Source organism: Panthera onca, chromosome X (genome assembly GCF_046562875.1).
Source record: "Panthera onca isolate mPanOnc1 chromosome X, mPanOnc1 haplotype 2, whole genome shotgun sequence".
Taxonomy (NCBI): Eukaryota; Metazoa; Chordata; class Mammalia; order Carnivora; family Felidae; genus Panthera; species Panthera onca.
The window spans coordinates 39,090,878-39,379,235 of record NC_138357.1 but is presented as its reverse complement, the minus strand read 5'-3'; the positions used below and the strand labels follow the sequence as shown (position 1 = coordinate 39,379,235).

General features: G+C 45.1%; 1 protein-coding gene across 10 annotated transcripts; it reads left to right on the top strand.

Annotated features, from left to right (window-relative positions):
- Positions 1–114,774: 114,774 nt before the first annotated feature.
- TMEM164 (transmembrane protein 164) lies at positions 114,775–278,996 on the top strand. 10 transcript variants are annotated; one of them, XM_081793802.1, is made up of 7 exons: positions 115,427–115,617; positions 116,726–117,007; positions 178,422–178,471; positions 207,442–207,508; positions 240,126–240,204; positions 272,738–272,838; positions 274,557–278,996. In XM_081793802.1, the coding sequence occupies exons 2-7, from the start codon at positions 116,999–117,001 to the stop codon at positions 274,761–274,763; spliced, it is 513 nt and encodes a 170-aa protein (XP_081649928.1). In that variant the 5' UTR covers positions 115,427–115,617; positions 116,726–116,998; the 3' UTR covers positions 274,764–278,996. The 10 variants fall into 10 exon arrangements, with proteins under 10 accessions (XP_081649926.1, XP_081649929.1, XP_081649928.1 ...); XM_081793796.1 differs by having other exon boundaries at positions 115,503–115,617; positions 116,337–117,007; XM_081793795.1 differs by lacking the exon at positions 115,427–115,617 and adding an exon at positions 115,881–115,993 and having other exon boundaries at positions 116,337–117,007.
- The last annotated feature ends 9,362 nt before the right edge of the window (positions 278,997–288,358 follow it).

Genomic DNA, 288,358 nt, shown 5'->3' with positions numbered 1-288,358 from the left:
GGCTCGATCCCACTAAAAAAGTGGCACAAAGTGAATGGGGGCATAAAAGCCATAATATAGGTAGGGGCCCTGTACATAACTCAGGAGACCCAGGACATAGGGAAAGGCTTGGAAGTAATGTTGGAAAAGTGAACACGGGACAAATAATGAAGGGGTTTGTATGCCATGCTAAGGGTTTGGATTTTATCCAACAGGCCATAACAAGTCATTGAAAACTCCTAGGTAGGAGATTAAAACTCAGTTTTACATTTAGAAAAATCACCATGGCAGTAGAATTAACTCAGTTAATTCCTTGGAGAGGAAGACAACATATAGGAGGGGTACTTGTCGGAACACCATTGCAATATTCTAGATGAAAGAGAGGCCTGAGCCAATGCAGCGGCAAGAGAGCTGGTGGAGACGGACCACTGGGCACATGAGTGCAGTATTTAGGAGGTGGGAGACGAGACTTAGTAACTGGTTAAACTAAAGAGATGAGGGAGGTTTCTGACTCAGCTGATTGGTTGGATGGCAGTGCTTTTTATTAGAATGGGAGACACAGGAGAAATCAGGCTTGAGGGAAAAGTAATGAGACACATCTGGGACATGTTGGGTACAAAAGGGACTCTTTCAAGTTCCGTTGGAAACACAGCACCTGAAAGAGAGGTGAACACCTTCCAAGCAGCTTAGTGAGAAAGTGCATGATTCTGTACGGCTAATAAAAGTGACGATTAAGTTAATACCGTTGACTCAATTTCTTAGTGAGAAGTCTATTGTACTTAGAAATCTTCATTAATTTAAAAAGCAATTTTAGAAACCAAAGCTTTTCTAAAAGTGGAATGCATTCAAGAAAAAAAAAATACATTATCATGACCGTATTAAGTTTCTCCTGGAGAGCTTTTTAGCTGAGTTGCATGAAATAAGTCAAGTAATTGAAAACCACAGACAATCCAATGCTCCATGGGCAACACCTAGGAAAAATGTGGCCTTCTGCAGTTTCTTGGAACCCAGAGTTGATCTCACTGACAGATACAAATGGTCAGGCAGTGACCTTCCTGGAAAGTTTATGTTCTAGAAACTCTAAGTCTATAAGTAGGAGGTGAGAGAAAACAGGGGGAGGAAGTAATAACATAATAACAATGAAGCGTAAAATTAAGATGAAAAGACCGTTCATTGTTATTATCACACAGCTATTGATGGGAGTCGGATGATTTGAGAGAGCGAGGGATGAAAACTGAAATGTAATAGTGAGCCGGTAACTAAGGAAACATGGACAGATCTCCGCATTGCTTTTTTTGAGTTACAGCCAGATAGAGTCCTAGGATTTCAGAGTCCAAAAGACCTGTGGAGATAGAAGACACAAGGGCGATTATTTATTTGTCATTCTGACCCCAAATCTAGAAGTTTTACCTGATTTCTCACACCCTATACTCGCGACATCAGTTGCCACCTTAGCCCAGGCCACCATCACCTCTGGGCTTGGACTACTGGGGTCGCCTTTTAACTATTGTATTCTTCCTGCCTCTATTCTTCTCCTGCTCCATAAACTATTCTCCACCTGGGGGCGCCTGGGTGGCTCAGTGGGTTGAGCATCCGACTTCGGCTCAGGTCATGATCTCACGGTCTGTGGGTTCGAGCCCTACGTCAGATTCTGTGCTGACAGCTCTGAGCCTGGAGCCTGCTTTGGATCCTGTGTCTCCCTCTCTCTCTGCCTTTCCCCCACTCTCACTTTGTCTCACGCTGTATCTCAAAAATAAATAAATGTAAAAAACAAAAACAAAAAACTACTCTTCACCTGGCAGCCAGAAAAATCTTTGCAAAATTCCAACCAGATCATGTCATTCCCCAGCTTCAAATCCTCCAATGCCTTCTCACTGTGTTTAGAAAAAGAAATCATATTTGTTTAAAAAAAATATATATATATATATATACAGTCTGGCCTCTATCTACTTCCCCACCTTATCTCTCATCACCCTCTTGCTCATTTGCTAAACAGCAGCCATATTGGTCTTCTTTCTGTTCCTCAAACAACCCGTGCTCTCCCCACCCACAGGGTCTCTGCGCTTGCCTTCTCTTCTGCCTGAAACCCTTTTTCCTCACAAGCCATATGCCTGGTCTTGATCTTCTTTTCTTTTCACGTGTTTTTCTGTTATTCTGAAGTGAGTCGTGAACTACTGTTTCTCAGGCATTAGTGGTATCATTTTTATCTTTTTTAAATCATTTTATTTTTTTAAGGTTTATTTATTTACTTGGGGGGGGGAGCATGAGCTGGGGAGGGACAGAGAACGAGCTCGGGGGACAGAGGATCCAAAGCGGGCTCTGAGGTGACAGCACAGAGCCCGATGCGGGACTCCAACTAACGAACTGGGAGATCATGACCTGAGCTGAAGTCAGACGCTTAACCGACTGAGCAACCCAGGTGCCCCCAATTCTTATCCTTCTAAATTGAGGTTTAATTTGCATACAATAAAATTCACCCATTTTAAAGTGTACAATTACACCATTTGCAGTATGGTCACAGAGTTGTGCAACCATCACCCCTACCCAGTTTTATACCGTTTTCATCACCCTCTTTTGTTCTAATTCTCCCTCCCCCACCATCTTGTCCCTGGAGCTAGGCAACCTTCCCTATTCTGGACACTTCATATATAAAAAAAAAAAAATCATACAAGATGTGGCCTTTTGTGACTGGATTCTTTCAATTATCATAATGGTTTTGAAGTTGATTCACGTTACAGGAGTGCTTCAGTCTTTCGTATGTTGAAATATTATTCCGTTTTAGGGATATAACACCCTTTGCTTATCCATTCATCAGTTGGTGGACATTGAGAATGGTTCTCCCTATTGGCTGTTAAGAATCATGGTGCTGTAAACATCTTTGTATGAGCTTTTGTGTGGACACGAGTTTTCATTCCTCTTGGGTACATATGGGAAAGTCACATTGCTTCGTCATGTGGTGACTCCATGTTTTTATTGACTGGCTCACTCTTATCCAGGACTCTGCTCAAATGTGACCTCCTTTGAGAAGCCTTCCCTGACCTCTCCATCTAAAATAACCACCACCCAGCTCTCTATCACCTTGTCCCATTTTGTTTTCTGCATGGCCCTTACAACTGTCTACAGTAATGTCATATATTTTATTAGCTTCCTTATTTGCCATCTGTGCCTCTCCACTAGAACATCAATTCTTGCTCATTGCTGTTCCCTCGGCACCTAGGACAATGCAGCACACAGTGGGAACTCGGTATTTATCGACTGCATGAATGAATCCATGGCAGAAATGTTCGTTCTTTTTTCCCCTCCCACAGGGCCTGTTCTCAAACCTACTGGTGACCGATTCGGTGCTTTTCTATTCTCCTCATTGTTATTTAGGAAAAGTAAAAACTCACCCATTGAAATTATAGGAAGGCGTAAGTGACTGTAGCAAAGAGCATGTGGGTAATTTAACTTAGATTTGCACCTCCCTCCCCCACTCCAGGAATTGCAGAATCAAAGCTGTGTGCCTTTAGTGGCAAGCCCTTAAGATTGCAGCAAATGGGAGGGTTGAAGGAAAGAAAACTTCAGTACGTAAAAATGAGAAGTGATGCGCCCAGTGTTGCACAGACGTAAACTAGGGGTTTCTTCTTTGAAAAATGAGGTGCTCTGCAAAATGCCTGGACTTCTAATCTTTACATAAAAATTAAAACACATTTTGTAATATTCCCTGTGTTTCTAAACTGGACATCTTTATAAGAAGAGCAGTATTGGTCCATTATATCTTTATTACAGGAGTGACGGAAGTTGTGTGACAACCTGATTTGACCTTGATCATCAGTCATTTGCATAAAATAAATGGTACATGTGTTGAAGAGGAGAGAGGAGATATTATCTGAGGGTTTTTTTTCTCTCTTGGATCTTAATAGGAAAATGAGATCCAGATTTGTATGCAGGGCACCTGGGTGGCCCAGTCATTAAGCATCCGACTCTTGATCTCGGCTCAGGTCATGATCTCATGGTTCATAGGATTGAGCCCCACGTTGGGCTCCATGGAACCTGCTTGGGATTCTCTCTCTCCCTCTCTCTCTCTGCCCTTCCCCTGCTCGCTCTCTGTCTATCTCTCTCTCAAAATAGACATTAAAAAAAGATTTATATGCAAAATATTTTCCCACCTTGCTTCAATTTGCCTTCATATGCCCCTGTTTGAAGGTGGAGGCTCAAAATAAAATCAAGAGGCAGAACTGCATAGGTGCGAAATTTGAGATGATAACTCATTAACATTTCAGAAGGAATCAGAGTTGCCTGTGTAACATTTTCATATCTGCACAACTTCACATTTCAGAGATGTTAAGGATGCCTTTTAGGAAGTGTTTGTTGTTTGAAACTGCTGGTTGAATATTTTTAAGCCTTGGACAAGCACATTTGAGGGAAAGCCTTGGATGGAGAGTAGGGGCCAGGCAGGAGGAATCAGGGCTGTTTTTTTCTTTTGTTTTGTTTTGTTTTGTTGAGATTCCTTCCTTCAAGTTGAGTGATTTCCCTCAAATCTAGTCACATCTTCAAAAGTTTCATGTAGGTAGCCCCACACAGCAGAAGAAAAATCATCACAGGTATCAAACAGAGGTAAATATTTCACAAGTATTTCTTTTCTGACTTAGTCCTAGTGTCTATAACAATACACAAAGTAGCATGGAGCAAAACAAACAAATTGAAGAAGGATATACCCAGGTCATCATTTACAGGAAGTTTAAAAATATACAGGGGCGCCTGGGTGGCTCAGTCAGTTAAGCGTCCGACTTCGGCTCAGGTCATGATCTCACAGTTCGTGAGTTTGAGCCCCAGGTCCGGCTCTGTGCTGACAACTCAAAGTCTGGAGCCTGCTTCGGCTTCTGTGTGTGTGTCTCCCTCTGTCTCTGCTCCTCCCCACCCACGCTCTGTCTCTGTCTCTGTCTCTCAAAAATAAACGTTAAAAAAATTGTAATATACAAAAGAATACTACATATTGTTCATGGCTGCACCCATGCAGACTAAAAATACAAAATTTCCATCAGAAATCTCCTAAATCTCCACATTTAGGACCTCTGCAGATGATAAGAAGCCATCTGTGATCAGGAAAATACACATAAGCTACACTTATATCTGTCTGGTTTTTGGTAAATGTTATGGAAACGTAACATGTATTCCAAAAAAAAAAAAGCACAAAATATGGTGTGCTCAGTAAATGTTCACAAAGTGAGCACACCTGTGTAACCAGTCCTGTATCTGAAGTTCTGATTCTTTAAATTTTTTTTCATTTTATTTATTTTAGAGAGAGAGAGTGAGCAGAAGAGAGGGGCAGAGGGAGAAAGAGAGAGAATCAAAACCAGGCTCCACTTTCAGCGTGGAGCCTGATGCGGGGCTCCATCCCACGACCCTGGGATCATGACCTGAGCCAAAATCAAGAGTCAGATGCTCAACCAACCGAGACACCCAGGTGTCCCTGTGGTTCTGATTCTCAAGCTGGGTGGTAGGTATGTGAGTGTTGGTTCTATTATCTGTCCTTTTTATATGCCTGAAATATTTCATGTAAAACTTTTCTTTTAAAACTCCACAAGATCATACATATGTCAACTACGCTTCAGTTAAAACACGCACACACACACACACACACACACACACATGCACAACTCCACAGGCACCTCAAGTGGTTAGACCACTAATCCTTTAAATTCCCTTCCAGTTGTAAAAGCCAATAAAAACCCAATCAACAACAGGATCATAGGGCAAAATGAGTTAAAAACTATCATTGCTACAAGTTATGTCATTTTTCAAACTATAATGTACTCTAATATCAAACAAAATATAATGAATTGAAATGATTTGGATCCAATGGAAGGAAGTTTAATGTAGATGGAGGCAGTCTTGCCTTTTTCCTTCCACAGCCACTTCCCAGCTCAACCCTGAATTTCCATATGGCTGATAGGGGGTTCTGGTACGTTTTGCCAGAGAATCTCCTGTCTCCTCCACTGACTGGAAGGATGGCCACACTGGGAGAAGGCACTTGGGTTCATGGTTGTTTCAGCTTGGATGCTACTGATGCTGCCCTCTGCAGGCAGAAGACTCAACTTGTAGCTAACCGGTTGGATTCTTTTCCTATTACTAAACCATCCCCAATTTAGAAACATGGGTGCATGTTGAAATCCATTGTTTATAGCTTGCCTGGATTTTCCCATAAACAGAAGTACTGTTTCACGTAGTAGTCTAGCCCCCAGGATCATCCCTCCCCACCCCCCAAAATCCATAAAGGAATCAGGTTTCTATGGAATATGCTTTTGGTTAGGATCAAGTGTTCACTGAGAGTCTTCTATGTGCAAGGCACTGCATGGCTCCCAGTATGATCCAGACGGAGTGCCTGCCTCTACGAAAGTTATGTGTCTTGTGAGGGGAGATAAGACACTAACATAAGCGACTATAAGAGGAAGACTTTTTTTAATGTTTATTTATTTTTGAGAGAGAGAGAGCACAAGTGGGCCGGGGGCAGAGAGAGAGGGAGACACAGAAGCTGAAGCAGGCTCCAGGCTCCGAGCTGTCAGCACAGAGCCGGACACGGGGCTCGAGCTCACCAACCACGAGATCATGACTTGAGCTGGACGCTCATCCGACTGAGCCACCAGGTGCCCCGACTCCTCCAGTTTAGGCGAGGCAGCGGGAGGCGTGAAGATGGAAACCCAGCAGTTTGCAGGCCATGAGTTGCTGGGGAAAGGACTCTGGGATGTAGAACAGGCTTATGGATTTGGAGGAGAAGCCTTAGGTGTGACAAATGAGCAGGGCTTGGAGTTGCCCCACTTTGGCCGATTCCACCTTCCTTCCCCTTTCCCCTCTCCCTCACCTGTGGCCAGCCCAAGAGACTGATACTGAAACAGCCAGAGGGTGAAGTGGGGAAATGTGAGTGGGAGCACGACCGGCAGACTATGATAGTCTCTTTCTCCACCATGACACTGCTACCTATTGCTGGGAGGGGTTGGGGTAGTGCGGGGGTGGGGGGAGGAGCAGGCAGTTGACAACAGCTGTGGAAGGCACTGGTGGAAAGGGATTTTCCTTTCATGCTCCTTCACCTTCTGGAATTTGGTCCTTGTCACTGCTGGGCCTGCCATGAGGGACAGATGAAGGAGGTGAGCATCGGATCTCCCAGCCGCGCACGTAGGTGGCCATTCCTCGGTGGCAGGCATACGTGGTTAGCCGCACATATGTCCAAAGAGGCTCCTGGCCTCATTTTTCTACTTAAGCATAGGGGAAAATCCATTGCTAAGTTTGGAACATTCCCCATGTAGGAGGAGAGAGCCATGTACCGTCACCAGAGAGGCCAAGGAAGCATGAGTTTCAAACTCAATCTGATAAGAGAAATGATAACAATGAAACAGCCAGCATTTGTGAAGGGAATGCTATACAGCAGGCAATGAACCTCCTTATCTTATTTAATCCTCACTGTCCACACAGTACAGATGCAAGCCCCGAGGTCAAGTCAACCTGAGTTTGAAAGTTTAGCCCTGTCACTTAGGAAGTGGAGCATCGTGCTTGCAGAGAATAAGAACTCGATGCATTCGAAATACACGATAGTTAATTAACCAAGCCATTGGGTTTAATAATTAACATGAATTCATATCACAATGTGTGTAGTATACACACACACAATCCTATAAAGCAGCTGCTATTATTACTCTCACTTTATAAATGACAAAATCAAGATCCCCAGAGGCATTTCCTTTTTCACTTTTGTATTAAAAAAAGGTTTGTTTGTTTTTTAACAATTATTTACTTTCTAAAGACAGAGTGTGAGCGAGGGAGGAGCAGAGGGAGAGGGAGACACAGAATCCGAAGCAGGCTCCAGGCTCTGAGCCTGTGCAGAGTCTCACACAGGGCTCGAACCCATGGAACTGTGAGATCATGACCTGAGCCGACTTAAGCTGAGTCACTTAACCGACTGAGCCCCCCAGGCACCCCACATTTCTTTCTTAAAAAATTTATTTATTTATTTATTTATTCGGGGGGGGCAGAGAGAGAGAGAGAGAGAGAGAGAGAGAGAGAATCTCAAGCAGGCTCTATGCCGGCAGTGCAGAGCCTGACTCAGGGCTTGAACTCACAAACCACGAGATCATGACCTGAGCCAAAATCAAGAGTCAGGAAGCTTAACCCAGGCGCCCCTAGACTCCTTAAGGCATTTCTAAAGTTGACACAGCCACTGAGTGGCAGAATCTGAATTCAAAGCCAGTACCAGTTTCTGTTTAGTGTGGTGAAACAGCTCTGGAAATGGATAGCAGTGACAGTTGCACGTCATTGAATTGTACACTTACAAATGGTTAACACAGTAAATTTTATGTTGTGTATATTTTACCACACATACACACACACACACACACACACATACACACACACCAGTTGTCAGAAGCTGGGCTCTTAACCACTGTATTATATATACTGTCTCTCAATGAACATTAATTGCCCGTTGTTCCTAAGGTCCTCCAATGTCATAGAACAAAGCCTAGATCTGCAGTCAAAAGACCTCTGTTCAAATACCACATCTGCTTCTAACTCATTGTGTCATCAGTGAGTGACTAAGTCTTGTCTGGCTTTTCTTGGACGGAAAGGGGAACCAAGTTATGCAAGCTTCGCTCCAAGGGTTCCCGTGAGTTATGGACACACAGGTCCCGCTTACATTGTCAACCAGGCTTGGCGAGGGGGACCCCGGACATCAGTGAACCCCCAACAAGGAGGGCACTTAAAGTCTCAGCCGGTTTACCCACTCTTGGGTAAAAGTGAAATGTGGCAACCGCTGAATTGGAACGTCTGAAAGGAAGTGAGACAGCTAGCTACTGATAGGGACATTTGAGAAAGGTTTCCTTGGAAAGGAGAAGGAAGATGAGCTCATACTGAGATAAACCATCTTCTGAGGGGGTGGGAGGAGGTCACGACTAGATAAACCCAGTGTTTTCTCATACCACAGAGAAGAACGGACACCACCAGCAATCCCAATAGCTATTCTTCCTGCACAAGTGATCACTCTTTGTTTTTAAATTTATTTATTTTGAGAGAGGGTGCACCTGTGTGCATGAGTGGGGGACAGGCAGAGAGAGGCGAGAAACCCAAGTAGTCTCCACGCCATCAGCGCAGAGCCCAACGTGAGACTCGAACCCATGAACCGTGAGACCATGACCTATGCCGAAATCAAGAGTCAGATGCTTAACCAACTGAGTCACCCAGGCACCCCACGAGCGGTCACTCTTTCACACAACGCTCTTTGGCAAGAAAGGCAAAGTCCCCTTCAGCTTCTTTGATCTCTGTATGGTGTTTCGCCATACTCAATGGAGAAAAGAAATACTCATTAATAACTGAGCCCCCGGCTACCCCATGACACTGTAAGAGAAGATGGCATATGGGGAAATCTGCCCTCCTCCCCATTTTCCAGACCATGAGCCCGACCCCCTCAATTTCCCTAAGGTTGTCACTAGACTCATTTGGGAATACAGAAATAGAACCAGCAGGTGCTGCCCTCTGTTGGAAAGTCGGGCCACATCATAAGGCTGCACAGAGACAGACGTGGCCGCTAAAAGCCCAGCTGTGTGTTAGTGGTTTGAAGATCATAAGCCATGTTCCTAATAAACACAGCTCAGGGTGCCAGGCTGCCCACTGAAGTGCATGTATCCTGAGAGGAGGGCGTGCAGAACACCTTGCCAGGACCCAAGTGGAGCAAGTCCACTACCCGCTCTATAGTACAGAGAGTGCCTAGAGAAGTACAGAATGCTTCACTGTTACTCTCCCCGCACCACACCCGTCAGCTAGGTTCAGTGTGTCTAAGAGAAGTACGTAACCACATAGCCGGTGGCCTTGGATGCCTGTGTTCTCGATTTGTCTCCTCCAGTACCTCTTCAGCCATCTCCTTTCCATGCACCTTGGCTCGCTGAGCCCCAAGTGACAAGCACATAGGCTCTCAATGCTCCCCTCTGTCTCTTGCTTCCATGCCCCATTTTAGCCATGTTCCTCCATCTGGAACTCAGCAAGCTCTTCCTGGTTCTGTTAGTTCCCCCATCTCCCCGCCAGCTTTACACACTCATCCCCTCGGACTGATCTGGCAGGCTCCCCAAGGCTGGGGATACCAGGGATCATCTATTTCCCACTCAGAAACAATGTTTATATGCCACCTCGTGCTTTAGGCAAGGACACTGGGGAACTATTCTCACAATCATCTTGACCTGTCCCCTCATTTGGTGCGATCACCTACGAGATTAACAAGGGAGCTTACTAGATCCCTCAGATAAGATTATGGCTGGAAACACTGGGTTTTCAGGGTCCCAAGGGAACACTGCGTAAATCATCTTCCTTGTCTCCTGGCTGGCAGAGGCAATACAGTGGGATCCACTCTGCAAGCAAGAATCTATTGGAATTAGGCTGGAATAACGTGGGTTATGTTAGAATTTTTCAGATTTCCAAACTGCTGTAAGAAACTTTCCATCGCTCCCCCTGCTAAGATATCATCAAGTCTGCAGGAAACTGCATGAGTTTTTGCTGTCTTAAGCAATAGGTGCCGCAGGTGGTACGAAACAAACTGGCGGCCCAGCCCAAGTCTCAAAGGGATCAATATGCAATGAATTTCTCAGATCCGCTGAGCCCCGGAGCCTCTGGGAGCTAACAGAATTTACCTGAAGGTGAACGCTGCCCCCTTCTCCCAGCCACCGCTTCGGATCCTCCCTTGGAGGTCCAGGGGAAGAGAGAATTTAGGGAAGACAGAATTTACATAGTTGGCTGCCCCCTGGTGTCTGCAGGTGGTAACAACAGTAGGCAGGACAGTTAAGCTTCTAGGGCAGGAACGTTTGTGCCCTGCATAATGGTGCCAGGCTAAGCTGATGTGGGACCGAAATTTTGCCTGTCCTCTCCTCACCAAGCCTTGTGTCCCACACGGCACTGCATCCACCAGGAGGCTGACCCTTTTTTCTAATTGGTCGGCCCAAAGGAGCCATCTTTATCGAATCCTAATTTAGAAATCTCCATGTTGCTTGAGATTTGTAATTTCCTTTTTAATTTTATTTATTTATTTAGACAGAAAGAAAATGAGTGGTGGAGGGGCAGAGAGACAGGGAGGGAGACAGAATCCCAAGCAGGACTCACGGAGCCCAGGGCTAGGCTCAAACCCACGAACTATGAGATGATGACCTGAGCCAGAGTCAAGAGCCAGACGCTTAACTGACTGAGCCACCCAGGTGCCCCAAGATTTCTAATTTCTAAAGATACTATATAGGCTACTGCTAGCCCAATGGGCCATGCAGTCAGAATGCACTCAGTCTGTGGGGACACCATCTTTATTTCTGCAAATTCAGGTGCCTTATGAATAGCTCAGTATGGGGCACCTGGATGGCTTAGTAGGTTAAGCTTCTGACTTCAGCTTAGGTCATGATCTCAAGGATCGTGAGCTCCAGCCCCGCAACGGGCTCTGTGCTGACAGCTCACAGCTCGGAGCCCAGAGACTGCTTCGGATTCTGTGTCTCCCTTTCTCTCTGCCTCTCCCCTGCTCGCTCTCTGTCTCTCTCTCAAAAATAAACATTAAAAATTTTATACAAAAATAAAATAAAATAATAAAAATGAAAATAATAGTTCAGAGTGTGTGTGGAATGTGCTAAGAGGAACAGAAAATTTCTAGGTCTTGTCCTACACCCTGGGTACACTCAGAAGCCTAGGGATATCTCATGATTTCTTTCTTTAGCTCAGCACCTCTCCTATACATCTGACTTAAGCCTATCTTTGCATGAGTGGATACCAGTCGATGCCTTTATTAGGGTGCCAGTGTCCCTGGCCCTGGCTCTGCCAGAGCCCAAAATCCCAATTGGCAACAATTGGCTAGAGCCACGCAGGGCAACTTCTTTGATATGGGTCACATGCTGTCTAGTCAATTAAGGCTGTTTCACCATTTTACCTGCCTGGCTCCTTTAGACACATGAATTAGTGACTCCTGTGACATAGATCAGGAAAAGCAAAGAATGTAACAGTGACACCTTGGCAAGATTATATACACATAATCGTATATGGCGGACGGTGTCCATCTAAATCCATTCTCTTCCTCTGTAATAATAGAATTGTAGAATATAACCCATTCCTGGCCCTAAACCCCTTCGCAACAACAACAATGATTCACCGATAGCATATGAGTGGAAGTGATATGTATAGCTGGCAGGCCTGGCCTGTAAAATCTTGCCAAGGGCTTCTCTGTGATCTTTCCCTCCCATGACCTGGCTTCAGGTATTCTATTAAGGTCAAAGCTCATGGAGTGACGGAGAAATTAAATGGATTGAACCTGGGCTCCTGCGTGACCACTTGGAGCATTGTCCCTGCAAATCTGAATGAGCCACTCTCATTGCTGTTTGAGAGAGAAATACATGTCTTTAAGCCACTGAACTATTGTTGGATCTTTTTGTTATAGCAGCCAAGTCTTGTTAACATAGCCATCGGTGAAAGGATCTTTGCATGAAACACTGAATGGAATGGTAGTCATCCACCCAGATGACATTTTGGTATACATCAGCCAATCTGACCTCAAATCAACCTGGACTAAGTCTCACAGAACTACTTCTGGGCCATCTGGGGGGAAAATGCCTAAGTGTGCAAGTAAAATCTCTTAAAAGACAAGTGTGGTGCCAAACAAGGTCCTAGGCTTGGAAGCTTCCAGGATGATTAAAGTTGTCTGGCAGTTCTCAGGTTTTCCAGAAACTATCCCAGTGATTCATGCTGTCCTTCTCACCCTGATAACACTAATCACTCATCTCGAAAGAGGAAACCTATTTGCCTAGTGGTCAGCTATGGCGTTCCAGCCTCCAAAAAGCATACTTACCTATACCCCAGTCTTGGTGCATCTCAACCCAGCTAGAACCCACACCCTCAAAACCAAAGGCTAATATATGCTATCCTGCCCAAGGAGGATATAGACATCATGACTGCCACCTTTATACCTATCCCCAAGAAGTTGGTGCTAGTCAAAGCCAATTGCCAGTGTGGAATGAGAGCCATTAGTGACCAACTTCCCCTTTGAGGTCTTGGAAGACAGCTAACAGGAGCCCAACACCCCTTGTCTTTAGATCACTCTACCCTAGGGAGGCTAAGGCCGACTCTAAAACTCAACCTAAGCTGGGAGAGTTGGATTGCCTTCTTCAAGTAGTTTTATTGTTCTATCTCATACATAGCAGAAAGACTGAGCTACTGAGAAGACATCGTAATCTGAAAAGCTAAAATAGCAGACAGTAGAATCTGGGCCCGTTTTGGAAAATCCTCTGGATTGAAAACTTCATAGCCGTCCATTCAGCTCTGAGCTGCTGTCAACTCTTACCTCCAACATATAACCTGCATTCATCCACTTCTCTCCATTGTCACTCATTTCCAATCCATGCTACCAGAATTTCTTGCCACAATGGTAGAAAGGAAGACAGAAACGCTAGTCTACCACAATGATCTCTTACCTTTCTCCCTGTTGCCACTCTCCCCTCCACACAGAAACCACGATGATTTGTTAAAATGTAAATCATTTCACAGGATGACTCTCCAATGGCTTCCACTAAGATTTTATCCACTAAGCTCCAGAAATAGTGGCCTTTTTTTAAATTGAACTTTTTATCAAGGCAATTGCAGAAGCCACTGTAAAAATAATAGAGATCCCTATACACTTTGCCCAGTTTCCCCCGGTGGTAACACTTTGCAAAACTAGAATATCATGATGAGGATATTGACACTGATATCATCCACTGATATTATTCAGATTCCCTCAGTTTCACTTGTATTCACTCGTGTGTTTAGTTACCTGTGTAAGTCCATGCGTGTATCTGTCACCACAGTCAATCAAGATACTGAAGAGTGCCATTGTCACAAGGATCCCTTGTGTTGCGCTTATATAAATACTCACTTCCCTCTCCTCCCCACCTACTTAACCCTGGGCAACCACTAATTTCTATTCTAATAATTTTCTCATTTCAAAAACATATACATGGAATCATACAGTGTGTCACTTTTCTTTCAGCATAATTTCCTGGAGCTTCCTCCAGGCTGTCGCATGTATCCATAATGTGTTCCTTTAATTGCTGTGTTGTATTCTGTGCTTTGGATGTGCCTCAGTTTATCCATTCAACCACAGAAAGGCATTTGTATTATTTCTAAACATTCAGGTACAGGTCCTGTGTAAATATAAGCTTTCATTTCTCTGGGATAAATGCTTACGAGGTGCAATTTCTAGGTCTTATTGTAAGAACATGTTTAATTTTTAAAGAAATTGCCAAATTGTTTTCCAGAGTATTCCCACCAGCAGTGTAATAAAATCCAAACTCTTTCAATGGATTACTAGACCTTGGATAATGTTGCCCCTGCTTAACTCATGCCTGGAAGCAGTACACAACACTTCCATTCATATGCCATTGGTGAAAACGTAGTGACACCACGACTCCAACTGCAAAAGGGTTTAGGGCTAGGAAAGGGAGTTCTTAGCTGGGCAGCCATGTTGCAGGCACAAGTGTATTCTTATGAAGGAAGGGGTGAGTAGATTTTGATGAGCAGTCTCTACCACAACATGACTAGGCTCCTTCACCTTCCTTTCTTTTAATTATCATTCGCCTCAGTATCAGATGGTATTATAATTTTTGCTTCAACCACTAAATATGCTGTATACAACCCATAAGGAAAATGATAATCGGTTGTACGTATCCTTATTTTGGCTCTAGCTGCTGTTTCTCCTTCCTGATCCTCCAAGAGTCCTTCTTTTACATTTTTTTATGTTTTTTTTTAAGTACTTAATTTATTTTGAGAAAACGAAAGCATGAGCAAGGCAGAGAGAGAGGCAGAGAGAGAATCCCAAGCAGGTCCCGCATTGTCAGTGCAGAGCCTGACGTGGGGCTCAATCCCACAAACTGTGAGCTCATGACCTGAGCTGAAATCAAGAGTTGGATGCTTAACCAACTGAGCCACCAGGTGCCCCATATAATTTTTTTTCTGTTTAAAGACCTTTTTTTTTTTTTTAGCTGTTATGTAAGTGTAGGTCTGCCAGTGGACAGTTACTTTGCCTATCTTTCATCTGAAATTGCTTTCATGTCTCCTTTACTCTTGAAGAGTGTTCTTGCCCAGATAGAATTTGCAATTGACATTTCTTTCTCTCAGCACTTGAAAAATGTGCCCCTTTATTCCTGTCCTCACAGTTTCAAATGAGAAATCTGGTGTAATTTGAGCTAGTGTTCTCCCATGGGCAGTGCATTGTTTTTCTCTGGCTGCTTTCAAGATTTCTTCTTTGCCTTTAGTCTCAAAAGTTTAATTATGATGTGTCTTGGCATGGATTTCTTTGGGTTTGTTTTATTTAGGGTTTGCTCAGCTTCGTGGGTCTATAGGTCTGTGTCTTTCACCAAATTTGGGAACTTTTCAGTCATTATATTTCCTCCCAGCCCCACTCTCTTCTTGTTTTTTTTTTTTTTTTTCAGTCTGTGTTCTCTTCGTTATTCAGAATGGCTAAATTCTATTGATCTGTCCTCACGTTCACAGATTCCATCCTCTACTATTGATTCCATCCAGTGAGTTTCTCATTTCTGCTCTGCATTTGCAGTTTTATAATTTCAATTTGACTCTTTTTGTAACTTCTATTTCTTTCCTGTGATTTTTCTACTTTTTCATTGGTCTCAGGAGAATGTACATCGCTGAAGTATTTTTATGCTCGTTATTCTAAACCCCTCGTCAGATAATTTCAACATCTGACTAATTCAGGGTTGTTGTCAGTGAAGTGTCCTTTCTAATTCAAGTTATGGTTTTCTTGGTTCTTGGTATGATAGGTGATCTTTCAGTTACATCCTGAACATTTTGTCTACTATATTGGGAGATTCTGGGTCTTATGTAAATCTTTTAATTTGTCAAGTGGTTGCCCTGTTGAGGTTTAGCACAGAGGTCCCAGCCTCCTTTCATGGGCTGTGATTCCAATGGTAGTTTAATTTTTTTTAATTTTTTTTTTTTGAGAGAGTATGAACACAGGAGGTGGGGGGGACAGAGGATCTGAAGTGGGCTCTGTGCTCACAGCAGCAAGCCTGATGTGGGGCCCAAACTCTCAAACCGTGAAATCATGACCTGAGCTGGTCGGATGCTCAAATGACTGAGCCACCCAGGCGCCCCAATGGTAGTTTGATTTTAAAACTTAGTTCAATTTCCAGTATCTATGAAGTCAGCATCAGAGAGGTACAGTTGAGGTAACAAAGTATCCATGCCATAGGTAGAATACCATCAAGGAGTCTAGAAATGTCCAAGCAGGTGAGCAAGAACATCCAAGAAAGTAGGGAAATTGGAGAGTCAGGGAAGGATTGGCAAGAGAAAGAAAGGCTTCTAGCCTTAGGAATTAAGGCACAGGCCAGGTCTGATATCAGAGTGTACTTGTCTTAAGAACAAAGTCCAGGTACTGGAGTCAAGATGAAAAGTTGACTTCCAAGCATCTACTAAAGCTCCTTATCTAATGCCCTTCATCTGACAGCAACATTGGTCTGGGGCAAAAGCTACCAGTGGGTAGAAAGTGTGGGAAGAAGAAGACTATGTGCCAGAAAAGCCATCGTTTCTTGGTTAAGAGGATCGGCCAGAAAGCAAATTGCTGAGACTCTCGGAGCCTCCATTTCTGCAAAGAAAATAACAATCATATCAATCTATAGGCCTAGGGTAAGGGTTGAATGAGACCCTCCGTGCAAAGAATTGAGCCTCGTACCCAGCACACGGCAAGTGTCCAGCAAATGAGAGCTGATGTTCTTATCCCTCACCTAACGCTGACTTTGAATCCTGCAAGCCCCTTCTCAGCACCTCCCTAATTAGTGACAATGAAAACAGGAGCTTTCATCGTTGTTTAGAAGCTACAAAATCTCATTCTGGGGAAGTGCTCATTAATATTCTTACCACCGTTTCTTGCAGACAGCACCAAAGGCGGAGATTTATCGAATGTGAACAATTTAAAATAATAATTTCTGTAAGCATACACATAGCCAGCTTTCAATTACTCACTCTAATGGAGAAGATCAGAGTCATGGGTAATCCAACACTGGGCTGGATCCAAAGTCATCTCTGTTTGGCTTGGAAATGGACTGGATGCCCTTCTTTTGCAGCACATTTGCCTTTTGGATTCTTTTCTGCTTTGGCTAATAATCAAATGAATTTATATTCTCTAAGCACACTAGCTGGCAGCAAGTGAAAGTGCACATAAATATTCCCAGGGAAAGGGGGAAGCTACGATCACGATATCAAATTTGTTGTAGTAAAGAGAGGATTTATTATACCTTTTTGTCAGTGGTTCTCAAAATTTAGAGGAGCTAAAAATCGCATGGAGGAACTTGTTAAAAATGCACATTCACAGCCCCGATCCTTGAAATTTTGAATCAATATCTCTGGGATGGAGCTTAGAACTGCTCCTTCCTGGGACACCTGGTTGGCTCAATTGGTTAAGCGTCCTACTCTTGGTTTTGGGTCAGGTCGTGCATGATCTCACAGTTGGTGAGCTCAAGCCCTGCATCGGGCTTTGCAGTGGCAGCATGACGCCTGCCTGGGATTCTCTCTCTCCCTCTCTCTCTCTGTCCCTCCTCTGCTCTCTCTTTCTCTCAAAATAAATACACTTTTAAAAAAAAGAACTGCTCTTTTCTTTTTTATTTATTGTGCAAAAACTACCTAGCATTCAATTTACCGTGTCAACCATTTTCATATGTATAGTTCAGTAGTGTTAAGTACATTCACACTGTTGTGTAACAGATCTCGAGAACTTTTTCACCTTGCAAAACTGAAACTCTACACCCATTAAACATGATTCCCTGTCCTGTCTTTCCCCAGCCCTTGGCGATCAACTTTTTACTTTCTATTTCTATGATTTTGAATACTGCATATGAATGGAATCATGCATTTGTTCTTTTGTGGCTGGCTTATTTGACTTCACATAATGCCCTTGAGTTTCACCCATGTTGTAGATGTGACAAGATTCCCTTCCTTTTTTAAGGCAGAATAATATCGCATTGTATGTATAGACCTATGGACCGCATTGTCTTTATCCATTCATCCGTCAGTGGATGAATTTTTTTGAAATATTTTATTCTTAAGTAACCTTTACATCCAATGTGGGGCCCAAACTCACAACCCTGAGATCAAGAGTTGCAGGTTCTACCGACTAAGCCAGCCAGGTGTCCCTGGATGTGCTTTTCTCTAATAAACACTTTGGGTAATTGTTACAGCTGGATCTCATACCTCACTGCAAGAATAATGATGTAAACCATAGACTTTAAGCCTGGAAAGCCCTTTACATGAGGATGAGATATGTTCCATTTTACAGGTGAGAAAGTTGAGGTCCAGGGAAGAGAATGGATTTGTTCATTGTCATAAAATCAATGCTAGAATGGAGGTTGGACCTAAGGTCTGGTTCCTCGTATAACATAATAGGCAGAAGTGATAATGGAAACCTCTGAGTAAGACATTCGAGAGAGAGAAGATCAAACAAAGGACCTAATAATGGAACTTAGGCTGTATTCACATTAGGTGGGGTCACAGAACACATGAATCGAGAACATGGATAAAGTGAATTTCTTAGATCTTGGCTGATCTCTTCAGAACTTTCTAGCCCAGCAGTTCTCAAACTAGCATGCACCTGGGTCAATCCGGGCACTTGTTTAAGGCATAGATCCTTATGAAAAGTACAGAAAAAGAAATATAGTCAATAATATTGTCATAATTTTGTATGGTGGCTGATGGTAACTCTACTTATCCCAGTAAGCATTTTGTAATGTATAGAATTATCGAATCATTCTGTTGTACACCCAAAACTTGTGTAAAAATTTATGTCAACTATACTTCAATTAAAAAAAGTGTAGATTGCCAGACATTCTGATTGCATAGGTTTCAGTTAGGGCTCCAGTTTCTGCATTAGTTTTTTAAGTAGGCACCTCAGGTGACATAGAAGCAAATAGATGGAAAATCACACTTTGAAAAAAACCACTTGTCTAAGTTTCTAAGATCTTTAAAGTTTGTGTCCAAAATGTTTTCAAGAAATATCAAGATCTTTGACAATTCCACATTTCCCTTATTGAATGACTTGGGAGCAAGGGCGGGTTCCGACAGCCCCTAAGCCGCTCTGACCGAGTGATCTGTTTAAATAAGGGAAGTATGGCATGCTGCTTAAGGATGCAAGATTTAGTGCTGCACTGGCCTGGGTTCAAATCCTGCCTGTGCAACTTGCTAGTTTAATCATCCCATGCAAGTTTTAAGTTCTTTGCCTCTGTGCCTCAGTCTCCCCATCTGTAAAGTGGTGATAATAATAGTATTTGCCTCAGAAGATTGTTTTGGGGGTGGTACGTAAGGAAATAACGTTTAGCAACCACTCGAACGCAGCTTAAATTACCACTCTTTTTCAAGGTTGCTTGGTGAGCGGATCCTTGGCTCAGGATCAATCTTCTGAAGATTCTAAAGGAGCTAGAGTGACCACTTGGACTTGTTCGCCCAGGACGGAGACATTTCCCCAGAATACATGGGTTTTAGCGCTACAACCAAGACAGACCTGAGAACACTGGGGTGGTTGGTCACTCTAAAGGCAGACCTTTCTGAAGCTCTTCAAGTACTCATTTAAATACGTTATTTTTATTGGTAAAGCATGGTTAGCTGTAAGGCTCAGAGGCTTTGTTAAGTCAACAAGCAATCATTGCTGAAGGTTATTTGAGAATCTATGTATCTATTAGCTGCCATAGCTAAAATTTTTAACTTGGGTGACCTGGAGAGAAGCACATGGGAGGGAGTGCATTTCTAGGTTCCCTGGAATTTCCTATATCTGGAATGTGCCCAATTATAATGTATGTTTCTTGATTAGGTGATATATTTCTTCTTGTAAAAATGCAGGCGTGTATTAACAGGCTGGAATAGTTTTAAGATGCTATTTGGTGGCTCAATAAATGTTAGTTGGGTGAATAAATGACTACCAATGAAAATGGCTTGACTTGGGTGTTTCGGAGACTTTATTTACAACATTGGGAGATACGATTTGAAAGTCATTTCCTTCTCAGATAGCAATTTCCTCCCTAGCACATCATTAATTCTCTCATAATGTGGCTTCCCAGAATAAAAGTATGATACGAGGCAGCCACTTACATTGCCCTGGTGAAAAGGCCCTTGGGATGTCTGTAAAGAGCATCTGTGGAGTTTCTGAATTCAGCCATCAGGTCATCTGGGATGCATATACATAAACACGAACATATGCATATATATACATATTATATCCTTTAACATTGCCAAGCTAAAATCATACATTACCTCCAACTGTATTCCAGGTGGGACTTGACCTTAGGTGTACAGGCATTTTTTAATGTTTATTTATTTTTGAGAGAGAGAGAGAGAGACAGAGACAAAGACAGGGAACCAGTGAGGGAGGGGCAGAGAGAGAGGGAGACACAGAATCCAAAGCAGGCTCCAGTCTCTGAGCTGTCAGCACAAAGCCCAAAGCGGGGCTCAAACTCACAAACCACGAGATCATGACCTGAGCCAAAGTTGGAGGCTTACCGACTGGAGCCACCTAGGCGCCCCTGTACAAGTATTTTTGTAGGATTGTGCTTTGGACCTGTTAGGGTGGTTGAGGGTCAAGCCCGTTTCTCTTTTTAAAGATCCACCTTATTTTCTCAGACCAGAAGGATTTGTCATCCTCCATTCGCCACTAGATGGCCCATCATTCAAAAAAAAAAAAAAATCCCTCATTCAAAAAAGGTTTATTGAACAAGTTTTCCACAATCATTTGAGTACATGAATTTTAGCCATATCATAGCATATTGCTATATACTCTTTTGAATATTTTTCTTTAAATTGGCTTAATTTTTAACCCAAGTATGCCTATTTTAGAAATAAACTGGGAGATGGGGGGGGGGGGGGGAGAAAAGGAGAGAAGTATCCATAGATGAAAAACAAAATGGCACCAGAGAGAAAGGGCTCCATCAAGGATTGATGGGAAGAAATAACGGGTCTGGAACTGATGATCCAGGAGTCAAGGGACCAAGACCAATCGACAGCAGAAAGAAGGAGGGGGCAGGTAAGAGACAACGGATCTCAAAACCAAGAGGGAAACCCTGGTCAAGAGATAAAGAGAGGAAGCCATAGAAGCCACGGGATGAGGAGGATGTGAGACAAATTCAGGAATGTTGGCATAAGAATTTTGTATGAGATGAGGCTGCCACTGAGTTAGGTAAACCAGAGACTGAAAGAAAGATGGAGCTTAAGGGAAAAGCGTGGGGCTGGGAACTGAGGGGCTAAGGAGGATAACAAGGTGTACCAGACCTTGGTTACCTACCCAGTTCCCATGACCTCTCCCTTCCTTCCTTCCTTTGGACAACATTGGGAAATACCACTCAGTAACCAAACCCCAAGTCATGGCCCAATAGACCACAGACGTAAAATGTCTCACCTATAAACCTTGCCACCATGCGTGTTTGCGAATTCAAAATTGTTTGGATGTTAGAAAGGTAATACGAGTATATGCTAGACATTATGTAACATACCCAGCATGGTCCGGGGCAACAGCCCATTAATCAAACATATTAGTATTTCTGCAGCAAAATGTATAATCTGTCACACTTAGTGGGATAGATGAAGACTATGAAGTAGACTCAGGTCAGGTCAGACTAGGTTTTGTCACGGAAGGAATTTTGATGCCAAACTTAAAAAAAAAGAAAAAAAGCTTCTTGACTCTGAATCCCTTGGAATTGCACACTGTTTAGTCCTTAATTTTGAAGCTGGGTCATGGGTACGTAGAGTGTGTCATGTTACTGTTTATACCTTTTTGTACGTGTAAAATGTTAATTTTTAAAAAAAAATATTTATGTCTGGGAGAGTGCAAGTGGGGGAGGGGCAGAAAGAGGGGGACAGAGTGAGCCACCCGAGCGGGGCCCGAACTCAGGCGAGATCGTGACCTGAGCTGAAGTTGGACCCTCAACCGACTGAGTCACCCGGGTGCCCCATAAAATGTTCATTTTGAAAACCTTTGAATGACATAGGTTCATATGTGTTCTGAGAGGACACATGACACAGTACTAGGTTCACAGCAGGCTTACTAAATACTTGTTGAGTTGAATGACCTTGATAGAGCCCTCCCACACTCATTGTTATTCCTGCCTTAGAAAAAAAAAACACAGATGCTCTACTGGTTAGGGAGGTTAGTCTGGTTATGAATATAAATAAGAGTTAAGCTGGCACAAGGACTGGCCCTAGGAAAATTCATTTGTTCTTTCATTCATTCATTCAACAAATCTTTATCAAGGCCTACTAAGAACCCAGCCCCACGCCAGAAGCAGAGAAGTCATAGGGGTAAAGAAATGTAAAGAAAATGTCATCTCTACCATTGAGAAAGTCATGGTCTGGTGGAGGGCAGGAGGTGCTCATATCTTCCTGTGTCCTAATGGGCTGAGTGCCACAGGACAGGCACCGAGGGCAATGAAAGCTCCAAGCAGATGTGCCCTCTGCCTGACATATGGACCCCCGTGCGTGCTTGGAGATCTTAATAGAAGAACTGAGATTATCACAGTCTCCAAGCTGCTACAATTTAAAATGGCAATCTGCTCTCCATGCTTCCTAACCTATGGAGGTTTGGGTCTTTGTGAAATTAGGTTTCTGGGGTACCCAAAGCTTCATCTATACCCAGGAAGAGGAGCAATGGAAGACCGTGGTCAGGGGTCTTCCAGTGCTTAATGAGCGTCACCTTAGATGACACGATGAGATAAGTTAGCATGATCTCCTAGAGATGATAATCTAAAACACTCCCTGAATCTTACAGCCCCTTGCTCTAGACAGTCCCGCCCCAACAACTCACACAAGAAAATGCCCTCATAAGTCTATATTCCTCAGAGAAGAGTTTTCCTGGAGCCCGGAGGCAACAGAAGTTTTCCAATAACAGGATCTTGGTTTACCTCTTCCTTGATCCTGGCCTGACTCGGCTCAGCCTGGGTCTATACTGTGATATGAGCCACAAAGATTCTTATCTGGGGATGATAAAGAAGTTGACATATGTCAAGTATTTAACACAGTACTTGGCACATAGCAAGTGCCGTAGCACTGTACCCACTTCATAGCGTTGGTGTCAGAATTAAATCAGATTACCCATGGAAAGGGCTCAGCACTCAATCTATGTTACCACCTATTGTTTATTATTATCATCATGGTCAAGGAATACCCCAATTCGGTGAGTTCCACTCCTGAATCTACAGCTCTAAGAAGCTGATCCCTGTGGGGTCAAAGCTTCTGTTTGGGAAGAGGAGGAGGTACTCAGCACCAAGGTCTGTGAATCCCATGATGGTGCACTCGTAGCCTAGAGGAAGAGGCTGGGACCCCCACCCACCCATTCCAGTGACATGACTGTCACAAAGATCACTAATGACCTCTATCTTGGTAAATTCAGAGAGTTTTCAGCCCTTATCTTTTGTGACCTTTTTCTTTCCATAGGCAACAGCAACATTAGCCTGGCCAAGTCTTCCTTTTCTCCTTCAGGAGACATTGTGTCGACTTAGATGACACCATACCCTGAGGTTTTCCTCTTTCAGGCTATTCCTCCTGACTCTCCTTTGCAGGCACATTCCTCTATCCATCTTTTAACTCCTGGTAACCATCAGGATTCTTTCCTAGGTGGCCTTCGCTTCCCATTGGACATATTCTCCCCTGAGCAATATATTCCATATGGCCTCAGTGACCCACATGCTGATGATTCCTAAATCTCTAGCCCAGATCTCTCTTATGAGCTCCACACCCATGGATCCAACTGCCAAGTGGACATTTCTTCACGGTTGTCTTACAAGCACCTCAAATCTACAGGTTCCTAATTGAAGTTAGCACCTCCACCCTACCTCTATAAACAAAAGACCTTGCTTCCTTTCTATGTTCCCTATCTCTCTCTCCTTCATCCCTTACCGCTAATCTATGTGTAGATAGTTCTACTTCTAGAATATACTCTTAATGCATCTACTTCTTTCTGGTCTCATTGTCATCACATGAACCCAGGCCACTGTCATCTCTCCCCTGTAACAGTTTTCTAATGGGTCCCCTTCCTTCTTGTTTTCCTCCTCCCTAGTCCACTCCCTACATGAGAGCTGGAAGGAGTTTTCTGAAACAGCAAAATGATCAGGTTACACATCTGCTTAAAACCTTTTACAATGCCTCATAGTTTTTAGGTAATGATTACAGCTTGTATTTATACAGAATTTAATATATGTCAGGCATTCCTCTGAGATATATACTGCCAACATCCAATGAAGAACGGAAGCCTAGCAACAACTATGTGAGTGAGCTTGAAACTGGTTTATCCAGCCCCAGTCAAACCTTTAGATGACTTCCCCAGCCAACAGCTTGATTGCAGCCTGAGCCTCAATTACCTAGATAAACCACTCCTAGATTCCTGACCCTTAACAACTATGTGAGATAATGAATGTTTGTTGTTTTAAGCTACCAAGTTTGGTGGAAATTTGTTACACAGCAGTAGATAATTAACACATTACTGTAGTATATTACTTCAAACTTCATTCATTCATTCATTCATTCACCCAATAAATATTTAATGAGGACCAAATATGAAAAATGAGTACCAATTATGAAAACAACTTCTCTGCCCACCTTCCCTTCTCTTTGCCTACCTCCTTAACAGCAATAAAGAACTATCGCTCAATCCCAAAAGGTGATGTGAGTTTTCCTCTTTCTGTGTTTTTTGTGCTGCCTGAGCTATCCTTTGCTTGTTTCTTAGCCTGGCTATGTTCCAGTCTTCCTCAAAGTTGGGAGTATTCCCTTTAGTCAGAGTTACATACTGCTTTCCTATGCTCCATTAACACTCTGTACCCACCTCTCTTAGCATTTACCTCTCCACAGTATAATACACCCTTTCCTTGTCCCTTGTCCCACCAAACTGAACCTTAAGGAAGGAACTATGTCTTACTCATCTACACATCTCCCTGACTGAAAGTTTTTAGAATGAATGAACCAATGGGTGAATGACTATAAGCTTGGGAGTGGGGGTAGCTGGCAGTGGTCTCTGTCTTCTTTGTTCGCTGATGTATCCCAAAAGTCTAGCATAGTGTCTGCCACATAATAAGTGTTCAATGTTTCTGTTGAATGTTGGAGAAAGTTTAATGAAGAAACAAATAAATGAGGGGCTCCTGGGTGGCTCAGTCAGTTGAGCATCCAACTTGTGGTTTCTGCTCAGGTCATGATCTCACGGTTTGTGAGATCGAGCCCCACATCAGGCTCTGGGATAGCAGCATGTAGCCTGCCTGAGTCTCTCTCTCTCTCTCTCTCTCTCTCTCTCTCTCTCATAAAGAAGCATTTTTAAAAATAAAAAAAAAAGAAACAAATGAATACAAAGCAAACAGCCCTTAAACATATGAGAAGCTATTCCATCACACTTCTAATAAGTGTAAATTAAAACCAAACTTACATACTATTTTCTTCTTGTTTAATTTATCAAAATTTGAACATTTTATAGCACTCTGCTGTAAAGCAGTGGGAAAATGAGCATGCCCATGCTTTGCTGTTGGGAATGCAAAATGGGGCAATGTCCATAAAAGACAATTGGGTAACACCTATCAACATTTAAAAAGTATTTTCCTTTCTGGGTATCAATCTTACAGACAGCCTTTCACACTTATGAAACAACTCATGTACAGGTTATTTGTTGTCATGTTGTTTATAATAGTGAATGGTTGGAAATAACCCACATGTCCATCTACAGAGAACTAGATAAATAAACTATGGTATATCCGTATAATGCAGTATCATGCAGTTGTTAAAAAAAGATGATCGAGGGGCGCCTGGGTGGCTCAGTCAGTTAAAAGTCCGACTTCGGCTCAAGTCATGATCTCATGGTTTGTGAGTTCGAGCCCTGCATTGGGCTCTGTGCTGACAGCTCAGAGCCTGGAGCCTGCTTTGGATTTGGTGCCTCCCTCTTTCTCTGCTCCTCCCCCACTTGTGCTCTCTCTCTGTCTCTCAAACATGAATAAATGTAAAAAAAAAAAAAAAGAGGCTCAGTCGTTTAAGCATCTGACTCTTGATTTCAGCTCAGGTCATGATCTCACAGTTTGTGAGTTCAGGCCTTACATTGGGGTCCAGGCTGACAGTGTGGAGGCTGATTGAGATTCTTCCTCTCTGACTCTGCCCCATTCCTGCTCACAGTATCTCTGTCTCTCTCTCAAAAATAAATAAATAGGGGTGCCTGGGTGGCTCAGTCGATTAAGCGTCCAACTTTGGCTCAGGTCATGATCTTGCAGTTCATGAGTTCAGACCCTGTGTCGGGCTGTGTGCTGACAGCTCAGAACCTGGAGCCTGCTTCGGATTCTGTGTCTCCCTCTCTCTGCCTCTCCCCCACTTACCCTCTGTCTGTCTGTCTCTCTCTCTCAAAAATAAATAAACTTAAATCAATCAATAAATAAACAAGCTTAAAAAAAGATAATTGAAGGAGATGTCTGTGCTGATAATGACATATCTTTGTGATATACACTACAATGAAGAAAGCAAAGTACAAAAAAGGATATAGAGAAGGATACAGAGTATGCTACCTTCATGGAAGAGAGTGGGAAAATATAAAAAAGACTCACAAATATATTTGCACAAATATTAAAGAGTTATACAAGCAGTCAATGAAAGTGGTTACCTGTTAGAGGTAAGATGATTGGACAAAGAATGGCATACATTAAGGCAGGGTGAGAGGAAGACACCTTAATGCATTTCTTTTTAATAGCGCTGCAGTTTGAATCATGTGAATGCACTTCTTCCTCCAAAACATTAAATTACAAGAAAAACAGCCGGCGTTCAGCTGGCCAAGCATTTGAAAAGACAGACTCATTCCCTGAAACATATGAATGTGCCCCTCCCAGGGACATGTGCGTTACGACGGAGACACAAACCTGAAGCCAAAGAAATCAAACACGCATGGTGAAATTTGAAGCAGCACCAGCAGTGCAGTGAGGGCGAGGGGATGGAGGCTCGTAAGACCCCCTGCAATCGTATCCTCATAACCTGTTTGCCACCCTGCCCGCACAATCAGCAAACAGAACCTAGAAGGTAGGCTCTTATAACCCCGGGGCTAATACCAAGCCCCACCCCCATTGTCCCAATATCTGCAGACGCTAGCCCTGGGTAGTAAAATGAATGTCTTTTGCTAATGGGGAATCAAGGCTTTTTGAAAAAATATATTTGGAATAGAAATGCAGAAAGATGTCCTTGGTCCTCCAGAAACAGAAAAAAAAATGGATAGGAAAAGAAAAAGCTATAGCCAGCCATCGATATCAAAGCCTAAGCAGTTTATTTGGTGCAAATCCTATGATCATGAATGTCTCAGGGCTGTAATTCTGTCTGATTACCCTGTGCTGTCAGGAGGGTGGAAAAACCCAGAAGATGAATGTTTTGTGTGGCAATAAGGTGGCAGGCCTGCAACTCTGAGCTTATCTTCCATGAATCAGGAGTGGGGCTGAGAGGCTTCAAGAGACAGCGACATTTTATAATGTGTGTGTGTGTGTGTGTGTGTGTGTGTGTGTGTGTGTGTGTGTGTGATGAGGCCAGGCAAGCCCAGATTCATTAGTTTCTGAAGCCATTGGCTTCCTCGGTATGTACTCAGGCCAAATGTCCCCGTGCACAACTCCCTCTTCCAGTTCATTTTGTGGCATGAGGGCACCTAGGAGAGACTGGTATGTGGATGTGAGGGGCAGGGAACAAGGCTGATTTGGGAATAAGCTCTGGTTTCCAATCCCTGTCAAAAGGCAGATGCCTCAGGAACCATTGTAAAGCTGTTTCAATGGGAAGCCCACTTCAATAGTTGCTCAGAGGTCTTTCCCAGTACACACAAGGAAAGGGTGACCCATTTAAAACAGGAGTGAGTGGGGGGCCTGGGTGGCTTAGTCGGTTAAGCATCCAACTCTTGGTTTCAGCTCGGTCATGATCTCACAGTTCGTGAGTTTGAGCTCCACGTTGGGCTCTGCACTGACAGCATGGAGCCTGCTTGGGATTTTCTCTCTCCCTCTCTCCCTGCCCCTCCCCTGCCTTCCCTCTCTCTCTCTCTCTCTCAAAATAAATAAATAAAACAGTTTAAAAAATAAAATAAGAGTGACTGGTCAGTTGGCCGGTTGACCCAAAGCATTTAGACTATAGCAACTATAGTCTAATTTATATTTTTTAAGTTTATTTATTCATTTTGAGAGAGAGAGAGAGAGAGAGGAGAGACAGAGAGAATCCCAAGCAGGCTCCATGCTGTCAGTACAAGCCCAATGCAGGGCTCAAACGCATGAACCAGGAGATCATGACTTGGGCCAAAATCAAGAGTCAAATGCTTAACCAAAGGAGCTACCCAGGTGTCCCAGCATCTACAATTTATGTACAAACTTTGTGAATCTGCCCATTTTAAATAGCAGAACTAGGGGTGCCTGGATGGCTCAGTCAGTTAAGCATCCGACTTTGGTTCAGATCATGATCTCATGAGTTTGAGCTCAGCATCGGACTCTGTGCTGACAGCTCAAAGCCTGGAGTCTGCTTCGGATTCTGTATCTCCCTTTCCCTCTGCCCCTCCCCTGCTTGTGCTCTGTTTCTCTCTGTCTCTCAAAATAAATAAGTAAATTTTTTAAAAATTAAAAAAAATCTGACACTTAACTGACTGTGCCATCCAGATGCCCCTCAAAGTTGCTCTTAAGGGACACCTGGGTGGCTCAGTCAGTTGAGCATCTGACTTCAGCTCAGGTCATGATCTCATGGTCCATGAGTTCAAGCCTCACATCAGGCTCTGTGCTGACAGCTCAGAGCCTAGAGCCTGCTTCCGATTCTGTGTCTCCCTCTCTCTCTCTCTCTGCCCTTCCCCACACTTGCACTCTGTCTCTCTCTCAAAAATAAATATTAAAAAAATAATAATAAAATAAGGGTGCCTAGGTGGCTCAGTTGGTTAAGCGTCCAACTTCGGCTCAGGTCATGATCTCACGGTCCATGAGTTCAAGTCCCATGTAAGACTCTATGCTGACAGCTCAGAGCCTGGAGCCTGCTTCAGTATTGTATCTCCCTCTCTCTCTCTGCCCCTTTGCTGCTCATGCTGTCTCTCTCTGTCTCAAAAATAAGTAAACGTTAAAAAATAAAATAAAATAAATCAAAATCAAAATAAACAGCAGAACTACCCAAAATTTAAATGTAGAGCTATACTACATAGAAGCTGTGTGACTTTGGAAAAGTTACCTAGCCTCTCTGAGATTCCATTGATTCATAAGATAAGGATAGTAACATTCTCTAACAGGGTTGTTTTGTAGATGAAACGAGCTAAAGATATTCACAGTTAGAGCCTGGCATTCATTAAATAACCATCATTAATGCAGATACCCAGGGTTCAGAAATTAACTCCACCACTTACTAACCATGTGACCTTTGGGCAAGTTACCTGATTTCTCTAAACTTCAGTTTTTTATTTTGGGGGTTTATGTTTTTTGTTTTGTTTTGTTATTTAAGTAGGCTTCATGCTCAGCATGCAGCTCAATGTGGGGTTTGAACTCACGACCCTGAGATCAAGACCTGAGCTGAGATCAAGAGTTGGACGCTCAACCGACTCAGCCACCAGGTGCCCCTAAACTTCAGTTTTTACATCTATGAAACGGCGATAAAAATCTTCGCAACCCTATGACGTAAGTACCGTTAAGCACAAGTTAAGAACTTACCACAGTGCCTAACATAGCAGTCATTCAAGAAATGGCAGCTAGTAGGAGTAGCAATCAGTGGGAAAGGAAGAGGAGGGGGCAGAGAAGGAGGAGGGGGAGGAAGAACAGGAGGAGGAGGAAGGGGAGAAAAAGAGGAGGAGGAGGAAGAGGAAGAAGGGTAGGAGGAGGAGGGAGCAGAGGAGGAGGAAGAGGAGAGAGAGGACGAGGAGGAAGATGAGAAGAAGGAGGAGAGAAATGTACGTAAAAACTACAAGAAGAGAGATTTGGCTCAAACAGAAGAATTTAGTGACTTTAAATTTGTTTCCGAAATGAAAAAAATCATCTCGCCTCTCCTCCCACCCCTACCACACACACTTAAAAAATCTGACTCCTGGGGCGCCTGGGTGGCGCAGTCGGTTAAGCGTCCGACTTCAGCCAGGTCACGATCTCGCGGTCCGTGAGTTCGAGCCCCGCGTCAGGCTCTGGGCTGATGGCTCGGAGCCTGGAGCCTGTTTCCGATTCTGTGTCTCCCTCTCTCTCTCTGCCCCTCCCCCGTTCATGCTCTGTCTCTCTCTGTCCCAAAAATAAATAAAAAACGTTGAAAAAAAAAAATTTAAAAAAAAAAAAAAATCTGACTCCAGGGGTGCTTGGGTGGTTCAGTCAGTTGAGTGGCTGACTCTTGATTTCGGCTCAGGTCATGATCCCAGGGTCATATTGGGCTCTGTGCTTAGCACGGAGACTGCTTAAGATTCTTTCAATCTGTCTCTCTCAAATTAAAAAAAAAAAAAAATCTTGGGAATGCAAGCTGGTGCAGCCACTGTGGAAAACAGTATGGAGGTTCCTCAGAAAACTAAAAATAGAACTACCCTACGACCCAGCAATTGCACTACTAGGCATTTATCCAAGGGATACAGGTGTGCTGTTTCGAAGGGACACATGGACCCCATGTTTATAGCAGCACTATCAACAATAGCCAAAGTATGGAAAGAGCCCAAATGTCCATCGATGGATGAATGGATAAAGAAGAGGTGGCATATATATACAATGGAGTATTACTCGGCAATCAAAAAGAATGAAATTTTGCCATTTGCAACTACGTGGATGGAACTGGAGGGTATTATGCTAAGTGAAATTAGTCAGAGAAAGACAAAAATCATATGACTTCACTCATATGAGGACTTTAAGAGACAAAACAGATGAACATAAGGGAAGGGAAACAAAAATCATATAAAAACAGGGAGGGGGACAAAACAGAAGAGACTCCTAAATATGGAGAACAAACTGAGGGTTACTGGAGGGGGTGTGGGAGGGGGGATGGGCTAAATGGGTAAGGGGCACTAAGGAATCTACTCCTGAAATCATTGTTGCACTAGATGCTAACTAATTTGGATGTACATTTTAAAAAATAAAAAATAAAATTAAAAAAAAAATCTGACTCCAAACTCCCTAGCATTGTATTCAAAGACTTTTAGGATCTCTGTCCCCTTGATATTTTTTGCAGCATCATTGTCTTCTGGTGTCCTTCCTCTGAGCTGTAGCTCACACAGGAAGTCCTATCGTTCTCATGCCCTGAGCACGCAGAGCTCCTTATACTATTATTAGTAGTATTAAATGGCTGTTTATATGATCACTCATACTATTTATTGAATACTTGCCATATGTAAGCATCTTCCCTGTGTTATCCCCACCAGACTGTAGGCTCCATGAGGAGTGAGACCACCATCTCTATCTGTTTAGCTACCCCAGTGTCAAGCATGGCACCTGGCACATGGAGGGCCCCCGATAAATAGTTCTTGATGCTTGAATAAACTTAATCCTCACAACAATTCTAGGACGTAGGTGTAAAATGATTCCCATTTTACAGAAAGGAAACTCAAGGCTTAGCGACATTAACTAAAAGTCACACACTGTGGAGGTTAAGATCAGATCCCTGTTTATCCTACTCCACAGGCTGACTCGAGCCACTCTCTTGCCCAGCTTATTTCCTCCCATGCACATCATCAGTTTGCATGCCTTCCTTGCTCTCAGGCTGCCTGCAATGTCCTCTCTTCTCTGTCCATCTGATAAACTCCTCCTTCATCTCTTATCGTTAATTGTAGCTTATAACTAACCTACTTTTTATATTATACTTTATCCCAGAAAGTTTTTGAGATGGTTTTCAAAATGCATAAAATGAGAAAAAGAAACCAAATAAATGATAAAATCATAGCAAAAAGAAATGTAGAATTTGGAAAAAACCCCAAAATCCAGGAAGGCAAGATTCACCTGCAAAAAAAAAAAAAAAAAAAAAAAAAAAAAAGCCTGCCAAAAGCTTCTTCTGCTCCCAGAAAGGTAGGCCACACATTTATTTCTAAGCCTGCTGGCAGCCAAGGCAAGGATAAGAAACCCAATGATTTGTAGGATTCGTAGTGTCCATACGTTAAAAAAAAATTCTTCCCCCTTTTCATTTTTAAAAGAAGCTCAGTGTTTTTCTGGAACTTGAGACAAATATCTTCTGAAGCTTCTCTAAAGAGAAGATACCCTAAGATGTAGTGGATGCCATTCTGCACAACAGTCAGTCCTACAATAAATTTTCTTTTCTAACATCTTATTTTGGGGGTGCCTGTGTGGCTCCACTGGCTAAGCATCCAACTCTTGATCTCTGCTCAGGTCATGACCTCATGGTTTGTGAGTTCGAGCCCCACATTGGGCTATGCACTGTGAGTGAGGAATCTGCTTGGGATTTTCTCTCTTCCTCTCTCTCTGTCCCTCCCCTGCTCTCGCATTCTCTCTCTCTCTCTCTCTCTCTCTCTCTCTCTCTCTCAGAATAAATAAACTTAAAAACATTTTTTAAGGATGTTATTTTTAAGTAATCTCTGTATCCAGCGTGGGGCTCAGACTCACAACCATGAGGCCAAGAGTTGCATCCTCCACAGAGGAGCCAGCTAGGGGCCCCCTCTGATAAATCTGATAGCAAATTGCTTTTTTAAAATAGTACTCATTGCAAAACAATGGCTTCTCCTGAGAAATCTCTCCTAGTTACCACCCCCAAACCCTCAAGGCTTCTCAAGGGCCCCTTCTGTGTTCCCATAACAACTTGTCCTTCCTTCTCCCAGGTTACATTATAATTATTTCTATATCTGCATTCCTCATCAGACTGAGAACATTTTGAGAACAGGTAGCATGTTTCAGTCATCCATGACGTGTGCCTCAATGTCGCCATTGGTAAAATGAACATAATGATGGTACTTCCCTCCTGGAGTTGGTACAATGAGAAGATGAGTTAATGTATACGAAATGCTTGGGACAGTGCCTGGCACATGGTAGGCACACAGGATTAGCTATTATTTTATTCTCCGCATGTACAATGTCTGACACCAGGCATTCAATCAGCAGGTGTTGGATGAATGCATAAATGGAACAGTGAGTGAGCCTAGGGTGGACGCTTATGCATTCTCTTTGCCTAGAGAGAGTAGACTAGGGAATAGAATAGACTAGGGAAGAAAAACGGTAGTCTTAATTTTTTTTTTTTTTTTTACCTCCCTTAGGTCTTTATTCAAAAGACACTTTTCAGTGAAGCTTTACCCTGACCTTATTATTTAAAATTACAGCTCACTTCAAAACATGTCTTAATCGGGGTGCCTGGATGGCTCAGTCGGTTACGCGTCTGACTTCAGCTCAGGTCATGATCTCACGGTTCAAGAGTTCAAGCCCCGTGTCGGGCTCTGTGCTGACAGCTCAGAGCCTGGAGCCTGCTTCCGATTCTGTGTCTCCCTCTCTCTATGTACCCCTCACCTGCTCACACTCTGTCTCTCTCTTTCTCAAAAATAAATAAACATTAAAAAAATTTTTTTTAAACATCTTCGATCCCCTTTCCTGCTTTATTTTTTGCCTTAGTGCTTCACACTATCTAACATATTATATGTTTGATTATATATCATATTTTCCCTGCCCCTCACCATTAGAATGTAAGCTCCAGAAAGCCAAGGGTGTTTGTTTCTAGACAAGAACCTGGAAAATAGTAGATGATCAACAAATATTTTTTAAGGCTTTTTATTTATTTTTGAGAGAGAGAGAGAGAGAGAATGAGCAGAGGAGGAGCAGAGAGAGAGAGGAAAACAGAATCCAAAGCAGGCTCCAGGCTCTGAGCTGTCAGCACAGAGCCAGACGTAGGACTCGAACCCACATACCGTGAGATCATGACCTGTGCTGAAGTTGGACACTTACCTAACTGAGCCACCCAGGCGCCCCAATAATCAATAAATATTGATTGAAAGCATAATTGTATGGGAGCCAGGCTGGGTCGGCACTAGAAGGAGGCAAATGTGGAGCCTAGGGCACAATATTTAAGACGGCGCTCACACTCAGCAGTACGCTGGGTGAGCCTGCCTATATGACCTTTAGAGTGACTGCCGCCTTACCTTTTGCAGCCCAGACACTTTGCTTGGCCACCCTAGTCCTAGCCCTAAAGCAGGGAATGGATCAGATGACATAATGAGGTTCCCTCTGGTCCTAAGCCCATGGGGTGGTAGTAAATGTTTCCCAACCAGCTTGTGTTTGTACGTGTGTGCATGTGTGTGCATGCATGTGCATGTGAGTGTGTAAGGGGAAACCCTGATTTGCAATGTTTGCCAATTTCTGTGGTGTAAATATTTCCAGCATGGCCAGTTTCAAGCCATCATTAAGATGCCTCTGACAACAAGAGTTACAAAACGTGTCTAAAGGGCTCTGTGAGCTGATGCAAGTTGACTCTGGCACACCAGTGGCCCGAATTCTGGGACTCGCACTCAAGACAGCCAGGGTCAGCATGAAGGATGGCGAAGAGAAATTAACAACAGGGGTGCCTGGGTGACTCAATCAGTTAAGCGTCAGACTCTTGATTTCGGCTCGCATCATTATCTTGAGGTTCATGAGTTTGAGCCCGGTGTCGGAGTCTGAGCTGACAGCGTGAAGCCTGCTTGGGATTCTCTCCCTCTCTCTCTCTCTCTGCCTCTCCCCTGTGGTCTTTCTCTTTCTCAAAGAAATAAACTTTTAAAAAAAGTAAAAGAAATTAAGGACAATGGGTGGATCAGCATAAACCATTGATCCCCACCACTAAAAAATAGTCCAGAAGTGCATATCCCGAATGGAGGACCAGTGGTATCACTTTCAAATTCTGAGGGATGAGAGGAGGAATTCTAGTGTTTTCTGAGGACTATGAGCCAGTCCCTCTGCAAAGCACACAATTACATAAAGTGGGTATTACTATTGTGCCCATTTTACAGATTAGGCAACTGAAGCCTACAGATAAGTGGTTTGCCCAAGGCAATACATGGAGCAAGTAGGCGAGCCGAGATTACGAGGGAAGGCTGGTAGATTCCAAGACCCATGTGTTTGCTCTTACATAGCATAATATGGTCCTATGGCCTCAGAATATGGTGAAATCTCCAAATGTTATGTATTGAGGTGCTTCTGTAGGTCCAAGCATGTCTCATGGGTTGTATTCCCATGAATTCCCTTCTCTCCATCTGCCCAGGGTTCCACTAGCTCCAAAGGGCCGATGTTGAAGCTGTCCGGGTTCCTATATTCAGTGACTAGCACAGTGTCTGGCACAGACAAGACATTTAAAGAAGAATTGTCTGGGGCACCTGGGTGGCTCATTCAATTGAATGTCTGACTTTGGCTCAGGTCATGATCTTGCGGTTAGTGAGTTTGAGCCCCACGTCAGGGTCTGTGCTAACAGCCCAGAGCCTGGAGTTGCTTCAGATTCTGTGTCTCCCTCTCTCTCTCTCTCTGTCCCTCCCCTGCTCTCTCACTCTCTCAAAAATAAATAAACATAAACATAAAATTAAATTAAATTAAATTAATAAAAAAGAATTGTCTAAGATGAAAAGGAGAAAAAGAAGAAAAGCAACGAGGGAAAGGGGGTGCATTTTTGTCCCATGGATACTGTTTGTGTTTATGGATTACTTGAGAAGATTCTAGACAAGAAGTTTCCATAAGTAGCCCCAAGCCAATTCCTCTTTCTGACATTTACTAATTAGGTGAAATTAAAGCCAGCAGTAGATTCCTTCTTATCTGTTCCACCAGAGATTCACAACAGCATGGGATTTGGGGATGGATTCTGGGATTATCTTCACTACAGATTTGTTTTCCTAACTGTCGTGTGCATGGGTCAGTGGTCTCTGTGCCCACTCCAGTGTGGGTGACTGGCAGGCAGCATCCAGGGATATCTTGAGTGTCAGAGAAAATGGGCACAGGCTCCAAAATTCCCATGACTAATCCCTAGAGCAAGCAATCCTTCCATGGATAATTGAATAGTGATTAAATTTAGTTACGGGCTAAATTTCAGGACTTTTCAACTGGGAGCCTTACCCAAACACCTTTCACGGGATTAAAAAAAAACAGAGAGAAGTTATCTCAGGTTGGAGATTTTCTCTCCCTCTCTCCCTCTCTCTCTCTCTCTCTCTCTCTCTCTCCTAATCATGAACACGTAATCAGTGCCAGGCCAAAAGTTGTCCAAACTTAAACATTCTGGACTGATTCAGTGTCTGGGGTTGTATACTCTGATGGCCTCCAGCAGAGGTGGCTTCTTCACTCAGCCTGCTCGACGTTTGAGAATTCTTTTTTTGACAATTTGAAGATATCAAAAAGCAAGGAGGTTTGGCCTTTAAAAACATCAGCTCTCCAGATGGTAACCAGACTTACTGTGGTGATCATTTTGCAATGTATACAAATGTTGAATCATTATGTGGTACACCTGAAACCAATATAATGTATGTCAGTTATGCCTCCAAAGGAAAAAAAAAAAACAACACATCAGCTCTTTTGGTTTCCTCTTGAAAATTTGGAAGTTCTGCCAGCGTTAGGCACGCAGTCTGACATGAGGTCACACTGTGCTGGAGCTGAGTATTGGCTGTGCTGCTTGAACAAATCAGGCACTCCCTAATTCACCTCCCCCTTCTTATCTGCCCAGCACTGAGGCAGCCTGTCAGTTACACTGTGTTATCTCCCTTTGCACTGCTGTTTCGTAATTCCGATGGGCATGCGCTCTCCAGTTTGCCACAGAGACTAGCGCACCACACCCACTAGATCTATTTATTCCAGTTGCCTACCTGGGTCCTGTAGTCACTAAGTCTGTGTCTGAGTCTCTGACTCCTATTTAAGGGCAGAAAGGCTGGTCTGAGTAACAGGCAGGGTCTATAGTTTCCAGCACTGATCATGGATCTGCGGGACAAGTGGCCAACAGACAGCCCCTGTGCTTCAAAAATACCTTCCTGGTGGGGGCGCCTGGGTGGCGCAGTCAGTTAAGCATCTGACTCTCGATCTTGGCTCAGGTCATGATCTCACGTTTGGTTTGTAAGTTCAAGCCCCTCATCGGGCTCTCAGGCTCTGCGCTCATGGCACAGGGCCTGCTTGAGATTCTGTCTCTCCTTCTCTCTGCCCCTCCCCCGGTTGTGCTCACTAGCTCTCTCTCAAAATAAATGAACTTAAAAAAAAAAAACTTCCTGGTGGACTGCTGGTCTGAAATTCACACTATCAGTCACTTCACAGGTTCAACCGCTTCGTCTTCCCCTTTCAAAATGAACACGTGTTGCCTGGGAAGGGCAACTCCTTTCGCTGTTACACTAGTTTCCAGTAACACAAAGGGGAGAGGGTCTGCATCAGAAGCATCATGGGAGGGATTTAGGATTGCTAAATGGGCTCAGGTTACTCAGTCTCCAGCAACAGAGAGCCAGGGACAGGGAGGGAATGAGACACAGCACAAGTAAGCTTTGCTGAGATGAGTGCTCTGAGAGGTACTCAGAGCCTGAGGACACACCCCAGTAGTAGGTGGTGGACAGCACAGGGTCCTAGGGCAGAGGAGGGATGGAAGGTATTGCTCCAAAGGAGGAGAGGGAAGTGGAAAAAAAAAAAAAACAAAAGCCATCGCCACAATCCTTTTGTGGCCAGGGGGCCCTTCCGGAGAAAGAAGGAATTCATTCTTTATAAAAGATAGCTTGCTGGAGTGTAATCACAGGTGGTGTGAAGGCCGGAAGTCTATATACAGACCCTCTTGCAGTTACCAGGGGCTATTTTTGATCTTGACAACATCATATGCTGGGCAGGCAGTGCCCCTGTTGGAAATCAGAGACAGTGAAGAGAGAGAGAAATTGGTAGCTCCCTAGGGAGAGGGCTTTTTGGGACACTCTGCACTGCCTCTTTTACCATTCCCAGCCTGCAAGCCCGGCCTTTATTAGCTGCAACCCCTCCCCAGTATCCCGGAGCCCTGAGCCGTCTGTGTGAACCCGGGTAGGTGAAGCCCTTCCACCGGCAGTTGCCCAGTCCGGCCCATCCCCCACCCGTCCCCTGGATGCCGGGACTCTCCTGCTGCCTTCACCTCTCCCCCCTCACAGTCCTCGCTCTCCGGCAGCTCTTTCTTGCTTCTCAAGAATGGGCTCAGCTCTCTAGGGAAAAGGCAGTTTTGAATACATGGCGGAGGGGGACAGCCAAAGCTGGGGTTATTATTCTGGCGTTTGGGGAGTACCAACCACAAAGGGCAGGAGACCCACCACCCATGGCTGTTGTGGAGGCTGTGGGGAAAACGAGGGGAGTGGATGCAGGTGGAGGGAGGGGATGGAAAAAGCAGGGGGACTTTGCCTACCATAATGTTTCACTCCATCGCTCCCCGTTGTAGTGACTTCCGGCCTAGGCCATGTCCCCTGTGCCGCTCTGAGAGCCCCGCACCCTCCACATGCACAGCATGTCTCAGGGGCCCAGCTCTTTCCCCCACGTTGCCTCCTACCTACCTGGGCACGGGCTGCATCATGCTGATTTACAGATTAGTCAGATGAACACTTAACACCCACCTCCCCTCAGCCTTGGCAGCTTGCATTTCCATGAGAGTGACAAGAAGGGTGGAAATACTTATTATCTACTTTATTTTATATTGGAGTCGATGCTCCCAAGGCCCACACAATTCTCCTCCGGCAGTGGTAGGTACTTGGAGAGGTCCCATGAACTTTTCAGGCCACCGCTAGGGCCTGGGAAGTGGTAATGTACTGAAGTCAACCCTTGATGCCTCCTGTGAATTATCCACTTGGTGGATTATCTGCTGATAACGCCTCTCTCTCAGCTGGCTTCCCCTGCCTCCCAACCGTTTTCTGAACTGTCTTTCCCCCCTGCTCTCTTGACAGCCCGTGGATGTGTGCTTAAGGAATGCAAACTCGAACATTTGCCTACGCAAAATGGAAATACAGAGGCAAATAGGATGGGGGCCGAGGTTGCAATGTTCGAGTTCCTTCCTATGCCTACCAGAAATGATTTGGGGCCTTCAGTTAAATCCCCAAATTCTGACTGCATATTGTGTGCATAGGACCTAGGTCAGTAGCTAGGGAGGCAGTACCTTTGTTTGTCCTAGCCCATTTCTTTGTGTTCTGTCAGGGGTCCCAGGCACGTAAGAGAGCACATGTGAAAGAAAAAATTGACACATAGTACAAATTATACATTATCACCACCATCATCATTGTCATTATCCTTATCACAGAGACAGCTAACACTTTCATAGAACGTATTATGTACCAGGCACAGGTCAGAGGGCTTTACATGCATGAACTCACTTAATTGTCTCTGCTCCAGTTTGAGATATTATTAACCCTGGCTTTGAGGCAAGGACACTGAAGTACAGAGAGGTTCAGTGACTTGTCTAAGGTCACGCAGCTGGCACCCAGGCAGCCTTTAGCCGGGGTCCACTGGCTTCATGCTACGGTACACGACACAATAAATGTCACTTTAAGCTGCCTCTCAGTAGGCACATTCTGTTGCTTCGGTTTCCCATTGTTGCAGAGCTCCCCCCAAACGTGACAGCTTAAAACAGCAACCATTTTCCTTGTTTGTGATTTTGTGAATCAGGAATCCCAATATGGTACGGATGGCTTGTCTCTACACCGGGATGTCTGGAGCCTCTATGTGGGTAACTCCAACAACTGGGGCCTGGCCAGGGTGGCTTGACTGGGCTCCTGGATCTGGGGCCTCAGTTCTCACTGTCTGCTGGGCTCCTGGAATACCCTCCACATGGTCTTCCCATCCGGGTAGCTTGGGTTTCCTCCTAGCACGGTGCTCCCAGAGTAGTCAGACTTCTTATATAGTAGCTGGCTGCCCCTGAGAGAGTGCAGACACTTTCGTGCTTCTGAAAAACTAGACTTGGAACTAAAGCACGGTATTGTTATTTTGAGAGAGAGAAAGAAAGAGAGCATGAGTGAGGGAGAGGGGCAGAAGGAGAGAGAGAGAGAGAGAGAGAGAGAGAGAGAGAGAGAGAGAATCCCAAGCAGGCTCCACGCTCAGTGCAGAGCCCAAGCCAGGGCTCGATCTCATGACTGGGAGATCATGACCTGAGCTGAAATCAAGAGTCGGACGCTTAACTGACTGAGCCAGCCAGGCGCCCCTAAAGCACGGTGTTATTTCTACCACATTCTACTAGCCAAGGGAAGGCAAGAGATGAGACCAGTTTCAAGAGGAGAATCAACAGACTCCCCACCTTGATGAATGGAGTGGCAAACAAGGACACTGAAAGAGGTAATTCATGGTGGCCATCTTTGGAGACTACCACAGTCTGTATGTATAGAATATATACATCATACATATTATATTTTATATAAGTTAATATATTACTCATATGTCTCTATAGACACACACACACACACACACACACACACATCAAAATTGATGAAAAAAAGCCAAAAATCGCAGATATTTTGACCAATACTCTGCAATCCTTGGTCCCACTTCAAAATGCTTACTGAGTGTTGGTGTCCATTCCCAGGCCTAGATCTTACTGTTTCAACGCCCCTTCCAGTAGCTTAGCCAGGTCTCCCAGATCCTGGGTCCTACCTGCATGGAATTGTTTCTTTCTTCTGAGACAGAAACCAGAGGAGCTCCTCAAATAAGGTTCTAGCCCAGGGTGGTAACCCACTGGGACTCATGCGGGGAAAACCAGCCAACCTGGCAGACCCCACTGCCTCAAGTGAAGCTTCAGCCATTGAATATTGCCAGCTGTGTGGTGCCACAGGGGGAAGAGTGGACGGAAAAGACCTCAGGAGACCTGAATTTGCAGTCTTGATTCTGCTTTTCTGCATGTGAATGAGGGGAAGACAAGAAGGAGGTAGCCAGCCTAAAGAGGTCACAGACATTTCTTTCTGAGTTATCATGTAACCTCACTGTCTATAGACCCCAAATGGCCATGAGTAAAGTGGCTTTGTTATCTCCCCTCCCCCTAAACGTGCTTTTGTTTTCTTCTTTTCCCTCCTCAAAAATGGCAGAGGGGCACCTGGGTGACCCAGTCGGTTAAGCATCCAACTTTGGCTCAGGTTATGATCTCACAGTTTGTGGGTTCAAGCCTTGCATCGGGCTCTGTGCTGACAGCTCAGAGCTTGGAACCTTCTTTGGATTCTGTGTCTCCCTCTGTCTCTGTCCCTCCCCTGCTGGCACTTTCTCTCTCTCTCTCTCTCTCTCTCTCTCTCAAAGATAAATAAACATTAATTATTTTTTAAATGGCAGAGCTTTTGGCATAAAGTGCCATACTCCAGGGCCATGCTCAATCTTTTCCCATTCTTAGCCTAGCTGTCTCCTTGTTCCTATTGCTAATAGCTCATTCATTCCTTTATTCATTCAATAGTTATTGGGGATTCCTGTGTGCTAGGCACTCTTTTAGGCAATCAAGATACATCAATAGACACATCAGACCAAAATACCTGCCTTTAGGGAGCTTACATTCTTTTTTTTACATTTTTTTTACATTTATTTATTTTTGAGAGACAGAGACAGAGTACAAGTGGGGGAGGGGCAGAGAGCGAGGCAGACAAAGAATCGTAGGCAGGCTCCAGGCTCTGAGCTGTCAGCACAGAGCCCGACGCAGGGCTCAAACTCACAAACCTCGAGATCATGACCTGAGCTGAAGTCGGACGCTTAACCGACTGAGACACCCAGGCTCCCCAGGGAGCTTACATTCTATTGAAAGGTAACAGACAAGAAACTAAATGGGCAAAAATACACAGTATGTTAGGTGATAACAGGAAAGAGAGGCAGAGATGCTGGGATAGTTGTGTGTGTGTGTGGAAGGGGGTATAATTTTAAATAGTGTGCAGAAGGAAGTCCTCTCTGAGAAAATGACATCTGAGCAAAGACCCCAAAAAAGGTTAAGGAGGGAGCTATGCTGAGAATATGCTCCTGGAGGGAAAAAAGACAGAAATAAGAACAGTTAGAGGGTATGATAGATGGGATTCTTTTCCTTTTCACTCTCTTCCTGTTGTAGAATTTTATATACATCTCCTGGCCACATGACTTTGCACTACTTCCTTCTAGAGCAAGAATATATTTCACCGCCACATTGCTGTTGGACAGGACCACGTGACTTACCATGTCCATCAGAACGTCAGTGGAGATGATGCTAGCAGAGATTTTAAATGTGCTTGCCTGATTTCACTTGGCCTCTTGTGCACCTGCCATCTGCCATGAAAAGAGCATGCCCCAGCTGGCTGCTGGTCCCGGAATGAAGAGATCCAAGAAGAGGATATGAACTTGATTCTTAGCCTGAGGCAGAGTCATTTCAGCCGCCACATAGACCCATGAGCAAGCAAAATAAATGTTGTAAGCAATTGGCATTTTGGGGCTGTTTGGCAAGATCATCGTTGCAATAGGTGACAGACAGAGGCGATCAGGCAATAATCCAGGGCAAGGGATAATGATGTTTTAGACCAAGGTGATGGCAGTGGAGATGATAGAAAAAGGTTCAGATTCTGGATATATTCTGAAGGCAAAACTGGCAGTGGGTATTGATGCATAGGGTGTGGGGGGTGAAGGACAGAGACAGAGGAAACGTTCAAGGACAACTCCAAGCAGTTTGGCTTGAGTAACCGGAAAGAGAGAGTTACCATGAAATGGGAAAGGCTGAAGGTCGAGCAGGCTTTGAGGGAGAGGAACAGCAGGAGTTTGGCTTTGGGCATGATGAGCTTGGCATGCCCGTTGGGTGCCTCAAGGTTCAGCGTTTTTCCCATAGACTGTCTTGAGTTCTAGACTTGGAAAGAGCAGCAGTATCTCCACCTTCTTGAATTGTTTGGACTGCTCCAAAGCCCCCACCCCGGCCTGATGCTTGACTGCATTTCCCCACCTAGCGGTGGTTTGAAGCAATCTCTTTGGAAGGCGGGTGTGGGGCTTTTCTTGAAGCTGCCTCTGTGTTAATATCACATGGCTTTCACTTAGACTGTGGGCTACAAAGCAAAAAAAAAAGCCATTTTTTTTTCTAAAGATAGTGTTTTCACACGTTACATAGATTGAGAAAATATCAATTCTCTATATCATGTGGGAAAAACCAGGAAGAAGTACTTAGGGTCAATCTCACAGTACACAGGAGAACAAAGCTTCCCAATAGCTAATGGCCACAGGGCACCTCTGATAGGATGGTCTACTTTGTTCCAAGATCTGTGCTAGGTGCCGAGAATACAGTGGTACAGATCACTGTTTAAATTTTGTCACCCAGGCCTGAGAGTGTGTTCCAATGCATTCTGATTCCATTAAACTCAGGAGTGGCCATGTGACTTGCTTTTGTCAATGAAATGTGAGTGGAAGTGACTGTGTCACATCCAATCAGATGCTTCCAGAGCCATAGAGTGAGAACTCTATGGTCCGTCTTCTCTCTGCTGTGAGAACACCAATATTGCAGGTAGGGACTGCTCTGTGAATCTGAGTACCAGAGTGAAGACACATGGAGCACAGTTATAACCAACCCACAGCCAATATGCAATATGAGCAAGAAAAAAATTGGGGGGGACGCCTGGGTGGCTTGGTTGGCTAAGCGTCCGACTCTTGATTTCAGCTCCAGTCATGATCTCGTGATTTGTGGGTTCGAGCCCCACGTAAGGCTCTGTGCTGACAGCATGGAACCTGCTTTGGATTCTCTCTCTCCCCCCCCCCACTCTCTGGTCCTCTCCAGCTCTCTCTCTCTTTCTCTCTCTCAAAATAAATAAACTTAAAAAATATTTAAGAAACTAATTTGGGGTGTCACTTGGTTGGCTCAGTTGGTTGACTCTTGATTTCGGTTTGGACCCCAGGGTCATGGGATCAAGCCCCAAGTCAGGCTCAGCTTGAGATTCTCTCTGTCTCTCCCTCTGCCCCTCTCCCCCACCCTATCTCTCTAAAATAAAGGAAAAAAAGAAATAAATTTCTGTTGTGAGGAGTCATTTGTTACCGCAGCATAACTTAAGACTAAACTGATTACAAGTTGATAATGAGACAGATGTAGTCATTGTCCTCATGGAATTTACAATTCCATGAAAACAATAGTAAATAAGTAAGAAAAATGAGAGAAAGAGAAAAAAATGTTGCAAAAAATAGCACGTATGTACCAAAAGGGATTATCCGCAAAAATGTGCATGCACACATGTGTAGACCTACTTTACAGAGGTGGTCAGGTAAGGTAGGTTGCTGAGCCTTGACCTCCAGAGCCAAAGCCAAACCTTCCCTCTCTCCTTTCTCTCTTCTCCATCTTCTCCCTTTTTGTCTTCTTATTCTTCACTTTCTCTTTTCCTCTCCATCACACTTTCTCCAAACCCTGTCCTTTTCTTTCAGCTCTCCACATTTGCGTACATAGTTACATGTGCACATACATGCACACCCACGTGCACTTGCACACATGCATACCCACATGCCCAGAAGAAGTGCCTTTGAGACTGAACTTGATAATCATAACCCTGGGAGCCCTGCTTATCCTACCAGAATTGCTGCACTGCTTTAATTACAGCCATTATTCACAACACCTCGCACATTTTCTGTCTTGTTGACAGTATTTGGGAAGCGACAGCTGCTCCCTTACTTTCGCATTGATTGCTACTGTTTTGCCTTGCAGAGGAATATTAAACATCACAGTTAAACACAAATCTTCTTCAAGACAGCTTCTATTCCCAGCCATTCAGATCCCGTCTCTCCCATTCAGCTGAGCTCTGCAGAGCACTTGCATATTGGTGCTTGAGTGATTTCAAAATGTCTGACTTTGATTTCATTCCAGGCTCCTCTGTACTCCCCCAACATCTCTGCTGCCTTGGCCACTGTCTTCCTGTCCAGTTTCCTTTGGTCCGTCTTCAAGATGACCTGTCTGGCCCAGGCCAACTCTCTGTGACTTTGGTCATGAGTTCCACGTGGGTTTTTTTTTTTTTATTTTTTTCAATGTTTATTTATTTTTGAGAGACAGAGAATGAGTAGGGAAGGGGCAGAGAGAGAGGGAGACACAGAATCCAAAGCAGACTCCAGGCTCCAAGCTGTCAGCACAGAGCCTGACGTGGGGCTCGAACCCACGAAGTGTGAGATCATGACCTGGGCAGAAGTCGAACGCCCAACCGACTGAGCCACCCAGGTGCCCCTAATTCCACTTGGTTTTTAAGGACTCTGGGAAAATCCCTGCCCTCAACCCTAGCTCGTTGCTCCTGAAATGACACCATTACAAGTGCATTCCGTCATCATAAGGCTTCCAGGGTAAGTGGTTTGTACGTTTGTTTGTTTGTTTGTTTTTGTTTTTAAACATCATGGTCCCATTAACTATCTGATCCGATCTAGGACTGCTTTCCTTGGAAAGTTGCACATCCCTACACCATTTTACATGCAATTTCAGAGGCTTCTTGGATTCCGAAAGCCCATGCATGCACCACCTCTTTAGGGGTACAAAAGTCCCAGATGAGGTTAGCTGATGAGAACACCGATCTCCCTGGGAAGGGTCAGCACCCATCAGTAGGAGTGAGTGTAACAGATCCATTCCCACTGTCTCCTTTCTACAGTCTGACCCATGCTCTGGCTCTTTCTCACTGCAGTCTTCCCTCAGAGCCCGATGCCCAAGGGCACCTCGCCAAAGCACACAGGATCGACCAGCAGGCCCGACATTTCCCCTGCATGTTTCAAAGCTCTGGGCCACTTGTCAAGCCTAACCCAAGCACTGGCATGTTCCCTGCACCCATGTTTTCATTTCTGAGATCTGTAAGAAGCATGTGCTTTCGGGGCACCTGGGGGGCTCAGCCGGTAAAGCATGCAACTTCACTTCAGGTCATGCCCTCGCAGTTTGCAAGTTTGAGTCCTGCATCGGGCTCTGTACTGACAGCTCGGAGCCTGGAGTCTGTTTCAGATTCTGTGTCTCCCTCTCTCTACCCCTCCTCCGCTCACACTCTGTGTCTCTCTCAAAAATAAATAAACATTAAAAAAATTTTTTTTAAAGGGCTCCTGGGTGGCCCAGTCAGTTAAGCATCCGACTTCGGCTCAGGTCATGATCTCTCGGTTCATGAGTTTGAGCCCCATGTTGGGCTCTATACTGACAACTCAGAGACTGGAGTCTGTTTCAGATTCTGTGTCTCCCTCTCTCTCTGCCCCTCCCCCTGCTTGTACCAGGTCGTTCTGTCTCTCACAAATAAATAAACATTAAAAAATTATAAAAACATAGATAAATAAATAAATAAATATTTAAAAAAAAAACAGGGCACCTGGGTGGCTCAGTCAGCAAGCGTCAGACTTCGCCTCAGGTCATGATCTCATGGTTCATGGGTTCGAGCCCCGCATCGGGCTCTGTGCTGACCGCTCAGAGCCTGGAGCCCGTTTCAGATTCTGTGTCTCCCTCTCTCTCTGCCCCTCCCCTGCTCATGCTCTGTCTCTCTCTGTCTCAAAAATAAATAAAAAAAAACACATTAAAAATTTTTAAAAAAAAACAGGCGCTTTCAACTGAAGGTTAGCGCAATGGTGTGACAGGATGGCAGTGGACACTGGCCCCTGAGTTTAACCTCTGAGTCCTTATTTACACAGTTTTAGACCCATCCTGGCCAGTTTGGGAAAGCTGCCGATTTTTCTCCATGACAGGGGAGCTCTGACATATGGAAAAAAAAAGTAATGCAGATGGGGAATGGTGTGCTTCCCGCCTTGGAAAGCATTCTTTCAGGGGTTTCTCTTGATTTTCATAAATGAACAGGCAGTTGGGGGAGGGGAGGTGGGGAGATACAGAATTGCCGCTGAGAGGCTGAACCGAATGAAAACAAAAAGGGAGGAGGTCTTTTATGGGATCCCACAAATGTACATGAGGTTTGGGGGTGCATGAACATGAAGGCTGATTGGCTGAGAATGGGAGGCTGTGGAGGAAAGGTCAGAGGACTAAGAAGCGGGGGGCGCTCCTAGCCTGCTGTTAGCTCTGTAACCTGGGGCAAGTCACTTTCCCAGCCTGAGAGGCAGTTTCCTGGGTGTCAGAATCCGGTAGACCCATGGCCCCTTCATCTCTCACTATGTCATGTATGTGTTTCCCGGAACTTCTTGCCCAATCAAGCAAGTGGGCCGGCTGCCTGGTTCATAATCCATCTTTTCTTAAGGAGGCCTCATGGTGAAGTGATTGACAGCACAAGATCAGGAAGAGGAATGGCTTTCCCACCCGTGTGACTACAGGCAAATCCTTCATAATCTCTCCAAGCCTCTGCTTCCTCATCTGTAAGAATCTGTGGGAATAAGAGTATCCCCTCATTAGGGTGTCATAAGGCTTAAATGAAATAATGTATGTTAAATACTTAGGTCAGGTTCTGGCTTGTGGTGAGCACATATGTGTTAGTCATGATTATTATTCCCCGAGAATGACCCATTTTATTTATTTATTTAATTTTTTAAACATTGATTCATTTCTGAGAGACAGAGCGTGAGTGGGAGAGGGGCAGAGAGAGAGTGGGGAGGACATAGAATCTGAAACAGGCTCCAGGCGCTGGGCTGCCAGCACAGAGTCCGATGCGGGGCTCGAACTCACGGACCGTGAGATCATGACCTGAGCCGAAGTCGGGTGCTCAACTGACTGAGCCACCCAGGCGCCCCGAGAATGACCCATTTTATACATAAAGGTGGACCCCACCCCCTGCACACACACAAAGTCGCTATGCCTATGCTAAGTGACACTACCCTCCAGGCATAGGTGACTAAGTCTGGGATAGATCCCTGGCTTAGATCGGGCCAATGGAATTTTTCACTCCAGGAAACCTGAGTTTGAATGGAGCAAGGCAGAGAAGACAAGCTGATGGAGTCATCACTTCATGGCAGCACTTTGAAGCATGTTTTGTTTGTCTCTTACAGTGTTCTTTAATTTTTAATATGACTGCGTAGCTGGTATTTAACAACCAGGAAGTGTCGTGTAACACTCCACAGTTCAGACTTTACTGAAGTAGGCAAATACTGCGAAGCAGTCTGTAGGCATGACGATTTATTTATCCGATTGTCAAGGGTTGGAATAATACATTTCTCCATCTGGAGTTTCTCGATGCTAATATCTAAAAGAACATGTATTCTGACTCAGTTTTTACCAAAGAGATCCAAATTGAAACACTCGGTTCTATTATTCCCAATATTACCATTGTATCTTTCAGATCACATGTCCTAATCTGGGGGTTGGAAAATGTACTCACCATGTGCTTCAAATCGTAGTATTTTTTTTTATTTTTATCATTTGAAGTAGCTCTGAAAAACATTAAGAGAGGGCATAATGACATCACTTGAAATCAATTTTGAAATCTTTGTAAGCTCTGTTTAAAAGTGGTTTCCAGTTGATATTTTATTGGACAGGCATAATATTATGTACTTGCTGCCTAGAATGCACTATTTCCCTTCTCCACATATAAGAGTCCTCAGGCGTCAAGGTTCATCGTAAAAACTATCTTTCAGATCAAATTCCTCCCACTCACCTGGGGAGACTACTCACTTCCACCAGCAGGTTCCCATACACTTCGATTGTAGCACCTAGCATGTGGTATTGCAAATACTGCTTTACTTATCTTTTGCAGACAAGTGAGATCTCTTACCTGTGAGTTTCTTGGGGATAAAATTCTTGTCTTAGTCATCTTTGTAGCCACATCACCTAACTCATAGTAGAGGCATCACCAGTGCTTGCTTTATGGATGTGTCCTGTTGAATGAATTGAAGTTAGACTAGAAAACACATATGGGAAAGATGTCTCTATAGGGTTTACGTGGAGGTAAGAAACATGGATTGTGACTACAGAATGGCAAGGAATAGTGGAATACTTGGCATCACCTGCAAAAGAAAAACAAATATCCTACATCACAAATAACTGGGGTGGGTTTTTTTTTTGCACTATGAAAATAAATATAGGAAAATGGCATAAAGCTATTAGGAAGAGATAGAATGAATGTTAATACCTCAAAAAGAAGGGGTGCCTTTGTGGCTCAGTCAGTTAAGCATCTGACTTCGGCTCAGGTCATGATCTCACAGTTCATGAGTTCGAGCCCCACATTGGGCTCCATGCTGACAGCTTAGAGCCTGGAGCCTGCTTCCGATTCTGTGTCTCCCTTTCTCTCTGCTCCTCCCTGCTCACACTCTGTCTCTCTTTCTCTCTCTCAAAAATAAAATAAACTTTACAAAAATTAGAAAATACCTCAAAAAGAAGTATCTGTCCAAAGTAGAGACTCTTGTGAAAAATGTGAAAATTGTTTAAATGATTATTTATGGAAAAGTATATGTGCCTTTAATTGAGAGTGACTGATTGACAAAGTTAGAGGTTACTAAAGAGTATGGAAATAAAGTTGTAGATCAGTAATAGAGGAAGTGCTCTTGGGGGGGGGGGAAGCATTGAAGTTTTCAGAACTATTTTCAGAATGGGAAAACTTAGCCCAGAGGAAGAGTGAGGACATGTATAGCGTGAAAGACCCAGAGTGGAATACTCTTTCCTGGAAATTGGAAAATCAAAGCTAAGACCCAAATAGCTCTATGAACTGAAGCCAACTAAATAAACCAGTTGGGGCTCTGATAGAGGCATCTTTCAGCAGCTAGAGACTTCATAGCTGAGCTTCCTTGGAGTCTCAGAGCCCAGGACAACTTTAGGAGAAATGAAACACACCAAGATAAATAAATGCAAGATGTCAGAAGGTGAAGTTTGAGTTAACATAAGCTGTGCTGTACAACAGGTAAGGGAATGACAAAACCTTGTATCTGCTTATTTATTTGTCTAGGCTGTAGCTCAAAATAGGATGCCAAAATTCTGTGATTGCAGAACTAGTGGGCTGGTGATCCCATAAGTTGATATGCATGGTGGAGATTTGGGGCTGGAGAAGGTAGGGGTCTGGGGAGACATGAGGAGATTGGAGGAAATATTATTGTCTGAGTTATGTATTGCTGCATAAAATATCACCACAAATTTAGCAACTGAAAGCAGGACACATCTCTTATCTCACAATTTCTGTGAGTCAGGAATTTGGATATGGCTTAACTGGAGACTTTGTTTCATGGTCTCTTTCAAGGCTGCAATAAAAGTGTCAGCTGGGGCTGGGGTCTCATTGGAAGGTTCATCTGGGGAAATTGACCAAGCTGACCAAGTTCATGTGGCCACTGGTGTGATTCGATTTTTCATGGGTTGTTGGATTGAGAGCCTCAGTTCCTTCCTGGCTATTAACTAGAGGCCTCCTTCGATTCTTTGCCATGTGGGTCTCCCCAACAGGCTGCTTGCTTGCTCAAAGCATGAAAACCATGAAGGCAATAAAAAGAATCAGCTAGCACGACACAGTTACAATCTTATGTAATGTAAGCACTGAAGTGATTTCCCATCACCTTTGCCATATTCTTTTGGTGAGAAGCAAGTTGCTAAGCCAGCCCACACTCAAGAGGAGGGTATTACACAAGGGTATACCAGGAGATGGGGATTATTAAAAGCCATCTTAGAGTCTGCCCACTACAATCACTGGTACAATCTGTGCTCTAGTGGTTTTAAAGAAATTGATTGTGGGTCCAGTTAAAACCAGGCATTAGAAAACCTATGTACTTGGTGTGATTCTGTGCATAAAGTGTGCTGATTCATGACTCAGGTGACAGAGTCACAAAGTTAGGGAGAGACCAACCCTCCCCTTGCCTACCACTCTGCTATAGACAACAGTGCTGTTCAAGATGGCCACTAGCAGAGGACAGCTGTGCATGGTCCAGAAAGTTCCTATGGAAGAAGAAGTTATGACAAGGGACTCTAATAAGGAACTTAGATCAGAAGAACATGAGAGGACATATTTCTAAGCATAAAGTGAAATGCCCATTGAGATTCACAAAACTAAGTGAAAGAGTCTTTGAGGGAAGTCCGTGTTCCTCCTTATGAGTGTCTCTGCATTTGGTGTCATTTGGGCATTAAATGTTCATGTGATCTCTTGATGAAGCCTTTCTTCATATCTAAAACCACATTCATTATCTTTCCTGTCAAACTAGCCCCTCCTCCAACGTCCCTATTTCTGATAGCAGTCATTCAGGCTCAACACCTTGGAATAATCTTCAACTCACTTGTACTTTCCTAGAGTCTCTGCTGCCAACTAACTCCACAATCACTGGGGTCCACAGCTCTTCTGCCCTGTTGCTTTCCACTTCCCAATACATGGCTTCCATGCCTGAGCCAATGTCACATCATGCTTCAAGATGGGTGCTCCTGCTCCAGACATCATGTTTACGTTCCTCCCAGGAGGAAGAAAGAAAGAGGTGTCACCCCAATGTTGTATCCACCACCAAAATACAGTTTACAGCCGATTGGCCAGAACTTAGCCACTCGTTGCTCCAAGGGAGGCTGGAAATATAAAATTTATTCTGGAAGCTATATTTCCAGTGAAAACCTGGAGGTTCTGTTTAATGAAGGAGAACTGATAGTGGGGGACAGCGCTCAGTCTCTGTCTTAGACTATCAAACTGAATTGGTTCCAAACTTTCTCAAGTCGAATTTAATTCTAACTTTAGAGCTAGAAGAGGGACTTTTAGAGATCATGTGGCATAATCTTAATTTTACAGAAGAGGAAACTGGAATCCAGAGATGAAGTAACTTGCCCATAACAGGTTAGTGGCAAACTTGAAATTAGAACCTGACAAATTCCTCTTCCTAAAGTCTCCTACAATTGTTAAGAGGAACACAGTATGGTTGAAAACCAGAGGCTGGGGAGGTAAGAAGGTTGAACTCATGTCCTCCATACCATCAGCAAGTCATCTCTTATTGGACAAGTCACCCAAGTGCCTCTTAATTACATTCTCTGTAAAATGAGGGGATTGGACAATATGTCACCTCATTGTTCTTCCATTATTATAATTCCATATGATCTTATGATTTTTATGATTTTTCTATGCCTCCAGTTTTTCAATGGTGGTCTACTGCCCACTGTTCGGGTGTTTGAGGCCTTACCTGATGGACCCCAGACTGACATTTCAGATGTATACCCCATCCCCCTCTCCACTCCACACACTCATTCTCTGAACACAGCCCACATCTCCTTTTTGCCCCTTTGTTCATGGTGTCCCATCTGTTTGTGAAATAGACTGCTTCACTAACCCCCTTCTTTGGTGGTCGATAATCCTCCCCATGCGTCAAGGTCTTTTTAGATAGATACATACATACATAAAAATTATTAAGCATTTATACTGAATTAGGCCTTGACCTGAGAACTTTTTTTCATTTTTTTAAATATAATTTATGATCAAATTGGTTTCCATAGAACACCCAGTTGACCTGAGAACTTTAAATGTATTGACTCATTTAATACTTAAAATAAGTCTATGAGAGACATGCTCTTGTTATCCCCATTCTACAGAGGAGCAGACTAAGGCACAGGAAGTTAAGTAACTTGCTGTGGCACAAAATATGTTATTCAAATATGTTTCATCTTCCTCTTCCCGGGCACACATGTCCCATTGTCCTTTGTGATTAAGCTAAGACCCTGTGGCTGGCTTCTGACCAAAAGAATATGGCCTGGCCCTTAAAAACATCCCATGAATCTGTGTCTTTTCTTCCCCTTCCCCTTCTGCAGCATCTTCAGAAGCCATATGTTGATATGGTGGCATCACAAGATGATGGGCCTTCCATCAGTCAAGGTCCCTCCTATCCTGACTATGCACTTGCCTAAAGGCATACAGCTATTAGAGGCAGAGACCGAATATGAAGTCGGGGCATGTGACTCCAGAGCTCAACACGGTCAACTTCTATGCCATATAGTGCCTTCTCCTACTTTTGTAACTTTCCCTAGGGAGTATTTCAAACATTTACAGAAGTTGAAATAGTAGTATAATGAACCCAAATCTACCCATCACCCAGATTAAGACATTATCAACTCATAACACCAAACCCCCTCAAATATCTGATTATAGATGGTCAGAGGACCTGAATAGACTTTTTTTTTCCAAAGAAGACATCTGGATGGCCAACAGACACATGCAAAAGTGCTCAACATCGCTGATTGTCAGGAAAATGCAAATCAAAACCACAGTAAGGTATCACCTTACATCTGTCAGAATGGCTAGAATCAAAAAGACAAGAAATAACAAGCACTGACAAAGAGGTGGAGAAAAAGGAACGCTTGTGCACTGTTGGCGGAAGTGTAAATTGGTGCAGCCACTGTGGAAACCAGCATGGTAGTTCCTCAAAAAAATAAAAAATAAAAACACCATATGATCCAGTAATTCCACTACTGGTTATTTATCCGAAGAAAACAAAAGCACAGATTTGAAAAGATACATGCACTTCTGTGTTTATTGCAGCATTATTTACCACAGCCAAGATATGAAAGCAATCTAAGTGTCCATCAATACATGAATAAATGAAGAATATGTGGTGTATATACACAATGGAATATCACTCAGTCATAGAAAAGAATGAGATCTTGCCATGTGCAACAACATGGATGAATCTAGAGAGTATAACGCTGGGTGAAATAAGTCAAACAGATAAAGACAAATACCGTATGGTTTCACTTATACATGGAATCCAAGAAAACAAAACAAACAAACCAATGAACAAGATAAAAGCAGAAACAAACCCATAAACACAGAGTACAAACTGATGGTTGCCAGAGGTGGGGGGATGGCGTGGGGGGGATGGGCAAAATGGGCGAAGGGGAATGGGAGGTACAGGCTTCCAGTTATGGAATGAATAAGTCAGAGGGAAGAAAGGTTCACCATAGGGAATCTCCTCAATGGTGTTGTAGTAGTGTTGTGTGGTGACAGATGGTAATGATCACTCGTGATCAGCACAGAGAGCATAATGTATCAAATTGTCAAGTCACTGTGTTGTACACCTGAAACTAACGTAGTCTTCTGTGTCAACTATACTTTAGTAAGAAAGAGAGATTATCAACTATGGCCAACCTTGTTTCATCTATAGTTCCACTCCCTCACTATTACTTGAAGCTAATACGTCATGATATCATTACACCTGTAACCATTGCACCATGTTATCTCTATAAACAGGATGTGGTTTTTTAAAAAAACATAACTATACCATTACTACATACATATATCATGATGTATATAAATGTTAAATCACTATTTATACACCTGAAATCAATATAATACTGTATGTCAACTATTCAATTTCAACTTTCAAAAAGTAAACAAAATATGCCATCAACTCGCTAAAATGATAAGCAGGGGCGCCTGGGTGGCTCAGCTGGTTGAGCATCTGACACTTAATTCCGGCTCAGGTCATGATCCCAGGGTCACAGGATGGAGCCCCGCGTCTGGCTCCACACTGAGTGAGCAGCCTAATTGAGATTCTCTTTCTCTCTCTCTGCCCCTCCCCCATTCATGTTCTCTGTAAAAAAACACAAAAAACATGTGTCAACCTAAGATATGCTTAAATTTTTTTAATAAAATAAACTCATAAGCAGAAATTCGTGTACATATTATTAATGTGTATTTTCTTTGTAGTTTGTTTGAATCAGGAAAAATAAGGTATATACATTGCAATTGGTTGATAAGTCTATCTCTTTTTTTAAAACATTCTCCAATCTTCTTTTTGTTAGGCTTTGGTGAGAAATAATAGATATATAACATGGCATACATCAACAAAATGAAAAGGCAACCTACCAAATAGGAGAAAATATTTGCAAATGATATATCTGATAAGGGGTTAAAAACCAAAATATATAAAGAGCTCATATGACTCAAAACCCTAAAAACAAATAACCCAAATAAAAAATGGGCAGAAGGGTGCCTGGATGGCTCAGTCAGTTAAGCATCTGACTTCAGCTCAGGTCATGATCTCACAGTTTGTGAGTTCGAGTCCCACATCGGACTCTGTGCTGACAGCTAGGAGCCTGGAGCCTGCTTCAGATTCTGTGTCTCCCTCTCTCTCTGCCCCTCCCCCGCTCATGCTCTGTCTCTCTCTGTCTCTCAAAAATGAATAAATGTTAAGAAAAAAAAATTTTAATGGGCAGAGGATCTGAATAGACATTTTTCCAAAGAAGACATACAAATAGCCACCAGGTACATGAAAAGTGCTCAACATCATTAACCATCAAGGAAATGCAAATAAAAAGCCCAATGAAATATCACCTCACAACTGTTAAAATGGCTGTCATCAAGAAGACAAGAGGTAACAAGTGTTGGCAAGGATGCAGACAAAAGAGAACCCTCATGCACTGTTGGTGGGAATGTAAATTGGTGCACCCACCATGGAAATCAGTATGGAGGTTCCTCTAAAAATTAAAAATAGGACTACCACGTGATTCAGCAAGTGCACTTCTGGGAATTTGTCTGAAGAAAATGAAAACACTAACTCAAAAAAAGATATCTGCACCCCCAGTTTCATTGCAGCATTATTTATAATAGCCAAAACATGGAAACAACAGTATTTGTCAGAGAAAGATGGATATTGGATGACCTCACCTACATGTGCCATCCAAACACATGTGTGTGTTGCAAAATGGTTGACACAATAAAGTTAGCTAACACACCCATTACTTCACACAGTTACCTTTTTTGTGTGTATACTGAGAACATTTAAGATATCCTCTCAGCAACTTTCAAGTGTATAATACAGTATTGTTAATTAGAGTCACCACGCTGTATATTACATCCCAAGAACTTAATTCATCTTCTAGCTGGAAATTTGTATCCATTGACCAGTATCTCCTCCATTTCCCCCTACCACCCAGTCCCTGGCCAACACCATTGTACTCTCTTTGCCATGAGTTGGACTGTTTTTTTAATTCCACATATAAAAGAGATCGCATAGTATTTGTCTATTGCTGTTTAGATTTATTTCACGTTAGCATAATGCCCTCAAGTTCATCCATGCTGTCACAAAAAGCTGAATTTCCTTCTTTTTATGGTTGAATACTATTCTTTGTATATACGTATATATACATATATATATATATATATATATATATATATATATGTATATATATACACACCACATTTTCTTTATCCATTCATTCATTGATGAACAGTTAGGCTGTTTCCTTAACTTGTCTATTGTGAATAATGCTGCAATAAACAGATATTTCTTTGAGATAGTGATTTCATTGTCTTCACATATACACCTAGAAGTGGGATTGCTGGATCATATGGTAACTCTTTTTTAAATTCTTTGAGGAACCTCTATACTGTTTTCCACAGAGGCTGTACCAATTTACATTCCCACCAACAGAGCAGAGGGTTCCCTTTCCTCCACATCCTGGCCAACACTTATTATCTCTTGTATTCTTGATGACAGCCATGCTAACAGCTGTAAAGTGATATCTCATCATGGTTTTGATTTACATTTCCCTGATGATTAATGATGTCGAGCATCTTTGATAAATATCTAATAATCTCTAGGCACGCCCCTCTTTCTCTTCTTTTATTCTTTGTAATTTTTTATTAATATTTATTTATTTTTGAGAGAGAGAATGAGAGACAAGGAGACACTGAATCTGAAGCAGGCTCCAGGCCCTGAGCTGTCAGCATGGAGCCCAATGCGGGGCTCGAACTCACGAACTGTGAAATCATGACCTGAGCTGAAGTTGGACGTTTAACCGACTGAGCCACCCAGCCTCCCCTGTAATTTTTGTCTTTTTTCTTTTTTTTTTTTTCAAGGAAAATGAGTAGCTTGTCCTGTAGAATTTCCCATGATTTGGGTCAATGCCACCTCTTTGCTTTTCCTGGTTTCCCCAGTTGGATATCATTTTTCCCCTGTAGGAACCCTGCTCCCCAGAGCAATTTCTAGCCCTTTCCATCTCCATGTGACCTTTCACGCCACCCCCCCACAACCCAAAAATCTAGACTTGTTTCTTGCAAACTAGGAACTTCATAACTTTTGTCAGATTGTTGGATTGATGTGCGGGTGTCAAGGTGGCCTTTGAGTTATGGGCTTTGCTGACAAAGTGGGGAGCCTTGCTGTTTGGAGAGAAAGCCTTGGCCAGGAAGGAAGGATGAGAAGGGTGAGGAATCTGGGCTCTGGAGTCAGACATATCCATGTTTGAGGTAAATCTCACTGTTTGCTGGCTGGATGACTTTGGGCAAATCATTAGCCTTGTCTGCATTGGTCAGAGTTCTTAGTTTCAAGTAACAGAAACAGAACCTAGTCAATCTAAGCACATAATAGGTGTTTTATTTATTTTTTAAGTTTAATGTATTTATTTTGAGACAGTGGGGAGCCGAGAGAGGAGAGAGAGAATCTGAAGCAGGCTCCACACTGTTAGCGCGGAGCCTGATGCGGGGCTCGAACTCACAAACTGTGAGATCATGACCTGAGCAGAAGTCAAGAGTCAGAGACTCAACTGACTGAGCCACCCAGGCACCCCCAGAATAGGTGTTTTAGTGGTAGTTTGCAGAATAATTGGGAAGGAAGGAGAAAGTTGAGGCAAAGAAGCCAAAAACAATATCCAGAACCACACCATGGACCTACACTGGTGAGGAGATCACTGTTGACACCACTAACAACAATTTCCAGCACTGGGTGCCACGGTTTGCACTGTTTGAGTCCCTGGTGATTCCCACATTCGGGCAGAGGGTTGGAAGCAGTGTTGGTAATATCTGAAAACGATTTAGAGACTCCATTTGGTCTATTGGTGTCCTGACAATGCCATTTCCTTGTGATCTAATGAATCAAACAAGATGACTCTTCTTTGCAGAAGAGGAATTTGACAGGTCCTAGAATGACAGCCAATGTCTTGGTTCTACCACTTATTTCCCTGCCAGAAGGAAGGCCAAAAAAGAGCCCCATCCTCCCCTGTGGCTCTTCAGGAAATGTTTCTAAGGTTCCCAGAACAACTTCTGAGCATTGCATACAGAGCTAGCACTGCCTCTATCAAAGTTTTTATTCCCATCATAAAACTCTTCTTCATGTGGATCTCATGCTCTCCAAAGCTAACCTGATACATTAATTTTATCTAAGAGGTTAATGATTCATAAAGAATTATGGTGTAATGTCTTCTGCTTCATCTAATAAAAGCGATCAATTCGTTAATTAATGCTACCCTTCCCTCAGCATTTATTGAACTTTCATTATGCTCTAGGTACTGTGATAGATATTGGAGATGCAGAGTGAACTAGACAGACATGGTACCTGCTCTAATGGAGCCTATAGTCTGGTAAAGGCAGACAGACACACAATTATAAAGAGATGCATGGCAGCTTCAAAATACGTCCACAAATTCTTTTATAATTTCCCTTTCAAGAGGTGAAACTTAGTTCCCTTCCCTTTGACTGTGGACTGAACTTAGTGACTCATGTCTAACAGATAGAATGTGGCAGAAGTAATGATATGTGACTTCTGAGACTTGAGACCTCCTAGAGCCATTACAGTTTCCTTCTTTCTCCCTTTTTTTGATCACTTGCTCTGGGGGAATGTCACTGCCATATTGCAATGACACTCAAAAAGCCCAATGGAAAGGTCTATATACCAAGGAACTGAGGCCTCCTTCCAAACGCTATGTGAGTGAACCTTCTTCTGAGCAGATCCTCCAACCCCAGTCAACCTTTCAGATGACTGCAGTCCCAGTGAACATCCTCTCTGCAACCTCATATGAGATCTTAAGTCAAAATCACCCAACTAAGCCACTCCTGACCCACAGAGATTGTAAAGTAATAAATGATTATTGTTCCAAACCACTGGGTCTTGGGGTGATTTGTTATACAGCAATAAATAATGAATATAAGGTATAAATGTGCTATGAAAAAGGAACAGAGGATGCTATGAATACATATAAGAAAGGGTCTTACTCTATTTTGGAGAGTCCAATGAGTTCTTACTGAGGGGTCAGTTAAGCAGACACCTCAACAGAAAGGAGGAGTTAGCCAGGACACAGGGACTGATGTAAAAGGGGAAGTATTCTGGACACAGAGAAACTTATGTGTGGAGGCAAAAGGAAGAAAGTAAGCACAATGTTGCACTCCAATGGGCGTGAAGAGAACTATAGAATCAAGAAAATACCTGCAGCCCTTCAAATCTAAGAGGGAAGGGACTTGAAATAAGGAAGTGGCTGTAGAGTTGGTAGGAAGTGAGTGGATTTGAAAGTTATTTGGGAGGCACCTGGGTGGCTCCGTCGGTTAAGTGTCTGGTTAAGTGTCATGATCTCATGGTGTGTGGGCCCTATGCGGACAACGTGGAGCCTGCTTTGGATTCTCTCTCCCTCTGCCCCTTGTGCTCTCGCATGCTCTCTCCATTAAAAATAAATAAGTAAACTTAAAAAGAAAAGAAAAGAGAAAGTTACTTGGGAGATAGAATCCACAGATCTTGTCTACCCGGAGATTTGTTGGAAAGAAGGTGTAGAAACTCTCTTCCGATAATGATTTTCCCTTTGAACAGAAGGTTAGGTCATCTGTTCAGATGGGATTGGGAAAAGTAGAGAGTGCAGTGCTTTGAAGGATGTGGAGGAGGTTTGCAATAGCTGGAGTTGTGAGTGGGAGAATGCTCACAAGGAACATGTATGAGGATTGATAGACAGCATCAAGGAGCCATATTGAGGTGAGAGACTACAGATTTATGGAACCATCACTGTGCACAATGATTTGATTTTCTCTATCTATGCTCAGCAGTTCAAGCACAGGAGTGGGGGGAAAGGTCACTTGAATTCACTTAAGGTTGAAGGTTTTGTCTGGACAGGCAACACAGAAAGGCAATGAACAAGGATTTGAGTAGAGTTGGAGTGATAAACAGTGGTATATAAGCCGAGAAGGGGAAAACAATGAGAACAGGAAGGAGGCTAATAGACTGAGGTGTGGTGCACGTACCTCACATACACACACGTGGGTTGTGATGTGCAACCCAGATCACCTTTCAGTGAAGGACTTGTTGCCTCAGTTGCCAGCAATGCTGTCACAGGCTGCGCTGAGCTCTGTCGCCAGGCCTTTTGAGGATTGGTTCATAGCTGCAGAGTGCTAGCTGCCTCACCCCAAGTCTCACGCCCTCTTCAGTGGCCCATTTCCAATGACTAGTTGAGACAGGGGTATAAAGGCCTGGCTATCTTGGCCCAACTCAGAACAACACTTATAGGGCCATTGTAGCTTCAGAGCTTCCCTAAGGGACTCACCAAAGCTGTTACCAGGTTCACAGCACATCCCAACTTCTGCCCAGTTCTGCTTCCTTCGCCTCCTTCCTACAAGTATGTATTAGTCCCAAGGGTGCTTCTTCATAAGCATCTTGCACACTAAACTCCCTGTGAGAGTTTGCTTCCTAGGGAAACCAACCTGTGACATGGTGTCTCTGGACTGAGCCCCAGTGAGGTTGAAGACTAGTATACTGGAAGTAACTGAGCGAGTTGGAAGGATGAAAGGGTGTAGCCCTTTCAGGGTAAGATGTCTTAATTTATTATTTCAGAGGTGAAGTGTTTCTGGATGATGCCAAGGACAAGGGTGTAGCCAAGAGAGTGGGTGACTAAAGTGGGATGAAGGTCGGAGTCATTGAGGATGAGGAAGTCACCAAGAATCCATTAAATCAATAAGCATTTATCAAGACTCTACTATATTAGCTATTTACTTCTGTGAACAAATTACCTCAAAATCTACAGGCTTAAAACAGCAAACATTTATGATCTCACAAGGTCTGTGGGTCAGGAGTCTGAGCATGGCTTACTTGTTTCTATCTGATCATCTCTAACAAGGCTTCAGTCAAAGGGTTGGCCAGGGCTACATCTCAAGTTTCGACTGCTCCACTTCCAATCCCTTCCAAGCTCACTCATGTGGCTGCTGGCAGGACTCAGGCACTCTCTGCATGTTGACCAGAGATATCAGTTCCTTGTTACCTGGGTGTTTCCATAGGGCGGCTCACAACATGGCGGCTGGCTTCCCTCAGAGTGAGCAAGTAAAAGAGTGTGAGAGGGTATTTAAGACAGAAGCCACTGTCTTTTGTAACCTAATCTCCAAAGTGACATTTGTCACTTCTGCTGCATTCTGTTTGCTAGGAAGGAGTCAGAGTTCATCCCACACCCAAGGAGAAGGGATTACACAGGGCATGAATAAGAGGTGGGGGACCACGGGAGCCATCTTAGAAGCTGCCTACAACACTTACTATGTGCAGGGCACTATTCTAGGTGCCAAAGATACAGCAGCGACCAAGCCTTTTTTCTTAACACATTCAAGTTGAGGGAGACAGACAAAAACAAATACATACATAAGACGATTTAAGGACATTTGTGCTATGAAAATAACAAAGTAAGATAATGTGAAAGAGAATAACTGGGTGGCCAAGGAATGACTTTCTGAAGTGACGTTTTAGTTGTCAACTAGAAGGATGAGAGGTATTTATCCATGCAGAAATTTGGGAGGAAAAGTTGCCAGGCAGAGGGAACAGCAGACATAAGGAATGACCTTGGTGAGTTCACGTGCTAGAGCAGAGTGAGAGAATCCAAGAACCCGAAAAGAGAGACCGAAAGTGGTTGGGAACAAGATCATGCAGGGCCTTGTAACCCACGCATGGTGAGGAACATGGACTTTTTCATAAAAGCAATGGGAAGCCACTGGAAGGTTTTAAGCAGATGGGAGACATGATGTAATTTGTGTTCTAAAAATATCACTTTGTGTGCTGTAGGGAGAATGTAGACTGAATGTTCGAAGCATAGAGCAGAGACCCAGAAAGATGGCAGAATTTGGGAGGGGGCGGAAGACAGAGAGGTAGATGCCTACATATTCAGTGAGTCATGGGGACTTTAGTAGATGACTGTAATACACAAGGGTTATTGCTGGCAGGAAGAAGCTTCTAAGGAGTAGAGGTTTTGACATGAATGTGGAAGAATAGTGGTCTGAAAGCAGCACTGGGGAGCAAGGTGGCACTTACCCGACTTCCGGGCATGGAAGTCGGTAGGTTGTGAGGGACTGAGCAGCGCCCACTAGACAGGCCTGCTCAGGAAGCCAGGTTTCAGTTAAAGCGTCAGGACCTAAAGAGCATTAGGTGAGGAAATCGATGCCTGAACCAAGTGGCAGAGAGCCCTTTTGTCATCTGGCATTGCCGACTCATAGCAAAGATTATCCAGGGCCCTTCTCTGACCCTCATCAAATCTGAGGCAGAAAGAGACACTCCAAATTCTGAGAATTCGGAGGTGACTGTTAACAAGATAAGCTACTTTTTGAAATTAATTTTGGCTTTAGGCTTCAGCCTTTGAAATTCCAATTAGGTTATTAGCCAGCCAGCCTTCACAAATCTTCAATTGCCCTTCATCCTTCTACCTACTGCTTCCCTGTAAGTGACTCAGCTAGGGCAGTCTGCCCAGGAAAATGTTGTTTTCTGGTTTACTACAGCAAGATCCAGAGAAATAACAGGCCAAGCTGGAAATAAGCAGGTCAAGGACCAGATCTGGCCCTGGAGTTGGAAGGTGTTTAAGCTTCCCCTAAAACAGTGTTTCTCAACCTTTTTTTTTTTTTTCTTTTTTGTATTATGGTTCCACCAAGGAGCCTGTTTGGATATTTATTCCCTAATGTCTTCCCATGAAATGTTGCTACCACAGATGTTTATGCCCTTTGGAAGGCCACACACCCCTGTGACATCTAAGATGCCTCTACCCTCAGGCACCAACTTTGGCCCCCTCGGGGATGACACCACTCCCACTGAGAATGCCTCTCCTAATGCAAAGAGGCACCTCCAATGGGGAAGATTGCAGGCACAGGAGCAGAGCCTGTTGTGACATGCTTTAGAACTGGGGGCTGGGAGAAGTGAGCCCCTGACCCAAACCACATCAAATATGGAAACTATTGCTGCTACAGATAGAACTGTCACTGATACTTCATATATTGGAAGGCATTTGCTCATTTGTTTTGTTTTGGAAATTCCACATATGAGTGAAATCCTATGGTATTTGTCTTCCTCTGACTAAGCAAAGGATTTAAGAGAGAGAGAGAGAGAGAAACCAAAAAACAGACTCTGCTCTAGAGAACAAATTGATACTTATCAGAGGGGAGGTGGAGAGGATGGGGGAAATAAGGGGTGCAGATTAAGGAGGGCTCTCATCGTGATGAGCACGGGTGATGCATGCAAGCATTGACTCACTACGTTGTGCACCTGAAACGAACATAGCACTGTATGTGGACTATAGTGGAATTCAAATTAAAAAAAAAAAAACTGAATAAAAAACAAACAAATAAGTTAGAGGTCAGTCTTCTGTGCTTCGATGACTTATCCTTGATTGGTTCCATTGGGACACGATGGTTCCTCTTGGGACAGATCGCTGAATTGAGTTCCGGGGTGACAGAGAAAATCCTGTAGCAAAGGTGGCCACCTCGAGGTACGCTGTTGCTCCATTAAACAAACCATGATGTGTCCCTCTCACCACAAGAGCCGGCAGTGGCTGCTAGCTAAAATCTTCCATCTTCTGTGTACACACTAAGCAGCCCGCACATCCTGCCTCCTGCCCCCCTGGCTGTGGCCCCTCCAGCCATCTGGCAAGAGGAGCACATGCGGCCCCCCAGAAGGGCTGCCCTCCCTCCCTATCTCCTCAACCATTGCTGATCAGCTGGAAGGTAGCGGGGACAGAGGCAGGGAGTCAGCTCCCCAGAGAGCAACTTCTATCCGAGATCCAACAGGGAGCTGGGGGACCCTGTGCCTGGGGAATGGAGCTGGGGGAGAAGGTGCCTCTCCCCACCCCACCCCCACCCCCTGGCAAACACTCTCAGGCTGCCAGAAGCTAAGACAGACTGCCATGACCAGATGCTCTGTTATTAACTGGGCTTTGGTTCACCTGAGCCTCCTGTCCCTGCTGAGCAACAGCAGGCAGTCTGCCTTGATTCTCAAGCCCATGTTTACGTGTGGAGGGGCTTGGATGGACTGTATCTATAAAGAGAATCGCTAAATAGCTCTCAGGCTGCACTACCCTATTTTCTCATCTCCCAGGCATACCCAGCCCCCCAGCATGCCCCCCGACACAGTCTGATCATGGAATAGAACGAAATCAGTGTGTTAGTCCCCTTCCTTGAAGACTCATGTGTTCGGCCCATGTGACGGTCCCCAGCACCTTGCACCCTCCTGAGCTCACTGACTTCCCTTGGAGAAGACTCCCATGGGTACTGAAGGATTAGCCCTCCCCCACCTTCAGTTAATATACGAAGACACCCTACAGCAGGGTTCTTAACTCTGACATGTAAGTCCCCCACTGCAGTATGTATTGGAACCATCTGGGGAGGGGCCTCTGGGTGGCTCAGCCTGTTAAGCATCCGACTCTTGGTTTCGGCTCAGGTCATGATGTCATTGTTCTTGAGTTCAAGCCCCACATCAGGTTTTGCGCTGACAACACGTGGAGCCTGCTTGGAATTCTCTCTCTCCTCCCTCTCTATCCCTCCCCTGGCTTGTGGTAGCATGGGTGCTCTCTCCCTCAAAATAAATAAATCAACTTAAAAAACAAACAAACATCTGGATAGCATGTCTGGGCAGAGGCTCCAGAGATTCCGGTTCAGTAGGTCTGGGGTAAAGCATAGGCCCTGGGATATTTAAAAAAAATTTTTTTTCATATTTATTTATTTATTTTGAAAGAGAGAGAGAAAGCACAGGCAGGGGAGGGGCAGAGACAGAGGGAGAGAGAGAATCCCAAGTAAGCTCCATGCTAACAGCACAGAGCCTGATGCAGGGCTAAATCTCATGAACCATGAGATCATGACGTGAGCCAAAATCAAGAGTCAGACCTTTAACCAACTGAGCCATCCAGGTGTGCCCCAGGCCAGGTGACCTTCAGTGACCCAGATGCTCAGCAGTGTGAAACCAGAGTTTGGGAAGTAGTGCCCTAGGGAGCTCATGGATGGGCTTCAGGAATTCCATGGACCCCTGGCACCCCGTGTACCTTACGTGTTTGGTGCTTTTGTCCAAATAGAGGCGTACACAATTAAGAGGCACTACTCTAAGAGAGTAGTCAGAACATACTGTTTATTTCATGGGAAGAAAGAGCAAACACTGGTCAACAGAAGAGGCCAGTGGGTCCCCTGGGGGAAGCTGCCCATAGAAGGAGAAAGTGCCACCAACATGGAAGAATGACCCTGTGGCGCTCAGAGAGCAAAAGCTGAGGTCTGGGAAACCCTGTGAAAAAATCAAATATTTGTCAAATCATCCCTATCAGTGGCTTATTTCAGCAAGACTCGGGCCTCTATGAAAGCCTGCTTTGCACATGAAGCACTTCATCCTTCAATAATAGCACCTTTCCCTCTTGGAGTGATGATGTGCTTTGCTCGTACTTTAATGAAAGGAGAAAGAGAAGTGGGGAGAGGAGGAGGAAGAAAGAGGGCGAACTACTGCAAAGGTCATTTCTGATCTTATGAGGAAGATAAAGATATCAAAAAAGATAAAGATAGCTTCACCTGCGATTCTCTCTGTCGTTGACACACGCACACACGCACATACACACACACACACACACACACACACACACACACACACAGTGGGATGGTGTTATAATGGACTGACCGTGTGGTATTATTTGAGAGACCTCGGCACAAAAGTGTCATCTGCCCCATCAGTCACTCCACCTTTGTATCTTTGTGGATCTTGAATCCTGAGGTTGTCTCCTCTCTCAAATTTTCCTATCAGAATTTAAATCCTCTCGTTGGAGACGGAGATTTCAACCAGGGGTTCCTAACCTGGATCGGTGGATGCCCCTAGGCTGTGGGAGGCTTTTTTAGTGAGTATCACGATTACCAGACTGGGTTGAAATGCAGATTCCATGGCCCCATACGTTTGCAAAGAGTCTGGTTCCTCCACTCTGGGGAGGGCCTCAGGAGTCTGAATTTTAAACAAAGCTCCCAAGAGCCTCTGATACGTGTTCTCCTTAGGCCGCACTTCAGGTAACACGACTCCAGAGGGTTGCGAACACCTGTGGGCATGTTATATGTGAGTCTCTTTCTGGGCGTTGGGTCCACAGCTTTAATCAGATTATGGAAGATTCCTTGGCTTGAAAGAAGATAGTCACTAATCAGGTAACATTTTAGCAAGGAATTGCAAAAGTAGGGTCCAGAATATAAGGGGTGGGGCCAGAAGGAAAGAAAATTGCTTAGACCATGGATAAATGCAGGAAAAGATTCTCAATACAGTCACCTTGCTACCTGCTCTGATTGAGAAATGGAAGAAATTATAACAAGTATAAGGACTAAAGAGAAGGATCTGTAACCTGGGGGGGAATTTTTTTAATTTACATCACAAAGATCTAATTTCCTTACTATATAAAGAGCTGCTGCAAATTAATAAAGAAAAAGACCACTAAACCAATAGAAGAATGGGCAACAGATGTAAACAAACAGTTCGAAGAAAAGGAAATATAAATGGCTCTTAAACACATGAAACGATGCCCAGTGTCACTTATTAAAAGAGAAATACAATTTAATATTGCAATGAGATCTCCTTTTTCATCTGTCACATTAAGGAACACAAAAAAGTTGAATAACACACTGTGCTGGTGGGGATAAAGAACAATGTAGCCAACGCGTATAAAAGCTACAAATGCCTGCCCCATTTGATGCAACCTGACCACTTTTAGGAGCCTGGTTAAATTAAATTACTCATGGCAATCCATACAAAGGAATAGGATGCAGCTATAAAATGGTAGTCTTTTTTTTTTTAATGGCTAGTCTTTTTATGTGCTTATGAAAAGCATCTCTAAGATGCGTGGTTCTGCGAAAGAAAAAGCAAAATGCTTGGGGCACCTGGGTAGCTCAGTTGGTTAGGCGACCGACTTCGGCTCAGGTCATGATCTCATGGTTCGTGAGTTCCAGCCCCTCATCAGGCTCTGTGCTGACAGTCAGAGCCTGGAGCCTGCTTCAAATTCTGTATCTCCCCTCTCTCTACTCCTCCCCTGCTCACGCTCTGTGTCTCCCTGTCTCTCAATAATAAATAAATGTTAAAAAAATTTTTTTTAAAAAAGCAAAAGCAAGATGCTGAACAATGTGTGTGATGTGTTGCCATCCGTGGCAACAGTACGGGCCTATTTGCTCGTGTTTGTATAGATTCTCTCCTGCAGGATATGCCAGGACCTGTTAACAATGGTTAGACAAGACAGGGTTCGTGAAGAAAACTTTTTTCGATACCCTTTTGCTCTGGGATGCCTGGTCCCCTAGGGGAGAGGCCAGGCCACACCTCTGCAATCTCCAGCTCCCAACCAGTCACACTGTGGGTGCTCAAAAAATTTGAAAGATGAATGGATGGGATATATTCTACTCCTTGGTATGCTGGGTGTCAATAAGATTGAGAACCATTACACCCCAGGCAAGAAGAGCTTTAAGAGAGCAGTTTCTCAAGGTCTTCTCTATAACTTAAAATCAACTTCTCCTTCGGGGCACCTGGGTGGCTCAGTCGGTTGAGCATCCGACTCTTGATCTTGGCTCAGGACTTGCTCACAATTCTTGGGATCAAGCCCCGAGTTGTCTGCGCTGATAGCGTGGAGCCTGCTTGGAATTCTCACTCTCTCTCTCTCTCTCTCTGCCCCTCCCCTGTCCGTGCTTTCTCTCTCCCTCTCCCTCTCAAAATAAATAAATAAACTTAAAAAAACCAACTTGACCTTTAAGGCCTGGTTCATAGGCTGACTCCTCCATAGGGTCTTGGATAACCTCCTTCCCTGAGGCCCCAACCCCATCTCCTATGGGTTAAAGCTCGTTTCATTCCTGTGTACTCCTATAGCATTTTCCTTAATCTCTTCTCATAGAATGTATCTCAGTCTGCTTTGTGGTTTAGATACTAATTTGGATATTGGTTTCTCCCAGATTTAAAAAAGCAAATTTCTAAGTGGCTGGGACTCTCTCTTCCCCATCTCTGTCTGTACCTCCTCAGTGCCAACACAATGAATGTAGATGATTCACAGTCAAGGCAACACAGCCCGCTTGACAAGACATCCCCGGCAGGACTGTGCTCCAGATTGTACCACAAGAGACATCGGCACGATGGGTGATAATAGCCACGAAAATAGGCCTTAACTGGGCCACCTCCTCATGAGTCACTTGATTTACTCAGATGTTTGAAGTAATGTCTGTCACCAGCTAGTTAGGCATTAGCAGATAGGACTCAGCAAATTGTCTGCATTTCTTTCCAGTTCACCAGGCCTGGAGCAGAGGGCGCGGGGCGGGGGGGGGGGGGGGGGGGGGTCTTATGCTTCTTCTCCTCTCTCCTTCCATGTTCATAGCAGGTCTCATGAAGCAAACAGGCTTACTTCCATTCACTCCAGAAGTGGCTTCAAAATCCCTCTCAAAAGACAGCAGCTACCTACCCATCAACTGGAACTAGCATACAAAGCAAAATCTATTTGCCATCACATCCCCTGGAGCAGGGTACCCTGCCAGCGTATTATAGAAGTGCTCCCAAGGGCATTGAGTCCCAGGCATATTCTAAGCCTGCAGGAGTTATGATCAACCTACTTGTGAGCCTTGGACACCGAAGGGCAAATGCACCGGGCCTGGCAGTGCTACGTCCGAACTGATGGGCAAGTTTTCTCTGCCAGTAACTTGGAGACAGACAGACCTCTTTTATCTGGAATCCCATTCATCAGAATTCCAGGTCACTGGAACCTCCCTATCTTTCTCCTTTCTCCTACCTCCTTCCCCAAACAAACAAAAAAATACATTATCCTTTTAGGAAGTAGAAGAAATAGAAAGGAAAAAAGCTCCCATGAAGATTTTTGTTTTATTGAATGAATGAGTGAATGACTGAATGAATTGGAGGGAGAGAGTGCAAGCAGGGGAGAGGGCCAGAGGGAGAGAGAAACAGAGAGAGAGAGAGAGAGACAATCTTAGGCAAGCTCCACACTCAGCATGGAGGCCAACACAGGGCTCGATCCCATGACCCTGGGATCATGACCTGAGCTGAAATCAAGAGTTGGATGCTCAACCGACTGAGCCACCCAGGCGCTCTGGGATTTCTGTTTTAAAACAACGCTACTAGGATATGTCTTGAGATCTGGCCACACTGGGCCAAATCCCCTGCATTCCTTCTCAGAGTATGATTTCCAGTCCCATGTCTGGATAGCAGCCAGTGGTGCTCACTTAGGACCCATGAACTTACAACACACCCAGCTCAATAGAGACTCAATCAGTGGTCTGTACAAACTACAGCCCAAGGGCCAAATCCAGCTCACCACCTATTTTTGTAAATAAGTTTTATTGGAACATGTTTGCTGCATCATTTACATGCTGTGTATGGCCACTTTCAAGCTACAATGACAGAGTTGTACAGTTGTGACAGAAACTGTATGTAAAATATTTACTCTCTGGCCATTTATAGAAAAGGTTTGCAGACCCCTGGCTTAGACCACCTTTGTTGTTTAGATTTTTTAATTTTATTACTATTATTTTGTAAGTAACCTCTACACCCAACATGGGGCTTGAACTCATGACCCCAAGATCAAGTGTCACACACTCTGCTGACTGAGTCAGCCAGGCATCCCAAAACCACTCTTTTTTTAAAGTTTATTTATTTATTTTGAGAGAGAGAGAGAAAGAAAAAGAGAGAGAGAGAGAGAGAGAGAGAGAGAGAGAGAATCCCAAGCAGGCTCCACACTGTCAGGACAGAGAGCCCAACATGGGGCTCGATCCCACGAATTGCAAGATCAAGACCTGAGCTGAAACCAAGAGTAAGATGCTTAACCGACTGAGCCACCAAGGCACCCCTTTTTTAACCTTTTTGGGGGGAATCGCACCAATATTGCCAGAGCTCTCTCTGCCTCTGATCTGTCATCTGTACCATGGGAATAATAGCATTTCTTGATTCCTAATGTCATTCTGAAGACTAAATAATTAATGCATACAAAGTATTAGCACAGTGCTTGGCACATAATAAGAACCAAGCAAATGTTAGATCTTTATCTTGATTACACTGCTTACTCATAATGGCAGTCCTGAAAAAACACATATTCTTAGGCAGGGTGCTGCCAGCCCTGTAATTATTGTATGTAGGTTGCACTTCCAATTGTGCAATGAGCTGGAAAAGGTACAGAGAAGGAGCCTCCAATAATCATGGAAATCGGAGCTGCTGCCTAGGGGAATCCTGAACAGATTATCTCTTTCCTGTGGGAAAAGGTGAAGAACATCCTAAAAGTATGTGTGGAGAGGCGATACAGTATATTGGTTGAACACTCGGGGCTCTGGAGTCTGATAGACGAGGCTTTAAATTCTAACTCTGCCACTCACCATCTTGGGGACCCTTAGGATGTCATTGTGGATCTAAACAAAAAGACCAACCAAGTGAGAACAAGCAAAGGCTATTTATTTTGAGCTTGCTGTAGCAAGTAAAAGTCAGTCACTTTTACGTGGGCTAAGGCAGAGACTAAAAGGCAGGCAGAGGAGTGGGAAAGTGTTACAGTGGAAAAAGGAAAGGGTTCAAGTGTGCCCTGACTGGATGCTGTTGGCATGAGGAAGCTGCAGGCGGGCTAACTAGAAGAAGGATATCCGGGTTGTTGTTTTTTTTTTTTTAATTTTTGTAAAGTTTTATTTAAATCCCAGCTAGTTAACATATAGTGCAATATGAGTTTCAGGTGCAGAATTTAGTGATTCAACACTTAGGTACAACACCCGGTGCTTATCACGACAAGTGCCCTCCTCAATCCCCATCACCCATTTAGCCCATTCCCCTGCCCACCTCCCTTCCACTAACCATCAGTTTAGTCTCTGTAGTTAGGAGTCTGTTTTACGGTTTGCTTCCCTCTCTTTTTTTTCCCTCTATGTTCATTTGTTTTGTTCCTTAAATTCCACATACAAGTGAAATCATATGGTATTTGTCTTTCTCTGACTGACTTATTTTGCTTAGCATAATACTCTCCAGTTCCATCCATGTCGTTGCAAATGGCAAGATTTCATTCTTTTTAAAAACAGTTTTTTGAAATGTTTATTTATTTATTTTTGAGACAAGGAGAGAGAGAGAGAGCAGGGGAGGGGCAGAGAGAGGGGGAGAGAAACAATTCAAGCAGGTTCCTCACTGTCAGTGCACAGCCCGACACAGGGCTCAATCCCACGAACCACGAGATCATGACCTGAGTTGAAATGAAGAGTTGGACTCTTAACAGACTGAACCACCCAGGCGCCCCATGGTGCCTTTTTTTATGGCTGAGTAATATAACATTACACACACACACACACACACACACACACACACAGTGTATTAATATACAATGTATACCAGGTAATTGTATGTTGTATATGTATGTATGTGTGTGTATACACCATATCCTCTTTATCCATTAATCAGTCAATGGACATTTGGGCTCTTTCCATAATTTGGCTATTGTTGATAATGCTGCTATAAACATTGGGGTGCATGTATCTTTTCAAGTCAGTATTTTTGTATCCTTTGGGTAAATACCTAGTAGGGCAATTGCTGGATCTTCAGGTAGTCCTAGTTTTAACTTTTTGAGGAACCTCTATACTGTTTTCCAGAGTGGCTACACCAGTTTAGAAGCAAGGTATCCTATGTGATTGGTTAGAGGTGCATAATTGGCTTTCTGTGGTTGGCCCTAAGTTCGAAGCAGGGACAAAAAGTATGGGATCGTGGGCAGAGAGAGAATCCCAAGCAGACTGTGATGTCAGCACAGAGCCCAATGCGGGGCTCGATCTCATGAACCATGAGATCATGACCTGAGCTGAAACCAAGAGTCAGACGCTTGAGTCACCCAGGTACCCAGAGGGTTTGAGATTCTGTCCTTGAATCTGTTTAGCACAGAATCTGGAACATAAGTGCTCAGTGCATGTTAACCACTGTCTTACTGGCTTGTTAACTAAATCCTGAAATGAGAACTTCGTGGAATGGTACTCCTCAGAGTATAAAGGAGGCAATATTAGCAGGAAAAAAAAGGAAAACAGTGTACCTTACAAGAAATATCACGCACAGGATCCACAACAGCAAGAGTGAAGCCATAGTAACAATTACCATGAGCCAGGTATGACTCAGAACAGGTTACATGTATTGGTTTATTTAATCATTATAACTACCTTATGAGGTAGATACTAGCAACATTGTTATCCTCATCTGACAGAGGTAACTTTGACACAGAGAGGTTAAGTAGCTTGCCCAAGTATACACAACTTGTGTGTGGGCCAGGCAGCTGAGCAATAGTCTATGTTCTTTTTTTTTAATATTTTATTTTTATTTTTATTTTTTTAATATTAAATATAATTTATTGTCAACTTGGTTTCCATACACCACCCAGTGCCCATCTCAACAGGTGCCCTCCTCAATGCCCATCACCCACTTTCCCCTCCCTCCCACCCCCCATCAACCCTCAGTTAGTTCCCAGTTTTTAAGAGTCTCTTATGGTTTGCCTCCCTCCCTCAAGCAATAGTCTATGTTCTTAACAATTCTGCCATTCTCACAAGATATTATACATGCTGAGTTTAAAAACAGGGCTTCGCAACCTGTTTTGGCTTGTGGGCTAAATCTAACCCAAAGTCTATTTTTATAAATAAATTTGAATTGGCACACAGGCACACCAATTCATTTGCATGTTGTCTATGACAGCTTTCACACTACAATGGCAGAGTTGAGTAGTTGCAACAGAGATCGTGTGGCCTGCAAAGCGTAAAAAACATTTACTATGTGGCCCTCTATATCAAAAGCTTGCCAACTCCTGGCTAGCTCATTGGATGCCCAACAGATATTTCTTTAATGAATGAATATACTTATTTACTTATTTAGCAAACATTTGCATAGCACTTACTATAGTCAGACACCGTTCCAAGTGCTTTCCAAATTTTAGTTCATCCATTCCTCATAACAACCCAGTAAGACAGGTGGGATTATTGTTCCCATTTTACAGAAAGAGAAACTGGAAAACGGAGAGGTTCTGCATCTTGCCCAAAGTTACACAGGTTGTAGGTAGAAGCGCCGGGATTGAACCCAGGCATTCGGGCTCTGGAGTCCATGCTATCTATGCTGTGTAAACAGATCATAGGTGGGACCTAGTTTTTCTGGTGTTCTGACGAGGGAATTGCTGAATCGTTTTGAGAAGGTGAAGGATGTGGTCAAAGCAGCAAAAGGAGATAAAGTGGTCGAACTCCACATATCCCCTCAGACTTGGTTGATGGCAAGGAGATGCTGAAGAATACAAATTAGGGGCACCTGAGTGGCTCAGTCAGTTAAGCATCGGACTTTGGCTCAGGTCATGATCTCATGGCTTGTGAGTTCAAGCCCCACATTGGGCTCTGTGCTGACAGTGTGGAGCCTGTTTGGGATTCTCTCTCTCCCTCTCTCTCTGCCCCTCCCCCATTCTCTCTCTCTCTCTCTCTCTCTCTCTCTCTCACACACACACACACACACACACACACATACACAAAGTAAATAAATAAACTTAAAAAATAAAAAAGAGGCACAGGGTGGCTCAGTTGGTTGAGTGTCTGACTTCATTTTGGGTCACGGTCTCACAGTTCATGAGTTAGAGCCCCATATTGGGCTCACTGCCATGAGCACAAAGCATTCTTCAGATCCTCTGGTCTCCTCTCCCTGCCTCTCCCCTGCTTGTGTTCTCTCTCTCTTTCTCAAAAATAAATTAACATTAAAAAAACAATAATCATAATTTTTTTTAATTAAAAAAAAAGTAAATCCCACCATGGAACAAGGCAATAAGAAGCAATTGGTTTAGTGCAAATTCACCCTCACTCCTAAAAAATAAAACAAAAAATGATGGGTGGACTATGTTTATTGTAATAGACACTTCCTCTTTCTGTCTCCGCACTACCTCAGTTATACCACAGCTGTTACTAGGGAGGGACAGCAAATGACATCAAATGCAATTATAGCTTCAAGGTATAATCCTGGGCCACCAATGAGTCATCAGTTGGCTTCTTGTTGGAGCTGGAGGAAGTCTACCTGTTGGCAGCTTCCAGAAGACCTTGTTGCACATGACTAAGGATGAGGGGTCAACAGAAGCGGCTGACTGAGAAAGAAAAGTCTGAGAGAGACAAGAGAGTCTGTTCTTCTCTTCCTGGTAGGACAAGCAGGATGCCAGGATACTACACCCACGCTGGGGGCCTGGGCTGCAGACCTGGGTCGAGACCAGGTTAGGCCTGCCTGAGGGCTTCTAAGCTTAAAGCCACAGGTGATCTGAAAGCCAGTGATCAAGGCAGAAGCTGAATCTTAAATCCAGGCGGACAGTCCAAATGAAGTGCCAATCCCAATGGGCAGGCCAGAAAATCTGGCCTTTTCTAGAGAAAGCCAGGCACAGAAGACCAAAGCAAGAAGGATAGAGACAGTGAGTGAAAGGCAGAGCCAGTGGAGACACCCTGAGCTTCAGGACAGAGTTGCAGAAACTTTTTATTGGGTGACTCGGCCTTGTCTCTGAGTAGGGATGACAATTCAACCACCATGAAAGGGAGGCAGTATAGTCAAGTGGTTAGGAACACAGACTCGAACATCACAACATCAGAATGTAAATCCTAACTGTTTACCCCGTGGCCTGTGGCTGGTCACCTAGCCAACCTAAGCTTCAATATCCATATCTGTGAAATGGAGATAAAAAAAAAAAAAAAACACTCACAGAGAGTGTTGAGTCCGGTTGAGCCTCCATCTTTGACCCAGGTCATGATCTCACGGTTTGTGAGTTCGAGCCCTGAGTCAGGGTCTGTGCTGATAGCTCGGAGCCTGGAGCCTGCTTTGGATTCTGTGTCTCCCTCTCTCTCTCCCCCTCCCCCACTTACATTCTGTCTGTCTGTCTCAAAAAATAAACATTAAAAAATTATATTAAAAAAAAAACACTTGCAGGGTTAAAAAAAAATAAGAGAACATGGTAAGAACTTAGTACACATAAGTAATAAGTGCTGCTTAATATGATTTTTAAAGGGTGTCAAATTGGCTCAAAGGATACATGTCAGATATTTCCAGGCAAAACCTGCATATTACCCACACCCCGACTTGGAATGCTTAAGTGTGTCCCCTTAATAGGAGGCGGGAGTTACGCCCACTGCAGTACTCCCATGGCTGGCTCTGTGAAGGGCACCGCTGGCCGCCAAAGTACTAGGCAAGTGAAATCACTCTTAGACCTCCTCTTCTGGAGGGGGTTTTCTCTTTCCCAACAACCCTTCTTCCTCCAAATGAGCAGGTCCTGCTGGCCTAATTCTGTGAAAGAAAAAAGACCTACACAGACGTAGGTGCTAGAGACATACGTTTCTCAATGTCAAGAAATATTGGGATTGCCCAAAGAAGTGTTTGGTCACATCCCTGGAAGACATAGGAAGAAGGTAGAAAGGGAAGGGATGGATTTCAGAATGTTATCATTTCAGAGTGATGTGGGGCTGCTTGGTTACTGGTTTTCTAAGTATGTTTTGCTCAGCAGTTACCTAATAGTCTACCAGGGGAACTAGCAAATAATGCAGATTCTAAACCCCTGGAGTCCTGACTCCTTAAGGTCTGTGTTGTTGGGTTCTTTTTTTCAGTTTATTTATTTATTTTAAGATAAAGAGAGAGAGCACAAGCAGATAAAGGGCAGGGAGAAGGAGACAGAATTCCAAGCAGACTCCGGGCCATCAGCACAGAGCCCGATGTGGAGTTCGAACCCACAAATGAGGAGATCATGATCAAGAGTCAGAAGCTTAAGTAACTGGGCCACCCAAGTGCCCCTTACACTCTGTATTTTTAACAAGATTCCAAGTGGATTCTGTTATTCTATTTTATTATATAATTTTTTTTTTAAATTTTTTTTTCAACGTTTTTAATTTATTTTTGGGACAGAGAGAGACAGAGCATGAATGGGGGAGGGGCAGAGAGAGAGGGAGACACAGAATCGGAAACAGGCTCCAGGCTCCGAGCCATCAGCCCAGAGCCTGACGCGGGGCTCGAACTCACGGACAGCCCAGAGCCTGACGCGGGGCTCGAACTCACAGACCGCGAGATCGTGACCTGGCTGAAGTCGGACGCTTAACCGACTGCGCCACCCAGGCGCCCCTATTATATAATTTTTGAAGATACATTCACATGGCAAAAAAACTTTGAAAACATGGAAATGTGCAGAGCAAAAGCTTCCTTAAGAAAACCCGTCCCCACCCTGAGCTGCCCAGTTCCCACCCTACCCCACCCCCACCGGCCCTATGGACCTAGGCACCTGCTGCTATTTACTTCTCCTGAATCCTATCAGAGTTTCTTTATCAGATGCTTTCTTAGATACCAAACAAAGGCAGATATATATTTTTCACTTTCTTCCCACAAAAACGAGCACTTCACACAGTGTTCTGCATTTTTTTCAAACTTTTTTTTTAACGTTTTATTTATTTTTTGAGACAGGGAGAGACAGAGCATGAACAGGGGAGGGTCAGAGAGAGGGAGACACAGAATCCGAAACAGGCTCCAGGCTCTGAGCTGTCAGCACAGAGCCTGACGCGGGGCTCGAACTCACAGACCGCGAGATCATGACCCGAGCCGAAGTCGGCCGCTTAACCGACTGAGCCACCCAGGCGCCCCTAGTGTTCTGCATTTTTAAGAAAAAAAAAATATATATATATACATATATAAAGTAGAGATCTTTCCATATCTGAGAAAAAGGAGCCCTTGAACCCTTGCGCACTGTTGGGAACGGAAACTGGTGCAGCCACTGTGAAAAACAGTATGGGGGTTCCTCACAAAGTTAAAAATAGAACAACCATATGACTCAGGAATTCCACTGCTAGTTATTTACCCCCCCACCTCACCCCCCCAAAACACTAGTTTGGAAAGATATACAGACCCCTATGTTTATTATAGAATTATTCACAATAACCAAGATATGGAAGCAGCCCAAATGGCCATCAGTGGATGAATGGGTAAAGAGGAAGTGCTGTATACATATACAATGGAATATTACTCGGCCAAGAAAAAGGATGAGCTCTTGCCATTTGCAACAACATGGATGGCCCTAGTATTATGCCAAGTGAAATAGTCAAGCAGAGAAAGACACATGCCATGTGATTTCACTTATGCATGGAATTTTAAAAACAAAGCAAGTGAACAAACAATCAAACAAACAAAAAAAGCAGAAACAGACCCGTAAATACAGAGAACAAACTGATGGCTTCCAGAGCAGAAGGGAGTGGGAGGATGAACAAAATGGGGGAAAGGGATTGGGGGATACATACAGGCTTCCAGTTATGGAAATGAACAAGTCACAGGGATGAAAGTAACAGCACAGAGAATACAGTCAATGGTGTTGTAATAGTATTGTGTGGTGACAAATGATAGCTATACTTGTTGTGAGCACAGAATCATGTACAAAGCTGTCAAATCACTCTAGCATACACCTGAAGCCAATGTAACATTGTGTGCCAACTAGTCTTCACTTAAAACAAATTTAAAAAAAATTAAAGTTACTTATAGAAATTAAGAAAAAAGATCTTTTCATATCTGTTATAGAGAACTTTCTTGGTATTTTCACAGTTTTATAATATTCCATTATGTGCATGTCCCAGACTTTAGTCCAGTAGTCACTTTTTTCTTAAATATTTATTTTTGAGAGAGACATAAAGTGCAAGCAGGGGAAGGGCAGAGAGAGAGGGAGACACAGAATCCGAAGCACGTTCCAGGCTCTGAGCTGTCAGCACAGAGCCCGACATGGAGCTCGAACCCACGAACTGCGAGATCATGACCTGAGCTGGAGTCGGTTGCTTAACCGACCGAGCCACCCAGGTGCCCCGCTATTTTTTTTTAGAGAGGGAGAGAGTGCATGAGAGTCAGGGAGAGGGGCAAAGAGAGAGAGAGAGAGAGAGAGAGAGCGAGAAGGAGAATCCCAAGAAGTCTCCATGCTCAGCATGAAGCTCAAGGCAGGGCTCGATCCCACAACCCTGGAATCATGACCTGAACTGAAATCAAGTCAGATGCTCAACTGACTGAGTCACTCAGGAACCCCACCAGTCACTTTTTGATGGGCACACGGGTTGTTTCTAATCCTCTAGTAACTCATACAATCAATGCATGTAATGAATCACCTTGAACGTGCATCATTTTTCAGATGTAGGATATATTTCTAAAACTAGGGTTTCCTCTCTGGCTGATTCTCATGCACATTTGAACTTAGGAACCACTGGCTTAGGGTTGCTGATGTGATCGGACTAAATTATACCAAAGCCTTTATGTTTGGACTCACAGAATAGCAGAAATGGGAGGACCCTTAGAGGTCTTCTTCCTCATTTTACAGATGAGGAAGTTCTCAGATGGGGAGGGGACTCGCTCAATGTTGCACATGCATATTGGTAGCAGAGCTGAAACCGGAACCCCGGTCTTGTTACTCCCAGGCCAGTGTCTTCTGCCTGTGATTATCATCAACAAACATGGAGTGCGCCGTGCAGCATACAATGTTCTCTAGCTGGAGTAGATAGGGCAGGCACTGGAAAGATAATGTAATGTAGCCTGTGTGAAATACCAGATTTCTGCAGTCATGGATGGTAGCCTTTCCGAAAGTATCAGAATTAAGCAAGTAAACTGTTCTACAAACTATTGTGACCCACCGACTTCTTTCACAGAATGGAGAAAAGCCAATGGTTCTGTATGAATCTAATTTAATCCAAATTCTGGAAAAGGTAACACCTTTGGGCTTCCATGCAGCTTCTTTAATGGGCATGCTGGCGAAGGGAAAGTGTAGCTGGTGACTTTCTCAGACAACCAAACTCGTAAGGGAGATGATTTGGAGTTGGTAAGTCTCAGTGGAGGCAGTTCTTATTCTGGAGATCCATTTCACAAAGTACAGAAGGCCTCCTTGAGCAAACCAAGGTCTTCTAGAAGGAACAAGTGACCTCTGAAAGTCCCCCCTACCCTAGAATCTCTTTCCACAAACATCAGAGATCTACTTCTTCAGTTTTGGTCTCCAGGAGATGCCTACTGTCTCTGTCACCTTTTATTCATCATGGAGATAAAACTGGGATGGTGTCAAAGCAAACCTCGTCAATCTTAAAGCTTTACAGATCCTTTGGTATCATCTTCAACCTTGTTCTATCTTAGCCAACTTAAGTGGAAGTCTGTGTGTGTGTGTGTGTGTGTGTGTGTGTGTGTGTGCGCGCGCGCGCGCACGTGCACGTATGCGTGGGTATTCACCACACACGCATGCATGCTTACCAGGTTAATCATACTGTGAGGTCCTATGCAAAACGTCATAGGCAGTTTGTCTGTTGTCCTTATGTCGGATCTCAGTGTGAAAGAAGCAAATATCCTGGTTGAAGAGTTCCGTGCAGGCATCAGGGAAGCCTGGGATTTTGAAGTGCAGGAGCTGTGAGCACCAGCCAGAAAGCGTGCATTCTTTATCCCATTATCAGCCACTCCACGGTTCTAATTTTGATGAGAACAGGACAATTGCTAAGTGGAGTGCTCCCCACGTAACAGCTTAATCAACCTTAGCTATAACAGCCTCTCTTTTGTCTGGTCAGCAATCACTTGTGTCTCCCGAGAGAGAGGGGAGTGGGAGAGAGAGCCTTCAGAAAGTAGCAGGTAAGAGCAGCTGCAGGGAATTGAATTGTAAATTTTTGTCTTTGGCTGTGAAACATGTCTAGCCTCATGGAATCCAGAGAGCCCAGAGCTCGGAGCCCTTCACCCCCTACTTCCCCTATTTGGTCAGTCTCAGAGTTTCCAGTCAAGAACAGCTCAATTGTTGAAATCATCTAACGATCTTTCTCCGGGACCTATATATGCATTCTAGGTCCTTAGGCCACTCTTTCTCCAGGCACGGTCCTTGGAGCACATCTACCAGAATCATATGGAAAGCTTGTCAAGAAATGCTTCACCCCAGGGGTGCCTGGGTGACTCAGTTGGTTAAGTGTCCGACTTTTGCTCAGGTTACGATCTCGAGGTTCGTGACTTTGAGTCCAGCACTGGGCTCTCTGTTGTCAGCACAGAGCCTGCTTCAGATCCTCTGTCTCCCTCTCTCTTTGCCCCTACCCAACTTGCACGCCTGTGCTCTCTCTCTCACTCTCGCTCTCACTCTCTCTATCAAAAATAAAAATAAACGGGGCGCCTGGGTGGCTCAGTCGGTTAAGCGTCCGACTTCAGCTCAGGTCACGATCTCACGGTCCGTGAGTTCGAGCCCCGCATCGGGCTCTGGGCTGATGGCTCAGAGCCTGGAGCCTGCTTCCGATTCTGTGTCTCCCTCTCTCTCTGCCCCTCCCCCGTTCATGCTCTGTCTCTCTCTGTCTCAAAAATAAATAAAACGTTTAAAAAAAATTAAAAAATAAAAAAATAAAAAATAAAAAAAATAAAAATAAACATTAAAAAAATGCTTTGGGGCACCTCGGTGGCTCAGTTGCTTTAGGCATCAGACTTCAGCCCAGGTCATGATCTCACAGTTCATGGGTTCAAGCCCCGCGTCCGGCTCTGTGCTCTCAGCTCAGAGCCTGGAGCCTGCTTCAGAGTCTGTGTCTCTCTCTCTTTCTGCCCCTCCCCTGTTCGTGCTATCTCTCTCTCTCTCAAAAATAATAAATACGAGCCCCACATCGGGCTCTGTGCTGACAGCTCAGAGCCTGAAGCCTGTTTCAGATTCTGTGTCTCCTTCTCTCTGACCCTCCCCCGTTCATGCTCTGTCTCTCTCTGTCTCAAAAATAAATAAATGTTAAAAAATAATAATAATAAATAAACATTAAAAAAATTAAAAATAAAACAAATGCTTCACCTCAGACTACTGAATGGGAACCTCTGACAGGGGACTCAGGCATTGGCATTTTCTTACATTTACTGGGGAAATCTGTTATATCATAAAAGACAAAGACTGCTGTCTTTACTGTGAGGAGCCTTGGTTTAGGGGTTCCTACTCCTTCTACTCAAATAGGCTTCAGTGTTCTAACCACATAAAAACACCATGATAATGGAAAAGCATATTAACTCAGAGCTTACTTTATACCAGCTAAGTGTGCTTAGTTTAGCACTGTGCTAAGTGCTTTGGTGCTTTGGACATTACTGTTGCACATACACACCTCGTAATCACCAAGTGAAGCAGGGGATGTTATCTATATCTCACAGATTAAAAAAAATCAATGTTTGGAGAAGCGAAGGAAAAACAGCTAGTCAGTGAGAGATCTGGGATTCACATGTGGGTCGAGCCAGCCATCTCCAAAGGCGGTGATCGGAGACATTATTATATCCCGCCTCCAGCAATCATGCTAAAGCTGATTCTCATAGTACTCAGTCGTTCTTTTTTTTTAAAAAAAAAAAAAAAAAAAACGTTTATTTAGTTTTGAGAGAGACAGAGTGCAAGCGAGGGAGGGGCAGAGAGAAAGGGAACACAGAATCTGAAGCAGACTCCAGGTCCTGCGCTGTCAGCACAAAACCAGACACGGGGCTTGAACTCACAAACCAAGAGATCATGACCTGAGTTGAAGTTAGACGCTTAACTGACAGCCAAACAGGCGCCCCAGTACTTAGCAGCTTTTACGAGATACCACAAAATGGCCAAGATGCAGAGCTATCATTGCTATGGAGGAGCCCAGCATGTCTCTGATGCTATTTTGTCACCAGATCCTGTTTTCTTTTTCTTTTTTGTACAGTTTATTTATTTTGACAGAGAGAGAAAGAGCAGGAGAGCGTCAGAGAGAAAAGGACAGAGAATCTCGAGCAGGCTCTGCGCTGAGAACACAAAGCTCCACCCGGGGATCGAACCCACAAACTGGGAAATCATGACATAAGCAGATATCAAGAGTCAGAGTTTTTCAAATTTTCTTTTTCTGTCCTTTTACACCATCTTTGGCACTCTCCCCTGCTGGCTGAGAGTATATCTGCCTCCTCCGCTGGCTTACGTGCCCTTTCAACGTTCTGGATGCTGACATTCAGAAAAGTGAGTGAATTCCAAGCATGCTTTCCATGTAATGGGTGTTTGACGTCCACTCTGAATGGCTTCTCATGCCACTGCTGGCCTTGCTGTCTCCAAGTTTATTCCAGCCAAGTTCTGTTAATTCTCCAAAATCAGTGCTTAGATGTTTGGTGTGCACTTGTATTGATTCCCAGGGAAGAAAAATACATTTAAAAAACCCTCTTTTTATCATTGAACGAAGTGGGTGTCACCATCTTATAGTTCAGCTTACCACTTCACAGTATGGTTGCTTTCCACCACCACAGTCTACCAGTACGCGGACCTTCCAGGGGCTACCACAGACCTGCTTTTAGAAGCTGACCTAGCTGGAAAGAAGCACAAGTTGGGTTCGTTATTTTTAGAAAGGGCATTTATTATTGGCCTCTAATAATGCCAATGCGTAAATAAAGACGATAGCCTCCGTGGATGGTAACAGATGGCAACCTCAATCGCGTGGGTAGTCTTTGACAAGTCCTTTCTTCCCCTCTGGGTCTCAGCTGAAACAGCAGGACCTTGGGTTAGATGACAGATCAAGATCCTGCTGATGGGGTTTTGGAGTGGGGGGTGGTATGGAGCCCATGGCCAAGAAAGAACTCTTGAGACGTCTTTGGTGCAAAAAGGTGATTTTATTAAAGCAAGGGGGACAGGACCTGTGGGCAGAAAGAGCTGCCCCAGGATTGTGAGGAGTGACTGATTATATACTTGGGAATTGGGGGAGGTGAAGGCAAAAGGGAGGTTTCCAGAAGGACTTTCATATACTAAGGAGGACTCATAAGATCCTGAAGGCCTAGCTATATTGTCAAGCTAAGATTGTTTTTCCCTCTAGCAGAGCATTAACATCAAGACAGTAGGGAGTTCCTGGAGAAATGTTCCACTCCGCCTGCCTCAAGTACTCTCAATGGGCTGCAGGTTATAAAGAAATTTAATTTTATCTACATTTTCTTCTTGCCTTTGTTCCCCACATCACTATGGAGGGGAGCGTGATGTTACGGCTCCAGGAAACGGAGTCTATAGGTTTCTGGATATTGCCTTTTTTTCCCTTGTAAATCATTAAAAACAGTTGCAAATGGATAGAGACTCATGCATGACTGTGATCTCTATCAGTTAATTAACCATTTGTTTTTCCCTTTCTTTTGTTCTTGGGCAGCCAGGAGTGCCTGAGGAATATCACACACATCCCACCCGAGGTGAGAGGGGGTTTGCATGGTGTCAGCTTGCCTTATGCTCCCTCATCACCTCTATTTCTAAACATTTAGCGCAAAACACCCAAAGTAGCCAACCTTCCAGAACAATCTTGCCACAAGTACTCCTATTATTTACATGCTCAACTGCTCTAATAAGAGACCCTCAAATATTGTGTTTGAAACAAAATAGCTTATTATTTTTAATGTTTATTTATTTGGAGAGAGAAAAAGAGTGCAAGCAGGGGAGGAGCAGAGCAAGAGAGAGAGAGAAAGAGAGAATCCCAAGCAGGCCCCGGGCTGTCAGCACAGAGCCTGATGAAGGGCTTGATCTCACAAACAATGAGATCCTGACCTGAGCCAAAATCAAGAGGCTGGCCTTAACCGACTGGGCCACCCAGGCACCTCAAAAATAGCTTACTTTTGATTGATTTAGTCCAAGTAGGTGGTCCAGGGCTAATACGGAGTTTTGAAGATGTTAAGGGTATGGGGTGCTATCTTGTTGTTTCCCACCCCGTTAACATTCCAACTCATAAGAAAGGAGAGCATGGGCAGTGGGAGGCATGCTTCTTTCTTTCTTTTTTTCATGTTTCTTTCTTTTAAGGGCACAATTCAAAGTCAGACAAGGGGTGCCTGTGTGGCTCAGTCGGATGAGCACCTGACTTTGGCTCAGGTCATGATCTCATGACTCGTGGGTTCGAGCCCCCCGTGGGGCTCTGTGCTGACAGCTCCGAGCCTGGAGCCTGCTTTGGGTTCTGTGTCCTCCCTCGCTCTCTGCCCCTCCCCCACTCGTGCTCTGTCTCTCTCTCTCAAAAATAAATAAACATAAAAAAATTCAAAAGTCAGACAAATCACTTCTGCTTGAATCCTATTGGCTCCAAACTCCATCACTTGGCCTCATGTAGCTACAAAGGATGTTGGGAAATGCAGTTTTTACCTAGGCTGTCATATGCAGTCAAGGTTCCCATTACTATAGGAAAATGTAAGGATAGATATTGTAGGGACTCAACAAGCAGTCTCTACCACCGCACTGTATTATGAATGAACTACCTTGTTTCTCTCTCCCCCACCCTGCAAAGGTTCTTTCTTTGTTTCACTGACTCACTCTTCATTGGCTATAACCAAGCAAGAAGGTTCTTGATGAAGAATGTAGGACACAGTTCCTTTGCCTGTCGTGAACTGGGCCTAGAGCCAGTCTCAAGCGAACTTTAGCTCTGGGAGGGGTGAAATATCTGTTGTCCAAGTGTCTATCATCTGTAAAATCTGATGAAGCTTCCAGAGAAGTCACCCCAATCTTTGAATGAATTGCATTCTTCAACTGATTCAAGCCATAGACATTGTTTCTAAGGTGTTGGTAAGTCCTGGCTGCCATTTATCTTTTGGGTCCATTTATTTGTATTACCTTACGTGTTATTTACCAGTTATTACAAAGAGCATAGGTTCTGGTAATCAGCTTAGTGCGACTGAGGAAATCTTCACGCTGACCTTTTGTTTCTGCATTTGTTAAAATGCAGTGAAAATCATCTAATTCAAGGGATGGTTGCAAGGATTATGGGAGCCAGGGACTACGAAATCACCCAGAATAGTGTGCATATTAGGCACACAATAAATATCCTTTTTATTAACACTAACAATACCATGAATGATTCATTTAGTAACTGCTCATTATGTATGGGCCAGGGAGTATACTAGCTTCTACATAAATAGCTGGTTCATGTCTGCATTTTTTAGTATCCGAGAGTCATAGAAAGCTTCTTTACAAATAGTTGCCTAATTAGGGCTTTGTGAATGAATGTGGGTTACTGCTCTCTTAATAGAGAGCAGAAACTTGCTGTGTATCTCACAAAGGGCTTGGATGGGGGAGGGTGCTAGGAGAGCGTAAACCAATGGTCCTAACTTGATGATAGTTTCCATTTCTTTCTTCCTTCCATAAAACTCAGTTTACTGAGTTTTCCCTGCTCTTCTGCTACTTCACCTGTCATGTCTGTTGGAGAATGTCTGTAATCTCAGAACTGTAAGTTTTCCTTTTTTTGTTTTATTTAAATCCAAGTTAGTTAACATATAGTGTAGTCTTGGTTTCAGGAGTAGAACCCAGTGATTCATCACTTACGTACAACACCCAGTGCTCATCCCAACAAGTGCCCTCCTTAATGCTCATCACCCACTTAGCCCAATCCCCTCACCCAACACCCCTCCAGCAGTCCTCAGTTCTTTCTCTGTACTTCAGAGTCTCTTATGGTTTGCCTCCCTCTCTGTTTTTATCTTATTTTTCCTTCCTTTCCCCTATGTTCATCTGTTTTGTTCCTTGAATTCCACACATGAATGAAATCATATGGTATTATTCTTTCTTCAGAACTGTAAGTCTTAAAAATTCTTAACATTCTCCCTCTCTGAATCATGCTACCTTGAGACTTGGGGTACATTCCACCCTTGAACAACCCAGGTTTGAACTGCGTGGGTCCACTTTTTTGATACAGTGCAACACTGTAAATGCATTTTCTTTTCTTTAAGATTTTCTTAATAGTATGTCCTTTCCTCTGGCTGATTTTATTGTGAGAGTACACTATATAATAGATGCAACATACAAAATCTGTGTTAATTGACTGTGTCTGTTATCAATACAGCTCAGGTCAACAGCAGGCTATTAGTACTGAAGTTTTAGAGGAGTCAAAAGTTATACACAGATACTCGACTGAACAGGGTCAGCCCCCTTACCTTCACGTTGTCATTGTTCAAGGGCCAACTGTAGTTTCAATGCCAGCCAGTCGTTTACTGGCCATGTGACCTTGGACGGGTCATTTCCATCTTCTGAGCCTTGCTTTCCTCATTTGTGAAATGAGTGTATTAACAATACCCACCTTATAGGTTTGCTGTGAGGAATGAATGAGATAACACACGCAGACAGCTTTATTTTTTTATTTTTTTTAATTTTTATTTATTTTTGACAGAGAGAGAGAGACAGAGCATGAGCAGGGGAGGGGCACAGAGAGAGAGGGAGACACAGATTCCAAAGCAGGCTCCAGGCTGTGAGCTGTCAGCACAGAGCCCTACGTGGGGATCGAACTCGTTACTGCAAGATCATGACCTGAGCTGAAGTCAGATGCTCAACCGACTTAGCCACCCAGGCGCCACGCGCAGACAGCTTTAATACGGTGCCTGGCAAGCAGTCTATCTTCATTAAATGTTAACTATTTTCATTCGTGCATTAGTTTATTCGCTCAATAATTGTTTGCTAAATGCTGGAAATAAACCAGATGCTGTGCCTTCCAAAATCTTCCAATCTCGCTGGGAAGCCAAGACAAGATATACCCTACAAAATGTTAAATGTAAAGCTGAATGCAATCCCTGACAAACAAAACCAGACATGGTCCAGGGAAGGAAGAGGTCACGGGCCCCGAGCTGTGTTTTTTTAAACTTTTCCTGACTTGAGTCTCATTTCTATCAAAACTTGGAGCCATTATTCGGATCATAATTTGAACATCAGTGGACTAGAGCAAGACTCAGTGTAGCAGGGACAGGTAGTAATGGAAGAAAAGCAGGCTGGGACAGGTTGTGAAGGCCTTCACATGGTCAGGCAAAGAATTTGAACTTAATTGCTTTAGCTCAGAGCTTTCTAATCAGTGTGCCAGGATTACAAAGAAACCCCCAGGCCAGTCACCAGGGCCTGCAAGCAGTCTGTCTCTCACAGCATTTTATAGAAACATTACCATTTGCTATGCCTGCCATACCTTGCAAAGGGAAACATTGCTTCACATCTCCCAGAAGCCATATTGTAGGGTAAGGATTTAGAAGCATATCTCACGGTCAGAGAGAAGGATAAAGAAACCTAGATTAGGACATGGAGTGTTGCCTAATCCCTGAGTCATACTGGGAAAGATCCAAATCCAGGGTTCCTCTACCATTTTTCCCACTACCTAATGATGGCAAATAGCCACTAACACTGTCTTCACTCTCTACAAACCCAACCTTTTCCATATGGACAAGAGAAAGGGGGGAAAAAACTCTATGCCCACCCATCCAAACCAGCCCTGTGGGAAAAGTCTTTGAAGATGGGATCACAATCCAGGCATCTGGAGCAAACTGGCAGGCTCTATTTATTGTATAAAAATTGCTAAATACACTTTCCTTTTCCTTAATCCTAAGTAGATACCCTAGGGTTTCATGATAGTGGTTTTGTATCTTACTAAACAAAATAGATAATTTGGTTCCTGCTTGATTGAGGTTTGGTGGGCTTTCCAGGATTTTCTCCCCATACCTCTCCCCTTTCTTCTCTATATTATCAGGATTCTTTCTTTTTTAATGTTTTTTAATGTTTCTTTATTTTTGAGAAAGAGAGAGACAGAGTGCAAGTGGGGAGGGGCAGAGAGAGAGGGAGACACAGAATCCGAAGCAGGCTCCAGGCTCTGAGCTGTTGGCACAGAGCCTGAGGTGGGGCTTGAACTCACAAACCGTGAAATCTTGTGCTGAGCCAAAGTTGGATGCTTAACCGACTGAGCCATCCAGGTGCCCCTATGTTATCAGGATTGTTGATTGTAAACAGCAGAAACCAACTACAGCTAACCTAATAGAACAATACAAAAAAGGAATCTATTGAAAGGATATTAGGGTTGGGGGGCTCCCAAAACCAAGGGGGAGATTAGAGAACCCAACTTAGAAGACGACATGAACGAAAGGGGTCCCAGGGACCACCAGGAAGCATGCAACCTCCATTCAGCAGAAACAGTGTGGCCAGGACACTATCGGTGAGACTGGACATTGTTGAAATTACAGTGACTAGATAGGAACCATCCCTCTCAGTTAGTTTCTCAGATTCTTTGTCCCAGGAGGGAGAAGGAGAATAGATCTTTTCCCTTCAATCTGTGTAGTTGAGGCAGGGTACTGTGTCCCACCCATATCTCACATCTTGGGAGATCTCCCTTCAGATAGGAAGAAGATGAGTGATAGCAAACAAACCAACAAGCAAAGCAATGTTTCGAGCCTCCCACATAGTGGTGTTCAAACTGCAGGTGATAACATATTATTGAACTGTGAGCTTAATTTCGTGGGTTGTGCGCTAAATTTCGTGGGTGTCCAATTGACTTTTTCTTTTAATTTTTAACAGCTTTATTGAGGTATAATTGACATAATTGCACATATTTAAAGTATAAAGTTTGATAAGCTTTGAACTGTCTGTACCTGTAAAAGCATCAATACAATCAAAGCAATTAACATACCAATCACTCCCTCAAAGTTTCTTCTATCCTCTTGGTAATCCCTTGCTCCTGCCCCCCGCTGCATTTCTACCCTGTTTCTGTCCTGGGGCAACCACTGATCCGCTTTCTGTCCCTACAGATTAATTTGCCTTTGCTAGAATTTTCTGAAAATGGAATCAGATCAGATATACTTATTTTTTGTATCGGTTCTTTCACTCAACATAATTACTTTGAGATTCATCCTTGTTGTTGCATGTATCAATAGTTCACTCATTTTTTTAATTTAAGCACAGTGTATTTTCCAAGCTGAAAAACACACGGCTTTTCCCATGTGCTTCTTTTTTTTAAAGATATAAATGTTGGGATCCCCGGGTAGCTCAGTAGGTTGAGCATCCAACTCCCGATTTGGGCTTGGGTCATGATTTGAGTCGTGAGATCAAGCCCCATGTTGGGCTTTGTGCTTGCTGAGCATGGAGACTGCTTGAGATTCTTTCTCTTTCTTCTGCGCTCTCTCTCGAAAATAAAAGTGAAAATCCAAATAAAAATTTTAAGATCTAAACGTTTTTGTTATTTTTTCAAGTTTTTATTTAAATTCCAGTTAGCGTATAGTGTAATATTAGTTACAGGTGTGCAATTTAGTGATTCATCGTTTCCATACAACATCCAGTGCTCATCACAAATGTCCTCCTTTTTTTAAAAACATTTTTTAACGTTTATTTATTTTTGAAAGACGGAGAGAGACAGAGAGAGAGAGAGACAGAGAGTATGAGCACGGGAGGGGCAGAGAGAGAGGGAGACACAGAATCCGAAGCAGGCTCCCAGCTGTCAGCACAGAGCCTGATGCAGGGCTTGAACTCACAGACTGCGAGATCATGACCTGAGCCGAATTCGGACGCTTAACTGACTGAGCTACCCAGGTGCCCCCGCAAGTGTCTTCCTTAATCCCCATCACCTATTTAACCATCACCTATTTAACCCATTCCCCCACCCATCTCTCCTCTGGTAACCATCAGTGTGTTCTCTATAGTTAGTCTGTTTCTTGGTTTGCCCCTCTCTCTCTTTTTTCCGTTTGCCGGTTTGTGTTGTGTCTTTTTTTTAAACTTTTTTAACGTTTTTATTCATTTTTGAGAGACAGAGACTGTGAGTGGTGGAGGAACAAAGAGAGAGGGAGACAAAGAATCCGAAGCAGGCTCCAAGCTCTGAGCTGTCAGCACAGAGCCCAACACGGAGCTTGAACCCACAAACCGCGAGATTATGACTTGAGCCAAAGTTGAACACTTAACCAACTGAGCCACCCAGGCTCCCCATCATTTGTGTTGTTTCTTAAAGCCCACATATGAGTGCCTACATATGAGTGAAATCATATGGTATTTGTCTTTCTTTGACTGACTTATTTCACTTAGCATAAGACTCTCTAGCTCCACCCATGTCATTGCGAACGGCAAGATTTCATTCTTTTGATGGCTGAGTAATCTTCCCTTGTAGTACACTGCATTCCTTTTTGTTGGTGAATTATGATTCCATTGAATGGATACAGCACAATTTGTCCATTCACTTGTTGAATGGTTGTGTGATGGTTAGTTTTATGTTTCAAACGTGGCCAGGTGATAGTCCTTGACTATTTAATCAAAGGCTAATCAAACGCTGCTGGGAAGAAATTTTGTAGATGTGATTAATGTTCACAATCAGTTGATGTGAGATAAAGGAGATTATCCTACATAATCTGGGAGGCCAGATTCAATCAGGAAGAGGAAATTCTGCCTGTGGAAAGCAATTTCACTTTTTCACGCAAACGGTGATGTTATTGTAGATACTTTTTGTCAAATTGAGGAAGTTCCCTTCTATTTCCAGGTTTTTTTTTCAGTATTTTTCAGAAATGAATGTTGGATTTTGTCCATTTTTTCCCTATGTATTGAGATGATCATATGATTTTTCATTTTTTGTTGATATGGTTATTAATGGCTTGGTTTTCATATCATTGGATTCAGTTTGCTAAAATCCGGTTTAGGATCTTCACATCCAGGTTCATGAGGGGTATTTGTCGGTAGCTTCCTTCTCTTGTACCAACTTTGGTAATGGTGTTCTCATTGAATAAGTTTGGAAGGTTTCCCTCTTCTTCCATTTTCTGGAAGGGTTTGGGTAGAATTTAAATCATTTTTTTCTATAAATATTTGGTCAGGTTCACCAGCAAAGAAACCTGGGCCTGGAGTTTCATTGTGGGTAGGGTTTTAACTACAAATTCAATTTCTCTTATTGATACAGTGCTATTTATTGATTTCTTTCTGAGTGAGCTTTCATAGATTGTGTCTTTCAAGGAATTTGTGCATTTCATCTAAGATGCTGACTTTTTAGGAATAAGATTGTCCATAATATTCCCTATTTTCCTTTTAATATTTCTATTGATGTCAATTCTCTCATTAATTAGTAATCTGTCTCGGGGAGTCTGGGTGTCTCACTTGGTTAAGCATCCGACTTCGGCTCAGGTCATGATCTCACAGCTTGCACGTTCCAGCCCCCCATCGGACTCTATTCTAACAGCTCAGAGCCTAGAGCCTGCTTCAGATTCTGTGTCTCCCTCTCTCTCTGCTCCTCCCCTGCTCATGCTTTCTCTCTCTCTCTCTCTCAAAAATAAATAAAAACATTAAAAAAATTTTTAATTAGGAATCTGTCTCATTAATTCATAATTAATTGGTAATTTGGTGTTAGATAAGGGTCCAACTTCATTCTTTTGCATGTGGATATCTAGTTTTCCCAGTACTATTTATTGAGAAGACTGTCTGTCCCCATTGTTTGGCCTTGGCACTAATCATTTGACCATATATGTGACAGTTTATTTCTGAGCTCTCTATTCTATTTAGCTGGTCTACGTGTCTGTCTTTATGCCAGTACCACATCTTTATCCATTTATCTTGGATATCCATTTACGATGGACTAGAAATTGCTATAAACTTGTGTAAATATTTTGGAATAATTGCAGAAAAGCCTTTTAGTATCCTAACATTTTATATTTTCAGTACCATACTGTTTTGATTGCTATAGCTTTGTAGTAAGTTTTGAAATCAGAAAGTGGGAGTCCTCCAGCTTTGTTCTTTTTCAAAATTGTTTTGGCTATTCATGTCCCTTGAGATTCCATATGAATTTTAGGATGGGCTTTTTTTTAATTTCTGCAAAAAACATTATTGGGATTTTTATGGGGATTTCATTGACTCTCTAGATTACTCTAGATAGTACTGACATCTTAACATTAAGTCTTCCAATCATGCTGGGAAAACCGGATAACCACATGCTAAAGAATAAAACTGGACTGCTATCTTACACCGTTCACAAAAAGTAACTTGAAATGAATTAAAGACTTAAATATAAGACCTGAAACTGTAAAACTTCTAGAAGAAAACATAGAAAACATAGAGGGAATTAGTCTTGGCAATGATTTTTTTTTTATAAGACACTAAAAGCATAGGCAAAAAAAAAAGACAAAAAAGCAAAAATAAACAAGTGGGACCACAATGCTTCTGCACAGCAGTGGAAACCATAAACAAAATAAAAAAAGGCAACCTACAGAATGGAAGAAAATATTTGCAAGCCATATAACTGATAAGGGGTTAATACCTCACATAACTCAACAGCAAAAAATTAAATAACTTAATTTAAAGTGGGCAAAGGTATTTTCCAAACAAGATATACAAATGGCCACCAGATACGCAAAAAGATATTCAACATCATTAGTCATCAGGGAATTGCAAATCAAAACCACAATGAGATATCACTTCACACCTATTCGAATGGCTACCATAAAAAAGGTAGGAGATAACAAATGTTGGCAAGCACATGGAGAAAAGGAACTTTTGTTCACTGCTGGTAGGAATGGAAAACAGTATGGAAGTTTGTGAAAAAATTAAAACTAGAACTACCATATGACCCAGCAATTTCACTTCTGGATATATATCCATCCAAAGGAAATGAAATCACTATCTCTAAAAGATATATGCACCCCCATGTTCCTTGAAGCATTATTGATGATAGGTAAGGCATAGAAACAACTGTAGTGTTCATCAACAGATAAATGGATAAAGATGTGGTCTGTACACACACTCACACAAACAGACACACACAGACACATACACACACACACACACACACACACACACACACACTGGCATGTTACTCGGCCATTAAAACAAAAGGAAATCCTGCCATTTGTGACAACATGGATGAACTCAAGGTACCATGCTAAATAAAATGAGCCAGGCAGAGAAACACAGATACTGTATGGTATCACTTATATGTGGAATCTAAAAAAAAAAAAAAAAGTCAAACTCATAGAAACAGAGAGCAGAATGGTGGCTGGGAGAAAAAAGTTACAAAATCTTTTTTCTTATGATGAAAAGCAATGCATTGTTCTGTTTTGTTTCAAAACATATTTCCTATTTACACTTGGTATGGAAATCTAAGTTGACCATATTTAGATACAGCAGCCCCCCCCCTTTATCCATGGGGAATATGTTCTGAGACTCCCAGTACATAACTGAAACCATGCATAGTAGTGAACCCCAATATACTGTTTTTTCCCATACATGCATGCCTACGATAAAGTTAAACTTACAAACTAGGCATAGTAAGAGAGTGATGACAACAATAATAAAATAAAACAATTATTTTTTTTAATTTATATCCCAGTTAGTTAGCAGATAGTGCAATAATGATTTCAGGAGTAGATTCCAGTGATTCATCCCCTACATATAACACCCAGTGCTCATCCCAACGCCCCTTACCTGGGGAAGGATCTGCTTCCTAGCTCACTGATGTGGTTGCTGGCAGGATATGATTCCTCGCTGGTTGTTGGACTGATGGCCTCAGGTCATCCATGGCTATCGGTTGGAGGTTGCCCTTCTTTTCCTTGTCTCCTGGGCCTGTCCATAGGGTAGCTCACAACGTGGCAGCATGCTTCCCCGGAGTAAGCCAGCAAGAAAAGCCAGAAGGAGAGAGTGAGAGCAAGACAGAAGTCACAGTGAAGGAAAGCCCCTTTTTGGGAGGAGACATTAAGATTTTCCAGAAATATAATAACAGGAGTACTCTGATTAAAAGTACACATTATGTGTTGAGAAAGTTAATAAAGGAGGAGGAGGAGAGGAAGAAGAAGAAGAAGGGGAGGGAAGGAAGGGGGAGGGGGAGGAGGAACAGGGAGGAGGAAGGAGACAGAGGGAGAGGAAAAGAAAAGAAATGGCTTCCCGGCACACTCAGGAAAAATGGTCTAAATGTGTGACTGTACAAACTTTTGTTAGGACCTTGGAAGGATCAAAGCAGTCAGAGTCACTACTAACACCAAGGGCCCACTAAAGCAGTTAAGTGTGTGCTTCACAGATTCTCTAGTTGAACGGTAGGGCTGTAGGAAACTTGAGGACACTGTCCCTCAGGTGGCTTTTCAGAGTCCCAAGGTAGATAAGGGCTAATTTTAGAGATTTTTAATTATGTTTTTCTCGAACAAAGTAAACCCTGAAGAGAGTCGCGGTAGCCCCCCAAAGTTTTTGAGAAAACTCTGTTAGCAGAAACACTGTTGGCTTTGACAGAGAGAGCAATGGTACCAACAACTCAGAGTGTGTAGCCGATTGCCATGCAGAATTATTCCTGGGCCTACAAACTTAATTATGTTGTAACATTTTCCTAGTAGATTCCAGAATTTCTGTGGACCAGGGGCCCCTTTGTACATTTCATTTCATCTTGTTTTCCTATGCCTGATCCACCATTGCTGGGGGTTTGTGTGGGAGTTAGGGGACAGAAAACTTGTCTCTTTAGGTTTTTTTTTTAAGTTTATTTACTTATTTTGGGAGAGAGCAAGCAAGCGGGGAAGGGGCAGAGAGGGAGAGAGAATCCCAAGCAGGCTCTGCACCACCAGCGCAGAGCCCGATGCGGGGCTCGAGTGCACAAACTGTGAGATCATGACCAGAGCTGAAGTTGGATGCTTAACCATCTGAGCCACCCAGGTGCCCCACTTATCTCTTTAGTTTTACAGATCTTCAAATCAAGAGGAACTGGTAGTTATATATAAGGAAGTACATTTGAGGAGACTCAAGCACCCTGGATCTCATTTAAATGAAAAGATTCCAGGCTTTGAGCTGATGGTGTAATGAGATGAGTTTTTTTTTAATGCTTTTATTTATTTTGAGAGACAGAGAGAGAGCAGGGGAGGGGAAGAGGGAAAGGGAGACAGAGGATCCAAAGGAGGCTCTGCGCTGACAGCAGAGAGCCCGATGTGGGGCTCGAGCTCATGAACTGGGAGATCATGACCTAAGATGAAGTCGGATGCTTAGCCGACTGAGCCACCCAGGTGCCCCATGAGATGAGATTTTTAGGGAATCTGAGCAGTGGGTGAATTCACTTGGCCTGTGGGAAGGACACGGATCATTGGGGGTTGGAGGACTGACTGTGCTAGATAGCTCCTGACTATAAACCCCACCCCTGGTATTCACATCCTTCATAATAGCTTCCCTTTGAGTTTGGACTGGACTTAGTGACTTGCCTCTAACAAATGGAGTTGAGAAAAAGTAAAGGGATGCCATTTCTAATATTAGTTTATAAACGAGTGTAATGTCCACCTTGTTTGTGCACTTAGTCTCCTCACTTGCTTGCTCTCATGAAAGCAGCTGACATGCTGTGACTTTCCACAAGGAGAAGCTTATGTGACAAGAAACTGAGGGTGGCTCCTGGTCAACAGCCGGTGAGGAACCGAGGCCTTCAGTCCCACAGCCTGTTAGGAGCTCATTTCTGACAACAACCAGTGAGTGAACTTGGAAGTGGATCCTGCCCCAGTTGAACCTTGACGTGACCAAGACCCAAGCCAACAACTTGTTTGCTGGCTTGTGAGAGATCCTGAGCTGAATGATTCAGGTTAATTAGACCCGGGCGTCAGGTCCACAGAAACTGAGATAACGCATGTGTGTTGTTACAAGCAGTTAAGTTTGGAGGTAATTTATTGCACAACAATAGAACACTAACACAATTGCTGTGTTTTCAAGGTCACTATTTTTTGTTTCTTCTGCAATGTCTAATCTGCTAGTAATCCCACTCTGTGTGTTTTTTCCAGTGCCTCATTTATCTCCTTATATTAGTACTGACTCATAGTTTCCTCAATGTGTTACAATCCGTTACTTTCACTGTTTATTTTAATACATGGAATGTCTGACTTTGATCAATGGGAGCCCCCTGGCTTATATGCCTTTTGACATGCCTCTGTTATTTTTTGAATACTTCCTTGCCACAGCTATGGAATCAGCTGTTTCTTAAAGGATTCCCAATTTTTTTACTGGAGAATGGTACTTAGAAGCCAAGATTTGTATGTGTAGGCATACCTACACATACACATATACGCATGCACACACATGTACCTCTTTATTTATTTCTAGACCTAGCCAAGTATGTATGTATACCACCTGTGGTAGGTAAATAATGACCCCAGATCCTGTGAATATGTTCCTTTACATTGCAAAAGGAAATTTGAAGATGCGATCAAGTTAAGACTCTTTTTAAAAAATATTTATTTCTTTTGAGAGAGAAAGAGGGCAGAGAGAGAGGGGGCAGAGAATTCCAAGCAGGCTCTGTGCTGTCAGTGCAGAGCCTGATGCAGGGATCTATCTCACAAACCATGAGATCATGACCTAAGCAGAAATCAGGTGTTGGTTGCTTAACTGATTGAGCCACCCAGGTGCTCCAGTTAAGTAAAAGGTCTTGAAATGAAAGTATTTCCAGGATTACTTGAGTGGGCCCAATGTAATCACAAGTGTCCTTACAAGACAGAGGCAGAAGGAGATTTGACTAGAGAAAAGAGATGTGACGACGGAAGCAGAGGTTGGGATGACACAGTTTGAACATGGAGGAATGAAACCATGAATGAAGGAATGTTGGTGGTTTCTAGAAGGTAGAAAAAGCAAGGAAACAGAAGATTCCAGAAGCTTCCAGAAGGAATGAAGTCCTGCCGACACCTTGATTTTAGACTTTTGACCTACAGAACTACAAGAGAATACATCATTTAAGACACTAAATTTGTGGTGATTTGCTATGGCAAGAAATGAATACACCACAAGTTCATATCAGTGCCTCCAAGTCCCATCTGGTGCTGTAAAGTTCATTCTAGTTTTATCCTTTTCTTTATTTGTAACTCCTTTCTTGGACAGTGAGAAACCTGACCGCTTTCATCCTTAATCGTCCTGTATGCAACCAAACTCCCATCTCTGTTATGACCATTTCTTCCTACAGTTTCCCTTCTCACTGCACACATAACAATATGGATGAAGCTCTTAAACATTACATTGAGTAAAAGAAGTCAGATATAGGGGCGCCTGGGTGGCTCAGTCGGTTGGGCGTCCGACTTCGGCTCAGGTCATGATCTCACAGTCTGTGAGTTCGAGCCCCGCGTCGGGCTCTGTGCTGACAGCTCAGAGCCTGGAGCCTGCTTCAGATTCTGTGTCTCCCTCTCTCTCCGACCCTCCCCCGTTCATGCTCTGTCTCTCTCTGTCTCAAAAATAAATAAACGTAAAAAAAAAAAAGTCAGATATAAAAGAATATAAACTCCTTGATTCCATTTGGTTTTGTTTTCTTTTGTCTTATTCCATTTAAATGGAGGTTGGGAATGGGCCACAATAATTAATGGTGATACAAGTCAGAATTATGTAACTTCTGAGGTAAAGGGCATGGACTGGAAAGGGGCATGAGGAATAATAAAAGTGTTCCACGTCTTAATCCAGGTAAGGATTACACAAATACAGTAAAACCCTGGTTCGGGAGCATAATTTGTTCTGAAAACATGCTTGTCATCCAAAGCACTTGTAAATCAGAGCGAATTTCCCCATTTATTATACTAGAAACTCAGAGGATTTGTTCCACACCCCAAAAATGTTCATATAAAAATGATTATTGGGGCACCTGGGTGGCTCAGTATTATATAAATAAAACATTAAAAAAAGATTATACTACTGTAGTATGATACAAAATAATAAAGAGCATACAGAATATAAAGAAAAATAAACAAATGAACCTGCACTTACCTTTGAAAACCTTCGTGGCTGGTGTGAGGGAGACAAGAGAGAGAAGGGTTATTGTGTAGGATTATTTTCACTATCACTAACAGATGTTGACATCAGTACAGCTGTCATCACAGAGCCCGACGCGGGGCTTGAACTCACAAACTGCGAGATCATGACCTGAGCCGAAGTCGGACTCTTCACAGACTGAGCCACCCAGGCGCCCCTACAGCACAGTGTTAATAAACTCCTGTCTTATATTGTATTTAATGTAACTGGCAATAAGGCAGAAGAGGAAAGGGTCTATGTCTGCAGGCAGCCTGACCTAGAATGAAGCGCAGCATTCCTAAGCTTCCTCTTGTATGGAAAAGCAAAGGACTGTCCATAGGTGCTTTGAAGTGACAAAAAATACACGAGTGCCAGTTGTAGGCACCTTCCAGTGTGCTGAAAAAATCATTGATTTCTGCCAAATACTGAAGCCTGAGACCAAGCACCCAAGCAGGGGAGACAATCATCCACAATCCTGCAAGAAAGAGAGAGAAGAGCCATTGTCTCAGTTGTGATCGTTTGACGTGTGGAGTCATGTACTACTCGTATTGCAAGGCATCGCTCATTTATCAAGTTAAAATTTTTTAGAAATGTTTGCTCATCTTGCAGAACACTTGAAGAGCAAGTTACTCACAATCCAAGGTTTTATTGTGTGTGTGTGTGTGTGTATTATATATATAATTTCATCCAGCTGATGTCAGACATCCTAAAATATTATTCCAGAGCCTTTATAGGGATTTTGTAACATTCAAATCTGTAATAGTTCAAGAATACTTCTGAGAAAGTGTGGTAGTGATCTCTGTTTACCAGTTAGGATCACAAGCATGTGGCAATGTTTAAGTACATTTTAAATTCCCTCTACCCATCATGTTTAAAATTATGTCTTCCTGGGCGCCCGGGTGGCTCAGTCGGTTGAGCGGCCGACTTCGGCTCAGGTCATGGTCTCACAGTTCGTGAGTTCGAGCCCCGCGTCGGGCTCTGTGCTGACAGCTCAGAGACTGGATCCTGCTTCAGATTCTGTGTCTCCCTCTCTCTCTGACCCTCCCTCATTCATGCTCTGTCTCTCTCTGTCTCAAAAATAAATAGACATTAAAAAAAAAACAAAAAAAACAAAAATAAAATTATGTCTTCCTTGACAATTAAAAAAAAAATTTTTAATGTTTATTTATTTTTGAGAGAAAGAGACAAAGAGCATGAGCAGGGAAGGAGAGGGGCAGAGAGAGAGGGAGACACAGAATCCTAAGCAGGCTCCAGGCTCCAAGCTGTCAGCACAGAGCACAACTTGGGGTTCAAACCCATGAACTATGAGATTATGACCTGAGCTGCAGTCGGATGCTCAATGGACTGAGCCACCCAGGCGCCCCTTGCTTCACAACTTTTTAATTAGGGATTGCATTACATCAAATTTTGCCCATAAGGTGAGGCTTTTATTAATACTTTCATATTTTGCCATCTCAAATTCGTATAATTCAATTTTTTAAAACAAGCAAAGGATTTGAAGAAACATTTCTCCAAAGATATACAAATGGTTAATAAGCACATGAAAAGATGCTCAACATCACTCACCATTAGGGAAATGCAAATCAAAACCATAATGAGATAACACTTCACATCCATTAGGATGGCTGTAATCAAAAAGACAGACAATAACAAGTGTCAATGAGGATGTGGAGAAATTGGAACCTCCATACATTGCTGGTGGGTATGTGCAGGCACTTTGGAAAACAATTTGGCAGTTCCTCAAAAAGTTAAATACAGGGGCACCTGGGTGGCTCAGTCGGTTGAGTATCGGACTTCAGCTCAGGCCATGATCTCACAGTTCGTGAGTTTGAGCCCCGCATCGGGGGGTCCGTGCTCACAGCTCGGAGCCTGGAGCCTGCTTTGGATTGTCTGCTCATCCCCTGCTAACGCTTTGTCTCTCTCTTTCTCAAAAATAAATAAACATTAAAAATTTTTTTCAAAAAAGTTAAATACAGAGTCATGATATGATCCAAACAAATCCAGTCCTAGGTATGTGCCCAAGAGAATTGAGAATGCAAGTCCACCCAAAAACATGTACATCAATGTTCATGGCAGCATTGTTGAAAAGGGCCAAAACTTGGGGCACCTGGGTGGCTCAGTCGGTTAAGGATCCGACTTTGGCTCAGGTCATGATCTCGCAGTTCGTGAGTTTAAGCCCTGTGTCGGGCTCTGTGCTGACAGCTCAGATTCTCTGTCTGCTTCAGATTCTCTGTCTCCCTCTCTGTCTGCCCCTCCCCTGCTTGTGCTCTGTCTCTTTCTCTCTCTCAAAAATAAAAACATTTAATTTTTTTTTTTAAAGAGAAGAGCCAAAAATTGGAAATAAGCCAGATGTCCCTCAAAGTTTGAATGCATGGCCAAAATGTGGTATAACCATGCAATAGAATGTTATTTGGTCATAAAAAAGAATGAAGTGCTGATACGTGCTACAACATGGATGAACCTTGAAAAATATTATGTTAAGTGAAAGAAGCCAGACATAAGATCCCACGGATTTTTAAATGTTGCACAGTTAAATTCATATGAAATGTCCAGAATAGCCAAATCCGTAGACACTCCTCCGTATTTTCTTTTTGTCAAGAGTATATATGTTCGTAAGGTGCCTGGGTGGCTCAGTCGAGCGTTCGACTTTGGTTTCAGCTCAGGTCATGGTTTCACGGTTTCGTGAGTTTGAGCCCCGAGTTGGGCTCTACGCTGGCGACACTGCTTGGGATTCCCTCTCCCCCTGCCCCTCCCCCACTTGTGCTGTCTCCGTCTTTCTCAAAATAAATAAATAAACTTAAAAAATAAAAAAAAATCCCACTATTTAAAAAAAAGAATATATGGGGCACCTGGGTGGCTCAGTCGGTTAAGCGTCCGACTTCAGCTCAGGTCACGATCTCACAGTCTGTGAGTTCGAGCCCCGCGTCGGGCTCTGTGCTGATGGCTCAGAGCCTGGAGCCTGCTTCAGATTCTGTGTCTCCCTCTCTCTCTGACCCTCCCCCGTTCATGCTGTGTCTCTCTCTGTCTCAAAAATAAATAAACATCAATAAATAAATAAATAAAAATAAAAATAAAAAATAAAAAAATATATATATGTTTGATATTTTCCATCAGCATATACAGATATACATCATACTTTCTAAAGGTGACATGGCAATCCATCATACAGCTATCTGGCAATTTATGCAATCAGTTGTCTATTAAAAACACATTGTTTCTCTTGGGGCAGGGGTATATACTTTTTGTACCACTACAGAGGTAAAGAACTTATTTGGCTGTCTGAGCACAGGGGGACAAACGTGAAATGTTTTCTTCTCCAATTAATATTTTTTAATGTTTATTTATTTTTGACACACACAGAGAGAGAGAGAGACAAAGACAGAGTGAGTGGGGGAGGGGCAGAGAGAAAGGGAGAGAGAGAATCCTAAGCAGGCTCCGTGCTGTCCTTGTAGACCCCGATGCAGGGCTTGAACCCATGAACCATGAGATCATGACCTGAGCCAGAACCAAGAGTCGGTTGCTTAACTGACTGAGCCACCCAGGCGCCCTTGCAATTAATGTTTGAAATTAGCTCAAAGCTCCTTCCCTTCCCTTACATAATGTCATGTGGGCAGCATCCCTGGTTTTCCAGCCAATTTTATATGGTATGTTCAATCTGGTCTTGTCTGACTTGAAATCTTCACTCTCACTTGTGATTTGGGCTGTTTTCCTATGGCCCTTCAGCTCAGGCATGCCCTGTGGCCGGAGGGACTTGAGCTCTGTCTGTTCTTCCATTCCTCTCCCTTAATGCTTCTGATGTCTCCAGATTGGGGGCAGTGCAACGTTGTGATTGGAGGAAAGGGGGAGAGTTATTTAGTGTAAGTGAGGCAGGTTTGGTCTCTTCTGTCCTCTGACAGGCATCCGTGTGCCTCTCATGTGCTCTTAAGTGTATCACCCCTCACAGGTGGGATATTCTCCAGCTGGCTTTGCTCAGTTCCTACTCTGGCTCCTGGCCCTGATGGGTTGCTCCCCACCCCCTCAATTATTATCATTATTTTTAGTTTTGGTCTCAAAGAATAGAATAGAAAATATTAGAGTGAATGTTGTATTTGAAGCATTGTTTCTTTTTTTTTAATGTTTCTTTTATTTTTGAGAGAGAGCTGTGCGAGTGGGGGAGTGGCAGAGAGAGGGAGACAGAGGATCCGAAGCAGGCTCTGTGCTGACAGCAGAGAGCCTGATGCGAGGCTCAAACTCACAAACCGAACCGAGAGATCATGACCTCAGCCGAAGTCATGGCCCAGCTGACTGAGCCACCCAGGTGCCCCTTGAAGTATTATTTCATGCATATTTTGTGTCACTTATATACATGTGGTTCATGTATGGGTTGCCATGGAAAAGGTATTTGTGATCTAAGAAGTTGGGAAGCCCCCTCTGAAAAGTTAACGTCAAGCTCAGGAGACCTGGTTTTTGTCCTTAGCCCTGCTATGAGCTTGCTGGTGACCTGGAAAAACTCCCTACTTCTCTCTGGACCTCTTGCTCCTTTTCTAGCAGGGGAGAGGGCTGAACTTGCTTGTCTCTTCTTGTTCTTCCTTGTTGCAACAAGAGTAATGACTAATACCACACCTACGGAGCACTAACAATGTGCTAGGCACTATTGCAGGCACTTGTGCGCATGGAGGCATTTAATTCTCACGATAGTTCCACGACGTAGGTGATTTATATTATCATCCTTGTCTACAGATGAGCAAATGGAGGCCCAGGGAAACTGAGCTGGAATATGGACCTACGCGTGTCTGGCCTGAGACGCCTTGCTCGTAACTAGTACAGCTGCTGGTCTACAGCTTTGACTCAGTGGGGCACACTGCCTTCCTGGCTCATTTTGAAGGAGAGATCTTGGACTCTCTCAGCTCAATGACAGCTCAGTGACTTTTCAGGAACCGGGGCTTAGTCACCCTTCTTTGCGAAGGTCACTTGGAGCACACAGACTGGTATGACATTTGTGGTGTTAGGTTCTGGCTTCCTCAAGTTCCTCCTGCATTTCCTCTTATCTCATCAAGGGCATAGTTTTATAAATACCAGATTCCCTTTGTCAGTCTCTTCCATCAGTTCACTTCCAACACATCTCTCTGCTATCTCTTCCTTTCCAATATTAGTTTAATATTCTTTGCATCCAAGTGCTTTCTAGCCCTACAGATAAGAAAGAAATCAGTGTGTGTGTGTGTGTGTGTGTGTGTGTGTGTGTGTGTGTATAGTCAACATTAAATTTCCTCTTTGGGACCATGTCATTAAAAACAAAGCCCAACACACTTTTCACTGCTTCATGAGTTCCAAGAATTTCTGAAGAGAGCAGTGTGGAATCTGCTGGGTGCACTGTTCCCCAAACCCTCCTCTCTCCACAGTGCCCCCTTGGAGTCATACAACCCCCTCCCTCCATCTACAGGCCCAGTTGAGCTCTGCCCCATCTCTGGGATCAACCCTGCCCTCCAGCAATTTAAGGTCCTCTAATTCAATGCTCAGGTTCAAGGCAAGTCCTGCAATGACACAATCTTCATCCTGAGTCCAACCCCCTTATCTTCTATCTCTGTTCTGATTCTTGCCTTTTGTTCTTGAGTTTGTTGGGGTCTTGATAATTCTCCGTAAGTGGGAATCTGTTCTGTTCCTGTCTGTTGTTTCCCTTTCCCTCTCCAGGAATTGAAATTCTCCAATAGCTGTGGCTTTGTGACCTTGTGACTTACTTCCCCCATGCTGCCTGCCCAGCTGTATCTCTGAACACCACCTGCTTCTAGAGCGCCCAGGGCTCTGTTTGACACACCTGTCAGGAACCTCCAAGCACTGGTACCTTGAAACTTGCTCCACCTGCTGTAATTAGCCCTTCTGTCTAGGGTGTGTTCACATGAAAGGACAGGGGCCAAATAGATGTTCCTATTTCTTTGACACTAGGGCTTATACTAGGACCTTGTTCAAAGTGTGGTCCCTGGACCAGCGGTACTAGCAGGATCTAATAGCTTTTTAGAAATGCAGAAATTTGGGCCATGTCCCAAATCTACTGGATGGGAATCTGCATTTTTAAAAAAGCATTTATTTATCTTCAGAGAAAGAGGTGGGGAGAGAAGGTGAGTGGTGGAGATGGAGAGAGAGAGAGAGAGAGAGAGAGAGAGAGAGAGAGAGAGAGAGAGAGAATCCTAAGCAGGCTCTGCATTGTTAGCGCAGAGCATGATTCCGGGCTTGAACCCCTGAACAGTGATCATGACCTGAGCCGAAATCAAGAGTTGAATGCTTAACTGACTGAACCACCCAAGAAACCCGTTTTCTGACATTATTTCAAAGAAATGTCTGATAGATTTTGCAGATGTCTTGGGTATGGAGTGTGGCAGGAAAAGGAGGAGTTAAGGATGACTCCAATTTTTTTGACCTCAGCAATTGGAAGGATGGGACTGCCATCAACAGGGATGGGGAGGATTGGAGGAGAACCAACTTTGTGGAAGGGGAATCAGGAAATCTCAGCATGTCACATTAAATTTGACTATTAGATCTCCAAGAGGGAACATTGAGTATAGAGTTGGGGAGATGCATATGGAGTGAGAGAAATTTGAACATCAGATACAAATTTGGAAACCTTCAGTGTATCCAGGGTAGTTAAAGCCACCACCTAGGGAAGAGTATAGAGAAGATAAATAGTCCAAGGTCTGAATTCTGGGGCACCCCAAAGGTAGAGGTTGGGAATGAGAGGAGGAATCAACAAAGCCCACAGAGTAGGGGCCGCCAGGGAGATAGCTGGTGACAGAATGTTGTCCTGGAAGCCATGGGACGAAAGTGTTTCCAAGAGGGGTGTCTCTGTTTACAATGTTGATGAAATGTCAAGCAGGATGAGGATTGAGAACTGACCATTTGATTTGACAAAGTGGAGGTTCATTAAGGACCTTGGGAGGAGCTACTTTGATGAAGTGATAGAGACAAAAGCATGACTGCACATGATTCAAAGGAGAGGTGGAGAGGCATTGGGAAGAGTGAAGACAGCTCTTTCAAGGAATTTTGCTGTGATAGGGAGAAGAGACTGGGACAGAGGCTGGGGTGGGGTGGGGATGTGGGGTCAGTGGAAGACTTTATTTTTGAAATGGTAGATATGATAGCAGGTAAATAGGGAAGAAATGATTCATGCAAGAGAGGGGTGAGAATTCCTGGAGCCATGTTCTTTTTTTTTTTAATGTTTATGTATTTTGAGAGAGAGGGAGAGAGCATGAGCAGGAGAGGGGCAGAGAGAAGGGAGACAGAGAATCCCAAGAAGGCCCTGCATGGAGCCTGACACAAACCATGAGTTCATGACCTGGATGGAAATCAAGAGTCAGACGCTTAACCAACCGAGCCACCCAGGCACCCCATTGGAGCCATGTTCTTAAGCAGGTGAGAGGAGGTGAAATTAAGGGCACAAATGGAGTTAGTGAAGGAGCCAGGATTTGAACCACCTCTCCTTTCCTTCTGAGCCTCTTGCTGTCCACCACCATGCTACAGTGCCACCCAGAGAATACTCATTAGGCCTCCCCTGGCAGTTGGCTCTACTCTTTTCATCACATACTTAGTCAACTGTCTTTTAAATTTTTTTTAATGCTTATTTTGGAGAGAGACCAAGACAGAGCATGAGCAGGGCAGGGACAGAGAGAAACGGAGATAGAATCCGGAGCAGGCTCCAGGCTCTGAACAAGCTGTCAGCACAGAGCCTGACGTGGGGCTCGAACCCACAAACCATGAGACCATGACCCGAGCTGAAGTTGGACACTCAACCAACTGAGCCACGCAGGCACCCCATTCAGGCAACTGTCTTACTTGGGATTCAGGCCAGCATTCCTCTTTGCCTTTCGTTAGGGGAAGAATTAAATCTAGGAGTCATGATTTTAGCTTATCTTCTGATTCCCTAAAAGCCCCTCCTTACCCCTTCTGATTTCATTTGTTACTGTGGGGGAAAAAAAAGTGGAGTCTGTAAGAAAGGTCAGTGACTACTTGGTCTTATTTGTTTTCTGTTTGTTTTTGTTTTTGTTTTTGTTTTGAGAGAGAGAGGGCACAAGTGAGCGAGGGCAGAGAGAGGATCCCAGGAGGGGGAGAGAGAGAGAGGGGGGCGGAGAGAGAGACAGAGAAGCAGGGCTCACCCAAAGTGGGCCTCAAACTCATAAATCATGAGATCATGACCTGAGCCAAAGTCAGATGCTTAGCGAACTGAGCCACCCAGGAGCCCTGCTTAGTCTTTCTTGTAATACTGGCCTCATGAGCAGAGAATACCAGTTCTCTCCCTTCTGTTGGTCCTCTCTTATCCTCTATGGATCTCTAACGTTGCTCGTGCTGTTTAATACAGCGATCCAAGAAGCAACAGTTATATTTGCAGGTGTTTTTTTCACCTGCCCAGAGGAATAGGCAGGAATCTTGGCAGACAGGAGTAAGAGGGAGGGTGGAATGCAGGGAAATGTCAGAATCCCCCTGTTGCAATGTGCTTCTCTGTAGGGTCAGAGAATAGCCAAGGAAGTCCTCTTAGCAAAGGCGAGTCATTTTCCCCCACCTTCCTTCTGGGGGCAACAGGCAGCCAGATCTAGGTGCCCCTACTCTGGGGGCCATCTGGGGTGGCTGGGATGGCTCATCCCAGAGCTGTGAGCCCACTTAGAGTAGGAGGGGCCAATGACAAGGGATGGACAGAAACGCTTGCCAGGTTTCCCAGTCAGGTGGCACTATTTGAACATTTTAGGCTGTGTTTGAAGGTAAATACAATTTTCTGGGCTAAGGGAAAAGGAGAACTGGAAGGAGACAGGGTAAGGAAGAGAAGGAAAATAAAAGCAAGAAGGAAGGAGCAGTGACAGACTTTTCGAGGGATGTCAGAAGGAACAGGAAGTGAAAACCCAGGCTGGTCCTGCTTAATGCTAGTTGTCTTGGCCCCTTTAGCCATAGGCGTTGCCTAGAACGAAATAGCATTTTTACCCTTCCCCCTCCAGCTTGCATAAATACCCACTTCCGCATGAAACTTATGGCTTTGAATATTTACATCAGAGCGAGACGTAAAACCAGAGGTCATTTTTTCTGGTCTAAATCTAAGTTACTCCTCTTGTCTTCTTTGTAGGGGTTGCAGGGCCGCTGACCAATATAGTACTCACCATCTGCTGCTAAGAATCACCTTGGCTGGTATCCATTAAAAATGCCATATATTAGAGAGCTCGCATAGAGCAATTGGAGCACAGTATTATGTTATTTCTTAATCTAATCCTCTGCCTTTAGATGCTGGAAATGAGAATTAGTCAGAGTCTAATCTCTCCAGAGATGTTTTCTTTCCAGGCAAGCCTGGTCTGTCTCCTAGAGAAAACAGAATGAAATCCAATCTTTGGATGATGTGATGAGAAAGTGGGGGGGAAGCAGACAGTGCTAGGAGAGGCCCAGAAAATGCAAATGGCCCTAGAAGGCAGATAAATAGTTTTTTTTTCCCCCCAGAAGCTCCATTTGGAAAGATCCCTTCTATTTATGGTTGACATGACCATCTCAAACAGACCATGTGGCTGGGTTAAAATAAGTTTTGGTTATTGCCAGAGACCCAAACAAGGTGGAGAAATTACGGTGAGGGCAAAAAAAAAAAAAAAAAAAAAAAAAAAAAAAAAAAAAAAAAAGACAACAAACACCATGAGATATCTCATCTTTTTCTTTACATTTTTTTATTTCTGTTTTTCTTTTCTTCTTTCCTTCTTTTACCTTAAAAGAATTGAATATTAATGAGGGCATGGCTTCTGCACTCAGAGTTGGAGTTCCTTTGACCTTGGAGGGAAACAGAATTGTGTGGACCCAATTATCCACCCATCTGTTTCTTTCAGAAACACTAGACCAAATCCTGTATATAAAAATTTGTATTTGGTTTTAAAAAATTAAACTGTTTGAGATAATTGTAGATTCATGTGCAGTTGTAAGAAGTGTGCAGAGAGATCCCTTGTACCCTTGACCCAGTTATGTTTACCCAAGAAAAAAAACCACTTAATTGAGGTATGACTGACATACAAAAAGCTATACATATTTAATATATAGAACTTGATGAGTTTGGAAATAAGTATACACTCATGAAATCACCACCACAATCACTGCCACGAACATGTCCTTCGACTCCAGAAGTTTCCTCTTGGCCTGTTTATCTTTTTTTTTTTCATGATAAAAAAAACACTTCACACAAGATCTACCCTTTAAGCAAGTTTGTAAGTATATAATACAGCACTGTTAGCTATAGGCACTGTGCTATACTATATTTACTTTTTAAAAATTTTTAAGTTTACTTATTTATTTATTATTTTTAGTCTTTTTTTTAATGTTTGTTTCTACTTTCAAGAGAAAGAGAGACAGAGAGACAGAGACGTGAGGTGGGGAGGGGCAGAAAGAGGGAGACACAGAATAGGAAGCAGATTCAAGACTCTGGGCTGTCAGCACAGAGCCTGATGTGGGTCTCAAACTCATAGACCGTGAGATCATGACCTGACCTGAAGTCGGATGCTCAACAGACCAAGCCACCCAGGCACCCCAGTTTACTTATTTTTTTTGAGAGAGAGAGGGAGAGAGAGAGCGAGCGAGCAGGGGAGGGACAGAGAGAGCGGGAGAGAAGGAATCCCCAGTGGGCTCTGTGCTGTCAGCACAGAGCCAGAAGTGGGGCTCCATCTCATGATCTGTGAGATCATTACCTGAGCCAAAACCAAGAGTTGGATGCTTAACTGACTGGGCCACCCAGGCTTATATTCTACTTTTAAATATAAAAAGTATGCTTACTTTTTAACGTCCAGTTCAATTTTACTTTAGTGGATCCCATGACTCTTCATGTGCGTGATGAAGTTCATAAATACTATGCTGTTATTACCTCTGAAAACCCAGGAAATGTCATGTCAGAGATGACCCATTCTGAGGTGGAAAACAGAAAGCTTCTGAGTCCCATGCAGTCACTGCATCTTATTATCCACCTGTTGTGATGATAAATTGTACCTTTCTCAACATAGAGTTCCTGCAAACTGTTGTAAGCCTGAGTAGAGGAAATATCAAATATGGAAAGGAATGGCGTCTGTGGTTATGCTGGGGACTAACAGTATATCGTGGTCTCTACGGGTCAGAAAGGACGAATAGGGGGTTGATGAAAAGAAGAGATGTAAGAATACACCAGGAAATGGCCCTGAAGTTAAGCCTCCACCACAAAAGGTAGCACCAAGTCGGGGAGACTCCGGCAAGTGGCCGGGGTGCACGTAGATAAACCAAGAATTTGAGGATAAAATGTTCATGTGTTGAACTCCTGGTGTATATATGTGATTAGCATGCTAGAGAACAGTCCACAGGCAAAATTGGGACTCCTGTCTCATTCCTCTGTTCTGTCTCTGTGTCCTTACAAACAAATCCATCAATATCTGGAGAATCCCATCCAAGAGGGAACTGCACTGAAGATATTCAGTCCTCAGGGCTTTGAAAGCAGATGCCAGCTAAGCCAAATGAGTCCTTGAAAGAGCAAATCACTTCCTGATTTGGAGCAGCAAAGTGAAAGGCATACCCATGTTTAGGGTAGGAGGTATCACCAAGCATGCAGATAATTAAAATATTGTGATCGTGAGGCTGAGGACCCGGGCTCAAACCCCACGTGGCTCATTTGCTTCTCAGCTCCCCGGGTCCAAACAGTAGAGACTGTGTTCTTGTTCACAAATTAGTCCTCCACACCTAGTCAGTCACTTCGCAAGACCAAGCCACAGGTCATTCATATGACAAGAGACAGGTGGTGTGTGGGTCAGCTGGTCAAGCTCTGCATTTGGATAGATCTGGCTTGGAAATGCGCCCTTCCACTTATTACCAGAGGGACCTTAAGCAAATTACTTATTCTCTCTGTCTTTCTCTGTCTCTGTCTCTGTCTCTCTCTCCCTGAGCCTTGGTTTCCCCCCAGGGTTGAGATAATTTAGCACATAACTACTCAATAAATGACAGTTGTTTCTATTTTCATCATGGTTAATAATGTTGTTATTCTCAGGTGTGGATTGAGATACTGAGTGTAAATTCGGAAGCTGATTGCTACTGCCGCACTTCCCCTCAAGAATTCTCAGAAGAGATGCAAATTCACCTGGCCCTGGACACTCTTTAACCCACTCCAGGAGGGGGATTATTATCAATACTCCTTAGTAATCTAAGTCAAATGAAATCTATCTCCTTTCCTGGCTCTGACTCCACGGCTGGGACTGAGAGGAGATAGTGTCCTGCCTGCTTTATCTTACAAACGGAGAACCAGGTTAGGGTAGTGGACTTGCCTAGAGGTAGAATGGATGCGGCTGCAGCTCTCAGAATCCTCCAGGGGTTCCCAAGCAAGCTTTCCAAAACTGCTTTCAGCATATTGATTTCTGACAGCGTTGCACTTCAGGAAAAGAGCAACTACAAACTGCCAGCTTGCCCACATCTCAAAATCAATTGCACATGTACCAGATGCTTGGTTTTCTTCCTTTCCTTTCTTCTTCCTCCCCTGCAGGAAAGTATGCGGTTTCTAATAACTCCACTTCTATGTTGTGGCTGGACAGGATGTCAGTTTCACCTGAGGCTACAGCAGCGAAAGGGTTTTCAACAGAAAAATGGTCCACTTGACCGACTTGGGGTAGATTTGATTTCTGTTTTAGGATTATAGCATGAATGTTTTGAATTGAAAAGGGGGAAATCCCTAAAGCAAACAGTTATCGAGTGACTCACTTGCAAGACAGGGCGCTAGCTACTTTCCATATATATTACCACATTGATCCTCACCACTACAAGGTAAATGCTGCAGATAACATGTCACATATGAGGAGAAAGGCTCTGAGGGGTTAAGTCACTTGCCTGGGGTTGCAAAAGCTCCTTGTTGGCAAGGAATTGAACCCAGGTCTCCCTGATTTCAGGGCCAGTTTGTTCCTTTACTTTGTTATTCAAATATTGATACATAAAATAAAGTTGATACTTTTCATGTTAATTTTGGCATCAGAGACTTAAAATATTTCTCACAATATTCAACTTCTGCATGAAAAAAGGAATGTGGGTTTATGCAGTCTAATGCTGGAAATATATGTTGTCTGTAAAACTGTAGCTATAAAATACCTGTTTGTACGTATTACCCGGCACATAGTGTCCCTCAGTACGTATTTATTAAAAAACAACAATAACAAAGGATGTGAGGAAATACAGCCAGGAGAAATGAGCCTCCCTCAGGAAGATGCTGGGTCTGCCACTTCCATGCACCTGTGATTAGCTTAGATTGCAATGAATCGATTTATGTCTCTATTCAATGAAGCAACTTTTTCATTACCACATCATGGTATAGATACTAAAGAGATATCCAGGACTCCAAACTGCTGTCCAAATCTGTAAGGCCAGTTCTCTTACCATAACGTTCCCAATTATTTTCATGATTTTTTAAATGTTTATTTATTTTTGAGAGGGGGAAAGAAGGAGCAGAGAGAGAGGGAGACACAGAATCCCAGGCAGGCTCCAGGCTCTGAGCCATCAGCACAGAGCCCACACAGGGCTCCAACTCACGAACCTGTGAGATGATGATTTGAGACGAAGTTGGACGCTTAACCGATTGAACCACCCAGGCGCCCCCATTCCCCAGTTATTTTCAGAGAATATTAAAGGTAGAAGGGAATCTAGAGTGACTGACTGAAATCCTTTTGGATTCCAAAAGAGAGAGCTGAGACCCCAAGAAAGGGAGTGACTGGCCCAAGCAAGTCAAATCCAATCCCCGTGTCCTGGCTACCAGTCCCCTATGCTTTCAACCATATTACCGTGCTACCCAGCCAGGCTTGCCCAGGCTGTGTCAAGGGCAAACAGGCATCCTTTGCCCAGTATGCCACAGCAAGCTTTTGGCCCTGCCTGAGCCTGTGACATTTAACCACAGACCTTTCTTGGAACCCCTGGAAGAAAGACAACCACCTGACTGCTTCATGATTTAAATAGCCGAATAATGCCAAATTGAATTTCTGATGACAGAGTAAGTGGTGGCTGAGGATCACAAGCCAAGAAAACATTTTTCCACTGATAGTCAATGAATGGAATTAGGGGAAGGTTTCAATTTGGAGGCCTGAGGACTCATTTCTGGCCTTGAACTTTTTTCTTCAACTTGGGCTTTCTAGATGATAAATAAACTGCTTAATAATGTCAGTTTCTGAGGCGCCTGTGTGGCTCAGCTGGTTAAGTGTTCGAATTCAGCTCAGGACATGATCTCACGGTTTGTGAGTTCGAGCCCTGCGTCAAGCTCTATGCTGACAGCCCGGAGCTTGGAGCTTGCTTCAGATTCTGTCTCCCTCTCTCTCTGCCCCTCCCCCACTCGCGCTCCATGTGTGTGTGTGTCTCTCTCTCCCTCAAAAGTAAATAAACATTAAAAAAAAAAAAATAATGTCAGTTTCTGTTCAAAGTTAGTTTACCCCAAACCAAAGAACTTTTTGGTGTGTGTGATGTCTCTGAACTTTTTATTTCTGTTCTTAGCATGTACCAGAGGTATGTATTTTAAGGGCTTCCCTGGTGAAAGCGTGACTTTTCCATGATTTAAGATTTAATGACGGTCATCATCTTTTGGATTTGTATATCAGCAAGATTACAAAAAGCCTCATGTGTGTAATTTTATTTGTCCTGAGTGTATTCTTGTGAAGTAGGGACAGGATGGGATTTGCACCTTTCTGCCAAATATGAGGAAAGCACGTCAGGACAGCAAGTCAAGGCTTAGGGCAGATGGAGATTTCCCTTGTAAATGTAAATGTCTCTTACAAACGGATACTTCTCAGTTTTCAGAGCTTTTCCTGTGTCTGCTGTTTTTCTTTCTTTCTTCTTCTTCTTCTTTTAAATAATCCGCCTAGGGGTGCCTGGTGGCTCAGTCGGTTAAACGTCCGACTTCGGCTCAGGTCACGATCTCGCGGTCCGTGAGTTCGAGCCCCGCGTCGGGCTCTGGGCTGATGGCTCGGAGCCTGCTTCCGATTCTGTGTCTCCCTCTCTCTCTGCCCCTCCCCCGTTCATGCTCTGTCAATCTCTGTCTCAAAAATAAATAAAAAGTTAAAAACAAATTTTAAATAATCCGCCTAAAATAATCCTTATGCCAAAGAGGCATATTTTGAGGTGACAAGTTCTGCTTCCTTTCACTGCCATGTGGACCTCTCTCCCCATGGATGAGTTTTGCCTGATGTTGAACTACCCCTGAATTCTTCTTGCCTTCCTTGTCTGTGCAGCTCATGGGCGAGACGTGCTCTGGAGGAAGCAGCTATTTGCTTTGCTTGTATTTATTTATGCCTCCCTCGTGTACCGTTATCTAGCCCTTCCTTGTTTGTGAGTCATATCCCCCTAGCTGGATTTTAAGCTCCTTGAAGGCAGAAATTGCCTCCATGTCCGGCAAATTCCCATGTGCTTAACAGAGGCTCAGTAAATATTTGTGGAATGAAAGCTGGAGTTGAATGAATGGGGAAGGGGCAAGAAGCAGTAAGCGGATAGTCAAATCAAGACAAAGGCTTCTCTCTTCATTCTCCCCCAAACACATGCATTTTATTTTAACTGATAATACTTGATATAATATTGGGATTGTGCATTGTTTTTTGCTTGTGGGCGATCACGCATGCATTTGACTTTCAGGTTACATTGTGGGTAGAGGGACAGGAATGGATTGAAAGAATATAAAGTGCAGGGGGAGAAAAGGTCAGATGGCCAAGTCAAAGAGAAAGAGCTTCCTCCAGCCTGTGTTGTTGAACCCCAACTTCTAGTGCTCGCTCTGTGTCATCTTAGGCAAGTCACTTTACCTTTCTGAGCCTCTGTTTGTCCGTGGTACAAAAGAGGTTATAATTTCTGCTGCTTTGCACTCCACGGGAGGTCAGCTGATCTCACACCTGGGAAGGTACTTTGGACAAAAGAATTTAGGGTATTGTCTCAACAGGCAGAAAGGTGGCTCCTGTCACCAGGCCAGCTAGATGGGCTATCTGCTTTAAGATTCAAACATGACTTGGATGAAAAGGCGGGAAGGCTGAGTTCCCAGCATCATAGAATATGAGAGCTGGCAGGTATCTTAGAAACCATTCTATTTCAACCCCCTCATTTTTCCTGAGTACGCTGAAGCAAGGAGAGCTGATTTCCCCCAAGATCCCCTTGCACGGAGCCTGGATTCCGGGTTCCCTTTTCACTGTGCCCCACAAGGCAAAGTTAATTTGCCTTAAAAAAGCAAAGCTCATTTGCTCTTGTTACTGTTTACAGACAAGAAGCCTCTGGCCTGTGTCCCAGCAAGGAAGCGATCAGGACATTTGTCTGAGTCTTTTTGAGTTTCTAAAATTTGACCCACCATTTTGGTTCAATTATTGCTTGCCTTTTTTTTTAACCTATGGGGACAACAATCTCCTAGTGTTTGTCTAGTGCCTACTGGATTTGCCACTCCCTAGGTGCTGTGATGGGGGGGCGGTTAGAAAAGATTAAGACCCATCCCCTGCTGTCAAAGATGTGAGTGTGGGGGACAGGACTAACAATGAGAAAACAATGGGAGGCAGTATGTGATTCAGGATAAAATGAGTAGTGCAGGCAATAACTGCTATAGAAGTTCAGAGGAGGGAGAAAGCTCTGGGAGCTGGGGGAAAAAGCAATATCACATGCGATCTGAAGGCTGGGTAGGATTGTTTATGCAGGTGTGGGGGAGGGCACTAAATTTCAGGGTGTATGCCCGTATGTACGCAAGCACACACAGATGCAGAACTGGGTAACAATAACGGGTAGCATTTACTGAGCATTTATGTCTATGCACCAGATACAGCATAATGTCGTACATAATTCAACGCATTTCCAAGTGCGTAATCCTAGGAATTAGATGATAGTTAATTCAATTAATGGAAGTTGAGGCACAGAGAGGTTGCATCGATTGCCCAAAGGGACACAGCAAGTAAATGGGATTACAGGCCTGGGCCAAAAACACTTGGCCCTTCTACCTATAAAAAAGAGGAATTTGTGACTCAGATGAGGAAGTTAGCCGGACTGTAGTCACTAAAGACAGTCGTTTTGCAAACACAGGACCCAGTAGGCCAAACTGCCAACTGAAGTTCAGCAGGAAAATTGGAGGGATTAATGAAGCCATTTACTGAATTCTATAATCTCATTCTTACTTCCTGGAAGCGAGGAATTTGAGGTCTCCGGATGCTGCAGGTCATTGCCGGGAGCACCACAACTTTACCCTTCTTGTTTCTTGGTTATGTTGCAGAGGATTTAACAAAACACCTAAGGAGAATGAATGAGCTGTTCTTTATTAATTAGCACTTGAAAAGCATTGGGCCTCTGGTGGATGCCATACAGAGCTTCGAATTAGATAAAGCCACCTGGCCCTGAAGCTCTATTTGTGGGGAAAACCAGGCTTGGAAAGGATAGGAGGACCATGGCCTGATAATACAGTAGATTGTATTTTATGTTTTGAGTCTGGCTTGCCGCCAACACCCGAAAGTGTTTCCTAGGCAAAGTGCCTGACTGTGTTTTTCTGGATATTCTCCTAACTCACTGTGAGTCTTCAATAAATGTTAAATCACTGTGAGGTAGATTCTGAGGTCCCTTTCCTGTTTCCTTGTCCCAAGAGAATCAAACCACAGACTGGGGATAGAGGCAGCGAAGAAGAGGGGACCTTGCTCCAATCAGCCGCTCTTTTCCCGTTCTTGGGCCCCTCCACACCCCCACTGTCCTGGCTGGCCTTCAGGGGCACGACCCTCAGCCGCGTGAATGCGGGTTGGAAAGCAGCTGGTCCTCTATAGGGACAGGGGAGGGGAAAAGGTTGGGGGAGGCATCTTTTCCTGCAGCAAGTCTAAGGTGTAGGGCAGGGCGGGAGAAAAAGGGAGGAGGGCCAGGGGAGGGAGTGGCCGTGGCCTGGGGTAAAGGGAGAAAAATACCGGAGCAGAGCAAGGAAAAGAAGGAAAAGAGGCCTCCATCGTCAGGCACTGAAACCGCGAGTGGGACTGGGGCGACAAAGGCAAGGGAAGAGGACATCCTGGTCCCGCAGGAGTCTCCTTTCAGGGCAGAAAGGAGGAGACGCGCCGAGAAGGTCACAGCCATGCAAACACCCTTAAGGAAAGCTGGCACAGCGGCTCAGCATTAGCCAGGCTTCTTCATTCCCCGTGAGCTTGGTGAGGGCCCACTGAGCTCCTACTATGTGCTCGGTGGACACAGATGCGCCCGGGGCAACCGGATCGCGGGAGCCGGAGTCGGCCAAAACGGCTTCCCTGAGGGGGCGGACTGTGTAGACGGGCGGTGAAGGAAGGTGAATGTGCACGCGTGCAGGCTCTAGAAGTGCAGAACGCGAGGCAGGCCGGGGGAGGGGGGGAAGGAGGCGGGGACTGAGGCCGGAGGAGGGTGGAGAGGGGAGGGGGGAGGGGGATGGGAGGTGTGAACAGTGGGAGCTAGGGAGGTCGCGGCGGGGAGGCGGCGAGGCGGGGCAGTAGCTGCCCCAGGACGTGGGGGGGGGGGGGGCGAGAGGCTGCGCGGGACGCCGCCGGGGGGGGGGGGGGAGGTGGGAGGCGGCGGCGGCGAGGGGGAGGAGAGAGGGAGGGGAAGAAGGAGGAAGCGAGCGCGGCCGCTGCAGGGGGAGGAAGACGGGGAGGAGGAGCCGCGCGCTGTGGCGGCGGCGGCGGCGGCGGCGGCAGCTGCGGCCGCCGGGGGAGCCGAGCGCCGGGGCGCGGGGAGCGCGGGGAGCGCGGGAGGCGAGCGGCCGCCGAGCCGGGGCCGCGGGCCGAACTGCCGGTGAGTGGAGCCCCAAGGGGCGCGGCGACCGGTCCCCGGGCCGGGCGGGAGGCGCGGGCAGATGCGGCGCCGGGGCGGAGGGAGGGGGCCGGCCGAAGCCCAGCCTCCGGCTGGTCCGGCCTCCCGCTCCCCCCCTCCTCCCTCCCCGCCGGCTTCCTCCCGCTGCTGCCTGCGCCAGGGGGGCTGGTCTCGGGCGGGCCGCGGGAGGGGGGAGGTGCTGCCCGAGGGCGGGCGTCTGGGGCCGGGGGTGGAGCTGGGGGCTCGGGGGTGGACCCGGGGGCGGGAGGCTGGCCCGGGACGGCGCTAAATTGGCTGGAGGGGCCCGTCGGCGGCGAAGTTGCTAGCTGGGGGCAGAGACGGCCACGCGGTTGCAGGAGTAAGAGATCCCCCTGTGGCGAGTGCGTGAGACGAGGAGTCCGGCGTCCCTGCCATCCCCGTCGCCCTCCCCGCCTGCCCGGCCCCGCTAGCTCCTCTCCTGGCCTCCGCGTGTCTCCTCGCTCTCACCCCCGCCGCTCCCCGGTTGGCTCCCGCGGCACTGCCGGGTCCCCTCGGTCCTCGCCGTGACCCTCCCGGCCTCCGGCTTTCCCTGACCCTTGCTTGCTTCGCCACTGCCCCTGTTCCCTTTTCTGCCCTCGCTAGTCACCCCGCCCCGCTTCGTAATTCCCGATGCAATTGCCTCTTTGAGACCTTTTTTTTTTTTTTCCTCTCCTTCCTTTTAGATTGGCCAACGGCTCCTTTCAACCCTGCCTCGTTGGTGGCCACTGGAGAAGCGCGGGGGGCTCCCCAGACAGCCGTGGGGACAAGTTAGAGCCAGCACTTGACCCCGGGCCTCGCGTGTAGCTTCCCTTCCCCTGCTCTAGGTGCCCCGGTGTCTGGAGGGGGGTGCGGGTGCGGGGGTGTGCCCTCCGGTACCCGTCCCAGCACCCGGGCAACCCTCTGGGCTTGTGTTCCATCTCACTCTTGCATCCTGCACGGTGGTCGAGGGGAACCACTTGGCATCATGTCCCGGTATAGCTACCAAAGTCTCCTGGACTGGCTCTATGGGGGCGTGGACCCCAGCTTTGCAGGCAATGGGGGCCCCGACTGTGCTGCCTTCCTCTCTTGGCAGCAGCGGCTGCTGGAAAGTGTGGTGGTCCTGACCCTGGCCCTGTTGGAGATCCTGGTGGCCCTGCGGCACATCCTGAGGCAGACGAAGGAGGACGGTAGGGGTGGCCGTGGCTGCCAGCCAGAGCAGGTGACCCAGCGGCCAGAGGAAGGCAAGGAGAGCCTGAGCAAGAATCTGCTCTTAGTAGCCCTGTGCCTGACCTTCGGGGTGGAGGTGGGCTTTAAGTTCGCCACCAAGACCGTCATCTACCTGCTCAACCCTTGTCACCTGGTCACCATGATGCATGTGAGTGTGTTGACTTTTTCCCTGGCAGCCCTAGTGATAAGAGTCCTTTGTGTGCTCAGGACACTCGGAAATGTAGAGCACTTCATCTTGCGGGAAGCGGGACCCTTAAAAATGATTTTCCAAGAGTGGCTGTTTTTGTGCAGGTTCCACATTTGGCTTTCTTTCACCTTTGCACAATGCGTCAGCCCCACAGTGGAGGTGAGGGACGTAGTGACAGAGCCCTGGGAACCACTGGCACTCTGGTAGGCTGTCCCTCCCCTCCCAGCCCTACCCTGGGCTTTCACAAGCAGGACGTCTAGCCCCAGCCAGGTGTCCTTTCTGAATCACATCTGGGGACCATGGCCTGCCCCCATCCCCTCTGCTGCAGTGAATTTCCCAGAGGTCTGACGACACCCTTTCCTGGAGGTGGTCAGATAAGGTTCCTTGTCTCCACTGTGGTACTTTGGGGATATACTTCTATGGGTTTCTCTTCATGACTCTTTTTTCACTGGGGAGTTTCATGCTCTTAAGGCGAGGTCTGCCTTTCAGTTCTGAGGTGTGCATTGGAGCAGCACCAAGCTCCTACTAAGCGCCCTCTGAAACAGGCCCCAGGCCGACTCCTGAACTTCCGGGCTGGTGCTCTCTATCCACGGTGAGAGCGTATTTATTTTTTGCAAACCTCTCCATCTTATCACTCTTCTTCTGTTTCCTGTGGTCATGGTCCGGGGTGCTCAGAGAGCTGATTTCTTTACCTCCCATTAGCGGTGCTAAGAAAAACAAATGGGATTGAAAAGGAGAGTTGCCAGATACATAAAAATAATCTGGGTGAGGCCCAAGAGTGAGAGTCTTTCTGTACTCAGCCTTTGTGGAGAGATGTTCTAAAACTATAAAATCACGGAGGAGGAGGAAGAGGAGAGAAGGGAAAAAAAAATCTTTATTTTAGATTTCGGGCTGTGAAAAACCTGGTCTGTTTTATTCAGGGACAGTTTTGAAACCTGTCATTAGCATCTTTATTGCTTTTATATTTGTAGAAGGTTGTTCTCCGGAGACTTGTGACAACCCTGTGTGGGGCAGGAGGTTGAGATTATTATCTTGGTTTTACAGGCCTGGTGGGGCCCAGGGACCAGGGATGGGAGGTTGCTTGCCCACAGCCAAAAGACGAATTAGCGTCTGGGTTGGAAAAGTCGCCTACCCTTCTTGGGGTTGCAAGCTGTCAGTGGTGACTGGGAGGTCTCAGGGGGAGGCCTGGGCTGATCATGGAGCCGCCTCCTTGTGGCTCTGAGGCTCTGGAGTGCCCAGCGCTTGCTCCTTCTGTGTTCTAGGCCCTCCTTTGATTGCAGGTTCCTGGCCTCAGTTTCCCAATCTGTAAAATGTGGTGAATGGCCTCCAGCCCCTTCCTGTCTTTGCAGAGGTGGCAAGGGGGGGTGTGGATAGCTGTGTAGCTGTCAGCATCCAGTGGGGCTGGAGGGCGGCCTTTTTTTTTTTTTTTTTTAAAGACAGGGCTTCTTGGGATGTAATGCCGTACACAGGAAGCCCAGGGCTCTCCTAGCTAGCCCTTCTGTGTAAATTTGAGCCCAGTCCTCTTTCTTTCTTTTTTTAATGAATGGGCTTTTTGTTAATGCGAGGAAACAACGCATCTCAGCCGCTGCTGTGGGAGGCTTTGGGGACAGGAGTGCTTTTTTTGGATGGCAGGTGGTGAGGGTCAGAGGGTGCCTCTCCTACAAAGGGGTCTTGAGGCCACTGGCAGCCACATATCTAGAAGGTCAACAAAGGACCAAATTTAGCCTGACTGGGGCTGAAACTGGTGTGATGACATCAAACCTGGCAGCACCGTGGTGTTGAGTGGAAGGGTTTTTAGAAGCTTTTAGAAGACTGTAGAGACTTTGTTCTGGCATTATTCAGTTGTGTGACTTTGAGGAAAAATAACTTTTTGGGCCTCAGTTTACCCATCTGCCAAATGACACAGAGCTGCATGCCTAGCTCTGGACACTCAGCGTTCTGTGATTCTCTTCTCCTCAAGTAGTGGCCAGGGATGCAACAGAGTGCTATTCTAGAAATGCTTTTTGGCTTCCTTGTGTGGAAAAAGGAACCTCATTTCTTCTTTGCCGAGGTCGGGTGGCCTTGTTCGTCTTCGGCTTCCTGTATGTTCCCAGTAAAGTCAACCTGACCTGGCCACCCTTGGGCACATGCGTAGATGATGATGGCACTTGGGGCTGGTTGCTGCGGAGGGATGCATGCTTGGGTGGGGCGGGGAACTGTGGACTGATTCTTGTCTGTCACCTATGCTTTTCATTGTCCTGTGCTTAGCTTAGACTCTGAAGCTATAGGACAGGGGGCAAGAGAACAGAGTCATGCTGAGGAATTCTTGACTCTGACCAGGACTGTTCTCCTATGCTCTTTACTCCTATCCCTGCTTTGTGTCATTTAAATTAGTAGCCTCAGGCCTGCTGTGGGACCCAGCCTTTGGTCAGTCCCACATCCCATACCCTACCTATGGCTCTTTCTGGGAAGCAGGAAAGTTTGGATTTTTCAGAGTTAGTGGGAGTCCTTAGAAAACTCCACAACAGATGGTTGGAAACCGTTTTCTGACTTGACTGCAGCAAGGGCTAATGATAGCCAGGGTGGTTAATAATACCTTACACTTACCTGGCACTTTACTGCTTATAAGGCACTTTCACGTGCATTATCTTATTTAGGCTTATGATAGGTTAGCGTGGGCCTGGAAAAAGATGTTAAAACGTTTCCTGTGACTGTATATTCCAAAGGGGAGATGTTGAGTACAGAGAAATGCTTTGGCAAGTGAACATTCTGTGGAGTTCAGAGGTCCCGAAAAGGAAAGGGACACATGGACTGAAATGAAAGGGACAGCTTAGCAGAAAATATTTCTGGTGTGTTTCTCCCCACAGGATGACTCAATTTTGGCTTCATAGAAAGGCCTTGTTCCTCTGAGTCCATGTAAGTTTATAACAAGGACAGTATTGCTTTAGGCCAGGAAGTGGAAGAGTTGGAGGGAAATTGGTTAGCTTCCCCATCTCCCATTTTTCAGTCTGTAAAATATTTATTCCCAAGGCCTTTTTAAACAACCCCTCATCATAGCCATGCTGCTCTTGGGTGGCTGCCAGCATTAGAAGCATAACGAAGGGCAGTTCTTGTGTCTGAGCTCTGTTCTTGATTAATATTCCTGCTGTCCGGTTTCTTTTTGGTCTCCTCTGATTTCTCAGAGGCCCTGGGACCGTGGGTGATCATGGTTTGTGTGACTGAAGCACAACCATCTCCCATATCCCTTCAGCCGGAGTGCGAGAGGGTTGTCAGGATTCGTAAGCCCCAAGACTCATGCGCCATTGATAAGCCTTGGTGAAGATCTGTGGTGCCTGCCAATAAGTATTTCTTCGAGCATGGCTAGACCCTTCATGCATGTTATTCTTGCAGGTATGGGTGACAGGGAGTGAATTTACTCAGCGATTATGCTATTTACCAAAAATCACCCGGCAAGTTCATGGCAGAGGTAGCTTTAAGACTGAGCCGCTGCGGTGGGAATTGAGGCTTAAGCAGAAAGAGATTCTCGTAGCTGTTTACATCCTAAAGTCTACAGTTTCTCAGCAGAAGGGTTAAAATGCTCGCCAGTTGGACCAGTTCTGTCTGTACAGACTGGTGTTCTTAAATTAGTGGCCCTTCATCTCCCTGGCGTGCGGTTATATTGTCTGTGTCTTAGGTACGTAACAAAAAGACCCCATTTTGGATGGCTTTTCTAATTGTCCAGTTCCTGTCGGTTCTGGACGTGTCTGTGTCCAACATCTCCTGATTGGGCAATGAACTCAGTGGGGTACAACATATGGCTATGCACATAAGGCAGGCTGGATCCGGGCTGGACATTTGCCAAATTAATAATCGATGCCATAGACCCCAGAGTCCCACGCCAATGTTTTTTTTCTTTTTTAATGTTTATTTTTGAGATGGAGAACATGAGTGGGGGAGGGGCAGGGAGCAAGAGGAGGAGATGGAATTCCCAAGCAGGTTCTGTGCTGTCAGTGCAGAGCCCTTTGTGGGCCTCAAACCCCACGAGTCGTGAGATCATGACCTGAGCCAAAAACAAGAGTTGGATGCTTAACTGACTGAGCTACCTGGGTGCCGCCAAGCCAGTGGTTTTTAGCCAGTAGTTTTTTCTAAACGTTTATTTATTTTTGAGAGAGAGAGAGAGAGAGAGAGCACGCGTGTGCAAGCGGGGGTGGGGACAGAGGATCTGAAGCAGGCTCCTGCTAACAGCAGCAGGACGATGTGGGGCTCAAACTCACGAACCATGAGATCATGACCTGAACTGAAGTTGGATGCTCAACTGACTGAGCCACCCAGGTGCCCCTTAGCCAGTAGTTCTGACTGAGTCCCATCCTTTTTTAGGGTTAACATTGCTATTGATTCCCTGTCTTCTTTATACTATATTAGAAGTCTCATTTCCACCAAATCTGGCTTGCCTGCTTTTGCTTCAGTGTTTGATTTTCCTACTTCCTCGCCGCAAATGTAAGAATGGCACATCTTCAAAACATTCCTGAGCTTTTCCTGACACCTTTTGGAACTAACTGAATAAACAGTGGTGTGTTCCGTTCACCCTGTGATGGATTTGCTTTAGAGAAAACCTGATGGACTTGAGAACTAGGCTTTTTAGCCCCCCCACCCCCCACCTCCTTGACTTGAGACCAGCCACACCTCCTCATCCCCATCTGGTGTCTGGAGCACTGATAACTGCCCCTCCTTGGAATTGACGTTGGTGGGTAATGGGTACAATGAGGGATCCAGCCATCTGCTGACAGCTTATCAGATGGACTGTGTCCTGTGTTATCAGTCCAGGGGGACACAAGAGGATGATGTTTATATGGGCCTCAGCAGTGAGGCATGACATTCCTTTTTAGTTTGTTTTATTTTTTTCCCCCGAGGAAATTTGCAGAGAATTTTTCCATCTTCCATTGTTACCGTCTTTTGGGGGTGTCCATTATTAAGAGAAGTTGTGTGTGGATTGTTGTGTCCCACAACCCACAGACCACCCTAGGACTTAACACTGGCGCTAGTTTTGCTCCTGGCTTGCTGTGGGGACCCGAGCAAATTATTTCACCTTCTCCTGTCTCTGTCTTCTCCGTGAAATGGGCCATGTGGAAAACAAAGCATTTTAATCCTCTAAGTAACTGTGTGGTCACTTAAACAGAGAAGCTGGGTAGAGCTGATCAGAGCTGGCACGTGACCAATGTATTTTCACCTCAAGTCAGAAACTGACAAACCTCTGCTCCTTTGCAACTTTTTTGCTAGCTTTTGAAATTCATTCCCCTGAGCATTTCTGTGACTCTTCTCTGGCTCCTAGTCCTTGCTTGTATACCTTTCTCATGTATAGCCCGTAAAACTGGATGTTGTGACTGGTCCCAGTCTATACCTGCCAACATAATCCAGCATGGTGCTCGCTTTTAAGGAACAGTGTGTTGCTGGCGCCTACTCACGGGATGATCCACAGGCTCCCTGGATTGTTTTCAAACTTAAAAAAAAAACACATTTATTTATTTATTTTGAGAGAGAGAGCAAGCGACTGAGTGCAGGGAAGGGGCAGAGAGAGGGAGACAGAATCCTAAGCAGGCTCCACACTGTCAGCACAGATCCCGACGTGGGGCTCAAACTCACAAACTGTGAGATCAGGACCTGAGCCAAAATCAAGAGTTGGATGCTTAACTGACTGAGCCACCCAGACGCCCCTCCCTGGATTTTTGTCCCTTTTGCCATACCTGGGCCACCTTTGTCATCGTTGTCTTCATAGGATTTGTTGTCTGTTCCTCCCCACTGTAGATCTTCCTGAAGATCTTCTTTCCAGATGACCCTGACCGACTCCAGTTATTCCAGTCATTCTGGTAACACCTTTTGTCATCCTTTCTCAACCCTCTGAACATTCCTCAGATGATTTGGCTCATTAACGTATACTTTTGTATATTTGTAGGTAATTCTGCATTTGGCTGGGTCACTTGGTTTTTTTTTTGTGCGTGTATGTGTTTGTTCAGTCTCCACCGTTAGCGTGAGCATATATATTTTTTTTAACAGAAGGGGTCAGTGTTATTTTTTTTTCTCCTTTGTAACTCTCTGCACAGTTTAATACAATACCATACACGTACATCAGTTGTTCATCGTGTACCTGGATAATGCTGACTGCCCGATGGACAGAGCCAACTTTCTCCTCTGTGTTTTTGTTGGCCTCCAGTGGCCCTGCCTGTGTTCCTTTGAGGCCTGATGGGGCATGGTTCCTGTGTCTCTTGTGCCCATTAGGAGAATCTCCTGTCCGTTTTTTGAAATAGAGGAGAGAGGTGGTCAGGGCTCTAGCTCACACATCTTTCTTGTTGCATTTCCATCACAAAGAGCCAGTGATTAGTGCTGCAGCCTGCTCTCTGCCCAGAGTCTCTGCTCACTTTCATCCCAGTGAGGAAATTATGCTGTTGGATCTTGGTCTTAATCCCTCGGCAGACATCTGGACAGGCCTACTTCTTTTCCTTCCTTAATATCGCATAAATTAAAGAAATGTTATTAGGCTAGTGATTCACTTTCCATCTCTTTCTGCATGTTTCAGTGGTAGCTCATTGTCATCATGCCTCATCAAAATGCCCTTGGTGAGAAGAGCCAGATTTGTAAACTTCTCCTGGCCTTTTGTATCTTTTTTTTTTTTTGTACTTGAATTGTTTTTTCAGTTTTATTGAGGTAAGATAGCTGTAAGATACTTAAAGTGTGCAACATGATGGTTTGACATACACATACATTGTGAAAGGGTTCCACTCATCAAGTTACTGTATTCATGGTCTTACGTATCTTTTGTTAAATTGAGAATATCTCGTCCCAGGTGTCCCTCTTCTGCCAGTAACTGGCAGTGTGGACATGAAGAAACTGTGGGTGTGGAGAGAAAGGATTCTCGAACTTTCGTTGTGAAAAATGACCTTGGAAACTTGGTGTAGTGCAGATCCCTGGCTCTCTACGTGGAGTCTGAGTAGGTGGAGGGCAGTGATGGGACTCTGCATTTATTACATGCTCCCTCGTAATTCTGATGTTGGTGAGCCTTGAACCCCACTTTGAGAGACATTATCTAGTAGCTAAAGTATTAGGTAGCACGTTGGTTCAAAAGCTCATCCTGACTGGCGTGAATCTGGGTGGCCTGTGGGCAGGGCACTGAACCTTCTGGCAGTGCCTCAGTGTTTATGTAGGTGTTAAATAATGTGGCTGCGATTAAAAGTGTGAAGGCCCCAAGTTACTGTGAGGTACATTTTAAGGTAGCTTCAGCATTCCAGTGGCTTCTTTGGTGACTGGGAGTTATGTCACTGAAGTAAGTATTTCAGCCAGGCCTCCATCACCTTCCGGTCCTCCCTCCCTGCCAGTCTCTAAGATCTTTGGAAACTAAGGGGAGTTTCCAAAGAGTTACTGCATGCTAATTCTGTTTGCAGGACACTTGTTTCATTTTATTTTTGAGAGAGAGAGCGTGAGCAGGGGACAGACAGAAGGGCAGAGAGGATCCGAAGCGGGCTGCATGCAGACAGCAGACAGCCTGACGCGGGGTTTAGACTCACAAACTGCGAGATCATGACTTGAGCTGAAGTTAGATGCTCAACTGGCTGAGCCATCCAGGCACCCCACATTCAGCAGCTATTTATCCAAGGATTCAGAGATGAATACGAAACATTCTTTCCCCTCGTGTCACTCGCTTGAGATGAGACAGACAAGATCAACGAAATTACAATGTGACATTTACAGTAACATTTGAGCAAGACATAGGGCCCAGAGGGTCTTTTTTTTGTTAACCTAGTGCAATGAAGGAAAGCCTTCTAGAAGAGGAGACATTTGAGCTGGCTCACGAAAGAGACCCATCAGCTGCGGGAGAGCAGGGACTCTTGTTTGTCTGGTTTTCTTTTCTAGTGCCTCTATCAGGGCCTGGCTCATAGTAGGTGCTCAATGAGCTGGGCATTGTAGGAAGGAATGGAATTCTAGGCATAGGGAACAATATATGCAAAGCATAAGAAAGCTTCACAACTATAACTGGGAGTCATTCGCATATTACTGTCAGGGGTAGATTTCATCTCTTTTCTCCCTTGGCAAACCAAATAAAGCTCCAGAAATGCTCTGTCATTTCTGCGCTGCTGATAGCCAACTGCAGTTGCCCATCAGTGCTCAGTCGGGGGCTCGTGAGCTAGAGCATTGTGTTCTCTGTGCTGTCCCAAGGAGGGCCCATGCTGTCAAGGACAGACAACAAAGAACATTGATGAGAGCGAGAAGGCATTAAGTACAGGAAATGAGATAGCAGGCATCCCACCTGCGACCAGAAGATTTTTAGTGTCTCATGTGATGCTGTCCTGCTACCTTTCTTTTTCCTGTCCCTTCGCCCCTGCTTCCAAGTCTCTCCCCCAGCCCAGCCCAGCCCATCCAACCTTGCCCCCTTCCAGAATAATCCAGGCTCCAGTGCAATGCCTTCTAGCATCCAAAATGACCATTCTGTCAGAGGCGGTGATAGCCATGAGGGAATTAGGAAGAAAGCTGTTCCGGTATGAAGAGGTTTCAGACCTAACTGGGTGTGTGTGGGGGGGAGGATTTTCCAAAAGGGCCTTGTTACCCCAGCGTGATCTCAAATTGGTGAGGTGTGTCCCAGTTTTTTTTTTTAAGGTTTATTTATTCTGAGAGAGAGAGAGAGAGAGAGAGAGTACAAGCGGAGGAGGGACAGAGAGACACACACAGAATCCAAAGCAGGCTCCAGGGTCCGAGCTGTCAGCACAGAGCCTGATGTGGGGCTTGAACCCATGAACTGTGAGGTCATGACATGACCGAAGTCGGACGCATAACTGAGCCACCCAGGCACCCTTCTCCCATTATTTTTGAGCACATGGCCTTTTCCCATGTTCAGTCCTTGCTACCCTACTTGCTGGCCCCCAGCATGAGCCTCCCTCCAAGGTGCTTGAAGTCTTGGGGAGGACTCCTCCTCCTCTGGGCATCAGCCTTCTCTGTTGACTGCTTCTTCCCGGGGAAAGAGCTGCCAGCTAAGCAGGGCATGGCTTGCACATCTGTCCATGCATGCTGTGTTGAGGGATCTGGATCTGAAGGGGAGGGTTTGGGGGGAATCTCAGTAAACCTGTGGTTCCGTTCCCATAGCTGCGGGAGGAAATGCCAGAGGGAAGAAGGTAGGGTGTGTCTTGTCCTGGGCCTGGAGGTGCTCAGGGAAGGGGATGGGTGGCAGGAGCCAGGAGGTTAGAGAGGATTGGCCTATCTGGCAAAAACAGTCCAGGCAGTGCCCCGTTGGGCAGGTGTTTAGGTGGGTAGGAAAGGGAGAAGCAAAGTCATCCAGGGAAGTCAGGAAGCACGGGCCCATGCTGTTTCCAACCTGATGGCTTCAATCTCCCTGCCTCTATCACGTATCAGTGGTGGTATAAACTCAGGGTGTATTTTGCCTGCGTGTTGAATCGCCTTTGCCAACCGACCAGCTGTGTTTGCAGAAAGCCTCTGCCTGCCTGTGCTCTGGCTGTTGCTAGCAAAGAGACATTTCATTCAGGTGCTGATTAAATAGGGCGCAGAGCCAGATAGCACATTAAGGCCCTTAACTATGGCTCTGGGAGCCCTGGGTAAACACTTATTAGATGTTCTGAGCAGAGCTCTAGCAGAGACTGCTGGATGTGAGGTGCTTTCTTCAGAAGACAGGTTGAGGGAAGATGGGGGTAAGGAGAGAGACTTCTGGAGAGAGTCTTGATCCTCTTTTCCTAGATTAATCAGAGCCGAATTGACCTGGGAGGGCTAAAGAGCCTTCCTCATTAACATTTACTTGCCACATTCTTGCTGGGACCCTGGAGGTTTGGAGTTGGGACACAGCAGGGAGCCTGACTAGGTAGGGCAGTAGAAATGCCTCCTTTTCCAAATGCAAGTTCAGCCTCTCAGCTTGAGTTTTTGGACCACATTTCCCGGGTCTACATTTGAGCTGCTTCACCACATGATATTAGGCATGTAACATAACTGCTGCGAACCTCAGTTTCACTCTTCTGTAAAATGGGAATCATGCCACCTACCTAATGGGCTGTTGTGAGGATTTAGCAAAATACATCGAGTATTCAGCGGGAGTTCTGGCTCATTGTGAGCACATAATAAATGTTAGCAGTTTTTCAGAGTAGTAGTATTACTGCGATCTATTTCAAGGCAGTGGTGGCACAGTGGGTCAGCACACACAGAGCACGGACCCGAGGCGGGTAAGGGCCTGGGTTCAGATCTTACCACCAGCTGTCTAGCTCTGGGCAAATTTCTTAACCTCTCTAAGCCTACGTTCCCACACGTGTAAAATGGACTAATAAGATAGTGTCTGATACCTAGTAAATGTTTAATAAGTTTTAGCTGTGATGATGATGATGGTGATGGCAATGGCAATGATGACCATCATCATTGTCATTATGGCTGCTTGCTCCTGTGAGCTTGGGTGCCTGGTGCTGGAATAAGACGATAAAGCTTAGGTACAGGAAGGCAGCGTTGAGAATCTTATCTAAGTAAAACTTTCCTGGCACATAGTGGGCAAAAATATTGGTTCCATGATGCTTGGCTGTTTGAGGCCTAAGGACAGCTTGATGGGCAATTTGAAAAGTTACTTTGAATCACCCAGTCCCATCTGAAGAATTTGGCAGATGGCTGTCACTGGTAGGAAGCTTGGCTTTCCAGGGACCTCTGGGCCACTCTTCCATCAATGGGCTGGCTTCATGGGGCAAGCTATCTTAAGATTGGTAGCCTAGGAAACCAGCGAGTATATGACCAAAGTATGGAAGGAATGGTTTGGGGGTGGACAGAGACAGGTGTGTGGATTTATTTTTTTCCTTTTTCATTAATTCCTTTTGATTGAGGGGAGTGTAACTTTCTCAAGTGCCGTCTGTTACCAGGGTTTGGTAATTATTGGAGGAGGTAGGGCTGCTTCCAGAACTCCGAGACAAAGGTAGGTTTAAAGTAGACCAATGCCAGGGCACCTGGGTGGTTCAGTCTGTTGGGCATCTGTCTGATTTTGACTCAGCTCACGGTCTTGTGGTTCAGTCAGTTGAAACCCCACATCGGGCTCACTGCTGTCAGCCTGTCAGCACAGAGCTCGCTTCGGATCCTCTGTCCCCCTCTCTCTGCCCCTTCCCCCACCTGCACTCTCCCCCAAATAAATAAATATTAAAAGAAAATAAAGTAGACCAGTGCCTTGCTTTCCGTGTCAGTAAATGGACAGGAAAAAAAATTAGACAATCCTGGTAGCTCCGTAAACCTCTCATGTTTTCAAGACCAGCTGAATCTTAGAACTGACTTTGCCCTGGGAGCTGAGCCGCCTTTGAGTGCTGCCTTCTAGGGCCGATGCCTTGATCATGTGACTGCACAGCCGTGTAGTGGGGGGTGCCCCTCCTTGGACCTCTTCCCTCCCCTCAATGCCATCGGAAGGCCTTTGGGCAGATTCCCAAGCATTGTGGGTAAATAGGCAGTTTCTTAGCTTTGGAGTTGCGAGAATTGAGAAGGCTAAGGTCATGTTTTCTGTAATAATCCTGGTTCCCCAGCTGGAGCTGGCTTGGAGGGCCTTTCTAAAACAAACAGCAGCCCAAAGAAATAGCAGCTCTTAGAAATTAGTTGTGGAAGGTCACCCGTTCCAAGACCTAGGGAGATTTAACAAAGGGTCCTCTTCATATGACCACTTGCTCCCTGCTCCCTGTCCATTTGCATTTGTTAAGAGTTTCCTTTTTTAAGGGTGTGTGTGTGTGTGTGTGTGTGTGTGCGCGCGCGCGTGCGCCTGCCTGCCTGCCTGTCACTGCCCTTTATTCTCTGTGCCCTGCAGGAATGTTGCTGAGGGTCATGTGCATAAGTGCCTTATTATCTTCAGCACTTTTACACTTACTCCCTTGGGCTGCAGCAGCTGCCTACAGCTCCCAGTGGGCATTTCTCTCTACTTCCGGGGCTCCCAGGCCCACAGGGAGCAGTGGGGCACCCCCTTGGGATCGCCATTCCACTGCACGGCACCTCACTGGACTTTCCAGTTCAGCCCTCCTCAGAATAGCTGTGCAAGCTTAGCACCAAGCCACGGTCATGTTTCTGTGTTTGCTTGTGAGGTTTCTGGCCAGTGAGGGAAGAGAACAGATTGACGCCACCCCCCCTTCCCATCAGGGCCTTGTGGCTGTTCTCCCTGGGTGGGGCTCTCGGGGGGTGGGGGAGTTGGGGAGGTTGGGGAGTGTTGCTGTCTTGGACACAGGAGGTCAGGGGTGACCTTTAGGCCAAGGCTGCACTGGATTTGTGGAGAAGAATGTGAAGCCTGCCGCGTGGCAGGGGCTCCTGACTGCTGCGGAGTGTTTGGCCATACCTCACAGCCGGTAGTGCTGTGTTTGCTCAGATGGACACACATGGAAACCAGGCTGGGATCATCTTCCCAAGTTTCTAACTCTCTGCTTTGGGGCTGCTCGGAAAAACAATTGGCAAAGTACACTGTGGTCCGCACCTGTTGTTGCTTCCCGCTGCCCCCCCCACCCCCACACCCTTTGCCATGGTCAGTTCTCAGTGAACTGAGGATTAACCTTGGCCCCTCCCACTTACATTTTCTTTTTTCCCTTCCCCTTGGGCTTGGGGCCTCGCTTTCCGGTCATAACTGTCCATCACCGTTGAGGACAGTTGGTGCCCACTGCTCCTATAGGGCTCCCCCACCCCCTACCCCTGACCTTTTAAACACTATAAACCTGGAGCAGAGTCAGGTAGGCAAAAGAGAGTCAAATTTAGGAGAAAGATAGGACTAGAATTTTTGGTTATCTCTGTACACTCTCTGAAAGTTAGTAGCAGTAATAACACTTGTAACATTTTTGAGCATGTTATCCCCCAGGCAAGGTGCTAAATATACTAGCCACCCATATATTACCTAATTTTGCCAGCCTTCGACAAAGATCATTTTTGTATTATCTAACTCTTTCTTTCCCTCCACTCTGACCGATTTCCCCTTTGGTCGACTAAAGATACCGTATGACATTCTAGCAAAACTTCCTTGGGTTTGGCAGAATGGCAGAGCGATGCCATGTCAGCTGAAAGAAACCTCGGAGACCATCCAGTTCACCTCCTTCCTCATTTTTCCGGATGAGCCAACTGGGATCCAGAGAGGTGAAGCGATTTGTACAAAGGCACACAGCTAAACAGAAGCAGAGCAAAGTCTCCTGACTCCGGTTCACAGTCTGCCTCTCATGCCACGCGTGGACTCCTTCCACCCCTAACCATTCAGCATGGAAGGAGCCAGACTTTTTTTCTTGTCCACTAGTAGAGAAACAGAAATCTTGGGTTGTTTGAGCAGGACTCCGAAACCTTGTCCAGCAGAGGTGAGACAAAGGCCAAGGAGGAAAAAGGTCAGAATTATCTGTCCACTCAGTGGGAGAGGTCTGTTTATCTTGGTAAACAATGAAGAGTAATAGAGTGCTGGATTAAGTGTTAGCCAGCTGTGGGCCTTGGTTCTAGAATTCATTACGCAACTGGATGACAGAACCTGGTAGTTGTGTCTAGGCAGGTAGCCTCTTTGTGCTTCAGTGTTCTTACGATAATACCTACAGTGTGGGGGCTCTGGAGCCAGACTGGCCAGGTTCAGATCCCAGCTCTGTTGCTTTCCAGCTGTGTAGCCTCGGGCAGGTGCATTGACATTTCTGAGACTGTTTTTCCCCCCCTCTGTAAAGTAGGGAGAATAGTATCTACCTTGTGGGGTTCTTGGGAGAATTAAATGCATGGCTACATGTAAAGTATTTGGAGCAGTATCTGCTGTGTAGCAGGAGCTTAGGAAGTATGAGTAATGGCTGTTATCATTGTAAGATAGGGATGATCCCTGCCCTTCCTAATTCATAGGGAATCAAATGAAATAAGGTATGTGGAATGAAAGCGCTGGCTCAATGGGAAGAATTCTCTTTTGAGAGCATGAACATTCAAAGCCTTATTCTCACATTGTGTCTAGGATCAGATACTGATGGATATTTCCTTGGTGATCTGGTAGATTTGTATTTTTTTTAATTGAATGCATTAATTTAATAGAATAATTCAATAATCAAGATGAATCAACGGAAATGGTTTGACAGACAAGACATGTTTCATCATCGTTTTCTTGATACATACAGTCAATCATGCCACATTTACAGTGGTTTCAAACATTTCTGGTAGATTTGTATTTTATATAAACGCTGAGCCCATTGAGCGATGTGAATTGTGCTTTTTCCTTCCCAGTGTACTCAAGGGCACTTGAGATTTCTGCATCTCAAGTAAAGTGGCTTGAGGATTCGAAATGAAAAGCAATTATACTCTTCCCTCAATGCCCCTATCTTAGTTGATGGCACTGAAGTCCATCTAGTGACCCAGGTTAAATCCCTGGAAACCTTGACACATTTCCATTCCTCCCTCTTCCTTCCATCATCATAGTCTCTGAGTCATCTTGATTCTGTCTTTTCATTATCTCTTCCATCTGTCTCTTCCTCCTTTGATTCCTCTGCCCTAATTCATCCAATTGTTTATCTTTATCACCATCACCATCTGGCTTATTATAGCAGCCTCCCAACTGATTTCATACTCTGTTCATCCTGTACACTGCTGCCCGAATGATACGAGTAGCACACAGGTTGGCTCATGCCATTCCCTTGCTCAAAAGCCTTCAAGAGCTCCCTATTACCTTATACCTTATGCATATACCTAATGGTGTCCTGAGCTGATATTGCTGCTTGGTCATAGGCTGCTTTTCCAATGAGTCTCCATGTAGGTCCAAACTCTTTTTTAGCACAGCATTTTAGGCAGCTGCTTTCAATTATTTGAATTTGGCACATAGACTCGGGCTGGCAAATAGATAAACTCTTTAGAGAAAGCCTAAAAACTCCATGATGACAGAATTCATGGTCTTCTATGGTCTTTCTTTCCAGCCATAGCTTCTAGGACATTCTTATTCCATGTATGCACCACACACTCGCATGCTTCTCCGAGTTTACACTCTGTTCATGCCATACCCTCAGCCAGAAATATTCTTTCTTTCCTTTTCCTGTTGAAATGCTCATCACTCAAGGCTCAGCCCAAACACTGCCTCTTGCGAAGCTTTCGTCAAACCTACACCCCAGACTTAGCCACTCTTGTCCATTTTAGCATTTTATTCTGCCCTTTATTACATAATTGTTTATGTGTCTTCCCCACTCCTTAGAGTGTATGTTCCCTGAATGTAAAGCCTGTGCTTCTGGGAATTTCTCTGTCCCCCACAACATCTAGTGCCTACTAGACTCCTAATTTGGACAAATCCCTTTGTTTTGCAGATGGGGGAACTGAGGCTTAGAGGGAAAGGGTCATAAGTTTATTCTGGGACTTATTCAGTTTCAGGTGTTTGAGACATGGAGGCTGGAATGTCCAGCAGGCAGTTGAGCTGTGGTTAGGGCTAGAAATGTTGAGTTAGGAGGCTGTCTAGGGAAGATAAAAGAGAAGGCGAGAATATCATGCCCATTCGGAAGGGAAGGAAGCAAAGTGTTCTGTGGAATGCCTACTTTGGGGGGCAGAAAGAAGACTCGGCCGGGCAGTCATCCAGGAAGTGGGAGGTGTGTCAGGAAGCAGGAGCAGTCCCCGATGCCATGTGATGCAAAGAGGTGGAACCCCAGGAAGCCAGGGCAGTTGGAATCGGTGAGTACAGGCTGGTCCTGTGGACAGCCATCCACCCACTTTTAAATAGTTACCTAGATGTTTGAGTGGGAAGAAGTTGCATGCAAGGACATTTATGGCCTCAGTGTTGGTAAATAGAGAATGTTGGGAATCAGTCTGCCAGGAGCAGAATGCTAAATCTGGCCAGTGGAGTATTGCACAGCTTTTAAAAGGGAGGCTGCTCTCTGTATTCCCTTTGGAAGATGTTCATGATGTATTGTTAAAATAAAACAAAAACAAAAACAAGTTGTGGGACACCTGGCTGGCTCAGTCAGTAGACCAGGTGACTCTTGATCTTGTGGTTGTGAGTTTGAGCCCCACATTGGGTGTAGAGATAACTTAAAAAGTAAAAAATAACAATAAAAAAGTTGCAGAGCAGCATGTATGATAGAAACCCATTTCCTAAGAAAACAAAGAAAGCCTTTTACGTGTGCATGGCTGCGAGTGCATTGTAAAAGTCTAGAATAATTAAAAAAAATATTTTTAAAGGGGAGCCTGGGTGGCTTAGTTGTGTAAGCATCCAACTTTGACTCAGGTCATGATCTTGCAGTTTGTGAGCTCAAACCCTGAGTTGGGCTCTGTGCTCAACTGTGCAGAACCTGGAGCCTGCTTTGGATTCTGTGTCTCCCCTTCTGTCTGCCCCTCCCCTGCTCATGCTCATGCTCTGTCTCTCTTGAAAATAAACCTTAAAAAAATTAAAAGTCTAGAATATATCACAAATGGTGCTTCCTCCTGAGTGATTAGGGGAAAGGGGGTACTCTCACTTTTTCCTTCATACGTTTCTGTGTCATGCAGATTTGATGCAAGTACAAATTTCTTTTTTTTTAAGTTTATTTATTTATTTTGAGAGAGAGGCAGAGCGAGAGGGAGAGAGAATCCCAAGCAGGCTCCACACCACCAGCACAGAGCCTGATGTGGGGCTCAAACTCCCGAACCAGGAGATCATGACCTGATCTGAAACCAAGAGTCAGACACTTAACTGACTGAGCACCCAAACGTGCCAAGAAGGGACAAATTAAATCTCATTCCTAAGAGTAGAGAAGCTTCCAAAAAGAAGGATGAGATCTCAGGCCAATTAAGTCTCCAATAAATGGAATGGTTGGGGGGTAGACTGGACTAGCTAATTGCCTTCTGTGACTGAGGGCTAATTAAGAAAGCCTCTTTTTGGTTAAGTTTGGCTTGCGAAAAATGTTTTGGCACTGGCAGAGTTACCTTAATGGCTCAGAGAATACGCTGGTGAGTGACTGAGGTAGAATTTCGGGTGTTCTGGCGGGCCTCGGAGTTAGCTGCTGGATCTGTCACTATGTTGCAGGCTAGAAGTGGGCAGGGAGAAGGTGGAGGCCAGGAGTCCTGAGCCCTGGCTGCACCTTACAGCCACTAAGGAAGTGTTTAAGAAAATACCAGCACCTGTTTCCCTCCACCCCATTCTAAGAGAATTTCCTGGGCTGGGCCCTGGGCAGCAACATTTTTTTTTTTTTTTTTAAAGCTCGTCAAGTGATTCTGTGCAGCCCAGATTAGGAACTACTAGTATCAAAGAGCGGATGAAATGTGTCCTAAGCCTAAAGTGGATGGATCACTGGCAAAGTGTTCATCCCATTGTGTGCTCATTAGTTGCCGGTCTGTCAGGAGACATGTACGCTGGAAGATTGGGGAGTTCATTTTGCACTTAGCGGGCCTCACATCGGGCTGGGTTAATTGACTTGCCCTGACTCCCTGACAAGCGCCAGCACTCGGCCCGGGTCTTCCCCCTTTCCAGTGCAGAGCGGGGCGCCTGGCAGCTAGGTGTTTAATCATTGTCACATGAAGTCACAAGGAGCTTTGTTTTCTTTTTTTTTTTTTTTAAACGTTTATTTATTTTTGAGATAGAGACAGAGCATGAACGGGGGAGGGGCAGAGAGAGAGGGAGACACAGAATTGGAAGCAGGCTCCAGGCTCTGAGCCATCAGCCCAGAGCCTGACGCGGGGCTCGAACTCACGGACCGCGAGATCGTGACCTGAGCTGAAGTCGGATGCTTAACCGACTGAGCCACCCAGGCGCCCCAAGGAGCTTTGTTTTCTTAAGCAATGCTGCTTTTTATGAAAAGCCCAGCAATGGGAAAATCTGACCTATTCGAAAAGTCTGGTGGGTGAGAGGTTGGAGGGGAACTGCCTGGCATCTGAAAAGCTTATGATATGCCAGGCTCTCTGCAGCGAATCTGTATCACTCAACATTTATTATGCAATTGCTCTGGGCCTCAGAGTGTACCGGGTGCCGTGAGCCATGCAAGGACTGGCAGATATGGTTTCTGCTCCCCCAGGGGAGCCTATTATTAAGGCTTAATTAGTGCGTTTTTTAGGTGGCCAGGATATGTGCAGAATTTAAAGCAGGAGAATGCCAGAGGTCAGAGGCCCTTTCGCATGCCTGGAGTTCAGGCGCTCCATTTTGTAGCTAGGGAAAGAAGCCCAGAGCGGGAAAGCCACTTGCCCAAGGTCACACCACTAGGAAATGGCAAAACTGGACTGGTGTGACAGGCTGCCACCTTTGCGGTCCTATTACACTGTTCTGTGGATCATTTGAAGGACAAGGTAACGAAATGACCCATGTCAAAACTTGAACGAGATTTCCATTTTGTGCTTTAGGCTTCCAGGGTTCCTTACAGTTGAAGGTGGGGCGGGGGTGGGGCTTGCTTTGACTTTGAGTCTTTCTTAAAACCTTGCCTGGGGAGGGCCAGCACTGGTTACCCCTGGAATTATAGCTCAGGCCCGAGAGGCCTAAAGATGACTAATTTTCCCTTTACTATAACAGCCATGGATTCTAGCCCCTCCTGTGTTTAATTATGTCACTTTTCTACTCTTTCTGGAGTAGGGGGGGGGGGTGCTTCCTGCAAACGTAGTGTGTTGATGGCTTTTTTGCCTCGGCCATTCTTTTTTAGGTAAACCTGTTGTGAAATTGACCTTAGAGGTGGGTGGTGCGTGGTTTTATGTGTGCATCTCAGAATTCGTGCAGGCTGGTTCTTTTAACCCTGTTCTCCATCAGTTTCCTGATCAGAAATTCAGTGTCACATCTGGGGCCTTCTCTGAAGAGACAAGGATACTTCCATGTGCAGATACTGGGTTGCTCTTGCCAGAATCCTCTCCCAGCCCTGCTATCTGGTGTGCCAGTTTATAGGAATAATCACAACTGAATAGTCACAACTACTATTTTGTATTTCATTTCATTTCATTTCATTATTTTTAAATTTTTGAGGGGGACAGAGAGAGAGGGTGCACAGGTGGGGGAGGGGCAGAGAGAGGGAGAGAGAATCCCAAGCAGGCTCCGTGCCATCAAGACCTGAAGAACCTGAAGCGAGGCTCAGTCTCACAAACTGTGAGATCATGACCTGAGCCAAAATCCACAGTCGGATGCTTAACGGACTGAGCCACCCAGGCACCCCACGACTAATACTTAATGTTTACTGTGTGCCAGGCACTCTGTGGGATCGATGTTCTTTTTTTTAAAATTTTTTTAATGTTTATTTATTTTTGAGAGAGAGAGAGACAGAGCACGAGTGGGAGAGGGGCAGCGAGAGAGGGAGACAGAATCCGAAGCAGGCTCTAGGCTCTGAGCTGTCAGCCCAGAGCCTGATGCGGGGCTCAAACTCACGGACCAGATTGAAAGATCATGACCTGAGCTGAATTTGGACTCTTAACTGACTGAGCCACTGGGGCGCCCCTGTGGGATTGATGTTCTTATTGGCACTCCTATTTTATGGGTGAGGATGATCAGATTCAGAGAAGTTAGGTAATGACCGAGTTCACACAGCTAGAAAGTGTGCAAGCTGGTATGGACATCTAGGCCTGGCTGACTCCAAAGCTGGTGTTGTTAACTACTAGGCCAATGGAGCCTATCATTTAAAGAGGTTACCAGGTACATTTTCTTCTGTGTTGAGGAATGATCTGCCAATTTTCTGCAAACCCATTTAAGAGCTAGTGAGAAAGGCCTACATGCAGTTTTGTTCCACTGTGAGGCAAACTGTGTCAGGACACCTGCCAGTCACCAGCACTGCTGTGTCAGATGAGTCACTTCCCTTCTGTGGAATTCACTTCCTGTGTCTGTCAAAGAGAGGATTCGACCAGATACCTAAGGTTCCTTCCAGCTCTGATATTTCATGACACTTTGGTTCATGTCTCGCTTCCTGGAAGAATGGAAAAATCAGAGTACTGGATGAGGGACAAAATGCATCAGAAATGTGAAAGTGGGGAGAATCTAATGGTGCTCCCAGGAGCTTCCTGGATGGATCAATTAGATCAATTAACCTCAAATAGGTTTACCATGCTTAGGCAGTTACCCATTTGTTCTGTTTTCCCTTGGGAATTTATGAAGACCTAGTTTCTTGTCATTTACCCACATCAGAAAGTACTAGCTTTCTTATAGTGGCTATTATAGAATTTCCAGCCTTGTAATCTCTCAAAGTATTTCTAAAGATCAAATAAAGGTAATAGGGCACTTAAGAATGGGGGTGCTCATATTTTATTGCTCTATGCTAGAATTAGGATTTGTGTTCTGTTTTGTAAGATGGCTTTGGGGGATAGTGGTTTCTAGAAGAGAAGCAGTCTAAATAGATTGTATGTGCAACTTTGATCTTCCTCCAGACTTTAAAAGCAGGTGGACACATAGCTAGGTCTTGTGTAATTTACCTTTTATTTGTCTGCTTTGTCATAAAAAAATCACCCTGTATTCACGCACACTTAGGTTAATAATCTGTATGGCCTAGATGATGCCTAGTTAGAATGGTAGCTTTGATCTTAAAAGGAGGAACAAACTCATTTACCTGGGGACAGAAATGGGGAAGCCCTGACGGGTGGACTATGATGGTGGCAGTGTGCGGCACTTACTCCGTGCTGTGCAAATGTTAGCCTTGCGCTCTCTAGTCCCAGGTGAAAGTGTCTGGAATGCTCATCACTTGTGGGCAGTCAAGTCAGTTAGCTCGGCAGGGTTGCCATATGGAGGAGCTAACAACCCAGTGGTATCAAAACCTAAGCTGCATACGTATCCTGTTCCTCAGCAACCGGTCCCATACTCCAAGCTAATTTTACCTTATTCTCACCTGAGTCTAAGCAATATGGAGAATCTGTTCTGGCCGTAAGATCCTGGTTTTCAGCAAAAGGGTTGGTGAAAACAGGTTACCACATTGGCAGTATTTCTGTGGGCTTTTAAAAATACTGCTCAGTCACGCCATGAAATGGCACCAGCATTTCGTTTGGCTACATCACAGACATGAACTTGGATACCCTGCTGGCTTGTTGATCTTTAGGCTTCTCATGATGATTGTTTGAATCCCCGTTCTAATTTTGGCCTCTGTTTTCACAACTATTTTTTTAATTATTAAATTTTATTGTAGGGAGAGAGGGTGCAAGCAGGAGAAGGTGAAGAGGGAGGGAGAGAAAGAGAGAGAGAGAGAGAGAGAGAGAGAGAGAGAGAGACTCTTAAGCAGGCTCCATGCTGAGTGTGGAGCCCGATGAGGGGCTCCATCCCGGGACCCTGGGATCATGGCCTGAGCCAAAACCAAGAGTTGGACGCTCAGCCGACTGAGCCACCCAGGTGCCCCGGCCTCTGTTTTCAGAAGGAGAATTAGAATCCATAGCTTTGTACCACTTCCCTCATTCATTTGAGGAGCCAGTTTCTTTTCTATCCTTGTTTTCTTCTAGCTTGGCATAGGGCTTAGGAGTCAGACTGATCTTGGTTTGAAGATAATTTCATTTTGGCAGGGAGGGGCAGATGGGGAGAGAGAGAGAGAGAGAGAGAGAGAGAGAGAGAATCCCAGGCAGCCCCCACACTCAGCACGAAGCCCCACTGTGGAGCCCTGATGCTAGGCTGGATCCCAGCACCCTGGGATCATGACCCAAGCTGAACTGAGCCATCCAGGTGCCCTGAAGCTAATTTCTATCACTCATGAACTCCGAACATTTCAGCAAATTACATAATCCCTGTCACTCTGTTTCTCATTTGTAAAATGGGGCTGCGAGTTCCATAGACCTCATAAGGTTAGGGAAAAAATTTAATGAGTTCTCATTTGTGAAGCCCTGAGAAACATGTATGGTACATAGTAGGTGGTCAAAAATACTTGTTCCTGTCTTCCTCCTTCTCCCCAAGAAATGGACCTGGTTGCAGAAGCTTTTCTTTCTTTCTTTCTTTCTTTCTTTCTTTCTTTAAATAAATTTTATTTTTATTTATTTTTTAAATGTTTATTTATTTTGAGAGAGCGAGAGAATGTGTGCATGTGAGCAGGGAGGGGCAGACAGGGGGACAGAGGATCCGAAGCAGGCTCTGCGTTGACAGCAGCGAGCCCGATGCGGGGATCGAACCCACAAACCATGAGATCATGACCTGAACCAAAGTTGAGTGCTCAAGCAAGTGAGCCACCCAGGCACCCCACAAAAGCTTTTCTTCTAATACTTCACAAAGCCTTTCTGGCGTTAGTCTGAACTAAGAGGCTGAGGTTTGCCTTTTTCTTTTGATGACGAAAAGTAGCCATCAGAAACTCAGGATTGCATCCTCACAGGAAGCCTGAAGTTGTTGACTTTCGCTGCCAGTTACAGAGTTAGTAAGACTGGGGCAGAAGCCTCCAGGGAAAGGGTGTACGCTTGTGCTGATTGCCCTCTAGACTTCAGGGTGTGTGGGTAATGAGCTGGGTATTAGGTATAGGAGTTGGGTGCCCAGCCTTAGGGAAAACACGGGTGACTTTCATTGGCTCCTGTCTCAGGTGGCTCCCTGACGGTTTACCCTTGAGATGGCTTGGAATCCAATAGAACCTTAGAGCTCTTGGTAATAGGCCTATTAACCACTTCTTCACATGAATTCAGCTTGGGTTTATTTAGCACTGACTTGGTGCCAGGCTGGCCTAAGTGCCTTACAAGTTAAATATTAACTCTTGTAATCCTCACGAGGATTCTAAAAAGGTAGCTTACAGAGCAACGAAATAGCTTGCCCGAAGTCACACAGCTAGTAGTGGGAGCTAGGTTTAGACACCAGACCCAGGGGCTTCACTGACTACCCTGTATGGTCTCTAGTCTCTTTTCTTCTTCCCTTCCCTTCCCTTCCCTTCCCGTCCCGTCCCTTCCCTTCCCTTCCCTTTTTAGCTTTTGTATTGTAATCGTTGGTTGCTGGTGTCTAGAAATGCAATTGATTTTCTTCATTATTTTTGTATATAGCAACCTTGCTAAATGCTTTTCAAGTAATGATAGTTAATTTTTTTTGAGGATTCTTTTGGGTTCTCTAGGTTGTTAATCATAATCTGCAGATAAAGGGACATTTATCTCTTTCTTTGCAACCATTGTCTTTTTAAAAATATCTTTTTCTTGCCTTACTATTCTGGTTAAGACCTTTAGTATAATGTTTAATAGAAGTGGCAATAGTGGGTACCCTTATCTTGACTTCTGTCTTAAAGGATATGCTTGCTGTGTTTCCCCATCAAGTATGTTTGCTGTCGATTTTTTTCTTGTTGATCTCCTTATCAGACTATAGAAATTCCCTTCGATTCTGAGTTTCCTAAGTTGTTACATTTTTTTTAGTCATGATTGGATAGTACGCTTTATCAGAGGCTTTTGCTTTATCTATTGAGATGACTTTTGCCAGTGTGGTGAATTACATTGATTGATTTTCTACTATTAAACCAACTTTGCATTCCTGGTTTCAAATCACAGTGGTCATGGTATATTAAGTTTCTAGTTCCTGGGTATGGGTTGCTAGTATTTGATTTGATGTTTTTATAGCTATGTTTGTGAATCAGCTGGCTCTCATTTTCCTTTTTCATACTGTCCCATCAGGTTTGGGTATTAAGTTTATGCTAGCCTCATAAAAAGGGTTGGGTAGTGCTTTCTCTTTTTCTAAACTCTGGAATAGTTCATGTGAGATTGGAGTTATTTGTTTCTTGAACGCTTGCTAGAGCTTGCCAGTGAAACTATCTGGGCTTTGGTGTCTTTGTGGGAAGATTTTTTTTAATATTTGTTTATTTTTTGAGATAGAGAGAGACAGAGCATGAGCAGGGGAGAGACAGAGAGAGAGGGAGACACAGAATCCCAAGCAGGCTCCAGGCTCTGAGCTGTCAGCACGGAGCCCGATGTGGGGCTTGAATCTACGAACCGTGAGATCATGATGACCTGAGCCGAAGTCAGATGCCTAACTGACTGAGGCACCCAGGAGCCCCTGTGGGAAGATTTTGGACTGCTGATTCAGTTCCTCTCATGATAACAGGAATATTCAAGTATTCTATTTCTTTAGTCAGTGTTGGTAGTTTGTTTTTCCATGAATATAGTAACAATTGTGTCTGTATTTTCAAATTGATTGTTTTAAAATTGTTTATTAGCCTCTTAAGTGTAGAAAGTGCAGATATTAAAAAAGATACCCCCTTTCCATTTATAATATTACTAACTTTTAAAAAACTTTTATTTAATTTTTAATTCCAGTATAATTAACATACAGTGTTCTATTAGTTCTAGGTGTACAGTGATTCAACAATTCCATACATTACTCAGTGCTCATCGCATACATGTATTCTTTTTAAAATTTTTTTTAACGTTTATTTATTTTTGAGAGAGAGAGAGAGAGCGTGAGCAGGGGAGGGGCAGAGAGAGAGGGAGACACAGAATCTGAAGCTGTCAGCTTCAGGCTCTGAGCTGTCAGCACGGAGTCTGATGTGGGGCTTGAATCCACGAACCATGAGATCATGACCTGAGCCGAAGTCGGACGCTTAACCGACTGAGCCACCTAGGTGCCCCGTCACATACGTGTACTCTTAATCCCCATCGCGTCTTTTACCGCCCCCACCCCCACCTCTCCTCTGGTAACCATCAGTTTTTTTCTCTATAGTTCAGAGTCTTATTTTTCATCTCTTTTTTTCTTTGTTCATTGGTTTTGTTTCTTAAATTCTACATATGAATGAAATCATATGGTATTTGTCTTTCATTGACTGGCTTTTTATTTTTCAAAAAATCAATCTCACCAGACGCTTGTAAGTTTTACTTATCTTTTATAGGAAGCACTTTGGGTTTTGTTAATCCTCTTATCATATGTTAGTTTTCTATTGTTAATTTCTGCTCATTTTGAAAATCATTTGATCCTTCATATTGTCTTTGAGTTTTATCTCGTGTTCTTTTTCTAACTTAAGTTAGATGTAGTCTTTTGTTAGGTCGTTCGGTTTCTAAGTGTTTTATAATTTACATTGTGGTTTCTTAAGCCATGGTGTCCAGAAGGATTGAAACAATTTTTTCTAAACATTTGTTTAGTTAGCCTTTTGTTGTTGATTCCTAACTTAACAATATTGTGATCAGAGAATGTGGTCTGCGTCCTCTGTTTCTTTGAAATTTGTTGAGATTTGCTACATACCCTGGCGCAAGGCCAATGCCCACTAGATCAACCTTGTTAATTTTGCTGCTATTCTGCAGCTTTACCCAGGTTTGTTTTTTTTTTTTTTTTTTTTTTTTTTTTTTTGGTCTGCTTCTTCCTGTCAGTGGTTGGGAGAGTTGTTAAAATTTACCACTACCAAGGTGGATTTATCTCTTTCTTCCTTTAGTACTATCAACATTACTTTGTATTTTTTGAAGTTGGGTTATTAGGTATAGTAGGTCAGTTTTTACATTTCTTTGTTACATTCATTGATCAAATGTTCAATATAGCGGTTCCCATTGCAACTTAGCCTGTAGATAGATTAATAACGATGACTTGGTGAAAGCAAAAGCATCCCTCTAGGTGGGCTGGCAAATTGGATTTTGAGCTCCAGGGAAGAAACACATTTAAAATCAGAATTGCACCTTCCTGGTTATAGAATTAAATTCTTAAAGCAATTTGACTTTGCCAAACAAAATGAACACTCTCATATCCTCTAGTGTCACAGGCTTTTGTCATCATTAAAGCAGTTTTGAAAGCCTTATTCCTTTTGGGGTGGGCGAGAGGTTGGGCAGGAGAGCTTTATTTCTCTTGGGCCTTATGACAACCAACCGTTACTATTGGCTGGTCAGATGGGTTTCAGACCCTTCGGCATCTTTCTTTCATTGCCTAGCATTTTCTCTGGGACCTGGCCCAAATCCTGTTGACCTCTCTGCCTTTTAGGCCCAATGCTTGTAATTATGTGGGTAGGCCTCATTCCCCCTTCCACCTGACAGAGGTGAGGTGTGCAGAAATTGAGATAATAGTTGCATAGGGATTCTAAATAATTCATCAGCTCCTCTGCTCGCTCTGCAGAAAGAAAAAAAGAAAAAGAAAGTCTGTGGGAGACAAGTGCTCACAAGGACCAAGCAACAGGAATGATGACAATGAGTATGCCTTTTATTAGATTTTTGAAGAGAATCAGACTCCATGAAGCTAAAAGTCCTACAGAGAGACAAATTACATTTGGTCACATTTGGGTGGGAATGGAACTTTTCAGCTCCAGCTCTTGAGCCCACATGGTTCTGTGAAATCTCATTTTCAGGCTCTGTTAAGGCAGCCCCTGATTCTGATTGTATTTCCTAACTGGGCACTCTGAACTGGTCCCCTTTGCTGGTGCCTCCTTCCCTCCCAGAGAATTTCAAAGAAGGGGGAGCAGGTAAGCCCATTAGGATCTCCCTTTTTCCAGCTGCCCTTTCATTTAAATGCAGCTACACTCCTCTTTCTCCCTCTTCATTTTAATTTTATTTTATTAAAAAAATTTTTTTAATGTTCTATTGTTGAGAGAGAGAGAGAGAGAGAGAGAAGACAGAGTGTGAGTGGGGGAGGGACAGAGAGAGAGAGAGAGAGAGAGAGAGAGAGAGAGAGAATCCAAAGAAGGCTCCAGGCTCTAGGCTGTCAGCATGGAGCCCGACGCGGGGCTGGAACTCATGAACCGCGAGATCATGACCTGAGTAGAAATCGGATGCTTAACCAACTAAGCCTCCCAGGTGCCCCTCCCTCTTCATTTTTAAAAATAAACTTGAAGTTTTTTTTGATTACAGAAGCCGTCTATGATCATAAATTTAAAAACTTTAAAAAAAATACAGGAATGTGTAAAACAAAATGAAAGTTTCTGGGAATCCATCCCTTCATGCTCATTCTGTTTCTATCTGAAGACCTTGGCTGATGTCAAAGAATCTCTCCTCCCTACTTTCTGATTCTTGACACTTGCTTTTCTCACCAAAGGGCAGTGCAAAAGAAATTCCAGCGTAATGGTGGTGGAGATGGTAGGGGTGAGGCAGACCGCTAGATTGCACAGAATATGGCTGCATGCAAATACAAGTCAAGGCTGGAAGGAACTGGATTTAGAAGCACCGATTATTCACCTTTATTTAAAAATGGATAAATTGCATGGCAGGGGATATGATCCAGCTGTGTTTCTGTGTGTTGGGAGGATGGGTAGATAAGAGGTACAGTCTAAGTGAGATCCTTTTTGTGAAACTGCTTTGGAAACTCTAACATGCTCTACAAATACGAGATTAACATTACCATTAGTACTGGCTCTGGGGTGTGGTCTCCTGTGTTTGTCTGAATAGTCAGTACACATCTGTCCATGGGCCTTGGCGTGAGGAACCGACAAAATGGTATCCTGTGCCTCCGTTGTTACTTCTATTTGCAATTCCAAAAGCTTATTTAATTGTCCTTGTTATTACCGCATCCATGGGGGTAGAAAAGCAGAACTCAACCTCAGAGAGGAAAGACCCAGAACAAGTGTAGCTTACCGCTGGTGTGCACAGTTAAATTATACCCCCCTCCCCCGCCCGATGTAGGGTATTGAAGAAACACAGAAGCATTGCCTAGTAGTTCCTCAAATACAATAAGGTGGGTGACAACACTCTGTAAACTGTAAAGCTGGGTAATAATGCAAAGGATCGTTGTCATCATGACTAGTGAGATTGGCTGTCGCCCAGCGACTTAACTGTAATATGCTTCCAGGCAGTTCCAGAGGGGTTCCATAAGCTCCTTTCCTGTGCAGGTGCAAGAAAATGCCACAGAAACACAGTCTCCTGATAACTGTAAAACCGGGAAGCTCAATTTAATAAGACATTTGTCAAGAAGATAGAAGATAATGACCAATTTTCGGTAGATAGATAGTTGCCTGCTGAAACAAAGCCTGTATTGAACTATTACGGAGTGGGAAGAAGCATTGCTATGACAACAAATTACTTATATTTGATTTAGAAGAAGGAGAGCAGTGCAGCTTAGTGGTTCGGAAAGCTCGTGAGAACAATTGTTGGCAGTGGGTATATGTTAAAATACAAAACGTTAAGTATGATCTGTTCAATAATTGAACACCTTGGTGCATTTCACATCTTGTCCCTCTTGGACCGATACCCTACAACATAAATAATTTTTTTTAAAAAAAACAGCTAGCAGATTTACACATGAATTGATCAGTATTATAAGGTGCCCCAAGTGCAAATCACAGCTTTAATTTGCTGAAGTCCCCAAAATGTCATGTATTTAAAATTAAACACACACACACACACACACACACACACACACACACACACACCCCAAAGCCCACCACATCCAGAGACCTATTTCCTTTGACTTTTATTCCATCCAGGCATGAATTATGTTAGTTGGGAGTTTTTCATTCTGTAGATGATTAATCATCTTTGTGATTGGTAGAGTGTTTATTTGAAAGGAAACTACTCTTAAGACTGTCTCCATGCTTTCCCTGTGTCCCTGCCAGAGAGAATGAGTAAAGGATAGTTTGTAGGAACGGGTTATTTGCAGTGCACCTGAGGAAGTAGGGCTGGGGCAGGTGGTAAAGGCACAGAGAACCTGCAGAAAGACTGTGAATATAGACGCTTTCTCTTAGCTCCTCTTCCTTGGAGGCAGGTTTTAGGGTCTTGACCATGTTCTAAAGGTGGGTAAATCTAGGAGCTCAGGGCTCTTGAGGCAGGTGCTTCAGGCACTTGCTCTTGTGCCTTTCTTTGTCCCTTCCCCTTTACCCAACAGCATGTCCTCTCCCTGTGTCCTTTTAGGACAGGAAAGAAAAGTAGGAGATGGAAAAAAGCTTGGAAAATGGAGAACTGACTTCAGGAAGGCAAGTATACCACCCTAAACTTTCCAATGGTCTCTGCAGGCAAAGTCATAAATTTGCATATGCCCCCCCCCCCCACTTTCTTTGGAGGGAAAAACCCCATTGGTCATTCATTACTCCAGGAAGGAGGCCACTTCTTAGGGCTTCTTCACAGGAGGAGATTTACAAACAATAACCAGCCAAGTCTTAAGATCACCTTCCCCTTTAAATGAGGAGTGGCTCTGAATCACAGCTGTTGATGAATCACAGACTTTGCCAGGCATGCAGTTTAAATTCCATCCTTTTGAAAGATGTGATGTTCTGTTTTGCTAGTAGGCATCATGTCAGGTCATGTTCTACCCTCCTCAGAAACTTCTAGTGCTCCCAGTTACTTACACTATAAAATGTGAAGTTGTTCTCCTGCTCCTTGCGGCCCTTCGCGGTGTAGAAATAGACCTTTTAGAAAAAAGATTGCAAATGTAACATACTTGTTATGGACAGTTTGGAAAATAGAAGAGTTAGAAAACCTTTTCTGTAAAGGGCCAGACAGTAACTATTGTGTCTGTCATACTACTCAACTCTGCCTTTGTAGCACAAAATCAGCCATGGGCCATGACAATATGGAAATGAATGTTTGTGTTTGTGTTCCAGTAAAACTTTGTATACAAATCAGAGTTGGTTTGTAGGCCATAGTTTACTGAACCCTGGTGTAGGGAATAAAGATCACCTATAATCTTGCTACCAAAATGTTAACATTCTTGCTAAGTTTTATCGTTTTCATTCATACTGTTTGACATGGTTGTGACTATGTATTTCGTTTTTTTTGTTTTTAGAGAGAGCGTGCACACATGAGTGGGGGAGGGGCAGAGGGAGAGGGAGAGGAAAAAAAAATCTTAAGCAGGCTTCATACTCAGCACGGAGGAGCCCAACTTGGGACTTGATCTCACGACCGTGAGATCATGACTTGAGCCTAAATCAAGAGTCGGTTGCTTAACCAATTGAGCCATGCAGGCACATCAGATTATGTATTGTTATACTACCAATTTTGTGTCCTAATTTTTTTCACTTAACACTCCCAGAATGTTTTCCATGTCATTTAAAGCTTGTCAGAAGCATAATTCCTGTTTAAAATTTTTTTTTAATGTTTGTTTATTTTTGAGAGAGTGTGTGTGTGAACAGGGGAGGGGCAGAGAAAGAGGGAGACACAGAATCCGAAGCAGGCACCAGGCTCTGAGCTGTCAGTACAGAGCCCAGTGCGAGGCTCAAACCCATGAACTGTGAGATCATGACCTGAGCCAAAGTCGGACGCTCAACCAACTGAGCCACCCGGGCTTCCCAGAAGCATAATTCTTAATGGCTATATAATACTCCATCCTATAACTAGAACATAATTTACCTAATCATTTCCCATTAGTTTCTCCATTATTAATGACATTGCAAAAAACAGCTTTGTGCACAATTCTTTGTATTTCCGATTTTCCATTTTCCTTGAAATGGAATGATGAGGTCAGGGGTATGAATGCTTTTAAAGGAGCTTAACACTGGCTTTCTGAAAAGGTAGTACCCATTTACATTCCCACCAGCCATACGGAAGATAGTCTGTTGTACCTCATCCTTGGCAACAGATACTCTCACTAAAGCAAAATCTTTTTCAAAATGGCATTGAAGTTCATATGTAGTTCTTTGATTATTAGGGTGGTTGGAAAAAATGTCAAGTGATTGTTGATTCGCTGCTGTATTTCTTTGGCCCTCATTTGCATTAGCTTCCAGTTATGCACCTTGGGCCCTAACCTGCTACCCCTTTTGCTAATGGAATTTTCCCCTTTCATTCTCTGAGCTCCTGTGTCAAAGTTTTACTCATCTTTTAGGGCCCAATCCAGATCTGAATTCATCTCCCTGTCCATGCAGCCCTCCCTCGTTCTTACTCATTTGATCTCTTTGTTCCCCATAGTACCTGTTGTAGGGCAATTGTCTCTTCCTCCTTACTGCAGTTTTGTGTATATGGGCTTTCTTCCCCAGAGCAGGGACTGGGCCATGTTATTTGTATTGGTTCCCAGAACCTAGCGAGAGCTTAGTATACAGGGCCCTGACTAATCTATTAGTACTTTGTTGAAACGTTCCTGAGGCCTGCTGCATGTGACTTTTAGAAAAAAATAAGTAAGTACATGTTGCAATTATCGGCAGTGTTTATAGACCTAGTTGAGATCACTGATAAGAATGCATTTCTGGTTACTTAAGATGGGCTGTATCCCTAAGACCCATGCACTCCTTTTTGTGAAGTGTGAATCTTCAAGTTTTCCAACAACAAATGTTGTTGATGATAAACAACAATTTTAGCACATATTAGGCTACTCCTCCTTTGTACGTATAGTATAGTACTGTGTTGTGCAGTAGAAGTTTCTGTGATAATGGAACTGTTTGATGTTCACATTTTCCAATAGGGCAGCCACTAGCCATATGTAGTTACTATGTATTTGATATGTTGTTATTGTAACTAGAACTGATTTTTGATTTTATTTAATTTTAGATACTTTACATTCAAATAGCCACCTGTAGTCTGTCTACCATATTGGACAGTGCAGGATCACATCAAATTTTTAAAGGTACAGTGTCTTTTATAGCTAAGAGCTTGGTATTTATGGTAATCTACAGTGACATTGACGTTATGGCTGCCTGGAAGTTTGGAGAGGCATCCCAGATGCTGGTAGAAACGTGGAGAGAGAGAGAGGAAGCTGTGAGTTGGGTTCACAATGGCACCTGCCTCCAGTGGGAGGGAGATAGTGCCCGATTGGTAGGTTGGAGGCCGAGCATGACAAGCTGGAACACCAAGAGCAGACATTTGGACTTGATACGGTCGGTAATAGGGAGCCATTAAAAATTCATGAGAAAAGGAGTGATGGATGAGCATGGTGTTACAAGGTCACCTCTGCCAGGGGCGTGCAAGCTGCTGGGAGAGGATGTGAGTTATTGGCCCCTCCTTTATTGGATAGGGCTGGGCAGTAGTGATTCACCAACTCCATCAAAACCCAGCCGCATCAGAAAACACAAGTGATTTATTTTCACATTAGCTTCCAGTTATTGTGTGCCTTCCTGTGGCTCAGCTACACACCAGTACTGAGCGCCGCGGGCTTCTAGTTGGGAGGTGGGAGAGAATGGCTGTCTGAGGGGTGGCAGGCCGGTCACTGCTGCTTAGCCACAGGCAGAATGGACTCTGCAGTCCTGGTGCCTTGAGCATCGAAAGGTGTGTTTCTTTCAGAAATAATCTGGGAGCCCAGCCATTCCGTCCCCACTTGCCCGCTTCCTTTAAGGGCTGGTCGTAGATTTCTAAATTTTTTTGTTAGAAGATTTTTAATCTTATTGTTGTTTCCCCCCACACACAATTTTCACTTACATTGAATAGTTACATTGCTTTGTTCTATCTACTCCTTCGTGCCTCCACCCTGTCCCTTAGTACTTCGCTTATATTTCCATAACCCTGTCGCGATTTTAGGACCTGGGCTTAATAATTAACTGTCACTGTTCTAAAGATCTGCCTCTGGACTCATTTTTAAGAAAAACATGTTACCGAAGGGAACTCTCCCTCCCCTCACACTCTCCAGCATACCCAGTGGATGCAGCTACTCCTGTTTTCTACCCTACCTGGATGCCCATCTTCTAGGCCCAGGTTGGCTCAAAGAAAAAGCCTAGCTCAGAAATAACGTCCTTTTTTAAAATATGTATTTATTTTTGAGAGAGTGTGTGTGTGCGAGGCAGGGGAGGGGCAGGGAGAGAGGGAGACAAAGGATCTGAAGCAGGCTCTGGGCTGACAGCAGAGAGCCCAGTGTGGAGCTCGAATTCATGAACTGCAGGATCATGACCTGAGGCGAAGTCAGGTGCTCAACCGACTGAGCCACTAGGTGCCCCAGAAGTAACCTCCCTTTTGGAAAAACATGTTCTATTCCAGTCATACCTAGAAGTCTTCAGAAACCAGTGACCGGCGGCCAGGCGTTGAGAGACAGCTGATTGTTAAATCTCCCTGTGTCAGCGGGGTTGCAGTTGAGAACACAGGGCCCCCTCCGCTTTCCTCAAATTGCCGGGCACCAGTTGCTGAGAGAACAGGTGTCCCCTGTGTGGGCCTCCCCTCGCCTCCTGCCCTTGACACAGCTAGAAGTGAGGGGTACTTCTCTCTTTTGGTGTAGTGAAGCAGCTTCCTCACTGCTGCATTGCCCAATTAAAGGAAAGAGAAAACTTCTTGACTCATGTTGCCACTGGGGGAAAGGGAAACATTTCATCTTTAAATTTTTTTTTTATATATTGTTTTTGAGAGAGAGGAAAAAAAAAAGCATGTGAGCTGCGAAAGAGCAGAGAGAGAGGGTGGGATAGAGGAGGATCCGAAGCGTGTTTGATGCTATCAGCACAGAGCCCAATGTGGGCCTCAAACTCACGATCTGTAAGATCACGACTGGGCTGAAGCCTGTCACTTCACGGACTGAGCCACTCAGGCACCCTGAAAAGGGAAAATTTCAATGAAAAAAGCTACCTTGAGTGGCACACTTAAGAGTTTTGCAAAAATAAACAATCTTTCTGGTTTCTTTCCTGATTACAGGGGTGGCGTATTTTAAGCATTAAGAACATGGATTCTTTTTTTTAATATCGTAACTTATATTAAAAATTTTTTAAATGTTTATTTTTGAGAGAGAGAGAGAGACAGAGTACAAATGGGGGACGGGCAGAAAGAGACAGAGGCACAGAATCTGAAGCAGGCTCCAGGCTGTGAGCTGTCATCGTACAGCCCAACATGGGGCTCGAACCCATGAACCACGAGATCATGACCTGAGCCCAAGTCGGACGCTTAGCCAACTGAGCTACCCAGGCGCCCCCAAAACGTCTGACTCTTGATTTCGGCTCACTCAGGTCATGATCTCATGGTTCGGTTCATGAGATTGAACCCCGAGTTGGGCTCTGCCCTGAGCCTGCGCATGGCCCCTCACACTCTGCTCTCTCTCTCTCTCTCTCTCTTTCTCTCTCTCCCTCAAAATAAATAAACATTAAAAAAGAGTGTGGATTCTTGCAGTATGTATTCCCTGAGCATGTACTATTGGCCAGTAATTCTGCTAGATTCTAGAATCAGACTCTAGTGGATTAAACTTTTGGCTTTGCCAGTTGTTAGCTATTGGAGCTTGGGTGAGTTTGTTAACTTGTTTGAACTTCAGTTTGTCTGTAAAACGGAAGTAATAATGCCTACCTTGCATGGTTGTTGTAAGAATTAGAGAGCGTCTGTGAGTATAGTGCCTGGAACCTTGTTAAGACTCAGTAAAAGGTAGTTATTATGAAAGCAGTCCATTTATGTGTGTAATATCTTCAAGGCTAAGCCCAATGACCCAGTGTCCTTTTCCCTCATTCCTCAGGATGCTTGCTTTTGTCTTCCTGAAGCTACAAATCCTCTGACTAGGAAACATTGGGTGTGAAGGATTTAATAAGATTTTCTTGACAGGAAGAGGGTTCCTAGGTACTGGATGACTGAGGAAAACTCTAGGGCTGCCTTTGCTAAGGAAACTTAAGGTAATTGTCACCTGTCTGAGAGGTTTCCGCCCTGTGTGAAGGCCTGGGTGGGGCGCGGTTGATGACAGCACCTCCTGGCCTTTTCCAGAGTAAGGTCCTGGGGAAAAATGGCCTCTACTTTCTGTAGTTGAGGGGATGGTTGGTGGGTGGGAGGTATTGTTTTTGAGTCAGGGAATCCTCGTATTCCATACTCAGAGGCCTGGTTGCCCCACCTGGGGATGCTCTGTTGGCCTGGCTTTAAGGAAAGCTTTCCAGCTGATCTCTTAATCTTCAGCAATAACACTGGAAACCAGTTATGCTTTCACCTTCCTTAGAAACCTACCTAGCTGTCACTTGGCCAAATCATCTTCTTGGGATTCTGTGGGTGTAGATTTTGATTTTCTGTACTACCCTGGCCAGAATTTCTACTTCAGTAGCAAGAAGAAATAAATATACTGTTGAAAAATTGCTTGTGGTACAAAATCTGTATGTTAAATCCTACTTTAAGGACAGAGGGGCAACTTATAAAAGTAAGGAATTTCACGGGGAGCCTCGTAGGGAAAAAAATCCTTTGGTAATGTGAATCATAGTGTTTGGATTTCTTGGTTGTTAAATCTTGATTTTAATGTTTGCTTCAAGCAAGTCTGTGCAATTTTTAGGCTACAACCTCCTTTTAGCGAAACAAGTGAGTGGGTTATGTTCCTTTTATAAATTACTCAGGGAAATGGAACTAGTGTCTTGGTTTCCCTTGATCTAAGTCCCTGGAGACTAAGACCTTAGCGTGATAGCGGCATCTCTGTTAGTTCAATTAGAAGGGGGGTTCCCAGCAGCTTTTTGCTGTCTTTATTTTAATGAGTTGTGTATATAGTCACTTTTCATGAGAACGGAATACAGAGTAATAGGATCTTTCTTTCTTTCCTTTTTTCCTTCCCTTTCTTTCTTTTTCTTTCTTTCTTTCTTTCTTTCTTTCTTTCTTTCTTTCTTTTCCTTCCTTCCTTCCTTCGTTCCTTTTTTCCTTCCTTTTTTCTTTCTTTCTTTCTTTCTTTCTTTCTTTCTTTCTTTGCCTTCATTCTTTCTTTCCTTTTTTCCTTCCCTTTCTTTCTTTCTTTCTTTGCCTTCATTCTTTCTTTCCTTTTTTCCTTCTCTTTCTTTCTTTCTTTCTTTCTTTGCCTTCATTCTTTCCTTTTTTCCTTCTCTTCCTTCCTTCCTTCCTTCCTTCCTTCCTTCCTTCCTTTCTTTCGACAGAAAGGAAGGCAGAGAGAGAGAGGGGGAGAGAATCCTAAGCAGGCTCCACACTGTCAGCACAGAGCCCCCAACACCATGAAATCATGAACTGAGCCAAGATCAAGAGTTTGATGCTTAACCTACTGAGCCACCCAGGCATCCCCAGAGTAATATAATTTAAAAAAAAACTGTTTAGCTGAACTTCCTTCCCCCTATGTTCATCCAACCTCCTAGGTTACTTGTTACTTGGACTCAGGTGCTAAGGCCATGTTGCTTCTGAGACTAGAGGATGCACTTGAAGACTGACATTTGGGCTCTAACTGTTAGCTTGATTCAGGGTGATGCCCTGATGATCTAGCAGCAGGGTGATGCTGCTAGATACCCTTTTCTTTTCCTGGATCCGTAGTGTGAATTTTCACTCTGCCCCTTTGGATAAAACACCTCTGTGAACAAAAGATTAAATGGGGAATGTTTCCATGAAGCAAATCCATTTAATAGTATTACCCTGTAAATAAGTAACAAACCTGAACAACTCCCATTCCCTCACCCCTACTAGCCACACAGCCAGAACGGGAAAGTAGATAATTTTTTTGTTTGTTTCTTTGGTTTGATTTTGCGTGAAGTGAATTCTCAGATCAGACACATCCCTGTTTGTACAGAAGTCTCAAAAATATTTGTTGCAAAATGATCTAAGAAGCCAGTTTGGTTGTCCACAGTTACTGGATTCTATTTTGGAGCGGGGGGCGGGGGGGGAAGCAAAGATCTCCAGTAGTTAAGAGGTAGGTAAGGACTATAGGTTTCTTCCCCACAACCAGTATATTATAGTGAAAGCAATTCAGATCTAATTCTGTCACACAAACATTATTAACAGTCGGGCACAAAACCACTATTTTGGGTGAAAGATTCACTGGAGGTAGATGTGCCAGTATTGTAGTAAATAGGGTTCCACTTACCTTCTTATTAAAGGGCATGTTCAAATCCTCCATTAACTGTTTGAACATGAGATTTGTTGCATCTCCTGGGCCTAAGGTGTCATTCCAAAGGGGTGAAGGACATTGGGTCAGCCAGAGTCTTCTATCCAATTCATGCATCCCCCAGTGAAATATAATTTCTAATATCCATTGTTCTAGTTAACAAGACATCTTGTTAACTAGATTTCAAGGATTTCATAGCTGAAGCATTTGAGTGTGGCTTTTTATTCCCCTTAAAAAAATTCAGGTATATTTTACACTCCTTTTAGGATCCAGTTCTGTGAGTTTTGGCAAATCCATACACCATAATCAAGATAGAGAATTGCTTCCATCAACCACCCCCTCTCTCCAGATTCCTCCCTCCAAATGAATTGCTTGTGGGCCTTTCAAAATAAGCAGCTTTATTGGGATATAATTCCTGTACCATAAAATTCACCCATTAAAAATTTTTTGAGGTGGTGAGGGGCAGAGGGAGAGGGAGAGAGATAATCTCAAGCAGGCTCCATGCCCAGGGCAGAGCCCCATGCGGGGCTCGATCTCACTACTGTGAGACCTCATGACCTGAGCCGAAATCAAGAGTTGGATGTTTTAACCAACTGAGCCACCCTGGTGCCCCTCACCATTTAAAGTATACAATTCAGGGGTGCCTGGCTAGCTCAGTCAGAGGAACACATGACTCTTGAGATCTTAGGGTCGTGAGTTTGAGCCCCACATTAGATAGAGAGATGACTCAAAGTGAAAAGAAAAAACATTTAAAGTATACAATTGAGTATTTTTGGAGAATTATTAATTTTTAAAAATTGTGGTAAAATGTATATATAATATAGAATGTGCCATTTTAACCATTCATAAGTGCACCATTCATTCAGTGGCACTAATTATATTCGGTGTTCTGCAACCATCACAACTATCTATTTCCAAAACATTTTCATCACCCCAAACCGAAACTGTACCCATTAAGCAATAACTCCCCATTCTCCCCCCCTCCCAAACCCCTGCTAACCACTGTTCTATATTTTTGTCTCTAAGATTGTGCTTATCTAGGTACAGTTGTCCTTTCGTGTCTGGTTTATTTCACTTTGCATAATGTTTTCAGGGCTTACTCATGTCATAGCATGTATCAGTACTTCTTTCCTTTTTAAATTTTTTTTTAACGTTTTTATTTGTTATCAAGAGACAGAGAGAGACAGAGCATGAGCAGGGGAGGGGCAGAGAGAGGGAGAGACACAGAATCCGAAGCAGGCTCTGTGCTCCCAGCACAGAGTCCAACGCGGGGCTCGAACTCACAACCTGCGAGATCATGGCCTGAGCTGAAGTCGGACGCTTAATTGACTGAGCCACCCAGGTGCCCCAGTCCTTCTTTCCTTTTTAAGGCTGACTCATGTCATAGCATGTATCAGTACTTCTTTTTAAGGCTGAATGATAGTCTACTTGATGAATGTACCACATTTGGTTTATCCATTCATCCATCCATGGACACTAGGCTTGTTTTTCCCTGGCTACTGTGAACAGTGCTGCCGTGAACATTGGCTGATAAGTGCCTGTTTGAGTCCCTGTTTCCAATTTTGGGGGGTTTATACCTAGGACAGGAATCGTTAGGTCCTACTGCAATTCTGTGTTTAACTTTTTGAGGAACCACAGAATTGTTTAACAACACATGAGCCATTTTATATTCCTGCCAGTGATGTACAGGGTTCTTATTTCTTCACATCCACTCTGGCACTTATTACCTGTCTTTAAAATCTTAGCCATCCCAGTAGGTGTGAAGTGGCATCTCATTGTGGTTTTGCTTGCATTTCTCCAATGACTAACGATGTTGAGCATCTTTTTACATGCTCATTGGCCATTTGTATATCTCCTTTGGAGAACTGTCAGGGTAAGTCCTTTGACCATGTTTTAAAAACTCAATTGTCTGTCTTTTTATTGTTGGGTTTGTGATTGTGGGCTTTGATTAGCGATTTCAGTTGCTACCTAATCACCCCTGGAGTGTGTATTCTCAATTAGGATTTTTCATATGTGAACTGCAGTGTTCTGGTAAATGTTTAAAGGACTGATTTATAGCATTTGCCGATCTCCATGGTCCATTTCAAGCTACCAATCTGTCCTTATTAAAGTAACAAAGGAGCGGGAAGGGATGTGCACAATCAACTCTTGTTAGCAACTACTATGGGGCTTCTAGCACACTAGTGAATGTTAACTAACCACCCTGCAGTGTAGAATAAAACTAATACACTCACACACACAGACACACATGTCACAGCATCTTTGTTGAAAGTATTTTAAATGAATTTGCAGACGTTACAACTAAAAGTCAATGAAAATAATTTTCAATTACAATACTTGAGCTGCCTCGCTGAAAGTAAGAATCGCTACCATTTGTTGAGCACATCGTATGCTAGACATGTTCCAAGTGTTTATAGCTGTGTCACTACCTTCTGTCCCATTCAAGGGATTTCCTTACTGACTGCTGACTGCATAAACAGAGTGAATGACTTTCTTCTAACCCCAGAGACACTTCATTGTTATTTTGTACCCTCCACCATTCCTAAAATCTGTTTATATTGGAAGTGAAAACTAAAGCTGTCATATCACCAGTGATAAACTATAGGACTTAAAAAATATTCCTTTTTTTTTTTTTAAAGAGAGCACGTTAGTGAGAGTGTGTGAGTGGGGGAAGGGCAGAGAGAGAGAGGGAGAATCCCAAGTGGGCTCCGTGCTCAGTGTGCAAAGCCTGACACGGGGCTCGATTCCATGACCCTGAGGTCATGATCTGAGCTGAAATCAAGAGCCGGACACACTTAACCAACTGAGCCACCCAGGCACCCTGTGAAGGGCTGTTTTAAAGAAGGGGTGATAGTTGGCACATGGTAGCTCTGAAGCAGGGAACAGAATGATGTTGGTTTGGGTACCCAATTTAGAATGATAAGAGGAAAATCAATTCATGTTGTTAAGTGTTACAGGAAAACACTTAAGCCCCTTAGGGATAGTCATGAGATAAGACTACGTCTCAAATTCTTTCCTATGTCTTCAGAGCTTTGCAACTCTGGTCTTGAGAGCTAACATACAGTGTTATTATTAGTTTCAGGTGTACAATACAAGGGTTCAACAACTCCGATCTTTTGAAACCCCTACTTAGAATCTCTTCAAGTCCGGTAGGCTCTGGTCTGAGTTTGAGAAACATTGATTTCAAGGCAGCACCGCCCTTCATCCCTCTTCATCTGTTCCTGGGTTTTCAAGATGGCCACCACCAGGTGTTCCTATCATTGTGACCTATCGGTTTTCAGTGTTCTCAGTGGTTGTGTTTCTTTGTTTTCTTCTGTGTCCAGGCACTTGTCACTAGTCAGGCTCCTCTTGACTTCATCCGGGGAGGCATTCATTATTGTTGCAACTGGGGATTGACAGGAGAAAAGAAGGTTATCTAAGGGAAAGGGTAGAGGTAGTAGAAGTGTCTGACAGCCATTATTAGGTGGCTGTCAAAATCGCGTGCTTTACTCTCCGGCATGTACCACTCCAGGGAATGAAATAATCCAAGAATGATAAGCTCCCACTTGCCATCTGTCAGATTGTGATGCTGCCTGCCTTGTTCTAGTTAACACTGAACACTGACCTCACGTGGCACTTGGAGAAACTTAGAGAAAGATAAGCTGATCACAGGGCGTAAAGCGAACTGAACTGATGGAAAGGCTGCCCGGAGATGGGCCAAAGGCAAGTGGCATCAACTTATCAGCATTTGTCTATCTCATGTTCTCTTCCCCTTTCTTCTTTATCATGGCAGCATGGTGTTTTCCCCTGTGATACAACATGTTTGCCTTATTTTCCCAGCTTGGTGAAGTTAGTTTAGTAGGGGTGGAAGGCAGCGAGGTTTGGGTTGGGGTCAGGTGCTGTTGTTTTTCCCAGCTGAGAACGTAAGAATAAGGGTGTTTGAAGCTCATGAATGGACATGTCAGTTATCTTTCAGATTACACGCAAAGCATCAGGCTTGTACATATGTATTTTACTGTGCTTTCTGGCCCATGTTCCCTTTGAAGGCAAACCATTTATTCTATGCCAGCTGTGCCCGGAGGCAGCAGCCATAGTCTGTGCCAGAGAACCTGCCTCCCTGGCTTGGGTTGATTGGACTAAGGGTTGGCCACCTGTCTCCAAAATAGCCCAACCATCACGTGGTAAGCAACATGGGTTTGACAAGATGAGTGGGGCCAATCGTATTCCCCTCCTAGGAAGTTAGAATCAGGAAGCTGAGAGACTAAATAAGGCAATTTGCAGCAGGGACAAGAGCCAAAAGATGATGAAGGAAGCCGCCATGTCAGGCCATGTCTAAGGAGACAGAAGGAGACAGAAACTGAGTAAACACACGAAGCTAATAAGAGGACTAGAAATGCCCTAAGAGACAGATGAGCTGTTCCCCACAACCACCTTGACCCCAGACCCACCTTCCAGTTCTCCTGAGGCCAGGCTTTATCCTGTACCAAGATTCTCATTGGGTACCTATTTCAGTTTTCACCATAAACCTTCCTTTTCTTGAGTCAGCTTGATTAGGACTCTGTTCTCTTGCAATAAAAATTGCCAGACCAACCCTTGCTGTCTTTTGTTGTTTTGATAATAGTGGAGAAAAAAAAGATAGCAGGTGTTGGTGAGGATGTAGAGAGATTGTACAGTGTACTTGTACACCGTCGACAGGAACGCAAAATGGAGCAGCCACTACGGAAAACAGTATGGAGATGTCTCCAAAAATTAAAAATAGACCTATCCTATGATCCACCAAACCCACTTCTGGGTATTTATCTAAAAGACTTGAGATTGAGACCTCAGATATTAGCCTGCCAATGTACACCGCAGCACGGTTTACAGTAGACAAGATGGGAAAACAGCCTAAATGTCCACTGATGGATGGATGAATGGAAAAAGGAAATGTATACATGTACAATGGAATATTTCTCAGCCTTCAAAAAGGAGGAAATCTTGACCTAGGCTATGACATGGATGAACCTTGAGGATAATAGGCTAAGTGAAACAAAGCATGATTCCACTTCTAGGAGGTATTTGAATAGTCAAACCCATTGAATCAAAGACTAGAATAGTGGCTACTAGGGGTACTGGAGGGCTGGGAAAGTGCTAACCCACAGACACAAAATTTCGATGATACAAGATGAACAAATTCTAGAGATCTGTGCAACATAGCACCTACAGTGAACGGTATTCTACCGTGCACTTAAACATTTGTTCGGAGGGTAGATCGTGTGTGAAGTGTTCTCACCAGCACAAAATAAAATAAATTGTCAGACCAGATCTAGGCCCCAACCCTTAGGACTGTTGACTTCGCGGGTGGGCCAACGACCGTTGGTTCAAGTTTAGGGTTAACGTTAAGTGCCAAAGTCTATTCTAGGCACTATGGGGAGCAGTGCAAAAAACACAGGTACCTCATTATTTCTCTCGAGTTCAGCGCTGACGTCGGGGCTTTAAATCTGTGTTCCTGGCAAATGGTGAGAATGAAGAGAGGCAGGGATTCTGACTGTTCATTTATCACTTCCCAGCTCTCAACCAACAGGGGGCCTTCTTTATCCTATTTAGCCCCTCAGTGGAATATTTGCCTTTGATTTATTCCTCTTTCCAGTCAACTCTTGATTATTCATGTAATAGAGGAAAACATTAATGTGAATAATACAAGACCTGCCCCACCTTGGCCTCTTTTCCCTGCCACAGCAGCACTGAGTTCCAGAAATGGAAACCAACTAGCAGGAGAGGTAAGGCTGAAAACAGCTAGGGCAAGGCCAAGCAAATTAACATTGTTTCTTCTCCCACTTTTATACCTTCCTTCTGAATTGTCCCCCTTGAGTTCCTTTTCTGGTGCCCGTGGGAGACTGCCAGAAAGGCACTGCCATCTGCTTGATTAAAGTAAAAATATGGGATTTTTAAAGACCAAAATGTAGTCGGGGGCAGGTCGACTGACTGGGATGCTGTTTTTGTTTTGTTTTGTTTTGTTTTCTTTCTCTCGTCTATTTTACCCTCTTGTCAGCATTCCACGTCAGAGCCAGCCAGCTCTTTGACTGGCAACCATTATTCTTAGTTTGGCACTCGGGACTCAGCTAGCTCAAATATCTGCAGTGGGGTTTCTTCAAGTTTGGTTCTTGAGCCCCTTGCATCTGAGCAGGGGGCTTATTTTTTTTAATGCTGATTCCTGGGCCCACCTCAAACCTATCGAGGTCCAGATATGGGGGAGGGGAATTAGCCCAGAAATGTGAGTTTTAACCCACCCCTCTCCAGGTGATATCTGTGCACACCCAACTTTGAGAATGACGACTCAGTCAAATCACCTGTGGAGATTTATTTGGAGGGTAGTTCTGGGAAATTGCCAACACTTGCATTTCCCTCCCTGTTAGTAGACCTAATGAGTGGGTGTGGACAGTGGGGCATTCCAGGTGTCACTGGGAGTTTTTCTGAAGATAGACAAGGTGGGGTGCTCTACAGAAAGGACAGTGAAGAAACACGGAGATGCCACCATGCAAAAATCCGATGGTTCTGAACACTCCCAATATCTGTTGAATTACTGTCTGGAGAATTGGCAGTTGATTGAGCCAGGGACATAGGACATGTGTGGACCTTATAGACTCGTTTTGCATGTTTTCTGCTCAAGAGACCACCCTCTTATGCATTTCTGCATTGTCTCTATTTAGAGTTGGCCCTCGCCAACATATTTGGGGTTTTGTGGTAATTTAAATATATAAATAGGAACTACATGATGCCATTCAATGGTTGTCCCTAAGTATAACCCTACTAATCAAAATGAGGGTATTGTGTTTGTTTTAAGACCGTGGTTAGAGTGTTCAGCCTCCGTGTCCCCCCCCCAAAAAAAAAAACACTGGCTGTACGGAGTAAAGCAGGATCCTGTGTTTCACTGCTTTCCAGGCATTCCCAAACAACTGTTGAATGGGTTTTGTTCCAAAAGTTGCTTTGGAAGTCTGTTTAGAATTCAGATTGCATTTTCCCATGGACACAGTATACTTGGAGGTCAGGTTCCCAGACCAGCTGGCAAAAGTCTATTTAATCTGAAGTAGAATGGAAGTACAGTCCCCCACACCCTAACGAGGGCTCCTACCAGTGTTTTTTTTTTTTTTTTAATTTTTTTTAAGTTTATTTATTTTTGAGACAGAGAGAGACAGAGCATGAATGGGGGAGGGGCAGAGAGAGAGGGAGACACAAAATTGGAAGCAGGCTCCAGGCTCTGAGCCATCAGCCCAGAGCCCGACGCGGGGCTCGAACTCTCGGACTGCGAGATCGTGACCTGAGCGAAAGTCGGACGCTTAACTGACTGAGCCACCCAGGCGCCCCCCTACCAGTGTTTTTGTGGGAAAAAGCACCAGGGTTTCAGGCCTGTGATCCTAGATACACATCCTAGGTTCAGTCTGTGAGCAGAATCATAGGGATTTATTGTTGGAGGAAACTCCTTCATCTAGCTTCCTAGGTATGATATGGCTTCTGTACTTCTACAGCATGATTTCTTTCTTCCTTTCTTTTTTTTTTAAATTTTTAATTAAAAACATTTTTAAGTTTATTTATTTATTTTGAGAGAGACAGCACGAGTCGGGGAGGGACAGAGAGAATCCCAAGCAGGCTACACGCTAACAGCAAAGAGCCCGACACAGGGCTGGAACTCATGAAACCCTGAGATTGTGACCTGAGCCGAAACCAAGAGTCGGATGCTTAACTGAGCCACCCCCTTTCTTTCTTCCTTTTTTTTTTTTTTTTTAATAAAGTAAGCTCTAAGCCCAATGTGGGGCTTGAACTCATGACTTCAAGATCAAAAGTCACATGTGCCACCGATTCAGCCAGCCAGGTGCCCCTACGGCATCATTTCTACCATGTTTCCCCTGGCACTGTATATGATCCAGGCAAGAGGAACTACTTTGAGTTCCTGAAACTTGTCTCTGTAACTTCTGGGCCGTTGAAGCTTATACTCACTGCCTGGAACTCCCACCCCCTGCCTGCTGCCTAATTGATGGCTCTGGTACAGGCTCTCAGAACTCTGATCACTGTTTTTATTATAGTATGATTTGTGTGTTTTATGTCACTTCTGTTCCTTCCTGCCGGGACTGCTCCACAAAAGCAACAACCATGTCCTTTAATTGCTGTGGTGTCCCTAGCACTTAGCCTCGTGTCTGGCAGGTTCTTGATAACTATATGGCAAGAGAATGAATCATTTTAGTTTAGGGGTTCTCAACCTTTTTGTAGCTGCCGGGCACATAATGGATGGTCTTCATGTGCTCAACCGACCGAGCTAAGGGCCGCATCAATAAAAAGGTAATATTTATGTTCTGCAGAATTCCCAACTGCCGTATCTGTGACTTATTTTGCTCTCCAACCGCAGAAAGCGACAGTGTGAACTATCTGAGGGAGAGCGTGTGCAGATGAATATCCATGCACGTAATTTGCAAACTTCAGCGTTTTGACTGTTATTCACAACAAATCCCTTGCTTCAGCTCTCTCGCCTGTGTTTATTTATTTATTCTCTAAACAAAGTCTGCAGGCACAGAAACAACTTCTCTGCCTGCAGATATTTGAGGCAGTCTCAAGTCACTTGACCCAGGGTCACTGCTGGGGCTGAGCTGGGGGGAAAAAGGAATAGTGAAGTCATACAGAAAGTACCTTCTTGTACTTTAGGTTGGGTTCATTAATGCTGGGCCTGGAGGAGAGGTAAGGGAGTACAGTTTACCCAAAGCACGGCATACAGAGTTGGAGACATAACAGATGGCTTTTCATTATTCCAGAATTCCACATCTGTAGAGAGTGTGGAACGCGACCGAATGCTCAGTGGGTATTTCTTGATTATGCGATCGGCTGCAATCACCCTGCTGGCGTGACGAGGATACCATTTAGAAATTTTCATACCGCCGAGCATTTAATTGATAAGCTCGAGGTTTTGCTAAGTGCTGTTTCTGTTGTTAGTTTGATGTAGCTCTGTAGAGCTAGGAGGAACCTTCAGGCCATTTGGTTTGGGGCCCTGCTTCGTCTATTAAAAATCACATAGTCCCTTACATACCTGTTGCTAAATGTAAATTTGCCCTTCTCGTTATGACTCCTGTGGATTTCTTCTGCTCAGTTTGGAAGCTACCATAGTACTTCGTGAAAGGACACAGCCTAATGGGTCACATACGGAAGGTTCAAAAGCATTTAGGGGAAAGGCCCCATCTGTGGGCCCCTGGAGAGGAAGGGAGAGCAGTGCTTTTCCAGCTGTAAGCCTGTGACCTGGGGTAGGATTCTTGCAGACGGTATGTGGCCGGACAGCATAGCTCATTTCTCTGAGGGCCTTCTAGGAGGACACGCTCTGGGAGTCCCTCATCAGGCTGGTTATTTCTCCCTGTGGTGAAGAAAACGGCTGGCACGTGGCTAATTAAAATTCTAAGCCCAGAAGCCAAAAAGCTCAAAAGCTTGTGAGAGCTGAGCGTCCTTCCATCCTGCCACCCCAAATCCTCAGAGACTGATGGGTCCATATCCTAATGAATAATAAAGTTAAGCAGCATTGGTGGTATACCTTTAAGAAAAGGTAATGTATGGGGGGCCGCCTGGGTGGCTCCATTGGTTAAGCATCAGCTTCTGTCTCCTGATCTCAGCTCAGGGTCTTGACCTTAGTTCAGGTCTTGATCTCAAGGTCGTGAGTTCAAGCCCTGCTTTGGAGCCTACTTAAAAAAAGGGGGGGCACCTGGGTGGTTCAGTCAGTTTAGCTTCAGCTCAGCTCATGATCTCGTGGTCCATGAGTTCAAGTCCCTCATCAGGCTCTCTGCTCTCAGCACAAAGCGCGCTTCTGGTCCTCTGCCCCCCTCTCTTTCTGCCCCTCCCCTGCTCGAAATGGCACTGTCTCAAAAATAAAAAGATAAAAAAAAAAGGTAATGTATATTTGCTTGCACACCCCTTCTTTAATGTCACTCTGAGTAAATTGTCTGGACTGAGGGAAATCGAGTGTACCTAGAAGGGCTACTCTTGAAGTCGTCATGCGTTGCCTTCCCCCTTGTGTCTTACCGAACCAACAAATTCTGGGTCATTTGCATCTGCCTCAGTTCCTCCTCTTAACAGGTGGCAAAAAGCATTTTGGTTCTAGGTACAATGCAAAGCTTCCTGGAGTGAACCAAATGTGGACCGCGCTGTAATTTGATGCAGTTTTCAGAAAAGAGCCCCTTTGGGTAAAGAAAAGCCCTTTTTCCTTTTTTTCTTTACTTTCTCCCCCCCCCCCCCCCCACTTAGGCCTCATCACATTTTGTCCAATTTCAGCTCATCGCAGGCTGAATTTTCCTTTTGATGTCTGCCTTCCAGAATAGCCCCTGCCTTGAAAAGGAGAACAAAAGGCCAACTCTGTGCCTTTCAATTTGCAGCAGCCCCAACCCTTTCATCCATCCCCGTGCTTCCCCTGCTTGGGAACAAAACCAGAGCTCCAGGGTCAGAGCATAGATGGAGGAAGAGCGCTTTTTAAAAACCCCAAGAGCAGGCGAATTTCATGTTTCATTGTCTTTCTGCTTTGCAATAGGGTCAGGGCAGGTAGGGAAGGGAGGGAGGGACTGGAGGGAAAAAATTGGTTTGTAACCTCTGCCAAAGCAGACATTCCCATCTTCCACCCCAGATAGTCCAATTCAGAAGACAGCGTGTTTTTAAGCATGTAGTTTGCTAATTCAGGGTTGCTTTCCATCTTTAGGGCCTCTGTGTCAAGGTACCCAGTCCGGATGATGGAGCAGGAGTTTGAGGTGCTGACATTTGGGCACTCGCTCACACACCATGCTCTTGTTAAACTTGAGCTTCCCGTCCATCGCTCAGTGTGTGTGTTCAGCCTTCTCTGTTCTTTTCTTCCGGTTCCTTTGGTTTCAAATCACAGAAGACTTATCTCTTTGTGCTCCCAGCTTGTTGTCTTGGTTACAGACTTCTTCGGACTGTCTTTTTTTTTTTTTTTTTTTTTGAGGGGGAATATACTGCTTGAAGAAGAGTTTTAAAAATAGTCAGTGAGGACTCTTTCTCCAAGGATACTGGGCTATTCAGCAGTGGGGAGAACCGTGGTTTGCAAATGTGACTGTACATTGAAAATTCCCCAAAATACGACTGCCCAGGCCTGACCAGGTGAGTCAGGATCTTGAGGAGTGGGCCACAGGCGTTAGTATTTTATTTTCAGTAAATTGCGTAGATGAGTCTAGCGTGCATTCGGCATTTAGAGCCATTGTGTTTGAACAGCAAAGCCTAATACCTGTGCTCTGGGCTGCTTGAAATAGGTGAGGGAAATATGATCAACTTTTGTGTACCTTTAGTTTTTCTTGCTTAGAAGATGGGAGCAGTAAAGCTTGAGGAGTTAGAAGCCCACTGTGACTGCCCTGTCATTGCTATCACATACAAAAGAGTGACACCTTCCCTTAAAAAAAAAAAAAAACTATCCAATTATCTAGCTGGCTTGGTGTCTGGGCTGTTCACAGTGGCTTGAAGCTGTCTCAGGGATTAAAATAAATCTTTCCAGTTGCTTGAAGAAGGAGCTTATCTGGGGGGAGGAACGGTAGTTTCACTTTCCCAAGTGCAGTGTGGACAAAGCTTTCTGGGGTTTTTGAACCTACCCCAGCTTCGAGTTGACTCCCTTCTCATACCCCAAGTGGGTAGCAGAGTTAGGCACCGTGTTTTTGTTCTTTTCGGAATTGCCTTTTTATCTTGTGATTCTAACATAAAAAGCAACACGTGCTCACCATCCAAGCCTGAAACGTTGCGAGAATACAACACGTAACAAAGAGAAAAAGTCCTTCAGAAGTCTGTCTCCCAGCGATTAACTGCCTGTAAGCATGTTTTCCCTTCAGATTTTACGTTCAATTAGTTGTTACTTAAAAACTCCCAACAATTTGAAAGGAACAGAATAGCATGTTTCATTCCCTCTAAGCCCTGACTCTCCCCCCGCACTCTTTCTTTCTCCCAGGAAATAAATCACCATTACCAGTTTCTTAGAAATCTCGAGAGGCAGTCTACACATAAGACTTGGATATTTTAGAGTGACCAAGTCTATCTATATACCATAGACACATCTCTTTGTTCATTTCATTTATTCATTCAACAAGTACTTGTCAACTGTCTTGTTTGTTCCAAGTACTGCGTTAGCTTCTGGAGCTACAGGAAGGGTGAGCACACAGCTACGACTGCCTCCAAGAGCTTTCAGTGTAGCAGGACGATGGACATTAAAAAAAAAAACTGCAGGTCTGTAAGGTGAGAAACAGTAGTAAGCGTTGTGAAGGAAAAGAACAGAGTTTACTTGTGTCACTTTTTTTTAAAATGTGTTTTAAAATTTATTTTTGAGAGAGAGGGAGAGACAGAGAGACACAGCATGAGTGGGGAAGGGCAGAGAGAGAGGGAGACACAGAATCCTAAGCAGGCTCCAGGCTCCCAGCTGTCAGCACAGAGCCCAATGCGGGGCTCGAATTCACGAACTGCAAGATCATGACCTGAGCCCAAGTCAGATGCTTAACTGATTGAGCCACGCAGGCACCCCTATGTGCATCACTTTCTAAATGGAGATTGAGAGTCCCCTTCCCCAACTTCCTAATACAGAGGTACTGATGGGAGAGTGGTAGCAAGGACATAACCTTCCAGGCTTTAGTCTTGCCAGAATTTTCATCTAACAAAATGGCCTTCCCGGGAGTGAGGGTAATCCATCAGCCAGCTTTGTCATTGGTTGGCAGAGTGCTATCAACACGGTAGATCAGAAGACTTTTGCAGACAGTGAGCTTCTTGTAGTTGGGAACTATGTCCTACCATCTCTTTGTGAGCCCATAACCCCAGCAAGGACAAGGCATCAGGTCACAGGTACTTCTCTTACATTCTTAATTTATGCCTTAGCAGCACTGCAAATGATTGGTATTCTTCCATTTTATAATTTTTTTAAATGTTTATTTATTTTGAGGGAGAGACACAGCACAAGCAGAGGAGGGGCTGAGAGAGAGGGAGACACAGAATCCGAAGCAGGCTCCAGGCTCTGAGCTGTCAGCACAGAGCCCGACGTGGGGCTCAAACCCATGAAATGTGAGATCATGTCCTGAGCCGAAGTCAGACACTCAACCGACTGAGTCACGCAGGTGCCCCAACTTATTCCTATTTTAAAGATGAGAAAAGGTGTAAAAAAAACCTTCCTTCTTTAAAAACGTTCCTATTTCTCTTCCCTCTGCAAAGATCCTTGACCATAGTCAGATAGCTTGTCGGTGGCAGAGCTTTGGAAACATTTGCTGGCACACGTGGCCGTGACCCTGACATAGTTGGTCCCATTCCTGCAGGGAACTGGACACCCTCCGTCCCTCCCACGGGTTCGCTTAGGCTCCGTTCCCTCACAGCTGTCTGGAACGGTTTTAAGACAACCAGATCATTCTATTCTAAATATTTTTCTGGGACTGAGGTCAAGTCAGCAGCATGATCCTCTCTTAAATGGGTCAGAGGAGGTGGACTCCCATGGCTCCTTAAAACATTGACCCTCTCTTCCAGCTGGTGCCCTCAGCTGGGTTCCTGGGGAACTTTGATGTGTCTGACACTGTGTTATGCACTCTGGAGGCAACTCCTTAAAAGACAAATTATCATATAGGGGAGACAAAAGGTAGTACAGTAAAACCTTGGTTTGCGAGCATAATTCGTTCCGGAAACAGGCTTTTAATCCAGAGCACTTGGATATCAAAGTGGATTTCGATATTTGCTCAGTTATGATCATGTGACTTTCGGCGTCACGTGCTACTCGTATTGCAAGACATCGCTTGTTTATCAAGTTAAAATTGATTAGAAGTGTTTGCTTGTCTTGCAGACACTTGCAGAACAGGTTACTCACAATCCAGGGTTTTACTGTATTGGCTACAAATGTGGTCTTTGGAATCAGACAGTCCTGGGTTCAAAGCCTGACATTTACTTAATAGTTGTGTGACCTTAGGCAAGTTACTTTCCTTATTAGCTTAATTTCCTCCTATGTAAACAGGGGCGGGGTGGGGTAGGGAATAGCACTTCTAGGATGGCTATGAGGAATACTTGGGACATTATACATAAGGTGCTGAATATGGTGCCAGCCACATAGTAAAGCACTCAGGAAAGAACAGTTGCTGCCATTAACATCATTACTATGACAACAACGACTATTACTACTGCTGTTATTACTAATAACGATAGGAGACTAGTAGAGTCACAAGTGTGTAGTACCAGTAAGCACAAATGTAGTTTAGGAAAAGAATGATCAGTTTTGGCGGGTGAGCCAGGAAATCTCTGGAGAAGGTAGGAGAAGTGGAATGAAATATGCCAGGTAGAGCAAATATATGACCCTGGCTGAACTGAACCGGCATGGGGCTCAAAAGAAGGAACCAAGGGACACCTGTCTGGGTGGCCCAGTTGGTTAAGCGTCCTGATTCTTGATTTCGGCTCAGGTCATGATCTCACAGTTTGTGGGATCGATCCCCCTCATGGGGCTCTGCACGGATGGTGCAGAGCATGCTTGGGATTCTTTCTCTCCCTCTCTTTCCCTCCCCTGTTCATGCTCTCTCTCTCTCCCAAAATAAATGAACGTTAAAAAAAAAAGGAACTGAGTCAGCATCTGGTATATTCAGACTCTACTACCAGCTCACCTGTCTTTACAGCTGGTATCTCCAGCCCTCTATTACTCCAGCCCTCTATTACTACTTGCAATTTAGAGGGGGGCTTGTCTGCCGCTTGTCCTGGCTGCGCTTTAGAAGGTATCTGTGCTTTGGTGGAGTCCATGTGGGTCCTAACTCTGCAACCTGGTTTGTGGGTTCAAAGCCTAATTTGTATCGGCTTATCCAGGGGTGTTGGGTGAATACTCTCCAACCTTACAATTGACTTCACAATAAGCCACAAGGTGGATGAATGGATTGATGATGGTGGAGGGGACCTGTATAGGGACATAACACTCGTGTCTTGTCAGTCAGGTCACATCCTTCCTGATGGCCAGGTTCCTGAATGAAGCCAAATTAATCACAGGCTTTTTTGGTAACCTAAAATCAGAAGCTAACACAGTTGAAGGGTTTTGAGAGAGACAAGGTACGTATGTCAACACTGTTGTATTGACCTGGACGTATATCTTCCCCCCCCCCCCCCCAGCTACAGTTGGGAAAACATCAAACATTGGAGACACTTTTTCTCTTGGATGTTTCAGTTTTTAATTCCATGCAAATACTATGTGCATGCTATGACCGTGTTCCTTTCCTGACTTTTTTAATCTTCTGGATAAGATTTGGAAAACATCCACTTCTCAATAGCAATATAGTTATAGTGACTGTCTCGCTGAGTGTTCTTTTTGGCGTTCTTCCTAAACTCTATTGAAGTTTCTAAGCAGGGCTGCCACGAATGGCTTTGCACTGCACAACCCTAGGAGAGGGTGCCATTCACATAGACTATAATTGAATGGCGCCACTAGGGTTGTGCAGTGCACAACCTACACAACTGTACTCGGCGGCCCTGGCATAGTACTTTTCTCATCAAGGACAGGGTTTTGGGAAATGTAGAGAGTAGCAGTTTGGAGCATTCTGAGGGACTTAGTAAGGGGGCTGAAGCCTTGAGCTGCTGCTGTGACTAGGAAAGGAGGAGAGAAGTGCAGTTGTGGCTTTGTGGGGGGGGGGGGCATCCTCTGGCAGTATCTCCATCCTTTTAAGGCTCCCCACTTGGGAGAGTCTGACATTACTGCTTGCAGTTGAGTGGTGGTAGTCTTTCCTCCTATGGGAGGACTACTGACCTTCATTCTTTCACTAAATAATGTTTTGAGGGCCTACTACATGAGGGTTGAAGAACAGGGAAGGATTTGCATGGGAGGGAGCATTTAAATGGGGATTTATGAAAGAAGCAGGATACAAATATGTGAAAATGAGTTGTGAGGACACAGTTCCAGGGGAAGAGGGAAGAGCAAGAGGAAAGACAGATGGGAAACTGCATGGTGGGGTATACGGGTAATGGTGAATAGTTCATTTTGGTCCAGTAGAAAGGCACATGGAGTAGTGAGCGATGATGCTGGTTTCCTGGGGGGGGCGTGGGGGCGGGGCCGGTGTCAAGTGATAATGGGGGAGAGGAGGAACTTGGATTCCAAGTTAAGGAGTTTGGACTTCATTTAACACGCATTATTGAGTCATCCTAAATTTGTTTTTTTAAAGATAGTTTGTTGAGACCTGAATCACATACTGTACAGTTGACCCATTTAGAGTGTTCAGTCAATGGTTTTTAGTATATTCACAGGTATGTGCAGCTATCACCACAATTTTGGACATTTTCATCACGTCAGAAAGAAGTTCCATGCCGTTTAGCTGTCGCCCCCCCCCCCACCCCCCCATCTGCTCTAAGCAATGACTAATCTACTTCCTGTCTCTATAGATGTGCCTGTTCTGGACATTTCATAGGGAGTCATGTAGTCTTTGGTCTTTATTTTTTTTTTTAATGTTTTCATTTATTTTTGAGAGACAGAAAAAGACAAGAGTGTGAGCAGGGGAGGGGGAGGGGCAGAGAGAGAGAGGGAGACACAGAATCTGAAGCAGGCTCCAGGCTCTGTGCTGTCAGCACAGAGCCCGACATGGGGCTCAAACTCATGAACCGTGAGATCATGACCTGAGCCGCAGTGAGACACTTAACCAACTGAGCTACCCAGGTGCCCCAGTGTATGGTCTTTTTTGACTGGCTTTTTTCACTTGGATGTTTTTAAGGTTAGTCTGTGTTGTAGCAGGGATCAGTATTTCACTCCTTTTAATGGCCAAATAATATTCCATTGTATGGAGATACCACGTTTTGTTTATCCGTTCATTCACTGATGAACGTTTGGGTTGTTTCCACCTTCTGGCCATTATGAACGAGGCTGCTATGAAAATCCATGTAGAAGTTTTTATATAGACATTTCTCTTGCTTATATACATGGGAAAGGAATTGCTAGGTCATATGATAAGTGTGTTTAGCCTTTCGAGGAGCTGCCAGACTGTTTTCCAATGTTGGGGCGCCATTTTGCAACCCTACCAGCAGCGTATGTAGAGGCATACTTCAGAGGTATTGTGGGTTCAGTTCCAGACCACTGCAATGAAGAAGATATCACAACAAAATGAGTCAAATGAATTTGTTGCTTTCCCCATCTGTGTAAAAGTTATGTTTATGTTATGCCATAGTCTATTAAGTGTTCCATACCATTATGTCTAAAAATGCAATATACACACATTAATTTGGGGTCCCTGCGTGAGTCTGTGGGTTAAGTGGTCAACTCTTGACTTCTCCTCAGGTCATGATCTCACGGTTTGTGGGTTCAAGCCCCGCATTGGGCTGTGTACTCAAAGTGCGTAGCCTGCCTCGGATCCTCTCTCTCCTTCTCTCTCCCCCTTTCCCACTTGCACTGTCTCAAAATTAAATGAATGTCAAAAAAATAAAATAAAATACTTCAAGGGCGCCTGGGTGGCTCAGCCAGTTAAGCATCTGACTCTTGGTGAGATCAAGCCCCGTGTCAGGCTCTGTGCTGGATGTGGAGCCTGCTTAAGATTCTGTCTTCCTCCCTCTCCCTTTGCCCCTCCCCCACACATGCTGTCTCATTCAACAAAAGAATACTTCATTGCTAAAAAGGCTAACCATCTGAGCTGTAATCTTTCTGCTGGTGGAGGGTCTTGCCTTGATATTGATGGCTACTGACTGATCAGTGTGGTGGTTGCTGAAGGCTGGGGTGACAGTGGCAATTTTCTTAAAATAAGACAACAATGAGGTTTACCACATTGATGGACTCTTCCTTTGACAAAGGATTTCTCTGTAGCATGTGATGCTGTTTGTTGGCATTTTACCCACAGTAGAACTTCTATAAGAATTGGAGTCAATCCTCTCAAACCCTACTGCCGCTTTATCAACTAAATTGATGTAATATTCTAAATCCTTTGTTGTCATTTCAACAATCTTCACAGCATTTCACCAAGGAGTAGGTTCCATCTCAAGAAACCACTTTCTTTGCTCATCCGTGAGAAGCAGCTCTCACCTGTTCAAGTTGTATCATGAGATTGCACCAATCCAGTCCCATCTCCAGGCTCCACTTAGGATTCTATTTCTCTTGCTCTTCCCCCCACATCTGCAGTTACTTCCCCCACTGAAGTCTTGAACCCCTCAAAGTCATCCATGACGGTTGGAATCTACGTTTTCCAAACTCCTGCTAATGTTGGTATTTTGACCTCTTCCTGTGAATCATGAATGTTCTTAATGGCATCAGGGATGGTCAATGCTTTCCAGAAGGTTTTCAATTCAGTATGCCGAGATCCATCAGAGGAATCTTTATCTATGGCAGCTATATGGCCTTGTGAAATGTATTTCTTAAATAATAAGACTGGAAATTCAACATTACTCCTTGATTCACAGGCTACAGAATGGATGTTGTGTTAGCAGTAATGTTAAAAAACAACATTAATTACACACAGTTCCGTCAGAGCTCTTGGGTGACCAGATGTATTGTCAAGGAGCAGTAATATTTTGAGAGGAATCTATTATTTTTCTGAGCACTAGGTCTCAACAGTAGGCTTAAAATATTCAGCAAACCATGTTGTGAACAGATGTGTTGTCATCCAGGCTTGTGTTGCTCCATTTATAGAGCACAGGCAGAGGAGATTTAGCATAATTCTTTTTTCCTTTCTCTGAGAGAGAGAGAGAGAGGGAAACAGAGGATCTGAAGCAGGCTCCACGCTGACAGCAGAGAGCCCGATGCAGGGCTCAAACCCACGAACCGTGAGATCATGACCTGAGCCAAAGTCGGACACTTAACTGACTGAGCCACGCAGACACCCCTAGCGTAATTCTTACATGTCCTAGGGGTTTTGGCTTGGTAAATGAGCATTGGCTTCAACTTAAAGGCATTAGTTTCAACCATCCATAACCAGCTGCATTAGCACTTAATACAAGAGTCAACCTGTTCTTTGAAGCTAGGCATTGACATTTCCTCTCTAGCTATGAAAGTCCCGGGTGGCATCTTCTTTCAGTAAAAGTCTGTTTCATCTGCATTGAAAATCTGTTGTTTAGTGTAGCCACCTTCATTAACTGTCTTGTCTAGATCTTCTGGAGAAATTGCTGCAGCTTCTACGTTAGCACATGCTGCTTTACCTTGCACTTTAACATTTTGTGGAGATGGTTTCTTTCTTTAAACCTCATGAACCAACCTCTGCTAGCTTCAAACTTTCATTCTGTGGCTTCCTCACCTCTCTCAGCTTTTATGGAATTGAAGAGAGTGAGGGCCTTGCTCCGCATTAGGCTTTGGCTTGAGGGAATGTGATGGCTGATTTGATCTTCTGTCCACACCGCTAAAGCTTTCTCTCCATATCCGCCAAAAGCTGTTTCGCTTTCTTATCATTCATGTGTTCACTGGAGTAGCACTTTTCATTTCCTTCAAGAACGTTTCCTTTGCATTCACAGCTCGGTTGTTTGGCTCAAGAGGCCCGGCTTTCAGCCTTTCGGCTTGGAACATACCTTCCTCACTAGGTTTAATCATTTCTAGCTTTTGATTTAACGTGAGAGACGTGTGACTCTCCCTTTCACTTAAATACTTAGAGGCCATTGTAGGATTATTAACTGGCCTAATTTCACTATTGTTGTGTCCACAGCCAGTCAGTAGAGCAGACAGAACACCTATATTTATTAAGTTCACTATCTTATGCGGGTGCAGTTACAGAATTTTGTGGGTGTAGAAACAATTACAGTTTAACATCAAAGGTCACTGATCACCCAGGTGCCCCTGGATGGCCCAGTTGCTTAAGCACCTGACTCTTGATTTTGTCTCAGGTCATGATCTCATGGTTTGTGAGTTTCAGCCCCGCACTGGGCTCTACGCTGACCGTGTGAAGCTTGCCTGGGATTCTCTCCCTCCCCCCCTCTCTGCCCCTCCGTCACTTGCCTGCTCGCTTGCTCTCTCAAAAATAAATAAAGTTAAACCATTAAAAAAGAGAATAAGAACCTAATAATAATGTATGAATTAGAGTAAAGGAGGGAAGACACTGGAGACCTGGAGATCAGATAGGAAATTATTATAGTAGCTCAAGAAAATACTAGGGGCTAAACTAGGAAAAGATAGGATAAGTGTCAGATCCATTGAAAAAGTTGAAGTGTCAGCATGACAGGACTTGGGGACTGACTACATGTGGGGGCTGAGGAAGAGGGGTGCCATCGAAGATGGCTCCGAGGTTTAAAAATAGGCTGATTGGATAACAGTACTTTTTTTTCTACTTTGTGTTTTAAAATTATTTTTAATTTACAAAATTTTAAAGCTATTACAGAAGATGCCTGTATAGCCTTTACTCAGCTTCCCTGATGTTAACATCTTGCATAATCATGGTAAAATTATTAAAACTGAGAAACTGTCATTGCTGCTATGAACTGAACTATAGATTTTATTCGGATTTTACCAGTGTTTTCACAAACGTCCTCTTACTGTTCCAGGATCCAATCCAGGATCCCACATTGTATTTAGTTGTCATGTCTTCTTAGTCTTTTCCATCCATGACAGTTCTTCATTCTGTCTTTCATTATCTTCACGGTTTGAGGAGCGCTGGTAAGTTACTTTGTAAAATGTCCTTATTTAGATTCAGCTGTTTTTTTTTTCAGGCTTATATTTGGGCAGTTGGGCAAAAACAGTGCAGAAGTGATGTTGTACCCTTCTTGTGCATTATATCAGGAGGTACATGATGATATGTCTTATTAACCAGGGTCACTTGGTTAAGATGACGTCTGCCAGATTTCTCCACTATGAAGTTCCCAGTTTTCCTTTGTAATTAACAAGTAGCTTGCATGCAAAAGTAATACTTGCATTACTAATCGGAGCAGCTATCAATGGTTCTTGCCTGTATCAGTGTTAGCTACAGTGTTTGCCTAATGTTGATTTCCTTTTTCCCTCATTCCTTCTGCCTTTGTCAGTCGGAATTCTGCAGTTCAAAGAGATGTCTTTTCTCTCCCATTCTTCAAGCAAGCAGTTATAGAGGAAAGAGGTTAGACATGTTATGCCAGATTTAGGCATGTTACGTCTCGGGTATCTGTGTGGCATGTAGATGGAAATAGAAAGCATTTGGTATCTGCATAGAAACAAAAGTTGAGGTCAAGTATTGGAGGCAAGTACTATTATGCTTTTCCATTAAAATTTTAAAAAAGTTTTTTTTAACGTTTATTTATTATTGAGAGACAGAGAGACACAGAGTGTGAGCAGGGGAGGGGTAGAGAGGGGGGGAGACACAGAATCTGAAGCAGGCTCCAGGCTCTGACTGTCAGCACAGAGCCCGACGTGGGGCTTGAACTCACAAACTGTGAGATCATGACCTGAGCCAAAGTCGGACACTTAACTGACTGAGCCATCCATGCTCCCCTCCATTAAAAATTTTTTAAAGGTTTATTTATTTTTGAGAGAGAGAAAGAGAGCTCATGTGGGGAAGGGGCAGAGAGAGAGGGAGACAGAGAATCGGCAGCAGGCCCTAGGCTCTGAGCTCTCAGCACAGATCCCAACGTGGAGCTCAAACCCACGATCCACGAGATCATGATCTGAGCCAAAGACAGCTCTTAACCGACTGAGTCACCCAGGTGCCCCATGCTTTTCCATTTTAGAATGTAGAACCCGGGTTCGGGGTGGAAACCCAAGGCATAGTGGGAAATAAAACTGGCAAGGCAGTGGGCTGCAATGTTGCTGAGGGTCTTCATTGCCTGACAAACAACTTTGGACTTTGTTCAGTGGCTCATCAATGCCAATTTAAGATTTAGCAGGAGGGAAAGATTGAAGGGCACCTGGGTGGCTCCAGCGGTTAAGCATCTGATGTTGGCTCAGGTCATAATCTCACAGTGTGAGTTCAAGCCCCACATTGGGCTCTGCACTGATGGTGCAGAATCTGCTTGGGATTCTCTCTCACTCCCTTTCTCTCTGCCCCCGGCTGATGTGTGCATGCATGCACTTTCTTTCTCTTTCTCAAAAATAAATAAACTTGAAAAAAAAAAGGAGGGAAAGATTGATAATTAGATCCTAGTTCAAAATCTATGGCACTGTGTGTAGCAATTGAGAGCTATATAATACTCCAAATTCAATAAAATCTAAGTACCTAATGGGTTCTACAAGCTATTGGGAAAAAAAAGAGAGGTGTTATCTGTAGTTATTGAAGACAGCTTTGTGGAGGAAATAGAACTTGCCATGGGCTTGGATGGAATTTGCAGTCAGAGAAGAGAAAGGGCATCCAAGAAGGATGCTGCTATCAATAGCTCGTACTTATTTTTATTTCCTTACAGTGTGCCAGGCACTGAACTAAGCGCTTCAAGCATTCAGTCCTCACCTCTACCCTATGAGATAGCCCTGTCGTAATCCCCACTTGACAGATGAGGAAACTGAGCCTCGAGTAGTTAAGTCTTCTCTGCTTGTAGGCAGCTGGAGAAAGGAAGCCATATAATACATCAGACTGTTATTTGCACGCATGGAGATTTGCAAGCATTAGGAAAAAAAAGTTAGAGGAATTGGAAATTCAATCTGAGCTGTTGCTGATGTAGCTCACAGTAGGGATGGAGTTTCTATTGAGATCAGAATAATTATAGCTATTGTGTATGGAGTGCTAGCTCTGGACTAGAGATTGTGCCAAGAGCGTGGCTTGCTCGATTGCATTTGATCCTCTCCAAAACCTTGTGAGACATGGATACTATTTTGATCCCTAATTTAGCAATGGGGATCCCTCCAGTTTCTTGCCCAAGCCCATCATGCTGGTGAGTGGCAGAGCCAGCGTATAGACCCAAGTTTGTTTTGACCCTAGAGCCCATAATCTGCACCAGTTAGCAGTGCTACCTGTCCTGTTTCCATCCTTTCAATAGGGATGAATTTGCCAATGGGACCAGAAAACTTGGGTGTTTATGAGCCCTGATAGTGCTTGGGTGTGGACAGTATGAAATATGCCTTTGTGACTCTCCTCATTCGATATCTCAGTGGTTGACCAACCCCATTCTTTTTTTAAGGTATAATTGAAACAGGTTACAATCTGGTCTTTGAAGTCTGGGAACCATTCTGGTTTTAAGATGACCTTATAACCTTATTAATCCACTTTATGTTGATTCGAAAGCCCAACTCTTTATAGGAACTTTATTTCCCCTTTGTCTAAATTCCTGAAGGAAGGCTCTCTTTTTGTAAGCTCCTTATAGTGACAAAAATCATCCTTTCTCAGAAAGAGGTAAGCAGAAGGAATTAATGGAAGGAAAGTGGGTGGGCATAATTTAGCCAAAGGCTTCCTGGAGAAAATGATGCTCAGTTTTGTATTTGAAGGGTAAATAGGGATTAGCCAGAAAAGAAAAGGTGAGAAGGCCTTTCTGGAGGAGTGAATCATGTTTGCGATGGAGATTGAAATTTTAAAAATAAAATGATGAAAATATTAGGAAAACAGTAGGTGACTCTTGTGTAATCCCAGCATTGTAAGACTTTTAAACGTCACATCAAAGACAGAAGCCATAAAGGAAATGACAAATACGTCTGATTACATAAAGATAAAAAAGCTTCTGTACATCAAAATACTAACATTAAGCAAAGCTACAGCAGTGACGACCTGGGGGAAATATTTGCAATAAATATCAAATAATCTGTATAAAATGTCATTAAAACATAAATAGCTCTTAAAACTCAGTGAGAAAAAGAACATACCAGTTGTAAAACAGGCAGAGGCCACAGATGGTCATGTCCGCAAAGAAGAAATATAGCTGTCCAAAAAATATATTAGAAAATAGTTGAACGTTTCTGGTCATTTGAGACATGCCATTTAAAGCAGTAAGTTGTACGTGTGTGTTATTGGAGAGGAAAATAATGTTCTTTCTACCCTTCTAGGTTCTTGGCTAAGACCCCCCACCCCCACCGTAATAAAAGACTGATTAACAGAAGAAAAACAAACGGAAGTTTCATAGCATGTGTATGTCCCTCCCGCATATATGGGAGAGACCCAAGAAAACTGAGTAACTCCCTGGAATGGCCCAAGCCATCACCTTAGATACTATCTCCAGCCTTAGAGACAGAAGAAAGATGTTGGGTGGTGGGGCTGGTGTAGGGCAGAAGGTCAGTTATGGGAAGAGACCAGGAAGAGCACGGTGATCAAGGGTAAGGTCATTATGCAGGCTGAGGTCAGAGTCTTCTCCATTGATAAGACTTTCGAGAGTCTGAATCATCCTCCTTTTCCTGGTACAGAGGGGGAGCCATTCTTAGAAGTGGAGATTTCCCTTATAAATGTACGTGTCTCCTACAGAAGGGTAAACTTCTCACTTTTCAGAGCTTTTCCTATGTCTACTGTTTCTTAAAAAATAACCAACTTAAAATCATCCTTATGCCAAAGAGACATATTTCAGGGTGGCAAAATTTGCTCCCCTTCAAAATCAAAGGGAGGTTTGGAGCCTGGGGGTGGCCATATTGGTGGAGTTGCCAGATAGGATACAGGAGGCACAGTTAGATTTGAATTTTTCAGGTAAACAATGAATAATGTGTTTATATAAGTATATCCTAAATATTGCATGGAATATACTTACACAAAAACATTATTCATTGTTTATCTGAAATTCAAATTTAACTTGGCCTCCTGTATTTTTTATTTGCTAAATCTGGCAGTGCTGGGTATTGATTACTCTACCTTCCCCCGTGGGAGGCAAACCAGATGGCATTTGCGTATTTTGTCCCATTCATAGGATATATTTTTGTTTGCCCTGGGTTAAAAGCTTCTCAGACTGGCTGCTGGATCATATTGACACCGAAGAGTTGAAAAATTGAGTCCTGCTCTAGAGGTCAAGAGGAAGTGTTCTAGAGGCTAAAAGGGTCTAAAAAAGGCTTTTCCTACCTTGTCCCTAAACATTCCCTCAGTCTCTATCTGTATCCCTTTTCTGCCAGTCTCACACACACACGCACGCACACACACACACACACACACACACACACACCCAGACGTATCCACATACCTAGATGCCTGTGCAAACAGAAGTACGTGTGGAAGACCACCTGCTTGCCTCTCTAAGTTTTTATATTGCATTTTTTGTGTTAGAGTTTGGTTGTTTATTGGTACTGTTATTACCATTACTACTATTATTAATGAACTAACATTTTCTAACTGTGTACAGTATTCCTCATGATAACCATTCCTAATTCTTTTTTACTTGCAGATCTTTCTCTTGGCCTGCCCTCCGTGTCCTGGAGCTATCGTCGTGTTCAAGTAAGAGACAATTGTTTTTTGCTCTGTTGCCATTGCGATTCCGAACATTGTGTTTCATGACAAAGCACATGAGCACATCTGTGGGAACATCTTGGGCCTGCACCACTTTGTCTGGGGGCTTCCCAAGGGACAAAAGTCTATGAGGCTTTTGTAGAGTGAAACACGGAGATCTGATATGGAGAGACTTGGCTTTTGTCAAGCCCTGACAAGTCCTTTTTAGTGAGTGTTTTGTGGTGGTGGTTTATGGCCAAGGCCTGCTCCCTTGGAAGATTGCTGGCTTCCTACAGTTTCTCTTGAGAGCATGCTGGGGGCCAGACAGCTTCCCTCCTCTCAAGAATCATCGCACTGTGGTCCAGCTGCTCCACTGAGGATATGGTCCTTCACTTCGAAGCCCTTTGTTCATATGTTTCTGTGTTTTTTTTTCTTAAAAGTTTAAAGTGAGGAGAGAAAAATAGCACCTTATTACAAGTTCTGACTTTCTTAAAAATAGCAAGCATCAAATTCATTAAAGTGTATTGTAGGCAAATCATGTTTATCTGAAGGCAAATTGGCTTCAGTGAAATTGTCAAGAGTCCCGGAACCCTCCTTTTAACCATGAGTTGTGACCATCTCACTTCTCAAGTGGAGTTGCTAATGAGAAGCTAAATCTACCGAATTAATTTCATCTCTTTCCCCCTTCCCTGGCCCCCATTTTGGAGCTTTTCCTGAGCAGTGAAATGGCCACAGGCCAGAGGGAAGAGACAGGAAGTAAGGGGCCCAGTAGATCTTTGGGTAATTGAGAGTGGTGTGAATGGCTTTCTGATTTACTTAAGTCGTTAATGTGTTAGGTAGGGGGAAATATACCCCATTTGCTGCTTCAAACAGCTCCTTGGAATAGCCACTTAGTCTCTTGCCTTAGGTGAGTAGCTTTCTGCTGGATGAGGGCAAATGGATCCTGATTTCTTGTACCCTAAGTAGAAGGCTATTTAGCCCTGTTTCCCTCCCTTGATTTCCCAAAATGAGCTCAATTTTTCAGTGTAATGTTTTGAAAGTAACATTTATTGGTTTTATTTCATTATTATTAAAGTAACAATTCTCATTATAGAAAATACAGAGACACATAAAGAAGAAAATAAGCATCACCCTTAATCTACCACCAAGAAATAATTTCAGTTACCGCTTTTTTTTTAAATAAGCAGAGATAATACTTAGAATTCTTACTATATCTTTTCTAAATTTAATTCAATTTCCTTATACATGTATGCATATGAAAATACATAAACATTATTGCTAGATATCTTTTTTTTTATAGTGGTTATTTTTTTTTATTTTTCTTTATTTTGTTTGGCTCCTACCTCTACCTTTCCACACCTGCATATTACCAAACCAGTATGTAGCCTTCTGTTTTTTTTTTTCTTTGCTCATAGGTATGTACACATACACGCATGCATGTGCACACTGACACACAGGGGTTTTGGAATGTTTTGCTGTTGGTGTTCATTGATTGTTTTACAAACATAGAATCTTATATATACTGTAATACATCTTGCTTTTTCACTCAGCGATATCTCATGGGAATCTATCAAAGTTTACTGGTATACCTTATTCTTTCACAAAACTGCCAAATATTTCATGGATACACAACTTATGTAGCCATTCTTCTTTTTTTTTAAGATTTTTATTTTTTAATAATCTCTACACCCTCCATGGGGCTTGAACCTACAAGCCGGAAATCAAGAATTGCATGCTTTACCAACTGAGCCAGCCAGGCACCCGTAGCCATTCTTCTTTAAATTTTTTTTTTTAACGTTTATTTATTTTTGAGACAGAGAGAGACAGAGCATGAACAGGGGAGGGGCAGAGAGAGAGGGAGACACAGAATCTGAAACAGGCTCCAGGCTCTGAGCTGTCAGCACAGAGCTCAACGTGGGGCTCGAACTCACGGACCGTGAGATCATGACCTGAGCCGAAGTCGGACGCTTAACTGACCAAGCCACCCAGGCGCCCTACCGTAGCCATTCTTCTATTAATGAATGTTTACATGTGTTCTTCCCAGAATGATGCCACTATAATCAATGCTGAAATCAACATCATTGTACATATGCCCTTATATACTGGTGCTTTTAATTTATACACACACACAAACACAAATGTTTACATATAAATATATATTTATATTAATAGATTTTTCCATTTTGATATACAAAAACCAGCTGTTATAATTCGCTTTTCCCTTTTATATGTAATACATGAGATGATTACTTTTTTCATATCCATTCCAGCATAAGGTGTTATGACTCTTATAATTTTGACAACTTAATGGATGTATTTCCTTGGCTACTAATGAATTTCAGTATTATCTCACATTTTTTTTTTTATCTCACATTTTTTTATCCAATTAAATTAGCTCTTTGAATTGTCTGTTCATACCATCTGCCCATTTCTTATGGGTTGTTTAGATTTTTCTTCATTTGTAAGACTTCTTTGTATATTTTAGATATTGGCCCTTTGCCTATCGGCATCATTATAGATATCTTTCCCTGATCTGTATGTACTGACTTGGCTGATAGTATGTTTTTCTGTGTGATTTTTTATATATTTTTTCACATTCAAATATTATTATAGCTTCTGGGTTCCCAGTCTTGGTTAAGATGATTTTCTTAAAGATGGCTAGTTAGTTGTACTAGCATGATATATTACATAATTCCTATTTTTCTCTGTGAACTGAACTACCATTTTTGTTACCTACTAAACTTCTCATATATAAGGATTCATTCATTGGATCCTTTATTCTGTTTTATATATCTGTCTACTCAAACATGTTGATTTGATTACTTAAATGATTTTGTTGATTTGTTAGCATAAAAATATTTTTCTTGGCTATTCATTGGCATTTTTTTCTTATATGTAAATTTTAAGGTCACTTTTATTCAACCCTCCCCATCAGCCCTATTTAGATTCTAATTAGAATTGCATTAAATGTATATTGCAGTTTTGTGAGAACTGATGTTTGAAAATTATGTAAGTCTTTTCATCGAAGAAATGGTATTTCTTTCCATCTGTTCAGATCTCATTTTGTGCCTTTCTTCATACATTTATTCCTAAAGAATTAATAGCTTTTCTGCCCCTGATGAGTTGAAGAATGTTCTCCTTTCCATTCCTAACTGCTTCTTGCTAGAAGAAGGTTGTTGATTTTAGCAGTAGTTCTCAGGTCCAGCCATCCTACCAGATCCTCTTGTTAGTTTTGGTAAAATTAATTTTCATTTTATGCTGTCTCTCCAGTGGTTATACCAGCTATTTTCTTCGGTTATTGCTTTTGCTTGAAACTCAGAGTTAAGTAAAAATGGTGCTGGTGGGCCGCTGTGTATAAAACTGATCTTTTTTTTAAAAAATTTTTTAATGTTTACTCTTGAGAGAGAGAGGGAGACACAGAGTCTGAGGCAGGCTCCAGGCTCTCAGCTGTCAGCACAGAGCCGTATGTAGGGCTCGAACGAACCACGGGATCATGACCTGAGCCAAAGTCAGACGCTTAACTGACTGAGCCACCTGGGCATCCCTGTAAAACTGATCTTAAATGGAGTTGTTCTCTGTGTTTCTCCCTGTTTGCTGTTGGTGTATGTTAAATAGTCTATTGCATGTAAATGCTGCATTAACTTAGAGATTTTCCAAGAAAACAGTTCCTGCGTTTTATCAAATGCTTTTTTCTTATAATTTTTAAAATTATTTTTTATAATTTTTTAATATTTATTTTTGAGAGAGAGAGACAGAGAGAGAGCATGAGCTGAGGAGGGGCAGAGAGAGGGAGACACAGAATCCGAAGCAGGCTCCAGGCTCCCTGCTGTCAGCACAGAGCTGGATGCGGGGCTCGAACACACGAATTGTGAGATCGTGACCTGAGCTGAAGTCTGGTGCTTAACTGATTGAGCCACACAGGCGCCCCTCTTATAATTTTTTAAAATGTTTATTTATTTTTGAGAGAGAGAGAGTGCACGTGCCTGTGCATGCATGTGTGCAAGTGGGGAAGGGGCAGTGAGAAAGAGAGGGATACAGAGGATCCAAAGTGGGCTCTGTGCTGACAGTGCAACTCACGAATCGCGCAAGATCATGACCTGAGCTGAAGTCAGATGCTCAACCGACTGAACCACCCAGGTGCCCCTCAGATGCTTTTCTATGTCTGTTGAGTATTTTGTTTTCCATTTAACTTTTTGATACAGTGACCTATGTTCATAAATTTTCTGGTTTTGAACTACTCTTACATGCTGAAGTAAGTCCTGCTGCTCATGTTATATTATTTTGATACATTGCTGGATTCCATTTGTCAATCCTTTATTTATTATTTTTATTTTATTATTTATTTTTGAGGCAGAAAGCATGAGCAAGGGAGGGACAGAGAGAGAGGGAGACACAGAGTCCAAAGCAGGCTCCAGGCTTTGAGCTGCACAGAGCCCCACGCGGGGCCAAAACTCATGGAGTGTGAGATCATGACCTGAGCTGAAGTCTAATGCTTCACCAACTGAGTTACCCAGGCACTCCTATCAATCGTATATTTAGAACCCTTGTCTCAGTATTCATAAGTGAGATGGGAGTCATTTTGGGGGATTTTTTTCATCAGGGATAAGGATTAAAATTGAATTGCAGCATACTTCTTCTCTTTGTCTGGCCTGGAACAATTTAATTACCCTTAGAAATTATGTGTTCTTAATTTTTTTTTATTTTTTAACATGCTTTTTCTTTTCTTTTTTTCTTTATTTTCTTGTTGGTTTAGAAGTTTTTTTGTTTTTTGTTTTTTAAGGTCAGGTAAAACTCAGCTGTGAAGCCCATCTGGTCCTACTGCCTTTTTCTGTTGGTACACCCTTAACCACCTTTCTAGTGTCTTCTATGGTAATTCACCTACTCAGATCTTTTGGGTCAGTTTTGGTCATTTGTATTTTACTGGAAAGTTGCTCATTTCTTCTGAGTTTTCGGATTTGTTGCCATGAATTTAGTGGAGCATGTAGTATCCTCTTATTTTTGATAATTTAAAAAACTATCTCCTCATCTGTAGTCCTGTCTTCTTTTTTGGGTTTAGTCTTGTCTGTTTTTGTTTTCATTATTATAGTTTAGTTAGGTTAATAAGTACTTTATTTTGTGGTTGAGTTATAGAATCTGGTTTTAGATATAGTTTATACACACACACACACGGTAAAAAGATGTATTTATTCCTTTAGTTTCTACCTTCCATATTTTTATTATTTTTTTAATGTTTATTTATTTTTGAGAGAGACAGAGACAGAATGCGAGTGGGTTAAGGGCAGAGGGAGAGGGAGACACAGAATCTGAAGCAGGCTCCAGGCTCCGAGCTGTCAGCACAGAGCCCGACATGGGGCTCGAACCCATGAGCTGTGAGATCGTGACCTGAGCCGAAGTTAGTCGCTCAACCGACTGAGCCACCCAGGCGCCCCGAGTTTCTACCTTCTTTAAATATTGTTTTCTATTCTGCTTTTGTTTACTTAATATCACATTTCCCCCATTTTGTTAAACTCATCATCCATATATTTTAAAATTAAAGTTTTATACTTTGAGATAATTATATAATATAATGAATATCATATCATAATATAGGTGCAGTTGTAAGAAAAATGGTGAGATCCTGTGTACCCTTCACCTAGTTTTCTCCAGTGGTAACCTCTTGCAAAACTGTAATGCAATATGACACCCACGATATTGACATTGGTACAGTTGAGGTACAGAGCAGTTTTATCACTATGAGGATCTTTCCTGTTGCCCTTTTTTTTAGCTAATTTTTTTAATGTTAACTTACTTATTTTTGAGAGAGAGAGAGAGAACAGAGTGTGAGCAGGGGAGGGGCAGAGAAGGAGAGAGGGAGACACAGAATCCAAAGCAGGCTCTAGGCTGTGCTGTCAGCACAGAGCCTGACATGGGGCTTGAACTCACAGACTACGAGATCATGACCTGAGTTGAGTTTGGACACTTAGCCGACTGAGCCACTCAGGCGCCTCTCCTATTGCCCTTTTGTAGCCACAGTCAGTACTCTCCCACCTGAACCCTGTCCCTGACCCCTGGCAACAAATCTGTTCTCCATATCCAAACGTTTGTTATTTTAAGAATGCTATATTATCTTCGGGATTGGCTGTTTTTTGTGGGGTTTTTTTGTTTTTGTTTTTTACTTATAATTCCTTGCAGATCCATCCAAGTTTTTATCATGCACATACTTTTTCTTTGGTGCATATTATTCCATTGTGTGGAAATATTACATGCAGTGTGAAGTTAAAAATAGTTCTTTTTAAAATTGTGTTTTAATGTTTGTTTAATTTCGAGAGAGAGACAGAGAACAAGTGGGTGAGGGGCAGAGAGAGAGAGGGAGACACAGGATCCATAGCAGGCTTCAGGCCCCAAGCTGTGAGCACAGAGCCCACCCGATGAGGGGCTTGAACCCACAAATTGTGAGATCATGACTTGAGGGAAAGTCGGACACTTCACCAAGTGAGCCATCCAGGTGCCCTAATAGCTCTTTTTGAAAAAAAAAAAAAGTTTATTTATTTATTAAAAAAATTGTTTTTAATGTTTGTTTATCTTTGAGAGAGAGAGACAGAGCATGAGTGGGGAAGAGGCAGAGAGGGAGAGGGAGATACAGAATCGAAAACAGGCTCCAGGCTCTGAGCTGTCAGCACAGAGCCTGACACGGAGCTCGAACCCACGGACCGTGAGATCATGACCTGAGCCGAAGTTGGACACTTAACCGACTGAGCCACCCAGGTGCCCCTATTTATTTATTTTTGAGAGAGAGCACAAGTTGGGGAGGGGCAGAGAGAAAGAGAGAGAGAGACACACAATGCAAAGCAGGCTCCAGGCTCTGAGCTGTCAGCACAGAGCCCAGTGCAGGGCTTGAGCCCAGTAACTGTGAGATCATGGCCTGAGCCAAAGTCAGAGGCTTAACTGACTGAGCCACCCAGGCACCCCTGGGAAATAGTTCTTTTAAAAAAATTTTTTTAACATTTATTTATTATTGAGAGACAGAGAGAGACAGAGCATGAGCATGGGAGGGGCAGAGAGAGGAGGAGACACAGAATCCAAAGCAGGCTCCAGGGTCCGAGCTGTCAGCACAGAGCCCTACGTGGGGCTCGAACTCAAAAACTGCGAGATCATAACCCGAGCTGAAGTCGGATGTTTGACTGAGCCACCCAGGTGCCCCCCCTGGGAAATAGTTCTTAATAACTCCACCTTACATGAGTATAGGTCATAACTGTTTTCAAAGTACTTTGTCTTAAACAGTCTCATCTAATCCTTCACATAATGCTGTGAGATAGGGACTATGTTATTCACACAAAAGTCAACCATTTGGGACCAAGAGATCTTAGATAGCATGGCTGACATTACAGAGTGGAAAACCAGGATTCCCATTCTTCCTTTCCTGCTAATGTTCGTAATCAGGCTTATCGTGTGCCTAGGCATGGTGGGAAACACTTAACGTGGATCATCTCATTTAATTCTCCCAGCAGACCTGTGTGGGTGGTACAAATAGTATCCCCAGTTACATCAAGAAAACAGAGGCTCAGGAAGTTGAAGTGACTTAAGTGGCTTGTAAGCGGTACAGGTGGGATTTGATCCAGTGTGTCCCTGACTCCAGCACCAGTGCTTTTAATCACTACCTTATGTTGCTTAAGTGAATATTTTCTGCTATCCTATTATTATTTAAGGAGTTAAAGCCATGAAAGCATCCTAGTTAAAATTCCTCAAATGTCAGTGTACACAGACGGGCACCACTGTGGTCTTTATGCCAGCGTGTTCTGTAGGTTTCAGTGAGTAGCACTATATACCCAACTCTTGTTATTTTCTATTTGCCCTTGGCTGTGCCAGCCAAGCATGAGTTTGTCTGCTTCCCAGCTAAGCCAAGGCTGGCATGTTCTTCTTGGAGGCGTGCCCGGACACTGCAGGAAAAGGGTATGGTGTGCCCAGCGGTCCGCACGCCCCATGCTGGGCAGGGGCTGGCAATTCTCTTTGGGGTGGAGAAGGGGCAGGATCCTCCACAGGGTACCCATGGTGCACTTGACAAGAGGGAATGGCGGTTCCCCAGTGTTCTGGCTGGGCCCCAGAGCGCTTCATTTATGTGCCCCTCTGTGGACATGTGACTTGCTAAGTCTGCAGCTAAGGAGGCTTCCTCAGCAGAAAGCATGTATGCGGAGTCTGGAGCTGGGGCTGGAAGGGGTTTCTATCTGGCCCACCACCACTGCAACCTCTGGCGTGGTAATCTTTTGCTCTCCAATATCTATTACTCCTAGAATTCCAGCCTGGCAGCATGTGGCTTCTGAAGGCTTCTTCTCCCTTCTATTCTTGGCTCCTCGTCTCCGTGAATGCTCATATAGCAGCAACCAGGATCGCTTGTTGTGTTGTGTGTATGCTTGCAGCACTGTTCTGTGTCTCCTTGAATCTGAGCCATTCTCTTTTTACTCGTTTGGCTGTTTTGAGTGGTTCTTTCCTGAAGAGCCATATCCCAGTACCTTCAGTATCCAAGCCCTGGAATTCTTCCTCTCACTCGGGTTTGAGAAAAACGACGATATTCTTAGAGATCTTTCTGCGCTTATGATCCTGCTACTGACATCAAAAAAGTTACCTGTCTCAATTACCTTGATCGTATATCCCCAGTCCCATAATATGAACCAGCTTGCCTCACAGGTTCTTAATTAATTCATCAATCTCTCTCAAAATTGATTAATTGAAGTATCATTGACATATATTAATTTTGGGTATATAGCATAGTGATACAACAATTATATATGTGATAAAATGCTCATCAGGGTAAGTGAGTTACCATCTGTCACCATACAAAGTCATTACAATATTATTGACTATATTACCTCTGCTGTACTTTTCATCCCTGTATCTTATATTTATTTTATAACTGCAGGTTTGTACCTCTTAATCCCCTTTACCTGTCTTGCCGACCCCCCTACCTTCCTCCATTCTGGCAACCACCAGTATGTTCTTCGTGTGTATGAGTCAGTTTCTGATTTTTTTGGGGTTTCTTTACGTTAATTTTTAGATTTCATATGTAAGCGCAATCATACGGTAATTGTCTTTTTCTGACTTATTTCACTTAGCATAATAATACCCTCTAGGTCCATCTGGGTTGTCACAAGTGGCAACATTTCGTTCTTTTTGATGGCTGAGTAATATTCTGTTGTGTATCTATAGCACATCTTCTCTATCCATTCATCTATGGATGGATCACAGGTTCTTCATACATAAGACCCCCTTTTGCAAACCTACCCAGTTCTCTCCCTCATCTCCCTAGTGGCTTCTCATTTTCTTTCTCCCTGCCCTTTTCCTCCATTTTTTCCCTTCAAATTTCATTATAGAAAATTCCAAACCTATACATATCATGCCTATTACTCATTATATATTTTAATCTGTGAATTGCCACTCCGTGTTCTCTGCCCAGTTATTACATGGGGGTGTTTCTCTTCTCATTGATCTGCATGCATCATCTGTATATAGAATATTAATCCTTTATCACCTTCGTAGGAAATGTTCTTCCCAGATTGTCTTCTAACTTGTTGATGATGCTTTTGATGTACAGTTGATGTTTGTATTGGACACACTGATGGGTTTCCAAACTGCCTTCAGACAATGGTGATTTCTTCTGGTGTTTTTATGCCTGAAAATCTGCCCCCCCCCTCCAAAGATCAGATAGGCAATCTGGATTTTTAATTGTTTTAAAAAATATCTAGCTGTCAGTTCATTGAAAATTCATTTTGTGAATAGTATGTGGTAGGGATATAATTTATATTTTTCCTCAAATTGTCATTTTTTGGAGCACTGTTTGTTGAATAACTGTTTCCCTATGATTATTGCTGTTGTGCACTTAAATTCTTATGCATGCTAGGATTTATTTTGGGGGCTTGTTTTGCTGTTCCATTGATGTCTTTTTTGGGTCCTTCACCGTTGTATTATTTTTTGATTTTTTTATGTTTACTTATTTTTGAGAGCGAGAGACAGAGTGAGGTCAGGGGAGGGGCACAGAGAGGGGGGGTCACAGAATCTGAAGCAGGCTCCAGGCTCCGAGCTGTCAGCACAGAGACCGATGCGGGGCTTGAACTCATGAACTGTGAAATCATGACCTGAGCGGAAGTCAGCCGCTAAACCGACTGAGCTACCCAGGCATCCAGGGTCCTTCACCATTTTAATACTCTTGTATTTGCAACAGCTAGCAGGCCAGATTTCTCTTTGCCGTTGTTCATAACCTATTACTTTACCCACGCTTTTTTTCTTAGCTAGTCTGAACCATTTTTTTTTTCCTTCCAAATGAACTCAGGATGTTTTTTTTGTCAGATTCTCCTTCAAATTATATTCATTTTGATTGGAATGACTTGAAGCCTAAAATTTCATTAACACCATTATAATACAGAGTCTGTCCAGATAGGAAAACACGTGGTACATTAGTTCATATAGCCAAGCTTTCTTTTATGTTCTTTAAGGGTATGTGCATGCATATCCTACCTATTTCTCACCAGAGTCATTCCTGAACAGTTTGTAGTTTATGATGTAATTTATTTCTTACATTTTCAAAGTAGTTCTTACTGGTACATAGGAAAGATTTTGATTATACATGTTTATTTTATATTTGGCCACTGTGCTTACTATTTTAATAGATTTTTATTGCTTCACTTGGGTTATTTTGGAAATTAATGGCATCAATGCCCAGATGGTAATCTTACTTCTCTGTTTTCTTAAGTTTATTTATTTTCAGAGAGAGAGAGAGAGAGAGAGAGAGGGAGAGAATCTCAAGCAGGCTCCATGCTGTTAGCACAGAGCCCAACATGGGGCTTGATCTCACAAGCTGTAAGATCATGAACTGAGCTGAGATCAAGAGTCAGATGCTCCACCAAGTGAGCCACCCAGCTGCCCCCCTTATCTCCTTTTAAAGAGCAAATACACCCGTCCCCCCTTTGATGCCTCATTGTATTGCCTATAACTTCTAGAACAGTGTTAAATAATAGTGGTACTGGCAGGAATTCTTGCCCCGCTTCTGATTTTCATGAAAATGTTTCTAGTGTTTCACTGTTGCCTTGAATGGTGGTTGTTGGTTTAGATTAGATTTCCTTTATAATGTTAAGGAATTCTCTTAATTCTTAAATTACCAATTTTTTTTTAAAATCAGGAATGGTTGTTGAATGTAGTTAATTTAGCCAATGATTTTTAAGAATCTATTGAGAGGTTCATTTGGGTTTTCTCCTTTACCTCCCCATTTGGTGTGTTAAATGAATAGATTTCTTAATAACAACCTTTGTTGGATTTGTAAGGTCACCTTTCCTTTTACTGTGCATGCATGGGAGAGATTCAGAATTGGCTTCCATACTATGAATTTGATTGATTTTGCTCTTTGCCATCTCTAGTGTGGTATTTAATTCTGCTGCTACAATCTTAACTTCTTTCTAACTCTTCCTTGCTTTACTAAGCTCTCTTTTCTCCCCAATTTGTTGTCTTTCCTTCTCATTGGGTTTTTTTTTTTTTTTTTTTTTTTTATGTAATCTCAACTCCCAATGTGGGGCTCGAACTCATGACCCCAAGATCAAGAGTTACATGCTCCCCCGACTGAGCCAGCCAGGCGCCCCTCCTTCTCAGTATGTTTTATTCTGATGGCATTCCATACCTGTTTTGGAGAGTCCATGTTTTCTCATATTCTATCGAGGATGCAGTTTTGTCAAATACTTCTTCTGGCTCAGACACTAAATTCAGACTTTTGTCCTTCCTCCAAGACTTCAGAATGATATGCACTTCTGCTGCCAGAGGCTTTCAGAGGAACCGTGCTGTTTCTTGGGTATGTTTATGCATATTCAAAGGATTTATAGGGGTGCCTGGGTGGCTCAGTTGGGGAAGTGTCTGACTCTTGGTTTCAGGTCATGATCTCACAGTTTGTGAATTCGAGGCCCATGTCAGGCTCCACGCTGACAGCATGGAGCCTGCTTGAGATTGTCTGTCTCCCTCTCTCTGCCTCTCCCTGGTGCGCTCGCTCTCTCTCTCTCTCTCTCTCTCTCTCTGTCTCTTTCAAAATAAATAAACATTGAAAAAACAAAGGAGGATTTATTTATTATTTTGCTCAGGATAGCATCCGTTGATTGCCTTGGACTGTTCTCATGTTCTTTTTGATATTGGATAGAACCCTTTCTCAGCCTCTCTCTCAGTGGCAGGTGGATGTCCGTAGCTTCTAGCCTGTTTGCCAGTGGGTAGCAGCTTCATCTAGTGGGTTCTACTGGACCTGTGCGGAATCACTTACCCCTACCGCTGCATTCTTTGGTAACAGCATGTGAAAAACTGCCACCTCCCACACACATTACTTGGGCAGACTCTTAACTCCCATGACATGGTGTGCGAGCCCCAAAGCCATCACTTGAGGCCTTTTCATTTCAGAGAGTGGGAGTCAGCCTCCAGATGCATGTAGACCAGTTTGGAGAGTTGTCGACTTCCTTGGAAAGCAGTAGTCATCTAGTGGAGGTGTGCCTGTCCAGTTTGCTGGTTACGATGGACTCTTCGATTTCTAAACCATGAAGCCCACAGTGGCAGGACTCCGTGTGCTCCTGATCTGGTTCAGGTTTCTGCTGCATGCATTGGCCTCAGATTTTTTTTTCCTCATCTTGGCACTTGCCTTATCATTAGTGGAGATTTCTTCCAGATTCTCGTAATGAATGGGATGATGACCATCAGTCTAATTTTTCAGTGATTTGAGGGTCTTCTCTCTTTTTTCTGTCTTAGGAATTTTAGTGGAAAGCTGGGAGAAACTATGTTACTGGCTGTTAGCCAAGTGCTGTTTTAAACTAGAAATTCAGTGTATATCTTGGTTCATAGCAGAGGTTGGCAATCTTTTTCTGTAATGAGCCAGATAAATATTTTGAATGTTGTGGTCCATATGACCTGTATTTTAGCTCCATAACTTTTAGTAGCATGAAAGCAACATACATAATTACCTAAGTGAGTGGGTTTGGCTGTGTTCCAATAAAACTTTATTTACAAAAAATAGGACAACCAGATGAAAACATTCTGGAGCTGGATGGAGGTGATGGTTGTATAACAATGTGAATGTATGTAATGTCACTGAACTGTATAGTTAAAAATGGTTAAGATGGTGGGGCACCTGGCTGGCTCTGTTGGTTGAGTGTCCAACTCTTGATTTCGGCTCACTATGATTTCAGGGTTCATGGGTTCAAGCCCCATGTCGGGTTCTGCACTGACAGTGCAGAGCTTGCTTGGGATTCTCTCTCTCTCTGTCTCTCTGTCTCTCTCTCCCTCTCTGCCCCTCCCTGACTCACACTTTGTCTCTCAAAATAAATAAAGAAACTTAAAAAAAAACGGTTAAAAGGTAAATTTTATGATACGTATATTTTACCACATCCCCCCAAAAACCCACACATAACAGGATGACCCTACTTTGGCTGACCTTGAGTTTAGAGCAATGAAATCTAGTACGCAGGGGCGCCTGGGTGGCTAAGTCGGCTGAGTGTCAGACTTCAGCTCAGGTCATGATCTCCCTGTTTGTGGGTTCAAACCCTGCATCGGGCTCTGTGCTGACAGCTCAGAGCCTGGAGCCTACTTTGGATTCTTTGTCTCTTTCTCTTCCTTCTCTTCCTCCCTCTCTCTCTCTTTCTCAAAAATAAATAAATAAATATTTAAAAAATCTAGTACACAGAAAGAGAGGAGGGAGAGAGGAAGAAATTAAACGTATCCAGTAGGACGGTGACATTGTTTAGGAATACCTTAGTGAGTGGGGCAGGGTTCTGGGTAACTGCATTTCATGCTGGTGACATCATCTCATGGTCTTTAGGGATAGAGAGACACAGAGTTCATAGTCACGCTTTTTGGCATAAGGCTCAGACTAGGGATTTTCTACTCCTGAGGCAACTTAAAAGCCAGTCAGTCCTTCCTTCTTGGTAAGACTGGCGATGCTTCCTGTAGATGACGTGGTCTCTTGCCGGGGCTGGGGCTGGAAGATCGTAGCTTTTTGGCTGGAGGCCCAGGCCCAGGGCCGTTTGGTTGGGAAACAATGCTGATCTCAGTCCCCAAGGCGCTTTTTTCACCAGTGTGAAAGAGGTGTGGAGAGGTGAATCTTGCTTTCCCGTGCTAGCCTTGGCCTCCCTCAGCTTGACCAACATCTTGCAAGAGCCCCAGGTCCAACCGGGGTTTTGAATCTGCTCAGGGGAGTAGGTCTCTGGTGTGTTTAATGCTGTTCTTGGAGCTGAGTTAGCAAATCAAGGGCCGTGTATGTTACATCCCCCCACCCCATCCCAGACCATCCTGCCGTGGTTTGGAGTTTCCTGGTTTCTGTCAGGTCTGTTATCCTGGCTGAAGGAGAGTGTTGTCACCACGTGGTGGCATGTACTCACTCCCCCTTCCCAGTCTCCATGGATCCCAACACCACAGAGCATTCTCGAGTGCAGTCAGCCTGTTAAGTTTTAAGCTTACTTGTTGGCAACCTGGCTGCTGTATTTTTTTTTTTTTTTTGAAGAGGGCGAAATTCTTGGTTTCCCAAGGGACTGGGAACCTCTCAAGGAATCCAGCCTTTTGGAACTCTCCTCTGTCTGAGCTGGGGTATTTTGAAGGACCACATGAAAGAAAAGGGAGTGGCTGTTAAGATTTCCTTGGCTTTTGGGTTGTGATCAGACAGTAGAGCGGCCTTATGAGCGCTCACGGCTTAACGTGCCTGGTTATCCAAGTGTGTGCCGCCAGGGCTGGGGGCACCTCAGAGAGTGACTCCGACTGAATGGGGGGGGACCTCTTCCCCCACCCTGCCCTGTAAGAAAAGTGCACAGCAGAGAGCTGGCTCGCGTCTTCTGCCTCAGGAAGTATACGATGGCCCTTCTCCCGCCCCCAGCGTCGCGGAAACCCTTAAATCTGCTCATTGTCATGTCCACATGGAGAGGAGTGGATGTGTGATGCAAGTGGGATTATTTGGTCATGAGTATCTGCTGACTCAGCCTGGAGAGGATTTTGAAGGAGATGAGATGAAATTTCATCCGTGCTGCCGCGAGCAGGGGGCGCGTTGCTGGCTGGAGGGAGGACTGTAGGCCTGCGCGAGCCAAGGTAGGTGAGGGAAGCATGGGTCTGGGTGAGGGGAATGAGGACAGCCTGACATGTGATCTTGGCATTGTGGGACTGGTGCCCTGTTGGCCTTTGGGCCACATGATCTTACATGTATTCAGTAGCCCTGTGACCTTCTCTTTTTCTAGATCCCGCAGTATTGTACTTGCAGATTTTTAAACAGCAGGACTTTGAGCAGGGAGACTCGCGATTGCTAGGACCATCCTGAGTTGAGGTGGGCTCAGGCTGAACCTCTTGCGTCTTAATGTCTCGGAGTGGCTGTACTGTCTCAGCACCCCCTTTTTGCAGCGCTCAACGGATCAGCTGCTCTGGGACCCCAAACAGAGCAGCCTTTTGGCACCTTCCCCTCCGAGGTAGCTGCATTTTGGCTTAGCTTTGAACTCATTACTGGAAAGGGTGTTTGGGAGACTGTCTCTGACCTGAACAGCTTTATTAAGACTGTTCTTGGCAAGGGAGAGAAAGCCCTACATATGAATGCTGCAGATTCAAAAGGAGGAACACCAGGAACCTAGCAAATCCATAGTAAGCAAGTAGCAATTCAAGGGGACCAGTTTCTGGTCTTCTACAGAATGCTATTGCTCCGGTGTCTCCTTTCCAAGGGGCCATAACTGTCAGCTTGCTGCCTTGGATCCATATGTGTTCTTTCTTTTAAAAAATTTTTTTAATGTTTATTTATTTTTGAGAGAGACCGAGCGCAACCTGGGGAGGGGCAGAGAGACAGGGAGACACAGAATCCAAAGCAGGCTCCAGGCTCCAGGTTCTGGCCTCGAACCCACGAATGGTGAGATCATGACCTGAGCCGAAGTCGGGTGCTTAACCTACTGAGCCACCCAGGCACCCCCATACATATTCTTTCTTAATGCTTATAAGGGGGAAGACGCCTTCGGGCTGTTCAGAGACCTCCTCCCCTTGCGAACACACCAGAAGCTGCCTTCCTCCCCATGTGTATATACTCAGTTTTGTTCTTTCTTGGGAGCTTTGGCTGCTACAGTCCTAGCGCGTATTTTCTGATTATTTTCATCACCCCAACCCAATCCTCTCCTCAAAATCTCTCTGAAAGTTTCTGGAACAGAGGCTGCTTTTATTTTATTTTATTATTTTATTTTATTTATTTATTTTTATCTTCCTCTGGGGCAGCCTGTCCTTTAAACATGTGTTTGGATGTATAACACTTCCTTGTAAAAGTAATGCTGAAGATGCAGATAATTTTTTGCATCTGGGAAAGCGTGGAAAGCATTATTCATCAGAAGAACAGGGACCGATCATTTTGGGCCTCTTTTTACTTTGTCAGCCCACCCAGTCCTTATGGAAGCTAAGTTGGGTGTCTTCTGTGCTATATATCGGGCAAAAGCAATTCCAGGAAAAAAAGAAAAAAGCAGTACAGCATAACAGATGAGGCTGGGGCAAGATCTGTAGGTATACATGAGAGTACCTGAGGATTCCTCTGTTAATATGTTGGCATTATGTCCTACCTGTGTTCTGTGAGAACATACCCATTTTTTAAACAAATTTGGGATTATTCTAGGTCTCTCCAAAGATTAGATTTGTAATATATCCAGAGTTAATATACCATAATTGTTTCCCCATGTCATTGCATATTCTTTCTTTTAAAGTTTATTTATTTTGAGAGAGAAAGAGAGAGAGAGAGAGCGAGTACGAGTTGGGGAGGGGCAGGGAGAGAGAGAGTCCCAAGCAGTCTCCGAGCTGTCAGTGCAGAGCCCCAGTTGGGGCTCGAACTCAAGAAACCGTGAGATCATAACTTGAGCCGAAATCAAGAGTTGGACGCTTAACGGACTGAGCCACCCAGGCACCCCAGGGATTCTTCTGATATGATTTCTAATGACTGCATAGTATTTGATATTTGATCATTTGGATGAATACAATATGATATATTTAAACAGTGCCCTGTTATTTGACTTTTGGTTTGAGAGATAATGTTTTTTTAAAATTTTTTTTGATGTTTATTTTTGAGAGAGAGTCAGAGCATGAGTGGGCGAGGGGCAGAGAGAGAGAGGGAGACACAGAATCCGAAGCAGGCTGCAGGCTCTGAGCTGTCAGCACAGAGCCCGACGCAGGGCTCGAACTCAGGAGCCCTGAGATCATGACCTGAGCTAAAGTCGGACACTTAACCGACTGAGCTACCCAGGCGTCCTGAGGGATAATGTTTTAAAGGAACCTTAAACAGTGCAGTGGAAATAGATGGTTTAGGTTATATAGTTGTGGTTTGGCCACTTCATGAGGCTTAAAGTGTCAACCTCCATTTCCTCATTTGTAAAAGAATGCTGTGAAAAGTAGCTGCTTCCTTGAATGGTGGTTAATTACTTAGCATGGATCCTATCAGAGACTAAGTAATCAGGATATGTTTTGTCTTGCTGCTTCACCATCTTGTGTACTTACCTCACTGTTAGAAGTAGGGTCCGAGCGAATGAAAATTATTTGCATTCAGATAAGCAGAATTTGAGAATGAAAACTGCATTCAGATAACTAGCCCCTTTTATTAGTTGAGTGCCTTCCACGTAGGGGCTTTGGCCAACTTTCTGGACTTCATGGGAAAAAGTGTTCTGCAGCCTCTGCAGTTGTATGGCCCCATTGGGTCCAGAGCGAGCAGGTGGGAAACCACCCGTTACAACCAGTATCGTGTTCTATCTTTAATACTCTATAAAGGGTCCTATCTCTTTGTGCACACAGGCAAAGCCAGCCAAGCCTTTTTATTATAGTTTATTTTTCTTGTGTTGTATTTTCCAACTTTTATTCTGAAAACATTTGAAACATATAGAAAGGTGAACAAGGCAGTACACTGAATACTTGTATGATCTCTAGCTAGATGCAGCAGTTTTTGTCATTTTTGTTTTGTCATTTTTGTTTTCTGATGCGTCAGTTTAAAAAAATGGACGATCCTGACCACAATTCCTGTGATATGTGACAGGTTGTAGTGCAAGTGGGCAGAAAGTGTCCACTCTAAGCCCACGGGCCGATGGAAAGAGCAGGTCAGAGTGGAAGGGCCCTGGGCTCTGAGATAGTAGAAACAGATCTATTTGTATAATACAAATTGTGGAAAGTAAATCTCAAGACAGTTTCTGGCTGAAGGGAAAAGAGTAGATCCAGATGTCCATGAACATGACAATGTATAGAATGACTTCTGATATATAATTGAATAATATATAGCAGTGAAAAACATGAAGTAGACCTACATATAACAATATGGTTAGTAAGAAGCAGCTGTGGTGAGGGGCGTCTGGGTGACTCAGTGGGTTAAGCATCTGACTTTTGATTTCAGCTCAGATTGTGCCCCGTGTTGGGCTCCACTCTGAAAGAACAGAGCCTACTTGGGATTCTCTCTCTCTCTCTCTCTCTCTCTCTCTCTCTCTCTCTGTCTCAAAGAGGGACAGAGAGAGAGGGAGAGAGAATCTTTTTTTTTTTAATTTTTAAATTTTATTTTTTTAATTTACATCCAAGTTAGCATCTAGCACAACAATGATTTCAGGAGTAGATTCCTATTAAAGCCCCTTACCCATTTAGCCCATCCCCCCTCCCACAACCCCTCCAGTAACCCTCTGTTTGTTCTCCATATTTAAGAGTCTCTTCTGTTTTGTCCCCCTCCCTGTTTTTATATTAGTTTTGTTTCCTTTGAGGGAGAGAGAATCTTAAGCAGGGTCTACACCCAGTGCAGAACCTGACGCTGGGCTCGATCGCACAACCGTGAGAGCATGACCTGAGCCAAAAGCAAAACCAGGACTCTTAACTGACTGAGCCACCCAGGCACCTCTCATATATACTTTTAAATTTAATTATCATACCCTAAAATTGACTTTCTGGTGTATAGTTCCATGAATATTTTTCACTGTATTTGTGTGTGTATATATATTATATATATTTTATGTATAATATTTATCTATAGTATATATAAATATATATTTGTATAATATATATATATATATATATATATATATATATATACACATCTTAACCATTTTTAGTACAGTTCAGTGGTATTAAGGACATTCACAGTATTATACAACCCTCACCACCATCCATGTCCAGAACTCCTTCATCTTGCAAAAACTGAAATTCTGTAACCATTGAACAGTAACTCCCATTCCTTCTCCCCCCCCCCCCCCCGGCCCCTGGCCACCATCCTTCTACATTCTGTCTCTGTGATTTCGACTACTCTGGGTAGGTGATTCACAGAAGTGAAATCCTACATATTTGTCTTTGTGAGACTAGCTTATTTCACTTAACACCATGTCCCCAAGGTTCATCTGTGTTGTAGCCTGTGTCAGAATTTCCTTCCTTTTTAAGACAGAATAATATTCCATTGTATGTGTATGTCACATCTTGTTTATACATTCATCTGTTGATGGACACTTGGGTTGCTCACACTTCTTAGCTATTGTGAATAATGCCGCTATGAAACGGGTGTACAGATATTCCTTAGAGACCCTGCTTTCAACTCTTTTTTATATATACCCAGAAATGGAATTGCTGGATCATATGGTAATTTTATTTTTAATTTTTTTGAAGAACCACTGATCTGTTTTATACAGCTGCTGCACCATTTTACATTCCCACCAATGGTGTACAAGAGTTCCAGTTTTTCCACGTCTTTGCCAACATTTGTTGTTTTCTGTGTGGTTTTTTATTCTGATAGTAGCCATTCTAATGGTGTCAGATAGTATCTAATTGGGATTTTTTTTTTTTTTAAATTTTATTTTTTTAACGTTTTTTTATTTTTGAGACAGAGAGAGACAGAGCATGAACGGGGGAGGGGCAGAGAGAGAGGGAGACACAGAATCGGAAGCAGGCTCCAGGCTCTGAGCCATCAGCCCAGAGCCCGACGCGGGGCTCGAACTCACGGACCGCGAGATCGTGACCTGAGCTGAAGTCGGACGCTTAACCGACTGAGCCACCCAGGCGCCCCACTAATTGGGATTTTGATTTGCATTTCATTGTCTAACTTCCCATGTGATTTCTTCTTTGATCCACTGGTTGTGTAAGAGTGTATTATTTAATTTGTACACATTAGAGAATTTTCCCATTTTATTGCCATTATTGATTTTAACCTGATCATGTTGTGGTTAGAGAAGATACTTTGTAATGATATCTATCTTTTTGACTCTATGGAGACGTAATTTATGGCCTAACGTATATGGTCTTTCCTGGAAAATGCCCCATGGGCACTTGAGATGAATGAATTCGGTGTTGCTGGCTAAAGTGTTCTGTATATATATGTCTGTTAGATCTAGTTGGTTTATGGTGATGTTCAGGTTCTCTGTTTCCTTGCTTCTCTTCTGTCTGGCTCTTCTATCTATTTTAAGTGGAGTACTGAAGTCTCCAACTAGTTTTTGCTTCGTATATGCTGATGGTCTGTTATTAAGTATGTAAATGTTTATAATTATTATATCTTTTTGCAGTATTGAAACTTTTATTAATAAATAATATCATCCTTTGTCTCTTGTAAGCTGTTTTGATTTATAGTCTATTGAATCTAATGTTAGTATCGCCACCCCTGCTCTCTTTTTCTGGTTACCGTTTGCATGGAATATCTTATTCCATCTTTTCACTTTCAACCTATTTCTGTCTTTTTTAAAAATTTTTTTACAGTTTATTTGTTTTGAGACAGAGAACGCATGAGTAGGGGAGGGGCAGAGAGAGAGGGAGAGAGAAAAATCCCAAGCAGGCTCCACACTGTCAGCATGGAGCATGATGCGGGGCTCGATCTCACAAACTGTGAGGTCATGACCTGAGCTGAAGTCGGACGCTTAACCGACTGAGCCACCCAGGCGCCCCATATATTAGCTTAATTTAAATTACATACAAAATGCTGCTCCTTTATAGCTTCACACCTACCCCTTTCAGGTATTGATCTCAAAATTACATCTTTAGGGGCGCCTGGGTGGCGCAGTCGGTTAAGCGTCCGACTTCAGCCAGGTCACGATCTCGCGGTCTGTGAGTTCGAGCCCCGCGTCAGGCTCTGGGCTGATGGCTCGGAGCCTGGAGCCTGTTTCCGATTCTGTGTCTCCCTCTCTCTCTGCCCCTCCCCCGTTCATGCTCTGTCTCTCTCTGTCCCAAAAATAAAAAAAAAAAAAATAAAAAAAAAAAAAAATTACATCTTTATGCAGTGTGTGCCCCTAAATGTGCATTAGTCTCTTAAATAGTGTAGAAAACAAAATGTGGAATAACAAACCAAAATTTTGGGTGTCCTTGTCTTGTTCCTGATGTTAGTCTTCAGTCCTTCACCATGAATTATGATGTTGGGCCTTTTTTCAGATGTCTTTTTCTCAGGTTGAGGAAGTTCCCTACTATGCCTAGCTTGTTGGTATTTTTTATCATGAATACATGTTGAATTGTGGCAAAAGTCTTTTCTGTATCAGTTGCTATGGTCATGTACTTTGTATTCTTTTCACTGTTAATTTGGTGGAATTTAATTGAATTTCAAATACTGAACCAATCTTTCATTACTAGGACAAACCCTACTTGGTCACAGAATATTATTCATTTTAAATTGCTGCATTAGATTTGCTAAAATATTACTGTGGGTTTTCGTGTCTGTGTTCATGAGGGAAATTGGATTTCTTTCTTTTTTTTTTTTAACCTTATTTGTCTGGTTTTATTATCTGCGTAATGCCTCATAAAATGAGTTGAGAAATGTTTCCTGTTTTATTTTCTGGACAAGATTGGATAAATATTTGATAGGCTTAGTCACTAAAACCATCTGAGTCTGGAGATTTCTTATTCAGAAGATTTTAACGACAAATGCAATTTTTTAATGACATATATTTGACTGAAACATTAGTTTCAGGTGTACATTATGATTTGATATTTTTATATATGGTGAAACATAATAAATCTAGTTAGCATCCATCACCACACATAGTTATACGTTTTTTTGTGATGATAACTTCCTTTTTTAAAAATGTTTGTTCATTTTTTGAGAGAGAGAGACAGAGAGTGAGCAGGGGAGGGGCAGAGAGGAAGGGAGACACAGAAACCGAAGCAGACTCCAGGCCCTGAACTGTCAGCACAGAGCCTGACGTGGGGCTCGAACCCATGAACTGTGAGATCATGACCTGAGCCTAAGTCGGATGTCAGACTGAGCCACCCAGGCATCCCGATAACTTCTTTTTTTTCAAAGTATTTTAAAGTTTATTTATTTTGAGACAGAGAAAGAGAAGAGCAGGTATGGGGGAAGGGCAGAGAGAGAGAGAGGGAGAGAGAGAGAATCTCAAGCAGGCTCCACACTGTCAACATGGAGCTTGATGCTGGGCTTGAACTCACGAACCATGAGATTATGACTTGAGCTGAAGTCAGATGTTTAACCGCCTCAGCTATCCAGGTGCCCTGGGGATGATAACTTCTAAGATCTGTTTTCTTAGCAGCCTTCAAATATACAATACAGTATTATTAACTATAGTTACCATGCTGTACATTACACCCCCCATCACTTATTTATTTTATAACTGGAAGTTTGTACCTTCTGACCACCTTCACCCATTTTGCCCACCCTGACTCTCTGCTTCTGGCAACTACCAATCTGTTCTCTGTACCTGTCTGCTCAGTTTTAGTTTGTCTTTTTTGTTTGTTTGTTTTCTATAGTGTACATATAAGTGAGATTGTAAGATACTTGTCTTTCTCCATATGATTTATTTTACTTAGCATAATTTCCTCAAAGGCCATCGATGTTGCAAATGACAAGTTTCCTTTTTAATGGCTGAATAATATTCCGGTGTGTGTGTGTGTGTGTGTGTGTGTGTGTGTGTATTCAGTTTCCTTCATAGGATTGTTCAGGTTATCAATTTCATCTTGGGTGAGTTTTGGTAATTTGTATTTTTAGAGGAAATTTTCCATTGTATCTAAGTTGCCAAATTTATGTGTATTGAATTATTATTCCTAGTTTCTCCTTATTATTTTAATTCCTAGGGGGTCTGTAATGATATCCCTTCCTTCCTTCCTCATGTTGGTAACTCCGGTCTTCTTCCTTTTTGTCCGTGTTATTCTTCTAGAGGTTTATCAATTGTATTGGTCTTTTCAAAGGCAAGCTTTCAGTTTCATTGATTTTTCTCTGTTGGTTTTGTATTTACTTCTATTGATTATTGCTCCAATCTTTATTGTTTCATTCCTTCTGCTTGCTTTTGGTTTATTTTGATCTTTTCTTCTGGATTTTTAAGGTGGAAGCTTGGATTACTGAGTTGTTTTTCTTCCTAATCTACAAATTTTATAAGTATGTGACACATTTTAATCTGTTGTATTTTTATTTTTGTCCAGTTCAAATTATTTTACAATTTCCTTTGAGAATTCCTCTCTATGAATTTGCCTTTCGAGAACTTGCCATCTGTTTCATATTTTCATGAAGGTTTTTAGTGGTAACATGATACTCATTTATATTGCCTTATTAAGGATAATCATAGCTACCATGTATTGAGTACTTTCTATGTCCTAAGCATTATGTTGATCAGTTTTACATGGTCTTATTAAATTATCTCAACAAACTTTTGAGCTAGGTACTATGATTAGCCCGGTTTTATGATTGGGGAAACTGACACACGTATTTTAAGTCATTTGTCCAGAGTCACTCAACCAGTATGTGATAGATCTGGAATTTGAGCTTAGGTTTGTTGCCAAACCCTGAATCCTTCACCATTATACTCCATTTCCTTTCATTACTTCATTTCTTGCCTTGTCAGTAAGATTTTTTTTCTTTTTTTTTTTTTTTTAATGTTTATTATTCTTGAGAGACAGAGAGCATGAGCAAGCGGGGAAGAGGCAGACGGAGAGGGAGACACAGAATCCGAAGCAGGCTCCAGGCTCTGAGCTGTCAGCACAGAACTGATGTGAGGTTCGAATCCACGAACCTCGAGATCATGGCCTGAGCCGAAGTCGGATGCTTAACCAACTGAGCCACCCAGGCGTCCCAGGATTATTTTCTTGAAGGCAGATACTATGTGTTATACTGATTTCCTTTTCCCTACAGCCCCTGGAACAATATTAGACATAATAATGGATTGATTGATGTTTGTGGAACTAAATTTAATGACAGGAACTGACCTGGAAGAGAATTAAACCCATGACATTTGCCATATTGCCCCAGTTTCTTACCCACGAAGCTAATTTAGCTCAGTATCCTACACAAAAACAAAAAAGCTGACAAAATATTTGTGATGATAGTAATGGCCAAGACTTTGAGCTGTCAAGGAGATTTATGAGCATGACTAACTGAACAGAAGTCTGTATCCAACAGACGTCTGTTGTGCTGCTTGGTTCTGGCCTTCAGTCTGTCCTTTTGCTTTCTATGCACCTCCTTTTCATCCTTTGAATTTTTTTAACAGTCCGACTCTCACTTGATTTCCCTTTTTTCTCCTTGCCTCCCTTTACATCTTGAAGCTTTAGGCAAAATTTTCATCATTTATTTACGAAATGCATATATGAGTCTTACTATATACAATGTGCTCTTCTAAGTACTTCAACATATTAACTCCTTATGACAGTCCTACGAGGTGCGTACTTATTGTTCCCATTGTACAGGTGAGGTAACTCCCATAGGACTTTCTAGTAGCCCATTATCCATTTCCCATACCCAATAGAAGTGGCAGGCTGGAGGTGGATATAAAGTGAAAACAAAAGCCTTTGCCTTTCATATGGCCACTCACTTACCTGTCTGGCTGTGCTTGGAGTCTAGAGAGGGCATGACCCTCTCTCCCCTTAGGCAATCTGGAATCTTTTCCTACCTGGCCTACAGTCTGACTCTCTCTCTTTCTGCCTCCTAGCCTACAGTCTGACTGACCTTTTCCCCCTCTCTCTACAGTCTGACTGATTCACTCACACACAGACACACAGACACACACATAGACACACACGGAACATTTATAATGTTCATCGTTCATATCTTGGATTTAAAGCAGCCTACAGTGACAAAAGCAGTCTCGAAACTTGGTGAGACCCGAGTGTGACCTCTTCCTCTGACTCTTGCTGTCTCTATGATTTGTGGCAAGTCATGTAGTCACTTAGTGCTTTGGTTTTCTCAGCTGTGAAGTTGAAGAAGATGATAATGATTATAATAAAAACCGATGGATAAATAAGATGATGCATCTGAGTTCTTAACCCAGCAGTTGGCACATAGAAGTGCTCTGTACATGCTAGATCGTTTTGTAATTATTGATATGTAAGACCTTCCCATATATTAGAGATAATCCACTCTTTGGCATATATGTAGCTTATAGAACTGAATTTTGGGGATCTAGAACAGGCTTGTCTTCATCTAGGAATTAAATAGTTGTTTTGAATCTCTGTTTTAAAATGTTTATTTACTTTTTAAGTAATTTCTGCACCCAACATGGGGCTTGAACTCATGACCCCAAGATCAAGAGTTGCACGCTCCACCAACTGAGGCAGTCAGGTGCCCATGTTTTTGAATCTTGATGTTGGTTTTATTTTCTTTATGTTTGGCCTTCCATGGGGGCCCTTGGAATCAATTTCGTCATCCTCACGATTTCACTTCTGGTGCCCAGATATCTTTTTGGCCTTGTGTAAATGCCAGTATTCTTTTAAGGCCAGTAGCAAAGCCTGGCACCAGAGTCCAGCTTTACCTGGACTCTTAATGTGATGTTTCCCTCTCCCCTCTCCAGGGTGAATGTTTATGCCGTGGCTAAACAAGAATGTTTATGCCTGGGGCCTCCCGTAGGCAGGCCCAGAGACAGAGTTAGGCCAGGCCTGGAATGGCTATTAACCCTGCCCTAAGCCCTTGAGGCCTGAGTAAGAATTCTCAGCAATTGGTTTCTCAGAGCACAGAGTGCCCCTCTCCAATGACCCTGTTATAAAAGCATGGTCACGTGGCCAGCCCTGGGAGGCGGGAGTGACACCACATTGGTGTACCTCCTTCCTTTGGTGGACTTAGCCAAGTCCTGTTAAACTGCAGGACCGCGAGGACTTGGCGTGGCCTCAGAGCATTCTCCCCTTGGTCACCAACCCCCCTCCCCCCCGCCCCAAAAGCATATGGAGCCCTGGCCAGGGAATAAATAGGGTGGCTTCCCTGAAACCCAAATGGAGTTTGGAAACACGAGCCTCCCTGACTCTCCACCTGAGGTCACATTTGGCCGGGAGGAGGGGAGGGGAGCTCTGGTATCAGGCAGCAAGAGGGATCTAGGAGTTTGGGGTCTGGAGTTAGAGAAACCTGGGTTCAAATCTTGGCTCTTCTATCTTGAGTGTGGTGTGAACCAGGCCACTTTGCAACTCTGAACTTGGTTTCCTCCTCACCAAATGGGAAAAGAAGGAATTGTACCTGTCTCGTAAGATTGCTGTCAGAATGAAGCGAGATAATTCATGTCAGGCAGTTAAGTAGATACGCTCTGAGATTACGTTAAGTGCACGGTACCAGCATCCTCGCGGCATTGGTAACAACAAGTAACAGTAGTGAACAGACTGGGGGAAATGAAAAACCACCTTTGGGCTTCTGTGCTGTCCTCGTGGGTCTCCTTGTGATGCCTCTTAGTCTTAGGCACACATCTGTGAGCTTCGAGAGAGCACCTGAAGTTCTTGGGGCGGGGGGGGGGGGCTTCAGAATATGGAGTCCTTTCCCATTCAGGGGATGGGAGAAATCCTGGTATCGCGGGGCTGCTGTGTGAGTGTGCATGTGTGTGTGCATGTGTGTGTGAGAGAGAGAGAGCACGCTAGTGTCTTGAGGTCCAAAAGGCCTGTTGAATGCGTGGTGGTTGTACCTGACCCATCCAATCCACTTTCCTTCGGGAGAAGGACTGTCACTCTTGACTTCTCCTTCAGTTTTAAAGGACCATTTGCTGGGGCGCCTGGGTGGCTCAGTCAGTTAAGCATCCGACCTCAGCTCAGGTCATGATCTTGCCATCTGTGAGTTCGAGCCCCGTGTTGGGCTCTGTGCTGACAGCTCAGAGCCTGGAGCCTGCTTCAGATTCTGTGTCTCCCTCTCTCTCTCTGCTCCTCCCCCACTGGCACTCTGTGTCTAAAAAAATAAATAAACATTAAAGAAAAAAATAAAGGACTGTTTGCCTTGAGTGATGAAGGAAGCTGCTTAAGTCCATCTTCAGAGACCTCACAGGCAGTTTGTTCCTGACTTGGTTGTTCTTTTTTTTAAAAATGTTTATTTTTGAGAGAGAGACAGAGCACAAGCAAGGGAGGGGCAGAGAGAGAGCAAGAGAGAGAATACCAAGCAGCATCCACACTGTCAGCACAGAGCCTGACATGGGGATCAAACCCACGAACCGTGAGATCATGACCTGAGCCGAAGTCAGACCCTCAACTGACTGAGCCACCCAGGTGCCCTCCGACTTGGTTTTTCTTGACTTATACAGGGTTTCTAGCTTGTGTTTCAACAAGTCTGGTATTCAGAAACAGTATTATTACTGATGCTGGAGACTGGTGGTTTTCTTCATCTTCTTCTACCCCCACCTTTCTCTTTTTTGTTTTGCTTTGAAGTCACAAAATCCAATCTGTAAAATCGATCAAAGAAAGCCTGGAAGCCTGCCACTTCTGCTGTCCCCACCTCTTGCAGCAGCCTGGAAGACATTTCTTTTTTAAAAAAAATTGTAAAATATTTATTTATTTTTGAGAAAGAGAGAGACAGAGAGAGACAGAGTGCAAGCTGGGAAGGGGCAGAGAGAGAGAGGGAGACACAGAATCCGAAGCAGGCTCCAGGCTCTGAGCCGTCAGCACAGAGCCCGATGTGGGGCTCGAACCCATGAACCATAAGATCATGACCTGAGCTGAAGTCGGCTGCTTAACCGACTGAGCCACCCAGGGGCCCCAAGAATCCTTTTTTTTTTTTCAACGTTTTTTTTTGTTTTTTGTTTTTTGTTTTTTTTTTTTTTAATTTTATTTTTTGGGACAGAGAGAGACAGAGCATGAACGGGGGAGGGGCAGAGAGAGAGGGAGACACAGAATCGGAAACAGGCTCCAGGCTCCGAGCCATCAGCCCAGAGCCTGACGCGGGGCTCGAACTCACGGACCGCGAGATCGTGACCTGGCTGAAGTCGGACGCTTAACCGACTGCGCCACCCAGGCGCCCCAAGAATCCTTTTTTTAATGTTTTTACTTATTTTTGAAAGACACAGAGAGACAGAGTGTGAGCGGGGGAGGGGCAGAGAGAGAGGGAGACACAGAATACGAAGCAGGCTCCAGGCTCCCAGCTGTCAGCACAGAGCCCAACGCGGGGCTCGAACTCACAAACCGTGAGATCATGACCTGAGCTAAAGTCGGATGCTTACCCAAGTGAGCCACCCAGGTGCCCCCACTTTGTTAAAAAAAAATTTTTAACGTTTATTTTTGAGAGAGAGAGAGAGAGAGAGAGATAGAAAGTCAGCTGGGGAGGGGCAGAGATTGAGAATCCAAAGTGCCCTGAAGACATGTCTAAGAAAGTAGCAGAACACAGTTGACAGAACACTGCGTTCAGCTCGCCACATTAACCAGCCTCTTTATACCTGGGCTGCTGTTTGGGGGAAAAGGATCGGACAAAGCTGTGTGAATAAACAAGCACATTACAAGAAACAGAGTGTCTCCTCCACTGCGGTAACAGGGCAGTTGCTTAGTATAACCCCTCTTTTTGACAGTTGCCTGAGCTGTGGTGGCTGAAGCTGTTGATTGGGACCGATTGGAGGCTTAGGGAGCACAGAGCTCATTGTGGAATGAAGTGGTGTAGCTAAAGCGCGTTAAGGGGGCATTTGGGGGAGTTTGAGGCAGTGGTCAGAACATTTCATTCGTGCAAGACGTGCCGCTTTCAATTTATTACGCGTGTGCGCCAACACCAGTGCCATTTCACACAGAGAGTCGCTTGTTGACATGCTCTCCCACGTGGCAGGGCGTTAGTAACTTGACACATTTTTGCCCGCCTTTGCAACAGAGTCCGAGTGTGACCTGGACTTTTGTCTGTTTTTCCTCTCCAGGCTCCAGATGCACATGTTGAATGGAGCACTTCTGGCCCTGCTGTTTCCTGTGGTAAATACCCGGCTGGTAAGTTGCCCCTTCTAGAAACACACCAGCAATGTACAGAGTAGTCTTTGCTCACTCTTTCACTATCCAGTGCTTGCCCCCATGCTTAGCTCAGTGTGCCCGTGTGAGTGTTAAAATATCTATATATTTAATATTGAGGTTTGACATAGCGCTATTTGGATTTAGCGGAGCTTGGTAGGTAAGGGTGGGAGTATTTGATGGAACTCTAGGCCTGCATTAAGAGTTTAGGATAGACTGAAAAAGCCTACAGGAGCTCTTGGAGAGCATTGCTGGAGAGAAGGGGGGCTGGGAGACTCACTTTATTAGAGGTTTCCAGGTGTTCTAAGGGGCTCTCGTTTGGACTCAGCCACATTGGCCCAGAATAATCTGATGGGGAGCCTCAAGGCCTGTCCACTGTGTCAAGAGGCCCGTTGGGAAAGAATTAGATTCTTTCCCGCATTCACCCAAACCTGCAGGGTAGTCTGGGCCACCACCCCCACCCCCTGCAGTGGTTAGCAAGTAGAATCCCGCTGTAGCGGGGGCGGGGGGGGGGTGGTTGATAAATGGGCATAGAGAGAAACAGGAGCTATAAGGCTGGGGTGGCAGGGCCCTGTCCTCAGACTCCCTCATGTGGGACTGTGGAGGGATTCGCCGCACATGTTAGAAAGCACAGGAAGACAAATCACCTGTAAAATCCTTGCTCCTGCTTTCTGTTTTCATGACTTACTTAAGTTTGCATCATGCATTAAGATCGCAGTGTAAATCTCACAATGCTAATCCTTCCTCTTTGGATAGCATTTTATAGTTTACAGGGTCTTTTCAACATAACAGTTACGGGAGGTAGATAAGGGCAAGTATTATGGCCTCTTGTTACAGAGGAAGAAACTGACATTCATGGAGTCACACAAGTTCTAAGTGGCAGAGTTGGGAATGGAGAAGCCTCTAGATCCTATCAGCACAGCTAACCTTCACTCTCTCCAAGGATGTTTTCACACCCTCCTCACAAATACTCACGTATACCCTTACGATTGCTGTATGTTTCTAGGTGCATATTGTACATCAATAGAAATTAAAAGAAAAAGCATTCATCTAAAGCAATGATCTTGAACCCAGGCTCAACGTTTTGCTCCAGGCTCACCCAGGGGTCCTTAAGCAAACAAACAAACAAATGAACAGCAGCAGCAACAAAAACAAACAAAAACCATTGATGCCTTGGAGCATCTGAGTTCTTGATCTGTGACACAGCCTGGGTATAGTGTTTTTAAAAAGTGTTCCTAACGTGGAGCTGTGGTTGAGGACCACTGATTTTGTGCAGTAGCTCTGAAACTGAATGTCCACAGCAGTCAGCCTGAGGAAATGACTAAAAAATGAGGTTTGCCAGACCTCACCTTTGGCAGGTCTGATTACAAGGATCGGGGATGATGCCAGGAAACAAGCGTTTGTAATAAGCCCCCAAGGAATGTCGATTGCCGGGGTCCTCCGACCACCCTTGGACAATCAGCATCCTAGGTGATCGTAATTCCCAGTAACTCCAAACGCGGAAATCCAAGTGTGGCCTGAGGACCAGCCTCACATGGGTGCTCCCTCTTAGAAATGCAGAATTTTATTTAATTTATTATTTTATTTTTATTTTTTTCAATTTTTATTTTATTTTTTATTTAAATCCAAGTTAGTTAACGTATAGTGTAATAATGATTTCAGGAATAGGGTTTAGCGATTCGTCACTTTATTATAACACGCAGTGCTCATCCCAACAAGTGCCCTCCTGAGGTCCCATCACCCATTTAGCCCATCCCCCCACCCAACACCCCTCCAGCAACCCTCAGTTTGTTCTCTGTATTTAGGAGTCTCTTATGGTTTATTTCCCTGGTTTGTTTAAACGTCTTTTAAAATTTATTTATTTATTTATTTATTTATTTACATTTTTTGATGTTTATTTGTTTTTGAGAGAGACAGAATGCAAGCTGGGGAGGGGCAGAGAGAGGGAGACACAGGATCTGAAGCAGGCTCCAGACTCCGAGCTGTCAGCACAGAGCCCAGCATGGGGCTCGAACCCACAACCTGTCAGATCATGCCCTGAGCTGAAGTCGGATGCTTAACCCACTGAGCTACCCACGTGCCCCTGTTTTTATTTATTTTTGAGAGAGAGAGAGAGAGATACAGAGCATGAGTGGGGGAGGGGCAGAGAGAGAGGGAGACACAGCATCCGAAACGGGCTCTAGGCTCTGACCTGTCAGCACAGAGCCCGACATGGAGCTCGAACTCACGACCCATGATATCATGACCTGAGCTGAAGTCGGATGCTTAACCAACTGAGCCACCCAGGCAGCGTTCCCTCTTTGTATTTGTCTTATTTTTGCTTCCTTTCTCCCGTGTTCATCGGTTTTATTTCTTAAATTCCACATATGAGTGAAATCATATGGTATTTGTCTTTCTCTGACTGACTTATTTCGCTTAGCATAATACATTCTAATTCTATCCATGTTGTTGCAGATGGCAAGATTCCATGCTTTTTGGTGGCTGAGTAATATTCCTGTGTGTGTGTGTGTGTGTATGTATGTGTGTGTGTGTAGTGCTGCTATAAACATTGGGGTAGAAATGCAGAATTTTAGACCCCTACCTCAGAACTACTACATCGGAATCTGCATTTTAATGCGTGGCTTACAGGGCCTCCCAGCTTTCTTCCACAGAGCCCAAAGCATCTCGTAGATAGACCAGAGGAGCTCCTGAAGGGGAAGTGCCAGGGTGGGAGAAGGGCAGGCAGTATTGTGTCTGCCATGGTAGGGCGGGCACACACAGCTCAGTGTTCCCCTGTGAGCTGGGTTCAGCAGGCCCGGGCTGCTGACGTAGGTACCTTTGCTCTCCCTTCCACATTTCCCACAACGTACGACTTGCCTGAGTCCTTCACCAGAACGCCTGCCTTGGTCTCAGAGCTGTAGGGGCTCTGAAGAACGGTGCCCAAGAACGGTACAAAACAAACAAATTGTGCGCCCAGGGATGTGGAGCCACGCTGCGGAGGCAGAGAAGTGGCTCCAGTGCTCTCTTATCCCATTTGTCCGCTCACCCTGTCACTGTTTTCTCAGACTGAGAGGTCAGGCAGATAAAAAGCTGCTTTCCTTCTTCCTTTTCAGCAGTTCTGGCAGATTCCAGGAAGGGGCAGCGCACCAGAAAATACCACCTCCACCCCAGGCTCACACAGTCAGTGATCCTGAGTTCGAGTGCTTCTAGCCCACAGCTTGGGCCAGTCTCTGCCATCCGTTGAGGTGCATATGCTTCCTCTACACAGGTTGCCTTCATCTCTCTTCCTAGTGGGACCTTTCCCACAAGGAAAGCCAAATAGTCGTCTTGCAGGACCACTAAGCATAAACAGACGTGATGATTCCCATTGTGCGAGCTTGAAAATAAAGGCCCCCAAAAGCCCATTCAGGTACCTGGAGTCAGAAAGGCGGTGGTGAAGTTTTCATTCAGCCGGTATTGTTATACCACAGCTGCATTTCTTCACCAGGTCAGCTGACACTTCTGGAGCGCTTACTATGCGCCCAGTACTGCTCCAAGTGCTCTGCATGGGCTAACATATTTGATCCTCACAATAAACTTCTGAGGCAAGGCACTGTTCATTATCCCCCAGATCAAGATGCCAGCGGCATTGGTTTTCTCTGAAGCCTCTCTCCTTGGCTTGCGTATGGCCGCCATCTTGATGTCTTTTCACATGGTCTTTTCTCTGTGCACGCACATCCGTGGTGCCTCTCTGTGTCCAAATCTCCTCTTCCTGTAGGGACATCTGTCAGATTGGATTAGGGCCCACCTAATGGCCTCCTTTTAACTTAATCACCACTTTATTGGAGGCATTTCCAAATGTAGTGACATTCTGAGATTAGGCCTTGAACATATGAATTTTGGTGGGGACACAATTCAGCCCATAACAGCTTTACTACTCTGTACAGAAAACACTATTTCTCTTTCATCCCCTCTTTTCCTCCTTTCCTTCCTTCCTTCTTTCTCTTTCTCTCTCTCCCCTTCTTCCCCTTTCTCATGGCAGATTTGCTATTACAGTTGTTATAGCACCTAATACTTTACAAATGCATATCGGGCTATAGCCAACCAGCTCATCAAGAATGTTCAGGTAACTTTCCTTAACATTGAAGCTTCTTTGATGAGCTCTCTCTTAATGAGCGATTCTAATCACTCTGGTAAATAATCTTGGTGCTGCTCTTTTTCTAAAATGAAGCTGAGAAGAGCTCACAGTCGTGGCTTCATTTGCTTGTGTTTTTGCAACTGGCTTTGCCTTGGTTTTCTTAGATAGTTGGGACCCCTCCTGGGCTACTTCTGGCCTTCAGGACTTTTTGCTTTGCGATCACTTAGTTGAATACAGATTGAGTTAAAATAAGACGCAGGAAGATTGGCAACTCTTTAAGCCTGATAATCCGGTTAGGTAAGAACCCAGCTTTTGACTTCTGTTTCCGTCTTTCTTCTTTTTTATATAATCTTCAAAGTTTATTTATTTATTTATTTAGAGAGAGACAGAGACAGCGCAAGTGGGGGAGGGGTAGAGAGAGAGGGAAAGAGAATTCCAAGCAGGCTCCATGCTGCCAGTGCAGAGTCCTAAGCAGGGCTCGGACCCACAAAGCTGTGAGATCATGACCTGAGCTAAAATCGAGTCAGACACTTAACTGACTGAGGCACCCCAAAAGGATTTCTTCTTCTTCTCCTCCTTCTCCTTCTCTTCCTTCTTCTCCTCCTCTTCCTCCTTCTCCTCCTCTTCCTCCTTCTCCTCCTCTTCCTCCTTCTCCTCCTCTTCCTCCTTCTCCTCCTCCTTCTCCTCCTTCTCCTCCTTCTCCTCCTCCTCCTCCTCCTCCTCCTCCTCCTCGCCACCCAAGCATCCCAAAAGGATATCTCCTTCTCCTTCTTTATTTTTTTTAGTAGGCTTCAGGCCCAATGTGGGGTTTGAACTCACGACCCCAAGACCAAGACTAACATGCTGTACTGAGCCAGCCAGGCACCCCTCTTTTGCTCTTTGTTCTTGACCCTTTACCATTTTAATCTGTGTTGTTGTTGTTGTTGTTGTTGTTGTTGTTGTTCATAAGCAGTAATCTAAAGGCAAGGAAAAGAAAATGAGTGAGTGTGTGTGCCAGTAACAGAGTCTTATATATGTTCATATATATAAAGAGAGAGAACAAGGGAGTTCCAGGAAGTTGTCACAGTCAGCTAAAGCTGACTGGTCATCAGTGAATTTTCATTTGCTGTACTCTGTCCTGTGACTTCCTGGCACCAGTATATGCAGACTAGCTAGAGAATGCCTGGGTCCCAATTTCTCCTGGTTCTTCAGCTTAGAAGCTGACACCTTAGAGGAAGGACCATATATTCCAGTGGCTCATATTATAAGGAAGAGCTCTTTACTGCCAGGATTCTGGAGATGGTCTTTTTCTGGCTTCAGGTGAAGTGTCGTAAGTGCTATTTCTCTTCTTGAAGGGAAGGAGGAAAAATTCATCATAGAACTATTGATTATTAGATTAGCAGGGAGCTGAAAGCTTGTCTGGTCTCATCTTATCTTCTAGAGGCGGTCCTTAGAAGGATAAATGCCTTGCCCAGGAAGCTAAGGTGGGTGGCCCCTAAAATCCAGGTCTCCTGACTCAGACTTCAGAGCTGTTTTCCTATTCTATGATGGGAGTTCAGGGCATGTTTGAAAGCTGATGAGCCCAGATGCTGGAGATGCTTCTTAGTTCTGTCCATCTGAAAGAGTTGGGCCATAGGTTTCTCTGAGAAGCTGAAGAAGACTATAGACCCTCTTCCTAGATAAATGCACAAACACAATTGGGCAGATAATTTCAGGAGACTCTCCTCTCCTGTCTCCTGCCAACCCCTAGCCCATCCATGGATCCCAGGTTGAGATCACTTCTCACCCAAGCTGGCTATACTCTATGGCTCAAAGAATAGATGTGTTGCCTAGTTAATGAACTCCTTGTGATAGCTAGTGGCTTTTGGGCTGGTGGTGATGCTGGATTCCTTATCTGTGCCTGTGACTTAGCAAAACATACCCATTCCAAGCTAAAACACCTTCTGGAAAGTGAAAGCCGGGAGGTAGGAGCTCAGTAGGGTACCAATGGAACCTGGTTACATACTAGGTTCTCATTTCCATCTCTTACCTTGCATTGTTGTTGATCTAGTCATCACAATGAGGCACTGAGCGTGAGCTACATCTCTAGTCCTGTGCCTTTTGTCCTCAGATGCCCAGGAGAGGGCATCTGAATGTAGAGTGTTCTGAGCAAGGGAGAGTGGAAGTGGAAAACAAACATAAGACACCGTATCTGCCCCCTTCCCAGACTGAAGACTCTGGCCTGGCCCGTTTGTGTTTTTTTGTTGTTGTTGTTGTTGTTGTTTTTTTACAGCCATCTGTCTTCTACTGGAATAATAATAAGGATGGTAATGATTCTTTTCATCAAGTTCCTTTCTTCTTCAAGGCCCAAAGCCTCAAGTAGAATTATCTCATTATCAAAATTGTCCATTATTATGTATCCTTGTTGATCTCTTTGTTGCTCTTTTTTCCCCCTCCTTTCCCATCCCCCTGCCTTTTGTCTGCTTCCTGTTTTGTGAGAGATGGTTCTCTCAAATGTCCCTCACTCTGAGACTGAGTGGAAGAGGCTAGTAATGATTTTTTCATTACTGGGGCGGCTCCCGGCATCCACAATCATTATCTTCATGTTCTCGAGATGCAGGCTTGTCGCTGGTACACCTTGTCCCCGTATGTGCTGCTTGGGAAACTTCGCTTTCCCCCTGGGCAAATGGGGTTGAGAATCTTACTCTTTGCTAACTGGCATGTTGAAATGTGCTAATTGACCTAGAAAAGTTACTTCGGTGCCTGGCAAATTGAGCCGTTTAAGAAAGTTATAGTTTGGATCTTGGACCTGAACTAGGGACAGAATGTCCCTTTGCTTTCCTGAGAGCACTTAAAAGATAAAAAGCTTGGTTTTAGAAGAGACCTTTGCGTTTTGAAGAATTGATTTGGTCAAAATTTTGCCTCAGCCTTCTACAAAGGCCAGTGTGTTTCTGATGAGATGAAACCAAATTCTAGGGACTATTCTAGAATATGTCTAATAGCTGCCTTTATTTTAAGATTCATCTTTTTTTTAAGTTTATTTATTTTTTGAGAGAGAGAGAGCGAGAGCGAGCAGGGAAGGGGCAGAGAGAGAGGGAGAGAGAGAGAGAATCCCAAGCAGGTTCCACACTAACTGCACGGAGCCCGATGCGGGGCTCAAACTCACAAACTGTGAGATAGTGACCTGAGCCGAAGTCAAGGGTCAGATGCTTAACCGACTGAGTCACCCAGGCACCCCAAGATTGATCTTTGAGAGCCTTCCATCCTCCATGAATCTAGCCCAATCACACAGTCCAGATTTTCATTGAGCAATTTTTGGTATTACATATTGTGCAAGATGCTGCAGGGAATGCGGAAAGAGCCAAGGATGTGTTCCTGGCTCTCAAGGAACTTGGCAGTTTAATTAGAAAGATGAGGCATAAATTATGGCAGTACTAAGACTGAAATCATGAAAAATACGTATCACAAGGTAGTCCAGGCTGAATTGCTAAATTGCAATTGCTGTGAGTTCTAAGATGGGAAGAGGATTAAATATTAGCAGTGATCAGGCACCTGCTTTATGTCAGGTAATTTACATATGTTACTATTTAACTCACACAAGAACCCCATTTTACCTGTGAAGAAATTGGGGTTCAGAGAGGTTTAAACGGCTTGCCCAGAGTTATGCAGTTCCTAATATGCTACAGCTGAATGCACTGCCTCTTGGAGAGATCCGTGGGTTAAGTGGTCCAAAAAGGCTTCTCAGAGAAATAAAGCCCAAAGTGAGCCTTGGGAGATGAATGGAATATGCATGCAATCACAGAAGAGCAAAGCAGTTCAACTAAGGGAATGCCATGGCTGAACATGGAGGTAGGAAACTGCACACTTGTCATTGAGATTCTGAAGAACAGGATGAAGAATCATGAATTCTGGTTGTATATGTGGACATTGCATACCACTAGAAGATATCCATGATGCTGCTTCTGTTCGTCTTTTCACCCTTACCGTGTTTAGATTCTGGTGTGTTTCTTCTCTTTTCCACCTCTACTAAGAATTCCTTACAGGCAGATGGGACTTTGCAACCAGAAAAGCTCTTTCACAGGTATCTCACCCTAACGTATTAAGAATATGGATGTAGGGAGCAAAGCTATGGATGTGGGCTCATATCCTGGCTGTGCTACTCCCGTGTGTGTGTGTGTGTGTGTGTGTGTGTGTGTGTGTGTGTGTGTATGTGAAAGAGAGAGAGAGAGAGAGGGAAGGAAGCTGGCCAAGTTACTTAACTTCTGTGGACCACAGTTCTCCTCATCTATAAAATGGAGGTGACAATCGTGCTAACCTCCTAAATTTATCCTGAAGATTAAGTAGTTAACATGTGTGAAGCGTGTAGCACAGCACCTGGCAAACAGGACACCCTCAGTCAGTGTTAGCTGTTAATTATTAGTCTTGGGTCCTCACAAAAGTCCTGTGAGGTGGTATTATAATAAGCATTTTGCAGATTGAGCCATATAAAGTTTAAGTAACTTGTATAGGGATGCATAGACTGAGCTGGCCTGAGAACTTTGGTCTTTCTGATACAAAGCTTATGGGTGTCCTCTTCTTTCTTTCCTAATTATGTAGACTGATTTTCAAGTATTAAGCCAAATCAACTCTTTGTGGTAAATTTTATACAGTACCCACTAGAGATTTGAGGGATGGATTATACCTTTAGGATTTAAAAAAAAATGTTTATTATTTTTGAGAGAGAGAGAGAGAGAGAGCATCTGTAATGGGGGAGGGGCAGAGAGAGAGGGACAGAGGATCTGAAGCAGGCTCTGCTCTGACAGCAGTGATCCCCATGTGGGGCTCGAACTCAAGAATCACGTCATCATGACCTAAGCCAAAGATGGATACTCAAGTGAGCCACCCAGGCACCCCTGGGATTATTATTTTATTTTATTTTTTAATAAAAATCAGATATGCTCTGTTGAAAAACCAATCAGGAATATAAAGAGAAAGCTAATCATTTTACCCACCAGCTTTCAATCCTATTCCGCCCACCCCCCCAGGGGTAAGTTGTGTTAAAGGCTTGCGTATCTTTCCACAGTTTTCTTCTGCTCATAAATGCAGAGCAAGATTTCCCTATTTCTAGCGTTGTTGGTTTGTGTGGGTTTTGATTTCCTACACAATTGGCATTACACTAAACATTGCTCCAGTGAATTTCCTTTAACGTAACAGATAATCCGTAATCTGTGCAGATAATGGATGTAACTCATTCTTTTGTAACGGCTGCTTAGCACACTATAGTTCGGTTGGACTGTACATTCAGCCAGTTTTCTAGGTTCCCAGCACTATATCATAACTAGTCTCTGTGGGCAAGGATAGTGTCTCTTGTGACGTCTGTCCCCCATAGGACCATGCACCTAGCATATGGTAAGTAGCCACAGATAGAATAAATGAACTAGTCCACAAACCTAAACCTCTGTCTCGTCCAGGGAAATCCCAGGGATCCCTCTCACACATGTCCTGAGATCTTGGGAGTGAAGACAGAGGGATGATAGATGATATTTTTTGCAGGTGAACTATTTTTTTTTAAACCACTTGAAATAATGATATCTTCCTGATCACAACAAAAGACATATGCACTGTCAAAAATTTGTGAAATACAGCAAAGTATAAATGAAAAAGAAAAATCACTACCAGTGCAAAGGTGGTTATTTTTCACTACATTTTAAAAGAGACTGCAACAAAAAGCATGAGGCGTTTGTGCCTTCGTCTTTACAAATGTATGAATGTTTTATTTATATAAGTAATATCCGTTCATAATGGAAGAAAATAGAGAATATAGAAAAAGACCAGAATAAAACACATCATTTCAGTAGTAACAACTGTTAACATTGTTTGCTGCATATTCTCGAAGTCTTTTGTCTCTGCATAGATGGTAAGAGTCTGGTGTGGGTGTCAAAAGTGCCGACCCTGGAGCCACCCTGTCTGTGGTTTTGTGGCTGGCTCCTCTGTCTTTAGCTGTGTGACCTTGCAAAAGGTAACTAACTTCTGTGAACTCATTTTCTGAGCTATGAAATGGTGCCCAGGTGAATGGAGATCATGGGTGGTAAGCACTTGGCACTAAGCACCAAGCACCGTTCCTGATACTACCTTAGACATGGAGGGGTGTTCCTACTGGCATGTGCTTTTTTTCGATGTTTGTCTTCAGAACTTTGGCTCCATCTCCTTAAGCTGTTGGGTGATGGTGAAGTAAAGGGGGGGCTTTGTTTTTGTATTAGCCATGCTGAGCAAGATTAAAATTCCCTGGCAGGCTTCCTTTTCTGCACTAACAGTACCTTTGTTTTTTGCATTTGTTTCCAAGACAGCCTGTTTGATTAGCTATTGGCCAGCTCTCTCTCCTGCATTCTGCCAGGTGAATTAGGCTCACTCTTGGTTTCTCTTCCCATTTGAATAAAATGTCCAGACTCTTTGGTTTGCCAGTGAGGCCTGAGCCCTTCAGCCCATGGAGTGAATGGCAGCAGTGAGTGAGTACCAGGGAGTAGCCTCTAGAGTTTGCCAGTCCTTTGCCTTTGTTTTGTTTTCCTAGAATGAGATTAGAAGGGCCTGCCTCCAGCGATTGTACCCAGTGCTTCTCATTCAGCCTTGAGCCACTAACCCCACGCAATATTTCTTTATGCAATGTGGAGCCTTATCTAGGGGGCGATTTCACTCTCTCCAGTCTGTGGACCAGTTGTTCTTAACCCTGGCTGCACAACTAGAATCACCAGGGCTGATTTTGAAACATAACCATTTTCAGAAAGCACCCCAGTTAATTCCACTGTGCGGCCAGAGAAGCTGTGCAGCCTGCTCGAAACAGGTAATGTCTCTTGATCAACCACCAGCTTCCTCCTTTGGCAGATGGGATTAGGAATATCTGTTCTCTCCACCTCACAGAGACTCAGGAAGAACAGATAGTGGATAGCAAAAGGTAACAAAGAGATAGCAAAGAACTTTGAAAAGTTAAAAGCACTACACAAATGAGCCTTGTTCTCTCTCTCCCTTGCTCACAAGACAAAGAAAACTTATGTTTGAGAGCTTCAGTTTATAAGGAATGCTAAACAGAATTTTGGCCTGGGTGGTAAATTAGTGAAAGTAAATAAGCATTGTTTATATAGGCTTCTTTGGCCTTGAATTCACTGCCTTTGACAATAAGGATGTCTCCCTACTTTCTGGTGCAGAGGAAGTACCTTTCACATGGAAAATGCATTCCCTGCATTCTAGAGACAAGAGACAGGGAGTCAGAGTTATCTTGCACTGGCTGCTTCTTAAGTAACTTTAATTTAAAATAATCATTATGGCACTGTGGCATATCTTGGGGCAGCCTGCCCTGGGCCCCCAGCGTCTCTCTATTTTCCCGTCACCAGACCCTTGCCACCGGCAATCGACCTTCTGTCTTTATGGATTTGCCTATTCTGGACCTTACATCTAAATAGAATCTTATAACATGTGGCCTTTTCTGAATGACTTCTTTCACTCTACATAAAGTTTCAAATTCATCCGTGTTGCGACATGTAGTAAGTCTTCACCCTTTTTTATGGGTGGATAATATTCCTTTGTGTAATATGCCACATTTTGTTTATCCATTTATTCTTTGATGGACATTTGGGTTGTTTCCACCATTGGACCATTATGAATAATGCCACTATGAAAAATGACATTCTTATAAAAGTATCTGAGTGTCAGCTTTGGGGTAGATACCTAGAAGTGGATTTGCTGGATCATATGGTAACTCTATTTTTAACCTTTTGAGGAACTGCCAGATTGTTCTCCAAAGTGGCTGTACAGTTTTATATTCCTATCAGTAGTGTACAAGGGTTCCAGTTTCTCTGGACTCTGATCAGCACTTTTTACTGTTGGACATTTTTTTATTATCCCCATCCTAGTGAGTGTGAAGTGATGTCTCACTGTGGGTTTGATTTGCATTTCCCTGATGTTGAATGATGTTGAACACCTTTTCAGGTACTTTTTGGCCATTTGTATATCTTCTCTGGGGAAATGCCTTTTCAAATTCCCATTTTTGGGGGGTGGTTTGTTTTTGTTCAGTTGTGACAGTTCTTGTGTATTCTGGGTACTAGACTTTTATCAGATGTGTGATTTGAAATATGTTCTCCTATTCTGTAGATTGTCTTTGCATTTTATTTGTGGTATCCTTTGAAGCACAAAATCATTGAACTCTGATGAAGTCTAATCTCTAATTTTTCTCTGGTTGCTTATGATTTTGGTATCACATCTAAGAAACTACAGCTAATCTGCTGCCATGAAATTTTATGACAGTTTTCATAGAAGAGTTTCATGGCACTAGCTCTTACATTCAGGTCTGTGATCCATTTCAAGTTAATTTTTATAATGTAATGTGTAGAAGGGGTCCAAATTCATTCTTTTGCATATGAGTAGCCAGTTGTCCCAGCACCATTTGTTGAAAAGACTCTTTCCTGTTGAAATGTCTTGGATCCTTTGTCAAAACTCAGTGAAAAAATAAAAATAAGGGTTTATTTCTGGGCCATCAGTTCTATTCTGTTGATGTGTATGTCTCTCCTTATGGCAGCACCACACTGTCTTCATTCTTGTTGCTTTGTACAAAGCTTTGAAACCAGGAAGTATGGATCCTCCAGAGTTGTTCTTCTTTTTCAAGGTTGTTTTGGCCATTCTGGAGCCCTGCATTTCCATATGAATTTCAGGATCATCTTGTCAATTTCTGCAGAGCAGTCCGGTGAGATTTTGATAGGGGTAGCATTGAATGTAGATCAGTTCGAAGAATATTGCTGTCTTAATATGAAGCCCTCCAATCCATGAACACGGGATGTGTTTATCTATGTATTTAGGTCTTCTCGAATTCTTTGCAATGATGTTTTATAGTTTTTGGAGTGTAGGTTTTGCACTTCCTTTGTTATAGTTATCCCTATGTATTTTATTCTTTGTGGTGGTATTGCAAATGGAATCATCAGTTTCATTTTCAGATTTCTCATTGCTACTCTAGAAGTACAGTTCATTTTTTCTATATTGATCTTATATCCTGCAGCCTTTCAGAAATCATTTATCACTACTAATGTGTGTGTGTGTGTGTGTGTGTGTGTGTGTGTGTGTGTGTATTTTTCAAGTTGTTTGTTTTTTTTTTTATAGATCATGTCATTCACAAATAAAATAGTTTTACTTCTTTCCAATCGGGGTGCCTTGTATTTTTTTTTCTTGCCCAGTTGCCCTGGCTACAACCTCTAGCACAGTGTTGAATAGCAGTGGCAAGAGTGGACATCCTTGTCTTAGGGGGAAAGCGCCAGTCTCTCATCATTATGATTTTAGTTGTGGGATTTTCACAGGTGCCCTTATCAGGTTGAGGAGGTACCTCCAGTACCCTTTAATAAATGTTTATTTATTTACCCTTGAGGAACCAAGGGTAGTAGAATGTTACCTAATGTGGAGTTAAGTTAGTTAGTCATTCAAGGTTGGGAATTGGTTTAGGGTGCGAGAATGTCCTTTCTTCCCGAGGGGGGATGTATGGTGATACTTCAGGGGCTGATAATCATCTACATTCAAATTAAAATATAGAATCTCAAACATATTTAAAAGAACAGTTAAAGCTAATAGAGTTTCCATGAACTCATAGTGATACTATGTTGCCATGAGGCAATTAAGAATTAAAGGCAAATAAAATGATACTTCAGTGCTGGCATAGAGTAGGAGCTCCATAAATGGTTACTAGATAGTTCATATGCTTAGGATAGGTATGTTAGTTGGTTCAGACTGCCATAAAGCGATACCATAGACTAGGTGGCTTATGTAGCAGAAATGTATTTCCCAACAGTTTTGGAGGCTAGAAGTCAGAGATCAATGTGCCAGTGTAGTCCATTCTGGTGAGATCTCTCTTTATTTGTAGGTAGCCACCTTCTTTCTGTGTCCTCCTAGGGCAGGCAGAGAGCCCTCAAAATCTTTGGTATTTCTTCTTATAAGAACACTAATCCCGGGGTGCCTGGGCAGTTCAGTGGGTTAAGTGTCCGACTCTTGATTTCAGTGCAGGTCATGATCTCATGGTTCGTGAGTTTGAGCCCCACATCAGGCTGTGCTGATAGCATGGAGCCTGCTTGGGATTCTGTCTCCTTCTCTCCCTGCTCCTCCCCCACTTGCTCTCTATATCTTTCTCAAAATAAATTTAAAAAAAAATTTTAAAAAAAGGACACTAATCCCTTTGTGATGGTCCCACCCTCAGGACCTCATCTAAATCTAATCATCTTCCAAAGCGCCCCCCCCCCCAGATATCATCACATTGGGGGTTAGGGCTTCAACATGTGAGTTTTTGGGAGATACCAACATGTATTCCGTAACAGGTGGTTAGACCACTGTACACACCAGGTGTGGCTAAATTCGAAACTTTAGGAGTCATGATAACAAAGGCAGGGAATGGCAGGCGCAATCAAATATTCACAATAGCTACCATGCCTTGAGAGCCTACATATGTGCCTGGAACTATGCTAGATTCATTAATTCCCTCATCTCATTCCACCCAGCAGCCCTGAAATGTAGATGATCAATCTCATTTATACAGAGGAGCAAATTGAGATGTGTGGGGCAGGAAGAGTTTTTCTCTGCCCTTCAAGACTCTTCTAGCTGGACTAAGAATTAAATTGACCTGAGCCAGATTAACAGGAGAAAATCAAACAAAGCTTAATAACGTGTATAGCTCCTGTAGACATGGGAGATACCCAGGAAGACTGAAAAGCTCCCTGAAGTGGCCGGCACCTTAAATACCATCTCCGGCTTCAGGCAACAGGTAACTTTGGGGGCAGGGAGTCAGTTATGGGAGGTTATTAAGGGAAAGCACAGTAAACAAAGGTAAGATGGTACTGCAGATGTGAGTTGTTCCTTTTTCCCCTGATGAGCACGTTCAGAAATTTAGAGTCATCCCCACCCTTCTCGGTGGTGAGGAAGACACCCTTACAACTGGAGATTTCCCTTATAAACATAAATATCTCTTACAAAGGGTAACTTACTCCATTTTCAGAGTTGAGGTGAGTCTGTGGTTTCTTCAAATAAACCAGCTTGGAATCACCAATTTGCCAAAGAGGCGTATCTTGGGGTGGCAAAATTTGCTCCCTTACGGAAGCAAAGAGATGAAGCAACCTACCTAAAGGCACTGAGCTCATGAGTGGCAATATTGCAAACTAGAACCCACGTTTCTGTTTCCAAAGGCCATTGGCTTTCCACTATACCACTCCACCGTCCTCACTGTATCCCCCATCCTTGATGCTCAAAGAGTGGTTCACTGGCCAACAGAATTGGCCTCCCCTGGGAACTTGCCAGAAATGCAGAGTCATGGGCCCAATCCTAGACATATAGTCTGCATTTTAACAAGATCTCCTGGGGGTTGGTGTGCGTGCAAAATTTTGAGAAGGCCTGGGAAGCAAGATTTAGAGGAAGCAAAATGACTGATATATAATGTGCAAAGGAGCAAAGGTGGCTCAGTCCGACTCAGGTCTTATCCTGCTTCTGTTTTTTTTTTTAATTTTTTTAATATTTATTTTTGAGAGAGAGAGAGAGAGAGAGAGGGACAGAGTGTGAGTGGGGTGGGGCAGAGAGCGCAGGAGACACAGAATCTAAAGCAGGTTCCAGGCTCCAAGCTGTCAGCACAGAGCCCAATGCAGAGCTCGAACCTGTGAACTGTGAGATCATGACCTGAGCCAAAGTCAGGCGCTCAAGCGACTGAACCACCCAGGCACCCCCTGTTCTTCCCTTTAAGGAGACCTGTCTTCCAACAGGTGTGGGTGTGGAGCATACCTGGTAAAGACTGAGGTCTTCCTGGTTGGTCACTCAGCTACTGTAACTGAGGCCTACACGATAGGGCTGGGCAAAAATTTTGGTATTTTGCACTTTACGGTATGTAAGTTATACCTCAACAAAAAAGAAAGTAAAAAACTAGCACCTGAAATCCTAACATTCTAAAATCCACTGCAGGTGACTTTTAAAATGCATAGAGCCTCAATAGGTGAGGTGCCCCAAAGTAAGGTTGAATAGCTATTTTGCTTTTTGAAAGGAGCAAAGGTTAAATACTGGGAGTTCTAGATCCATGGGAGACCCATTCAGAATAGCCTCCAGCCAAATTGAGGAACACTGCAGAAAGCAGTTGGTCTCTGGTCATATGGAACAGAACCAGGAGCCAGCATAGGCCCCCCCCCCCCAAAATACACTTTTGTGAAACTCTCCATGTTTCGTTTTGATAGGATTACTCAAACATTAATTAGGGGAAGCCAGAGTGTAATCTGGATGTTGGTAAGTCATTTTACCACATAGTTCTTCCTGATAAGCTAGAGAGAGCTAAGGTCTCGGTAACAGTGCAGTTAGCTGGCTTAATGGTTTGCTGAACTAATTTAAGGGGGTGATGGCAAGTTCCATCAAGGCAAAGATGACTCTCCAGAGTGTCAGATTTGCTTGTGTCCCAAAGCTGGGGAAGACAGCTATGTCAGGCGACAGTTTCCGTGTCCCAAAACGTCCTGAAATTGCCTAAGGAACAGAAAGGAAATTTTATACTAGTAAAGGTAAAGCTCAAATACTCACTTTAAAAAATCAACTAGATTCTAGCACTTTATTTATTTTTTAATGTTTATTTATTTTTGAGAGAGAGAGAGAGCATGCAAGTGGGGCAAAGGCAGAGAGGGGGACAGAGGATCCAAAGCAGGCTGTGCGCTGACAGCAGTGAGCCCGATGTGGGGCTCAAACTCGAGAGGTGCGAGATCTTGATCTGAGCTGAAGTTGGATGTTCAACCTCCTGAGCCATCCAGGTGCTCCTAGATCCTAGCACTTTAGAGCTTGGGAGGTCCTTAGAAAATCAGGTAATCTAACTATGTCATATCACACATGATAGAGCCCAGAAAGGGGGAATAACTAGGTCATATGGCCAGTGAGTGACAACTCTTAAGACCTGCACTCAGGTGTTCCCGACTCCCAGACCAGTGCTCTATGTCCCCTGCTACATAAGTACTGAATGGGATGCTCAGTGTGTATGTGTAGGGGGAGGGGTCCCCACACCAAACACTTGTGTGGACGAACACCAGCTAGGTATCTTATTACCATTTCATTCACTCTGACGCTGTCTGCCTGGAGGTGGCATCAGATCCGGCAGATTAAGGGCTCAGTCTTATGAGACTGCCTCCATTTCAGATGCCTGTCACAAGTCCACATTGTCACCTGGGCTTCTGACTGACTGACTATAAATTGGAGGGGCCCATGCCCCCCTCCCCGGGTCCAATGAACTTGCTAGAGCAGCTCACTGAAGTCTAAAACGTTGACTGATGTCTGCCAGTTTATTAGAAAGGATCTTTGGAGGATACCGATGAACAGCCAGACAAAGAGGTATAGAGAGCAGGCTTCAGAAGGGTCCCAGGCGTAGGAGCATCTGTCCCCATGGAACGAGGGTGCCATTCACCCAGCACGTGGATGTATTCACCAGCCGGGGAGCTCAACAACTCTTACTGTTCAAGAGTTTTTATTACAGAGCGTAATGTGTCGCCGCCCTTTCCCAGAGGTCAGTGGGCATGGCCAAACACTCCCACCGTCTCATCCCTTTCAGGTGACCAGCCCCCTCCTGAGGCCTTGGTTCCCTGGGCAGCCATGGGCTTAAAGCTCCACCTGGTGGGGACAGGCCTGCACAGCTCTGCATCTGGGCATGAGGGCTGGAGGCGTGAGGCAGGTGTGCCCTGTCGTCCTCTGAATTAATCCCCCGTCTTCTGGGGTGGCTTTGCTGTCTGTGGCCTGTTCCCGGCGTCAGCTGAAGGCTTTTTAATAAAAATGGAACCCAGAGGAGGAATGATAAGGTATCTGATTTTAACCCGAAGTGAGAGAACACCAGATGTTTCATTCTGTCTGAAGGTTGGAGGGAGGAAAAGCAATTAGCAGCTGCTACTGATTTAGCAGCAGACACCTGCTAAGTGAAAATCTGTCAAACTGGCCAGGCTTGGCCCCGGAAGTGTTGTATGCCGCTTCTCAGACATTTCTGGGAATTGTAAATTATGTTGGCCCAAAATAGGTTGTGGGTGGCGGGGTGGGGTGGGGCGGTGGCGAGTGGGCTCTGGAGAAGCTAAACTTGTCTGCATAGACCAGGATTGTGTTATTCTAAGATGACAGCAACTTAAAATGACTTTTTGGTGGGTAAATGGAAAGGAAGAGAAGAGAAAGAATCTTTCCGAAGCTGCCTGGTTGTGCCCTGCTTCTCACCTGGCTCACAGGCCGCCCTCTGGGGTCCATTCCATAGGAGGAGAGGTAGGGCTGACGGAAGGATCAGGGGAGACCTGCTTCTCTTTCTCGACTGGTCCAGAGCACACCTCTCCCCTCCCCCAAGGACAGTGAGTCTCAAAGCAGGAAGAACCCTCCTCCACTGTGGGCTCACAGCAGCTCCTGCTCTGTGACAGTGACAGACTGTTGGCTCTCGGAGCCATCTGGACATCTTCTGCTGGGCTTGTGCTTTCCTTTGGCTTGAAAAGAGGCTTCTCTTACGGCTTTCTTCTTTCCAGAATTCTTTTGCAAGTAGACGTTAACTGCCGCTCCCCCCCGCTCCATTTTCCTGAGGCCCACACTGAGACACAAACAGTGGAAACAGGAATTCATTGAGAAGGCCTTGGGGATCTGCATATGTGTTGGAAGGGGTGGGTGTTCGAGATATGACTGATGCTAAAGAAGGCCAATTTGTGATTCATCAAGATGGTGGTGAAAGACCTGGGCCGCTCCCATTCAGGCCTCGTGCCACATTCACTGATCGGAACTGTTGGTTCTCGGTTTCCAAACCGGGCCAGAGGTCCACTGCAACTTGGGCCAGACGGATGGGCCCCATCTTGAGAGAAGCGATGGTCGCTTTCCCTATGGAGCAGGCACCGGGGGGCGCTGTTGGCAGACGCAGGGCCAGACCTGTCTTGACAGACTACCACCTGGAACTTTGTCTGGGCAACGTGTTTTGGTGTGCTCGAAGACCAGACTCCTCATTCTAGAGAGGGGATCCAAGAGAAGATTCTTTTTTGCTTTAACTGACTAGGCCCTTGGGCAAGAAGAGTCATTTCAGCTCTGTCGGAATTTCACTCCCTGTGTGCCACAGTGCCAGTGCAGGAAGGGAAAAAAGGAGCCGTGACAGAAGCGGGTGGGAGATCTGAGATTCCCCACTCTCCAGCCAGTACTGGAAGGAGCTCTACCCTCTCTGGTCTATCCCTGGAAAGACCAGCATTCCAATCAATCCGTTTCAGTAGGAGGAAGAACCACAACACAAATCGTGTGGCAACAGCCTCCCCTAGAGAGAGATCCAGGGACCCTGTCTGTGATGGAGTGTCCAAGGTGCACTCATGACTATATTCTGTCTTCCATTGATTACTACCAGAAATGGAAGTCTGGGTCTTGTTTTCCAGCCTTCTATGGTGGTGTCCTTACTGTTGGCGGGGGAGTCAGGAGAACATTCTAATTCTGTTCACTGGTTTGGCCATCTGTCTAGATGTTCTCAGTGGTCTCCTGCCATGTCTCTAAAGAAGTTGATAAATCTCTACTTTGTCTAGTATTATGCCAAGTTCTGTGGGGTATCAGGAAGTCCATTTAACCCATCGTGTGGCTAACATAAGCCCTCGGAATATGGATTTAAGCCATATTTTGGGGCATATTAGTGGCTCACTAGGTTGAGCGTCCGACTGTTGATTTTGGCTCAGGTCATGATCTCACAGTCGTGAGATCGAGCCCTGTGTCGGGCTCTGCGCTGAGCATGGAGCCTGCTTGGAATTCTCTCTCCCTCGGCCCCCACCAAATAAAAATACATAAATATGTAAGCAAACCATCTTTTGATTTCTGAGCCCTTCAAAATGCCGGAAATCAGAATTTAGAGTGAGTCGGGTATAAGACCATAAAGTGCATGCAGGCAGGGACCATTCGTATTTTGTTCATAATAGTTGACACATAGCTGGTGCTCAGTAAATACCTGTTGACTGAATGAACGAACGGGTTGGTGTATGGGGGATCATGAAGGTAGATTCTAGCGTTGATTAATTCCCAGGGTAATATAATTAGAAGATTCCAGGCCTGAGCTCACATGGCGGGGGTGGGAGACAGGACATTTCAGTAGCAGGGGATCAAGGCATCATGGATTTGAGTCATTTGTAAAGCAAGTTTCGAAGTCAGCGGCTGTCTCTGCACCACAAAGGGCCTTAGCGCACATCCAGGTAAGGTAGGTCAGAGGTGAAGAACATGATCTCTGGAGTTAGTCTGCCTATTTCCATCCAGGCTCTGTAACTAACCTTGGGGCAGTTAATCTATGTTTCAGTGACCACTTCTGAAAGGGGGGGGTTATGACAGCTATCTAGGAGAGTTGTTCTAAGTATTAGTTAATACATTAATACATACCAAGTACTTAGGACAATGCCTAGCAGAGAAGTACTACATACCAGTAGTTATTAACTACTGTTACTGTTATTGTTATCCTTATTGCTGTTTTGAACACTAGTCCTATCACTGTCCTTATCAGTACCTTTTCCAGGGAACCACCAGTCACTGCTCTGAGAAACTATTCTGAGTTTTACACCTACCACTTAGCCTTCAGGAGTCTGGCCTACTAGTATTTCTCCAAGTATAGGTTAAACGCTCCTCTATCCAGATTACCTTAGGGAGCCTTGTTAAAGTACAGGATGCTGGGCCTCATCCCGGTGGGTCCAAAGAAGACCCTTGGTCTAAAAATCTGTGCTGAAGATCAGCACACTCTGTGTGTGGGATTAGCCAGGAGCTGCTGCAAGAGTCTGTTTATTATCCTGCAGTGCTGGTAGAAACCCTGGGATGGAGGCTGGGAGCCTGGGAAGAGCTAGAGAAGAGGAGAGTTAAATGGAAGAGAAGAGAAGAAGAGAAGGAGGGAGAGAAGTGAGCAGAGTCTGCTCATGCCAGCAGGTGGTCAGGTCCATCTCTGGTGGCCTCCAGGGGATATGTGGCATTTGCCTTCCCTTGATTTAGGGATTCATCAACCTAACTCCAGCTTGTAGCAGAGGTGATGATGAGTCCAGTTACGGGGCGATGTTAGAGGCAGCAGGTCAGGGAGGCTTGTCTTAGAACTGGCTGCCTGGCCCACTGGCTGCCTTCAATCTAGGGCCCCCAAAGAGTAGAATACTAGGCGGACTCCTTGCTCAGTTGATGGGGGGTAGGGGGACGGTGGGCTGGGTGCTGAGTGCCCTTGAGCTGTTTGGACTGGGCTGAGAGCCGAGTTTCAGATGCTTTTGTCCCACTCTTTGCTCCAGTACTAGGGTGAGGTTTACCTTGTTTCACGCCATCTTACGTCCAAGTCCTTTGAAGGCACTAAAGTAGAGGCAGATGATACCACGGATTACCTGGGCTACCGAGGGGTTGGGGATTAGCACCTTTCCTCTCGTACCTACCTCCCACGCTACGGGGCTTACGTATTTTGGGTGGAATCTGCAACCCAAGGCAGGGAGGATGACACCGTGGTCCTGTTAGTGGTACAGAAGGCCCCTGTGGAGCGCCTTGTCACACCACCTAAGCCAAGACGGCCGGCCCTGGGCAAGTCGTTCTGCCGGTGTGGTTTGGCCTCTGCACACAAACTGGTTGTCTTCTGATTTGCACCTGCCCTGGCTCCTCTGTAGGCCTTTTGAACAGTCTCTGTCCTTAGCCTTTCCCCCGAGTTGTCTGGAGAGAGCTGCACAAATATTTACTTTCCCTCCTTCAGTAAAAAGTCAAGTAACGTGTTCAGGGCTGGACTTCCAGGTCCTGAAGTACCCTTCTTGTGTACCCAAAGCTTCTCTCTTTTTTCCACATGAAATTCTAGCTTTGGCTCAGTCTGAAGAAGTAGTAAATGTGGATTTTGTGGCTTCGGGGCCCCCTGAGTCCTCTTTAATGCCTAGTGTCTGGGGTACCTGGATGGCTCAGTCGGTTGAACATCCAACTTCGGCTCAGGTCGTTCATGAGTTCGAGCCCCGTGTCAGGCTCTGTGCTGACAGCTCGGAGCCTGGAGCCTGCTTCAGATTCTGCATCTCCCTCTCTCTCTGTCCCTCTCCCACTCACTCTCTGTCTCTGTCTCTGTTTCTGTCTCTCTCTGTTTCTCTGTCTCTCTCTCTCGGGCTCTGAGCACCAAGGAGGAAGTCAGGAGTCACCCTGATAGGGTTTAGACTCCAAAAGGAAGGACCCGTTTCTTCCCTACCCGTCACTTTGCATCCCTCTCTCCACACCAGACCTTGAGAATAAGGTGGATTGAATACCTTATGCTTGGTAGCGCTGTGGGCACCTGTCCTTACTGGGGCCAGGGGTAGGGTCACAAGGGACGATACAGTGAGGACAAAGGATGTGGGGGTCTGTAGATCCCCATTAACGTGTTATTTTCTTTACATGCTCAGATACTCTGAGAGCGGGGGTTCATACAAACTAGAAAAATGTTCACTAATCATAGCTAAATGCATCGTCCTGGTTAAGGCTTCCTGCAATGTAGAGATAAGGAGACTCTAACAGGAGAGTTCTCCCCTCTTACTCCCCAGAGGTAATTGCCACTCACGGTTTGGTGCATTCATCTTTCGACCTTTTCTTTGGCTTTCAAAATTTTTGAGCTACGTGCTTAATAAATGAAGACATTCATTTGCTGTAAAACTCCGACTGGACAAGTCTGTTACATCCAAAGTCAAGGTCTCCCCTACCCGAATCTCTCCTCCCCAGTCCTGTTCCCCTGCTCGGTTTGCTAATAAATACCTTCCCAGTCCTTTTGCTATGCATCTTCCATCCACCTAGAAGCACAAATACTAATTTGTCCTTTTTCTTGTACAAAAATGATCATGCTTTGTATAATGTAGATTTGCTCAGTTTTACCAACAAATGGTTGTACCTCCTTTTTTGTAAATGGTTGCATACTTAATTCTCCAGAGTACTTTATATATAAAATTAAGTTTATTTACTTTGAGAGAGAGAGAGCACAAACAGTGGAGATTTACTTGGAGAGAGAGAGGGAGAGAGAGTGAGAGTGAGCGCACAAACAGTGGAGGGACAGACAGGGAGAGAAAAAATCCCAAGCAGGCTCTGTGCTGTCAGTGCGAGCCTGATGCAGGGCTTGAACTCACAAACTGTGAGATCATGACTTGAGCTGAAACCAAGAGTCTAATGCTTAACCAACTGACCCACCCAGGCTCCTCCAGAGGATTTTTTTGATGAACCTGCCACTAATGGACTTTTAGTTTACTTTTTGGTTATTACATACTTTTTAAAATTACACATAACATTCCATTTTGCATCTGTACACATACAGCTCTGCGTGTGAGTGCAAGCATCTCTGTTAGTATAAATTCCTAGAAGTGAGTCCAAGTGAATGGGTATTTAAATATTTTGGTAAATAATGACCAGTTGCTGCCAAAGTGAAGATCCCTTGTTTTTCCTTCCCATGAATATCTGTTAGGATTTCTGCCATATTAGGTCATACAGATTTACCTCATTTAAATTTAAACAATTTCCCAACTTTTCATTGTAGGGATTTTCATACCGAAGAGTTGAAGTGATAGTGTAGTGAACAACCACATGTCCTCCAGGTGGATTTAACAACTAACATTTTCCCATATTCCGTTTCCACTGCTGTTCTTTCTGTGTAAGTTTGCTGAATCTTTTCCAAAAAAGTTGCAGACATCTTGACGTTTCACTTCCAAATACTTCAGCCTGAGTTCCCAGGAATAAGGAAGGGGTCATATACAACCACAATGCTGTGACCACACCCAAGAGAATTCTCAACAATTCTACAATGCTGTCTACTTTATCTGGTAATCAGTTTAAATTGAAATTTCCCTGATTGTTCCAAGAACGTGTTTAACTTTTTAAAATAATCTTTTTTAATATTTACTAATTTTTGGGAGACAGAGAGACAGAGTGCAAGCAGGGGAGCGGCAGAGAGAGAGGGAAGACGAAGAATCCAAAGCAGGCTCCAGGCTCCAAGCTGTCAGCACAGAGCCTCACGTGGGGCTCGAACCCACGAAACGTGGGATCATGACCTAGGCCGAAGTCGGACGCTTAACCGACTGAGCTACCCAGGCGCCCCTGAAATAATTTTTTGATGTTTATTTATTTATTTTGAGAGGGAGAGAGTGCACATGAGCAGCGGAGGGACAGAGAGAGAGGGAGAGAGAGAATCGCAAGCAGGCTCCGTGCTATCAGCAGAGCCCGCTGTGGGGCTTGATATCCCGAACCGTGAGAAATCAAGAGTCAGACACTCAGCCAACTGAGCCACCCAGGCACCCCTTTAACTTTTTGTTTTGTAATCAGGATTCAGTCAGGTTTCAAGATTGTTTTTGACTGTTCTCTTTAATTTTTGTTCATTTTAAAAAATCTAGGCACAGTCTCTCCCAGCCCCTGCTTTCTTTCTTCATGGCAGCGAAATTTTGGTGACTCCGGGCCAGTCGTTTTGTAGACTTTCGCACATTCTGGATTTGTCTGGCTCTTTTCTCGTGGCACCTTGTTGTTTTTAATGGCAGCATGGTATTCTGTTCCGTGAACGTACTGTGGTTTATTTTAAGTTGTGGGCATTCCTTCTGTGGCCTCCTCTAGCAAGTGGTATTATTTAGTTCCCAGGAGTTTGTGGCACCCGTAGGCCACAGTAAAAGTCTGTGGTCAGTTAATGAAGACAAAGTGTTCCAAAGCCGAACTCGGTTGGCAGGAACAGTACCAAAGGCAGCAGTAAGAGTGGATTGTGTCCCTTCCCCCGCTAAAGGAGATGGATTATTGTTTTGGTCTGTTCAGGCTGCCATAACAAAGTACCACAGGCCCAGTAGCTTCTATAGCGGAGATGCATTTCTCACAGTTCTGGGAGCTGGAAGCCCCAAACTGGGGTGCAGGTGTGGTGTGGTGAGGGCCCTCTTCTGGACCGCAGGCTCCTTGCTGTGTCCTCAAGGGGTGACGGGGCCACGGGGAGCTCCCTGGGGTCTCGTATAAGGGCACTGATCCCATTCACAAGGGCTCCCCCCTCAAGACCTCATCACCTCCTAAAGCCCCCCACCTCTTAATACCATCCCATCGGGCCATGAATTGGGGGGAGGGGTACAGACATTCAGACCATAAGCAGTTCTCTCTTCTGATTCTCTGATTTCTTGTGGGCATCGGGGGCTGAGCTGAGACCAGGGTCCTCCCCTTAGAACCCCCTATTCTTACTCTGCACCTCATCATCAGCCAGGGAGTGTTCTGGTAACGCCGAATTCTCTTGCCACGCAGCGCGAGCTCCGAGATCGTGAGCTCCCTGGACTTCTAGCACACCCCTCCCTCAGACAGTTATCCTCCCTTCGCCTTGTCCTTCCCTTCTCATCTCCTGGAGCCCGAGCCGATACCCTCTCTCGTGTTCTGGGTCCCACTCCATGCAGGACCTCTCACTGCCCAGCGTCTCCTGCCTATCTTGCTTCTTCTGCTTCTCCCTCTCCACTCACCACTGGCTGCTTCCCTCCCTCCGTAAATATGTTCCGGGCTCCCGTTCTTCACTGTTATCGCTCTGTAGATATGAGCCTGGAGTTATGATTTTGTCTCTCTCCACCCATGCACTCTTGTTGGGAGGACCGTGGGCCCAGGGTCTGCAAAGTGAGGTGCGTAAGATGTTCTGTTGGGGTGCTTAGGAAAATATTAGCATATCCATCTTAGAGTTTCAGCTTCTTATTTTTCCATGCTAGTGTGGTTTTTTTTGTGGGTTTTTTTGAGTTTTTTTTGTTTTGTTTTTTTGAGAGAGAGAGAGAGAGTGCAAGTGAGCGAGGGGCAGAGAGAGAGAGAGAGAGAGAGAGAATCTCAGGAAGGGCAGGAGGGAAAGGGAGAGAGAGAGAAGCGGGGGCTCATCCAAAGTGGGGCTTGTGTTCACCCAAAGCAGGGCTCGTGCTTACGCAAAGTAGGGCTCAAGATCACCCGAAGCAGAGCTCGTGCTCACCAAAAGTGGGGCTCAAGCTCACCTGATGCAGGGCTCGAACTCATGAACAGTGAGATCATGACCTGAGCTGAAACCAAGAGTCGGATGCTTAAGTGATGGAGCCAACCAGGCGCCACCTGACCTTATCCTTTTATCCATTAGCCTCCTCAACTTGACCATGAGCTCTTGTAGGGCAGAGACTGTGTCTTCATCATTGCTGTATACCCAGAGCCAGGCACATTTCCCTGCCACCTAGTAGTGTCTCAATAAGTGTTGTGTTTTTTTTTTCTATTGATTGCATGAGAGTAAGAATAGGACTGTCGTGGGTAAGAAGAGGAGAGTGGTGCTGACAGCCCTTTGGGAGATAAAGAAGTCTCCAGGGAGAAGCTCTCACCTAGAGACAGGCCAAAAGAATGAATCACTTTGTCGGGGTGGGGGGGGGGGGGTGGGTTGCACCTGAGTGGCTCAGGCAGTTAAGTGTCTGACTCTTGGTTTCAGCTCAGGTCATGATCTCATGGTTTGTGAGTTCAAGCCCCATGTTGGGTTCTATGCTGACAGTGCAGAACCTGTTTGGGATTCTCTCTCTCTCTCTCTCTCTCTGCCCCTAACTCTCCATCTTTCTCAAAAATCAATAAACAAACATTAAAAAAAAAAAGAATGAATCATGCTGGGAAGCTAAAGTTATCCTGGTAGTCACCTGATAAATACACTGACATGTGACTTAGGGCCATGGGACAGGCCCAGGCTCTACTCTTGCTGGAGGTTCTTGCTAAGGCAGAATGATTAGGTAAAAAGAGCTCCAGCTTTTGACCCAAAGAGGCCTTGCCTTAAGTCTTGCTGGCCGGAATGGAAATCTGGCCTTTACCACTTACTGGCTGGATTAATGTTGAAAAGGATACGGGGTAATAACAGCTAGCATTGATTAAGCACATATTGTATACCAGCACTGGGCCAAGAACTCTACATGCATTATATCACCTAATGTCACCACAGCTTAATGAGATAGGCATTATTATCATTCCTATTTTATAAATGAGCCACGTGAACCTCAACAAGATTAAGTGATTTGCCCAAAGGTGCTTTGCAACTAAATGATGGAGCTAGAATTTCAATCTGAGCAGCCTGGCTCTAGGCTGGCCATATTCATTTGGAAGTCATCAGTAGACAGAAGTCCTTTACAGCCAGGAGCCTGAATAAGGTTATCTAGTGAGGGAGAGCAGATAGAAAGAGAGCCAAGGACTTGGTTCTGAGCCCCTTCTATATAAGGGACAGAAGGAAGATCCGGTAATGGAGGTTGAGAAGGGGAGTCATTGAGGTAGGGAAAGAATAGGGGTGAAGTAAGATGAGGCCTGAAAATTGGCCAGGACCAACCGGCATGTATAGTTGCACAGGTTGTTAACTGCACAAGGGGGTGATTGTGCCAAAAATCTTTGGGACACCCTGGCATGGGGATGAAGAAGGGGTGTCTCCTTAAAGTTCACACAAAGATGTCACACGGGTGTGCTTCCGTCCTTGTTGCCCATTAGAATTAGGATGGGTGTCATGGGTAACCTCAGTAAAAGCAATTTGAGGGGTGTGGTGGGTGTGAAAATTTGGAGTGGATGGAAGGATAATTCAGAGGAGAGGACATGATGGCAATGAGAAGAGACAATCTTTTTGAGGACTTCTGTAAAAGGGAAAGCAGAGATATGGGGTGGGGGCTGGTGGGGAAAGCAAAGGCAGGAGTTTTTTCCTCTTTCGATGGAAGATATTGAAATGTACTTGTTTTCTGATAGGAATGATCCAGTGACAAAAAGGGACAGTTGCTGGTGTGACGTCCTGGAGCAGGCAAGAAGGGATGGGATCTAGCACACACGTGAGGGGACTGGCCTTAGCCAGCAGCATGGTCGGGGGATCCTGAAGAGCAGCGGAAGAAAAGGCAGCTCTGGGGATGGGGCGCAGGGAGGAGGGAGACATCGAGGCAGGTGCCCGCGGATGTCCTTTTCCCATTGCTCTTTTTTCCCCCAAATGGAGTAGAAAGGCATTTCACCAGCTGAGGGGCAGGACGGAGGAAGGTTTGAGGAAGGCGCAAGAAGTTGTACAATAGTTGTCCAAGAGAGAGGAGAGCAAATGGATTGGGGCATGTGGATGGATGGTTGGGTAGCATTAAGACTTGCCGTCATGAATTTAAGGGGGGTTCACGGCATAGTTTTATATTTTTCTCCGGCAATGCTCACTTGCCTGGGGGGTAGAGACGGGAAGGCAGAGAGTTTGATTTTACCAGCAACGTGGATTTGTAAAGCAGGTAGGATAGAGTGGGGAGAGAATGTCCGGAGGGTTGAGAATGTGGGGAAGCGGCTGAAGGGCAAGTGTAGAAGTGAGGATGTGAGGTCGGTGAGGGGCAGTCAAAACGTGGTGGGATCAGTGGACCATAGGTCCCAGTGAAGTTGTAAGACGGATATGAAGCGAGTGAGTTGTTGGCTAGGTAGGCTGTGGTCGTTGGAGAGTGGGGTACACGACAGGCCAGTGCTAACACTGTTGAGGACACAGGCATTTTGACACATTTCCAACACAGGAACGTTGGAAAAAATGACAAGAGAGGGAGGCAGAGTCTTCAAGGCCAAATGGGAAATGCACGGGGAGACGGTCCATAGGTGGCCGCAAGAGCAGTGGGTAGTAGAGTACAAGGGCATGAGATTCCATTGGGGGAGTGGTTAGGAAGGAGGCAGAGAGAATGGCTGTGGAACAGCCAGCGGTGTAGAAACAGCAGTGAGGAGCAGACAGGACCCCTCCTGGCCCCGTGGTACCGGGCAACATGGGAGGAGAACCACCCAGCACTTGAGAGGGCTGTAGGGGTGGCCGTGACCTCAGAGGGGCAGGGAACCAGGTTTTCATTAAAGCAAGAAGGTGAAGGGACTTCTCAGAGGAGAGTTTGAGAATGAAGACGATTTCGAATAGTCCTTGGGTTCCAGAAGGTAGGCTGGAAGGGTTTCTAGAATTGAGGGAAGGTGAGAGATGAGGTCAGATTAGGGAGGGATTAGAATTCAGGTGTTGGGGGGCGCCTGGGTGGCTCAGTCAGTTAAGCATCCGACTTTGGCTCAGGTCATAATCTCACGGTTTGTGAGTGTGAGCCCCATGTCGGGCTCTGTGCTGACAGCTCCAACAGCTCGGAGCCTGGAGCCTGCTTCGGATTCTGTGCCTCCCTTGCTCTCTGCCCCTCCCCTGCTTGTGCTGTCTCTCTCTCTCTCTCTCAAAAATAAATAAACATTAAAAAATTTAGAATTTAGGTGTTGGGTGGTGACTTGGGAGTTTGGGGCTTCTTATGGTGACTGAGGTAACCAAGGATGGAGGGCACGGTGGGATTGCTTGTCTCCATGGCAGAGCATGGGGGTGTGGCCGGCAGAGCCATATGCTAGGAAGAAGGTCACATGCTTGCCATGGACGGAGTCTGTGCCCCTAATGCTTTAGGCAGTCTGAGTCCAGAGGCCTGGAGGGCTTTATCAGCCTGCTTTTTTTTTTTTTACAGGTTTTTTTTTTTTAATTTGAGAAAGATACAGAGAGCAAGCAAGGGAGGGGCAAAGAAAAGGAGACAGAGTCCTAAGCAGGCTCCATGCTGTCAGCACAGAGCCTGATGTGGGGCTCGAACTCACAAACCGTGAGATCATGACCTGAGCCGAAACCAAGAGTTGGACACTTAACTGACTGTGCTGCCCAGGTTCCCCTACAATAATCTTATAACAGCGTAATTATTTCCATTTTACTGGTGCCAAAACGGGTGGAGAGGTTAGGTGGCTTGCTTGAGACCAAAGGGCTCTTAAGGACATAATGAAATCTAGAAACGCAGATTTGACAGTCTCCAAAATTTTTGCTCCTAGCCATGGTGCTAAACTGCCTCCCTGGACATTGCAGGTGAAGGGTGTGCTTTCCAGGAGGTCTGTGAGTGCAGAGGGGTAAGCAGTAGCTAGAGTCTGGAAGGACACGGCAGGGGCCAGGGGTTGTGGGTCCTTAGCCCAGTTCTCTGCTCCATGCTGTACGACAGCAGCTTGGTTTCCCAGGCCTGTTTCAGGGGGAGGGAGGTCAAATCCCGTAGGTACCTGAACCTTCAGATTACAGCCAGACTGTTGGACCTTCCTGGGACCTTTTCCTCCTTGCCTGTTTTCTGGGTGAGCACAGTCAAGGCAGTTAACCCTTTTGTGCCTCGGGTTCCTCATCTGTCAGATGACACTTGGCCTGCCGGCCTCATGGGGTTTTTGAGAGGAATGAGGAGGGTCATGGATATGGAAATGGTTGAAAAAGCATGAAGCAATACCCAACTCAAGATGGTAGGGTGATCCTGGATCATATGACTATTGAGGGTCCAGTATGGACCCCCGAGACCTCCAGAACTCATGCTGGTGATGCCCATTGTCAAACCTTTTTCTAGCTATTCCAGCATGGTCTGCAGAGCCACGTGGAACCTCATCTCTTTTCCTGGGATTTTCACATCCGCCTGTGAACATAAAATAGTACTTGGGCATCATCTGGGTCCGTGGGCAGTTTTCCTTCTGTGTGGGTTTTTCTTTCTTTCTTTGTTTAAAGTTTATTTATTTATTTTGAGAGAGAGAGAAAGCGTGAGTGGGGGAGGGACAGAGAGAGAAGGAGAGAGAGAGAATCCCAAGCCCAATGTGGGGCTCGAACTCACAAACTGTGAGATCATGACCTGAGCTGAAATCAAGTTGGAAGCTTAAACAACAGAGCCACCCAGGCACCTCTCTCTCTCTCTCTCTCTCTCTCTCTCTCTCTCTCTCTCTCTCTCTTTTAATGTTTAATTTATTTTTGAGAGAGAGAGAGAAAGTGCACGAGAGAGAGACAGAGAGCACGGGGAAGGGGCAGAGAGAGAGAAAATCCCAAGCAGGCTCTGTGCTGACAACAGCAAGCCCGATTAGGGACTTGAACTCAGGAACCGTGAGATCATGACCTGAGCCAAAGCTGGATGCTTAACCCACTGAGCCACCCAGATGCCCCTGTGGGTTTTTATTTTCAAGGGCCGGAGCCAGCATCTCTGTTCATGGTCTACAGTCATCACAGCTGCCATTCTGGGGGGCTCTGCCATCTTTTGGTTTTAGTCCCTGGCACAAGGCATGCTTGGGCTCTCACGCCTGGGGAGCCCATAACTGCCTCCTGTCATTAGCGTGCAGTCTTGGTTCTGTGCTTGCCTTGTAGGGAATAAGGAGGCAGTGGACCCTTCCCCTGGGTTTTCTTGTCTCTCTCGGCTTCCGTCTAGGGGTGTGTGTGTGTGTGTGTGTGTGTGTGTGTGTGTGTGTGTATTGCAGGCTGTGTAAGCCCCAGAGGCCAGGCCTCTTGCCAGCTGCTGAAGTTTTTTTCCCCCAGAATTGTGTTAGCCACCCAGCTGTTTGCATTCCTAGCCCTCTGCCAAAGTCAGTGGCGCAGTCCCCATGCCAGGTGGAAACCGCGCTGTGCTTGGGTAATCCAGGGCTTCCATTTTGTGAGGGATGGGAAACAGCAGTGAGTGAGCAGGCGTGTTGGGTGGAGGGAGGGTGGGGCCGCTCCTTTTGGCACGCCATGTCGGAACTGGCCCAGCTGCTTGGTCTTCACCCAAAAGTAGGGCTAACTCTGGACTGACCCCAAATATCCAGTGGGGAAACTCTTTATTCTTGGATCTAGACCCGACCAGGCCTAGCAATTGCCTTTTTGTTTTTTATTTTTTTGGAAATCTGGAAAATGGGACTAATAAATCCTATGTCGCACGTTCTCCATGTCAGATGAGAAATAAGCTTTTAAATCATTCACCACCTTGGGGCGCCCGGGTGGCTCAGTGGGTTAAGCATCCAACTTCGGTTCAGGTTGTGATCTCATGGTTCGTGAGTTCGAGCCCTGCATTGGGCTCTGTGCTGACAGCTCAGAGCCTGGAGCCTGCTTCAGATTCAGTGTCTCACACTCTCTCTGCCCCTCCCCTGCTCACGCTCTGTCTCTGTCTCTCAATAATAAAGCAACACAAAACTGGGGTGCCTGAGTGGCTCAGTCGGTTAAGCATCTGACTATGGCTCAGGTCATGATCTCGCGGTCCCTGAGTTTGAGCCCCGTGTCGGGCTCTGTGCTGACAGCTCAGAGCCTGGAGCCTGCCTAGGATTCTGTGTCTCCCTCTCTCTCTGCCCCTCCCTGGCTCGCGCTCTGTGTCTCTCTCTCAAAAATAAACAAACATTAAAAAAATTAAAAATCATTTACCACCTCCTCATCTGGAGCAAGAAGTGACATTACATTGTGTTTTCTCAAGCATATTCTGCAGAATACTGAGTGTTCTTTGGGGAAGAAAAGGCACTGGCTAAGTTTGGGAAACACTGGATAAACAATTGTTAGCAGATTCTGTAGTGGCAGAGACCACCCAGATCCTCAGTATACCACGAATAGCCGTGGTGAATCTCCTGGGGATCTAGTATATGCAAAATTTCTTAATCAACTGGCTGCTTTCTTTTAGTGAAATGTTTTTTCAAGTACCATCGCTGCCAAACGTGCTTTGGAAGATGCCGGGCCGAGGTCATAAGTGTATATTCATTTTATTCTTTTTTTCACTGTGATTGTGAAGGGACGTGAGCACTTGCAATGCATGGCTTGGCTAAGATGTAGGTCCTAAAGAGCAAGGGCCATCCACTTCAGAAGCTGTTGACATAAGTGCTTCCTGCTCTGTGACACCTCTCTCCCTCCTGTCCTTACAGCTCCCCTTTGAATTGGAGATTTACTACATTCAGCATGTTATGCTCTACGTGGTGCCCATCTACCTGCTTTGGAAAGGAGGTAAGCCACCCCCCCCCCCTCCCAGCACACCGCCAGTGCCACTCCCACGCCTATCCACCCCACACCTAGCCACTCCCACACCTAGCCACTCCCACGCCTAGCCACCTCAGGCCTAGCCACTCCCACGCCTAGCCACTCCCACGCCTAGCCACTCCCACGCCTAGCCACTCCCACACCTAGCCACTCCCACACCTAGCCACCCCACACCTAGCCACTCCCACGCCTAGCCATTCCCACGCCTAGCCATTCCCACGCCTAGCCACCTCACACCTAGCCACTCCCACGCCTAGCCACTCCCACACCTAGCCACCCCACACCTAGCCACTCCCACACCTAGCCACTCCCACGCCTAGCCACTCCCACACCTAGCCACCTCACACCTAGCCACTCCCACACCTAGCCACCCCACACCTAGCCACTCCCACACCTAGCCACTCCCACGCCTAGCCACTCCCACACCTAGCCACCCCACACCTAGCCACTCCCACACCTAGCCACTCCCACACCTAGCCACCTCAGGCCTAGCCACTCCCATGCCTAGCCACTCCCACGCCTAGCCACTCCCACACCTAGCCACTCCCACACCTAGCCACCCCACACCTAGCCACTCCCACGCCTAGCCATTCCCACGCCTAGCCACCTCACACCTAGCCACTCCCACGCCTAGCCACCCCACACCTAGCCACTCCCACACCTAGCCACTCCCACGCCTAGCCACTCCCACACCTAGCCACCTCACACCTAGCCACTCCCACGCCTAGCCACTCCCACACCTAGCCACCCCACACCTAGCCACTCCCACACCTAGCCACTCCCACGCCTAGCCACTCCCACACCTAGCCACCTCACACCTAGCCACTCCCACACCTAGCCACCCCACACCTAGCCACTCCCACGCCTAGCCACTCCCACGCCTAGCCACTCCCACACCTAGCCGCTCCCACACTTAGCCACACCCCCACCTAGCTGCTCCCTTCTGTTCTGGGGAATCCTCATGTATTGGATGCCCACCAGGATCTTGAGCTACTGCCAGGCTGGGTTTCTGCAGTATCCTTTATGCCACACACCAGGGGGTGAGCAGATGGGTGTGGATAAGGCCTGCAAAGAATCTGGGGGCTTTTCAGAACGCTTGTTTGTGCCTTGTGGGTAAGCACGCTGCTGCTGTGTGTCCTGGGGCCTAGGCCTTGGGCTGGTTGTCTGTGGTGACATTGGGTTTGCATGGAAACCCCCGCAGCCCCGATTCTGTCACTCACTTGTGCTGTGCCTCCCCCGTTGCGTCAGTGTGCAGTATAGGGTAGGAGGAGAGAAGGAAGCACTCAGCCCTGTCAGGAGCAGGACCTTGTGCTCTTGCTTATTGTATCCATCCTCTCAGAACCAAAGAAGATATTGAGAGGGGCAAGAAGTGCAGGGACTGTGAGGTTCTAGGGCTGAGGGAAGAAGCAGGTAAAAGAACAGTGACCACTGTGTAAAACAAACCATTGACAACCTTGATCTTGTCATGAGGGAGAGACCTCCAACTTGGTAGAGATGGCCTTGAAAGGAAAGCTGATCTCTTTGTGACCTCACAGTGACCCTTAAGTTATCCCCCCCCTTCTATTATGTGGTAGATGAGAGGGGACTAGCCTCTCTGTCTTGGTTGCTGGGACTTCTCTGGGGGACCAACACCACTATCTCACCTCAGGCCACCAAGGCTTTCATTTCTATCACGTTGAAAATGACACGAGGCCATGTGGGCCCTTAAAGCCACTGGAAGATGGTTTGGAAGTGGTGCTTCCTCTAACTCAGGAATCCTGGCAAATCTGAAGAACTTTTGGCAACCTGGGGACACATTGGAGGACGGGTACCGTTGCTCTCGGTGGAGTCTCCTGTCAGTCAAGAGATCTGCCCCCCTGTGCCCTGGTTTCTGTCAGATAGCATTTTTTCTTAGGACTGGTCTCAATGTTCTTTGAGGCTGTTTTTACCCCGTGCAGCCCCTTGGGGGTCTCACAGACTCAGAGAGCACCTTCTTTGAATTTGCTCTAAATGTACTGTTTCCCCCTCTAAGCTGTAGGGCAAGTCTCCATATCCAGGAGACGTGTCCATTTTTCAGGTATGTCTCCTGTGGCACAGGAAGCAGCTTGCTAATAATATTCAAGTCTGGGGGATACACTCATTCTGAATAGAACCAGGCAGGCAGCTATCTCTGCATTCCAGAAGCAACCCCCCTCTCCTTTCTGAGGGATGAGATGCAGGTTTTGGCTCAACGTGCATGGCCATTAGTTAAACCTACTTGGCTCCGAGGTGCCCGTAAAAATCTGTTAGGTAGCTGAGCCAGACTATTCTGAGATGGAAAATACCAAGTAGCCATCCCCATTAACCCCTCCCCACAAAAAACCCCTCACAGTCTGGGAAGCTGCAGCTTCTAGAAGTGCTAGGTTCCACTGCAGCCTTCTGTTGAATCTGTCGCCACACTGTTTGGGGTAACTGAGCCGAGGAAGCAGGGATGCCAAGGCTTAATTCCAATTTATTTCTCACTGTTAGTGATTCTTTCCTCTTTCCTCTGGTGCCTGGCCCAGAGTAGAGGCTGTAAAAACAGTAACGGTAATAATAGCCACAGTAAATATCAGCTTTTTATTGAGTGTTTCCTGTGTGTGAGATACTTTGCTAGGCACGCTTTGTGTGTTTTCTCATCCAACTAACCCTGGTGAAAATGCCCCTTCTACAAAGGAGAAAGCCAAGGCTCAGAAATGTTAGGTACCTTGCTCACAGCCATCAGTAGCAGAGCCAGGATTCAAAGCCTGGCCTCGATTCCCTCTCAAACCAGTCCTTTTCTCCGCGTACCTCATTGTCCTAAAAGGCAGGCACCTGTCCCCTAACCACACAGCAGGTTGGGAGTCTCCCCTCCAGCCACCCCCAACATGTATTTGTTGAACACTTACTACGAACCCAGCATTTGTACTAGGGAATCAGAGATTCCCTGCTATAGGGAGTCTGTGCGGGAAGAGAGCCTTGGGAGTATAAACCAGCAGGGATAAGTGCGACAGAGGGCGCCATAGGAACAGAACAGGATTTATTTGTCACCACTTCTGGGCTCTTAGGAAGCCTTGGCTTCCTTTCTGGCTCTTTGCTGTCATCTGCTGTTCATTTGGGGGAAATTATATGCACTTAGAGAAAAGTCTGGTTTTCCTTTGGTCCCGAGTCTCAGACCTGGGCCTTGCAGAGGACAAATCGATCTGGAGTGAGCAGTGGGAAGATGATTCTCTGTAAATCAAAAAAGCTGAGGGTTTAGGGGTTCTCTTTCCTAGAAGTCCTATAATTTCCCAAAAGTAACTGACTTTGAACTTTATACCCAAGGCAAGACAGCTCTCCCATGGCCAGGAGCCCTGTTTTCCTGAAAGGCAAAATTGTGCTGCTTTCTGTGGCCTGGGTGGGGGCAGAGTTCAGTAGTACCTAGTGGGATCCCCTCCCTCCTTCATTACTACAGTCCTTCAGCATGGCCGTAGTGACTGTGACATCCTGTGTCCACACTGTTCTTTTTTTTTTTATTAAAAATGTTTTTAATGTTTATTTTTGAGAGAGAGAGAGACAGACAGACAGGGTGCCAGTGGGGGAAGGGCAGAGAGAGAGGGAGATGCAGAATCTGAAGCAGGCACCAGGCTCCGAGCTGTCAGCACAGGGCCCGACGTGGGGCTCAAACCCATGAACAATCTGAGTCAAAGTCAGACACTTAACCAACTGAGCTACCCAGGCACCCTTGTCCACACTGTTCTTTTCTTCCTCCAGCCTTCCTTTTTATTTGTTTCCTTTCCTCCCAGCTCTTTGCCTTTGGCTCTCTGGAACTACACTTGACTCTTGAACAGTGCGCAGGTTAGGGATGCGCCCCCCCCCCCCCCACAGTGTAATAGCTGTGTATAACTTTACTCCCTCAAAACATAACTACTAATAACCTTTCGTTGACCAGAAGCCTTATTGATAATGTAAACAGTGGAAGAACACAGATTTTGCATGTTATATGTATTATGTACTGTATTCCTGCAATAAAATCACCTGGAGAAAAGAAAATGTTATTAAGAAAATCCTAAGGGAGACAAAATACATTTACTGTACTGCTCTGTATTTATCAGAAAAAATCTGCACAGGAGTGAACTTGCAAAGGTTCAAACCCGTGCTGGTCAAGGGTCAGCTGTATATTTTTTATAACCCCCAGCCCAACCAGCTCTTCACAGAACACCAAGTCCTCCCATGTCTTGCCTGGAGCTCCCCCCAATGGAGGCTGCTCTTCCTTTTCTGCCCCCTGTGCTGTCGAGCCCCCCACTGTCTCCCCCCAGACTAATATTTCATCTCTCAGGTGGAAGTGCTTTCCCCTTTACCATTCTTTCCACCTTTTCTTTTCACCACTACCACCACCTAACCCCTCATCTGCTTCCCCCATGTTCCTAGATGCCTTTGGCCCCTGGTGCTCAGTATTTCCATTACAACTCTGGCCAGCATTGGGAGAGGCTTCCAGGGAAGACCACTCGCCCCACCCAGCTTCTAAAAGTTTGGGTGTCTCCACCTCAGTGACTTCTGTGTCTTCTTCTCTTCAGCTGACTGACTTTGCCCCCCACCCCCTGAAACTCCTCTGTCTGAGATCATTAGCCCCTGCATCCCTTTCCGTGACCCAAATCTCTACTCTTTTCAGCCTCCTCTCCTCAAACTTCCTGTCCTTCCCACTGTTGATAGATGTAACCCCAACAAATGACTGGGAAAACAGAGATTTCCAGGTGCAAATTCCCTCGGTTATTTCCCTCTGCTCTAAAAGCTGCTTCACCCACCCCTGTCCTGACATCATTCCCTGTCATCTTGGAGGAAGTGGTTTTGTGGTAATCTCGCATCCCTTCCCCTCATCCAGAACTTCATTCCATCAAGTAGTCAGTCACTTGTCTCCTGGATTTCAACGCTTTTTTCACTACTGGCTTTTTGGCCAAGAAGGATGCCGAAGTCTTCCCCTTATAATTTTTTTTTAGTGTTTGTTTATTTTTGAGAGAGGCTGGGGGAGGGGCAGAGAGAGAGGGAGAGAGAATCAGCAGCAAGCCAGATGCGGGACTCAATCTCACAAACCATGAGATCATGACCTGAGCTGAAATCGAGTCGGACATTTAAACGACTGAGCCACCCCGGTGTCCCAGCATCTTCAAAGATTAGTCCAACAAGATTTCCTAAACCTCAGTTCTTTGGGTGTGACAATTCTTGCCTAATCCACAGTGTCATCTGTATTATTATGTCTATGATATATGTCCTTAAATCTACTAATTTTTCTTTTTCCTAAAATATCTTTCTGCTCCATGAAATCCTGGATTCAGTGCGCTGGTTACTTATTTTAATACACTTAAAATTTTTTTTAACGTTTATTATTTATTTTTTGAGAGAGAGACAGAGCATGAGCAGGGGAGGGGCAGAGAGAGAGGGAGACACCAAATCCGAAGCAGGCTTCAGGCTCTGAGCCACCAGCACAGAGCCCAACATGGGCTCGAACCCATAAGCTGTGAGAACATGACCTGAGCCAAAGTCAGATGCTTAACTGACCCAGGCACCCCTTACATGTTTAAATTGGCATTCAATTTCTTCTTCCCTGACCTATGTGTTCCTCTCATGTGTTCATTTTTCCCTTATGTTATTGGCCTTTTTAACAAAATTGAATCTTAGGAGCTCTTTATATGTAATTTATATATTTTACATATTTGTTTATATTTCTACATAATATAAATATATGTTTACACACTTCTATATAATTATTTTTCCATATAAGTTTTTCTAGATAATATAAATATCTTTCTCTATAATGTAAATATTTTTCTGTGTATTTCTATATAAATATTAGGAGGTAACCCTTTGTGATCTGCACTGTAGATCTTTTTCCCAGTTTTGTCATTTTTTTTTTTATCTTCTGATTTATTTAGGTAGGATGTTTACATCTCTATGCAATTTAATTTATTTTTATCATATAGCTTCTGAATTTTGAGTTATGGTTAGGAAGTCCTTCCACACCCCGCGGTTATAAAAAATATATCCCGGGGGCACCTGGGTGGCTCACTCGGTTAAGTGTCTGACTTCAGCTTGGGTCATGATGTTGGGATTCATGGGTTCAAGCCTCACATCACACTTTGTGCTGGTGGTTTGGAGTCTGTTTGGGATTCTCTCTCTCCCTCTCTGCCCCTCCCCCACTCATGCTCGCTCTCCCTCTCTGTCTCTCTCTCCCTCTCAAAAATAAATAAACATTAAAAAAAAGACAAATCCAGGGTGCCTGAGTGGTTCAGTGGGCTGAACGTCCAACTCTTGATTTTGACTCAGGTCATGATCTTGTGTTCCTGAGATCGAGCCCCATGTTGGGCTTTGTGCCGCACATGGAGCCTGCTTGAGATTCTCTCTCTCCCCTCTCTCTGCCCCTTCTCCACTTATGCTCTCTCTCTCTCAAAATAAATAAGATAACTTAAAAATATGTATATATAATATATATATACGTATATATATATATATTATATATATATATATATAATATATATATATATCCCATATTTTCTTTGCCTGTGTTAATAGTTCCATTTTTTTTAACCTTTAAATCTTTCATCCACTTGGAATTTATCCTGGGATACAGTGTGAGATAAGGATCCAATTTGATTTCCAGATGGCTTCTTGTTTGTCCCAAGACCATTGAGCGAATAGTCTGGCACAATCAGGTGTGCTTGCGGGTAGGACCATGCTGACCGATGTGAAGAGTGATCACTGTTCTCTGCTTTTTTTACCCACCTAATTGTTCCTGAAATCCATTCTCTCCCTGCCTTGGGCTGGCCCTTCCTCATGTCACACCTTAGCCATGACAGCTGGCTCTGTGTGGTCTCCCCAGCTCCCCCTACCAACAACCTGTCCCTGTAGCTTCCAAAGCTATTTTCAAAGCCCAAATAGGATCACAGCACCTCCCTATTTGGAAACTTTCGGTGGCTTCTCCTTGTCCCCAGAGCCCAGTGCATTTTGCAGGCCTCTTCTTTGTATGTTCCTCCCTTCCTTGTGTTCTGAACTTGGGTATTACCAAGATTCTTAGGGGCCTCCCCCCTCAACAAGTTTACCGTTTAACTTTCCTGCCTCTGCGTCCTGAAGATGCCATGACTTCTGCCAGGAATGCCCTTCTCCAGCTTGGTGGCCTGGAAAGCATTCATATTTCCAAACTCAACCTCAGCCGCTAGCTTCTCCAGGCAGCCCACTGGAACTGTTCTGTGGTTGTCCTTCTGCAGTGCACGTGTGAGACATGCCTGTCTGCCTAAGGACAGGAAGTGTTCTTTAGTTCTTAGTATTTCAGGGCTGAATGAATGAGGACCTATATAGATACCCGCACACTGCACATTTTACATATCTTATTATGCATCTTAGAAGCTGGCATTTATGGTGCATTGTCCACGAACTAGGCACTGGGTAAGTGTTTTACTTGCATGACCTTGATCTCTCATTTAATCCCTGTAAGTCCACTAGCACATGATCTTGGATGATAAAAAAAAATTACGTCTTCAGTTGCATTAACTCCAACTGACATCTAGCATTACTTTCAGTGCTGAAACGTAGGCAACAAACTACAGCTTTAGCAGCACTCACAGATGTTGTTGTTAATGTAAATCAGTTTCTCCTCCTATTACAGCTGCTGTAGGGATTTCAAAAAATCATTGGCACCTCCTCATTACCTGCAAATGTAAAAACCTTAATTTTTAAAAGTACTTCGACAATTATTTCAGTGTTACTGTTTGCTTTTGTTATCCTTTTTTATTTTGTATACTTAAAAAGATTTATTCTGAGGGGCACCTGGATGGCTCAGTCGGTTAAGCATCTGACTTGATTTCAGCTCAAGTAGTGATCCCAGGGTCATGGAATCGAGCCCTGTATCAGGCTTCATGCTAGGTGTGTGGAGCTTGCTTAAGATTTTGGGGCATCTGGGTGGCTCAGTCGGTTAAGCATCGGCCTTCAGCTCAGGTCACGATCTCGTGGTTTGTGAGTTCAAGCGCCGTGTTGGGCTCTGTGCTGACAGCTCAGAGCCTGGAGCCTGCTTCGGATTTGGTGTCTCCCTCTCTCTCTGCCCCTGCCCCACTCACACTCTGTCTCTGAAAAAAAATGAATAAACGTTAAAATAAAAGATTCCCTTTCTCCCTCTTTCTGCCCCTCCCCTGCTCATTTTCATTCTCATTCTCTCTCTCTCTCTCTCAAAAAAAAAAAAAAAAAACAAAACACCTTTTATTCTGAGAGAGGAGGCCCCAAATCAGCCATGGGGTCCACAGCACCACAAAGGTCAGGAGCCCCTGCACTAGACTTTCAACTGGCATTAGAAACCAGGCAGACAAGCTTCACCACCACCCAGTGCTGCTCCCCCATGTTGTCGCTGAGTTCTGACAGACTGTGAGTTTGAATCCTGATTCTGGCACTTAGGTGAGTGCCTTAAACCTCTCTGCATCTGTTTTCTTATTTGTAAAAGGAGGGTAGGAATAGTACCTACCTCACAGGTGTGGCGTGAGGGTTTACTGAGCTCATATATGGGAATACATAGAACAGTGCCTGGCGTGTGTTAAGTGTTGCAGACTTTTATTATTCACCCCTATAACACGGCCTTATTAATTACACATCTGTCTTCCAACTGGACTGTGGGCTCTTGAGGATTCTTCCTTGCCTGATTCGAAAGTGACAGAGCCTTGCACCTACTGAGTGTACGTTTGTCAGCAGGTTTAACATCGCCAGCGTCCCTCCTTTTAGACGCCTATTTCTCCTTTCAGCTGTGTGACACTCCTGTCTCCTGGTTCTCCTCCTCTGGCTGGCTGTCTTTGGGCTCCTTTGCTCTGCCTGTCCCAGAGGTCCCAGGGTTCTCCATCCATAGATGTAACTGAAGGCTCGAAAAACACCACAGCTACTTCAAAGGAAACATGTCTACAATCAAGATTCTCAATTCCATACCCCTTCTTCCCACCTACTCTTCTTCTTCCTCCATTTCCTATATTAGCAGCTCCACCATCCACCACCCAGGGCCAAAGCCAATATCCTAGCCAGAAACTTTCTGGATCCCTTCCTCCACCTCATCCCTTATGGCAATCAGTTCAGGCATTCTGACGATTCAGATTCTCAAAATGCTTGCAAATTCAGTTCTTCCTCTCTCTTTCCATCACCCCAGCCCTAGCACAGGCTCTCGGCCTCTGTTGCCGGGACTACTCTGTTTTCTCTCTCCTCTCCCTGCCCTGATTGGCCCCCTGTGTCTCACCCAGTCTCCAGAATGACTTCTCTACGGAAAGAACAATTGTGATCAGGTTTTGCTCCCCTGCTTAAAAATCCTCTCCTTGGGGCACCTGGGTGGCTCAGCTGGTTCAGCATCCGACTTCGGCTCAGGTCATGATCTCACAGTTCCTGAGTTCAAGCCCCGCATCAGGCTCTGTGCTGACAGCTCAGAACCTGGAGCCGGCTTTGGTTTCTGTGTCTCCCTCTCTCTCTGCCCCTTCACCACTCATGCTCTGTCTGCCTCTCTCTGTCTCTGTCTCTCTCTCTCTCTCTCTCTCAGAAATAAATGTTAAAAAAAAAAAATTAAAAAATCCTGTTCAGGATGCAGACCAAACTTCTTCACGTGGCACTCAAGATATTTACATTTGGCCCTTATCTGTCTCACTTTTTAAAAATTAATTTTTTAAATGTTTATTTTTGAGGGAAAGAGAGTGTGAGCGGGGGAGGGGCATAGAGAGAAGGAGACACAGAATCCAAAGCAGGCTCCAGGCTCTGAGCTGTCAGCACAGAGACCAATGTGAGGCTCGAACCCATAAGCCATGACATCATGACCTGAGCTGAAGTCAGACGCTTAACTGAGACACCCAGGTGCCCCATTTTTTTTCTTTTAAAGTTTCTTCATTTATTTTGAGAGAGAGACAGTGTCAGTAAGGGAGTGTCAGAGAGAAAATCTCAAGCGGACTCCACACCACCAGCACAGAGCACGGGGCTGGAACCCACAAAGCTCTGAGAACATGACCTAAGCCTAAACCAAGAGTTGGACGCTTAACCGGCCTCCCAGGTGCCCCTTATCTGTCTCTCTGACCTCATTTCCCATCACTCAAGTTTCAACTCCCATTACTTTCCCTTCTAAGTGAACAAACCTGCTGACAGATTTGCCCCACGTGCCTTCACTGCCATGTCCACGCACACAACGGCTTCTCTACCTAGAGCCTAACAAACTCCATGTCCCCCTTTAACATTAGCTCAGCGATGCTGCCTCCACGCTGGAGCTGTGTGTGACTTCCCTAGGCAGCCTAAGGCACACTTTCCTGAACACTGTGTTTTTTTTTTTTTTTCAATATATGAAATTTATTGTCAAATTGGTTTCCATACAACACCCAGTGCTCATCCCAAAAGGTGCCCTCCTCAATACCCCTCACCCACCCTCCCCTCCCTCCCACCCCCCATCAACCCTCAGTTTGTTCTCAGTTTTTAACAGTCTCTTATGCTTTGGCTCTCTCCCACTCTAACCTCTTTTTTTTTTTCCTTCCCCTCCCCCATGGTCTTCTGTTAAGTTTCTCAGGATCCACATAAGAGTGAAAACATATGGTATCTGTCTTTCTCTATATGGCTTATTTCACTTAGCATCACACTCTCCAGTTCCATCCACGTTGCTACAAAGGGCCATATTTCGTTCTTTCTCATTGCCACGTAGTATTCCATTGTGTATATAAACCACAATTTCTTTATCCATTCATCAGTTGATGGACATTTAGGCTCTTTCCACAATTTGGCTATTGTTGAGAGTGCTGCTATAAACATTGGGGTACAAGTGCCCCTATGCATCAGTACTCCTGTATCCCTTGGGTAAATTCCTAGCAGTGCTATTGCTGGTCATAGGGTAGGTCTATTTTTAATTTTCTGAGGAACCTCCACACTGTTTTCCAGAGTGGCTGCACCAGTTGGCATTCCCACCAACAGTGCAAGAGGGTTCCCGTTTCTCCACATCCTCTCCAGCATCTATAGTCTCCTGATTTGTTCATTTTGGCCACTCTGACTGGCGTGAGGTGATATCTGAGTGTGGTTTTGATTTGTATTTCCCTGATGAGGAGCGACGTTGAGCATCTTTTCATGTGCCTGTTGGCCATCCGGATGTCTTCTTTAGAGAAGTGTCTATTCATGTTTTCTGCCCATTTCTTCACTGGGTTATTTGTTTTTCGGGTGTGGAGTTTGATGAGCTCTTTATAGATTTTGGATACTAGCCCTTTGTCCGATATGTCATTTGCAAATATCTTTTCCATTCCATTGGTTGCCTTTTAGTTTTGTTGGTTGTTTCCTTTGCTGTGCAGAAGATTTTTATCTTTATAAGGTCCCAGTAATTCATTTTTGCTTTTAATTCTCTTGCCTTTGGGGATGAGTCGAGTAAGAGATTGCTACAGCTGAGGTCAGAGAGGTCTTTTCCTGCTTTCTCCTCTAGGGTTTTGATGGTTTCCTGTCTCACATTCAGGTCCTTTATCCATTTTGAGTTTATTTTTGTGAATGGTGTGAGAAAGTGGTCTAGTTTCAACCTTCTGCATGTTGCTGTCCAGTTCTCCCAGCACCATTTGTTAAAGAGACTGTCTTTTTTCCATTGGATGTTCTTTCCTGCTTTGTCAAAGATGAGTTGGCCATACGTTTGTGGGTCTAGTTCTGGGGTTTCTATTCTATTCCATTGGTCTATGTGTCTGTTTTTGTGCCAATACCATGCTGTCTTGATGATTACAGCTTTGTAGTAGAGGCTAAAGTCTGGGATTGTGATGCCTCCTGCTTTGGTCTTCTTCTTCAAAATTACTTTGGCTATTCGGGGCCTTTTGTGTTTCCATATGAATTTTAGAATTGCTTGTTCTAGCTTCGAGAAGAATGCTGGTGCAATTTTGATTGGGATTGCATTGAATGTGTAGATAGCTTTGGGTAGTATTGACATTTTGATAGTATTTATTCTTCCAATCCATGAGCAGGGAATGTCTTTCCATTCTTTATATCTTCTTCAATTACCTTCATAAGCTTTCTATAGTTTTCAGCATACAGATCTTTTACATCTTTGGTTAGATTTATTCCTAGGTATTTTATGCTTCTTGGTGCAATTGTGAATGGGATCAGTTTCTTTATTTGTCTTTCTGTTGCTTCATTGTTAGTGTATAAGAATGCAACTGATTTCTGTACATTGATTTTGTATCCTGCAACTTTGCTGAATTCAGCCCACTCTCACTGCTGTTGTTTAACATAGTATTAGAAGTTCTAGCATCAGCAATCAGACAACAAAAGGAAATCAAAGGCATCCAAATTGGCAAAGATGAAGTCAAGCTTTCGCTTTTTGCACATGACATGATATTATACATGGAAAATCCGATAGACTCCACCAAAAGTCTGCTGAACATTGTTTTGAATCTGCATACCTCAAATGTCGTAAAGGTCTCATCTGATTGTTTATCTGTGTTTTACCACTAGGTGGCAGTAGCCTCATCTTTTCGTCTTTTCAGGAAATGAGGCTCTACAAGGAAGATCACTTTTAATTTAATTTAAATTACTAATACTAAATAATTCAATTGATAGTACCGTAAAACCGTGGGTTGTTTGTAGCTTGTTCTGCGAGTGTTCCACAAGACGAGCAAACATTTCTAATCAATTTTAACTTGATAAACGAGTGATGTCTTGTGATACGAGTAGTATGTGACGCTGAATATCCCATGATCACAACTAAGCCAGTGGTTCTTGAAATTCGTTTTGATATATGAGTGCTTTGGATTACAAGCATGTTTCCAGGATGAATTATGCTCGCAAACCAAGGCTTCACTGTATTTATTATAATTAAGATGCTGTGGGAGTGAGGGAGAGGGCAAAGTCTATGAGGCCCCGGGATTTTGGCCTGGGTGGCTGAAGGAAGATAGGGTACCAGTAATGGAGAAGGGGACACAGAAGGAAGGAACATGTTTTAGGAAGGAAGATTGTTGTTCTTTACTTGAGTTTCAGATACTTCTAGGCTATCAGGCTGAGATGTCCAGGAGGCAGTTGTATGGAATATTCTGGCACAGTTCATGGGAGTCTTGGCTAGAGGCATACTTCAGTGTCCTTGGTGTAAAGGTGGTGCATACAATCATGGGAGCGGAAGAAATAGAACTTGGAAAAAAGGACTTGGGTGGGGGAACATTGACCTGTGAATAGTAGATGAGGGGGAGAGGAGTTTAAGGAGATTGCAGGACCCGTCAGAGCACTAATAGGAATGGCCAGCTGTCCTGGAAGCTAGGGCAGTAGACCTGTTCATCCGAGAAGTAGTGATCAGGAGCGCCGCATTTCAGAGAGTTCTGGTAAAGTAAGGCCATTGGAGAAGTGGGAATGGGAAGGAAGGCAGGTGTTAAAGGTGTTAAGGAAGGAGGGGTTAAGGGTGTTGCAAAGCTAAGGGAGGGATTTCTCTTTCCCCACCTCTTCCTTTTCCTGCCTTTCTTTCCCCCTCTCCTCCCCTTTCCTCTCTGCCCAAGGCTAGGCATGGTCAGGTGTGAAGATGAAGGCCAGTAGTGAGAGGGAGCAGTGAGGGTGCTAGGGAGGAAGGGGAGTGGGTGAATCACAGGTGATGGCACCTGCTGAGAACGAACGGGCTCTGTGGTGGATTGGGATGGGCACTGACAGGAGAAATAAGTGGTATGGGAGAAAAGAATTCTAGACTTTTCTGTGCTGTCCACTAGAATTCTCGGTAATGATGGGGATGATCTATAGCTGCTGTGCTCAGTTTTGTAGCCGCCAACTCCGTGTGGCTCCTGAGCAGAAGAAACATGGTTAGTGTAACCAAGGAACTAGGAGCGATGAATTTCATGTTTGATTTAAGTTGAATGAATTTGCATTGAAATCGAAGTAGCTGCAGGTCTTTAGTAGGTACCATATTGGACAACGTGGCTCTAGAAGGTTGATGACTAGCGCTTGAGGGGGCCCTCCTGAAACACATTTCCTTGCATTTTCCCAGCACTGGACTGTAAAGTGACCCAATTTCTCCAGGAGGGCTCAGCAGCCTGAATGGAGGGGCAGGACATCTGGCCTGAGGCGTCTGTCCAAAGGTGGGGCTTTGTAAGTAGGATCGATGGTGTTGAAGATCCAGAAAGCGAGGGATGTATGGGGTTTGGGACAAAGTTTTGGTAATCTTGCCACACACTTGCCTCCTTTTGGGTTTCCGACTGAGGGCAGGCCACCCAAGGAACAATAACAGAACGGGAAACAGAGTTCTTTATTTATTTATTTTAATGTTTGTTTTTGAGAGAGAAAAAGAGAGCGCCAGTGGAAGGGGGGTGCAGAGAGAGAGGGAGACACAGAATCCGAAGCAGGCTCTGGGCTCTGAGCTGTCCGCACAGATCCTGATGTGGGGCTCGAACTCAAATGAACCGCGAGATCATGACCTGAGCCGAAGGCGGACACTTAAGTGATGGAGCCACCCAGGCACCCCAGGTCTTCTTTTATTATTAGCTGATCAAGCACCCAGCCACTCCAACACAGGCAGGGCTGCTTCAGCAGGCTGGGCTGGAGCCTGTAGCTTTGGTCTTGGCACGCTCCATCCCCTGAGAATCTAAAGTGGCCAGATCTGTAGCGTGAGCCTGAACTTATTCCCCATCCAGGCAAAGGAACTGGGAAGCCTGAGAGGAAATCGAACAGGCCTGGCTGCCTGCCGATGGGATGGTTGTGACACACACTCAATAAACAGCGAAAAGTGTGCGCTGCCCATTCCGAAGCGGGACTACCTGCTTTCAAATCCTGGTCCTGCGACTTTCCCAGCTGTGTGACCTTGGCTAAGTGTCATAACTTGTCTGCGTTTCCATTTCTTCATGTGTGAAACAAGAACGATTGTACTTCCCCAAAGGGTTTTAGTGAGCGTTAAATGTATCAGTGTATGTGAGGTGCTTGTGATAGCGGCCGTCACTCAGTTCACACTGCATAAGTCTGCTCTTCATATGGTTTCTGTTTGCCAAGGTACCCTGACCCTGCCCTCCTAATATCATAAAATGTGGTCCGGGCAGTTTCTTCGGATGTCACTGTTAGCAGGTGCCCCCTGGGGGATGAACTGGTGAGGGGGTGCGGGGTAGTGTGTGGTGAGGTGGATGAGGAGTTCCCTCTGTCCACCTGGGAGTAGAGGGGGCTAGTTCAAGTGATCGGTCACGGGGCCCAAGATGGTATGGAAGGAAGGGCGAGGAGGAAGTCCACGGAGGGGCGGGAATCACGGGATCAGAGGTCACCAGGACGTCTGTAGGTACCTGTACAAGTAGGAGTTGAGGATGTGGAATCTGAAATTACGGGGAAACTGTGGTCAGATAAATGTAACTGAGGCGGGGTGGTCGGTGTGCTCACTGAAGCCGTTTGGGTAGTAAGGTGGTGTTGAGGTGCAGGTCTGGAGAGTTGAGGAGGTTCAAGAGGCCATGAGGTTAGGATGTTAGAAGGGCCCCTCCTGCAGATGTTGGAATCACCCAGAATGCTGGCAGGAGAAGGCCAGATGTAAAGAGGAAGCCTGTATGCAAAGCGAGACTGATCTGGGTTGAGTCTGATGGTGACTTGGAGGACCGGGGCGGGGGGGAGTGGGGGGGTGGACCATGGTGAAGAAGAGAACGTGAAGCTTGGAAGAAAGAAGAGTAAACGTCCAGCAGCAGTAACGGGAGGAGGATCTTCAGCTTCCCCTCTCCCCCACAGAAGCTTGCTGTGAGCCTAGGTGGAGGAGGAGGAGGAGGAGTCTCTGCTCAGAGCACCCAGAGGGAGAAGCAGTGTCCTGGGGGAGAGCCGGGTCTCTGTAGGGAGAGGAGGTGCAAGGACCATTCTGTGCGAAGCTAGTGGGTGTGAAAGGATTTGCCGGTGGTGGGACCAGGTTTCCAGAGGTTTCCTCCTCCAGTCTGGAGAGAAGTCAGCTGCAGGATGGGTGTAGGAGAGCGACCGCACACAGCTTTAGGACCTGCAGGGCTGGTGATCCAGTTCCTTGCTCGGGGAACTCCCTCCCCTTTTCCTCATCCCTGTGGGTTTTTTTGGTTGGGCGAGTGTGGTGGTTTTATTTAGGAATGAATGAATGAATGAATGAATGAATGAGTGAATGAACGAATTATTTATTTATTTATTTATTTATTTATTTATTTATTTATTTAGAGAGGGTGAGTAGAAGAAGGGCAGAGAGAGGGAGAGACAGAATCCCAAGCAGGCTCCACGCCATCGGTGCAGAGCCCAATGCACGGCTTGATCTCATGCACTGCAAGACCATGGCCTGAGCCAAAATCAAGAGTCGGATGGATGCTCAACTGACTGAGCCACCCAGGTGCCCCACTTTTTTTTATATATATATAGAGAGCGCACGTGAACGGGGGGGAGAGGGGCAGAGGGAAACAGAGAATCTTAAGCAGGCTCCATGCTCAGTGTGGAACCCAACACAGGGCTCGATTTCACAACCCTGGGATCATGACCTGGGCTGAAATCAAGAGTCAGACACTCAACCAGCTGAGCCACCCAGACGCCTCCTAGGCAGAGGTTCTTAACATGGGGTCCACAACTAGGGATTAAGGGGTCCATTAACTTGGGTGGGAAAAAAACATCATACCTTTTTTTTTCCCCCCACTAACCTCGGCCAGAAATGCAGCCCTCGAATGTAGGCAACAAGTGCCAGTGACAGTAGCCATACCTGAGACTTTATTGTCACTAGCAATCACAGACAACTTCCTCTCACATTACAGTGGCCGCAGACAGCTCAGAATACTGTTTATGCCCTTTGCTGCCTTGAAATTGCTTAGACCCGCTGCTGGATCTCATTTAAATGTATTAGTAAAGAAACATGGAAGTACTGAATTACAGATCTGTTTTTCCTATCTTGATAACTCTGCTTTAATATCATTGGCTTCTTTTGGAACTCTTTGCCTTTTAGGCATTCAGAACACCATTCTGGGGAGTGGTTCATGGGTGCCCCACGCTGTCTGGGGGAGGGGGGGTTGGGGGAGGTTGGGGGGAGGACCCCTGGAGCCTGGCTCCAGGAGGGTGAAGAAGCCCGGCCTCCAGGCTGCTTGGAAACCCCTTTCTATTTCACTAGAGGGAGCCCTTGTTTCAGAATTGGGGAGCCGGGGACTCCCAGGCTTCAAAACAGGGGGAGAAGGGTGTTTTGAAGTATAAGCAAATCAAATGGCCTTTGGGGACATTTCAGGAAACTGAGGTGTAAGAACCCCCAATGTTGTTCGAAGCAGGCAAGCCCTGCCTCTCTTGAGATAATCTTTAAGCTCATCTCCTGGAGGATGAGGCTTGGGATGCCTCTGTCCACTGTGCTAGTTTCTAGGACAGTTAAAGCAAGAGTACTTTGGCCAGTGAGGGCTTGAAAACCAGCTCCAGGGTCACACTGATCTCAGTTTGCCTGTTTCTCCCCCCACCCCCCTTTAGCCCATCCACCCTCCCCCATTCTTGTTCAACTAGCCTTAGGATGCTGGGAAAGTTCTCTTCCACTGGCTTGCACTTTGCTGGCCAGGCGAGGGGGCAGGGGAAAGGCCAAGGGGCTCAGGTAGGGTGAGGGAAGAGCTGTGGAATCTGAAACAATGGCCAAGGGCTGAGGCTTGGGCAAGTGGTGGATAGGAGAGTTTCTGAGAACCATGGGGTGCCCCCACTGAAGACTAAGGAGTTGGGTCTCAGGAATGCTTTACAAGGGCAGAGGATTAAGTCAGGTACTTCTGACTGTGATTGTAAGCAGCTCCCAGGAAGCCCTGCTTCTCATGTCTGGCCGGTTGTGGCCCCTCTCCTGGATTCAAGTCTCTGGGGCAGGGCCCAGGAACCTGCATTTTCTACACGGGTTCTCAAAGTGTGGTTCCTGGACCAGCAGCAGCAGCAGCCTAACTGGGGAACTTGGTGGAAGTACAAATTCTCAGGTTCCTGACTGTAGGTCCTATCCCACACCTACTGAATCAGAAAGTCTGGGGTGCAGCCCAGAAACCTCCCTTGTAACAAGCCCTCCAGTGTGTGTCTGGGGGAGTTGTGATGCCAGCTGAAGTCTGAGCGCCACTCTCCTGAGAGGATCTTTTTTTTTTTAATTTTTAAAAATGTTTTTATTATTTTTGTTTCTGAGGGAGAGAGAGGGAGGGAGGGAGGGAGGGACACAGAGAGACAGACACAAAAAAATCCCAAGCAGGCTCCAGGCTCCCAGTTGTCAGCACAGAGCCCGATGCGGGGCTCAAACCCATGAACCGTGAGATCATGACCTGAGCCGAAGTTGGATGCTTAACCCACCGAGTCACCCAGGTGCCCCTCCCCTGGGGGGTTCTGATACAGGCTGAAGGTTAGGTCTCACTGCCTCAAATGATCCAAGAGTTGCTCCCCTGCCCCCACCCACCACCTTGCTGAAAGCTCACCAGAGACCCGGCTGACACTAACTACGTGACTTGCGCGAGGCGCAGTGGTGTGTTACGTTTCAGTAGTGCTTTTCTGTAGACTAGCTCCATGCTCCTTTAGCTTTTCTATTCCTGCAAAGCTCCGGCAAGGTCCAGAGGGCCCGCAATTGCCCTGTAAGCGGGACAGTGCTGCTTAGAGGGGTTTTGATCCACACGTGTGGTCCTGTAGCAACATACTAAGCGTGGAAGCTGGGACCTGGGTCTCTAGACTCCAGTGCTTAATCTGCTAGGACAGGTCCACCTGCTGGATTCTTTGCCAGCTCAGGGTCCTCACTCTGCATGCTGTTGGCAGGGGGCTGGCTGTGAGGCTCGTAGATGAAGGTGGGTCTTTAAGTTGCCTCAGCCAGAGGCTGTGTGGCCCAGTCAGCCCCCGCTAGGCACTTTGAAGGTGAAGCCTGGCCTGAGTGGGCTCCGTAGCCCCTCAGGATAGGAAGTTGACAAGATGGGCCTTCCACATGGACACCTAACTTAGGGCAGTCTCTGTTTTCTTGTACGTTAAACAGACTATAGGGTCCAGTTCATTTGGTCGAATGCCTGGATGGAAGGGAAACCGGACTTGGGCCTGTGCTCAGTGGCTGAGAATAGGAATCCCATATCCATGGCCATCGTGGGATCATGCCACCCAGGGCTGTATCTCCTGGGCAGTGAAGGCTTGTAGAAGCTGGAAATCAAGGCGTCTCATTTAGAGAGGGCCCAAAGGTGGGTTGGCAATGCTGTTGGGAACTGAAGTAGTCATCCTCTTCCCTGTCCCCAAACCTGCACCTTCTCTGATGTTCCCTATCCCATTGAGTGGTACCACCATCCACTCATTACCCACGCCAGAAATCTACGGATAATCATTGGCCCTTCATTCCCCTTCTCTTCCGTATCCAGTCAGTGACCAAATCCTGTCAGTTTGACCTCCTGATCATTTCTCGAATTCATTCCCATCACTCCAACTTGAGTTTGGATCAGATCATCCCTGACTTGTTCTATTGCAACAGCCTCAACAGTGGTGTTCCTGCCTCTAGCCCCACTCTATTTCTTTTTTTTTTTTTAAGTGTATTCATTTTGAGAGAGAGCGCACATGTGTGCACGGGAGGGGTAGAGAGATGGGGAGAGAGATTCCCAAGCAGGCTCCGTACTGTCAATGCAGAGCCTGACGTGGGGCTTGATCTCACAAACTATGAGATCAGGACCTGAGCCAAAATCAAGAGTCGGACACTCAATCAGGCGCCCTTAGCCTTGATTTATTTCAATCTGCAGCCAGACTGTAAGTTCTGTCCCTTGCTTCAGAGTGTGATCTGAGGCCCAGCAGCATCTGGGGGCCAGTTAGAAATGCAGGCTCTCAGTCCCCACCCCAGACCTGCTGCACCGGAACCTGCCTTTTAACAAGATCTCAAGGTGATTTGTAAAGTCCCAAATATCTGATGTAGCCAACAGAATTCTTCATAAGGTGGCTCTTGTCCCTTGTTTATCCCTCTCCCCTTCATGGTAGTCCAGTGATTCCAAACTGTATACAGTCTTCAAACATACTGGGCTGCTTACTTCACTCTTCCTGCAAATCTTTATGGAACCCCTACTTTGTGCCAAGCACTTGCCGCGGATAAAGTCGTGAGCAAAACAGATACATATGCTTGCTTTCACTAGCTTACATTCTTATGGAAGGAGACAGTAAATAAATAAATGAAATATATAGTGTGTTAGATAATGTTACACTCCATAAGGGGAGAGGTAAAGCAGAGTCAAGGGTATAGGGATGCTGGATGGTTGGAGAGGTTGCATGTTTACATGAGGTAGCCTCTTTTTATTTATTTTTATTTTTATTTTTATTGTTAAGTTTGTTTTGAGAGAGAAGGGGGAAGGGGCTGGAGTTCTTACTCATGAACCATGAGATCATGACCTGAACCAAAATCAACAGTCTGACGCTTAACTGACTGACTGAGCCATGCAGGCGCCCTGAGGTAGCCTCATTTAAAGGGAAGGCCTCACTGAGAATGTGACATTTGAGTGAAGGCTCGTAAGCAAGGGAGTGAGCTATTGAGTACCTGGTGGAGGGATATGCCAAGAAGAGCAAATAAGCATACGGGACCGAGACACAGGAGTGTTTCTAGAATATTCCAACAACAGCAAGTAGGTCTGTGTGTCTAGAGCCATGTGAAGGAAGGGGTAAGTTGTAGGAGATGAGGTGAGAGAGGTGCTATTATAGATGAGGGGGCAGATCATATATAAGGCCTCGCAGACCACAGTAAGGACTTGGCATTTTATTCTTAGGGAGGTGGGAGGCCATTGGAGGGTTTTTAGCAGTGGACTCACATGATCTGAATGAATTTTTAAAGGGGTCACCCAGTTGTTCTACTGAAATTAGACCACGGGGGACAAGGGTAGAAGCAAGGAGACGTGTAAGTGTTGTTTGTAGTAACTCAGGTAGGCAACCATAGTGGCTAGGGTACTGACTGGAGCCAGAGAAGAGTCACTGGATTCTGGATACATGCTGAAGGTTCAGCCAACAGGATTTGCTGATGGATCAGATACAAGGTGTGAGCGCAAGAGGGGTCAAGGATGGCTCTCGAAGGTTTTTAACTTTAGTAACTTAGATGGATGACCATGAACCTAGATCAAGAAGACTAGGAGGAAGGATTTAGGCTTGTTTATTTCTTTTGGGGGGGGCATTGGGGAGTGGAAGTGCTCTTCCAGTTATCTATTTTTGTGTAGCAAACATCCTAAAATGTAGTGACTGAAAACAGTGGCTTATTATTGGAGTACACCAAACGATAAATCTGCACACTGAAGGAAACCGTCAACAAAACGAAAAGGCAACCTACTGAATGGGAGAAGATATTTGCAAATGATAGATCTGCCAAGGGGTTCGTATCCAAAATATATAAAGAACTTACACAACTAAACACCCCAAACCCAAATAATCCAATTAAGTAATCGGCAGAAGACCTGAATAGACATTTTTTCCAAAGAAGACATACAGATGGCCGACAGGTGCTCAACATCACCAATCATCAGGGAAATGCAAATCGAAACCACCGTGACTTACCACCTCACACTGGTCAGAAAGGCTAGTATCAAAAAGACCAGAAACAGCAAGTGTTGGTGAGGATGTGGACAAAAGGGAAACCTCAGGCACTGTTGGTGGGACCCTAAACTGGTGCAGCCACTGTGGAAAACAGTGTGGAGGTTCCTCAAAGAGTTAAAAAATAGAAATACTGTACAATCCAGTAATTCCGCTACTGAGTATCTGTCTGAGGAAAATGAAAACACTAAGTGGAAAAGATATATGCACTCCTGTGTTTATCGCTGCATTGTTTACAATAGCCAAGATACGGAAGCAACCCAAGTGTCCATCAGTAGATGAATGGATAAAGAAGATGTGATACACGCACACACACACCCCATATTGGAATATTGGCCATAAAAAGGGGGGGAACCTTGCCATCTGTGATAACATGGATGGACCTAGAGGGTATTTTGCTAACTGAAATAAGTAAAAAAAAAAGACAAATGCCCTATGATTTTCATTTATATGTAGAATCTAGAAAACAAAACAGATGTACAAACAAAAACAGAAACAGACTCATAAATACACAGAGCAAACTGGTGGTTGCCAGAGAGGAGGGAGCTTGGGGGGGGGGTGGGTATGGGCAAAATTGGTGAAGGGGATTAAGAGGTACCAAAAAACCCCCCAATGGCCCCATTATTTTTCACAACAGTGTGGGTGGACTAGGTCATTCTTTGTTATGGACTGAATGTTTGTGCCCTCCCCGCCCCCACAAGTTCATATGTTGAAACCCTAACTCCTGATGCGATTGTATTTGGAGATGGAGAGTTTGGGAGGTAATTAGGGTTCAATTAGGTCATGAGAGTGGAGCTTTTCGATGAACAGGATTGGTACTTTTATAAGAGGCCAGAGAGCTCCCTAGCCCCTCTTACCTTGTGAGGATACAGCAAAAAGATGGCTGTTTCTGAACCAGGAAGTGGGTTCTCACCAGACACCAATTGGCCAGTGCCTTGGTCCTAGACTTTATGGCTTTCAGAACTGTGAAAAAAATAAATTTCTATTATTGCAAGCCACCCAGCCTATGGTATTTTATTATGGCAGCCCCAAGCTACTAAGATAATTTTTCTGTTCGTCCTGCCTGGGCTCACCTGGAACAGTTGGGATGGCTTGGGCCTCTCTACCTGCAGGGCCTTTCCTGGCATGGGGGTCTCCAGGCGGCATTCCAAGAGGGCAGGCTCCAGTACACAGGTGTTAATCAAGCCTCTGATTGCATCCTGTGAGACGATATCCCATTAGTCAAAGCAAGTTACGTGGCTGAGCCAGGTGGGCCAAATGGCCAAATCACTGTGGGAGGGTATGACATAAGCGTGTGGATACCGGGAGGTCATGATTCACCCGGAGCCATTACTGTAATGATCTCCCGTAGGAGCCAAGATCAGAAGTTTAAGGAAGTGAGATGCCCATTTAGGTATCCAAGTACAGATAGTGAGTAGGCTGTGTGATATATGAGCCTGGAGTTCAAGGCCGAGGTCCAGGCTGAACTGTAAATGCTGGAGTCATCAGCACATAGGTGGTATTAAAGCCATGAGATTGGTTGAAATCACCGAGGGAATGAAAGTATGGAGAGAAAAGAAAATCTCCGAGTTCTGTAGCCTTGACTCTCCATTGTTTAGAGGTCAGGGAGCGGGGAAAAAGAAACACTAGAGGACAGTGATAAGGAGCAGGTTGTGAAGCAGGAGGGCAACGAAGACAGAGCAGTGTCCCAGAAGCCAGGTAGAGAATGTTTCAAGAACAGAAGTTTGCAGGTGTGTAAAATGAAGCCTGAGAATTGACCATTGGGTGCAGGAATGAAAAAGTTTTTTGTGGGGTGCCAGGGTGGCTCAGTCAGTGAGGCATCTGACTCTTGGTCTCAGCTCAATTAGTGATTCTGGGTCTTGACTTCAAGTCCCACGTTGGGCTCTGCACTGGGTGTGAAGCCTACTTTTTAAAAAAGGTTATTTGTGACCCTGTGGGGAGCTGTTTTGGTGGAGTGTGTGGTGGGGAAGGTAGAAGTGGAAGCCGGATTAGGGCAGATTAAGAGAGAATGGGAAGAGGAATTGTGGACAGGGAGTATGGACAAGTACTGTCGATAAAATTAGGTGAGCCACATATATAATTTCTAATGTTCTAGTAGCCACACTCAGAAGAGGTCAAAGAAACAGGTGCAGTTAATTTTAATCATACATCTTATTTAACCCAGTAACCAAAATATTATCATTCCAGTGTAACCAGTACAAAATTATTACCAGGATATTTTACATCCTTTGAAATCCAGTATGTATTTTACCTTAACAGCTCGTCTCACTTCAAACTAGCCACGTCTCGTGGGCTCAGGAGCCACACAGAAGTCACAGTAGTGACTGGTCCACTAGCTACCCTGTTGGATAATGGAAGTCTAAAGAATTTTTTCAAGGAGTTTTGCTCTAAAGAGGGGCAGAGGATTGAGGGGGCAGCAACGTCAGGTGTTTATTTGTGTTAGAGTGGGAGCTATTATAGTATATTTTGTTTATGAGCTGATGGGAATAATCCAACAGAGGAGAAGAAATGGTTGATATTAAGAAAAAACAGAAGCGGGGCCGCCCGGGTGGCTCAGTTGGTTAAGTGTCCCACTCTTGATTTCGGCTCAGGTCATGATCTCGGTTCATGGGATTGAGCCTTATGTTGGGGGCTCTGCGCTGTTAGTGTGGAGTCTGCTTAGGATTCTCTTTTCCCTCTCTCTCTGTCCCTCCCCAGCTCAAGCTCTCCCTCTCTCTCAAAATAAATAAACTTAAAAGAAAAAGGAAAAGAGCAAGTAGTTGCTGGAGTCCTACCGAGCAGGTGAGAGGGGACACGATCTGGATACAAATGGGAAGGCTGGCCTTGGCGAGGGTCCTGGGCAGTTCATCCATGGTAACAGGGGTGATGGCCAAGCACACTGAACACCGATGCAGACAGGTGGTTAGATGCAATCATGAGAGCTCTGAAAGCTTTTGCCTGATTCGTTTTATCTCCAAGAAGTAGGAGGCAAGGTCATCATCTGAGAGTGAGGATGAGGTAGCTATATTGAAGGGTAGAGAAGAGAGGAGAAAATATTGTTGTCTGAGAGGGTGAATGGACTGGGGAAGTATAGTGCGATTGCCTGGCAACACGAAAGATGCACTTGAGGTCTGTGATCACGAATTTCAAGTGAGAACAGTCAGCACTGTTGTTTTTCTCCAGGCACATTCAACTGTGTGGGTGCAAGCAAGGAATGAGGAGGAGATTGGAATTTAACCAGGGCTGGGTCGTGTGTGTGTGTGTGTGTGTGTGTGTGTGTGTGTGTGTGTCCAAGATGAGTATGATCATGAGAGGCGCCGTGGAGTCAAAGGTGTCTGCCAGGGATAATTAGAATGATGGGCCATGGAATCCAAGGAGGGGAGCAGGAGCTGTGAGGAACAGGAAAAAAAAAGTTCTGAGGCTTCAGAACGGCCATGTGAGTGAATGGCTGAGGCGCCGTAGAAGACAGGGTCCCTGAGGAGAGGGGGCCAAGGAATGGAGGGGCTGGGATGCTGGAAGGTTCATCCAGGCATTCGTTGAAATTATCAAGAAATAGGACAGGAATGGTTTTCAGGGGAGTGGTATAACATCCTCAAGGGGTGTTGAGGGCCATGACCCATATGTGTGTAGACAGCCCTAAAAGGGAAGACTAGTGGGAGGTACGGGGTAGTGGTTGTAGGGCTTTAGAGAGGAAGGAGGCTTGGTGGTCTGGAAACAGCAATGCAACGGAAGAGGTTACCTACTCTACTACGTACATGGGCTCAAGGAGAAAAACCAGTGACTACTTTTGAAGGCTAGAGGTGTAGCAGGCTCCTTGTGGGGAGAGGTAGGTTGGGTAAGAGCAAAAGGATGAAGGGGACATTCAGAGAAGTGATTGAAATATTGGGAATGTGGCTAAAGATTTCTCTGTGATTTTGCATGTTCCGTTTGCCTGGAATTCCCTTCCTTGCCTTGTACACCTGAAAAACTTTCCTTCATCTTTTACCACCTAACTCCTGCATCACTATTTTCCTGAAATTGCTGCAGCCAAGATTACCAGTGAGCAGCACGTGGCCAAACCCAGTGGCAGTATTTGTCTTTCTTTCTATAGAGAAGCGTGTTCCCAGTGAATTTTTAAAAAATGTTTATTTATTTTTGAGAGAGAAAGAGAGAGAGAGAGAGAGAGAGAGAGAGAGAGAGAGAGAGAGATCCCCCATGAGTGGGGGAGGGGCAGAAGCAGAGAGGGGGACAGAGGATCTGAAGTGGGCTCTGTGCTGACAGCAGAGAACCCAATGCGGGGCTTGAACTCAGGAACCATGAGATCATGACGTGAGCCAAAGTTGGACACTTAACTGACTGAGCCACCCAGGTGCACCCTTCCCCCAGTGGAATTTTCTGTGATGGTGGGAATGTCCTGCCTCTGCACTGCCCAATATGGTAGCCACTAGCCACATGTAGTTACTGAGCACTTAGAAATGTGGCTGGTGCGACTGAGGAATCAAATTTCTAATTTTATTTCATTTTAATTCCTTCACATGTAAATTGTCCCAGGTAGCTCGTGGGCTAATCTCCTCTGCAGTCCCGTCTTCTTGGGGATCCTTTTTGTTCTGGCAACTATTGCTGGTTCCCAGGCTCTGTCCTTGGTGCTTGAATCTCATTCTGTGGGCTTCTTCCTCACTGATCTCTCCATCCCAAGCTCTGTTTCCAGGTCCTTTCTCTCCTGAGCTCTGCACGTGGATACCCTGTAGGCATTCGGTATCAGTGTGCTCCAAACTGAACTCCTCTCTCCCCTAAATCAATTCAGTTACTGAAGTCACAGACTTGGGAGCCACCCTCCCCGCCTCCCTCCTGTCCAGCCGGTAGCCAGCTCATCCGTATCTGTGCAGCGGCGTCCAAACCTGTCTTCAGTCTCGCCCCTCTCCAGCCCACCGTCCACACGGCCAGAGCACGTTGATTCGCTGACATGTCAATCTGACCATGTGTGTCCCTATTTAAACCTCTCAATGGCATCTCATTGCGCGTCAGATAAAGGCCCAGTTCCTGGCCGTGTCGCCAATGAGGTTCTTCATGACCTGACCCCACTTGCCTGTCTCTCTGGCTCCATGTCTTGACACATGTCCCCTCCCACTTTATGCTGCACTGACACAGACCTGCCGGAAGACTACATGCGACCAGCATGCCGCGTCACACCTCCACAGTTCTTTCAGGCTGTCCCAGCGCCCCGAATACCCTTTCCCTCTTGCAGGCTCCGATCCCAGCTCCTCCTCAACGCTTCTTCAAAACCCACCTCAGCCGTCACCTCCAGCCACCCTTCCTCTGTGTCCCATCACCCACTGTGCTTTCAGTTATCACACCACCCTGTTATTCACTCTTATGCTGCCGGGCAGTTCTCGAGGGCAGTTCTCGTTATCCCCACTGCCGAGCATGGAGTCTGGTGCCCAGCCTCATCCCCTTGGTGGAAGCCCTTCCTGGGTGGGCTTATAGGATGGGAGACAGGGCCGCCGGGAGGCCTCTGGGGATCTGTCTTTGCTGCTGCTGGTGGTGCAGTTGACTTCTTTCCCAGCATGCGTGACGCTTCCTTCTGGTAGAAATCGATTTCAGAAAAAGCTATTATCTTGGTTCCCCCTACCTTTAGAGATGAAACGCTTCTATCCTCCTGGGAATCAAGATGCTAGCAGAAAATGTCACATTTCTTTCTTCAAGTAGGAAAAAAAAGTTTTATGTGTTTAATTTTTCTGAAAGTGCTCAAGTTTCTATTTGCCTTTGGAAGAAACCTGGTTTTTCACTTGGATTATCCCAAGGGCCACATTCAGGTATATGGAAAAAAGGAAATGTGCGTTTGCATACAATTTGCATATATCTATGCAGAGTAGATCATTTATTCTCCGGGTGCTTGCTTTTTTTTTTTTTTTAAGTTTTCAGAGAAATCGAATCTTTGATTATCTTTGCAATGAAAAGAACCAACAACAGTAAAAAGGCAGTGGAAACCACAGTCAAAGCCCCCACCTTAGGGCGCCTGGGTGGCTCATTTGGTTAAGCATCTGATTCTTGATCTCAGCTCAGGTTTTGATCTCAGGGTGGTGAGTTCAAGCCCCACGTTGGACTCCGCGCTGGGCGTGAAGCCTACTTAAAAGAAAAAAAAAAGCAAGCTCCCCCATCACAGGGAAGATCACGTCTTTGCAAGATTCCCTTGTCTTCTTCCAGGCTTTTTAGGATATTTTGGATGGCTGTGGTTTTGCCATGCTAAAAATAGCAGCCGCCTGCTGTGTGCCAGCTAGCTGCTCTGTTTATTTTTCTATATCTCCTATTCCACTCAGCAGCCCCAAGAGGTGGATGTTACCTCCAGTCTTCATACAGGAAGGGCTCTTAGAGGGGCAGCACTATTTGCCCAAGGTCGCTCCCACCACCAATAGGCAATAGCAGAGGCAGGGTTCAAACCCAAAAGGCTGTCCAACCCCAAGTCCTTTGTTTTAAACCATTAAGCTCTATTTTCCATCATTGGCATACTGTTTGGTGTTCTGCCTTTTACACTTGCCATTACTAGCCAGGGACTTTTCCACACAGGCTCATGGTTTGGATGTCATTTGAATGGCGGTTGTCATTTGAATGGTGGTTGCATGGTATTGAGGTGCCAGAGTTTATCTCTCCATTTGGTTTGTTTCCAGATCCTCCATATTGTAGGTGGTGCAGCTGTAAATATCTTTGTGCAAATAAGGGCCATCTGTTGGGTTCTTTAGGCATTCGATGGTTGTCCTCAAAGTAGTATTGCCAAGCCAAAGGGTTTCATATGGTTTGAGGATTCTCTGGAAGGTCTGTGCTATTCGTTCTCTCACACGCTGATCATTTTTTGAGTGCCTGATGTGCACCAGGTGCTGGAGGGGACGGGGGCGGATTCAGAAACGGCTCCTCATTGATGGTCCACTGTGGGGTGGATGGGGCAACAGAGTGAACGGTACTAAAGTGGGGGTTTGGGCAAGGGGCAGTGAGAACATGTACCCTTGGCAGTGTCTGAGTGTGTGTCCCTTTCCCCCGTAGCATAGGGCGGGGACTGCAGGGCAGGGGAGGTATGCAGTGAGGAGAGGGGCTGCCGCCTCCCTGCTTTCCCCAGGTCTGTGGCTAAGCTGCCTCCAGGCTGAGGACCTCCTGGCTGCCCCCTCCTGTACCTTTCCTGTGCCTGGCCCACGTGACCTCTCACTACCGCACAGCTGCCACTTAGGGAGAGCCAAGCAGAGGCTGGAGGGAAGGGACACCTGGGGAAAATGGCTCAGGGCTTGAGGGGCCTGAGCACAAGCCTAAGCCCCTGCTGGTCCTCCGGGTCCCCTCTTACCCTTAATGTCCCCAGCAACCAGGGGACAACACGGTGCCGAGTTCCCATTCATTCAGCACACAAAGTGTAAGTGCATAGCTCAGTGTCTTTTCACAAACCAAACGCTGTGCCAGATGCTAGGAACACAGAATCCAACAAGGTCCCCCACTCCAAGGCACTCTGGTGTAGACAGGTAGACAGACCAGGAAAGAGACGGTACAACTCAGGGTGGCGTAGGACTGGACAAGTGGCAGCAGGGCCACTGAGCAGCGAGCAGCCCAGCAGTGTCTGAGAGCCCAGTGCCCTGCTCTGACTTTGATGGTGGCACCCCCCCATCTCCCAGCCTCAGTGTCTCCATCTCTAAAATGGAGGGACGAGTTTGATGTGCTCGAAGGGCCTTCTGACTCCAGTGTGCTGTCAGCCTGGCTATTGTTCCCATAGCAAGCCTGAGCTTCTCCCCTAGAAGACCTGCCTGGCTTCAGTCACCCCATCGTATTCCTTCTCCTCTCCACCCTCCACCTCCCACCCCCATGGTGTTCCTTGGTGTTCTGCCTCTGGCCTTCGTTTCTCAGTCTACACGTGCCCCTATGACTCTGCTTGTGTTTGTGTGCCAATGACACGTATATCTGGATGTTCAGCCCCACCCTCTTCACTGAGTTTGTGACTCATTATAATAATTAAAATAGTCAACATTTGTTAAATACCAGAAACCACACTATGACATGACTTAAATTATGTCATCTCTTGGGGCGCCTGGGTGGCTCAGTCAGTTAAGCATCCGATTTCAGCTCAGGTCATTATCTCATAGTCCGTGAGTTCAAGCCCCGCGTGGGGCTCTGTGCTGACAGCTCGGAGCCTGGAGCCTGTTTCAGATTCTGTGTCTCCCTCTCTTTCTGCCCCTCCCCTGCTCATGCTCTGTCTCTCTCTGTCTCAAAAATAAATAAAAACATTAAAAAAAAATATGTCATCTCTGCAGAACCTGGGTGGCTCAGTCAGGTAAGTGTCCGACTTTGGCTCAGGTCACGATCTCATGGTTGGTGAGTTCGAGCCCCACAGAGGGCTCTCTGCTGTCAGTGCACAGCCCACCTCAGATCCTCCCTCTCCCTCTCTCTCTGCCCCTCCCCCACTTGCGCGTGCACTCTCTCTCAAAAATAAACAAACATTAAATTATGTCATCTCATCTACCCAACAACTTTGAGAAGTAGGCAGTGGCACCCCCATTTTATAGAGGAGTGAAACTGAATTCAAGCCCTTGACGTTGATAAGTGACAAGAGCCAGGATTTGAATACCTGTGTCTGCGGGCTCCAGTGCCCATACGCTCTGCCACCGTGCTATTTCCCAGGGTGCCCTCAGCGGCCCGAGAGACATCTCCACTTGGATATTTTGCAGACGCCTCAATTTCAACATGTCCGATATTGGCCTCATTGTCTGCCTACTTTCTGCCCCAATCTGCCTTTTCCTCTCTTCTCCATAACAATAAATGGCACCATAGGCCCAAGGAGGCCCAAGCTAGAAGTCTTTCTAGATTCGTCCTGACCCTTCCTCCCCAGCATCCAGCCTTCTACCACATCCTGGTGAGTCCTTCTTCCACTTTTCTCCAGTCCTACTGCTGTTACCTTTGAGGGCCATCCATCCCCTTCCCTCTTTGGGTTCCTGCAGCAGCCTCCTTATCAGTCTCCTTGCCTCGATGTTCTCTGCTCCATTCCTTCCCCCGTGCTGGCCCGCGTGACCTTTCTTGAGCACATGTCTGATCACATCACTTTCCTGCTGTTTTCTGGGCCTCTGCAGCAGAGCGCAAAGCTGGCCATCCATGGGCTGAAATCCATCCAAGAAGACGTGTTTTGTTTGGTCCGTTGAGCATTCTTAAAACATTTTGAATTATTTGCCAACATTTAAAAATCAGGAAATTCCACGCGAAAGTTCAAATTTCTGGCTTCCCTTGCAAAACTGGAAAAAAAAAAAAAAAACAACTGGCAACTCTGGGAACCACATCCCCGCAGGACAGTGGTTGGATTGAGCTGAGTGGTGGTTGCCATCTTTAGAAGGGGCATGGGCTTTCCAGTTGGCCAGTCTCCAGCATCCTTAATGTCTCTTAGTCTCTGGTCACTCTCCTCCCAATTTCCTACCTGAGCCTTGTGGCATCTGGGCACATGACCCTCCAAGTATGGGATGAAGCCCAAAGCCCCTCAGCATGGCTCCTAAGGTCTTAGAGTAGACCAGCCCTCCACCAACATCTGGGTCTTACTCCTGGTCGCCACCCCTCTACACTGTCCACTGTGTCCCCAACTCTTAGCCATAGTTCTCTGAATTGCCTCGCTCCCAGGAGCTCATGTCTGCCTTTGTGCGAGCTACCGGCTCTGGAATGTCTTGGCCCCTGGTTACGTCCTTCAGGACTGCTCCGTGTCCCCTCTACCAAGAAGCGGTCCTTATTCCTACATCTTTTCTCCCCACCACCCTCCCCCCCCCACCTCAAGCTGGGTTCTATTCGCCTATAATATGTAGCACAGACCGCAGGCATCACACCCATCATATTGGGTTCTAATTGTCGATTGGCATGTTTGCCTCCCCCGCCAGACTATGAGCCTGGACTGTAGGGAGCCTGTCTTCTTGATCTTCCTGTCCAGGGCTTGGAATATAACAGGTACTTAACAGCTGGTGAATGAATGGATGAATCAGTGAAAGACTGACTTGGGAAAATAACCACCCTGGGATGTAATGTTGGCGCCTACTTGCTTGGGGTGGAGGGTTCCAGTTTGCTTTCATTCTGGAGCCCCCCGCCAAATCCCCATTTAGAGTGACACCCCACAGCATTCTATAAGCCATGCACCTCCTCTGAAAGCTCTGGAATGCATCCAGGGCTACTGGGATGGTAGTTCCTAGTGATGGCTGGACGGAAAATACATCACTTTCGGTGCTCCAGGGGGAAGGAGTTGTGTAATGATTGGGAAATGGCATCGCCATTGGATTTGGCACGTTCTGTGGTTATTTGAAGAATAATGATGATGTGCTAAGGGCAGCATCTAACACCCATCGAACACTCACATCGTACCCAATCCTGTATTACGAGTGCTCACGATATCATTGCCTTTATTCCCTGTGACAATTCTAAGAAGGAGGTAGGACTGGTATCCTGAGATTTAGGGGAGTTTCAACAACTTTTCCAGGGCCACGCAGGCAGTAAGAATCTAGACTTGAACCCAAATCTGCCTGTCATGACAGTTAACCGTCTCAACCACCCTACCATACTTCCTCAGTGGCATCCCTGTTTAGAAACATGAGGGAAAGATGAAAATAAACGTGAAAGGGAAGGACATATGAATATATATACAGTTAGATTCCAATTGGCGATTAAGAAAAAAAAGAAAAGTAACTCCTGAGGCATAGAGAAAACAACCAAGTGCACTCACGTACACACACACACACACACACACACACACACACACACACACATACACATACACGTTAGCAGGGTTGCATTTGGGTAGTAGAATGCTAGGGATGTTTTTCTTTGTTTTCTCCATCTTGTTTCTACTTTCTAGCATTTTCTGAATTTCCTTTAATGAGCATGCATTCCTTTCATAATAATAATAATAATAATAGTAATAATAATAAAGAATCCTCCCTTCATAATGGCCCCGGCAATATGTGGCAGAACAGAGGGAATGGCTGGTGGGACTGGCTTTGAAGTAGATGTCACCGAGCAGCGAGGGGGTGTGTCAGCTGGCAGCGGCTGTGGCCTCAGCACCTGCGGCCTCAGCACCTGCACCTCAAGGGGCAAAGGAGAAGCGGGTCCCCAAGCCTGCCGTCTCACCATCTTCCCCTTTTTCCTCCAGGTGCTTACACCCCAGAGCCCCTCAGCAGTTTCCGGTGGGCCCTTCTCTCAACTGGCCTCATGTTCTTTTACCACTTCAGCGTCTTGCAGATCCTGGGCCTGGTAAGTTCGGTTCTGTTCCCCTTCTATCCCCTCCGTTTGGACTTCTCCATAAATCTTGATAATCCTGGTTGGCGCTGGTGTATCGTTTTGTTTTGAAAATACAAGATGCCAAAGGCCAGCATGTCACATTGTTGTGTCTGGGTTGCTGATTTATGATCCACAGCCTGGGCCTCTCCAGAGAAGTTTCTGAAGCCTTCAGTATTGATTGTTCCTTTCATCCCTGGGGAGGCAAACGTGCCCTTCACTGATGACCACCCGGGTCGGGAACAGTGAGCTGCAGCTGGAAGGGGGTTTGCTGTGGACCCCATGTTGGGGGGGGGGGGGCACAGGGAGGCAGGACCTTAAGCCCAGGCCCCAGGGCCTGGAGGCTTCTGGGGGCTTCTGACCTTGGGTCCATTCTGGGCCTACTCCCAGGCCCTGGGCTGTGTGGCCGGTGCAAGTACCGTGTTGGGGGACTCCCATGGCATTCTGGGGTGTTCAGACCCGCCTGGAGCGTGGATGATGGCTGGACTCAGTAGTTGAGTTATCCAGAGTCCAGAATTGCTGAGTGCATGGGTGTCTATTGGTGGCAGGGTGAGGAGGATGAGCTCGAGGCTGGGGGTCAGGAGACCTGAGGTCAAGTCCTGGCCCTGTCACCATTCTGGGTCACCTCACCCTCGAGGGTAGAGAGCTCTCCACTCCTCTGTGATATGGTACAGACGCCCCCAGGCTCCCCGAGAGGTGCTGAGGACTTGTCTCTAACGTGAACAGGCTTGAAGGGCTTTGGAAGGCAGGTGCCGTGGCCATCCTCGGGGCCGGAGTGGCAGGTCTGGTTTTGTGCGTGAGCGGCATTAGCGTAGCATCAGCCGTGTGGAGCCTCGCGAAACCTGACAGGACTACGGCACAGGACCGATGTCACCCGTGCCTCTGTAGAAGCAGTCACTTTCCCTTCCCCACCTTGGCGTATCGCTGCTCTGCTCTGGTTTGCCTGGAGGGCAGTTTGAGCTCTTTGCCAATGGCGTGAATGCTTCCCGCGCTCTAGGAAGGAAGTAGTATGACGTTTACACTTACTCTGACCGCTCTCTACTGGGACTGCTTGATTCCAGAGGGGTCAGTGTCCTCATGTCACCACACATAACCATGCTCAGTCCCACCTCCAGGCCGCGCCTCCTCTGAGGAAGGCACCATGCACTCCATTCCTCTCCATGACCCCCATCCATCCTTCATGAGTCCATTCAGGGTGCCACCTACTTCATGAAATCTTCTCTGAGGACTCGGGCCCCATGCTGTACACTCCTCAGTTCTCCTGGTGGGGAACACCTGGCGCGCACCGTCCACTCTGAGGTCAGATGCGGTTGCCCATGCCAACGCGGTTGGCCTCCAGTTAAGCGGAGGCAGGGACCATGCCATTGACTGTTCGGTCATCCCCTGATACCTCTCTGGGTACTAGGCTCATAGTAGTTGCTTAGGAATGACAGCAGGCTCTAGACCCAACCAGAAGGCAAGACTGAGCAAAACCAAACAGCTTTTCCATTGGATGGCCTCCCCCATCACCTCCCGAGGGCTCTAGCCTCGACCCACTCCAAAACCCTAGGGCAGAGAAATCCCACTATGAACAGGTGGGGATTTGTTAATCCCTCCTTGTTTAGTCCCCCAATAGGTAGAGATGGCTGAACTGGCGGAAGCCAGAGAAAGCCTCAGGATGGTGAACGCTCACTCTACCTCCCTTATCCCTGCAGGTCACCGAAGTGAATTTGAACAACATGCTGTGTCCGGCCATCTCAGACCCATTCTACGGCCCCTGGTATCGCATCTGGGCCTCGGGACACCAGACTCTCATGACCATGACCCACGGGAAGCTGGTCATCCTGTTCTCATACATGGCTGGGCCCTTGTGTAAATATCTGCTGGATTTGCTCCGGCTTCCAGCCAAGAAAATAGACTGAAGGTGCTTGTCTTTTTTTTTTTTTTTTTTTCTCCCTGAGGAAGCAAGTCCTGACTTGACTTGGAGAACACCCAGTTCTTGATGAAATCATGGGGAGAGGGCAGTAGGATGTCTGGTGTATTTCTCTTTCCCTTCTCTCTGTCCCTTTCTTCCATACTCTTCCCTCCCCAGCTCTTCCGCCCAGGACATCTCCTGGGCCTGAGGCATCATGCTGAGGGTGGGATCCTTTCCCCTCCCCTTTGGCTCTTTCTCTCTGCTCCTAGTGGCCTTATGTGGGCGAAAGTAGTCTGGCTTTCACTCTGCTTGTTGGTGCTTTCATGACAGCTGGTTGAGGGGACGGGGACCAACAAGCAGTAGTTCTTTTGTTGGCATTGAGGTGATGAGATTGGGTTGGGTTTCATTTCTCCACTGCCAGGGACCTCCAGGCTTACGCCAGGGTCCCCTTTTGTCTCCAGCACAGCCCCCACCATGATGGGACCGAGGCCTTGTTTCTATACCAGCGGCATGCCAAGAGCCAAGGGATTTCCCCACTCATGGCCAAAATAGAACCTGCCAGAGTCTTCCCATTGGTGTCCCATGACTCAAAGCAAGCAGCCAACTAGCCACTCCCTCCAAGATGCTGCCCTGCGGTGGAAGGTGGGGGCACTACCTGACCCCAAGGCTAGATTCTTCTGGGGGTAGAGAGCTGTTGCAGTGGCAAAATCCAAAGTGAACAAGTTTAAAGTCTCCACAGCTCCTACTTGGCAGGACCCTGGGTCCATCCTGCCTGAGAGAGCTGAGAAGTGACCCACATCCCAGTGAGAAGTTAGCATAGAAATTAATCAACAGAAGTGGTAACTTGAGAAAACTGTGATTTGAATCATATGCTCCATTTTAGTTCAATGTTGATAACAGATGCCCTTTTAATCTTGAGTGCCCCTTAAATGTTTCTCTCTCTCTCTCTCTCTCTCTCTTCTTTTTAAAAGGCAGCTTCAGGGAAGAGTGAGCTGGAGTTGGTTGGGGTTTATTTTATTTTATTATTATTATTTTTTTTTTGTTTTGTTTTTGTCAGTTTGTTTGCTTCTTTGTTTTTGGTTGTTTGAGTTCAGAGAATCCTTGCATCAGGGCCTGTCTCTGCGGGGGCTCCTGTCCATCCGTTTCGTGCTTTTTATGGGCTATGTCAGCATTCTGGGTTTGGAAAGATACAGATCCTGCCAGTGTTGTTTCCCGAGGGCCAGGGGTCATCACTGTAGCCAGATTCAGTGCTGAATTGTTTAGCATCAGGTGGGCATCACGCACTCCCCTACTCCCCACCCAGCCCACCCTCGAAGCCCCTGTGTAGGTTGGAAGGGAGGTGCCAAGCAATCAGACCCCCATAGATACAGGTTCAAGTGCTTCAGAAGGAACACCTTCTGTTGAAAGACTTGAACTCAGTCACACATGGACTTGAAGGAGGGAGCCAGTGCCTGGGCATTTGCTGACTCCTTGTGGGCTTCAACTAAGAACAGGTTTGCTTCAGAACAGTAAAAGCTGGTTCAGTGACTTCCTCTGATGGCCCCCGTTCTCCTCTCCCACTGTGGGCAACTGGGAGGCTTTGGGCTGGGGTCCCGTATTTCAGCTGTTACCATATCAGACCCAGGTTGAGCGTCAGTGTCTCAGTGGTCGATTTTAGCAAATGGACCTACGGAAGGCAGCAGAGTGCAGAAGAGTCTCTTTGAGCATGGTGAGGCCCCAGAAGCCACACCCGGGAGGGACTGCCCTTCTCCAGTGGCCTTGCTAGCCTGGAGGCCATCAATCCCCAGGGTGTGGGGGAGCCAGAGAGAGCACACCTAGTACTCTCACTCCCCTTGAGCTCCTCATGACGCACAGCCTTCATTTTCTGCCGTCTTGGAGGGTCCGGCCAAGTCTTTTTAGTGACTCTCACCCTGGGGTCGTCCTCTGGAAGGGGGCCCCTCTGGAGCAGCTAGACTCACCCTGCCCACTGTCAAACCGCTGCGTGTAGGAATGGCTGACGAGGAACTGTGCGAGGCCTCGGTGCCCCTTGGCTTGTCACAAAAGGAAAGGTTGGGAGGAGGTCACGGGAGGAGCCCCTGGGGGCATGTCCTGTCCCCTCCCAGAACAAGGAATCTCTGCAGGCAGATGGTCTGTGCTGCAGCTGGGGGCCCGCAGCCTGGGTGTGGCAGACACTCCTCTTTGGAATGCCACCGTGGCACGGCGAGTCGGCACTCCCTCTCTTCCTCTCCGTCTCAGTGGCATGGCACAGGTCACCCGTCAGCCCGGGCTTCCCTGTGTCGACATGCCTTTGCCCTGGCTCCAGCTCAGTGCCCCATTCGGGCTGATATTCTTTTGCTGGGAAGGAAAGAAGAAAGTGACATCCCGGAGGCAGCTACATGTGTCCAGGGAAGGGGGAGGTTGGGGGGGAGGTTGGGGGGGAGGTTGGAGGGGAGGTGCAGGACTTCCAGGGTGCCAGGCCAGCTCAGAAAAATATAGGCAGAAGGAATAGAGAGTGAGCCCTGTCCACAGGCTGCGCGCGGCATCGTGGCTTGTGTGGGAGGTGCTGGGGCGCTGCAAGTACCTGATGTGGTCTTGTAGCTCACTCTTAACCTTGGGCCCAGCCCATGGTGAGAGGTGACCTGGGCACCCCTACAACAGCCTGCCTTGGAAGGTGGCCCCTGTGCCAGTGGGCCCGGGCTTCCCAGCTCCTGCCGAGGGCTTTCCTGGCAGGTGCCAAGGAGGTTCCCCAGCCACCTTGGCCAAGTTTCCATATGCCATTTGCCAGCGTGCGGGAGCTCGCTGCGTGCGCGCACGTGTGGGTATCTGAGAGAGTGTTCGTGGAAGTGGACAGTTTCTTCTCAAACAGCCCCAGGAAGCGAAAGGAGGGCTTTCCCAGCCCCCAGGTAGTCTTGGCCAAGGATCTGGGCCAATGATAAGAGTCCGCTTAGCTGGCCAACTTTGTGGCATCAGCTCAGAATAGAAAAGATGGTCACGCCTGCTTGCAGCCCCCTCCCTCTTCCCAGGTATACACATTCCTCTGTCCTCTCGCAGGGTGGTCTGGGGTTCAGTGGGATGGTCGGCTTCCGTCGCTGTCTGGTACCTCCAGGCTAGCTACCAGATCACCCCATTTTGCTGTAGCCTCGCTCAGGGTTTAGCCATTTGTGCTTGTGTTATGTGAAGTGGGCACAGCTCCCCACCGGTAGCAAGTTGTCGGTCTGTCTCTGCGCCCCGGGGCTGGGTGGGGCCCCGGGGCCTGAGCTCAGTGGCTCAGGGGTAACAGAAAGCCCTTGATCTCCCCCCTCCCTCGGCCAGAAGGACTTCCCTGGGTTTGTAGGCGTTGATCCAGAGTCATATGTCTTCTCTGGGAGATTGACGGGGAAGCCGGGGCGGAATGACAGTACAGGCCAAGATGCTGGTGCTGGTTTGCATAGGGAGGGCGTCCCTCAGGCCCTGGCAAGATCGGAGGCAGGCCCCAGCCTGGGGAGGGTCTTCCCGCCACATGGCCTGCCCTGCCCTGCCCTCTCTGAGGGGGTTAGAGTCCACGAGACGGAGTGAGCCGCCTTCTTCTGTATATAGAGTGAGCCAGTACTGTGCTCAGGAAAACCTAGTCACTTGTCGCTGCTCTGTCTGTGACGTTTTCGTACACTGGTTTGCTACTCCGGGCACGAAACAAAAACAAAACAAAGTCGTTTCAAGCAACACTGTCGTTTTGGAAACTGACTTTTCTTTTGGTGTGCGTTTTGTATTCTATTCTAAGGAATTCTTCATTTATCTTGGTGTTATTGTGGTGGAGAGAATAAGATAGTCTCATTTTTGCCAGGAAATGGGCACATGCCTCTGTCCCCGCCCCCATCCTTCCCCATTTGCTGTGCACTGGGCAGATCCCTCCTGTCACGTCCCATCCCCCCACTCCCCCACTGACTCCTTTTAGAACCAGTCTTTGTGAGCCTCCTAGACAGCAGCAGGGGGAGTGCCCTTGCCAGGCTGGTTCTTGGGTGGCCCTGTGCCCCCACCAGTTTTCTCACCTCCCCGGGGCATCTTGTAATGTATTTTCCTCTGTTTTGTAAAACCTTCTGATTGTGCCGAAATGGTTTCTGCAGTCACCTTTAGAAATAAGTGGTCATTCATTTGTGTGCTTAGCATTCTGAACTTTCAGTCTTAGCTTTTTCTGTTGTTGAAGATCCCTGAGCGGTCCCCTCACCATGGGACTTTACTGTTACAATGTTTTCTTCATTTACTCTGATTAAAAGATTTATGAGAACCCAGGAGTCCTGGCCTTCCTTTCCCAGAACCTTCTTAGAAGCCCATCTGCTTCAAAAAGTAGACAGAAAGGGGCCACTTGTCCTCCACACCATGGAGGGACCGCCAAGGGGTAGCTGGCGCTGTGCACAGCTTTGCCCCGGGGGCCCCGCGGCTGGCCCTGAGCTCCATGCACTGCCTGCTTCTGCTGGGGCTGCCCCGGATGCAACAGGCCTGCTTGCTTTTAGCAGGGACTGTCTTCTGGGGACATCTGCTGGGTTCCTGGAGCCCCACAGTGTGCTGGGCCATGTGGCATGACTGCTCTTAGAGGAGGTAACTTAGAAACCTGACATGTCCAGGGCCACCTTTCCCGGGTTCCCCGAGGGCCGGCAGGTTCCGTGCCAGAACTGTTCAGCACAGGCAGACTGTCCCGTGGGGTGGGGGTGGAACACTATCAGCCCTGCCCCTTTGGGAACATTCGCACCTGCCTTTCTGAAGCCATGCACTGAGCAGCCCGTGGTAACCGTGAACAGGCCAGCCTGCCTTTGTACCAGACAGAGGCCCTACTTGGTGTTTTGCTGCTTCTCGAAGGGACACAGCTAGCCAACCTTCCTCCCCCCCCACCCACCACCCCCGGTGCAGGTGGATCGGCTCGTTGGCTGGTAGTTGGGCACCCAGGCTATCAATGAGGCAGGGGCCTGCAGTCCCAGGCTACAGAACCACTAGCTTGGGTCAGGCTCTCCGGCCGCCCCAGGCTCTCCACCTGCAGAACAATAGTGTGCGTGGTGTGGTGATAAGTCCCTCCACACGCATGATCTCCTGTAACCTCCACAGAGGCACACTGAGCTGACTGGCAACGCCCTCTCTGTCAGAGAAAGCGGGCTCTGGGCTGAAGGAGACGCTGGCATGCGAAGGCAGTTTCGTTAGACTCTAAAGCCCATGGGCTTTGCACTCTCCCTGGATGCCGCTGCCTGTCTGTGGTGCCCGGATTAACAAGGCAGACCCCTGCCCAGGGCTGCCCACGCCCACCCCGAGAGGAATGGGTGGAGAGCCAGGCAGTGGTGTGGAAGGCGAGAGAGGCGGGGGAACCCCACGAGTGTGCGAAGCAGAGAAGCCAAACCCATCTTTTCTTGTGACCCTGGTGAGCCCCAGAGCGGAGCTGAGAGTGGACGCGAGGCCAGGCAAGAGCTGGCCCAAGGGGCAGGACAGAAAGTGGCTGCTGGAAGGAGGTGAGGAAAATTGGTCACGTGGCCTTTCCGTGTGGCTCCCTTTTCAGAAAGAGCTGTTGGGGGCAGCTGGGTGACTCCGTCAGTTAAGTGTCCAACTCTTGGTTTCGCCTCAGGTCATGATCTCATGGTTTGTGAGTTCGAGCCCCACATCAGGCTTCGTGCTGACAGTGCAGAGCCTGCTTGGGATTGTCTCTCTGCCCCTCCCCCTCTCATTCTCTCTCTCTCTCTGTCTCTCTCTCTCTCTCTCAAAAATAAATAAATAAATAAATAAATAAACTTAAAAAAAAAAAAAAAAAGAAAGAGCTACACACCAGTGACCTAGGCCATGACCTTCTCTCCCCTGACCTAGCGAGTCTGCTTCCGCCCGCCGCCTCTGTTCCAGTCTGTGTCCCGTGCCGCAGGCGGCAAATGCACATCTGCCTGCATTGCTTCCCTGGGCCCCGCAAACATCTTTCGCTTCATCTCCTCTCCCCCACGCCTCCCCCCTCCCCCGAGAACCATACACAGGGAGAGAGACCCTTTGCTCCAGCCCACTTTTCATGCAGTGACGTTTTCCGCTTCCTTTTCTCTTTGTGCGGGTTTCTCAGCTCCCCAGTCTCCCTTCTTGTCCAAAGGCCTGAGCTCTAGTGTCCACTCCTGGGCCAGTCTTCCCTGAGCTGCAGTCCGAGTTAGGTACTTCGGCTTGGCTCCTGCAAGCACCTGGCGCTCACTGTGGGGCGCCATGCACCCCCTTGCTAGGTAATGCATTCTGGCTCCTTGTACCTCTATAGACTGAGCTCCTGGAGGGCAGGGATGGGGTGTGATTCGTTCTCCAGCCCGTGGGACAGGACCTGTTCCATAGAAGGTTCTCAGTGAACATCGATCTTACCCAGGAGTGCTGCCAAATGGTGAGAGGCACCACTGTCACCCCAAGGAGAAACCTTGCCACGCAAGCTGTCACCCATCCCGTGCATCCGTGGGTTCTCCCACGTGGAGCCATGCGCCTTCGTTTGCCCAGGTGCCTTGAGCTGCAGCCTGGGGGCCTCCATGCTGAGCCTTCCCTGGACCCCTGGGTGGAGGGTGGGCAAGGCGTCCGGCTACGTTTCTGGATCCTTGGGAGCTGTTCAGTCCCCACCAGGGTCGTTCCCCCCTGCCGCCCCGTTCCCTGGGGGCACACCGGTTGGTGTTGGCACAGCCAAAACCCCGCCTGCCCGTGGAGTATGTCCCCTATCCCTCGGGGGGGTAGGGAGCGGCTAGGGGTGGTTACAGCGTGATCCCCCAATGAATTTTCCCCTTGTCCTGGTTTGCCAAGGCCGGTGGAGAGACGGAGCTACAGACGTCAGTCTGACAAATGCAATGGCTTATTCAAAGGATGTGTGGTTTGCTGACCTTGGCAACAGGCGAGGCCGGCCTCGTCCAAAGTCAAGGACTCCCTGTTACTGCCTGTACCCACCCCTCTCCCGGTCAGCATTCGCCCGGCATCCAGAGTGCACATCTGGGGTGTCTGAGCTGCCTGGCAAGGAGGTTTAAGTGTCTGCCAGGGGCGCGGTAGGGAAGGCTGCTCCTGTTGCTAATGGATGACCCGAAGGGCTCTGCCGCCCACAGCTGACTTCCTAACGTCAGTGCGGCACCTCTGGGAGTCTCCCAGCAAGGCAGGTCTGGGCAGGGAGGTTCAACACTTCCTCAGCAAAGCTCTGACAGGTGACGGGGCCGGTGGCACGGGCTGCATAGGTGTTCTCCTTTCCAGCGAGGCCTCGAAAACCTTACCTCTGCTCCAGCTACCAGTGCTCCCTGGTCTCTCCTGCCTCCTCCTCCCCCTCCCCATTCAGGGGGGCCACCGGGGTGCCGCCTGCTCTGGCTGGCCCTTCAGCCATTCGTTTCCTACTTTCCAGGAGTCCCAAGTCCCTTTACTAGTCAATCTGTAGAAGACAACTCGGCTCTCCGGTCTCCTGCCTGCTGGGAATGGGGGGCCTTCCTGTGCCCCTCCAGGATACACCCCTGGAGTTCGAGAATGTGGGAGCTGACAGGATACTCAGGCAGGAGCTCCTAGATTTTCCTGCGTATTAGGATCACCTGGGGAGCTTTCACAAAAAATCCCAATGCCCAGGCCTCGCCCCAGCTCATGATTCAAAGCAAACTTTTTTTGGTTTTGTTTTTACTCGAAGCTTCCAGGTTGTGAGTCATCTCTTTGACCTGACCCTCTACACCAGTGCCTTTTAAAAATAGAAATATTCAAGGCCTACCAACAAGTAGGAAGACTAATACCTAAATCCAGCTCAAGGAGAAGAACATTACCAATGCCGTGGAAACCCACCCTTACACCGGAAATTTGGAGATTGTTCCTCAGAGCTTCAGGGAGTCTGGAGAAGGTCCTTAGGAGCCACCTCGGGGGGAGGGATGGGTGGGAGCAGAGTGGGTGAGGCTCTGATCTTTCCCCTTGCTTCCCCCGGAACAATTCTAGTTTTATTGTTTTGTACATTGAGGTCCTGTAAGTAATTTCATTGGGAAAGACATTTAAAAGTCACTTATTTCCACGCTCACTAGTCCTGCCTCCACTCTTCCCTGGATAGGGGTTGTTCTGTAATAGCGATAGGTGCGCTTGGCCAGGTCCTACCTCTCTGAACTCCAAGGTGGCTGTGAAAACCACCAGTGGGGGAAAAATGGCTTTATCAAGTCCTGTCCGATGTCAGGGGGCTCTGTTTCCAGACAGTGCAGTTACTCTGCATGTTCTCAGCGCACAGACATTACTTGGGGTTTTGACTACACTCACCCACTGTGCCTTAATGTGCCCCATGTGGTTGGGGTCTGGGGTGTGGAGGAGACATGATACCTCAGTTTTAAAGAATGTGTCTGTGTTTCATTGACTCTAAGACCTCTCCCCACACCTTGTCTTTTTTTTTTCACACGTTAATGCCTCTAAATTTGGGATGCATATGGGGTGCCTGGGTGGCTCAGTTGGTTAAGCGTCCGGCTCTTGACTTCGGCTCAGGTCTGATCTCACGGTTGTTCATGAGTTTGAGCCCCGCATCAGGCTCTAGGCTGACAGCTCGGAACCTGCTTGGGATTCTCTCTCTCTCCTCTCTCTCTCTCTCCCCCTCCCCAACTTGCTCTCCATTTCTCTCTCTCTCTCTCTCCCAACAAATAAAAATAAACTTAAAAAAATAAATTTGGGATGCATCTTACAATCAGTGGCCTGACATTTTAATCAGCAGCTTAGTTGTCTTTTCCAGGGGCACATAAAATCCGTGGCCATCTTGCATCTGAGGTGTCTTAGAGTTGCCGGGATGCCGTAATTGTTCCTTGCCCCATGAGAGTCCCCATCCTGGGAGAGAAAACCCCTTTGGAAAAACTTACAAACGAACTTGTCACCTATAGTCTTGTTCCAACCCTCCATCCTCTTTTTCTTTCCTGCCAGCATCCACACAAGCTCTCTGCTTCCTGACCAGAGGGGGGCTCACTTTGCTGGGCTACCTCTTGGGGCAGGGAAGGAGGCCGGGTGCACCTGTATAAGGAGCACACCATGCCCACCAACAGGGAATGAGGGAGGGAAGGAAGAGACCAGAAAGAGAGCTGGAGGAAGAGCCAGACAAGCTAGGCCAGCCATCCCCGACAGCTCTGGTTTCTTTATTTCCCACCCACGGCCTGGCCAGACAGCTCAGGCTGCTTCCCTGGGGATTTCCCAGGGCTAGTCATTGCCAGAGGTGAGCGAGGAGGGCTGTAGGGAGAAGGGGCCCAGCCTTGCCCTGGGTTGATGTGAGCAGCTGCCTGGCCCACACAGAGGAAGACCGTGATTTCCTCACCTCCTCCGACAAGGCAGAAGCGTTGGGCAGTGGGCCTCTCAAGGAGAGGCAACACCTCGGCCTAGGGTAGTGTATACTGTGGGCATTGACCGCACTCGGAGATTGCCACCAACCATCCCTCAGTGCTGGCAGCTGCTCTAATGAAGCTTGGCCCTTGTAGCCTTGAGGCCAAGCTCTTCCAGAAGGGGAAGGAGTGTCTGCAGGGAGGTCCAGGGATACTTGAGCACAGGAAGAGGTTTTTGGGACGTCCCCTGCCCCCTCCCCGCCCCCCTCCCAAGAGCTTAGGAAGACACGATCAGCCTGGATTACAGCTGCCCTCATGTAACTGGGTTAAAGTGTTGGCCTACTTAGGCCCCTCCTGCGGTGGCCTCCTTCAAAGCTGATGAGGCCGATTAGGAGGCTATTTCTGAGCCCTAGTTGTGTACCCAGAAGCCTGGGGGCCATCCTCCTGTGACAAGAAAGACAATAACTAAGGCTAGACGGCCAAGGGCAGGCTCGGCCCTGCCTGTGGGAGAGCAGTTCTGTCAGACCTCGTGTGTCCTTGTAAAACAAAGAGTCAAATAATGTCAAGCCTAAGCGCCTGGGGTTTGAACTTCAAACCAACCAGTTTTCAGCCAAAGACCTTGTCCTATGTCTTTGCTGTCTCCAGTCCTAGAGAGAGATGACAGAGAGGCAAGAGGAAGCCTGCCTCCATTGATGATCAATGATAGCCACCTTCCTCCATTCAGTAGGTGCTGTGCATTTGAGGGCTATTTTTGTTGACCTTCTCTGAGCCTCAGTTTACTCATCTGTAAAATGGAAATAACATCAGTACCTGCTTCCTGGAGCCGGTGTGAAGAGTGACTAGATAAGGCACGTAAAGGCACTTGGCACAGTGCCTGGCCCCTTAAGCCCTGCTTCCATCAATGCCAGATGCCATCACTGCTATCGTTACCACCACTACTGCCACCACCATTGCCACCCTCATACTCATCCTCATCGAGACGTCAGAGTGAACGCTAGAGAGCTCAGTCTCTGGAGCCTGACAAGCTTGGTCTGAATCGTGGCTCTGCCATTTTGTAGCCTAGGTAGCCTTAGATAATTGGTAACTTCTTTGAACTAGATTCTTATTCTGTAAAATGGGAGATTTATAAGGCTGTTGAAAAGTGGATGCCATGGTCCTTACCACACAGTAAGCACTCGATCAGTGCTGGCTCTTTTAATTACTTAAAAGGAATGATCATGATCAGTGGTATCAGGGGTTGGGGTAGGGAGGGATGAGTAGGTGAAGCACAGAGGACTTTTAGGGCAGTGAAACTGTTCTGTATGCTACTGTAATGGTAGATACATGTCGTTATACATTTATCCAAACCCACAGAATGTACAGCATCACCAGTGAAGCCTAATGTAAATGCTAGACTTTGGGTGATAACGATGTGCCGATGTAGGTTCATCATTTGTAACAAATGTGCCACTCACGTGTGGGGATATTCATGGTGAGGAGGAGGCTGTGTGTGGAGGGCGGGGTGGCAGGCAGTGAGTATATGGGAACTTGCTGTACTTTCTGCTCAATTTTGCTGTGAACCTAAAAGTGCTCTAAAATTACAGTCTATTTGAAAGAAACGGGAAAGAAAAAGGTGATCGAACTAGATTGTTATAAATCTGGGATGTTAACCATAATCCCCATGGTAACCACTAAGAAGATAAATAAAAGATACAGAAAAGGAAGAGGGAATCAAAATGATTCACAAGGGGAAAAAAATCCATCAGACACAAAACAAGGCATAGGAACTGAGGAACAAAAAAAGATATGACGTACAGAAAACAAATAGCACAATAGCAGAAAAAAAATCCTAAATAATTAGTGACTATCACTAATCACTAAATGTAAATGGGTTAAACTTGCCAATTAAAAGAAATAGGTTGGCAAAATGGATGTGAAAAAGACATGACCCCACTTATATGCTGCTTACAAAATAGATTAGACCCGAAGACACAAATAGGTTGGAAGTGAAGGAATGAAAAAGATACTCAGTGGAAGTAATGGTTACCAAAAGAGAGCCGGGGTGGCTACATACCAGGCCAAATCAATTTTAAGTGAAAAACTGTTACAAGAGGCCAAGAAGGGCATTTTTATTGATAAAAGGCTTGATTCTTTGAGAGGATACAATTCTGAACACACAAGACACCAAACAGATTTAAAAGATCAGAAGGAAACACTGACAGAATCAAAGGGAGAAACAGACAGTTCTATAGTAATAGGTGGAGACATCTATATCCCACTTTAAATAATGGATAGGACCCTTAGACAATAATAGGTCAATACGGAATGGAAGACTTGAAGAACAGTATAAACCAACTAGACCAGAAGACATACACAGAACACTCTACCCAGTAAGAGCACCGCACACATTCCTCTCAAGTGTACATGTACCATTCTCCAGGATGCACCATATGTTAGGTTATAAAACAATCCTCAATACGTTTTAAAAAGATTGAAATCATACAAAGCATCTTCTGTGATCAAATGGAATGAAGCTAGAAATCAGTAACAGAAGGAAAACTGAAGAATTGCAAATATGTGGAAATTAGACAACGCACTCTTAACCAATGGGTTAAAGAAGAAGTCACTGGGGAAATTAGAAAATGCTCTGAGATAAATGAAAATGAAAATACAATATACCAGAATGTACAGGATAAAGTGAAGGCAGTGCTCAGAGTTGAATTTATAGCTAGGAGGAACACTTTCATTAAAAAGGAAGCTCTGAAATCAACACCCTAACTTTACATCTTGAGGAAGTAGAAAAAGAAGGGCAGAATTAAATGAGAAAGAGAATAGAAAAATGTAGAATCAGTGAAACCGATAATTGGTTCTTTAAAAAGATAGACAAAATTGACAAAACTTTAGCCAGACTCATTAAGAAGAAAAAGACAAATAAAAATTGGAAATGAAAGCAAGGGTGTTACCACCAATCTTACAAAAATTATAAGGCTCATCAGAGAACACTATAAGCAGTTGTATACCAATAAATTAGTCTTCAGGAAATGGACAAGTTCCTAGAAACATACAAATTACCAAAACTGACTCAAGAAGAAATACACATCCGAATAGACCTATCAGTAAAGAGAGTGAATCAGAATCAAAAACCTCCCAACTAGGAAAAAGCCCAGGCTTCATTGATGAATTCTACCGAACATTTAAAGATTTGACAATAATCCTATTCAAACTCTTCCAAAAAAAAAAAAAAGAAGAACAGAAGAGGAAGGGACACTTCTAACACATTCTATAAGTCCAGCCTTACCCAGATACAAAGGCCAGATAAAGATACCATAAGAAAAGAAAACCACAGACCAGTATCCCTTAGGAATAAAGACACCAAAGTCCTCAACAAAATATCTGCAAACCAAATCCCACAGTACATTAAAAGGATCATACCACAGCCCCACGTGGGATTTATCCCAGAAATGCAAGGGTGGTTCAATATAAAATCAACCAAGGCAGCTCACCACATTAATAACAGAACGAAGGGGGGAAATGGTCATTTCAATAGACACAGAAAAAAGCATTTGACAAAAGTCAGCACTCTTTCATGAAAAAAAACATTTAACAAACTAGGTTTGGAAGGCAAGTTCCACAATGTGATAAAGGGCATTTAATGGGAAACCCGCAGCTAATATCATACTTGGTGGTGAAAGACTGAAAGTTTTCCCCCTGAGGTGAGAAACAAGACTGTAATGCCAGCTCTCACCTCTGCTATTCAACATTGGAAGTGCTAGCCAGAGCAATTAGGCAGGAGAAAGAAACAAAAGACACCCAGAATGGGAATGGAAAAAAAAGTGAAAGTTTATTTGCAGGGTGATAGGATTCTCTCTATATAAAATCCCATAGAATGCACACACACACACATACACACACTACTAGTGTATAAGGAAGGAAGGAAAAAAAGAAAGTTCATTGCAAGATATAAGATCAATGCACAGGGGCACCTGGGTGACTCAGTTGCTTAAGCGTCTGACTCGATTTCGCAGGTCATGATCTCACGGTTCTTGAAATCAAGCCACGCATTGGGCTCTGTACTGATGGCAAGGAGCCTGCTTGGGATTTTGTCTCCCTCTCTGGCTGCCCCTCCCTTGCTCTCTCAACATAAATAAACTAATAAATCAACGCACAAAAATCAGTGGTGTTTCTATACACCAATAATGGATTATATATCAAAGAAGTTAAGAGAAACAATTCCATTTACAATAGCATCCAGGGGCGCCTGGGTGGTTCAGCTGGTTGAGCATCCAACTTTCGGCTCAGGTCATGATCTCGCGGTTCGTGAGCTTGAGCCCCGTGTCAGGCTCTGTGCTGATAGCTCACAGCCTGGAGCCTGCTTCGGATTCTGTGTCCCCCT

Coding starts and splice junctions, on each gene's coding strand:
- TMEM164 (XM_081793796.1), top strand. CDS start 116,618: ATGTCCCGGTATAGCTACCAAAGTCTCCTGGACTGGCTCTATGGGGGC. Junction 117,008..178,421: donor ACCTGGTCACCATGATGCAT/GTGAGTGTGTTG, acceptor TTTTACTTGCAG/ATCTTTCTCTTGGCCTGCCC. Junction 178,472..207,441: donor GGAGCTATCGTCGTGTTCAA/GTAAGAGACAAT, acceptor TTTCCTCTCCAG/GCTCCAGATGCACATGTTGA.